The following is a 288,358-nucleotide window of genomic DNA, read 5'->3' as shown; positions in this document are numbered from 1 at the left end:
CCCTTCTCTTTGTTTTACAACCCTAGACAGCAAACAGTAATGGTGATATAGAGTCTAATTTAGGTTCGCAACAATACAGGTAGATTGAATCTAACATAATATTCAATAAGTTGAGTGAGAATTTAATCCCTTATAAAGAGATCCTATTGGTGTAATCGGGTCTATACATATTTAAGTAACAAAAAATATGTAGACTAAGAACGATCTTTTATTTTCATATGTTTGTTTGGTTTGCGATAACTGTGTCATTTTGTTGCATCGTTGCTGCTTCAATAATTATTAATCACGTGTAGTGAGATTATCACATTTAGTTAGTTTTAAAATAGTCTTAAGTCACATTATTTTTGTTTCATATAATAGCTGAATGGGTGACGCATTAGATAGGTGTGTGTGTATGCACCAATAGAATCACGCTTGGGCCTTTCTAAAAGAGGCCGTTTCCATGATGACGTATACTCCTTGAGAAAGGGCGGAGTCCCGAAACGCGCGTCGGAGTGTAAGGCTGCTCACTGAACCGCTTGTCGATACAAGGACTTTGATGCAAAAAGATTACAGAAAAGAGCCGTTGTTCCATAAAGACATAAGACCGAATCAAGTGTTTGTTCTCCCGTCCGCATGAGTGGATAAAAGTCGGGGGCATCTCCATTTATTCAAAAGGATGTGAAATCGCAAGTATTATAAAACTAATTAACATGCATGTTCTAACTGGCAAGCTTCTATACTAATACAGACGCAATACAGATGATTGGTGATACACTTGCTGATTTAACACACGGCTTCTACCACATTAGAGACGCTTTAATTCATTAACACTCTAATACTGGGAAGGGTCAGAAACTTTATGCATATGTTACAACATGAACTGTTAGAATAGTCAAGCACCGATACCCGGGCTGAATACTACCCAACCGCAAGTGTGGTTTAAAGAGGGGAACTTGGAAAGAGCCTTGGAGTATATTGAGTGTTAACATAAAGTTGAATGCATATGCTGGATGAACTAACGGCTTTCTGTCTTGTCCTGCACTAACCCATAAATGTGCTTATACTCATCATAAAAAGGTGTATGCTGAATAAGGGAATGATTACAGAGTTCAAAATGTTATTCAAATCTCATGTATAAGAAGATATATTTGTAATCGAAAAGAATCTTTTTACAGCAACCATATCTGAAAAATTGCATCAAAGATTTTAAATTCAAAACAACTGTGAAAGTTCTGCATGTCTAAGGGACTGTTCACTTTTTCATCTATATGAACTTTCTAAGACATTAATAGCGGTTTTCTGAGAGCCTTGGTTGATTCTTCCAGGGACGCCTGGGTTGAATCCAATTGTTTTATGAATGAAAGTAGTTTGCATGTGTGGATGGACTGAAAGTTGTGGATTCATATCATAGAATTGTAATTAGATACTTTATAATAAATTGCATTTACACTTTTGCTAAATTGAGGTGTGCTGAGTTCCTTTTTTTGTTATTTGTAGATGGTAGAATTGGAGGTTTTACTAAAACTCTTGCACCCTAAATATATATACAATTTTTTATTTATTTTTTTGACAGTGGATAGAATGCTTTAGTGGTGCTGTGATTAACTATTTATTAAATAAGAAAATAAACATATTAGTGTGCTAAGATCACTAAGAAAAATATGTATTTTACCTAGGACCATACATGATTTCACTGCCATAAGTAGAAAATCTCCTAAACATGAGAAAGATTATATTATTGTGCTCATATACATAAAATGAGTTAGCATGAAAATAAACATATTAGTGTCCTTAGCTTACTAAGAAAAATAGGTATTTTGTATATAATAGGTTACAATATTATTTATTATTATCTTAGCAGTAACCTCCAATTATGTTGATACGCCTCAGGAGTGTCCTCCAACGTGTTACGTATTGTAATTATGACTATAAATAATTAATAGCAGTATAAAACTATTGTCAGCGATATTTACAATTAATATAGCAGAACTCTGTCAATACACACCCTAAACTAAATTACAAAAAGTAATCAGCTCTATTACCAGCCCTTAAAAGGGCCTTTTGTGGGGCATTGCCCCAAAGTAATCAGCTCTTTTACCTGTGAAAAAAAGAACAACCCCCCTATTACAACCCACCACCCACACACCCCTACTCTAAAACCCACCCTATCCCCCCTTAAAAAAAACCTAAGTCTAACCCCCAAGTGGTCCTTACCTGTCCTGAAGACGGGCGGAGAAGGTCCTGTTCCAGGCGGAGAAGTCTTCTTCCAGGCGGCGACCTCTTCTTCTTCCAGGAACCAGCCGGCGCGGAGCGGAAGAGTTGAAGACCGATGACCGCGGAGCTGAAGACCGTCCTCTCTGGAACTGAAGACTGGCGATGCAGGAACTGAAGATCGGCGACGCTGGAACTGAAGACCGGAGCCATCGAGCGTGGAGGATCCTCTTCATACGATCGCCGCTGTACACTGAATCGGAATTCAAGGTACGCGATTAAAAATGGCGTCCCTTGAATTCCTATTGGCTGATTTGAGCCTTCAAATTCAAATCAGCCAATCGGATGAGAGCTACTTCTATTGGCTGATTTGATTAGCCAATAGAATAAGAGCTACTGTAATTCTATTGGCTATTCTAATCATTCTTATATTCTATTAAATATAAGAAAAAAAATTCCTTTTAACTCACAGCTACAATTTAACTATAGTTTTAGAATACCTTGATTTAAAACATTAAAAATATAGAGCAACTGCAATTTGAAAGTTATAACTTTTTCAGATAAATCCGTTCACCGTCATATGAGAGGTATTGCAATTCTGGAAGTAAAAAGGTTAGCCCAATTTTGCTTTCTAGAGACTGTGGTCCACGGCAGCAAGTTGTCACTCAGTCAAAATTCAGCAGCAGGTCTTTTTTTCCTTTTGCATGAGACTTTTATCATGTGATTAAAGCCTACCTCTTCTCTATGATCATTGGGGAAAACTGGGATACACCCTAATCAGTGCTTGTCTCTCATTGGCCCTCAAAGCTGAACATTTCATTGTTTTTTTGAGAATGCATATGGGGATTTCAGATTCCCTGACACTACAATACCCTTTGGTTGCAATTCTCGCATAAACCACCAGAGGGTGACAAATAATAGAAAAATTGTTTCATTATCAGTTACTGCTACAGCTTAATATATATGCTTTAAAGTATTCATTAAATACACTTATAGGGGCCTATCTATCAAGCTCTGTATGGAGCTTGAGGGCCGTGTTTCTGGTCAGCCTTCTAAAGACAGCTGCTCCATAACCTTTCCGTCTGCTCTGAGGAGGCGAAAAGACATCACCGCAATTCAACCCAATCGAATACGATCGGGTTGATTCACACCCCCTGCTAGCGGCTGCAAATCTGCAGGGGGCGGCAATGCACCAGCAGTTCACAAGAGCTGCTGGTGAAATGCTGAATGCGGAGAGCGTATTGCTCTCCGCATTCAGTAATGTCTGTCAGACATGATCTGCTGATCGGATCATGTCGGACAGACACATAATAAATAGGCCCCATAATTTCCAGTATCAGCAACCAATATGTCCAATATGTATGGGACCATTTAATACTATTTAATATGAGTATTTTCATACTAAACATGATATACTACTTATAATATTTTAAAAGCTTTTTATGAGTGGACTTGTATTATAAACCAATAAAATATTGGTTTATATGTATATCTGACTTTATTTGTATATCAGTTCATTTGATATACTGGTATATATTTCATTTCCCAGTCACCATCTTATATCATATATGTAATTGGAAGTAAACTTGGCAGTAACTACTAGTCATATTTGGAACCTAATTTGTACATCAGAAGTCTGAAAAACAAAAAAATATGTTATCCATTTTTAAACAAGTTGGTTAAATATTTTACATATGTGGTTATTTATTTAACACTGCAGACACTATCTGATATAGTATGTTTAGGCATTTCTCTCAGATCTATTTATACAAAATTTTAGGCACAGACAATCTTCTAGGTTCATATATATATCTTTACCATACTGAGGTACAAATTAAACATTTCTGCAGCTTAAATATATTTTATATTTAAAATTCACCTTTAATCCCCAGTACCCATTCAATTGCCAGTGTCTCTTTCAGACATCATTTTGTGTATTGGATTTTCAGAGGAACTCCCATTTGTATATCACACAATTGCTAATTCTTACATACCATGAGATTCAGCCAGCTTGAAAGGTCACCTCAGACTGAGCTACTGTTGTCCTTGCATGGGTTTATTATATATTTGGACCTTTATTAAGGCAGTTATTTAAGTCATAGATTTTGATCTGAGCAAATGTATTGAACACAGACTCTTTGTAGTTTGGGACAAATGTTTGTTCTTAAGAAGTCCTGTCTAGTGAAACTCTGAACAGCAGGAGGTCTGAGTAAACATACTTTCTTTCATATGTATTGGGACATGCCAGGTTTGTAATGTGTCTCAGACAACAGGAAGGGGGTTAACATCACGCATTTCAGTGTTGTCTACAATGTTGTATCATGGAGCAATAAAAAATTATATCAATAGCTTCCTATATGAATAAAATAATCAATATTATATCTGTGCACATAGCTCCCAATGACATCTCACCTTTTATATGAAATAATTCCCCCTTTCAATTTAATTTATGTAGGACACATGTATTGGAATTGACTTAAATTCCATGTAATTGGTGAGTGTACTGACAGTACACATCATAGACAGTCTTACTATGGAGAGAGTCTGTTATTTATTTATTTTTATCCTCATTTTTATGTTCTTTAGCTATACATCTCTAAACTACAACACTTACTTAGTGTGCTTGGGTAAATGAACTTTCATTCTCCCTTTATGACTTGCAGTTGGGATCTAGGATGGCATGCTTGCAACTGGTTAATATGGACCCACTTATCCAAAAAGGTATCATTTTTAGGTATCCTAATTTTATAGGCAACTGGAGATATTTTGTCATTAATGACAAAATGACCTTTCCATGATCATTTCTATTATGGAAGAAACTTCTTCTCCTTAATCGGATCTCTTGCAAAGTTATAAAGATAAACTGTATCATTTATTTCATATTCCTTTTTGGAAGTTTTAAGATCATAATAGTTTTTAGCAGCAGTTGCAGACTTCTCTATGTTCCTTTGAGCAAATGCAAAAGCTTATTGCAGATGCTTCCTTAAGTTCTCCACATATTGATGTGTATTGGCAGCATTTATCACGTTCATGTCTGATGTACGGTACAGTAAATGTTGACGTAGAACCATTCTTCTACCAGTCATCAACTCAGAAGTTGATATCTTAGTAGCACTACTTGGTGTTGCTATTAATGCCATTAGGACTAGAGGTAATTTTACATCCCAGTCTTTACCTATTTCACTAACAAACTTTTTGAGGATTTTCCCAATGGACTGGTTGTAATGCTCTACACCACCACTAGAGGCCGCTCTATATGCAATATGGAACTTTCTTTTGACCCCTAGTATTTTTCACATCTTGTTCATCACTTCACTAGTGAAGTGGATTCCCAGATCGGATTCGATTCTCTGGGGTAAACCAAATCTGGAAAACAGATTGATGAGCAATGCTGCGCATGTTTCAGCACTATTATTAATTGGTAGATTACTGTCAACATGTATCTGTTACCTCTTGACGACCTAGTTACTGGACCAATAAAATCAATTTGGATATCTGACCATGGCATTACCATCCCCCTTTTCTGCAATGGCACTCTATGCGTTGGCGCAGTGGGTTGGAACTGTGGACAGATTAAACAACCTTGACAGTAGGTTTGAACATCCTTCAACATATGCGGCCAAAAGGCATAATCACGCAATATTTCATATGTTAATTTAGCACCACAATGACCAGACCAGTGGGAGCATCATGGGCATGTTGAAGCATGAGACCTCTGAACTTTGTAGGTACCATCCATTGTTGGATGCCACTTTTTTTTTTTTTTTAAAAGTGTTTTTATTGAGGCAATAAAATATATCAAAGTACAAACATAGCAGGTAGGGCAATATCTCAAGCAAAATAACATGACAGCAGTTCCATCATTCAAACATAAATACAGTAGACAATAGTAGGAGCACGGTATTGACCCTAATGGAGCCCCATTTTGTAATTTAATAGCAGGACATGCATGTGTCAACAAAGTGAAATAGATCCACTTATGGGACCTGGAAATTAGTACTTGTCTGAAGACAAAACTCACAGGGATAAAGATTCTCAATATGGAACATATAAGGTAAAGACCAAGTGTTAGGTAATGGTTACCGTGACAATATAGGATGTGTGGGTTATTAGATTTCTATGCGGGGATCAGCTGAGAGAAAATTGGATGCCACTTTCGGAGGTTCTAATTAACAAACCATCCTGTAATTTGAGTTGTGATTTGGACTTCATTAAGATTCTAAGATCTTTCTTACCAATATCGTTCTTTTTTGAGATGGGGTTGTTTTCAGGATCTTCTATGTATTTATAGAATATATCTATAATGGGTTCTTCCTTTTGACTAGTAATTAGGTCCTCACTAGGAGAATCCTGACTCCATTGTACCAGGTTAGACTCATTTTGTTGTTTAGCATGGTTTCTGGTAATGGCTTCTACATGAATTGCACCCATTAAATGTTCAATATTAAGGAGCTCTCCAGTTATGGCTCCTTGTTTGGCTAATCAATCTGCAAGCTCATTGCCTTCCTTATCAGGACCTAGAATCCTGGAATGACCCTTGGTCTTTTTCCAGTGTATGGTTAAACCATTTAACACCACTAACTTATCAATTTCGCAGAACAACTTGCCATGTTTGACTGGTTTGTTGTTAGTTTTCTGCATGCCATTTCTTTTCCAAGTTGGGAGTTATTCAACAAAACTATCATGCACATAATTTGAGTCAGTAATGATCACAAATTCATGAATCCATTTGCCCAAGTTATACCAATTCCAGCGACTAATCTGCGCTCATTATCAATAGTGACATGGTAAGAACAACCATCAACATATACCCAAGGTAGTGTTTCACAATGGTGCTCATTGTATATTTTATATGGGGAAAGCAATTGTTCCTCCAGGAAATCATCTTCTAATAACTCTTCCCCATGATCCATAGCAGTACAGTCAAGGAGCTCGGCAAGCCCATGTGCGACTGGATTCTTTTTGCTTTGCTTGTAGCTAATTTCTAAAGGCCAGCCTTGTAAGGAAAGAGTCCAAGCTGTTATGCGGCTATTGGACAGGTTCCCATCTCGTATTCTCTCACTTTGCAGATATAGCAGGCTGGTGGGCCGTTTCTAAAATAATTTTCTCGCCCTGTATATATAGGTGCGGAAATTTGGTAGAGCTTATATAGTAGATAAGAGGGCTTTTTCACAATCACTAAATTTTATTTCTACTGGGGATAAAGTTTTGCTCACATAAGCAATGACTTTGCTTAAATTATCCTGTTTTTGGTATAAAACAGCACTTATATCTGTGTAACCTGTCTCTAAGTAGAAAGGTTTACCACCTTCAGGGTACGCTAAGCAAGGTGTTTGAGTGAGTTTTCTCTTCAGCTCTCTTTTGGTTGTCTCTTGAGCCTCACTTTAGTGCCATTTAACATCTTTCTTTAGAAGAAGTAGAACTGGTTTAGCTAATTATGCATAATTATCAATAGATTTGCAAGAATAATTTGTTATACCCAGGAATGATCTTAATTCCTTTAAGTTAGTTGGGTTCTTAGAATTTATTATAGCTTCCACCTTTTTCTTCTGAGGATTTAACCATTCGGAAGTAACTTCATGTCCCAATAAGTTTACACCAGTGCGGCACAATTGAACTTTTTGTAGGGATAATTTGACACATGCCCTCTTAAGTTGGCTAAGGATGTGTTTAAGTTCTGTGATGTGTTTTTCAAAGTCTGTGCTTTTAACACCTCATCAACATAAGATACGGTTCCCCTTTCCAGTGCATCAGACATAGCCTTATGCATGAATACAGCAAATTCATGTCCTGAATTTATGTATCTAAACGGGAGCCTTTGGAATGCATACTGGACCTTTTGGAAGGAGAATACAAGCTTATACTGGTCCGCCTCATGTACCTTTATGGTCCAATATTCCTGTGCACAATCAATGGCAGTGAATATTTTGGATCCCTGCATCTTTGCTAGGCACTGGTCAATATATGGCACAGGCCAGCCAAACATGTAAACTCGTTTGTTTAGCTGTCTTAAGTCAGCACACAAACGCCATTGTTCATTAGGCTTAAGAACACCTAGAAAAGGATTCTTATAAGAGCTATGCACTTGTCTGATGATACCCATTTTTTCCAGGTTCCTTATGATTTCTGCAGGACAATCATATGAGGCTAAAGGAAGTCTGTATTGTTTAACAAAGACAGGTAGTGCAAGTCTGTAATCCCACAGTCATAAGAATTCCTAGCACAAATATCCTTGTACTCCATCAGGAGTTCTCGTAGCTGTCGGCGTTCATCATCACGGGAGCAGCCATTAGCTAAGGAGATTTGCTCTTCGACGATTTGCTAAAATCCTGGAAAGATTTCAGGCTGTCCTATCTCATAGGCTTCTTCCAACCTAGAGGTGAGATCCCCTTGATTATAATTTACATTGCCCCCATGATGGGTATTGGGGTATTGGGAATACATGATGGGTATTGGGGTATTCTTGCTCTTTGATCGGCTGATCAAATACTAGGGAGGCTTCTTCAAGCTTACAGATGCCTTCCTCGGAGCTGAGGGGATACATAGACTGAATTGTAAACAATCTCTCTGGCATAGATGCAAAGGATTGTTCTATTAACTGTTCTTCAGTTAAGTATCCTTTAGGTATTAGCCCAATTATATTATTCTGGAATCCAAAAGTGTAGTAACTGGATTCTAGAGCATATCCTATGGTAGTTCCTTTGGACAAGGTGATATCCTGTGGGGTCATGTTATGCACAATAACATGTATTGGAATAGTTCCAATATTTACCATAGGAGTATGAGTCAATGTTATACCCAGATTTTGCATTCTATGGGAGATGCATATTAGTGTTTCAGAAGTTTTTAATTTCTGACCTCTTTTTACCTGTAAGGATAAGAGGAATTTACCAGCCCCAGCAGGGATTACAACATCGTTAGATACTTGCATATTCAAAGCATATGGCATTTGCTGATTTGATTTCAGGGTCCCCCTTTAACCTGCTCCAGAGGCAAAGGTTAATCAAATATATTTGTATGGCATATCTATGTAAGAGATTATTGCCAATCTACATTTGATTATGGGGATTATTTAAAACTAAAAACAGGTGCTTCGCTGATTTATTACCTGTGGAGATAGATAATAAACATTAAGCTGTAATGTTATGGCCTCCAAATTCGTCATCTCTAGGTCATAGACCCAGTGATCTTTGGGAGAAAGATATTTAATCACTTTAGGTTCAGCGATCTGCGCTAATAAGCCTTTGCTTATATAGCTAGCTTCCTGTTTTAAGTTTAATTTAGCATACTTGTTTTTTCCAAGGTCATGCACTTGCATAGAGATAAATAAATCATCCTTAATTCTCTCAATTTCTGCAAGGAATTGAGAGTGACCTCCCCCTTTAAAGGATTTAGGATCCCCTTTGTGGAGAGATATGGTTAATACATCACCGTCTAGGGAAATATTGGCTATCTTTCCAGGCGAAATTTTAAAAGTATTACCATCAGAGTCACTAAGGGGAGTCTGATCATCTATTTGTAGGATAGTTATCTCAGGTGCAGAACTATTAATCTCCACAGCATCTGGCTTCTCTTCCACCACGTGACAGTTATGTCTGGTGGGAGGTATGCTGGACCGCTCATCTTTTCACTTGCGACCAAATTATATTATTTATGCAATCAATTATGGTACTTTTGCTTAAGAAGGTGAATACCAATTATTAAATAATCATTCGGCAGATCCACTATAATGACAGGGTGCTTTATTACCCTGTTCCCCAGCTTTAACCATGCAGTGCCCCAAACTTTGCGAGAGTCACCCCCAACACCTATTAGTGAACCATCAAATTCCTTTAGTTTAGGTTTGTTTGGTGTTAGCTCATTTAGCTGTGTGTAGTACTTGTGGGATAAAATAGTTGCCTAAGATCCAGTATCAATTAATCCCAGCTAATTCATAATATCTCCCTGCAGTTTCTACCATTTCACACATAAAATTTGCATGTGTACACATTTGTGGGCTTTACCACGTTTTACCTGTATCAACCACTTTACCTGATGCAGAAGAATTTTCACTCTTACTGGTCCCTTCCTCTATAATTGGTATAACTTGGTTCCTGTGTACTGCATCTGTGGGAATAAGGACATTTAGGACAACTGCAAAAGAAGAGATTTGTTAGAGCTTTCTAGGCTGAGGCTGCCTGTCATCACAGCTAGGCCGTCCTTTTCTGGGCTGTAGGGAGAGAACATGATTAGTACCATTATTGACATTTATTATTTAATTTTATTTTTCTCTCCCCTCTCTCTCAGGTAATACCTGAGTATTTATGATTGTGCCTGTGGCCCGCTGCTGGCCACTGGCTGTAACCCTAAAAAAGTATTGTTAGATTGCTGAGCCGTCAAAGCTTGACTCATATTAGTGAATAGTGTACATAATGTATTTAACTGCATACTAAGTTGGCCCACTTGATTATACAAGCTATTTTTACCCATGGACCAATTTTTTGATATCCCAGGGTACTGATTCTTGGATCCTTGGGATCCCTCAGAATCATAGCTATTGTTTCTATTCTGACATGGTTGTCTTTGGGGTTTCACTTGTTCAGCGTTAATATCTTGGGAAGCACTATTTATTTGGGGTGTCTGGTTACCCTAAGACTATTTTCGCCACTTTTGGTATTTAATTTTACGGGGATACTGATTACCTTGTGGGTGTTCATCTCTTTGGGGATAACTATTTGTCTGCCCCTTATTTTGAGTATATTCTCTCTGCGCCTGAGCCCTTGGTGGGGGAGGGGCAGAGTCAAAACTTTGTGGGGAAGGCCTGTTTTCTCGGGCCACTTCCGCATAAGTTTTCTTTTGGACTCTAAATTGAGGGGGCTAGGTGACACCCTAGTTTCTGCCACAATTTTAGGGCTGGGCCTTGGTTCCCTTTTAGCCCCCTGTTCACCGGACTGCTGAATAGAGTATAACTTTGTACTCTCTTTGATCAGCCAGTCCAATGAGTAGTTCTCATCAAAATCTCTATCCAAATTAATTTTGATGTGTGCGGGCAATGCTTCATAAAATAAATTCACAAATTCTGAGCTTTCAAATATGGGGTAGTCTTCGGCCACACTGTACGCACTTTTTAGTGCAGAAAGGAATTCTATAGAGCTTTGATTAGTGCCACATTTCAAACCATATACAAGTATTTTAGCAGTTGTTTTGGTGCAATATTGCCCAAACTCATTTTTGCACTGTTGCATTGTTTTACTACAGGAATGAATATTCATATCCTTTAGTGAAGCAAAGACGTTGTGATGTTTACCTTCAAATACCCAGGGCAGAAATTTAATTTTTAACTGCTCACTATTAACATTCATTATGGATAAAGCATTTTCATAGAGTTCTAAGTGGTCAATTATGGAAGTGGTCCCCTTTTTGGAAAATTTAGGTACTGCACCACTTAAGAAAGTAATTATTTTAGGGTTGTCATATACCTTATTAGATGCATCTTGGGTCTTCCTAGAGACCTTATTTTTGGGTCTGGAGTGCCCCCTATTTGCCCTACTTTTACTATGGGGAGACACCTTACGTACATTAGTATTATATGGGCTATCTGGGTAGCTGGCTCTGCCCTCTGACTCACTATTAAAGCTTTCCTCCCCCTCTAAGATGGAGGAATTTCCTAAATTTAAAACATGATGTGGCTGCTTATTTGGGATGTGTATTTCTGATCCAATCGGGGACCTTTGTATAAATTCTTCCCTAATGTTCTGCAGTTCATTTAACATAAATTCTTTTAGGGTTTTCTAAAATACCTGCAAACTCATCAATTTTATCCTGGACTTGTTCTGCCTCTTCCTCATCTAGTCTTAAGGAATAATTTTCACCCCTAAGTTGCTCCAATCGTGAGTTCTGTCCTTCAATTTTATTGGACATTTCATCGTTCACATAGAGGAGCAGACCCCAAGTTTTGAAAATTATTTCATTGGGCTTTTTCGGTTTCTGAGGTTGGCCAAATTTTAACAACCCTTGAAATATTTCACTTTTGCCACACCCTATAATATTTGCAATATTTTTGTCCTTAGTCTTAAGCAACTTAATATAAGTGTCTAATAGTGATGTCGCAAACTTAAAAATTTCGGACTCAAACTTCCGGTATTGTTCACAAACCGGCGAACCGCGCAAACCGCCATTGACTTCAATAGGCAGGCGAACTTTAAAACCTACAAGGACTCTTTCTGGCCACAATAGTGATGGAAAAGTTGTTTCAAGGGGACTAACACCGGGATTGTGGCATGCTAGAGGGGGATCCATGGCAAAACTCCCATGGAAAATGACATAGTTGATGCAGAGTCTGCTTTTAACCCATAAAGGGCCTAAATCACCTAACATTCCCAAATTGTTTGCAATAACGTGCTTTAAAACATCAGTTATGATGTCGTATCTATCAGGTAGTGTAAGTGTTACGGCCGCTTCACAGTGACAGAGCAAACTCCAAGTGTAACGCATCGCAAACAACCGCAAACAGTCCATTTGCACAACCATGAGATAGATTTGATAGATAGATACATAGATTACATAGCTCAATCGATGCAATATACATATGATCGATACAAATTACATAGATCAATAGATGCAATATACATTTTATAGATACGAATTACATTGATCAATAGATGCAATCTACATTTGATAGATATGTTTGATAGTTAGATTGATTTGATAGATAAATAGATAGATTTGAAATATATATAATTTCCCTGACAGAGCATAACAATAAGACATGCGGTCTGTGACCCGTTGTGTGTTAAGTAGTACTATTCTTAGCAGTTTACTACAACCTGTTACTCCCCCTATCGGGGGAGGCCTATATGGCCTGCATTTTTGGAACCGGGAGATGGAAGAAGATGATTGGTCTGTCCTCCTACTTCAAATTTGTCCAAAACACAAGTGGCTGTCTCAAAACAGTCCGGACAGAAGATAGATAGATAGATAGATAGATAGATAGATAGATAGATAGATAGGATAGATAGATATACATAGATTGATAGTTAGATAGAATCGATAGAAGAGAAATAGATAGATTTGTTAGATATATAATTACCCTGACAAAGTATTATAATTAAACATGCGGTCTGGGATCCATGGTAACTAGGTTGTGTTAAGTAGTACTATTCTTAGCACTTTCAGCCCTGTAACTCCTCCTATCGGTGGAGGTCTAGATGGCGTGTATGATTATCCTGACAAAGTATAACAACAAGACACGCGGTCTGGGACCCATGGTAATTAGGTTGTGTTAAGTAAAACTTTTCTTAGCACTTTAATCCCTCTTACTCCCCCTTTTGGTGGAGTTCTATATGGCCTACATGATTACCCTGACAAAGTATAATAACAAAACATCTGGTCTGGGACCCATGGTAACTAGGTTGTGTTAAGTAGTACTATTCTTAGAACTGTAATCCCTGTTACTCCCCCTATCAAGGGAGGTCTATATGGCCTGCATAATTACCCTGACAAAGTATAATAAGAAAACATGCGGTCATGGACGCATGGTAACTAGGTTGTGTTAAGTAGTGGTGGCAGGCTGGCCTGTGAACTAATATTAAATAACACTCGAAGAGTGATGTAAAAGTTTTTTTTTTACAAAATTTAATGTTATGTTACAACAGATAGGAGTCGTGGACTGGCACTGAGGATGGAAGTAGGCACAGTATATGCTGGCAGCCTGACACACAGGCTGGCACTAATGGCAGCCTGGCTGGCCTGGCAACTAAAATTTAATAACACTAGAAGAGGACTGATGTTAAAAGAAAATTTACATAAAATTTACACTAATGTTGTTACACCAGATATAAGTGGTGGAAAAAAAATAATAATAATCTGTGTAACACTATATGATGTGGACCAGAAACACACAGGCCTGATGGAAAAAGAAATTAAATTACACTAGCAAGATGATTTAAAAAATTTTTTTAACTTTAAAATAATGTAAAGCAGATATGAGTCGTGGCTGGTAGGTAGGGCAGCAATTTACCACAGTATGCTGTGTAAGTGAGAAACACACAGGCCTGATAGAAAATTAAATTAGATTACACTAGCAAAATAATTTAAAAGTTTTTCTTTTAAATTTAAAATAATGTTAAGCAGATAGGAGTGGTGGCACTAGAAAATAAAATTAGATTACACTAGCAAAATGATTTAAAGTTTTTTTTTTTTTTATTTAAAGAAAAAGGTTAAGCACATATGAGTCGTGGCTGCTAGCCTTGGTAAGGCAGCAATTAACCACAGTAGGCTCTGTAAGTCAGATACACACAGGCCTGATAGAAAATAAAATTAGATTACACTAGCAAAATGATTTAAAGTTTTTTTTTTGGAATTTAAAAAAAGGTTAAACACATATGAGTCGTGGCTGATAGACTAGGGAGGGCAGCAATTAAACACAGTATGCTCTGTAAGTCAGCAAAACACACAGGCCTGATAGAAAATGAAATTAGATTACACTAGCAAAATGATTTTAAATTTTTTTTTTTTATTTAAAATAATGTTATAAGCGGATATGAGTGGTGGCTGGCACAGAGCAATGAACCAGAGTATATACTGTGTGAGCCTGAGACACAGTCACAGGCCTGATAGAAAATGAAAATAAATTACACTAGCAAAATAATTTCAAATTTTTGTTGGTTAAATTTAAACTAATGTTGTTAGGCAGATATCAGTGGTGGCACTAATCACAGCATATGCTGTGAGCCTCACACACAGGTTGAAAGCCAGGCAAATGCAAATAAAAATACAAAGAAAAAAAAACCGACTGAAGTTATAGCCCTAAAAAGGGCTTTTTGGGGTGCTGTCCTTGCAGCAGAGATGAGATGAGTCCTTCAGGACTGTAGTGGACACTAAATACACTAGCCTAGCTATCTATTTCCCTATAATATCAGCAGAAGCAACACAAAAGGTCCTCTCTCTAACAAAGCAAGATCGTAATGAGTCTAAAATGGCTGCTGCCAAGAAGCTGGCAGTATCTGTGAGGGAGTGTCTGATGCTGATTGGCTCTAATGTGTCAGAAGGCTGTGACATACAGGGTCAAAGTTTCCTCAATGATGACACATAGGGGGCGGCTCGAACATCGCATATGTTCGCCCGTAGCGGCGAACGCGAACAAGCTAAGTTTGCGGTGAACTGTTCGCGGGCGAACAGTTCGGGACATCACTAGTGTCTAATTCTCCCTTAATACTTAATCTATTTTTAAGGTGAGTAATGGCTTCTGTTTTAAGCGTTTCTGCCTGACTAATGGGCGATTTTGGGGAACAAATTTCAATTTTAGGTAGAGATTCAATTGATTCACTTCTAGTAACAGACATTATTATTTTGGCTTAGTATTTCGTTAATTAAAAACGCTAATACAATTTTAAAAATAAAAAAAATAAAAATTATTTTATTTTAATGTAAAAAATTTCTTTTTTTTTTTTTATAATTTCTATTTACTACAAATATATTATATCAATGTGATAAAGATAATAATCTTTCAGCGGTGCCTCCAGTTATGTTGTATATACTAGGTTACAATATTATTTATCTCAGGAGTGTCCGCCAACATGTTACGTATTGTAATTATGAATATTAATAATTAATAGTAGTATAAAACTATTGTCAGCAATATCTACAATTAATATAGCAGAACTTTGTCAATACACTTCAGTGAGATCTCTGTAGTGTACTCCAAAATATCACTATAGAGATATCTAATAATTTGACAATATTATTATTAAAAATGTATATTTAATCCTTTGTTCTGATTAGTTATCTTTATAGACACAATGATTATATTTACATAGTAAATATCATATTACGTATGGCCAATATAAGTATGTCTATGCTGTTACAATTATTCTAGTAAAAAGGTTAGCCCAATTTTGCTTTCTAGAGACTATGGTCCACGGCAGCAAGTTAAGTCACTCAGCGAAAATTCAGCAGCAGGTCTTTTTTTTTCTTTTGCATGAGACTTTTATCATGTGATTAAAGCCTACCTCTTCTCTATAATCATTGATGAAAACTGGGATACACCCTAATCAGTGATGGTCTATCATTGGCCCTCGAAGCTTAACATATCATTAGTTTTATAAGAATTCATATGGAGATTTCAGATTCCCTGACACTACAATACCCTTTGGTTGTAATGCTCGCATAAACCACCGGAGGGCGACAAATAATAGAAAAACAGTTTAATTATCAGTTACTGCTACAGCTTAATATATATGTTTTAAAGTGTTAATTAAATACACTTATAATTTCCAGTATCAGCAACCAATATGTCCAATATGTATGGGACCATTTAATACTATTTAATATGAGTATTTTCATACTAAACATGATATACTACTTATAATATTTTTTTTTTTAAAATATTTTTTTTATTGAAGTTAAAGCATATAACGTCACAACAAAGACTCGCCCTGAGGCCAAAGTTACAACAAGGAAAATAATACATTGTCCATACAGAGGCATTATTAAGTGAGCAATGTGCATATATATTTCAAATCTGGATACGAAGACAGACAGTATCTTAGGCGAGATGTAATAGAACTTCATTTTATATTATCAGCGTATGGGCTCCACATTCTAATAGTATTTTACCTAAGACTAAAATATTTATCTGTGGAGAGTTAGCAAGAAAATCAGCCACTCTTGGGCCGAGCTATATAGGCGGGAGGGGGATATTCAGCGGGTAAGCACCGCTATGCGCATAGGGAAAGGAGGTGGGGGGACGGAGCCATGTTTAAGTGTAAGTAAGATAGGGTGTCTGGAATGGGCTTAGAGGTGCCCGAACGCAGAAATCTTATAATATCGGAGATTAAGTATGTCTGCGTACTTTACAATATATATGGAACTAAGTGGAGAAGTTACTAAGGTCTTCAGTGGTTACATATAGGCTAAGGAGTATATGTATTGCAGAAAGGTTATTTTAGGTTGCAAACTTTATGCGTCTATATGAGATAAAGCAGATGCTTTATTGTCTGGGCTAGTAGCTGTTGTCTTAGGTATAAATATCTAGTTATTGGTATATGCCAAGACTTGTACAGTGTCATGCAGCAGGCATTTCATTTATCTTAGCACATTTGAGAGATATTTTGAGCATATCTAATATTTAGAAAACTTGAGGAAGCCATGACAGAACAGACGTCATATAAGATAAGAATTGTATATCAATTAGCAACAAAAACAGATACCTGTAGGTTTAAAAGTTGAATTGAGTCTATATAACGCTATACAAAGAATAGAGCATGCTTAGACAAAAGAGAGTTACCTCTAAAACAGTATTAGGATAAGAAGTGATCCAACAATGCATAGTACTAGGTTAAATACGGACCAGGATGCTAAGGGACACCTAAGTACAGATTTATAGGTACATAGTAGCTAAGGGTCAGATAATCCTACCTAGGTCAAGTAACTGCTATATTTAGCAGTACGCATACCAGCATTATGTGCATATAATCTCAAAACCAGCCATCAATAATAATATGGTACAAATAAAATGTAGTAGTGTAAGACATATAGATTAGCCACTATCCATATACACATGTGTTAGAATACATACAGCATATATAAGCTTCAGGCTGATAAGCCTATATTAGATTTGATCTATATAAATAGTGACATTACTGAAAAGCTAAGTAGAGAGAACATATAGCATGAAAAACAAGGTATCTTCTGTAATAGTCTGCACTGACAAGAATGAGGTGCTAATACTTGTTTTCACAGCATCTAGTATTATTTGCCAGATAGAATATATAATGTGTAAAGAGCATTTTCAAACCTGATATACCATAGAGCAATAGAGACCCAAAATTCAGGAGAAGTACATAAATGCTGGCATACAAAAAAAAAATAATAAAAAAAATAAATAAAATAAATAAAGAAATGATGTAGGTTCTATCTAATCTGGGTGTATGCCCCTTTTATCAGAGTCAACTGCTTGAGGGTAAAGACCTATGTATATTAATGCGGGGAATACTTATAACATAGGAATAAATGCACAGTATCATAGGTTTTAAATAATCAAGCATCACATTTAAGAAAAGCTAACTGGTAGAGAGCAGTTTATGTATACAGTATAGGAATAATCAGCAGACAACAGAAACCTTGCAACCTATTCCTGAGAGCTAAATATGGGCTACCATATATAATGGCTCTAGGCAGTGGTAACATGTAGCACCTAAATTTAATGCAACATACATATATAGTCATCTGAAATGTACTCCTAGAAATATCTTTACAGCTACAGTTTCGTTTATGGTTTATGAGTCAAGGAGGAGCCCCATAAAACAAAGCCTTTGAATAGAAAGTAGTTAAAAGTTGCATCGTGAGTGTAGGCATATGCAAGAAGATATTCAGCCATCCCCGGCAGTTCAGAAATTATACACTACACAAAATGGCGGGCATACAGTTCTTGCGAGAGATATTACAAGTTGCATTGCAGGGAGACACATAGCAAAAGTTGCGGCAGCATAACAAGTATAGAGAATGTCCCACAAATATACGTTTCATGAGTCACATGAGTTTCCAACCTGTAAGGCTGCGTACCATTGCAAGTGAGCATGAGCTAAGCTCCCAAGATGTCGAGGCCACAAAGATAAGTTTACCCCACTCCAACCTTTAATTTCAGCTTCATATTTGTGGCTGGGGAGAACCACCAATATACCGCATTGCAAAAGCAATACGGAGCACTCAAAATCAGCGACGGGGGTCGTCTCAGGGCACTTACTTATCAGGGATGATTTAGGGTCTGACGAGTGTTGCGTCTTTATCCTCTGAGAGAATAGCCCCAATGCTCCATAAGCGCTCGTGATGACTGGTGCACCGCATGGTGTTTTAAAAGTGATAGAGCTTGGGGACAAGTACAAGCTTGGATGAGGATATGCACCGGCTTTCTGATAGCGTAGCACTTTACTCCAGGGAGCCACCGCAGCATCCGTCCTGTTTGCTGCCGTGCGGAGTGTGCTGTCTCTTTCTAGTTGTATCGGGTCAGCTTCTACATTGCCGCTTAAGATATAAAGCGGGTCTCCTCCGGGCCATGTCGCCTGTGACCTAGTGGCGTAAGGCTGAGTAATTAGCGGGTCTTCTGCCAGGTCCTCCATGTGGGCCTCATTTTGAGGTAGGCAATCAGCGCCATCTTGATTTCGCAGGTCCGCCAAAACGGAATGAAGGCAGCTGAATTGGCTGTCGGCTTTATCCAGTAAGCCCATCATCAATGAAGTTAGATGCACATATGTGTCTTCCATCTTAGGGATAGTGCTAGGCAATAGGATAGGTTCTCTATCTGCAATAAATGAGAGTTTTAATTTTTAGGCTCCAGGAGCCCAGCTACGGCACGTCTGTCTCCTTTGGCAGTTGGCTCCGCCCCCTACTACTTATAATATTTTAAAAGATGCATTTTAAATTTACATTTTTATGAGTGGACTAGTAGTATAAACTATTAAAAAAGTTATTAAATACAAATTTACCTGTAAAATAAATCCTAACCTAAGTTACAATTACACCTAACACTACACTATCATTAAATTAATTCCCTAAACTACCTACAATTACTTATAATTAAATTAAATAAACTAAAGTACAAAAAACAACAAACACTAAATTACAGAAAATAAAAAAATTACAAGAAGTTTAAACTAATTACACCTAATCTAAGCCCCCTAATAAAATAAAAAAGCCTCCCAAAATAATAAAAATCCCTACCCTACACTAAATTACAAATAGCCCTTAAAAGGGCCTTTTGCGGGGCATTGCCCCAAAGTAATCAGCTCTTTTACCTGTAAAAAAAGAAATACAACCAACCCCCAACATTAAAACCCACCACCCACACACCCAACCCTACTCTAAAACCCACTCAAACCCCCCTTAAAAAAAACTAACACTAACCCCCTGAAGATCACCCTACCTTGAGCCGTCTTCACCCAACTGGGCACAAGTGGTCCTCCAGAGGGTCCAAAGTCTTCATCCTATCCGGGCAGTAGAGGACATCCATACCAGCAGAAATCTTCATCCAGGCGGCATCTTCTATCTTCATCCTTCCGGAGCCAAGCGGGTCCATCATCAAGACATCTGACGCGGACATTCCTCTTCATCCGACGGCCGACGACTGAATGACTGATCCTTTAAATGAAGTCATCCAAGATGGCATCCCTTGAATTCCGATTGGCTGATAGAATTCTATCAGCTAATCGGAATTAAGGTAGGAAAAATCCTATTGGCTGATGCAATCAGCCAATCGGATTGAAGTTCAATCCGATTGGCTGATCCAATCAGCCAATAGGATTGACCTTGCATTCTATTGGCTGTTCCAATCAGCCAATAGAATGCAAGGTCAATCCTATTGGCTGATTGCATCAGCCAATAGGATTTTTCCTACCTTAATTCCAATTGGCTGATAGAATTCTATCAGCCCATCGGAATTCAAGGGACGCCATCTTGGATGACGTCATTTAAAGGACCAGTCATTCAGTTGTCGGCCGTCGAATGAAGAGGATTCTCCGCGTCGGATGTCTTGAAGATGGACCCGCTCCGCTCCAGATGGATGAAGATAGAAGATGCCGCCTGGATGAAGACTTCTGCCTGTCTGGATGTCCTCTTCTGCCCGGATAGGATGAAGACTTCGGACGCTCTGGAGGTCCACTTGTGCCCGGCTAGGTGAAGACGGCTCAAGGTAGGGTGATCTTCATGGGGTTAGTGTTAGGTTTTTTTAAGGGGGGATTGGGTGGGTTTTAGAGTAGGGTTGGGTGTGGGTTGTAATGTTGGGGGGGTTGTATTTCTTTTTTTTACAGGTAAAAGAGCTGATTACTTTGGGGCAATGCCCTGCAAAAGGCCCTTTTAAGGGTTATTTGTAATTTAGTGTAGGGTAGGGATTTTTATTATTTTGGTTTTTTTTTATTAGGGGGCTTAGATTAGGTGTAATTAGTTTAAACTTCTTGTAAATTTTTATTTTCTGTAATTTAGTGTTTGTTGTTTTTTGTACTTTAGTTTATTTAATTGAATTGTATTTAATAGGTAGTTTAGGGAATTAATTTAATGATAGTGTAGTGTTAGGTGTAATTGTAACAGGTTAGGTTTTATTTTACAGGTACTTTTGTATTTATTTTAGCTAGGTAGTTATTAAATAGTTAATAACTATTTAATAAATATTGTACCTAGTTAAAATAAATACAAACTAGCCTGTAAAATAAAAATAAATCCTAAGCTAGGTACAATGTAACTATTAGTTATATTGTAGCTATCTTAAGGTTTATTTCATAGGTAAGTATTTAGTTTTAAATAGGAATAATTTAGATAATGATAGGAATATTTATTTAGATTAATTTAAATAATATTTAAGTTGGGGGGTGTTAGGGTTAGGGTTAGACTTAGGTTTAGGGGTTAATAAAATTAATATAGTGGCGTCGGTCTAGGGAGGGGCAGATTAGGGGTTAATAAATATAATGTAGGTGGCGGCAGGGTCCGGGAGCGACGGTTTAGGGGTTAAGCATTTTATTTAGTTGCGGCGGGGTCCGGGAGCGGCGGTTTAGGGGTTAAGCATTTTATTTAGTTGCGGTGGGGTCCGGGAGCGGCGGTTTAGGGGTTAATAAGTATAAAGTAGGTGTCGGCAGTGTAGGGGGGTCAGATTAGGGGTGTTTAGACTCGGGGTACATGTTAGGGTGTTAGGTGTAGACATTTCCCATAGAAATCAATGGGATATCGGGCAGGTACGTTGGGATAGTGGCGAGCGTACCTGGTAGGATCTTGATAACTAGCAAAAGTAGTCAGATTGTGCCAAACTTGTATTTGGAACATCTGGAGTGACGTAACCATCGATCTGTGTCGGACTGAGTCCGGCGGATCGTATATCTTACGTCACTAAATTCTACTAAGGCGAATCAGGCTTGCCACAAATACGCTGTGGAATTCCAGCATATTTGCAGTTGACAGCTTGATAAATAGAGGCCTAAGTCATAATCCACTCCTCTGAGGGAGTGCGCCAAAGGGAAATGCTTGATAACCCCCGCTGGCCATAAAACAAACCCAGATAACTATGCTCTTTTAATCTCAAAAACGAAGAGAGCTACTTTCAATATCGGGTGCTCCACAGAAAATTGGTCGAGCGGTGATGCCACTATACTACCTCTCAGCATAGGGACATTTCTATGAATGCTTAAAAGGTTTTAACCCCTAGATCAGATGGGGAACAAAACAGCAGACAGTGGACTGGGGAGCTATTATAAAAACCTCCATACTGAGGTACTAATAAGTTAAGCATACCTAGTTTTAAACAGAGGGACATAGAGCTCCCGTCCCTTCTAGCTGCAGGATGAGTCCCACCATACAAGAGTACACACTCTCACAAATTATTGAGAGTATTACAGGGCCCAAAGAGGTGCACTATGTCCAGAGGAACTCATCTATAATCGCCCCATAATAGGGGCACCCTTATCTTATAATACACCCCATGAGAGGTTGCCAGAGTCCATCTGGAAACCCTTCTGCTATGTCCCAAAAATCCTCCCCCCATTGAAGGAGAGAACTAAGATAAGGGACTTACCTCAGGGGTTCCTTGCCATGATGCAGACACAGCCTTTCAGGTATGACAGATCCATCCAGACTTCTGACAGGGACATGAGAAGAAGGGAAAGCAGAGTAACTAACCCTGGTTGGCGGGAGGGGGTTAGCATAAATTGCTGGAGAGAGAACAGAGCACCTCCCTGGGACCTCCAGCAGCTAGCAGCTACAAAAACTCGTATTCAAGAGGATTACATGGACACAGCATTACCCCAGTCCTATCTTGAAGGGAAGCTACCCATTAAAGGACTTAGGGCTTGATGATATATTGTTCGCCAGCTCAAACCTACTTTTTCTCACTGACACTCGCAGGGCTGCCCAGGTGCAATGATTGTAAAAAAGGGGCAGACCCTGCGAGTTGCGAGATGGCTCCTATTAAAAGTAATGGAGTTCACTGGTTAGGGAAACTTCGCTCCTTAGTGCGAAGTTAGCAGAGAGCAGGGGAAGCACTTTAAAATTAAAATCCTGCAGCCAATATAACTCACATTACGCTGCTTTCTGCTTATAGAATCTTACATTTGCCTATATTTTAGTATGCATTTGTTTTTCTATTGGGGTTATAAGTGTTCGTATTGTTTTGACAAAAGCTCGCCACCTTTTAGTTGGCGGAAAAAAACTGTGATATCTGCAGTGCGAAAATCTTTATAGAATTACGCTGGGATTAGTGAGACATTGTCATATACGCCCATGGAACACCCATGTTCAGCCCATTTTACGAAAAAACAACAATGTTTAAAATACGAATTTTGTTGTGCACATTTCATATGAAAATGCAGTATACGCCCCTTAGCGAGACACCCTGTTTTCAGGGTAAAAAATGGCTTTAGATCATTCCACCAGGGAAATAGAAGGACTGGCGAGCATTCTTTAATAATCTTGCCAGCCCAGAGAGCTTTCAATCATTGAGCCCTTAGAGCACTAGCTTCACTTCCTCCATGTACGAAGGCAAAGAATGACTGGGGAGTATAGGAAGTGGGAGGGATACTTAAGCTTTGCTGAGGTGTCTGCCTCCTTCTGGTAGCAGGAGCTGAATTCCCAACAGTAATTTTATGGATTTGTGGATTCTCCATGCCATTGGAAAGAAATATAGTTTAGAACATAAAATAATATAAGAAACAGGTGTATTACCGATACACAGAAGGAAAATATATGTATCCAAAGCTAAAATAAAACATGATAGTCGCAGCATTTTTTTTTACTTAACCAATCAAGGAACGTCAAACACTTTGAAATTGTTATATAAAATGTCTGAATTATAAAAGTTTATTTTTGACCTGGAAATCCTTTGAGAGACTTTATTCAAATAGATATCCTCAGTAATGTGAATAGAAAGTTGTGCTTTTTTTTTTATCACTGTGCAATATGGTTGCCAGGTGTCCAGTATTCAACCAGACAGTCAGGTACTTTAGCAGGCTGTCCAGTAAAACATTAACAAAAATACTGGACACTTAAAGTGATGGTAAACTTTAAAGAGGGCATGAAAGCCAAAATGTTCTTTCTTGATTCAGATAGAGCATACAGTTTTAAACAACTTTCCATTTTACTTCTTGTATCTAATTTGTTTCATTCTCTTGGTATGCCTTGTTGAAAAGCATACCTAGATAGATGTAGGAGCTGGGATCTAGCTGCTGATTGGTGGTTGCACATATATACCTCTTGTCATTGACTTATTGATGTGTTCAGCTAACTCCCAGTAGTGCATTTCTGCACCTTCAATAAAGGATACCAAGAGAATGAAGCATATTATAACAAAAGCAAATTAGATTTTTTTTTTAATTGTATGTTCTATCTGAATCGTGAAAGAAAGTTTTGGATTTCATGTACCTTTAATGTTCATAAAAGTCTATTATGAATTTATGCAATAATTTAACTGTACCTTCATTCATGAATTGGAATCAAAGATGCACACTAACATTATTTTATTTAGATAATCATTATATTCCATTCCTTGCAGATGGTTAACATTCTTGCAAAACTACTTCCATAAATACTCCACATAAGAGCTGGCTCCTAAGCATACATTAACAAAAGATACCAAGCCAGTAATAAGTATCTCTCACATAAGGCAAGCAGTGGGGGAGTTTACCATTTAAAAACAATTACAGCAAGCAAGGTGCTAATGTATTCAAAAAACTTTCACACTTTGTTGGTATGTTAATTTATTGTAACTGCAGAAAATAATTGCAATTACAGGATTTTTAGGCCCCTGTAGGATATGCACAATATTCTTTGTTTAACCCCTTCCTGCCGTTAGGACGTTCCATGCCATCCTAACTGCGCTGGGCTTTAACGCCATTAGGACGGCATGGAACGCCCTAGTAATTTGGCTGTAATTAAGCCATCAGCGCTTCCTTAATGGGATCGCGGGCTGGAGATGTGCCTAGCATCATAGGCACTCCCCTCTGACCAGATCCCATCATTGAATTCACGCAATCTCATGAACTTAAATTTTTATTTGTTTACATCAGAACTTTGTTCAAATTTAGACAAATATGTCTAGGTGGGAAGGGGTTAAGTGCTATATTTTTATTTTTTAAGTAAACTAGTAACCATGTTGTAGTCTTCTGAAAACAGCCAAGAAATGCTGCTCAAAACAGGGAAAAGAGTTTGTAGTGATCAAACCTATTAAAGGGACAGAAAACACCTTGATATTTTAATATAAAGAATTAAAAAGGGATAGTCCAATCAAAACTACATTTTAAGCAACTTCCTAATTTACTCCTATTATCAATTATTCTTCATTCTCTTGGTATCTTTATTTGAAAAAAATAACGGCTAGATTTAGAGTTTTGTTGGTAAAGACCCGCATAGCTAACGCAGCTTTTTTTCCTACCGCTGCTTCCAAACAACGCTGGTATTTAGAGTTGTCTGAAGGGCTGCGTTAGGCTCCAAAGAGGTAATTTTTGGAGGTAATTTATCGCCACTTCAACCCTCAATACCAGCGTTGCTTACGGTAGCGGTAAGCTGGCAAAACGTGCTTGTGCACGATATCCCCATAGGAAACAATGGGGCAGTTTGAGCTGAAAAAAACCTAACACCTGCAAAAAAGCAGCGCTAAGCTCCCAACGCAGCCCCATTGTTTCCTAAGGGGAAACACTTTCTAAGTCTGCACCTAACACCCTAACATGAACCCAGAGTCTAAACACCCCTAACCTTACAATTATTAACCCCTAATCTGCCGACCCCGCTATAGTTGACCCCTGCATTACACAATTAACCCCTAATCTGCCGCTCCGGACACTGCCACCACCTACATTATCCCTATGAATCCCTAATCTGCTGCCCCCAACATTGCCAACACCTACATAATATTTATTAACCCCTAATCTGCCCCCCCCAATGTTGCCGCCACCTAACTTCAAGTATTAACCCCTAATCTGCCAACTGGACCTCGCTGCTACTATAATAAATGTATTAACCCCTAAAGCTAAATCTAACCCTAACCCTAACACCCCCCTAACTTAAATATAATTTTAATCTAACGAAATAAATTAACTCTTATTAACTAAAGTATTCCTATTTAAAACTAAATACTTACCTGTAAAATAAACTCTAATATAGCTACAATATAACGAATAATTATATTGTAGCTATTTTAGGATTTATATTTATTTTACAGGCAACTTTGTATTTATTTTAACTAGGTACAATAGCTATTAAATAGTTATTAACTATTTAATAGCTACCTAGTTAAAATAATTACAAAATTACCTGTAAAATAAATCCTAACCTAAGTTACAATTAAACCTAACACTACACTATCATTAAATTAATTAAATAAATTACATACAATTACCTACAATTAAATACAATTAAATAAACTATTCTATAATACAAAAAAAACCCACTAAATTAAAAAAAAATTACTCCTAATCTAAGCCCCCTAATAAAATAAAAAATAAAAAAATAATAAAAGTCCCTACCCTATTCTACATTACAAAGTATTCAGCTCTTTTACCAGCCCTTAAAAGGGCTTTTTGCGGGGAATGCCCCAAAGTAATCAGCTCTTTTGCCTGTAAAAAAAATACAACCCCCCCAACATTAAAACCCACCACCCACATACTCTAACCCTACTCTAACCCACCCAAACCCCCCTTAAATAAACCTAACACTACCCCCTGAAGCTCTCCCTACCTTGAGTCGTCTTCACCCAGCCGGGCCGAAGTCTTCATCCGATGGGGCAGAAGAGGACATCCAGACCGGCAGAAGTCTTCATCCTATCCAGGCAGAAGAGGACATCCGGACCGGCAGACATCTTCATCCAAGCGGCATCTTCTATCTTCATCCATCCGGAGCGGATCCATCCTCTTCAACCGACGCCTACTCGCCGAATGAAGGTTCCTTTAAATGACGTCATCCAAGATGTCATCCCTCGAATTCCGATTGGCTGATAGGATTCTATCAGCCAATCGGAATTAAGGTCAGCCAATAGAATGCGAGCTCAATCTGATTGGCTGATTGGATCAGCCAATCGGATTGAACTTGAATCTGATTGGCTGACCTTAATTCTGATTGGCTGATAGAATCCTATCAGCCAATCGGAATTCAAGGGACACCATCTTGGATGACGTCCCTCGAATTCCGATTGGCTGATAGGATTCTATCAGCCAATCGGAATTAAGGTCAGCCAATAGAATGCGAGCTCAGTCTGATTGGCTGATTGAATCAGCCAATCGGATTGAACTTGAATCTGATTGGCTGATTGAATCAGCCAATCAGATTTTTCCTACCTTAATTCCGATTGGCTGATAGAATCCTATCAGCCAATCGGAATTCGAGGGACGCCATCTTGGATGACATCATTTAAAGGAACCTTCATTCGGCGAATAGGCGTCGGTTGAAGAGGATGGATCTGCGTCGGCTGGGAAGAAGATGGCTCCGCTCCGGATGAAGATAGAAGATGCCGCTTGGATGAAGATGTCTGCCGGTCCGGATGTCCTCTTCTGCCTGGATAGGATGAAGACTTCTGCCAGTCTGGATGTCCTCTTCTGCCCCATCGGATGAAGACTTCGGCCCGGCTGGGTGAAGACGACTCAAGGTAGGGAGATCTTCAGGGGGTTAGTGTTAGGTTTATTTAAGGGGGTTTTGGGTGGGTTAGAGTAGGGGTATGTGGGTGGTGGGTTTTAATGTTGGGGGGGTTGTATTTTTTTTTTACAGGCAAAAGAGCTGATTACTTTGGGGCATGTCCCGCAAAAAGCCCTTTTAAGGGCTGGTAAAAGAGCTGATTACTTTGTAATGTTGAATAGGGTAGGAACTTTTATTATTTTGTTTTTTTTTTATTTTATTGGGGGGCTTAGATTAGGTGTAATTAGTTTAAAATTCTTGTAATTTTTTTTATTTTTTGTAATTTAGTGGGAGGGTTTTGTATTATAGAATAGTTTATTTAATTGTATTTAATTGTAGGTAATTGTATGTGAATTATTTAATTAATTTAATGATAGTGTAGTGTTAGGTTTAATTGTAACTTAGGTTAGGATTTATTTTACAGGTAATTTTGTAATTATTTTAACTAGGTAGCTATTAAATAGTTAATAACTATTTAATAGCTATTTTACCTAGTTAAAATAAATACAAAGTTGCCTGTGAAATAAATATAAATCCTAAAATAGCTACAATGTAATTATTAATTATATTGTAGCTATATTAGGCCTAGATTTAGAGTTGGGCGGTAGCCGTGAAAACCAGCGTTAGAGGCTCCTAACGCTGGTTTTTACCGCCCGCTGGTATTTGGAGTCAGTCAGGAAAGGGTCTAACGCTCACTTTGCAGCCGCGACTTTTCCATACCGCAGATCCCCCTACGCCATTTGCGTATCCTATCTTTTCAATGGGATCTTTCTAACGCCGGTATTTAGAGTCTTGGCTGAAGTGAGCGTTAGAAATCTAACGACAAAACTCCAGCCGCAGAAAAAAGTCATTTACTGGACTAGAGGAGAGTGAACACTCACCTCAGTAAGAATACACAAATAGCACTCCTGAGTTCTATCACATAAATGTTACCCAAAGGTATGATTAATCACATTAAACTACTGTCCACTGTGGTAACTATTACTAGCAAATGGGTCAAGATAGAAGTGGAAAAATGTACATTAAAATTTAACTTTTATTCATACTGCATTAAAATTTACATAAACATATACAAAACACACACTTAAAACTATGAATAGGGGGGATATAGATCAGCATGTCAGCTAGATAACTAATAGTAGTATAAGTACATAGTATAGGTAATATAGCAAGCTAATTATCCAAATCTCATCCGAGATATTCTTTAAGGATGCTGCTATATATGCTGCTAAACAGTTGTTACTCCTAAATAAATATCAGTGTGATTCAACAGCTCTGGGTGAAATTAGGACATAGGTGAGCACAAGATTAATGATTTAGTATTACTAAATATATAAGGGTTGGAGGATATATATAAGTAAATAGAATTGGTAACTGATTCCAGCTAGTCACCAAAATATACAAATATTGGTGTACAAATGATTATTACATCGAGACAGACTAGTACTAGTACAAACTATCCTTGCGATAGAGTAGGATGAGTAGTTATGTTAATTACATTATTTATAAGTGGTTGGATGGTGGTACTAGATTCGGCGGGTATAATGTCTGACTGCACAGACTATTATTAAAGTTACACCAAATATCAGTTGGATAAGAGTGGTCTGTTCAAGCCCTTTAATATTGGTAATTCACATTCATACACTGCCACTCGGTGTCTATGGTTGATTATACACCAAATATCAGTTGGATAAAAATGGTCTGTTCAAACCCTTTAGTATTAGCAATTCACATTCATACCTTGCCACTCGGTGTCTATAATGGATTATATAGCCACAATTGTTACCAGCTTAAATTTAGTTGCCAATAATCACTGTATGTGAATATGTGCACTGTATCCCACTAAATCAATAGCAGCCACATAGGTTAAATATTGGAGGTTAATGGTTCTAATACCAGCAAATATCCCACCTACAATTTGTGTACTCAGTCTACTAATAGTATTTGCAGCCAATGTGCTGCATAGTCTGCGATAGTCACAAATTGTAATTGAAGCTGGTTCTCAGTGCAGATTCTGCAGTCAGCCTGCTGCACAATGTAAAAGCCTCCATACAATTAAAGTAGCTTATGATTGCTTTGAGTGGGGTGATGGAAATGCTAGCTTACCATTTGTAATAACCGTATGATTAATTTGAATGCTAGCTTAGTGGAAGTGGTTAGGATAGATCCTTTATTATGTTTGTAATTCACATATGTACGCTGCAACTGTGTGTCTCTGGGTCACTTTGTAGCTAAATTGTTATCACCGTTATTAGTGGTTGTACATAAACACTGTATGTGTATACTGGTATTTAATTAACATACTAAATGAAAGGTAGCACCATTGCTAAGATAATAAGGTTTTACGATTTAAATACCGGTAAAGATTATTACATCACAAGTGAACTGAATTTGCTCACAGTGTCTGCAGTCAGCACGCTGCATAATGCATCATGGGGGTTAATGATTCAAAGAATACTATGGATCAAAACCAGTAATGTAAACCGGATTTATCTGTAATATCTATAGTCAAGGTGCTGTATATTATCGTTACCTCAATGTGACACGATATGCATAGGTGTGCTGCACGCTAGATAACTAAGTTATAAGTTCACTGATATAGTCAAACTGTTGAAAATGTAACGGTGATATGCGGAGTATTAACTGCTGGGACACGCTGGTCGTTCCCCTCTAAGCGCTTCCTAAAACACAGGAGCTCACTGGGCCCCTCACCACTTCCCTAACATGTTTCGCCGCTTGTCGTCTTTTTCAAAGGGTGCGCGCGCGAAACTGGATTTAAATAGTGTTAGTGCCATAGTATACCGCCTCCTAAGTGACGTCGTGCGGACCCGTATCTAAGGATTTTCTGGGTCCTAAGCATTGTCCTATATGCTCATCCTTAACAGGTACTTGTGTCCTACATCCACATCGTAATTAGTATTCTTTACATTGAACGACAGGGAGATACTCTGTGTTAATAGTAAATACTGGATGTTAATAATACATAAATAAATATTATTGAAATACAAGGCTGCTCGCTGACTTCATTGTGTGCTGGTGATAGTGATGTTAATTTAATAAACGACTACTGACGTGTTAAATGTAAAACAAAAGTGGAATTCAGCATTTGAATTATGTGAGTGTAATATACAAATAATACTAATAGTAACACTAAATACTGTGCCTTGTGCATAAAATACATTGGTATACTTGGTGAGGTGCTATTATAGCTTTATTAAATAAATTAAAAATGAAAATAAAAATAATTGTGACAAATTAGTATTAATTATAAAAAATTCTAAGAAAATTTATCATTTTGAGAACTTATTCTCTTGTGTTTTTCTGTCAGTTATAAATACTGATATGTGATCATGGTGAATATGATCTACATTGAAATTGTAGAAAGCATATTTTATACAAAATTGGCTTATGTGCATACTCTTGTGTTGATAAAGCACTTATTATTCTGTGCTTATTTTTATTAAGTGCAAGCAGTCAGCAAATAGCTGAGGTTACCAGAGTGAGTGTGTATATGTACATAAATACATGTACATATCACATATGTATATAAATATATATATATATATATATATATATATATGCATATTTGGGTCTTATATATCCCATGGTCTTAAACATTGGGATTTATTCAATAACACATAAGTTTGATGTTTTTGGATGTCAGGAACACATAAAGACAGAGCAAAAGGGATTAATGTTAACCAGGTGGCTGTATATAGCACTGTAACGTGGAGATTAAAGGAATGCCACAAAGTTATTGTTTTCATTAAGTCCATATGGTTGGATAGTATTCAATAAATAAATCCATCTACTTTCTGCTTTCAAAAGGGCTTGTTCCATATTACCCCCCGTATGCCAAGGTCAATCTTCTGTATCCCCAAACATTGGAGGTCTGATTGCCTGGATTTGTGCATTTTTAGAAAGTGTCTTGCTACTGAGGTGATAGTTTTTCGTGCTTTGCTGTCATTGGCTGCGTTTTTGATATTTCTAAGATGTTCCTGCAGTCAGGTTCTGATTTTCTTGGTCGTCATACCAACGTAGTATTTTAAACATGTACATTGGAGTACATAAATCACTCCTTCTGTAGTACAATTGATATGGGATTTAATTTGATGGATTTTACCAAAACGATCTCCTATTTGATTTGTTTTCTTCATGAAGCTACATGTACTGCACGTGCCACATTTGTAGGAGCCGTGTCTAAGTGGAGTTCTAGTTCTATTGCCTTTTAAGTGGCTTGGGCTAATCATTTCTTTTAGATTTGGTGCCCTCCGGTACCCTACTTGTACTCTTTCTCCCACTATTTCAATCAATGATTGGTCAGATTGTAGAATATACCATGATTCTTTAAGAATAATTAGCAATTGAGTTGTTTTGGTGTTATAGGTGGTAATAAACCTGACTGTTTCTTGTTAGTTAACAGTTGGGTTTTTAGGTTTCAATAGTTCATGTCTAGGAGTGCATTTAGCCCGATGCTCCACCTTTTTTTATTGATCTCCTACTGTACCCTCTTTGTAGGAGTCTGATTCTCAATTCCTTTGCTCTGACTTCAAATTGTTCATTGGTAGAGCAATTCCTCTTCATTCTAAGGAATTCTCCAATCGGGAGAGATTTCACAGTATTTGGCGCATGTGCGCTGGAACAATGCAGTATGCTGTTGGTAGCTGTCTTTTCCTGTATACATCAGTACTCAGGGTACCATCCAGGTTCTTAGTGATTGTCAGATCTAGAAATGATATTGAATTTTGACTAGCTTCATGGGTTAATTTTATGTTGAGATCGTTTGAGTTAATATCCTGCAGGAAAACATCAAGTTCGTCCTTTGTGCCTTCCCATAGAAAGAGCACGTCATCTATGTAACATAGCCATAGAGGTATTCGATCAGTATGTTTATCATTCATATCAGAGAAGACAATGTATTGCTCCCACCAACCTAGAAACAGGTTGGCGTATGTAGGGGCACATGCAGTGCCCATGGCAGTCCCCCTGATTTGAAGATAGAACGCATGGTCAAAAGTGAAAAAAATGTGATTTAGAATGAATTGTAACAGATTTAAAATAAACTCATTATGTTCCTTCTCTTCTTCTGAGCCCATTTCCAGAAAACTTCTAACTGCTCTGAGTCCTAATTGATGGTAAATGCTCATATATAGGGACTCTACATCCGCTGTTACTAGCCAGATGTCATTGTTGACATGAATATTTTCTAGCTGTTTTAGGACATCAGTGGTGTCCTTCACGTAAGAGGGTAATTGTGTGAGGTATTGTCTCAATCTAAAATTGATAAATTGGCTCGCTTTTTCAGTAAGGCAGTTAATTCCAGATACTATTGGGCGTCCTGGTGGATGAAATTGATCTTTGTGGATCTTCGGTATCAAATAGAATGTAGAGATAGTTGGGTTTGTGACTTTCAGAAATTTAAACTCTTTAGGAGTTAAAAATCCATTATGTTTAGCCGTGGTTATAATGTTAGCATATTCTTGTAGGTACTCATGTGATGGATTGTAATTTAATTTCCGATAACATTTCTTGTCCCTAAGTTGTTTTTGTGCTTCTTCTTTATATTTGTTGATAGGCCAGATTACCACATTACCACCTTTGTCGGAATTGCGTATTATCACGTCATCACATTGTTTCATTTCATGAAGTGCCTGGGATTCAGATTTAGATAGATTTTGATTGGTCCAATTTTCTTTTAAATTGGTGATTTTATCACATACCACTTTATTGAAAACCTCTATTTGTGGGCAGTTGTTGGTCTTAGGCATGAATTGGGATTTGTTCTTTATTTTATCTCGCCAGTTAGGGTCTTTCATGGGTTCATTTTCATTTAACAATTCTTCCAAATTGGCAAGAGACATGCGTTCATCTTCTGATAAATTTGATGTAGCTTCATCAGAATATTGATTCTGACTATTAGAATACATTTTTTTCAATGCTATTTTTCTGATGAATAGTTGTACATCTTTTATCAACTCGAATTTATCACCTCTAGATGTTGGGCAGAAAGACATCCCCTTTGAAAGTACATTGATATGATCTGATGTTAGTAATTTGTGAGATAAGTTGATCACCCTCATTGCTTCATCCTCAGCTCTGAAAAGGGACTCGGGTCCCTTTTGTATGGTTTCCAGTTTCTGCGATCTACCTTTTTCTGAGTTTCTGGTTTCTTCATCATTTGTTTTTATGGTTTTCCCCCTACCTCTTCTAGTGTGTTTGGTTCTGAAGAGGTACTTTGGTCTAAAAAAATCCTTTCTTTTACGTCGGGTCATGGGGTTGTTGCTGTTGCTAGCTACTGTAGATGTTGAGGCTTCTGAATCAGATTCCAATGTTTCTGTATCTTCTCCTTCTGTGTCTGAGATGTAACTCTGTACTATATTGACTCTGGAAGGTTTGTCTTTATTGAAATTCCCTCTTTTCTTCCATTTGTACACTTTTTTGTTTGCATAGTCGGTTTTATCACGGCTTAATTTGCCTTGTTTGGTTGATTTTATTTCTTGTTCATATTTATCCAGTTCCTTTTGGAACTTGTTGTATGTTACTTCAAACTCTTTAAGTGTTTCAAACGTTTTCAATTTGTTGTTCAATTCTTGTATCTGGGTTTCAAAGATGTCATACTCTGACTTATCGTGTTTGATTAGAATCTTCATCAATTTATGGGAGCATTCTGATAATGCTTCTTCTCATTCAGTAGCTAGATTAGGGTCGCGATATTCGAAAGCTGGAAATAGTTGTATCCTGAGCCCTCTGGAGATCAAGTTTAATTCAATATATTTTTCAAAGAAATGATGATTCCACCAGAGTTTATCTTGTTTATGCATCAATTTGTGTATTTCTTTGAGCGATTGATTCATCAGGTCTTCATTTGAATTAAGGTTAGTAGATGGATTTTGAAAAACCTCATCTAAATCGGCTTGTCTTTTTTGGTGTCTGGAGTTTCTATCTAGTTCCCATTTGGATGTCATATTTGTTGGGCAGTTGTAATTCTTATTAGTTACTTGTGAAAATATCTTTAGTGTGTGCTCTATTGGTAGTAACACCTTATCAGGTGTAAAAAGGATTGACAGCAAAAAAGGGGGGGTCCAATGGCACTACTAGGAAGTGGGTGAGAACTACAGCCCTATCATAGGATACTCAGGTATTATAACCTGAGCTTCGGGGTTGGTGCTGTGTATTATAGAGAATACATTTACTGGACTAGAGGAGAGTGAACACTCACCTCAGTAAGAATACACAAATAGCACTCCTGAGTTCTATCACATAAATGTTACCCAAAGGTATGATTAATCACATTAAACTACTGTCCACTGTGGTAACTATTACTAGCAAATGGGTCAAGATAGAAGTGGAAAAATGTACATTAAAATTTAACTTTTATTCATACTGCATTAAAATGTACATAAACATATACAAAACACACACTTAAAACTATGAATAGGGGGGATATAGATCAGCGTGTCAGCTAGATAACTAATAGTAGTATAAGTACATAGTATAGGTAATATAGCAAGCTAATTATCCAAATCTCATCCGAGATATTCTTTAAGGATGCTGCTATATATGCTGCTAAACAGTTGTTACTCCTAAATAAATATCAGTGTGATTCAACAGCTCTGGGTGAAATTAGGACATAGGTGAGCACAAGATTAATGATTTAGTATTACTAAATATATAAGGGTTGGAGGATATATATAAGTAAATAGAATTGGTAACTGATTCCAGCTAGTCACCAAAATATACAAATATTGGTGTACAAATGATTATTGCATCGAGACAGACTAGTACTAGTACAAACTATCCTTGCGATAGAGTAGGATGAGTAGTTATGTTAATTACATTATTTATAAGTGGTTGGATGGTGGTACTAGATTCGGCGGGTATAATGTCTGACTGCACAGACTATTATTAAAGTTACACCAAATATCAGTTGGATAAGAGTGGTCTGTTCAAGCCCTTTAATATTGGTAATTCACATTCATACACTGCCACTCGGTGTCTATGGTTGATTATACACCAAATATCAGTTGGATAAAAATGGTCTGTTCAAACCCTTTAGTACACTGTGTGCAGAATTATTAGGCAAATGAGTATTTTGACCACATCATCCTCTTTATGCATGTTGTCTTACTCCAAGCTGTATAGGCTCGAAAGCCTACTACCAATTAAGCATATTAGGTGATGTGCATCTCTGTAATGAGAAGGGGTGTGGTCTAATGACATCAACACCCTATATCAGGTGTGCATAATTATTAGGCAACTTCCTTTCCTTTGGCAAAATGGGTCAAAAGAAGGACTTGACAGGCTCAGAAAAGTCAAAAATAGTGAGATATCTTGCAGAGGGATACAGCACTCTTAAAATTGCAAAGCTTCTGAAGCGTGATCATCGAACAATCAAGCGTTTCATTCAAAATAGTCAACAGGGTCGCAAGAAGCGTGTGGAAAAACCAAGGCGCAAAATAACTGCCCATGAACTGAGAAAAGTCAAGCGTGCAGCTGCCAAGATGCCACTTGCCACCAGTTTGGCCATATTTCAGAGCTGCAACATCACTGGAGTGCCCAAAAGCACAAGGTGTGCAATACTCAGAGACATGGCCAAGGTAAGAAAGGCTGAAAGACGACCTCCACTGAACAAAACACACAAGCTGAAACGTCAAGACTGGGCCAAGAAATATCTCAAGACTGATTTTTCTAAGGTTTTATGGACTGATGAAATGAGAGTGAGTCTTGATGGGCAAGATGGTTGGGCCCGTGGCTGGATTGGTAAAGGGCAGAGAGCTCCAGTCCGACTCAGATGCCAGCAAGGTGGAGGTGGAGTACTGGTTTGGACTGGTATCATCAAATATGAGCTTGTGGGGCCTTTTCGGGTTGAGGATGGAGTCAAGCTCAACTCCCAGTCCTACTGCCAGTTTCTGGAAGACACCTTCTTCAAGCAGTGGTACAGGAAGAAGTCTGCATCCTTCAAGAAAAACATGATTTTCATGCAGGACAATGCTCCATCACATGCGTCCAAGTACTCCACAGCGTGGCTGGCAAGAAAGGGTATAAAAGAAGAAAATCTAATGACATGGCCTCCTTGTTCACCTGATCTGAACCCCATTGAGAACCTGTGGTCCATCATCAAATGTGAGGTTTACAAGGAGGGAAAACAGTACACCTCTCTGAACAGTGTCTGGGAGGCTGTGGTTGCTGCTGCACGCAATGTTGATGGTGAACAGATCAAAACACTGACAGAATCCATGGATGGCAGGCTTTTGAGTGTCCTTGCAAAGAAAGGTGGCTATATTGGTCACTGATTTGTTTTTGTTTTGTTTTTGAATGTCAGAAATGTATATTTGTGAATGTTGAGACGTTATATTGGTTTCACTGGTAAAAATAAATAATTGAAATGGGTATATATTTGTTTTTTGTTAAGTTGCCTAATAATTATGCACAGTAATAGTCACCTGCACACACAGATATCCCCCTAAAATAGCTATAACTAAAAACAAACTAAAAACTACTTTCAAAACTATTCAGCTTTGATATTAATGAGTTTTTTGGGTTCATTGAGAACATGGTTGTTGTTCAATAATAAAATTAATCCTCAAAAATACAACTTGCCTAAAAATTCTGCACTCCCTGTATTAGCAATTCACATTCATACCTTGCCACTCGGTGTCTATAATGGATTATATAGCCACAATTGTTACCAGCTTAAATTTAGTTGCCAATAATCACTGTATGTGAATATGTGCACTGTATCCCACTAAATCAATAGCAGCCGCATAGGTTAAATATTGCAGGTTAATGGTTCTAATACCAGCAAATATCCCACCTACAATTTGTGTACTCAGTCTACTAATAGTATTTGCAGCCAATGTGCTGCATAGTCTGCGATAGTCACAAATTGTAATTGAAGCTGGTTCTCAGTGCAGATTCTGCAGTCAGCCTGCTGCACAATGTAAAAGCCTCCATACAATTAAAGTAGCTTATGATGGCTTTGAGTGGGGTGATGGAAATGCTAGCTTACCATTTGTAATAACCGTATGATTAATTTGAATGCTAGCTTATTGGAAGTGGTTAGGATAGATCCTTTATTATGTTTGCAATTCACATATGTACGCTGCAACTGTGTGTCTCTGGGTCACTTTGTAGCTAAATTGTTATCACCATTATTAGTGGTTGTACATAAACACTGTATGTGTATACTGGTATTTAATTAACATACTAAATGAAAGGTAGCACCATTGCTAAGATAATAAGGTTTTACGATTTAAATACCGGTAAAGATTATCACATCACAAGTGAACTGAATTTGCTCACAGTGTCTGCAGTCAGCACGCTGCATAATGCATCATGGGGGTTAATGATTCAAAGAATACTATGGATCAAAACCAGTAATGTAAACCGGATTTATCTGTAATATCTATAGTCAAGGTGCTGTATATTATCGTTACCTCAATGTGACACGATATGCATAGGTGTGCTGCACGCTAGATAACTAAGTTATAAGTTCACTGATATAGTCAAACTGTTGAAAATGTAACAGTGATATGCGGAGTATTAACTGCTGGGACATGCTAGTTCCCCTCTAAGCGCTTCCTAAAACACAGGAGCTCACTGGGCCCCTCACCACTTCCCTAACATGTTTCGCCGCTTGTCAACAATGACATCTGGCTAGTAACAGCGGATGTAGAGTCCCTATATACGAGCATTTACCATCAATTAGGACTCAGAGCAGTTAGAAGTTTTCTGGAAATGGGCTCAGAAGAAGAGAAGGAACATAATGAGTTTATTTTAAATCTGTTACAATTCATTCTAAATCACAATTTTTTCACTTTTGACCATGCGTTCTATCTTCAAATCAGGGGGACTGCCATGGGCACTGCATGTGCCCCTACATACGCCAACCTGTTTCTAGGTTGGTGGGAGCAATACATTGTCTTCTCTGATATGAATGATAAACATACTGATCGAATACCTCTATGGCTACGTTACATAGATGACGTGCTCTTTCTATGGGAAGGCACAAAGGACGAACTTGATGTTTTCCTGCAGAATATTAACTCAAACGATCTCAACATAAAATTAACCCATGAAGCTAGTCAAAATTCAATATCATTTCTAGATCTGACAATCACTAAGAACCTGGATGGTACCCTGAGTACTGATGTATACAGGAAAAAGACAGCTACCAACAGCATACTGCATAGTTCCAGCGCACATGCGCCAAATACTGTGAAATCTCTCCCGATTGGAGAATTCCTTAGAATGAAGAGGAATTGCTCTACCAATGAACAATTTGAAGTCAGAGCAAAGGAATTGAGAATCAGACTCCTACAAAGAGGATACAGTAGGAGATCAATAAAAAAAGGTGGAGCATCGGGCTAAATGCACTCCTAGACATGAACTATTGAAACCTAAAAACCCAACTGTTAACCAACAAGAAACAGTCAGGTTTATTACCACCTATAACACCAAAACAACTCAATTGCTAAATATTCTTAAAGAATCATGGTATATTCTACAATCTGACCAATCTTTGAGTGAAATAGTGGGAGAAAGAGTACAAGTAGGGTACCGGAGGGCACCAAATCTAAAAGAAATGATTAGCCCAAGCCACTTAAAAGGCAATAGAACTAGAACTCCACTTAGACACGGCTCCTACAAATGTGGCACGTGCAGTACATGTAGCTTCATGAAGAAAACAAATCAAATAGGAGATCGTTTTGGTAAAATCCATCAAATTAAATCCCATATTAATTGTACTACAGAAGGAGTGATTTATGTACTCCAATGTACATGTTTAAAATACTACGTTGGTATGACGACCAGGAAAATCAGAAACCGACTGCAGGAACATCTTAGAAATATAAAAAACGCAGCCAATGACAGCAAAGCAGGAAAAACTATCACCTCAGTAGCAAGACACTTTCTAAAAATGCACAAATCCAGGCAATCAGACCTCCAATGTTGGGGGATACAGAAGATTGACCTTGGCATACGGGGGGGGGGGGTAATATGGAACAAGCCCTTTTCAAAGCAGAAAGTAGATGGATTTATTTATTGAATACTATCCAACCGTATGGACTTAATGAAAACAATAACTTCGTGGCATTCCTTTTGTGACAGACCCTTCGGTCAGGAATGAAAGCGTTAACTTTATTTTCTAAATACAAGTTTGCTGGCATCAGCTATAACTAAGTTAGTGATAAGCATTCCATTGTTTAATCACTCTCAGAGAGCAGACGCCTAGTGATAAGAAAAGCCAAGTGTGTGTCTTGTGTTTAAGTTGTTATCAGCTTGAGCAAGGTATTCTATTGTATCATGTCAAAGGGCGTGTTCCCTCCATCTAATGTACAACATTTTTTCAACCCCCCATCTGGGGGTCTGACCTGCATAAATACTGGACATATGGCCCTTAATAAAGTTCACTTTGTTTTACCTTGAATGTGGAGCCTGGTCTCATGTTTGAGGGGAAATACTGGCTGGGTTGTGAGTTGCTGATCCCATATTCAGGACATTGTTTATCTGGTGTTAACCCTTGGTATCCTGTTGGTACCATAACAATTGGTGGCAAGCGACGGAATGAACCTTATCGCCCAGAAGAGCAACTACACAAGCCAGTAACCTCAGGAAGAGGGGGATTATTACAATACTGACTAAGATGGAAAGAGTACCAGGGACAGAAGGAACCAATGGGCCCAGCATATCAGACAGAACCCCTGAAGAAGCAAGCTTTGATCGGGCGGTTAAAATAAGACTGGCATATTATGGCCCCAACCCATCTGCCGAAATTATCGACCGGGTCATAGCAGCTGTGGAGGCCAACCTACTTCGCCAAAGCAGCGCTGCAGCAGCCCAAGTCACAGCAACCCCAGTGGAAAAGAGAAAAGTAAATTTTGCAGCTTTTAAAAACTTCCTGGAAACAGAAGAAGAGATTGATGGGTACCTTGCGGATTTTGAGAGGCAATGTGCACTACACAAGGTACCCGCAGAGGACTGGGTCACGATATTATCCGGAAAATTATCCGGCGGGGCCAGTGAGGCTTTTCGGGCCATTCCAGATGAGGAAGTCGGGGATTATAATGCTGTAAAAGAGGCTCTGCTCTCCAGGTATGCGGTTACACCGGAGGCATACCGGAGGCGGTTCAGAGACACTGTTAAAGTAGCTGGAGATTCCTACCTTGAGTGGGCATGTAAGGTGCATTGCACAGCAGCTCACTGGATAGCGGGGTGCCAAGCCGTATCTGGGGAAGAGGTGCTGTAGCTATTCCTGTTGGAACATTGCTTCGACAAGTTACCCGCAGGAGTTCGAGAGTGGGTTCGGGACCGTAAACCCTCCACCCTGCATGAAGCGGCTCGCTTGGCAGATGAGTATACGGATGCCCGCACACTGGACACTGCTATCACTAAGCCCCCTGCTAGAGTGGAGTACAGACCCCCAGTCACCCCAGCAGCTGCCAGTTACCAAACCCCGGTGTACCGCTATACCACACGGCCTCCGGCCATGAACTACCCTCAGAGAGCCCGGTTCAATTCACGGGGCTACTCACAACCTATTCGGTGCTTTGGATGTAAGCAACTAGGGCACAAAAGACCAGAGTGTCCCCTAAACGCAGTGAACCAAGCACAGTCCTGGAGAAGACCCGCCGGCGGAATCCCACGTAATCCTCAGCCTGCGGCCCACTAAGGCGCAAGAATGCTGGGGCATCCTACATGAGGCAGACCTTGTGCAAGCTGCCCACCGGAATAACCGGCAACTGGTTAAAGTGAATGGGAAGGAGGTCAGTGGTCTACGGGATACTGGTGCTACCATGACCTTGCTTCAAAAGAACTTGGTGTCTGAGAAACAGCACACTGGAGACACTGTGTCTTTGAGGGTAGCAGGGGGCGCTGTGTTCCGCCTACCTGTTGCCAGGGTACATTTGGATCGGGGAGGGGGTGCTAGACCTGTAAATGTGGGGGTCATGAAGGATTTACCAGCTGATGTTCTCCTTGGAAATAACTTGGCCCCCCTTGTTTCTGCCTACACTCCTATGGGTCCCGCCGATGTTAACCCTGTGACTACCCATGCCCAGATTCGTGCAGCAGAGACTGACCCACCTGCTGCTAAGCCCCAGGACGCTGAGCTCAGTAAATCTCTATCCGCTATTGATACGTGGAAGTCCCGTTACAATGCGCTGATGAAGGAGAAGAGTCAAGTAGAGGATGAAATGGTCACGTTAAATAATCATGTAACAGTGCTAGCGGGAGAGAAGAGGAGTGCAGAGGAAAAAGCACATTTAGAAAGGGAATCTCTGCTAGACAAGCTGCACCGACAGACTGCAGAAAACGCCAGCTTGAGAGTGGGACATGAAACATTAAAGACAAACTTAGCGACACTTGAGGAGAAGCTGACGCTGGCTCATAGTGAGGTGCAGCAACTCAAGGGCACCCTATGTCAGTATGAAGGGATTGTGGATACCTATAAAGAGCAGGTACAGAAAACTCGTAAAGAAGCTGATGGGATTTTGAAGGACTGTTTAGCCCTAGTCTGGGCACTGAGGAAGTTGAACCCTTGTTTGTATGGACAGGAATTCTCTCTCATAACGGGTATACAGATGGATTGTCCCGGCAAACTGACATGCCTATCACCTCCTAGTCCGGTCATCCCCAAGTTGACCCGCCAAAGGGTCAAGCCGGGTCTGCCGGAGTGTTCCACAAGGGGGGAGCTATGTGACAGACCCTTCGGTCAGGACTGAAAGCGTTAACTTTATTTTCTAAATACAAGTTTGCTGGCATCAGCTATAACTAAGTTAGTGATAAGCATTCCATTGTTTAATCACTCTCAGAGAGCAGACGCCTAGTGATAAGAAAAGCCAAGTGTGTGTCTTGTGTTTAAGTTGTTATCAGCTTGAGCAAGGTATTCTATTGTATCATGTCAAAGGGCGTGTTCCCTCCATCTAATGTACAACATTCTTTCAACCCCCCATCTGGGGGTCTGACCTGCATAAATACTGGGCATATGGCCCTTAATAAAGTTCACTTTGCTTTACCTTGAATGTGGAGCCTGGTCTCATGTTTGAGGGGAAATACTGGCTGGGTTGTGAGTTGCTGATCCCATATTCAGGACATTGTTCATCTGGTGTTAACCCTTGGTATCTTGTTGGTACCGTAACAATTATTGTTACGGTACCAACAAGATACCAAGGGTTAACACCAGATGAACTGTCAGGTTAGGAAATATCCAGAAGTAGACCCAAATGCAAGGGCGAACTTAAACAACACCCTTGCACTCTGAGTTTAATCCAGGACGTGACCCCACGACAACCTCCAAAAAAGAAAGTACTCACGATATGGAGCAGGGTTAGCCTGTGCCAAAGTAATTCATTATATCAGCCAGATAGACTTCTGAATAAGGAACTGGTTTCAGGAAATGCCTTCCACAGAATCAGGAGAGCAGGGATAGTCACTTATACTCAGACAGAAGAAGGGTAAAACAGGAAACAGTTAATAATGCAGGAGTAGGTCATTTGTTATCAGGCAGTCTGAAGGTTAACACTGTGTAGACAGTCTTTGCAGAATATGCAACAGGTAATCAGGCAGTTTGAGGGTTAACACTGAGTAGACAGTCTTTGCAGAGTATGCAACAGGTAATCAGGCAGTTTGAGAGTTAACACTGTGTAGACAGTCTTTGCAGAGTATGCAACAGGTAATCAGGCAGTTTGAGAGTTAACACTGTGTAGACAGTCTTTGCAGAGTATGCAACAGGTAATCAGGCAGTTTGAGGGTAAACACTGTGTAGTCAGAACTTGCAGAATTGATAACATGTAATCAGGTAGTTTGAAGGTTAACACTGTGTTGTCAGAACTTGCAGTGATAGCAACAGGTAAGCTGGTAGTTTGAAGGTTAACACAGATAATTAGTACTTGTGGAGATTGGCAACAGGATATCCAGCAGTTTGAAGGTTTACACTGAATAATAGTATTTGCAGAGTTTGGAAACAGGTAAACATGCAGATTGAAGGATTCACAGAAATAACAGTATTTGAATAGTTTGCACTACACAGAGTAGTCTGAATATGCAGGGTTTGCAGCAGGTAAACAGGAAGTTTGAAAGTTTCACAAAACAAACAGTACTTGCATTGTTTGGAGACAGGTATTCAGGAGGTTGAAGGTTAATCCAGCATAGTAAGTCCTTGAAGAGATTGGCAACAGAAAAGCAGCAGTTAGAGAGATTCCTCAGCAAAATCCTAACAGAAGCCTCAAAGTTAACAAACAAACGGACACTGGAGAAACAGGAAGCCAGAATAAAAAGCCTGGTTGTGACATCATCAGGAAGGGGTGGCTCAGACACCTGTCAATCAAACACACAGAGGACTGCAGAGCTTCCCAGCATCTGAGCGTGACAGTGCCCCCTCCTCAAGGACCCCTCCGGGGGACCCGACCGGGCCTGGCAGGGTATTTCTTGTGAAAAGACTTGACAAGAGCTGGAGCATGAACATGAGAGGCCGGTTCCCAAGATCGTTCAGAGATAGGATAACCCTTCCAATGGACCAGGTAGTACAGCCGATTGCCCCGTAGCTTGGAATCGAGAATCTGGCTGACTTCAAACTCAGAAGTTCCCTCTACGGAAAGTGGAGGAGGTGGTTTACTCTTGATAGAGTACCGATTGTAGATGACTGGCTTGAGTAGGGAGACATGAAACACTGGATGGATCTTGAGAGTCTTGGGTAAGGCCAGGCAGTATGCAGAAGAACAAACTCTGGAAACAATTCGAAAAGGTCCAATGTACTTAGGACAAGGTTGTTTTAGACTTATGAATCTGGTGGATAAAAATACTCTGTCTCCAGTACGAAGTAAAGGAGCCTTGCACCTTCTGCGATCAGCATATTTCTTATGTCTTAAGGAAGAAGAGAGTAGATTTTGACGAATGAGTTGTCAGTGATTACTGAGATTTTTCACTATACGATCTGCTCCAGGGACTTCAGTAGAACTGGTAATCATAGGAAAGGTTCTAGGTTCAAATCCATAAGCTGCCTTAAAGGGAGAGGTCTGTAATGAGGCGTTATAATGTGAGTTGTGAGCTAATTCCGCCAAAGGCAATAACTGAGACAAGTTGGAGTGGTGATGGTCTACATAATGTCTTAGAAAAGATTCCAAGGCTTGATTTACACGCTCAGTCTGTCCGTTGGATTGAGGATGGTGTGCAGTAGAAAGTGATATGTTGATTCTGAAGTGTTTACAAAAAGACCTCCAAAATTTGGAAACAAATTGGACTCCACGATCTGAGACTATGTCAGTGGGAAAACCATGTAAACGAGATATATGTAGAACAAAGAGTTCAGAAAGTCTTTGAGCTGTAGGCAAGCCTGGAAGAGGTATGAAGTGAGCAGACTTGGAGAACCGATCCACCACTACCCAAATGGTCGTATTTCCAGCAGAAACAGGAAGATCTGTAACAAAGTCCATGGATAAGTGAGACCAAGGGTAATGAGGAATAGGAAGAGGGTGTAATAGACCAAACGGTCGATGAGAAGATTGTTTGTTCGAAGCACAAGAACTACAAGCAGCAATATAATCCTTAACATCCCTCCTCATAGTGGACCACCAAACATGCTGCTTCAGTTTCCACAATGTATTGGTTATTTCCGGATGACCTGCTGAAATGTTGTCATGAGCCCAACGTAGAAGCTGAAGACGTAATCCTTTGGGTACATACAGGATACCAGAAGGTAGTTTGCAAGAAGATGGTACCCGGACTTGAGCAGCATGTAAAGCCTGTACTGGAAAAGAGGATACTTGAGCCAAAACTTTGACTGGACGTAGTATAGGTTCTGAATCCAATGGAGAAGGTTCAGAAGATTGGAACTGCCTAGATAAAGCATCTGCCTTGGAATTTTTTGAACCAGGAACATAGGAAAGTACAAAATTAAACCTGGAGAAGAACAAGGCCCACCGAGCCTGACGAGGATTGAGACGTGTAGCTGTTTGGAGGTATAAAAGATTCTTGTGATCTGTCAGAATGAAAAAAGGTTGACTGGTACCCTCTAACCAATGCCTCCATTCATCCAAAGCTAATTTTATAGCCAAAAGCTCCTTATTGCCCACATCATAATTTAACTCGGCAGGATTGAATTTTTTCGAAAAGAACGCCACAGGATGACGAAGACCTCCATCTTTTTTCCCAATGAAGAAAAAACCTGCACCCACAGGTGAAGAGGAAGGACGAATGAATCCTCTGGCTAAGTTGTCCTCCAAACTAAGTTTGGCTAAGTTGTCTCCAAACAGTACTTGCATTGTTTGGAGACAGGTATTCAGGAGGTTGAAGGTTAATCCAGCATAGTAAGTCCTTGAAGAGATTGGCAACAGAAAAGCAGCAGTTAGAGAGATTCCTCAGCAAAATCCTAACAGAAGCCTCAAAGTTAACAAACAAACGGACACTGGAGAAACAGGAAGCCAGAATAAAAAGCCTGGTTGTGACATCATCAGGAAGGGGTGGGTCAGACACCTGTCAATCAAGCACACAGAGAGGACTGCAGAGCTTCCCAGCAGCTGAGCGTGACATGAACAATGTCCTGAATATGGGATCAGCAACTCACAACCCAGCCAGTATTTCCCCTCAAACATGAGACCAGGCTCCACATTCAAGGTAAAACAAAGTGAACTTTATTAAGGGCCATATGCCCAGTATTTATGCAGGTCAGACCCCCAGATGGGGGGTTGAAAGAATGTTGTACATTAGATGGAGGGAACATGCCCTTTGACATGATACAATAGAATACCTTGCTCAAGCTGATAACAACTTAAACACAAGACACACACTTGGCTTTTCTTATCACTAGGCGTCTGCTCTCTGAGAGTGATTAAACAATGGAATGCTTATCACTAACTTAGTTATAGCTGATGCCAGCAAACTTGTATTTAGAAAATAAAGTTAACGTTTTCAGTCCTGACCGAAGGGTCTGTCACACCTTCAATCTCCACATTACAGTGCCATATACAGCCACCTGATTAACATTAATCCCTTTTGCTCTGTCTTTATGTGTTCCTGACATCCAAAAACATCAAACTTATGTGTTATTGAATAAATCCCAATGTTTAAGACCATGGGATATATAAGACCCAAATATGCATGTATATATATATATATATATATATATATATATATATATATATATATATATATATATATATGACTCATTTATAGTGTTTCATACAAATTAAATCACACCAACCTTAGTGCCTCTCCAAAAAAGTGCGCCAATATTTCGAGCTTGGAACGCATCTTGCGTTCCACAGTGCTGTCCGAAACCGGAAGTTTCATTACATCACTTCCGGTTTTCGGTCCCAATATACAATCATAAACTTATTCATAAACTTATTCAATCTACATGTTTGAACATTCTTATGTGACATACTAGTGTAGAGAACTTCATATAGACAAACATGTGGAACATGTTGGATAGTGTTTGCGCATCGAGTTGGCATGGTGACAGTAACCGAGGTAATTGTATACAATGTAGATTACCCATGAGTGCCATTACCTGTGTTAAGTTTAAAACAAAATACCAACTGGATAGAACAAAGATTTTCTTAATGTGCAAAACAACATATATTCATGCTGAATATGCTCATTACAATTAAAATAATAATTGGACTATGTATCAGTACGTGTGGTTGGAATGACATTTTCTAAATAAGAAACAAATGGAATGCTGCAAATATGGATGGAAAAAATTAGAGTGTGTCACCAATATGATATAAGGGTAACTTGGACCAACTGACAGTTGGCATGAATATTACTTCAATCGATATGCGAACAGATAGATGCATATAGTGAGAGGAATATATAATGAAAGGAATATGTGGGATATTGTAGGGCTGTACAAATTATAAACTGTACAGCTGGGGCATCACATTGTGTTCATATATAGTAAATTTGGCCGTCGGGCGGTTATAACATACATCAGCCCAAATATAGATGCAGATGAATATATATAATGGCTGAGAAGATATATAAGGGTGGTAACCTTATTTTGTATTTATAGCCTCAAACATGGCAGCAAAGCCACCAATATAGCAAGATAGAAAGGATAATGGTAATAAGGACATATAGCTCATATATACAGTCCCAACATCAGAAATTTCTCCAAGTGGGTATAGTAGTATTCATATCCGCTATAAGACTGGTGGTGCGTGTTTGAACAGTGGGTAATTGCACAGGGCAGACCAGGCTTCCACGGAGAAGATGGAGACAGATGTCACCCCTGCTCTGTGCCGTTAGGTACACAACAATTCCCCCTAAAAATAGGGGCAAATGGAATGTGTACCAAAAACGGAGCCACAGTGTCCACCTGACATACCCCAAGTATGTGGCACCCCAATTATTGATTACAGAAGGCTCTTAAAGTCCGGCATGGTATTCAAGCCGCCTGGTTGTATCGTGCCCAGTCTGAACATCCACTGGGCCTCGCGTTTCAGAAGTTGCTTGTTCTGGTCGCCCCCCCGATCCAATGGGGGTATGTGATCAATTAGAATGTAACGGATGGAAGACACTGAATGTCCCTTTTTGGCGCAATGTCGCGCCACTGGCTGCTCAGAATCTCCTTGTTTGAGTGCAGTCCTTATGGCGTGGCGATGATTTGCCATACGCTCACGGAGTGTGCCAGATGTTTTCCCTACATAGAAACAGGAACATGGACAAAATAATAGATATATTACGTGAGTAGTAGTGCACGTAATAGAGTGCCTGATAGAAAATGTTCGATTTGTGTGTGGATGATGGAATACTTTGGTACCCACTAGGCCATTACATGTTGTGCAGCCCAAACAGCGATAGGATCCCTTGATATTCCTTTTGTTCCCGGTCAAATAACACTGCTTGGGGTCCGTTTTCACCAATAGATCCTTACGATTAGTCCCCCTCTTGAACCCAACCATAGGTTGTAAATTGTGAGTGAATCTGAGCTTAGGGTCTGAAGACATAATTGGCCAGTGTTGGCGAAGAATCTGGCCAACATTTTTTGTCGCTGGAGTGAAAGTGGTGGACATAATAAGCTTATCACTTGTGTCCCTTTTGGGTTTAGGTAAAATCAAATCCGTCTGTGTTAATGTTGAAGCGGATTCCATAGCGTCTTGAATTACCGGGATCTTATATCCCCTATTCTGGAACCTCTCACCCACTCCTTTCAATTGGGAGACCCCAGTTTCGGCATTAGAGTTATTACGCATTGTTCTTATGCATTGTGATTTTACTATGCCTTTTAGTAACCGCCCGACGGCCAAATTTACTATATATGAACACGATCTGATGCCCCAGCTGTACAGTTTATAATTTGTACAGCCCTACAATATCCCACATATTCCTTTCATTATATATTCCTCTCACTATATGCATCTATCTGTTCGCATATCGATTGAAGTAATATTCATGCCAACTGTCAGTTGGTCCAAGTTACCCTTATATCATATTGGTGACACACTCTAATTTTTTCCATCCATATTTGCAGCATTCCATTTGTTTCTTATTTAGAAAATGTCATTCCAACCACACGTACTGATACATAGTCCAATTATTATTTTAATTGTAATGAGCATATTCAGCATGAATATATGTTGTTTTGCACATTAAGAAAATCTTTGTTCTATCCAGTTGGTATTTTGTTTTAAACTTAACACAGGTAATGGCACTCATGGGTAATCTACATTGTATACAATTACCTCGGTTACTGTCACCATGCCAACTCGATGCACAAACACTATCCAATATTTATTTAACACATTTTTAGGCATTTGTGGCAATGTTCCACATGTTTGTCTATATGAAGTTCTCTACACTAGTATGTCACATAAGAATGTTCAAACATGTAGATTGAATAAGTTTATGAATAAGTTTATGATTGTATATTGGGACCGAAAACCGGAAGTGATGTAATGAAACTTCCGGTTTCGGACAGCACTGTGGAACGCAAGATGCGTTCCAAGCTCGAAATATTGGCGCAATTTTTTGGAGAGGCACTAAGGTTGGTGTGATTTAATTTGTTTGAAACACTATAAATGAGTTGTATTTTGTCTGTTATGTATGCTGATGAAGGGGTTGTGAACCCCGAAAACGTTCCATTAAATTGGTTTTTTGAAGAAGTCCTGAGAGTGCATTCTCTTGTTTCTTATTTGATGCTGTATCATTGCACCCAGGCGAGCTGTCTATCGGTGGGCTGAACTGGAAATTGTTTACTATATATATATATATATATGTATATATACATTTATATACACAAGTGCTATGTACATGTATGTATGTACATATACACACTCACTCTGGTAACCTCAGCTATTTGCTGACTGCTTGCACTTAATAAAAATAAGCACAGAATAATAAGTGCTTTATCAACACAAGAGTATGCACATAAGCCAATTTTGTATAAAATATGATTTCTACAATTTCTTATCAATATTCACCATGATCACATATCAGTATTTATAACTGACAGAAAAACACAAGAGAATAAGTTCTCAAAATGATAAATTTTCTTAGAATTTTTTATAATTAATACTAATTTGTCACAATTATTTTTATTTTCATTTTTAATTTATTTAATAAAGCTATAATAGCACCTCACCAAGTATACCAATGTATTTTATGCACAAGGCACAGTATTTAGTGTTACTATTAGTATTATTTGTATATTACACTCACATAATTCAAATGCTGAATTCCACTTTTGTTTTACATTTAACACGTCAGTAGTCGTTTATTAAATTAACATCACTATCACCAGCACACAATGAAGTCAGCGAGCAGCCTTGTATTTCAATAATATTTATTTATGTATTATTAACATCCAGTATTTACTATTAACACAGAGTATCTCCCTGTCGTTCAATGTAAAGAATACTAATTACGATGTGGATGTAGGACACAAGTACCTGTTAAGGATGAGCATATAGGACAATGCTTAGGACCCAGAAAATCCTTAGATACGGGTCCGCATGACGTCACTTAGGAGGCGGTATACTATGGCACTAACACTATTTAAATCCAGTTTCGCGCGCCGCGCGCGCACCATTTGAAAAAGACGACAAGCGGCGAAACATGTTAGGGAAGTGGTGAGGGGCCCAGTGAGCTCCTGTGTTTTAGGAAGCGCTTAGAGGGGAACGACCAGCGTGTCCCAGCAGTTAATACTCCGCATATCACCGTTACATTTTCAACAGTTTGACTATATCAGTGAACTTATAACTTAGTTATCTAGCGTGCAGCACACCTATGCATATCGTGTCACATTGAGGAAACGATAATATACAGCACCTTGACTATAGATATTACAGATAAATCCGGTTTACATTACTGGTTTTGATCCATAGTATTCTTTGAATCATTAACCCCCATGATGCATTATGCAGCGTGCTGACTGCAGACACTGTGAGCAAATTCAGTTCACTTGTGATGTGATAATCTTTACCGGTATTTAAATCGTAAAACCTTATTATCTTAGCAATGGTGCTACCTTTCATTTAGTATGTTAATTAAATACCAGTATACACATACAGTGTTTATGTACAACCACTAATAACGGTGATAACAATTTAGCTACAAAGTGACCCAGAGACACACAGTTGCAGCGTACATATGTGAATTACAAACATAATAAAGGATCTATCCTAACCACTTCCACTAAGCTAGCATTCAAATTAATCATACGGTTATTACAAATGGTAAGCTAGCATTTCCATCACCCCACTCAAAGCAAACATAAGCTACTTTAATTGTATGGAGGCTTTTACATTGTGCAGCAGGCTGACTGCAGAATCTGCACTGAGAACCAGCTTCAATTACAATTTGTGACTATCGCAGACTATGCAGCACATTGGCTGCAAATACTATTAGTAGACTGAGTACACAAATTGTAGGTGGAATATTTGCTGGTATTAGAACCATTAACCTCCAATATTTAACCTATGTGGCTGCTATTGATTTAGTGGGATACAGTGCACATATTCACATACAGTGATTATTGGCAACTAAATTTAAGCTGGTAACAATTGTGGCTATATAATCCATTATAGACACCGAGTGGCAAGGTATGAATGTGAATTGCTAATACTAAAGGGTTTGAACAGACCATTTTTATCCAACTGATATTTGGTGTATAATCAACCATAGACGCCGAGTGGCAGTGTATGAATGTGAATTACCAATATTAAAGGGCTTGAACAGACCACTCTTATCCAACTGATATTTGGTGTAACTTTAATAATAGTCTGTGCAGTCAGACATTATACCCGCCGAATCTAGTACCACCATCCAACCACTTATAAATAATGTAATTAACATAACTACTCATCCTACTCTATCGCAAGGATAGTTTGTACTAGTACTAGTCTGTCTCGATGCAATAATCATTTGTACACCAATATTTGTATATTTTGGTGACTAGCTGGAATCAGTTACCAATTCTATTTACTTATATATATCCTCCAACCCTTATATATTTAGTAATACTAAATCATTAATCTTGTGCTCACCTATGTCCTAATTTCACCCAGAGCTGTTGAATCACACTGATATTTATTTAGGAGTAACAACTGTTTAGCAGCATATATAGCAGCATCCTTAAAGAATATCTCGGATGAGATTTGGATAATTAGCTTGCTATATTACCTATACTATGTACTTATACTACTATTAGTTATCTAGCTGACACACTGATCTATATCCTCCCTATTCATAGTTTTAAGTGTGTGTTTTGTATATGTTTATGTACATTTTAATGCAGTATGAATAAAAGTTAAATTTTAATGTACATTTTTCCACTTCTATCTTGACCCATTTGCTAGTAATAGTTACCACAGTGGACAGCAGTTTAATGTGATTAATCATACCTTTGGGTAACATTTATGTGATAGAATTCAGGAGTGCTATTTGTGTATTCTTACTGAGGTGAGTGTTCACTCTCCTCTAGTCCAGTAAATGTATTCTCTATAATACACAGCACCAACCCCGAAGCTCAGGTTATAATACCTGAGTATCCTATGATAGGGCAGTAGTTCTCACCCACTTCCTAGTAGTGCCATTGGACCCCCCCTTTTTTGCAGAAAAAAGTCAGTAGTTAAGAGCTTTCTGGGCTAACGCCGGTTTATAAAGCTCTTAACTACTGTGCTCTAAAGTACACTAACACCCATAAACTACCTATGTACCCCTAAACCGAGGCCCCCCCACATCGCCGCCACTCTATTAAAAAATTTTAACCCCTAATCTGCCGCTCCGTACACCGCCGCCACCTACATTATCCCTATGTACGCCTAATCTGCTGCCCCTAATACCGCCGACACCTACATAATATTTATTAACCCCTAATCTGCCGCCCCCAATGTCGCCGCCACCTACCTACACTTATTAACCCCTAATCTGCCGACCGAACCGCACCGCTACTATAATAAATGTATTAACCCCTAATCCGCCTCACTCCCGCCTCAATAACCCTATAATATATAGTATTAACCCCTAATCTGCCCTCCCTAACATCGCCGACACCTAATTTCAAACATTAACCCCTAATCTGCCGACCGGAGCTCACCGCTATTCTAATAAATTTTTTAACCCCCTAAAGCTAAGTCTAACCCTAACACTAACACCCCCCTAAATTAAATATAATTTTTATCTAACAAAATAAATTAACTCTTATTAAATAAATTAATCCTATTTAAAACTAAATACTTACCTGTAAAATAAACCCTAATATAGCTACAATATAAATTATAATAATATTGTAGCTATTTTAGGATTAATATTTATTTTACAGGCAACTTTCTATTTATTTTAACCAGGTACAATAGCTATTAAATAGTTAATAACTATTTAATAGTTACCTAGTTAAAATAATTACAAAATTACCTGTAAAATAAATCCTAACCTAAGTTACAATTAAACCTAACACTACACTATCAATAAATTAATTAAATACAATACCTACAAATAACTACAATTAAATAAACTAACTAAAGTACAAAAAATAAAAAAGAACTAAGTTACAAAAAATAAAAAAATATTTACAAACATTAGAAAAATATTACAACAATTTTAAACTAATTACACCTACTCTAAGCCCCCTAATAAAATAACAAAGACCCCCAAAATAAAAAAAATGCCCTACCCTATTCTTAATTAAAAAAGTTAAAAGCTCTTTTACTTTACCAGCCCTGAAAAGGGCCATTTGCGGGGCATGCCCCAAATAATTCAGCTCTTTTGCCTGTATAAAAAAAACATACAATACCCCCCCCAACATTACAACCCACCACCCACATACCCCTAATCTAACCCAAACCCCCCTTAAATAAACCTAACACTAAGCCCCTGAAGAACTTCCTACCTTATCTTCACCATGCCAGGTTCACCGATCGCTCCAGGCTCCGAAATCTTCATCCAAGCCCAAGCGGGGGCTGGCGATCCATAATCCGGCTGAAATCTTCTATCAAGCGGCGGCTGAAGAGGTCCAGAAGAGGCTCCAAAGTCTTCATCCTATCCAGGAAGAAGAGGAGATCAGGACCGGCAACCATCTTGATCCAAGCTGCATCTTCTATCTTCATCCGATGATGAACGGCTCCATCTTGAAGACCTCCAGCGCGGATCAATCTTCTTCTTCCGACGTCCAACTGAAGTATGAAGGTTCCTTTAAGGGACGTCATCTAAGATGGCGTCCCTCGAATTCCGATTGGCTGATAGGATTCTATCAGCCAATCGGAATTAAGGTAGGAAAATTCTGATTGGCTGATGGAATCAGCCAATCAGAATCAAGTTCAATCCGATTGGCTGATCCAATCAGCCAATCAGATTGAGCTCGCATTCTATTGACTGTTCCAATCAAAAGAGCTGAATTATTTAGGCAAAAGAGCTGAATTATTTGGGGCATGCCCTGCAAATGGCCCTTTTCAGGGCTGGTAAGGTAAAAGAGCTTTGAACTTTTTTAATTTAGAATAGGGTAGGGCATTTTTTTTATTTTGGGGGTCTTTGTTATTTTATTAGGGGGCTTAGAGTAGGTGTAATTAGTTTAAAATTGTTGTAATATTTTTCTAATGTTTGTAAATATTTTTTTATTTTTTGTAACGTAGTTCTTTTTTATTTTTTGTACTTTAGTTAGTTTATTTAATTGTAGTTATTTGTAGGTATTGTATTTAATTAATTTATTGATAGTGTAGTGTTAGGTTTATTTGTAGATAATTGTAGGTATTTTATTTAACCCCTTAACGACTGAGGACGTGCAGGGTACGTCCTCAGAAAAAAGGCAGTTAATGCCTGAGAACGTACCCTGCACGTCCTCAGTGTGGAAAGCAGCTGGAAGCGATCCTGCTCGCTTCCAGCTGCTTTCCGGTTATTGCAGTGATGCCTCGATATCGAGGCATCCTGCAATAACATTTTTAAGCCATCCGGTGCAGAGAGAGCCACTCTGTGGCCCTCTCTGCACCGGAGATCGGTTGCTCCCTGTGTTGGTGGGTGGGAGCCGGACCGGGAGGCGGGTGGCGGCCATCGATGGCCCTGTGGAAGTGAAGGGGGGCGGGATCGTGGGCGGGGGTGGCTGGGGGCGCGCACGGGCACGGGAGGGTGGGGGCGGGCGCGTGCACGGGGAGGGAGCGGGTGGGAAAAGCTACACTGCCCAATATTATATCAATAAAAAGATAAAAAAATCGAAAATGAAAATAATCAGCAAGGTGGTGGGGGTTTGTCTGTGGGGGGTGGGGGGTTAGAGAGCGGTTTTGGGGGGGATCAGGGAGGTTGGGGGCTAAGGGGGGGATCCTACACAGTAGCATATGTAAATATGCTAAAAAAAAAAATTCATTTTTTTTTTTAAAACCCTTTTATTTTAGTACTGGCAGACTTTCTGCCAGTACTTAAGATGGCGGGGACAATTGTGGGGTGGGGGAGGGAAGGGAGCTGTTTGGGAGGGATCAGGGGGTGGGATGTGTCAGATGGGAGGCTGATCTCTACACTAAAGCTAAAATTAACCCTGCAAGCTCACTACAAACTCCCTAATTAACCCTTTCACTGCTAGCCATAATACACGTGTGAGGCGCAACAGGATTTAGTGGCCTTCTAATTACCAGAAAGCAACGCCAAAGTCATATATGTCTGCTATTTCTGAACAAAGGGGATCCCAGACAAGCATTTACAACCATTTGTGCCATAATTGCACAAGCTGTTTGTAAATGATTTCAGTGAGAAACCTAAAATTCAGAAAAATTTTACGTTTTTTTTAATTTGATCGCATTTGGCGGTGAAATGGTGGCATGAAATATACCAAAATGTGCCTAGATCAATACTTGGGGTTGTCTACTACACTACACTAAAGCTAAAATTAACCCTACAAGCTCCCTAAAAGCTCCCTAATTAACCCCTTAACTGCTGGGCATGATACACTTGTGGTGCGCAGTGGCATTTAGCGGCCTTCTAATTACCAAAAAGCAACGCCAAAGCCATATATGTGTGCTATTTCTGAACAAAGGGGATCCCAGAGAAGAATTTACAACCATTTATGCCATAATTGCACAAGTTGTTTGTAAATAATTTCAGTGAGAAACCTAAAGTTTGTGAAAAAATTTGTGAAAAAGTGAACAATTTTTTGTATTTGATCGCATTTGGCGGTGAAATGGTGGCATGAAATATACCAAAATTGGCCTAGATCAATACTTTGGGATGTCTACTAAAAAAAAATATATAAATGTCAAGGGATATTCAGGTATTCCTGAAAGATATCAGTGTTCTAATGTAACTAGCGCTAATTTTGGAAAAAAATGGTTTGGAAATAGCAAAGTGCTACTTGTATTTATGGCCCTATAACTTGCAAAAAAAGCAAAGAACATGTAAACATTGGGTATTTCTAAACTCAGGACAAAATTTAGAAACTATTTAGCATGGGTGTTTTTTGGTGGTTTTAGATATGTAACAGATTTTGGGGGTCAAAGTTAGAAAAAGTGTGTTTTTTTCAATTTTTCCTCATATTTTATCATTTTTTTTATAGTAAATTATAAGATATGATGAAAATAATGGTATCTTTAGAAAGTCCATTTAATGGCGAGAAAAACGGTATATAATATGTGTGGGTACAGTAAATGAGTAAGAAGAAAATTACAGCTAAACACAAACACCGCAAAAATGTAAAAATAGCCTTGGTCCCAAACGGACAGAAAATGGAAAAGTGCTCTGGTCACTAAGGGGTTAATTAATTTATTGATAGTGTAGTGTTAGGTTTAATTGTAGATAATTGTAGGTATTTTATTTAATTAATTTATTGATAGTGTAGTGTTAGGTTTAATTGTAACTTAGGTTAGGATTTATTTTACAGGTAATTTTGTAATTATTTTAACTAGGTAACTATTAAATAGTTATTAACTATTTAATAGCTATTGTACCTGGTTAAAATAAATACAAAGTTGCCTGTAAAATAAATATTAATCCTAAAATAGCTACAATATGATTATAATTTATATTGTAGCTATATTAGGGTTTATTTTACAGGTAAGTATTTAGTTTTAAATAGGATTAATTTATTTAATAAGAGTTAATTTATTTCGTTAGATAAAATTTATATTTAATTTAGGGGGGTGTTAGTGTTAGGGTTAGACTTAGCTTTAGGGGGTTAAAAAATTTATTAGAATAGCGGTGAGCTCTGGTCGGCAGATTAGGGGTTAATGTTTGAAGTTAGGTGTCGGCGATGTTAGGGAGGGCAGATTAGGGGTTAATACTATTTATTATAGGGCTATTGAGGCGGGAGTGAGGCGGATTAGGGGTTAATACATTTATTATAGTAGCGGTGCGGTTCGGTCGGCAGATTAGGAGTTAATAAGTGTAGGTAGGTGGCAGCGACGTTGGGGGCGGCGGATTAGGGGTTAATAAATATTATGTAGGTGTCGGCGGTATTAGGGGCAGCAGATTAGGGGTTAATAATAATATGCAGGGGTCAGCAATAGCGGGGGCGGCAGAATAGGGGTTAATAAGTGTAAGGTTAGGGGTGTTTAGACTCGGGGTACATGTTAGGGTGTTAGGTGCAGACGTAGGAAGTGTTTCCCCATAGAAAACAATGGGGCTGCGTTAGGAGCTGAACGCTGCTTTTTTCCAGGTGTTAGGTTTTTTTTCAGCTCAAATGGCCCCATTGTTTTCTATGGGGTAATTGTGCACGAGCACGTTTTTGAAGCTGGCCGCGTCCGTAAGCACTGCTGTAATTTAGAGTTGCAGTGGTGGTAAATATGCTCTACGCTCCTTTTTTGGAGCCTAACGCAGCCATTCTGTGAACTCTAAATACCAGCGGTATTTAAAAGGTGCGGGAGAAAAAAAGCCAGCATAGCTAACGCACCCCTTTGGCCGCAGAACTCTAAATCTAGCCGCTAGGGTTTATTTGATAGGTAAGTATTTAGTTTTAAATAGGAATAATTTAGTTAATTTTAGGAATATTATTTCGTTTAATATAAATTATATTTATGTTAGGGGGTGTTAGGTTTAGGGGTTAATAACTTTATTATAGTAGCGGCGACATTGCGGGCGGAAGATTAGGGGTTAATAATCGTAGGTAGGTGGCGGCGATGTTAGGGAGGGCAGATTAGGGGTTAATACAATTTATTCTAGTGTTTGCGAGGCGGGAGTGCGGCGGTTTAGGGGTTAATACATTTATTATAGTGACGGCGACTTCCGGTTGGCAGATTAGGGGTTAATAAGTGTAGTAAGGTAGCGGCGACGTTGGGGGGGCAGATTAGGGGTTAATAAATATAATATAGGGGTCGGTGATGTTAGGGGCAGCAGATTAGGGGTTCATAAGTATAACGTAGGTGATGGCGATGTCCGGTCGGCAGATTAGGGGTTAAAATTTTTTATTAGAGTGGCGGCGATGTGGGGGCTCGGTTTAGGGGTACATATGTAGTTTATGGGTGTTAGTGTACTTTAGAGCACAGTAGTTAAGAGCTTTATATTCCGGCGTTAGCCCATAAAGCTCTTAACTACTGACTTTTTTTGGCGTTAGGAGTCTTGTCGGTAGAGGCTCTACCGCTCACTTCTCCCAAGACTCCAAATACCAGCGTTAGGCAGATCCCATTGAAAAGATAGGATACGCAATTGGCGTAAGGGGATCTGCAGTAGCCTGGAATCGCGGTAGGGAAGTGAGTGTTAGACCCTTTCCTGCTTGACTCTAAATACCAGCGGCCGGCCAAAAGCAGCGTTAGGACCCCTTAACGCTGCTTTTGACGGCTAACGCCAAACTCTAAATCTAGCCGTAAGAATTTAAGCTCCATCTGAATCAAGAAAGTTTAATTTTGACTAGACTATCCCTTTAAAGGGGCAGTATACTGTAAAATTGTTTCTCCCTTAATGTGTTTCTAATTACTTTTTTTTACCAGCTGCAGAGTATAAAATGTATGAGATTTGCTTTTTTAAGGCTTATTTGTGTATATGAATTAGCTGATTTTGTGTTTTGTTTAATTAACCCCTAAACCCGTAAAGCCCACATCGCAATAACCCTAATTAATATATTAACCCCTATACTGCCAACCCCCCCACAACGCAAATAACTAATTTAATTACTAAGCCCCCTAACCTAACACCCCCTAAATTAACCCAAATTACTACTTAATTACAATTAAAATAAAAAACTAACATTAAATTACAAAAAATAAAAAAGTCTAACATTACAGAAAAAAACAAAATGATCAAAAATAAAAAAAATTATACCTAATCCCTATAAAATAAAAAAATCCCCCCAAAAATAAAAACACCCCCTAATCTAATACTAAACTACCAATAGCCCATAAAAAGGGCCTTTTGTAGGGCATTGCCCTAAGATAAACAGCTATTTTACCTCTAAAAAATGCTAAGTCCCCCCTAACAGTAAAAACCACACCCCCGCCTAACCCCCCAAAATAAAAAAAAACTAACGTTAAAAAAAACTAAACTACCCATTGCCCCTAAAGGGGCATTTGTATGGGCATTGCCCTTAAAAGGCCATGTAGCTCTTTTACTGCCCTTAAAAGGGCAATCAGCTCTTTTTAAAGCCCAAAAACCCTAATCTAAAACAAAACTCACCCCAAAAATTAAAAGAAAAAAGCCTAAACCTAAGCCCCAAATAGGTACTCACTGTTCCTGAAGTCCGGCGAAGAAGGTCTTCTTCCAGACAGATCCATCATCTTCTATCTTCGTCTGGAGTGAAGGCGGCATGGAGCGGAGGTGCGGAGCTGTGTTCCTGATGCCTGGATCCTAAACAGCGGTGGTCCTCCGCGATGTGGAGGCTCCAGTTCATGCGATCGTCTGTCGCACACTGAAGATTGAATGCAAGGTACCCCATATTTATTGGGGTACCTTGCATTCCTATTGGCTGAAATTTTTAAATCAGTCAATAGGCTGAGAGCTACAGAAATCTTATTGGCTGATTTGAACAGCCAATAGGATTTCAGTAGCTCTAATCCTATTGGCTGATTTCAAACCTATTTGGTGCTTAGGCTTTTTTATTTTAATTTTTGGGGTGTTTTTTTTTAGATTAGGATTCTTTTGGGCTTGAAAAAGAGCTGTTTGCTCTTTTAAGGGCAGAAAAAGAGCTGCATGCCCTTTTAAGGACAATTTTTTTTACCAAATTGTAGAAGCCCCTGCCAGTTAAACACCTTATATTGATACCTTGCAGCCTAAATGTCTCCTGTACCACACACACTCCCACTGTAAATCAAGTCCTTGTGTCACAAGAAACGCCCTGGGTTTGTGCCTCAAATGGGGGTTTGTTTTACTCACAGTAAGCCGTCTTCTGTGTGAAACGAACCTTTTGTCTTTTCCGCTTAGCGTGTCTCCGTTAATACCCGGCTTTTGGTCCTGCTCTGCTGCTGCTACCACAACCGTCAGCTACTTATCTCCCCCTTGGCTCACTTCGTCCATTAGCATGTGACGTCACGGGAATTCCACCGATGGGAGCAAGTGGGAGTGGTGGCGGCTGCGAGGGTAGGGGTAAGTTCATGCCGGAGTGCTTGCTCTAAATATCCGCTGGATCATAGTTGCTCAAGGAAGAAAGGAAAGGAGCACCTCCGGCACTTAAAATTCTTTATTGTAGACAACAACTTTAAAAAGAGAATAGATTCACATTCAAAGGTAGGAAGATTGGGAGGGGATCAAGAACCCACTGACGCGTTTTGGCTGGTTAGCTGTAATCATGGTACCATCCTGACGGCCATCTTGACAGCATAATATAATAAGCAGCACATATTGGATGGAGCTTATTGTAAGCAATGCAGGGGTACGCCCACGATGGACGGGTCTTCCGAGTTTGCGCCAATTCACTTGCACCTCGGTCGGGGAGACATTTGCGACACATTTTCTGAAGTGCTGTCTAGAAACGCATGGTCCATGCAGAGCATGTGTTTCTAGCTCCGGATTGAACATTTCTACTGCAGCGCTGAGCGGACACACGGGGTATAGACCATCCGTTGGCCTGTCAGGTAGGAGCACCTCAGCACGGTAGCTGTGGTGCAGAGGTGCTTTTTTGGCCTTATATTGGTAGTTTGATCATGCAAGTCTTAAGGTAAAAAAGTTGACACTTTGAATTTAAAGAGACAGTAACGTCTTTTTATTTTAAAATATTTATCAGATGAAATTTTTTTTTTATTGAAACTTGTGAACAAGTATGGACCAAGGGGCCTTAGAAAATGTTGTTTGCTCCTTGTGCTTTGAAGCTAATGTGGAACCACCAATCCCTTTCTGTCCCTCATGTATTGAGAGGCCTTTAAATTATAGGGAAAAGATTTTTTCTGAGCAAAACTTTTCAAAAGTGGATGCTGTCCAAGAGTCTAATGATGAGGGCCAAGGTATCCCGCAGCTTTCTCTCCAAGTGCCCCAAATTTTACCGCCCACACAAGCAGTACCCTGCACTTCTGCTCTAGCGCCCGCTGGAGTTACTTAGCTTCTCTCATGTCTTCTACAATTTCTGATGCATTGTCTGCTTTCCCAATGTTGCAGGGCAAACGTAAGAGGAAAACCAGACATTCAGTAAGTTCTGATGCAATTGTTGCAATTTCGGAGGTACCCTCCCAAGGGCACCGCTGTAGCATCTGAGGGTGAAATCTCAGATTCAGAAAGTTTATTGCCTCTGACGGACTCGGAGGTTGTAACTTTTAGGTTTAAACTAGAACACCTCCGCCTGTTGCTTAGGGAGATTTTGGTTACTTTGGACGACTGTGACTCCACGGTAGTGGTTGTCCCTATGAAGTCTAGTAAATTGGACAGATATTTCGAGGTTCCTTCTTACTCAGACATATTTCCAGTCCCAAAGCGAGCTTCGGAGATCATTACTGAGAAGTGGGAAAGACCAGGCATTCCCTTTTTCCCCTCTCCTATTTTTAAGAAAATGTTTCCCATAGCTGACTCTTTCAAGGAGGCTTGGCAAACGGTTCCTAAGGTGGAAGGGGCTGTTTCCACCTTAGCCAAGAGAACTACTATTCCCATAGAGGATAGCTGTGCTTTCAAAGACCCTATGGACAAGAAGTTAGAGGGTCTACTTAAGAAGATTTATGTTCACCAGGGTCTGCAATGGCAGCCAGCTGCGTGCATTGCTACTGTCACTAGCGTGACGGCATATTTGATGCACCAAGACAGGATAAAGGCTCTGAAGCTAGCTAATGCCTTTATTAGGGACGCTTCCCTTCAAATGATTAAACTGGAAGCTAAGATTTCGAGTTTCTCTATTCTAGCCCGCAGAGCGTTATGGTTAAAACCTTGGTCTGTGGATGTTTCCTCTAAGTCTAAGCTTCTGGCTATTCCTTACATCTATCTATTTATTATTTTTTAAGTTTACCATCATAAATCTACCATCACATTACATGCACTATTACTAGCAATGAACTGTTAGTCAGTGTAGTCAAATTGTGTATACAATATAATATTGGTGACAATAATTATGTGTTTTGGAAAATCTATTAACTATTCTATTACTATATTATTCTATTTTGCCATCTGTAAATATTCCTGTATGTCACACCTGAGCCCAACCCCCGCTCTCTCTTCAACTAGAGTTAACTTGGCCCTTTTTCATTGGCTAATACAACCTACTTAGGCTCACCTGTGACAGCAGGCAATTATCTCTGAGGAAGCGCATGTACGCATGCGTGAAACGCGTCAGATAGAAGGAGCTGTACCTCTTGTCTTCTACCTGTATGAATAAACCTTGAATCGCACTGGCACTTTGGCTCCGATTTCTCCTTTCTTTTTCTAAGTTTGCACTCCAGTGGACGGTTGAACCACTACCCATCAGACCCAGCCAGCTTCTTATTATACAGGAAATACAGTCTTCTCTACAAGGACAGACAACGGCAGTATACTGGAATCCAACCCTACCGACACAACAAAGAGGATTGGGCAGCGGTAAGAGCGACTAGCACTGACGTCATAGAGAAGAGACACGCTTTACATGCATAGCATAGCACGCTACACACCACGGAGTGAGGACGTGGACGCCGGTGACTCTATGACTGAGGACATACTCAGGGGGTCGAAGGCATCTTCATATCCCTACCAATCTACAGAGGAGGAACGGGCTACATACCTGAACCCCCAATGTTGGACCGAGTCTCTGTGAGTACAAGAGCACATTATAATCCCTGACGAGCACCATTACTGCTACCAGCTGCAGCCTCTGCTTCTGGCTTTTAGTCATCTCCTGAAAGCCATCTCACAGTGAGTACCTTATAATATATCCAATACTAACTGACCCTGATTCCAGTCTATAAAACAACAGGACTATGGGACACTAAGTGTACTTAAGATCTACACATTGATGAAGTATGGGAAACACATTATAACTAAGACTCAAGTCCAATTTCTGTATTCGACAGGATTTGGAGTTAACAACAACAATATCATTGGTTTCAAACTAATGTTTTAGAGAATAACAACTATCCAATGCTGAACTTTGTGACTTATGCCATATATTATCATCACAACTTTTTCAGTGGACTGACCCATGTATCACTATTTACAACAGAAGTTGCATTGAATAAGGACTGTATATTCATAATACTAGGAAGACTAGTTCTCCAAATTTTGATTGTTATCAAATTGTTTCTTCCATGCTTCCTAGTATATTATAGTATTAACAAAATCACATACCATAGATATACTTGATATCAGTTACTTTAATTACTTAATTCAGACACTGGTCTGGTCAAAGATGTATTCATCTTATTCTTAAGTGTTGCATTTACTTAGTATCTTACACTGTTAAACACACCAGTATTTAATTGATATAACAACGCAGACACATTGCTTTTCATTATGGCTGAAGGTTACAATCCCACAGGTGTAATAGACCAAGATAGAAGAAAGCACATAATTAACATGGCACTAAAAGGCAGCTCCAACACAGGATATGACATAGTAGAGAGTGACTTAGTCACAATGTTTTCCAAATTAGAAAATAAGAAGTACAAAGAGTCCAATTTATGGTGGGATATAGAATTTCTAGAAATCTATATCTGTGAGAGAAAGGTCCCTAGAGGCCTGAGAATGAAGAAATATCCATTCTTTGCAGTCAATATCCCTGAATTTTTGGAGGAATGGAATAATAATCTTATTAACTGTTCCATTATCCTCATGCAGCAGATGCTAAAATATAAAAAACAAGAAAGAGATGCCTTACTTAAAGAAATAGAGGGGCTAGATAACACTCTTAAAAAATTTGAAGATACACAAAAATACAAAGATTATAAGAAACAATTAGAGGATACCATGCAAAACCTAGACACAACACTGTCCAGTAGAAAAGGCAATAAATACCAAAGAGATAGCAAAGACTATGGACATAGTGTATTCTTGGGAAAAGAATCAGCCACACAGATCACAGATCAATAAACAGGGAAAAGGGTAAAAAAGGAAAAACAGTTCCCACCATACATCTAACTCCAAAAGAGTAACCTTCTCAAGCATAGAAACTGATGCATCAGGTAATACTCTTAATCATGATACCAACTTAATACACACTAGCAGATCTAGTAATGAATCAGATAGTCCACAAACATCACAATTACCAGAAGTACTCCAAAAAAGGACTTACCATCCAGATATCCGAGTCGTATAAAGAAAGTTACAAAGAAGCAGTAATTAACCTTTCAAAATTTCCCCTTACGTACCATCAATTACAACTTTTAAACAAAGGGTTGTCTTTTGCACCCTTCACTAATTTTGATCTCTTCCCCACTATTTTAGACATTAATGCACTAGTAAGAAAAATCACTCTGAAAAAAACACTTCACTACACAAGCTCACAATGATCCAATTTTGATAGATGATACCACTGTTAATAATCATTTGACAATAGGGTCATACACCCATCACAGAGCACACAAACCACGAGCACTCAAGAAAACAACATGGATAACTTCATTAAAGATACTGGTCTCATGTTTTCTGAACTCTGTGATCTGAATGATCTGATTTATCTTCAGGCACTCACACTCAGACAACAAAGCACACACAATCCAATACCACTCATAAAAACTCAATACTACACTTAAAGACAAATCCCATTTCTCTTGTAAGATGTATCGAGTCCATGGATTCATCCTTTACTTGTGGGATATTCTCCTTCCCAACAGGAAGTGGCAAAGAGAGCACACAGCAGAGCTGTCCATATAGCTCCCCCTCTAGCTCCACCCCCCAGTCATTCTCTTTGCCGGCTCTAAGTAATCGGAAAGGTAAAGTGAATGTGGTGGAAAAAATGTAGTTTTTATTTTCTACAAGCAAGAGTTTGTTATTTTATGCTAAAGTAATTTTTATTATTTTGTAACAAAGGCATAATAACAGACAAAGTGTGAAAGAAAGATGAATCAAAATAAATCAAGAGAACAAAAATCTTGGTTCTCTAAAGTTACATAGTAATAAAAACAATGCAAAATACAAATCAATAAATCGTTCAATTACTGAGTTATAGCATGTAGGGTCGCTCTTACAGGAGAATTTTAATAGCGTCATGCGTTGAGGGACAATAGTCCTTTTAATATAAATTCTCATGTTTGAGCTATAATTCAAGTTGTTTAGTGCATTTTTATGAAGCTGTAAGGCCCACATTAGTTGCATATTACCAAGGTAAAAGTCATCTAGATAAAGTATTAGTGAAAGAGGAAAAGAGTAAGGTAAAGCAAAGGGAGAAAGAGAGATGGGGTGTAGAGAGGGGAACAACTCCTGACCATTCTGTTCCAGTTTGTGTAAAGATTTATTTTATGTGGGGTTAATATGACTCCTATTTATCTGTGTTATACCTATCTTTTCTGGGGACTCTATGTGCCTGAGGGTGGGGCCCCCTAAGTGAGGGGTTCTATCCTATTAGACTAATGTGTTAAGACCCATTATGTAATATCCAGTAATACCATACTTTCTGGAAGGTTTCTTGGGTATCCAGGAGAAATGCTGCCTGTTCTGACATATTATAATAGAATTTAATTTTGTGTTGGATTTCTTCCCAGGAAGGGTCACACTCCCTCCAGTGACGGGCTATACAGATCCTCGTGGCGGTGCATGTTATCCTGATAAACAAATTAATATATTTGTTAAATTCTTTAAGCCTGACATGGAGCAGTGCTTGTTCCATGGTAAGTCTAATGGGGCTGTCTAGGGTAGAGCTTAAGAACCGAGATAGTCGGTTCCACACCCTATGTGAATAGGTGCAGTCCCACCACATGTGTTTATAGTCCCCCACCTCCCCACAGCCTCTATAACAAAGTCTGGATCTATCTTTGGTAGAGTGTGAGGTTATCAGCGGTGTTAGATACCAACGGAAGTTGGTTTTAATGCAGTTTTCCCACATGTCTGCACTCAACAATCCCTTTCCTGCACTAGAGAGAGTTATATACCAAACTTGGACCTCCATTTCCTTGTTGATATCCTTTTCCCATTTAGTTTGTAAAGAGGATTTGGAGTTGTCTGAAGCTAGCTGAATTGCCTGGTAAAGCCTGGAGATAGTGTTCTTGGGTCTGGATGAGGAGCTGCATATGTTTTCTAATGTAGAGGGTAAGTTTTTAGTTATGAGTGGTAAGAGGGGGTGAATTATGGAGGTTGAGTTTGTTATTTTAAATGGTACCGGTGTGTACTATTTACTCTCTAGCTGAAAGGAGATGAAGATTTCTGCAGGGAGGAAGATGATTTTAGCATGTTGTAACTAAAATCCACTGCTGTTCCCACAAAGGACTGAGGAGTGCAAGAAAACTTCAGTGGGGGGGGGAACGGTTTGCAGGTTAGGCTGCAATAAGGTATGTTCAGTCATTTATTTCTAGACAAGACTGTTATAATGCTAGAAAAGACTGATAATATCGCCATGAGGGAAGGGTAAGCTGTATTCAGAGACTAGGTATGGAATTTCAAGCTTACATAACAGGGCTAGTTTATGCTGGTTGACACTACTTTCTGGGCAAACGGTTTTTATTGAAAATATCGGGGGGGGTTTTAGACACTTTGAAGGTTCCTTTGGGTTTCTTTCAGGGGTTGTTACCCACATGGCTATTATTAAAACACTCGGGAGTGTTTCTTTAGGCCTCACAAGCGCCGTAGTGAGGCGAGAGGGGCCTAATTTCGCGCTTCAGATGCGCAGTTATATTTGACTAGAAGTTCAGGCTGTCTCACATGGAGGGTCTGGCTGCAGTTTGAGGGCCTATAAGAAGCTTTCTCCCCACAAATCTGGTTCCTAAGGGCAGGTAGGGCCACAGCAGAAAGCTGTGGCAAGGTGCTGAACGTTTCTTAACCGTTTTTTTGGCTTACTGTCGATCCGGTTTGGGCATTAAGGGGTTAATCGTTTTTATTGCTAGTGGTGCAATCTTACTAATGCTTTAGGTACATACTGTAAAAATTTCAAAAAGTTTGCTGCATTTTTCACTGTTTTGCAAAATTGTGTGCCTTTTTTATCTCTTAAAGGCACAGTAACGTTTTTTTCAAAGTGTGTTTATACTTGATTAAAGTGATTTCCAAGCCTGCTTGTTTTACTACAAGTCTGATAAACATGTCTGACACCAAGGAAAATCCTTGTTCAATGTGTTTAGAAGCCATGGTGGAACCCCCTCTCAGAATGTGTCCCACTTGTACTGATATGTCTATACATTTTAAAGAACATATTGTTGCACTTAAAAATGTGGTCCAAGATGATTCTCAGACAGAAGGTATCGAGGTTAGGCCGTTAACCTCTCCCCAAGTGTCACAACCAGTTACGCCCACTCAAGTGATGCCTAGCACCTCTAGTGCATCTACCTTTATTTACCTTGCAAGACTTGGCGGCAGTTATGAATAATACCCTCTCAGCGTTCTTATCTAAACTGCCCGTGTTACCTGCAAAGCGTGATAGCTCTGTTTTAAGAACAGATACTGAGCATTCTGACGCTTTAGTAGCCGTATCCGATATACCCTCACAATGCTCTGAAGTTGGGGTGAGGGATGTGCTGTCTGAGGGAGAAATTTCCGATTCAGGAAAGGTTTCTCCTCAGACAGATTCAGATATGTCGGCTTTTAAATTTAAACTAGAACACCTCCGCTTATTGCTCAGGGAGGTATTAGTTACTCTGGATGACTGCGACCCTATGGTGGTTCCAGAGAAATTGTGTAAAATGGACAAGTACCTAGAAGTTCCTGTTTACACTGATGTGTTCCGGTCCCTAAGAGGATTGCGGATATTGTTACTAGGGAGTGGGATAGACCAGGTATTCCCTTCGTTTCCCCTCCTGTTTCTAAGAAAATGTTCCCCATATCTGACCCCATGCGGGACTCGTGACAGACGGTCCCTAAGGTGGAGGGGGCCATTTCTTCACTTGCTAAACGTACAACCATACCAATTGAAGAAAATTGTGCTTTCAAAGACCCTATGGATAAAAAATTAGAGGGTTTACTTAAGAAAATTTTTGTTCAGCGTGTATTGTTCCTGCAACTACTGCAGCTGCTTTCTGGTTCGAGGCGCTGGAAGAAGCGCTCCAGACGGAGACCTCATATGAGGATATTATGGACAGAATTAAGGCTCTTAAGCTGGCTAATTCTTTTATCACAGATGCCGCTTTACAACTAGCTAAGTTAGTGGCAAAGAATTCAGGTTTCGCCATTTTAGTGCGCAGGGCGCTATGGCTAAAGTCCTGGTCGGCCGATGTGTCGTCAAAATCCAAACTTTTGAACATCCCTTTCAAAGGAAAGACCCTCTGCGGGCCTGAATTGAAAGAGATTATTTCAGACCTTCAAGATAAAGAACAAACAAGATAATTTTTGTTCCTTTCGGAATTTCAGGAGCGGTCTCGCTTCATTCTCCCCTGCTGCAAAGCAAGAGGGTACCGCTTCTCAACCCAAGTCAGCCTGGAAACCTTACCAGGGCTGGAACAAGGGTAAACAGGCCAAGAAGCCTGCAGCTGCCTCCAAGACAGCATGTAGGGGTAGCCCCAGATCCGGGACCGGATCTAGCAGGGGGCAGACTCTCTCTCTTGGCTCAGGCCTGGGCAAGAGATGTACACGATCCCTGGGCTTTAGAAATTGTATCCCAGGGATATCTTCTAGAATTCAAGGACTCCCCTCCAAGGGGAAGGTTCCACATTTCTCATCTGTCTACAGACCAGACAAAGAAAGAGGCGTTCTTACGCTGTGTAGAAGACCTACATACAATGGGAGTGATCTGCCCAGTTCCAATTGCGGAACAGGGGCTGGGTTTTTACTCAAACCTGTTTGTGGTTCCCAAGAAAGAAGGAACTTTCAGAAATCCTGGATCTCAAAATTCTAAACAAATTCCTCAGAGTCCCATCATTCAAGATGGAGACCATTCGGACAATCTTACCAATGATCCAGGAGGGTCAATATATGACCACCGTGGATTTAAAGGATGCGTATCTGCACATTCCTATCCACAAAGATCATCACCATTCTGGACAAGCATTACCAGTTTGTGGCTCTTCCTTTCGGGTTGGCCACTGCTCCCAGAATTTTCACAAAGGTGCTAGGGTCCCTCCTGGCGGTTCTAAGACCGCGGGGCATAGCAGTGGCGCCTTATCTAGACGACATCTTAATTCAGGAGTCGACTTTCCAAAGAGCCAAGTCTCACACGGAAATTGTATTGGCCTTTCTGAGGTCTCACGGGTGGAAGGTGAACATCAAAAAGAGTTCTCTCTCCCCCCTCACAAGAGTTTCCTTCCTAGGAACTCTGATAGACTCGGTAGAAATGAAAATATTTCTGACGGAGGTCAGTGCATGGAGACAATCGGACTAATGGTAGCGGCAATGGACATAGTCCCTTTTGCACGGATACACCTCAGACCACTGCAACTATGCATTCTCAAACAGTGGAACAGGGATTATGCAGATTTGTCTCCTCAAATACAGCTGGACCAGGGGACCAGAGATTCTCTTCTCTGGTGGTTGTCTCAGGATCACCTGTCTCAGGGAATGTGTTTCCGCGAACTAGAGTGGATCATCGTAACTAGGGATGCACCGATACCGATACTAGTATCGGTATCGGTACAGATACCAAGTATTTGCATGAGTACTTGTACTCGTGCAAATGCACCGATACTTAAACCAATGCCTCCACTTCCTACCCATATGCTATCTTGTGGCATTTTTTTTCAAACTACATGTTCTCATTTCATTTTAAACTGGAGTGGAGACTAAGCTAAAAATTGTTTACTACTGTTCTGACAATACAAATTGCTGTTATTTGTATTATTGTAGGAGAGATCACTGTACCTCGTTCAGACAAACCCCTGAAGTACTGGGCAGTTAATAAACAGATTTCCAAGTCTGGCTAAAATGGCCCAAAAATATCTTTCTGCCCCATGCAGTAGTGTGGAAAGTGAAAGACTGTTCAACTTAGAGTCGAACCTCCATACAAATGTCAGATTGATGTTATTTAACAGCCCTACAACCCAATTGCATCACCCCTTCAAATTTAATATTTTATTGTAATATTTTTTATTTATAAACATGTTCAGTGAACTTTTTTATTATTTCATAATGTCTTTTGAATTACAGTCCTTTATAATTATAAAGAAGGAATCTTAAATAATTAATCTGTATTGTGCTTGGTAAACTGTCACATGACATAAAAAAGTATCGGTAATTGGTATCGGCGAGTATTTGAAAACAAGTATCGGTACTTGTACTCAGTCATACAAAAATGGTATTGGTGCAACCCTAATCGTAACGACCAACGCCAGTCTGTTGGGCTGGGGTGCAGTCTGGGACTCCCTGAAAGCTCAGGGCTTATGGTCTCGGGAAGAAGCTCTTCTCCCGATAAACATTCTGGACCTGAGGGCGATTTTCAACGCGCTTCAGGCATGGCTTCAGCTAGCTGCGGCCAAATTTATCAGATTTCAGTCGGACAACATCACGACTGTAGCTTACGTCAATCATCAAGGGGGAACAAGGAGTTCCCTAGCAATGACGGAAGTAACCAAAATATTCAGGTGGGCGGAGGATCACTCCTGCCATCTCTCAGCAATTCACATCCCAGGAGTAGACAACTGGGAGGCAGATTTTTTAAGTCGTCAGACTTTTCACCCGGGGGAGTGGGAACTCCACCCAGAGGTATTTGCCCAGCTGACTCAGCTATGGAGCACTCCAGAATCGGATCTGATGGCGTCCCGTCAGAACACCAAACTTCCTCTTTACGGGTCCAGGTCCCGGGATCCCCAGGCGGTGCTGATAGATGTTCTAGCAGCGCCTTGGTCCTTCAATCTGGCCTATGTTTTTCCACTGTTTCCTCTCCTCCCTCGTCTGGTTGCCAGAATCAAGCAGGAGAGGGCTTCGGTGATTCTGATAGCGTCTGCGTGGTCACACAGGACCTGGTATGCAGACCTAGTGGACATGTCATATGTCCCACCATGGACACTACCAATGAGGCAGGACCTACTAATACAAGGTCCTTTCAAGCATCCAAATCTAATTTCTCTGCGTCTGACTGCTTGGAGATTAAACGCCTAATTCTATCAAAGCGTGGTTTCTCTGAGTCGGTTATTGATACCCTGATTCAGGCTAGAAAGCCTGTCACCAGGAAAATCTACCATAAGATTTGGCGAAAATATTTTTTTTTTGGTGTGAATCCAAGGGTTACTCATGGAGTAAGATTAGGATTCCCAGGATATTGTCCTTTCTCCAAGAAGGATTGGAGAAAGAATTATCAGCTAGTTCCTTAAAAGGACAGATATCTGCTTTGTCTATTCTTTTACACAAACGTCTGGCAGAGGTACCAGACGTTCAAGCGTTTAGTCAGGCTTTAGTCAGAATCAAGCCTGTTTATAGACCTGTGGCTCCGCCATGGAGTCTGAATTTAGTTCTTTCAGTTCTGCAAGGGGTTCCGTTGGAACCTTTACATTCCATAGATATTAAGCTTTTCTCTTGGAAAGTTTTGTTTTTGGTAGCTATCTCTTCTGCTCGAAGAGTTTCAGAGTTATCTGCTTTACAGTGTGATTCACCTTACCTGGTTTTCCATGCAGATAAGGTAGTTTTGCGTACCAAACCCCAGTTTTCTTCCTAAGGTTGTGTCTAATAAGAATATTAAACAAGAAATAGTTGTTCCTTCTCTGTGTTCTAATCCTTCTTCGAAGAAGGAACGTCTGTTACACAATCTTGATGTGGTTCGTGCTTTAAAGTTCTATTTTCAGGCAACTAAGGATTTCGGACAAACACCTTCATTGTTTGTTATCTATTCTGGTAAGAGGAGAGGTCAGAAGGCGACTGCTACCTCTCTTTCCTTTTGGCTGAAAAGCATCATCCGTTTGGCCTATGAGACTGCTGGCCAGTAGCCTCCCGAAACAATTACTGCTCATTCTACCAGAGCAGTGGCTTCCACGTGCGTTTTTAAAAAAATGAGGCTTCTGTTGAACATATTTGTAAGGCGGCGACTTGGTCTTCGCTTCATACTTTTTCCAAATTTTAAAAAAATTTGATACTTTTGCTTCTTCGGAGGCTATTTTTGGGAGAAAGGTTCTACAAGCAGTGGTGCCTTCCGTTTAAGGTACCTGTCTTGTCCCTCCCTTCATCCGTGGCCTAAAGCTTTGGTATTGGTATCCCACAAGTAAAGGATGAATCCATGGACTCGATACATCTTACAAGAGAAAACAGAAATTATGCTTACCTGATAAATTACTTTCTCTTGTGATGTATCTAGTCCACGGCCCGCCCTGGCTATTAAGTCAGGTAGTTTTTTTGTTTAAACTACAGTCACCACTGCACCCTATGGTTTCTCCTTTTTCTTCCTAACCTTCGGTCGAATGACTGGGGGGGTGGAGCTAGAGGGGGAGCTATATGGACAGCTCTGCTGTGTGCTCTCTTTGCCACTTCCTGTTGGGAAGGAGAATATCCCACAAGTAAAGGATGAATCCGTGGACTCGATACATCACAAGAGAAAGTAATTTATCAGGTAAGCATAAATTCTGTTTTTTATCCAGTACAAAGTAGGAGTGAACGTATTGAAATGTTTCACCAACTGGTAGAACAAGAAGTCAGTAAATTGTACCATTCCAGCAGTGATTCCTTCAAAGACAACCTTACCATAGGGGAAAGAGAATCGTTACAAACCTTAAAAATGAATTCTGACATAGTCATTACCCCAGCTGACAAGGGAGGGGCCATAGTAATCCTGAACAAAACTGACTATAGACTTGAGGCTCTATCCCAATTAGCAGACATCAAAACATATCAAAGATTAACTTTTAATTCAACAAATAAATTTAAACATGAACTTTACACCCTGTTAGACACAGCTTGTGAAGGACTAATCACACCACAATTTGTACAATATTGTGTAGTAGAACATCCCATTGTCCCAACCTTTCGCATAGTCCCCAAGATCCACAAAACCCTTGACAAGCCTCCAGGGAGGCCCATAGTGGCCAGCAGAGGATCCCTATGTGAGAGGCTGGGAGACTGGCTAGATAATGCTCTTCAACCAATAGTTAGATCCTTACCAGGATACATCAGAGACAGCACACACTTGAAAAACTAGATAGAAACAATTAAATGGCACAACAACTACAAATGGTTGACCATAGATGTCTCCTCATTATACTCTAGTATCTCTCACTTGGAAGGATTAAAAGCATTACAATTTATGCTAGAACGATACACAGACTTCCCAAGCACTTTTATAGAGCTCTTGATTGAAGTAACAGAATATCTTTTAACTCATAACTACTTTGTATTTGAGGGCATTTATTACCTCCAAAGATGTGGTACAGCTATGGGGGCAAAATGTGCCCCCTCCTATGCTAATTTATACATGGGATACTTTGAGACCACCCACATCTTTGGAGGTGATTGCCATCTAAAACCCAATATTATCACATATGGAAGGTTTATTGATGACTTGATTCTGATCTATAAAGATGATCAAGTCACAACAAATCCAGAATTCATAACACACCTCAATAATAATGAACTAAATCTTTTGTTCACTTACAAGACTGACCAAAGAAGCATTGAATATCTAGATTTATACTTACATAATGATACTAACAACAACATCAACATATCCAACTACAGTAAACCTATCGCCAGAAACACCATTCTACGAGCTGATTCCTGCCATGCGTCACATATGAGAAAAGGGATACCTAAAGGCCAATTTCTCCGCTTACGCAGGAATTGTTCATATAAATATGATGCCCAAAAGTTAACCAATAAACTTCTGGCTAGAGATTACAATAAAACTGTACTTAATAGAACGATGACACAGGTAGCCAAAATGAACAGACAAACCTTATTAAACAAGGTGAAGACTAATATGAAACAGATCACAAATAGAGAACCACTTGGGAACATATACCAAAACATGAATTTGACACACTCAAATACTGATACAGGAGACACAGATTTTATCTACTTTACAACTAGATTTAGTATACAATTTTACAAAATCTGTGGAATTATCAGAAAATATCTTCCAGTTCTCAATGGAGATACTACACTCAAGTACAAACTAGAAAATAAGATCAAATTTACAGCTAAGAAAGCCACAAACATAGGGGATACAGTAAAGAAAAAAATTCAATAAAAAGGAACCTACACATGCCAACTGGCTCAAACCGCCCACAGTTTTTTTACAAATGTGGACATGTTCCATGTAAAAGCTGCATGTACACTAATAAAACCTACACATTTTCATAAATTCAAACAGGCAAACAATATTATAAAAAGAGCAGAATCAACTGCACATCCCTTACTCAAATAGCCGGGAGAACCTCAACTGCATCCTCCTCAACACCCGCTCCATCCACAAGCACACCATCGAAATCTGGAACCTGCTCAACTCCACCTCCCCAGACATCGCCTTCCTCACCGAAACCTGGCTCAACCCCACATCCGCGCCGGACATCGCCAACGCCATCCCCGATGGCTATAAAATCACCCACAAGGACCGCAGCAACCGACCTGGAGGAGGCATTGCCATCATCCACAAACACTCCATCCAAGTCACAACCACCTCCCATGATCACTCACCAGACTGGGAACAGCTACACTTCAAAATCAAGGTTAACCACACCACCCTCTGCGGCACCCTCATCTACAGACCTCCAGGACCGCGTCCCGCCTTCTGTGACTCCATCACCGATCAGCTTGCACCCTATGCCCTCGCTTCAAAGGACTACATCCTACTCGGTGACCTCAACTTCCATCTTGACAACCCCAATGACCACAACACCACCAACCTCCTGGAAAACTTTGGAACCATTGGACTGAAGCAACTTGTAAACGCCCCAACTCACATAGCCGGACACACCCTCGACCCAATCTTCTTCGCAGGCAACCACATCTCAGTCAACCACATAACCGAACTCCACTGGACTGACCATCACTGTATACACTTCTCCTTCAACAAACCCACCATGCACCTCCGGAATCACCACCCGCCCCGCAGAAACTGGAACAACATCACCCAAGAACAACTGCACTCCACCCTGATCAAGTCCCCCCCAGTGACCTCCACTGACGCGAACTCCTTCGCCCGCCACCTACATCACTGGATCACAGACTGCGCAAATAGCCTTGCCCCCCTCAAGAAACCGTCCTGCCGCCAGCCCACCAACAAGGCCAGCTGGTTCCCCCCCACCCTCCAGGACTCCAAACGCCACTGCAGACGATTAGAGAGAATATGGAGATCCAGCAAGTCCCCCTCGGACAAATCCGCCTACAAAGAAGCCATCACCACCCACCACCACCTCATCAAAACCACAAAGAAAACCGCTATCCAAGACAGAATTCACGCCAAAACCCACAACAGCAAAGAGCTGTTCACAGTCATCAAGGAATTCTCCAAACCCAACAGTGATACTAATGACATCCCACCCTCCCAGGACCTCTGCGACATCGCTACTTACTTCCACCGCAAGATCATCAACATCTACCACAGCCTTGAGCTCCAGAACTCATCACTCACCGCCGACCCACCGACCACCACCTCACCCAAACCCACCACCCGCCACCTTCTACGCACTACCTGGAGCCCCCTCACCACGGAGGACACACTCAGAATCATTAAATCTATCCACTCCGAAGCACCCTCAGACCCATGCTCGCACCACATATTCAACAAAGCGGGTTTTACCATCGCCCACGAACTCTGCCTCACCATAAACTGCTCCATCAAAACTGGCACCTTCCCAGAAGACTGGAAGCATGCAGAGCTGAAACCCCTGCTGAAGAAACCCACAGCTGACCCCATAGATCCTAAAAACTACCGCCCCATCTCTCTTCTCCCCTTTCCAGCCAAAGTAATCGAGAAGGCCATCAACGCACAACTTGTTGACCACATCGAGACCAACCACATCTTGGACCCCTCCCAATCCGGTTTCAGGAGCAATCACAGCACCGAGACCGCCCTCCTCGCTGCCACAGACGACATCCGCACCCTGCTCGACCAAGGAGAGACTGCTGCGCTCATTCTTCTAGACCTCTCAGCCGCATTCGACACTGTAGTCCACAGCACCCTCCTGACACACCTACACGATGCTGGCATCCGCAATAAGGCCCTGGAATGAATCACCTGCTTCCTCAGCGGCAGAACCCAGAAAGTCAGACTCCCACCCTTCTCCAATCCCACAGCAATCAGCTGCGGCGTACCCCAAGGCTCTTCTCTTAGCCCCATCCTCTTCAACATCTATATGGCCCCCCTCGCCGCCATCGTCTGACAACACAACCTCAACATCGTCTCCTACGCCGATGATACACAGTTAATCATCTCACTCACCCGAGACCCCGCCACCGCCAAGAAAAATGTCCATGAAGGACTTACAGCAATCGCCACCTGGATGAACAACAACCGTATCAAACTCAACACTGACAAGACCGAAATCCTCCTCCTCAGACCCACCAAATCTGCATGGGATGACTCCTGGTGGCCCACAGCCCTCGGACACCCTCCAACTCCAACACACCACGCACGAAATCTAGGCGTCATCCTCGACTCATCACTTTCCATGGACCGCCAAGTCAACGCCATCTCTTCGACTTGTTTTCACATACTCCACCTACTGCGAAAAAATCTTCAAGTGGAACCCCACTGAAACTAGAAAATCTGTCACCCATGCCCTCGTCAGTAGTCGACTGGACTACAGCAATGCACTCTACGCCGGGTCCACCATCAAGCTCCAGAAACGACTCCAACGCATACAGAACACCTCGGCCAGACTCATCCTCGACACCCCTCGCCAAAACCACATCACCGAACACCTAAGGAACCTACACTGGCTCCCCGTCAACAAGAGAATCACCTTCAAGCTCCTAACCCATGCATTCAAGGCCCTCCACAACATCGGTCCTGAATACATCAACCACCGTGTCAATTTCTACACCCCCTCCAGACAACTCCGCTCTGCCGACCAAGCACTCGCAGTCATCCCCCGCATCAAGAAACAAACAGCTGGAGGAAAATCCTTCTCCTATATGGCAGCAAGGTCATGGAACTCCCTCCCGCTGCACCTCAGACAATCCACCTCCCTTACAAACTTCAGGAAGGACCTCAAGACCTCGCTCTTTGAATGAATCATCTTCCCTTAGCCCCCCTCTCCCCCCCATAGCGCCTTGAGACCCTCACGGGTGATTAGTTTGCGCTTTACAAGTACCCAATAGATAGATAGATAGCACATCCACATATATAATTTATCTAGTAACTTGCAAAGAATGTAAGTTTCAATATGTAGGTATAACCACCCGTCCACTAAAAGACAGGATAAGGGAGCACCTTATCTCCATTGAAGAAACAATACCTAGAACACCTGTAGAGAAACATTTTCATACACATGCAGCCAACATCACCAATGTCTCATTCCAAGACATAGAATGTATTAATAGGGACCCCCATGTGGGGTTTCCTTATACAATAAGTAGCATATCCAATACACCCCACACAATCAAATAGGATACCAAATAGATGGCTTTTAAGAATGTGCACACATTAGCACTTATCCTTTTAAACTGACTTACCATCATAAATCTACCATCACATTACATGCACTATTACTAGCAATAAGCTGTTAGTCAGTGTAGTCAAATTGTGTATACAATATAATATTGGTGACAATCATTATGTGTTTTGGAAAATCTATTAACTATTCTATTACTATATTATTCTATTTTGCCATCTGCAAATATTCCTGTATGTCACACCTGAGCCCAACCCCCACTCTCTCTTCAACTAGAGTTACATTGGCCCTTTTTCATTGGCTAATACAACCTACTTAAGCTCACCTGTGACAGTAGGCAATTATCTCTGAGGAAGTGCATGTACGCATGCGCGAAATGCATCAGATAGAAGGAGCTGTACCTCTTGTCTTCTACCTGTATGAATAAAACCTTGAATCACACTGGCACTTTGGCTCCGATTTCTCCTTTCTTTTTCTAAGTTATTCCTTACAAGGGTAAGACCTTGTTTGGACCTGGTCTATCGGAAATTAGCTCTGATATCACGGGAGGTAAGGGTCATCTTCTCCCTCAGGATAAGAGAAACAAACAGAAAGGAAAAGAGAGTAATTTTTGTTCCTTTCGAAATGTCAAAGGAAATTTTTCATCTTCCTCCTCTAAGCAGGAGCATTCCAAACCTGCATGGAGACCTACCCAGTCTTGGACTAAGGGAAAGCAATCCAAGAAGCTTGCTATTGAATCCAAGACAGCATAAAGGGCATGCCCCCGATCCGGGACTGGATCTTGTAGGGGGCAGACTTTCCTTCTTCGCTCAGGTTTGGGTTCAGGATGTTCAGGATCCCTGGGCAATAGAGATTGTGTCTCAGGGATACATACTAGAGTTCAAGAGTTTTCCTCCCAGAGGCAGGTTTCTACTTTCAAGATTATCTGCAAATCAGACAAAGAGAGAGTCGCTCTTACATTGCGTAAGAGACCTCTCCGCTCTGGAAGTGATTGTTCCTGTTCCAGTACTGGAACAGGGTCAGGGTTTTTATTCCAATCTGTCCGTGGTTCCCAAAAAGGAGGGAACCTTCAGACCAATTTTAGATTTCAAGATTTTAATCACATTTCTAAGGGTTCCGTCCTTCAAGATGGAAAGTATTTGTTCCATTCTTCCCTTAATCCAGGAGGGTCAATTTATGACAACAGTGGATTTAAAGGACGCATACCTACATGTCCCTATTCACAGGGATCATCACAAGTTCCTAAGGTTTGCCTTCCAGGACAAACACTTCAAGTTCGTGGCTCTACCTTTCGGCCTGGCCACTGCTCCCAGAATTTTCACAAAGGTTCTGGGGTCTCTGTTGGCAGTACTTCGGTCACGGGGCATTGCGGTGGCGCCTTATCTGGATGACATTCTAATGCAGATGCCATCTTTTTTAACAAGCAAGATCCCACACCGAGATAGTGTTATCTTTCCTGAGAACTCACAGGTGGAAGGTAAATTTGGAAAAGAGTTCCCTAGTTCCAGAAACGAAAGTCACCTTCTTGGGAACCATAATAGACTCCCTGTCTATGAAGATTTTTCTGACAGAAGTCAGGAAATCAAAGATTATCTATACTTGTCTAGCCTTTCAGTCCACTCCTCGGCCGTCAGTGGCTCAGTGCATGGAGTTAATTGGGCTGATGGTGGCGGCAATGGACATCATTCCGTGTGCTCGTTTCCATTTCAGACTTCTGCAGTTAAGCATGCTCAGGCAATGGAACGGAGATTATGCAGACTTGTCTCCTCCAATAACTCTGGAGCAGGAGACAAGGGACTCTCTTTAATGGTGGTTGTCTCTGGATTATCTCTCCCAGGGAACCTGCTTTCGCAGACCATCTTGGGTGATTGTGACAATAGACGCCAGCCTTCTGGGGTGGGGAGCTCAGGGAGTTTGGACTCTGTCAGAGTCTGTTCTTCCTATAAACATTCTAGAACTGAGAGCAATCTTCAATGCCCTTCTGGCCTAGCCCCAGTTAGCCTCACTCCGGTTTATCAGGTTCCAGTCGGACAACATAATTTCAGTGGCGAGGAGTTCCTTAGCGATGACAGAGGTAACCAAAATAATCCAGTGGGCGGAAGCTCACTCTTGTTGCCTATCGGCGATCCACATCCCAGGGGTGGACAACTGGGAGACGGATTTCCTAAGCAGGTAGACCTTTCATCCGGGGGAGTGAGAAATCCATCCTGAAGTGTTCTCCAACCTGATTCTCAAGTGGGGTCAGCCGCAATTGGATCTCATGGCATCCCAACAGAATGCCAAGCTCCTGAGATACGGGTCGAGGTCCAGGGACCCCCAGGCGGAACTGATAGATGCTCTGGCGGTCCCTTGGACCTTCAGTCTAGCATACCTATTTCCTCTGTTTGCTCTTCTTCCTCTGGTAATTGCTCGAATCAAACAGGAGAGGGCTTCGGTGATCCTCATAGCATCGGCCTGGCCTCGCAGGATTTGGTATGCGGATCTGGTGGAGATGGCATCTCTACCACGTTGGAGACTCCCGTTGAGGAAGGACCTTCTGATTAAGGGGCCCTTCCTTCACCCAAATCTAGTTTCTCTGAAGCTGACTGCTTGGAGATTGAACACTTAATTTTATCCAAGCAGGGATTTTCTGATTCGGTCATAAAGACCATAATTCAGGCTAGTAAGCCTGTAACTAGAAGGATTTACCATAAAATTTGGCGTAAATATCTCTATTGGTGTGAATCCAAGGGCTACTCATGGAGTAGAGTTAGGATTCCTAGAATTTTGTCTTTTCTCCTAGATGGTTTGGAGAAAGGTTTATCGACGAGCTCCCTAAAGGGTCAAATCTTGGCCTTATCTATTTTGTTACACAAACGTCTGGCGGATGTCCCTGATGTACAATCATTTTGTCAGGCCTTGGTCAGGATCAGGCCTGTGTTCAAACCAGTTACTCCTCCATGGAGTCTTAATTTAGTTCTCAAAGTTCTTCAAGGGGCTCCATTTGAGCCTATACATTCCTTAGATATTAAGTTGTTATCTTGGAAAGTTTTATTTCTTGTTGCTATTTCTTCGGCTCGTAGAGTGTCAGAGCTCTCGGCATTGCAGTACGAATCTCCTTACTTTATTTTCTAGTCAGATAAGGTAGTTTTACGTACTAAATAAGGATTTCTTCCTAAGGTTGTTTCTAAACGTTACATTAATAAGGAGATTATTGTTCCTTCTTTAGGTCCTAATCCTTCTTCTCAGAAAGAACAACTTCTGCACAATTTAGACGTGGTCCGTGCTTTAAAGTTTTACCTACTAAGGACTTTTGTCAGTCTTCTTCTTTGTTTGTGATTTTCTCAGGAAAACGTAAGAAAGCTACGGCTACTTCTCTTTCTTTTTGGCTGAAGAGCATCATACGTTTTGCATATAAGACTGCTGGACAGCAGCTTCTCGAGAGGGTTACGGCTCATTCCACGAGGGCTGTTGCTTCCTCATGGGCATTCAAAAATGAAGCTTCTGTGGAACAGATTTGCAAGGCTGCAACTTGGTCCTCTCTTCACACTTTTTCAAAGTTTTACAAATTTGACACTTTTGCCTCGGCTGAGGCCGCTTTTGGGAGAAAGGTTCTTCAAGCAGTAGTGCCTTCCATTTAGGTTCTCTGTCTTGTCCCTCCCGTATCATCTGTGTACTCTAGCTTGGGTATTGAATTTTATTAGTAATTAAGATAATGCGTGGACTTATCGTGTCATAAAAAAGAAAATTTATGCTTACCTGATAAATGTATTTATTTTTTGACACGATAAATCCACGGCCCGCCCTGTTCTTGTAAGACAGGTTGTGGGTTATTGTAAACTTCAGACACCTCTGCACCTTGTCTTTTCCTTTCTTTCCTTAACTTTGGTCGAATGACTGGAGTGGGAGGAAAGGGAGGAGCTATTTAACAGCTCTGCTGTGGTGCTCTTTGCCTCCTACTGCTGACCAGGAGGTGAATATCCCATTAGTAATTAAGATGATCCGTGGACTCATCGTGTCAAAAAAGAAATACATTTATCAGGTAAGCATAAATTTTCTTTTTATATTCATTTCAAAACTTTATTTTTCATTTTTACCAGTCCCACGGAGGTCTTGTATACACAGACCCAGGGCAAAACATATGTTGCCCTGTCTGAACACCTACTGCCAGAAGTTTATAACATCATATTCTGAGTTAAAACCATGGGGTGTCCTTGTTTTCAGTCTGTGTATCCAAAACACCTCTCTCTTACATAACAGATTCTCTCTGTCTCCACCACTGGGTTTTGTCCTGACTATTTCTATAATAGTCCACCTAAGAGATTTACTCTCCTTATTGTGAATGTTCTTGAAATGTTGTACCAACAGCATGGTAAGTTTTCCAGCTGTTATACTTGAGAGATGTTCCCGAATACGTGTTCTCACCTCCCTTGTGGTGAGACCCACGTATTGCATTTCACAATCTATGCAAGTTAAAAGATAAATTGCATATGTAGACCTGCAATTAGAGCATATCATGTGTTTGAAGCTCTCCCCTTTGGATGTACTTCTAAACCCCTTACCGCTATCAAGCAAAGCACAAGCCTTACATAGTTGGTTGCTGCATTTATAGGTGCTCTTGTGTTCTAACCATGCACTCCTACTCTCTTGCTTTTTCCTTAATAGGGTAGGGGAAACAATGTTTCCTATGCATAGGCTCTTTTTAAACATATACCTACAGCCTTTTGTGATAGTATCTTTAAGGCCATCATCTGCTTTAAGCATTGGCATATTTTTCCAAATATTACACACCTGATGATATTGTGTGCTATATTGAGTTACAAACGTTACTCCTTTTAATTCCCTGCTCTTATTGTGTTTCCTATAATGCAAAAATTTGGATCTATCCTTAGCATCAATTACTGATCTTGTCCTTTTGATATCTTTGTGATTATATCCTCTCTCTCTTAATCTGCTGGCTAAATAATCTGCATGTTTCCCGTAGCTGTCTTTTCTGGTAGTTTCTTTTCAACCTGATGAACTGACCTCTTAAAACTGAATCAAAAACCCTTTTCGGGTGACAGCTACGGGCATGCAGTAAAGTATTACCCGATATTGGCTTGCGGAAAACCTCCAGATCCACTCTACCAGCTGTATTTCCCCGTAGTGTCACATCCAAATAATTAATACTCTCTAAACCGAATTCATACGTGAATTTGATACCTATTTGATTGTTATTTAAACCCTCCACAAATTCCCTTGCCTCCGCTGGACCCCCATCCCAGACAAAGATTAAATAGTCTATATATCTGTGATAGTATATTATCCGACTCTTATGGGGGAATTTACCCCCAAAGATTTGGGACAGCTCCCACCAACCCATGAACAGGTTGGCGTATGATGGGGCAAATTTTGCCCCCATCGCTGTCCCACACCTCTGGAGGTAGAACTTTCCCTTGAAGGCAAAGAAATTGTGGGTTAACAACAATTCAGTTACTCTCATAATGAAACTCACAAAATTTTCCTCATACAGTTGACTCCTCTTTAGGGACAAATTTAAGGCTTGTAAGCCCTTTTGATGCTGTATAGAGGAATATAAAGCTGTTACGTCAACCGTGAGTCAATGATAGTGATTTTCCCAGTGGACAAACTCCATCTCTAGCAGCAGCTGCTTAGTATCTCTCAAGTAGCTAGGTAAATCCTTAACCAGTGGCTGTAATAATTCATCCAGCCACTGGGAGGGATGCTCAAACATTGAGCCTATGCCACTGATGACTGCCCACCACATTGATCAATGACTTGTGAACTTTCGGCAGGAAGTTGAAGATGGGAACCACTGGATGGCGTACTAACAAATCGTCCAAAAAACCTTCATCCTTCCCATCGTCAACCACCTGTCTCAGTTGTTTCTGAAAATGGCGGGTAGGGTCAAAAGTTAGCTTTACATATTGTAGGGGGCCATCAAGTTGGCGTTGTGATTCACTTAAAAAATAAGACCGGTCCATGACCACTATAGACCCCCCCCTTGTCTGCTGCCCTAATTACTATTTCTGTTTTCTCACAGTTTTTTGAATGTGAGGCTTTCCTCCCTCGTCAAATTTTGACCTTTGTTCTTTTCAATTGTGAAAGCAAGATGTGTTAAATCCTCTTCCACCCTTTTTTTAAATCTTTCCAAGATGTCACCTCTGGACTGAATAGGATAAAACTTGGAGGCCTCTCTCAGCGAGGGTCCTATTCCTATGGTATAGGATGTTTCATCCATGTTTACATTACATTCACTGTAAAGAGCCTCCAAGTTTTCCAAATCACATGACTTCTGAAAGTTAAATTCGTCATTTGATGGAACTACAAATTCAATGAGAGATGGTGCAGGAAGATCGGTACTTGAATGTTCATCCTTAAAAAACTTCCTAAGAGTGAGATTCCTAATTTGTTTATTCACGTCTATTATTATTGAACAAATTGAAATTCTCACTAGGGACAAGGCTCAGGCCAAGACTTAACATTTTTTTTTCTTGTTCATTCAGCTGACAGCTTGATAAATTAATAACTGTTTTTAATGATATTTCGTTTGAGACCTTCCCCTCCTCGGTGACAAGGGCTCTTTTCTCATTTGATTTACTCCTTCGCCCCCCCCCCTTTCTAGTTCTTTTGTGCGCTTGGAAAAAACCTGTGAATTGTCATTTCTATCAGATTCACGTGTATCAGTATAGGGGGTGCCCCTGTTTTGTGGAGTTTCTTGATACTTAGAAACTCTGACATTACTCTGGGGAGTGGGTTTTAGTATGGAAATACCAGATTTGGGTTTTGCCCCCACATCTGCCGCCTGATTCTTTTTGTCCCTTTCAGATACCCTCACTTCCTCCTCTCTCTCCTCTCCAGAGGTAGACCCCTTACCTGATTTCTGTCCTTCATCAAAGGACTCCGCCTCACTTTTATTGAACATTACCTTCTTACCCTGTTGTTTGTTCTTTTCATTGCCCTTTGCTTGTTTATTGCCCTTAAATCTCTTTTGATCATAATCTCTTCTATAATTGGACCTTTGTTTTTTGTTCCAAATATAGACTTTGTTATTTTCGTAATCATTGGAATCTCTAATGTATTTTTCATGTTTTGTTTCCATTATTGTACGTTTGCACTCTGCTACTGTCTCCTGCAAGATTTTATAAAATTTGGAGAACTGTACTTATTTATTTATAAAATATTTTACCAGGAAGGATACATTGAGATTTCTCTCGTTTTCAAGTATGTCCTGGGACCACAAAACATTGCATTGATAAAATAGTGTACAATAAAATACAAAAACAATAATAATACACAATATATGCAAACATTTAACATAGAACTGGTAGGACATATTTAATCAAACATGACAGGCACATTCTGTTTTGAGATATGTAGAGAGGGATCTCTTAAAGGATATTAGGCTTGGGGAAGTTTTTAAAGTGTGAGGAAGGTCATTCCATAATTGTGGTGCTCTGTAGGAAAAGGAGGATCGAGCTGCTTTCTTTTTGTATTGAGGCAAGCTAAATAATGTGCTGGTACTGGATCAGAGGTTATAGGAGGTGGGAATAGCCGGGGAGAGCATTCTGCTCAGGGAGGGTGGGAGCTTCCCAGAAAGGCTCTTAAACACAAGGCAGGAAAGATGGAGGGTGCGTCTGGATTCCAGCGTCAGCCAGTTTAGTTCTTTTAGCATGTCACAATGGTGGGTCCTGTAGTTACATTGTAGCACAAAGCGGCAGAACGAGTTATACAACGTATTAAGTTTATTAAGATGAGTTTGCGGTGCAGGTGCATATACTACGTCCCCAGAATCCATGATAGGCATCAACATTTGCTGTACAATCTTTTCCTTAACTGTAGGGCTGAGGCAGGGTTTGTTTCTGTACAGGGCACCTAGTTTTGGATAAAGTTTAGATGTAAGTTTTTCTATGTGGAGGCCAAAAGATAGATTGGGGTCTAATAACATACCCAAGTATTTAAAAGAGTGGACTGCGGTCAGCGTGCAATTGGATTTTATTTTGATGCGAAGATGGGAATTTTGTAATTTGTGTAATTTAGGTCCCGTTCCAAAGATCATTGTGACAGTTTTGTCAGTGTTTAGGAAGAGTTTGTTTTTTGAGATCCACTTTTCTACCTCTGTGAACTGGTCTTGGAGCACTGCTTCAAGCTGCGAGCTACTTCACTGCTCCTAAGCTTAGGAGCTACTTCACTGCTCCTAAGATTACACTCTACTTGTAATAGATCAATTTCTTTTGATACCTCATTTAACATTTTAGTTTTGTGCTCTAACAACAAATTCATTAATCTAAGTGAGCATTCTGACAGTACATTATTCCAAGTGGTTATAAATTCGAGATCTTCTATTGGGAAAGTAGGGAATTTATTTATCCTCAGTCCTCTGGGAATGAGTCCTGATTTTAAATACTTTTGTAAAATCCAAACGTCCAACTTCAATCCAGTTTCTTTTACCATCAATGACTCCATAATCTCAAAAACCTTGCTCAGGGATAGTGAACTATCTGTGGAAAACACATTATCCAGTTCTTTCATATCGCCCACTCTCTCCTCTGCTGGTTGCAGTGAATAATAATATTGAATAGTCCCTTTAATAGGGCCATTTAAAATAAGGTAGTCCCTTATAAGCCATGGGTAACTTAGCAGTGATTGTACCCCTTGGTTGCCAGTTACATACAAATAAATAATTGTACATCTTTAATTGCCAGTAACACGTAATCAGTAGACATTTGACCCCCTAGACCAGGGGTCGCCAACCTTTCGGACCTCAGGGACCACTAAACTCACAATTTTGAATACCGTGGACCACTAACATTATTTTTTTTTTTAAAAAGGTACAAACCTCTATAATGTGTGTGTATATATATATATATATACACACATACTGTACATAACTAGTATAACCAATCTCTCTATAACTGTTGACAACTCCATCATTAACCGTACCCCGCATGCCCGATGTCTCTGGGTCACATTTGACTCAGATCTTTCTTTCACTCCTCCCATTCAGTCCTTGGCTAAAGCCGGCCGCTTCCACCTTAAAAAATCTCTAAAATTAGACACTTCCTTACACAAGACACAACTAAGATTTGAATCCACTCATCCTTTCCCACCTCGATTACTGCAACTCTGTCCTCTCTGGTCTCCCCACCTGCCGCCTAGCTCCTTTACAATCCATAATGAATGCCTCTTGTTCCATTGTTAGTTGTCAAGTACCAAAATGCCCCTAACATAGGTGTAGAGAAACAGCAGTGCTCTGCTCACTTACAAGAATTACGAGGATACAGTTCGTGTATAGATACCTTTTACAAAATTGTAGAAGCACCTGCCAGTTAAACACCTTATATTGATACCTCGCAGCCTAAACGTCTCCTGTACCACACACACTCCCACTGTATATCAAGTCCTTGTGTCACAAGAAACATCCTGGGTTTGTGCCTCAAATGGGGGTTTGTTTTACTCACAGTAAACTGCCTTCTGTGTGGAACAAACCTTTTGTCTTTGCCGCTTAGCGTGTCTCCGTTAAAAGCCGGCTTTTGGTCCTGCTCAGCTGCTGCTTCCACAACCGTCGGCTACTTTTCTCCCCCTCGGCTCACCTCGTCCATTGGCGTGTCACGTCATAGGAATTCTGCCAATGGGAGCAAGTGGGAGTGGTGGCTGCGAGGATAGGGGTAAGTTCATGCCGGAATTCTTGCTCTAAATATCCGCTGGATTATAGTTGCTCAAGGAAGAAAGGAAAGGAGCACCTCCGGCACTTAAAATTCTTTATTGTAGACAACAACTATAAAAAGAGATAGATTCACATCCAAAGGTAGTAAGGTTGGGAGGGGAATCAAGGACCCACTGACGCGTTTCGGCCCATACAAATGCCCCTTTAGGGACAATGAGTAGTTTAGTTTTTTTAGTGTTAAGTATTTTTTTATTTTGGGGGGTTTGGTGGGTGGGGGGGGGGGGTTACTGTTAGGGGGGACTTATTTTTACTAGTATTTTTTAGAGGTAAAAGAGCTGTTTAACTTAGGGCAATGCCCTACAAAAGGCCTTTTATGGGCTATTGGTAGTTTAGTATTAAATTAGGGGGTGTTTTTATTTTAGGGGGAATTTTTATTTTATATGGGTATTAGTTTAGGTTTAAATTTTTTATTTTGGATAGCTTTGTTTATTTTTTTCTGTAATTTTATTTTTTGTAACTTTAGCTTGGGGGTTTGTATTTTTTAAACATAGACTGCCCTCTGGGCAGGCTTATCGCCTAGTATATGAATAAAATAGTTTAGTGAAACAGAACAATTTATGTTTTCACTAGGAGGGCCATTTAAAATAAGGTAGTCCCTTATAAGCCCTGGGTAACTTAGCAGTGATTGTACCCCTTGGTTGCCAGTTACATACAAATAAATAATTGTACATCTTTAATTGCCAGTAACACGTAATCAGTAGACATTTGACCCCCTAGACCAGGGGTCGCCAACCTTTCGGACCTCAGGGACCACTAAACTCACAATTTTGAATACCGTGGACCACTAACATTATTTTTTTTTTAAAAAGGTACATATATATATATATATATACACACACACACACACATACTGTACATAACTAGTATAACCAATCTCTCTATAACTGTCGACAACTCCATCTAACCCTACCCCGCATGCCCGATGTCTCGGGGTCATATTTGACTCAGATCTTTCTTTCACTCCTCACATTCAGTCCTTGGCTAAAGCCTGCCGCTTCCACCTTAAAAAATCTCTAAAATTAGACACTTCCTTACACAAGACACAACTAAGATTTGAATCCACTCATCCTCTCCAACCTCGATTACTGCAACTCTGTCCTCTCTGGTCTCCCCACCTGCCGCCTAGCTCCTTTAAATCCATAATGAATGCCTCTGCCACGCTCATCTTCCTTACACGTCGCTCTTCATCTGCTGCACCTCTCTGCCAATCCCTTCACTGGATTCCTCTTGCCTCTATGATCAAACACAAAATTCTCACTCTGCCCTCAACTGCACTGCTCCCCCCTATATCTCAGACCTTATCTCCAGATACTCTCCCTCCCGTCCCCTTCGTTCTGCTCATGACCTCCTACTCTCCTCCTCTCATTACCTCATCACACTCCCGTTTACAGGACTTCTCCAGACTGGCTCCCATCTTGTGGAACTCTCTGCCTCGCTCCACAAGACTCTCCCCTAGTTTTGAAAGCTTCAAGCGCTCCCTAAAGACTCTACTGTTCAGGGATGCATACAACCTAAACAAGCCTTTCTTTATACCAGTTCCTGTCCTCCATTGCTATCCCCTGAACACCCTTAGCATGTAAGCCTATGAGTCCAGCTGTTTGTAGATCACCTTCTTAAGAGCTGACTACAGCAGTGCAACTCTTGGCAGGGCCCTCTACCCATTTGATCCCTATAATTGTTTTGTTGTACTCCGCCTTTGTTTATAGCGCTGCGGAATCTGTTGGCGCTCTACAAATAACCGATAATAATAAAAATAATAATAATAACTACGTTTACATTATGTATATATTTACACATTTTTAAGAATTATTTTTTGAAATTAACTAACTGAATGACAGAACTGAGAGAATACTTCCAAATGACAGATGAAGGGTGAGTGCCAACTTTTGAGCTGGAAACAGAGAGGCAGAAAGTGGGGGAAAAATAATTGTTTAAAAGGACCACAAGACTTCCAAGTTACCTCCACAGTTAGGAATTATTCAAAACTACTTATGATCATGGACAGACATTGGAGTCATAAATTGAGTTTATATCAGAAAGCTCTCAATATGGATGTGAGCTAACCACGACTGATGTTACTGCCAATTACTATAATACTGGTGGGATATGGCAGATCTGCTGGATGGCAATTACTGGAATTCAGGTGGAATGGCTTTGTGCGCAGGAAAATTAATAGAATGAAAAACAATATTTAATTTAAAAAAAAAGAAGATGGAGGGAAGGAAGACAGTGATGTAAGTCCATCTGAAGGAATTAGGAAAACTATTACAAAGCGACAGGTAAAGGGAAGAAAATAAATTAAATATAAGAGATTTTTTTTTTTAAGATTTTCTTTTTTATATACTTTAATTCCACTATTTCAAGCCAAGACTATACCAACCTATGCTGGCTTTAGAATTGAAGCATCTTCCTCTGAGCAGTGCGCTGAGCGGGTGGAGTTAAAAATACAATCTAGCTACTCAAGTTGCGCAGTACTACGTAACGTGCGTAGGGAGATTGTAATTTACCTCCTCCTCCGTCGGTTTTCACTAACGTCCAGTCAGGCATTGTAGGGAGTTGCGGCGTGACGGGGGTGACACCATCAGAGGAGAATAATTTATGCTTGATGGTGTCAAGGACCACTAACATCTTCTCGTTGACCACCAGTGGTCCACAGACCACTGGTTGGCGACCGCTGCCCTAGACTTCCCTCACTTCTTTCAGCTCCATATTTGTAATGGATTCAGACATGGGAGGGCTTTAATATTTAGCTAAAACTCAGAATAAACATTTATGTGTCCAGTATTTTTTAAGATTTTACTGGACAGTCTGCTAAACTACTGGACTGTCCTGTTGAATACTGGACACCTCGCAACACTAAGTGCTATAACAATATCCCTTTGGTTCATTGAAAAGAACAACAAACATAATCTAGCAGCATTAACCCGTTTGACGCCAGAGAGGATTGCAGTTCGAGTTCCTAATTACAAAGCTGAAATGCCTCTTCCAAGTAAATAAGCCGACTGCATTAGATCCCGGCGCCGCAGTGACAGCTCACAGTGTGACTCTCGCACATTCCGTTCATCACACAGAGCTCAAGTCGCCCTTAGCAACAACAACCTGCGTTCCGCCCCAATCAGACTAGTAGCTCGCCGTGACGTCACTTCCGGCGGCTGTAGGGCTAGGCTATTAGGGATCCGTCCGGAGGAAGCGGGCGGCCATCTTGGATGGTGTAGGGAGCAGCGCGGAGGAGGAGGGGGGAAACAGCAGAGCGGGCATAATATCGCAACCTCCATGTACATATGCACCGTTCAAGATCACCGGCCTCTAAACAACTTGGGTCCCGAAGTCCTGCACTCCCGGCTCGTGAAGCGTATCTCTCTGGAGCCTCGCCCCTGTGACATCTCCCCTCAGCCGGGGCCTGTGAACCTGGTGGTCTCCGCCGGTTTGTCGGGCGGCCCCAGACCCTTACTATTTCCCTAGGTTACATGTTTGCACTTTATTTGTATATAAACGATGGAAACCGTGATCTAGGACCAACTCGAGCACCCCAGACTAGGAACTCTAAGTTATGTGTATATAATGAGCTCAGGGGGCACTGGAGGGTGTATACAGCGGTGAAGGACTGGCAGACTCCAGGACAGCTCGATGATCTGAGCGTCTCATCAGTAGACTCGTCCAGAACCAACATCTTTCTCACTTCCCCCTATTGCTAAAGGTGCTCAAAAGTGATTACAATGTCCACCAGAACGCCCCTTCCCACGGTGAATGAACGGGACACGGAAAATGTAAGTGGGATTTGTACGGTCACTTTTAACCCCTTACATATAAAGAGGTTAAAGCTACCTGGTCCTCAGTGGGTACCAAGGGGTTAATGCTGCTCGTCAACAATAAGACCCCATGCAGTTGAGGACTCTAAATTGGTTAATCTGTTCTTCATTCTGTTAGTGATGGTTAACTGAGCTGCCTCCCAGCTAGTGTGGTAGATGTCAGTCCTCATTGTGTGGAGATAATGTAACCAGAGGCTAACTGACATAGGGTAGCTGTGTTGTGCCTGGCCTGTGTTGGGTACAGCTATTAGATGTGCTACTGACCTGTGTGTATGGATGAAGCCATAGATGTGCTATGACTTACTCATAGGCTAAAGCTAACAGATATGCAGTCAGATGACCTGAACCAATGTGCTCCTGAGCTGTCAATACCTGTAGGCATTTCCCTTACCAATACATTTGTATTATGAGGCCAGTACATGTGTTGTTGGTCCATGGCCATACTGATGTATGTATTTCAGCAGATGCTTTGCTTACCTTTGCATATTCTGGACCAAAATAATTTGCTGACCTGTGCCATTCATATGCTGGCGACATAGTAAAAACTGAAATGAGCATTAGTGCATTTGATTTTTTTATTAGAAGAATTATGCAATATGCTCATTGTTGCTTTTGCGATAAACCTTTTTGCTATCAGTGTTTCAAGTGCATATGCACATATGCTATCTGTGCTCCATGCACCTGTATTCAATCACAGCGCCAACTTAGAGAGCTAGTGAAAATGTTTATAGTTGTTTGAATATACTAGATTTATTTGTACATGTGTTCCAAAAAGAGTAATACCTTTTTACTAAAAGCATTGTTGCTCATACAAGTATATTACAAATATGCTTATATTTAAAGCTAATGTACTGATACACATTTCAATTTTTACTAAAGTGCTTTTTATGGGACTAATAGTGTGAAAGGTCCATGGTTACAAAAGGAAACTTGGTTATAATATGGACCCAATGCTTTATTTTCCTGGTATGAAATCATGCTTGTGTTATGCAGTTATTTATGAATGAAATGTTCAATCACCCTGGCGTATTACATATTTATATGGAAGTCTGGTTTACATTTTTTGTTCCATTTTAAAATGTTTACTTTTTCAGAATGTTCCTGTGCTGAATATATACTTTTGTTATGCTTGTGAGGGGTTACTGTCTGCCAATAGAGATATGGGAGTTGTCCTTATCAGGCATTAAAGGGACATTAAACACTTTGAGATGGTAATATAAAATGATAAATTGTATATAATAAAACGGCTCTGCAATATACTTTCATTATTTATTTTGTCCTCTTTGCCTGTAATTCCATTCTGAAATTGTGAGCTTTTCAGTTCCTGTTAGAAATGGAAGTGCAGAACACTGTTAAATCCAGCACAACCATTGGCTGCACACTCTAGTGACCTATTTATAACGGTCCCTAATTGGCCACAGCAGAGAAGGTAACACAAGTTACAACATGGCAGCTCCCAGTGTTTTATAGGCACTAAAACTTTACACTTATTTTGTCACTTTTTAAACAACTAATGAAACTTTAAAAAATACATCTACATGTTAGTCATGGACTAATCTTTTCTTTGACTGTATTATTCTATCTAGCATGTATTTAGTGTTTAATGTCCCTTTAAACAATCTGTCTCTAAGGATCAGTTGTGAACAAAGTTATACCCGTTTAATTATCCATTTAAAGGGCCATGATACCCAAATTTTGAAACACTTGAAAGTGGTGCAGCATAGCTGTAAAAAGCCGACTAGAAAATATCTCCCTCTATGTAAAAAAGAAAGATATTTTACCTCAAAATGTCCTAAGTATTCACACCCCATTGTGAAGGACTTTAAAGGGACACTGAACCCAATTTTTTTTTCTTTCATGATTCAGAGCATGACATTTTAAGCAACTTTCTAATTTACGCCTATTAATTTTTCTTCTTTTTCTATCTTTATTTTAAAAGCAAGAATTTAAATCTTAGCAGCCAGCCCATTTTAGGTTCAGAACCATGGAAAGCGCTTACTTTTTGGAATCTTACATTTATCAACCAATAAGCAAGCATAACCCAGGTTCTCAATTAAAAATGGGCCGGCTCCCATGCATCACATTCCTGCTTTTTAAATAAAGCTAGCAAGAGAACGAAGAAAAATTGATAATCGGAGTAAGTTAGAAAGTTGCTTAAAATTGCATGCTCTATATGAATCATAAGACATTTTTTTGGGGTTTAGTGTCCCTTTAAGCAGCAAATCAGTATGCCTGTCCCGGGACAGGCAAGGGAGTGAGCTTCGTGCACACTCATATTATTTCCCTATTTAGTTTAAGGAAGTTTGCTATGAAATCCCATGAGTTAAGTAAAATCTCATGAGATCAGAGTTCATGACCTCAGCACATTGTATGCGGATTGGCTGCAGTTCATTTCTTCATATATTTTTTTTTTTACCTGCAGCTGAAGTATAACTTATTACATAGAACTTACTCTGGTAAGCTGAGGAAAATGTGAGGTAAAATATCTTCTTTTTTTTCATAGAGATGCTCAGGTGATATTTTCCTGTCAGCTTTTTAGTTATACTGCATCAGTTTCAAGTGATTTAGCATATAAGTATTATGTCCCTTTAAATAGTTGTAATGTAACCTTTCCTCATGCAGTCAAACTATTTAACATGGTTAAATAGCACATTTGATAATACATGGCAGAATCTTAAAGTGATAGTAAATCCAAGTGTACAACAAACGCTAGGATTTTTCATCACTAAAAATAAACAGTTTCTGTCATCATTTCCTAAATAACAATTTGAAACTCTCCCTATCTGTAAGGCAAGTATATTGATAACTCAGTGCCTCCGGCTGCCCACAGCACAGCGTTTTCTCCAATTAGATGACGTTTCCATATAGCCATGCTAGTATGTCAGTTGACACGCATGGCTATTGGTTTAGAGATGGAAACGTCACCTCATTGAAGAAATCGCTGTGCCGTGGCCAGCCGGTGGCGCTGAGTTAGCAATGTACTTGCCTTACATATAGGGTGAGTTTAACATCGTTTTTTTAGGAAACAATGACAAACTTTATTTTTAGTGATGGTAAATCCTAGCGTTTATATGTTTGGGTTTACTATCACTTTAAGATTAATGCTTTAGTGTCATCCTTGTCTGTGTAGATACTGAACCAAATGTAACTGCTGAAAGATCACTTTCATTTTTACTTTTAAATTCTTGAAAGGTTTTAATTTACTCTTGAGTAACCTCCAGCAAGAGCTGAGTATTCCTGTAGGGTACAGATAGGGCATCATTTTCAGATTTCATTCTGTGACTTATTCCTGCTGCTGCACTGGAGTTTTGCATGTTAGAGCTTGATGAAAACAGACGGAGCATTTTTTTCCCCCTTAAATTTGCTGTTGTAATGAATATATCCCTTGATTCACTGACAGTCTGTAGTTGGGAGTTTTAGCTTACAACACCCCTGGTACCTTTGCATGGAGCGTCTGACATAGCGAGCAGCTTTGGAATTGCTATATCACCTTGATTCTTGCTCTATGCGCTTGGCCGACGAGCCCGTGCTGCTCACAGTAGAACCGCTGAATGCCCTTGTATTTCAGATCAAATAGGACAAATGCTTTTTCAGATTGGATTTTAAATGAAATGGTAATTCCTTGTAGTGTACATAAATCCATCTAAAAATTAATCCTAACAGTCTCCATTCCAGTTGTTTAGCTGTATCCTTAGCCAGCTTTCTGTATTTACACAGCACAATAATAGTGCTGTGATTTATTATTAAACACATGGTTAAGGTACCACAGCAGATCACTTGCAGATTTGTTCCTGAACTGTAATTGTGTTCTACTGGAAGCTTTATTAATATGCTGCTTCTTTATGACCCGCTAGTCAAATTCTTTTCAAGAGCAGCAATGTTTTGTGGTTCTTGATTGGACTTTTAAGTATATGTTAAATCACTTTGCGATGGGTTAAACATGGAGGCAAACATTTGTGCAATGATAAAGCAAAGTACTTTTTTTATTTTTCCTTCCATTTAATACATATGACAATGTCAAACATGTCAAAACATAATAATTCTGAACTTTTACTTAAAGTGCTGGTAAATGTAAACTTACTATGCCACTGCAGCGTAATCTGTGCAGTGAACATATGCTGCATATGTCTGAATTGATATCTAGGCATTTAACCTGCCTCTTTAACCCTCTGTGAGCAGCCAGCCACCCCTCTCTGCTGTTTTGTTTTTCTTTAGCTACAACAGGACACGTGGTACAGCTATAACACACACTGTTGAATATGCTAGTAGTAGTGGTGTCATTACTGTATGTGTTTGTGTGAGGCACAAGATATAACTGATTACAGCACACTGCAGCGATTCTGTGAACATGGTAAATTGTTTCCTTAAGAATATGTAGATTTGAATGGCGTTTGTTTGTCTACGCTTTTGACCTCTCTGAAATGATTAGTAGTTTTGTGCCTTATCCCTGAGGCTAAACGTAGTTCCTTAGTGATCTTCAGCACCTGAGGCCGTAATGTACATTTTAGGATTGTAGAGAAGTCTCTAGTAACAGTTGGTCTATAGACAGCAAGTTGTCAGGAAATGCGTCAGTGCTTTGTGCAGATGACTGTCAGTTATGCATCTCATAGACCAAAGTAAGCTGCTTTGTTAATTCAACCTCTAGCTTTGTTCCCAAATCATACTTTTTCACAAATAGCCTGTTTGTGCTACAATTCACAACAACATATGTTGTACAGTATTGTGGTCATTTGCTTATCAGGGCGTCATATTTTAGAATTAAATCTATACACGTGGTCTGGTTGAAAAGCAATAAACAAAAGTAAACTATAGGGAAACCATTCCCTGAAATGATTTGTTTGATGGATGCATTGAGCTTTCCCTCTTTACCATAACAATATCACAAGATAAAGGATTTGTCTGGCAAACGTAACAATGGTTCACTGGTGAGAGAATGTAGCAGATCAACCTAATGTGTTTATATTATTCACTAGTCTGTAGTCTTTGTTTTTCCGTTATCTCGGGTCATTTGATTTCACTTTTAAATTCCTTGCTCAGTGGCTGTAATAATTTCAGAGACATTGTTCTTAGCATCTAATTGGACATTTTAAAGTGTATTCATTTTATTTTAAAATAGATAATCATATACTGAGAATTATTAGGGATGCACCAAAATTTTGACCGCAGAAAGTTTCGGCCGAAAATAGCATTTTTTGTTATTTCGTTTTTTTGGCCTTTTATTTTCGGCAAAATTATTGTGTAGCATATTTTAAATTTGATGCCAGCCTAGAGCTGCTGTTTGAGTTCATTACTTGACTTATTATATATATATTATATATTTTGATAATTGGTAACAAAACAAAAACGGTTAAATCTGATTCTGTTACACAGAACTAAATAAAGAATACTAGCGATGCACCAAAATTTGGGCTGCCGAAAATGTGCAATTCCAATTTCGGCCCAAAGATGACCAAAATTGCTAAAAATGTACAGCCCTCCCCTGTTCTAATGAGTTACATGTCTATCCTTAGCATAAGGTGAGCAGCACAGCACTGGCATGGTACACAGAGCACACACATAAGTACCATTACATGATGATATTTGAAACCAGCAGAGAAGGAAACCAAAGTTCTGAATAGTGAATACAAATATCAAAGGAGGATAAGTAACATGTTTATAAACACTTGATATTATCAGACACAGCAAGCACACACAGGGAATATCTTTAAGCCTTATATACAGTGCTCATACATCAACCTCTTGTGCGTAGACATTCTATTCGCCTGAGGCAAAATATGCGTGCACACTTTATAAGCATAAGCCCCAAGCTCGCACACAGTTGGTACAAATTAGCACCCACCAGACAGTGTATACAAAAAAGCACAGTAAGTTTCTATAACCACCTTGCACGTAAGGTTGTAGCTAAGTCCAGTGGTCCTGGTGATAGGTGACAGGCAGACTCCATTTGGGGCTCCGGACATATAATCTGATGGGTCAGTGTGAGACCCGAACTAGGCGGAGATACGATGAGAGACGATCAGGTGCAGCCACGCTCATCGCACGGATAACTACACCCAAAAAGAAAACACATGTCCACCTCGTATTGTTGTCTGGCTATAACCACACTCTCCCTTATAGAGCTCCAGTTTCACTGCAGATCACGCCCTACTGTACAAGTGACCATGTCCATTTGTTGGAGCTTTCCCGCCTACAAGTTCTCTCAGCTACACACACACACTGTAGTTAAAAAGGAAAAAAACAATTTCGGTTTCGGTTTTCGGCCAGGATCATCCTGAATTTTCGGTATTTGTTTCGGTCCAGAATTTTTTATTTCGGTGCATCCCTAAGAATTATAATTTTATTTTTTTCCCCCTCTAGATATTTTAGCTGCAATCTCCCACACCAGCATAACATATAATGGGATGTGCAACATCCTGGAAGGAGGGTTGGCCCATCTATCATATTGAGTAGCCAGAATTTATTTTTATTTTATCTTATATATTTAAAAAATAAAAAAAAAGAATATTTTTGGTGGTTTGAGAGTCTAGTGTAGGAATAACTTTGTTTTTTTGTTAAATCTTTCAGCACACATCTCATGGAGATGGTCGTCAAGATGTTCCTGCACGACCTGGGCGTTCAGGAGCACGCTGTAGAAATTCTATAGCATCTTGCGCTGATGACCAACCACACATTGGAAATTACAGGCTTCTTAAAACGATAGGCAAAGGTAACTTTGCTAAAGTAAAACTGGCCCGGCATATTCTCACAGGCAGAGAGGTAAATATTTTTTTTTTTTATAAATTGTGGGTAGTTCACCACTGCAGTGTCTGTTTGTCTTAAAGTGTGTGCTTTAAAGGGACAGTTTACTCAAAAAATGTCTCCCCTTTAATTTGTTCCTAATGATCCACTTTACCTGCTGGAGTGTATTCAATTGTGTACAAGCATTTCCATTAGCCCTATATTGGCATTTGAAATAGCTGATTTAGCCTGTGGTATCCCCACCCATCCTGAAAGTTTTTGGCTTCAAGGCCAAGCTGTGTAAATACAGCCAGTAAAAGAAATTACACTACTAGTGGTTTATAGACAGATATAAGATAAAGCATGTATATGTACACAATGTAATAAAGTAATGCAATCTAATTATACCTACAAGCTTAAACCATTTTATTAGGTTGTGGCTTCAAAACACAAAATCAGCTATTTCATATACACAAATAAGCCCTAAAAAGGCAAATCTCATACATTTTATACTCTGCAGCTGGAAAAAAAACAATTAAACACATTAAGGGAAAACAATTTTATTGTATATTGTCCCTTTAACTTATTATTAAGCATTATTATTGATATTATTTGATGTATCAAACATGCCTATTGGTTAGTTTATCTTCTATGGGATTGTTTACTTTATTAATAGACTAAAATAGTAAATTATGTTCTATTAATGAGCAAGATAATGTGTTTAAATTCAATAAACTGATGCAAAAGATCAAGGTAGAAAATTCACTTTTATGGTGCTGTGTAGGACGGACAACTGTACAAACTGAGTGCCAGACTACCTAGAAAGGGGTCCTGGTCACCTAATACTCCCTTATCTCTTAAAGGGACATGCATGCTATGTATGTTTTGAAAGCACAAGTTTAGCCTGAAAATTATATGCAGATAAATATTTTTAAAGGAACAGTGTACAGTAAAAGGGTTTTTCCCTTAATGCGTTTCCAATGATTTGTTGTACTAGCTGCAGAGTATAAAATATGAGTGTGCTTCTTTGGATTTATATTTTTTTACCTGAATTAGCTGGTTTTGATCTTTGAAACCACAGCCCTTTAAAATGGATTCAGTAGCATGGAAATCATATCTCCTTATTTTATCACTTTCTGTACACACACATGCTTGCTAGTTTTAAACCGTTTTTCTATATCCTATACTTAAAGGAACACTGAACCCAAATGGTTTCTTTCGTGATTCAGATAGAGCATGCAATTTTAAGCAACTTTCTAATTTTACTCCTATTATCAAATTTTCTGCATTCTTTCGGTATCTTTATTTGAAAAGCAAGAATGTAAGTTTAGATGCTGGCCCATTTTTGGTGAACAGCCTGGGTTGTCCTTGCTGATTGGACAGCACGAATAAAAAGTGCTGTCCATGGTCTGAACCAAAAATTGACTGGCTCCTTAGCTTAGTTGCCTTCTTTTTCAAATAAAGATAGCAAGAGAACGAAGAAAAATTGATAATAGGAGTAAATTAGAAAGTTGCTCTATATGAATCACAATAGAAAAAATTTGGGTTCAGTGTCCTTTTTAAAGTGAAGGTAAACTGATGATTTAAAGGCCAGTATCAAATAAATAATACTCTTTTAAAAAAGGGGCACTTTAAAGTTTACAAAGATATAGCTGCTGGACATAGAAATGCTTTTGTTCCTTAAAAAGAACTTGCCACTAACTTTTGAAAAATTATTATAATTGCTATATTGTCTGCTATATTGCTAGTTCTTATCTTGCACAATTATGCTCAAAACATACTGTACTCTGAGGAACATCCTTAGCTTATATAATTGCAGGAAGAGTGTTCATAGGAAAAATTAAGTTAATTCCTATGAACACACATCTTACAATAATAGGACTAGATTTAGATTACATTTGATATATAAGCTTTACCAATGCTCTGTTCACATTTCCAACTCAATAGACTTTAATGGAGTTGGCTATGCAATGCGAACATTGGTAAAGTTTACCAGTCAAATGTAAGCTAGCCCATAGTGTTCCCCATGTTTAAACAGTGCACTGGCATATATTTTTTTTACTATATTGCACTTTTGGTTGGTTGTGATATTACATTTATTTATTGTTATTATGAAAATATTTTAATGTAATTTTATTAATAAATGTGTTCTGTGAAATTTCTTCGAGTTTTTACAACTTTGTGACAGCAAGCAAATAAAACGGATTTATTTCATAATGTCTTTTGAGTTACAGTACTTCATAATTAATTATAAAGAAGCTATCAACTCAGTCTGTATTGTGCTTGAGACACTGTCACATGACTTAAAAAAGTATCGGTAATTGGTATCGGCGAGTATTTACTTGTACTCAGTCTTAAAAAAATGGTATTGGTGTAACCCTAGTGCTTATGCCACTTTAAAGACCACTAGTTAGGCCCCACCATGAGACCTGTGCAGTTCTGGAGACCATATTCCCTGAGGGTTTTAAACTGGAAGCTTTTTATAGGAGACTACTAAATGGTACATGGTCTAAAAAGATAAAATAAAACTTGCTTAGACTTTATTAAATAAATATGTACAGTATAGCTTAGAGAAGTGATTTGATAGAAACCATCAATTATTTTTCTTCAAGATTTTTTTTTTTCCCCTCAAAAAACCACGAAAATGAGGGGTCATGATCACATGTTGAAGATTAGCAGGTTCAGGAGTAATTGGTGGAAACAATTCACATAAAGGGTGGTTGATTCATGGAATAATCTTCTATTAGAGGTGTTAAAAACAGCTCTGTGAGGGACTTCAAAAATATCTTGGATAAGCATAAGGCTTTCCTACAAACTAAAGGGATATCAAAGGCAAAATGTAAAGTTGCACGAGTCAGAGTATGTCATTTAAATAACGCTTTTAAATAAAAAAACAGCACCTGTAATTTTGAACATCTTTTACAAATGACAGCTCATTGTTGCTTAGAATCAAACTCTAATCTTTGTGTTTTCAGGTGGCAATAAAAATAATTGACAAAACGCAATTAAACCCAACTAGTCTACAAAAGGTAAGCTTGATCTCCCTTTTTACAAAATTTTCACCCAACATTTATTGTATGTTTTGACTTGCGTGCGCTCACGCATATGTGTCTGACTTGGGTGCGCTCACGCATATGTGTCTGACTTGGGTGCGCTCACGCATATGTGTCTGAATTGTGTTCATGTAGGTCTTATTTTGTCGCACATATGTTTGTCTGATTTGCGCTCTGCAAGCCAATGCCTTTATAGGACCATAAGCATTTATGCTATCCACCATTTATTAGCGCTGCTTGCGTTTGCTTGCTGATCAACTATTAAGTAGGAGAAGCCAGGAGAGAGCCTGTAGAGGTGTCAGTGACGTAAATGGGTGAACAAGCCTGGTCTTGGGAGAGCATTCTCAACCGATTATGTACAAGCTAGTGCTACAGGCTGTCTGCCGTTTGTGCCATTTGTGTTCTGGGCCTGATATTTTAAATCAATTTGCTCCTAACTGGATTTAACTAGCAGACTGGGAGTTCACTTTGCTTTGACCCACTTTCAAAGCAGCTAATTGATTTGCAGCTTTTCTGGACATTAGATACATGTTTGGTTTAGGATTACGATTTTTATATTTATCCTATAGATGCTAGTAAATATGCAGTTTTATACAGAACTTTTATAGATACTTTGTTTCTAATTTCAATGTTCTGCCTTGTTCCATAGCTGATGTCAGGGTTTCCCATCTACATATTTCTAGGTTGTTTTAATTGTTTTTAGGTAATGTTTTGCTTTTTTTTTTTTAAATATGATCAGTTTAACTATTTGTGTGATTTTGTTTGTGTTCATGGATTGCTTTTTTAATTATGTGTTTACTTCTATAAAATGTTAGAAGATATTAGGGCGGTAACTAACTATTTTCATAATAGATTAGTTGGTCAATTATATTTTCTATTAATCGGTTAAAAACAACAACAAAAAACTACAAAAGAAACTCAACATTTGTTTTCTGTTTAATTTCCTGTTTGCTGATTTTACTATGTGTGACTGCCACTTTTCTCTTTGCTTTCAGAGCAGAGCACTGCTCACCCCCATGTCTTACCCTTCCATGTATATGGTGGCTTATTTAACCACTAACTTGTAAGAGACAGGTAATGCTTCTCTTGGCTTTAGAGTAGATCAGAAAACACAGAGGGCATTGTGGGACAGTGTTGGAAGTGATCGGTAGTATATTTAATAGCTGCTAGTGGTTATAGATATTATTAGCTGTAGCTGGCTGCCACTTGACCGTTGTTTATTACAGCTGATATTGAATGAATTGCTTACTGACTCCAAATGGCAATTAATGATTAATAATGTTCTTTTTGCCAATTATATTTTTTTGTTGTATGCTCGCTTATCTTTGAGTTATATAAAAACAGTCAGACCAGAGCCAATGGCTTATCTCTCCTTGGGTCCCAGCAAGTTACTTGATCTGGACCCTCACCTTAGCCCCTCTTTCATGAGATCCGGCCCGGTGCCCGCAATCTCCTCACACCCCATGCGATCTTAACAGAAGCAGTGTTGTATGCAGTCAGTCAGCAGTTGATGTTTTTTAACATAAGAGCTGCCTGTCAAGATCGCATAGTAGAGATTGCGGGCTCTGGACTGGATCGCATGGAAGGGGAGGGACCAAGGGGAGGGTATGGATCAAATAACATGCTGGGACCCAAGGGGAGATAAGCCATTAGCTCTGGTCTGAGTGTTTTTATTTAACTCTAAAGCCAAAAAATATAATTAGAAAAAAGAACCATAAATTATGAATCATTTTGGAGTCATCAATTCATACAATAGCAGCTGTAATAAACTACCCTCCTCTTGGCCCCTCCCCTTCCATGCGATTCGGTCCGGTGCCCGCGATCTCCCCATGCGATCTTAGCAGACAGGCAGGCAGCTCTTATATTAAAAAAAAAAAAAAACCCCATCAACTGCTGACTGACTGCATACATCACTGCTTCTGTTAGGATCACATGGGGTGTGAGGAGATCGCGGGCACCTGATAATAGAGTATAATCACATATGCCGGGGCTGGAGAAAATGATCTAACTGACCGCGGTTCATCTTGACATAAGTGTTGAGAGTACTCTAAGGATATTAGATCTATATTGTTATAAGTCACTAAAAGTCTACATCAAGTTAAACCATCCTGGGCAAAGCTATGTGGGGTTAACTGAAAATGTTATAGGAGAGTATTGGGAGTAGGGTAAGTTTACATATTAAACTGTGATATATAATGTGATATAGAAGGTTTATCTGTTTCCAATGTGCACAAATTGTAAGAGACATAATACAGAAAACAAAACATAAATCGGCCCTCAACAGTCCTGGGAAAAACAAAATTTCCCCTCTTCAGCCTATACTGCATGGTGTGTTAATGCCTTGTAGCGTCGCCTGTGGGCCATATATCTGTCCGGTATGTGGATTGTGTTGTACTCACTTCATGAAAGTTTCAGAAAGTTATTGTCCCCAGTGGAGCTGTCTCTAGGTACTTCCGTACCGGCAACGAACCTAATAGAAACATAGATATTGACGGCAGATAAGAGCCATAGGCCCAGCAAGTCTGCCCGACCTTACCTAACAGTATAAACCTAGTTGAGAGATCGAGAGAGGGGCCTGCTCCTCTAGATTACTGTCCTCTGTTAGCTCCGGACCGGCATCTCGTGGTAAGCTCAGACTTCACGCTGGATCGACAGCTCTCTGGGGGGGTGGCCGCACCTCCCCACAGAACCACCATGGGCAGGTTGTTTCCCAGGGTATGATTGCTGTGTCTTGCCAGTGCTGGTTGTGGGGCAGTAAACTGGATCGTCAGTGACAGGTTTTGTGTTGTGGGTGCGTCTGAGCTAAGCAGGATATTTGTAGACATACTAAGATCTGGCCCTTCCGCGTGCGATAGGGAATCCTCCATGTCTTCACCATGGACTAGTAAAGTGATGTTAAAATTGCGGTATATTTTATGTTCCAAATCCTGAAGGTTACGCAGAACTATAGCGAAATCCTCCTTTAACAGTAGCCATTCTTAATCTTGAACCCTGTGGTGCGGGGGTTGGGGGGGGGGGGTTATTCCTGCGAGGCCTCCAGCTGAGAATCCATCTACTTAAGTTTTGGTTAAACGAAGAAATACTCAGAAACACTCAAATATTATATTAGGTCATCTGAAAAAGATAAAGTAGAGATGAAATGCTGAGCTATTTGCAAGATATTCAATATATTAGTTAGATCTTTGCTGGAGTGTTTTGTTATGCGACCTATCATGGCCGCTTCCTAGGCACGCCCCCCTGAAACAATGTTTTTTTTTTTTTTTTGTTATAACCTTGTGCTGATTTTCAGTCTAATAATCAGTTTCTCCTTCTCTAAAGTATCAGATATAGACCCAAGTCTACAAACTACTGCTTGGTCCTTATTGTTTATTTGGCTTTTTCATGTTAAGTGGAGAGTCTGCTCTTCCTGCATTCTCAGCCCCTTTCACTGGATGTCCCAGCCTAACTTCAGCAACAGTGCCAAACTGGGAGCTTCTAAGTACCTGTAAGTTTTTTTTAGACTGGATTTTTTGTTCAGTATCCAGGCATGTTCTTCTTTATAGTAGTGTCTATTACATGCAGTTATATGAAAATGTGTATACTGTCCCTTTTAAGGATTTTGCTCTACGTGTTTTTTGGAGTGTGACAATGTTTAAATCCCTGTGTGTACAATAGTGTAGTGATGTCACTGAAGTGAGCTTTACCTGTGGAATGAATATACCATTGTTCTACGGTGCTAAACTAGGAATTCATCATACATAACTTAACTGTTGCTAATGATGGTCTCATTTATATTTGTAAATCAAGGATTTCTTATTGAACAAAATGGTTCAGACAGAATGTTCATATTGTTACATGGATTTTTTTTTTCCCTTCACTTTTTTAAAGGGGCCTAAATGTAAAAAAGAGTTTTACTATTCGAGCATGTTACTATTTCACTTTTGCTTGCAAATAACTGTAAAAATGTACTTGTTATATACCAGCTGCAGAGGAAATGGGTGATTGTAAACATATTAAAGGGGAGAAAATATTAGTTAACTGTCCCTTGAAATATGAAGACAAATGTAACATTTGTTACAGAGATCTCTGAAGCGCATTGAGCATGCGCAAAACGCTTCAGTTCCCAAAGCGCTAGCCTTGTACACTGTTTTGTGCTTCACATCTCCTGCTTGAATAAACTACTTTGGCTACTAGTTCCAGCGAGTGTGTGTGTGTGTGTGTATATATATATATATATATATATATATATATGTGTGTATATATATATATATATATATATATATATGTGTGTATATATATATATGTGTGTATATATATATATATATATATATATATATGTGTGTGTGTATATATATATATATATATATATATATATATATATATATATATATATATGTGTATATGTGTATATATATATATATATATATATGTGTGTATATATATATATATATGTGTGTATATATATATATATATATGTGTGTATATATATATATATATGTGTATATATGTATATGTATATGTATATACATACACACAGATACCATGGCTTTTGCTGTTGGATGCGACTAAGAAAATTTCAGGAAAGACCAACTAGAGCAGCTGAACTTTATTTGGGATTAATCAGAGGCACTTTAAATTTTGGCAGGTGTGTACTGACTGCTATTTAACATGATTTTGAATGTGATTGCTTAATTCTGAACACAGCTACATCCCCAGTTATGAGGGTGTGCACACTTATGCAACAACATTTTAGTTTTTTTTGTTTTCTTCCCTCCACCTAGAAGTTTCAGTTTGTTTTTCAATTGAGTTGTACAGTTTATAGGTCACATTAAAGGTGGAAAAAGTTCTGAAACGATTTATCTTATTTTTTTACATCCCAGAAACCTGACATTTTAACAGGGGTGTGTAGACTTTTTATATCCACTGTGTGTGTGTGTGTGATATATATACAATTTTTTTCCCATCTAAGGTTCCTTTTAAAGGGACAATGAATCCATAATTTTATCATTCAGATGGAGCGTGCAATTTTAAGCAACTTTCTAATATACTCTTATTCATTTTCTTCATTCTCTTGCTATCTTTATTTTAAAAAGACATCTAAGCTATTTTTTTGTTCAGTACACTGGACAGCACTTGTTTATTGGTGGGTGAAATTATCCACCAATCAGAACAACCCAGGTTGTTCATCAAAAAATGGGCTGACATCTAAACTTGCATTCTTGCTTTTCAAATTAAGATACAAAGAGAATGAATCAAATTTGATAATAGGAGTAAATTAGAAAGTTGCTTATAATTGCCTGCTCTACCTGAATCTACACCCCCTCCTGATTCTGTTTTCTCTGAATCATCCTGAATTTTACTTTTGGCTTGTTTCCCTTTATACCAGATGCAGAGGGATTTCATGTGTAATGTGGGCATATATTTCTAAAATTAAACTGTAGTCTTAAGTTTTTTCAAAAATTAAGGCGTAATACAGGAGTCAACAAATCTGTTGCATATTTAGGAGCCAGACGGTGGTAATTGTGTAAAGATATAAAGAAAAAAATTAAAGTTACGAGCCAGGGCTAAAATTCTAGGATCAGTGGCTCTCCGGCTCCTGGGTTTGTCGAGCCCTGGCGTAATATAGAACAGTTGTATTTTATATTGGTTAATTTGTAGCCGCAGTTAAAATGCTTTGAAACAAAATTTTCTCTGCCCATTGCTCATCACAGTGGGCAGCAAAATGGTGTAAAATCTCATGGAACCCTCTTTTGTGCTTCTTTATCTTCAAAAAGGTAGGAAGTGCTGATTCTATATACACTGGTTTCCTCCCAGTTCCTATTATGCTGCAGTCACGTCAGTGACCATTTACTATTAAAGCCAGAAAGGATCTCCAAGAATTATAGGGGGAGGGAAGATGAATTCTGGCCTTAGACAGAAGTACTCTTCAGAAAGACGGCTTCTAAATCACAAACCGTAAATAAACGCCATGTATAATAGTGTATTCAAAGCCGGTAAATAGTATAGTATTAAATATAATTTAGTTTTTATAAAATCACTTTAGTTTAGATATGGAAGGTATAGGTGTAAAAGTTTTTTTTTTTTGTTTTTATAATGTAATACATAAGTGGTGCCATGTTCAAATCTAGGGGTTTCACCTCTTCTATCTCTTCTGCTGAGGACATTTAGGGACTGTTATATAAAACAGGCAGCAAATGGTGTGCAAGTAAGGCTATGTGGCATATAGGATCGTTAGTCATTCTTACACGGTTTCCTCATAGCCTTGTCTGCACACTGTTTTATTGCCTTTGTTATATCTGTCTATAATGTACAGGTAAATAGATTGATAAGGGAAAACCTAGATTCCAATATGGTGGCACCAATTTTATTTTAATTTGAGTTGCGAAAATGAATTTTCAGAACTAAATTACAGAAAGCGAACAAATTAGTTTTTTTTCTTTCTTCATAGTCTGTTTATTGTCCATTTAAAGGAACATTAATCATAAAATGCTCATCACCCGACTCGTTAACTTACCAAACAGTTGCCCTCACCTATCTCCTCACTAATATCATTCTAACCTTTGCAGTCCCCATCTCCTGTTTCCCATCCTCCTACCCATCTAGATTGTAGTTCTCACGGGAATAGGGCCCTCAACTCCCCCTGTATTTGTCTGTAAAATTTTGTCTTTTATTGTATTGTTTCTCTGTTGTACTTTTTTCCTTGTACCCATGGGCAGCGCCGTGCGGAATCTGTTGGCGCTTTATAAATAAAGAATAATAAAATGCAATTCTGCCATAAACTGTTTATGCATAGTAAGAAAAACTTTCTTTTAGCTTTTTTTTTTTATGTTACTGAAGCAGTGCAGGAAAAACTCACAGAATTTACAGGGGATAGCTTGTGTCCGACTGGATCCAAAAGAGTTTTCTATTTGATACATTAAAGCCAAAGGTTATTCCTTCTGAAATAAGTATTTGTTGTAAAGCTGTATATCCAAGGCTACATTTGGCAAATGAATTACATTAATATATTCACAATGTCTTGCTCTCACACAGGTTTCTGTCTGATTACTTTGGGCATTTTTTTTCTATCTAGAAGTTCTCACAGATTCTTGATTTTGCATTTCTCAACTTTGAATTTGTGTCTGCAGAGATAACATCTTCTTCACAGCAAAATGTTATAAAATAAAGAGTTGCAAAAAACCCTTAATCCCATTGTTCCTCTGCAAATCTATGCATGCCTCTTATGCGCTAGGTTTCAAGAAGCAAAGTGAATAGATTGTTTGTTGTGGAATAGATCTGCACAAAGAGCTAAGTGTGAGGAGGGAGGGGCAATCGGTATAACGAAAGTTAAACCTTTTCATGCTTTAGTTAAACAAAAACGAAGTTCTTAAGGTAATGATCTAATAAAGCACAATAGAAAGGTTGTCCAAATATGAATGCGAGTTCACCTCACAATCATTTCATTACCCATCTATTTTTTAATGGTCTATAACTAAATCGGTAATTTTCTGATATAACTTTAAACTAATCTGAAAAAGTTGTTCTGAAAATTAAAGCTTTTTTTCGAGTTGTAAATATATTTAATTGTAATACGATTAGAACAACCAGCAAGAATGAGTCTTTATCTAGAAAAGTTATTTATATTAAGTCTTACTGACTAGTTATTTAAATCAAATCCAATCCCCCACATCTATATATCCTGGGGTGGTCAACATTGGTGCTCCAGAGCATCATGGGAAACGTAGTTCCAAAACATCTGGAGCACCAATGTTGAGCACCCCTGATCTACACCATGTTTTTCACAGAAAATATTACCAGCTGATTGGCCTTATGAATTAGCCAGTGCGGGCAGTGTAATACTTTGCAATATTATAACATTTTCTGTTATTTATAAATTTTACTTAACCCCTTAAAGACCACATCACTTTTCTATTTTCTCACCGTTTGGGACCAGGGCTATTTTTAAATTTCTGTGGTGTTTGTGTTTAGCTATAATTTTCCTCTTTCTCATTTACTGTACTCACACATATTTTATACCGTTTTTCTCGCCATTAAATGGACTTTCGTAAGATACCATTTTCATCTTATCATATACTATAAAATAAATTATAAAAACTTTGACCCCCAAAATCTGTTACACATCTACAACCACCAAAAAACACCCATACTACTAAATAGTTTCTAAATTTTGCCCTGAGTTTAGAAATACCCAATGTTTACATGTTTGCTTTTTTTTTTTTGCATGTTATAGGGCAATAAGTACAAGTAGCACTTTGCTATTTCCAAACCATTTTTATTTTCAAAATTAGTAATAGTTACATTGGAACACTAATATCTGTCAGAAATCCCTAAATATCTATTGACATGTGTGTTTTTTTTTTTTTTTTTTTTAGAAGACAACCCAAAGTATTGATCTAGGCCCATTTTGGTATATTTCATGCCACCATTTCACTACCAAATGCCGTCAAATAAAAAAAATTGTTCACTTTTTCACAAACTTTAGGTTTCTCACTGAAATAATTTACAAACTACTTGTGCAGTTATGACAAAAATGGTTGTAAATGCTTCTCTGGGATCCCCTTTGTTCAGAAATAGCAGACTTATATGGCTTTGGCGTTGCTTTTTGGTAATTAGAAGGCTGCTTAATGCTGCTGCGCATCACACGTGTATTATGCCCAGCAGTGAAGGGGTTAATTAGGGAGCTTGTAGGGTTAAAGTATACTAAATCCAAATTTTTTCTTTCATGTTTCGGATAGAGCATGCAATTAATTAAGCAGCTTTCTTATTTACGTCTATCAATTTTTCTTAGTTCTCTTGCTATCTTTATTTGAAAAAGCAGGAATAAAAGCTTTGGAGCCGGCCCATTTTAGGTACTGAACAAAAAATAGGCCGGCTCCAAAGCTTTCATTCCTGCCTTTTCAAATGGATACCAAGAGAACGAAGAAAAATTGATAATAGGAATAAATGAGAAAGTTGCTTAAAATTGCATGCTCTATCTGAATCATGAAAGAAAAAAAAATTGGGTTCAGTATCTCTTATTTTAGATCTAGTGTAGAGATCAGCCGCCCCCCTCTGATGCACATCCCCCATTGATGGCTGCCCACCCGCCTCTCTGCAAAGGCTCCCACCCACCAATGATCGTGACCATCGATGGCCGATGCAGACGCGGCCACAGAGTGGCTCTCTCTGCGTCAGATGGCTAAACATTTTTATTGCAGGATGCCTCGATATCGAGACATCACTGCAATAACATGAAAGGATCGCTTCCACCACTTGAAAACACGCACGTGCGTAATTTTAACATTGAAATTGAATTAACCCCATAACGACGCATGTCGTACAGGGTACGTCTTACACAAGCTGGTCTTTAAAGACCAGCGACGTACCCTGTACGTCAAGGGTTTCAAGCGGCTGGAAGCGATCCTGCCGCTTTCAAGGTATTGCAGTGATGCCTCGATATTGAGGCATCACTGCAATACCTTTTTAGGCACACCGATGCAGAGAGAGCCACTCTGTGGCCTTCTCTGCATCGGCTAGTGATGGTGCCAATCGTTGGTGGGTAGGAGCCATTGGAGGGAGGTGGGTGGGCGGCCCATTACTAGGTAGCTTCCTTTCCGGCTGTGGTTGATGCCGGGTGCGCGCGGGAGGGGGGCAGCTACACTACAGAAAAAGTTAGGTTAAAAATAAATAATATTTTATTGCAAATTGGGTACTGGCAGACAGCTGCCAGTACCCAAAATGGTGGCTAATAGTTGGTGGGGGGAGGGTTAGTTTTTTGGTGGTTGTAGATGTGTAACAGATTTTGGGGGTCAAAGTTAGAAAGTGTTTTGTTTTTTTTCCATTTGTGGGTGAATTTATCCACCAATCAGCAAGAACAGTGTGTTCATCAAAAATGGGCCGGCATCTAAACTTACATTCTTGCATTTCAAATAAAGATACCAAGAGAATGAAGAAAATGTGGTGATAGGAGTACATTAGAAAGTTGCATAAAATTGCATGTTTTATCTAAATCACAAAAGAAAAATTTTGGGTTCAGTGTCCCTTTAAGCCTGACAGCGCACACCCTTCATGGTATAATGAATTTATAGTTGTGGCCATGCAAATACTTGATTAACCCCTTGGCTGCTAGAACATGCATAGCAATACATTACACTGGGAGACTAGGTCAAACCTATTCACAAATTCAAATAACATTTCCACTAGTACAGTGCTATAAATATGTTTTTTTTTTTTTTTCTTTTTTAGTCAAACAATTTTTTATCTATTGGCAGCCTCTTAGTGTTCCTGTTGTCCATTGTCACATAATGCAAATCTGAGTTTTTATCAAGTGCTTGTGGTATATAATGAAATCTGCACCCCCCATGCCTTGTTATAGTAATATTAATGCTACCATTTTCCTGTCAACTGTGCTCGGACTAGACTCTGGTTTCAGAAGTCTTGATAACATTGGTACACCTTTGTGACTGTTCTGTGCATCGAATTCTAATTATTTTTTTCCCCTAAAGTTTTTACCCCTTTAATTTGTTCCATTCAACCATTTTACCTGCTGAAGTGTATTACGTTGTCTACAAATGAGTCTCTTAACTTTTATATTGGCATTTGAAATAGCTGATGTTGCCTGTGGTTTCCTGGCCTATTCCAAAGCTGTGTAAACATAGCCTTCAGAAGAAATTACATTCCCAGTGGGAGGTATGAAAGATAAGAAATAAAATGTACATTTTTAAAATTGTTCCAAGTATTGTGCTTTGGTATACAGACAGGGATATGAAGAAGCGTGTGTTTCTAGAAAGTGATAAAATAAGGTAATCTGATTTTGTTGCAACTTAACCCATTTTAATAGGGTATGGTTCAAAAGATCAAAGCCAGTTATTTCATGTACAGACAATTTATCATACATTTGTTTATGCTCTGCAGCTGGTACAAGTCATTGAAAATACATTAAAGGACCACTCAATGCAGTAGAATTACATAATAAACAAGTACATAATAAAAAGAAAATGCAATAACTTATTTTAAATTTGAAATAAGCAGTATATTTTTCTTTCATGTAATTAGCAAGAGTCCATGAGCTAGTGACGTATGGGATATACATTCCTACCAGGAGGGGCAAAGTTTCCCAAACCTCAAAATGCCTATAAATACACCCCTCACCACACCCACAATTCAGTTTTTTACAAACTTTGCCTCCGATGGAGGTGGTGAAGTAAGTTTGTGCTAGATTCTACGTTGATATGCGCTCCGCAGCAAGTTGGGGCCCGGTTTTCCTCTCAGCGTGCAGTGAATGTCAGAGGGATGTGAGGAGTATTGCCTATTTGAATGCAGTGATCTCCTTCTAAGGGGTCTATTTCATAGGTTCTCTGTTATCGGTCGTAGAGATTCATCTCTTACCTCCCTTTTCAGATCGACGATATACTCTTATATATACCATTACCTCTACTGATTCTCGTTTCAGTACTGGTTTGGCTATCTACTATATGTAGATGAGTGTCCTGGGGTAAGTAAGTCTTATTTTTTGTGACACTCCTAGCTATGGTTGGGCACTTTGTTTATAAAGTTCTAAATATATGTATTCAAACATTTATTTGCCTTGACTCAGAATGTTCAACTTTCCTTATTTTTCAGACACTCAGTTTCATATTTGGGATAATGCATTTTAATTTAACATTTTTCTTACCTTAAAATTTGACTTTTTCCCTGTGGGCTGTTAGGCTCGCGGGGGCTGAAAATGCTTCATTTTATTGCGTCATTCTTGGCGCGGACTTTTTTGGCGCAAAAATTCTATTTCCGTTTCCGGCGTCATACGTGTCGCCGGAAGTTGCGTCACTTTTTGGCGTTATTTTGCGCCAAAAATGTCGGCGTTCCGGATGTGGCGTCATTTTTGGCGCCAAAAAAGCATTTAGGCGCCAAATAATGTGGGCGTCTTATTTGGCGCGAAAAAATATGGGCGTCACTCTTGTCTCCACATTATTTAAGTCTCATTTTTTTTTTTTTGCTTCTGGTTGCTAGAAGCTTGTTCTTTGGCATTTTTTCCCATTCCTGAAACTGTCATTTAAGGAATTTGATCAATTTTGCTTTATATATATATGTTGTTTTTTCTCTTACATATTGCAAGATGTCTCACGTTGCATCTGAGTCAGAAGATACTACAGGAAAATCGCTGTCAAGTGCTGAATCTACCAAAGCTAAGTGTATCTGCTGTAAACTTTTGGTAGCTATTCCTCCAGCTGTTTGTATTGATTGTCATGACAAACTTGTTAAAGCAGATAATATTTCCTTTAGTAAAGTACCATTGCCTGTTGCAGTTCCTTCAACATCTAAGGTGCAGAATGTTCCTGATAATATAAGAGATTTTGTTTCTGAATCCATAAAGAAGGCTATGTCTGTTATTTCTCCTTCTAGTAAACATAAAAAATCTTTTAAAACTTCTCTCCCTACAGATGAATTTTTAACTGAACATCATCATTCTGATTCTGATGATTCCTCTGGTTGAGGATTCTGTCTCAGAGATTGATGCTGATAAATCTTCATATTTATTTAAAATGGAATTTATTCGTTCTTTACTTAAAGAAGTCCTAATTGCTTTAGAAATAGAGGATTCTGGTCCTCTTGATACTAAATCTAAACATTTAAATAAGGTTTTTAAAACTCCTGTAGTTATTCCAGAAGTTTTTCCTGTCCCTGATGCTATTTCTGCAGTAATTTCCAAAGAATGGGATAATTTGGGTAATTCATTTACTCCTTCTAAACGTTTTAAGCAATTATATCCTGTGCCGCCTGACAGATTAGAATTTTGGGACAAGATCCCTAAAGTTGATGGGGCTATTTCTACCCTTGCTAAACGTACTACTATTCCTACGTCAGATGGTACTTCGTTTAAGGATCCTCTAGATAGGAAAATGGAGTCCTTTCTAAGAAAAGCTTATCTGTGTTCAGGTAATCTTCTTAGACCTGCTATATCTTTGGCTGATGTTGCTGCAGCTTCAACTTTTTGGTTGGAAACTTTAGCGCAACAAGTAACACATCGTGATTCTCATGATATTCTTCTTCTTCAACATGCTAATAATTTTATCTGTGATGCCATTTTTGATATTATCAGAGTTGATGTCAGGTTTATGTCTCTAGCTATTTTAGCTAGAAGAGCTTTATGGCTTAAAACTTGGAATGCTGATATGGCTTCTAAATCAACTTTACTTTACATTTCTTTCCAGGGTAACAAATTATTTGGTTCTCAGTTGGATTCCATTATTTCAACTGTTACTGGTGGGAAAGGAACTTTTTTACCACAGGATAAAAAATCTAAAGGTAAAAACAGGGCTAATAATCGTTTTCGTTCCTTTCGTTTCAACAAAGAACAAAAGCCTGATCCTTCATCCTCAGGAGCAGTTTCAGTTTGGAGACCATCTCCAGTCTGGAATAAATCCAAGCCAGCTAGAAAGGCAAAGCCTGCTTCTAAGTCCACATGAAGGTGCGGCCCTCATTCCAGCTCAGCTGGTAGGGGGCAGGTTACGTTTTTTCAAGGAAATTTGGGTCAATTCTGTTCACAATCTTTGGATTCAGAGCATTGTTTCAGAAGGGTACAGAATTTGTTTCAAGTTGAGACCTCCTGCAAAGAGATTTTTTCTTTCCCGTATCCCAGTAAAGCTCAAGCATTTCTGAAATGTGTTTCAGATCTAGAGTTGACTGGAGTAATTATGCCAGTTCCAGTTTCGGAACAGGGGATGGGGTTTTATTCAAATCTCTTCATTGTACCAAAGAAGGAGAATTCCTTCAGACCAGTTCTGGATCTAAAAATATTGAATCGTTATGTAAGGATACCAACGTTCAAGATGGTAACTGTAAGGACTATCTTACCTTTTGTTCAGCAAGGGAATTATATGTCCACAATAGATTTACAGGATGCATATCTGCATATTCCGATTCATCCAGATCACTATCAGTTTCTGAGATTCTCTTTCCTAGACAAGCATTACCAGTTTGTGGCTCTGCCGTTTGGCCTAGCTACAGCTCCAAAATTTTTTACAAAGGTTCTCGGTGCCCTGCTGTCTGTAATCAGAGAACAGGGTATTGTGGCCTTATTTGGACGATATCTTGGTACTTGCTCAGTCTTTACATTTAGCAGAATCTCATACGAATAGACTTGTGTTGTTTCTTCAAGATCATGGTTGGAGGATCAATTTACCAAAAAGTTCTTTGATTCCTCAGACAAAGGTAACCTTTCTGGGTTTCCAGATGGATTCAGTGTCCATGACTCTGTCTTTAACAGACAAGAGACGTTTAAAATTGATTACAGCTTGTCGAAACCTTCAGTCACTATCATTCCCTTCGGTAGCCTTATGCATGGAAATTCTAGGTCTTATGACTGCTGCATCGGACGCGATCCCCTTTGCCCGTTTTCACATGCGACCTCTTCAGCTCTGTATGCTGAAGCAATGGTGCAAGGATTACACGAAGATATCTCAATTAATATCTTTAAAACCGATTGTTCGACACTCTCTAACATGGTGGACAGATCACCATCGTTTAATTCAGGGGGCTTCTTTTGTGCTTCCGACCTGGACTGTAATTTCAACAGATGCAAGTCTCACAGGTTGGGGAGCTGTGTGGGGATCTCTGACGGCACAAGGAGTTTGGGAATCTCAGGAGGTGAGATTACCGATCAATATTTTGGAACTCCGTGCAATTTTCAGAGCTCTTCAGTTTTGGCCTCTTCTGAAGAGAGAATCGTTCATTTGTTTTCAGACAGACAATGTCACAACTGTGGCATACATCAATCATCAAGGAGGGACTCAGTCCTCTGGCTATGAAAGAAGTATCTCGAATTTTGGTTTGGGCGGAATCCAGCTCCTGTCTAATCTCTGCGGTTCATATTCCAGGTATAGACAATTGGGAAGCGGATTATCTCAGTCGCCAAACGTTGCATCCGGGCGAATGGTCTCTTCACCCAGAGGTATTTCTTCAGATTGTTCAAATGTGGGAACTTCAGAAATAGATCTGATGGCGTCCCATCTAAACAAGAAACTTCCCAGGTATCTGTCCAGATCCCGGGATCCTCAGGCGGAGGCAGTGGATGCATTATCACTTCCCTGGAAGTATCATCCTGCCTATATCTTTCCGCCTCTAGTTCTTCTTCCAAGAGTAATCTCCAAGATTCTGAAGGAATGCTCGTTTGTTCTGCTGGTAGCTCCGGCATGGCCTCACAGGTTTTGGTATGCGGATCTTGTCCGGATGGCCTCTTGCCAACCGTGGACTCTTCCGTTAAGACCAGACCTTCTGTCACAAGGTCCTTTTTTCCATCAGGATCTGAAATCCTTAAATTTAAAGGTATGGAGATTGAACGCTTGATTCTTGGTCAAAGAGGTTTCTCTGACTCTGTGATTAATACTATGTTACAGGCTCGTAAATCTGTATCTCGAGAGATATATTATAGAGTCTGGAAGACTTATATTTCTTGGTGTCTTTCTCATCATTTTTCCTGGCATTCTTTTAGAATACCGAGAATTTTACAGTTCCTTCAGGATGGTTTGGATAAGGGTTTGTCCGCAAGTTCCTTGAAAGGACAAATCTCTGCTCTTTCTGTTCTTTTTCACAGAAAGATTGCTATTCTTCCTGATATTCATTGTTTTGTACAAGCTTTGGTTCGTATAAAACCTGTCATTAAGTCAATTTCTCCTCCTTGGAGTTTGAATTTGGTTCTGGGAGCTCTTCAAGCTCCTCCGTTTGAACCTATGCATTCATTGGACATTAAATTACTTTCTTGGAAAGTTTTGTTCCTTTTGGCCATCTCTTCTGCCAGAAGAGTTTCTGAATTATCTGCTCTTTCTTGTGAGTCTCCTTTTCTGATTTTTCATCAGGATAAGGCGGTGTTGCGAACTTCTTTTGAATTTTTACCTAAAGGTGTGAATTCCAACAACATTAGTAGAGAAATTGTGGTTCCTTCATTATGTCCTAATCCTAAGAATTCTAAGGAGAAATCGTTGCATTCTTTAGATGTTGTTAGAGCTTTGAAATATTATGTTGAAGCTACGAAATCTTTTCGTAAGACTTCTAGTCTATTTGTTATCTTTTCCGGTTCTAGAAAAGGCCAGAAAGCTTCTGCCATTTCTTTGGCATCTTGGTTGAAATCTTTAATTCATCTTGCCTATGTTGAGTCGGGTAAAACTCCGCCTCAGAGAATTACAGCTCATTCTACTAGGTCAGTTTCTACTTCCTGGGCGTTTAGGAATGAAGCTTCGGTTGACCAGATCTGCAAAGCAGCAACTTGGTCCTCTTTGCATACTTTTACTAAATTCTACCATTTTGATGTATTTTCTTCTTCTGAAGCAGTCTTTGGTAGAAAAGTACTTCAGGCAGCGGTTTCAGTTTGAATCTTCTGCTTATGTTTTTCGTTAAACTTTATTTTGGGTGTGGATTTTTTTCAGCAGGAATTGGCTGTCTTTATTTTATCCCTCCCTCTCTAGTGACTCTTGTGTGGAAAGATCCACTTCTTGGGTAGTCATTATCCCATACGTCACTAGCTCATGGACTCTTGCTAATTACATGAAAGAAAACATAATTTATGTAAGAACTTACCTGATAAATTCATTTCTTTCATATTAGCAAGAGTCCATGAGGCCCGCCCTTTAATACCAAAATACTTGTGGCCCTAATGTGAAGAGACATTCTACAGATAAATGTAGTTAGAGCATGGGTTGATAAATCTGTTTCACATTTGGGGGACAGACAGTGGCATTTGTATATAGAGAATAACCCAAACATTTAAATGGCAGGGGTATAATTCTAGGAGCTAGTGGCTCCCTGACTCTTGGGTTTGTCGAGCCCCAAGTTTTTTTACTTTGGTCTTTTGCAAACCAGGCCAATGAGGAGAGCCACATACACACATAACCATAAGTATCAAAAGGTCTTTAGAAAGTGAAATGTGCAGTTTTGCATTCCAAGCACATACTTTTTGAAAAAGGCATTATGTTGCATAGGTTTTGAGTTAGGACACAGCCTTTTTTGGGCAAAATAAATAACTAAAGGTTGATGCTGCTGGTACACGCTGACATCTTGTATGTGGTTCTGATGGCCGCGTTTTTGTTTCCTTTACAACAGGAACCTGCATTTTTAAATGCATAAAAATGTACATTTTAAAATAATTTAGATGTTGCAAAGAAAGGAAAGCAATGCCCTCTTGACAACCAAATGTTCACACTTTAGACAAATGGAAATAGCTATGTAAAAGTAAAAACATTTGTATTGATCAGAGTTACCTTTAGCAGAATTGTTTTTCATGGATATCTTTTTATTCCATTTGTATTGCTGCAAAAGTCTGTAGTGTTCTAAAGCTCTGGTAGCCAACGGGTTAATATACTTCCTACACAGTTAGGTACATTTAGAGTTGCTTTATGAAACGTAGGGACAAGTTAGATTACATCTTAGAACATAAAGTACAATCCTTTAATAGCTGCAAACATATTTTTTTTTATTGCCATTTTTAATATTTTACAAGAACTAATGTAGCCTGACCTGAGGTTAAATGACATAAAGCCGGAGGTGAGGTAATGGTATTATGGACTGACATCTGTAGCCTTTCATGTGTATACAGAGACTGTGTAGTTAGTATGAAACAGGACAGCATTATTTCAGCAAATGTTTGTAATGCGCTTTCCTTTCCCCCCAGTTAATGTGCTCTTTCCATTTAAAGGGACATTTACCTTAAACCCAAATGTCATAACATTTTTAAAGGGACACTAAAGTTGAAATTAAATTTCAATTTCATGATTCATGCAGAGCTTGCTACTTTTAAACAGCTTGGAATTTTACTTAATGTATCTATTTTGCTTTGTCCTCTTTGTATCCTTTGATAAAAAGCATTCATAGGTAAGCTCTGAAGCGCTACTGGGACCTAGTTGGTGATTGGTGGCTGTATCTATGACTTCTGTTATTGGCTTGCTTGGTGTGTTCAGCTAGCTCCAGTAGTGCATTGCTGATCCTTCAACAATGGATTTGAGACTAAAGCAAATTCGGTAATAGAAGTAAACTAGAAAGTGGGTTACTGATTCAGATAGCACTTACAGCTTTAAATAAAACATTTTGGTTGTATATCCCTTTAACTATAGTGTAAAATAATCAGATATGTATGTGCGTGTTTGAAGTCCCTTTAATTACATAATTCAGGCATGCTCGATTGAAACAAGCTGCTGACAAAATAGATTCTTGGTAGTTATTTCGTTGATCAAATATTGGTTTGTATGGTGCTTTATCCTTGAGGCTACATATGAGTCTTGTGCATCTTTTTCTTTATATAACACAAACATAAGCAGTTAAAGGGACACTAAATACATTTCATGCATCTCTTGACTTATGAGTGCAGCCATTTTGCAACTTAGGTTACACCACAGGTATCTGAAGGAGAGTTACTGCACATGTGCAAACACATCAGCACTGGAATGTAGTGAAATCTAGATTTCAGCATGGCGGCACCCATGCCTAGAGGGGTGCGGGGAGTAGTCTTTATACTATGCCTATCAAATGTTCCAGTGAGCCAGCACTGATTGGCTAAAATGCATGTCTGTCAAAAGAACTGAAATAAGGGGGTAGTTTGCAGAGGATTAGATACAAGGTAATTACAGAGGTAAAAAGTGTATTATAACTGTGTTGGTTATGCAAAACTAGAATGGGTAAAATAGGGATTTTCTAGCTTTTAAAACAATAAAAATTCTGGTGTAGACTGTCCCTTTAAGGGACATGAAACTAAAAGGATTGCAGCCTTTAAACTGACAGGGTTGCTTCCCTCTCCCCTTCTATATTTTCTGCAAGGTGATATTTTGGTAACTACCAGTGTAATTATGATAAAGATGAGTCACTGGCAATCATCTGGCGTACAGAAGCAGCACTGTTTAGAATCAGATCAAGTGCGCCCAAACTTTTATTCTGTTCGGAGCGCTAATCATTAAAGGAGCGTTAAACACTCGGTGATATAAAATGTTTGATTAAAGTTAAACAACTTTACCAGATACTTTTATTTATTTTTGAAGACACGATGAGTCCACGGATCACCTTCATTACTTATGGGATATTCACCACCTGGTCAGCAGGAGGAGGCAAAGAGCACCACAGCAGAGCTGTTAAATAGCTCCAGTCATTCTCTTTGCTTACGTTAGTGATAGGAAGAGGTAAAGTAAGGTGTTAGATTAGATTCTTTAATCAAGAGTGTTTATTTTTTATAAGTAGTGCAAGATTGTACTGCTTTGTTCTAGGATGTAGCCGTAGTCCATATCAGTCTCTTCAGTAGAGCTTTTGGTGGCTTTAGAGCAATGGGAACTGGTGGAACATAATTCTCACTGCGCCTCCCATATATTTGTGCTGCCCTAATCCTGATAGCCTAAGCAATCTTAACTCAGGCTTTCTCATTTTCCACAGGGCTGTGGGAGGGAGAGGACATCTTAAACCTGCTGGACTCTCTTGCTGTCTGACAGAATGAAGGCAAGTGCTGACTTTTTCTTTATTCTGGGAAAAACAAAGCTCATAGAAAAGTGGGCACTTTAAATGAGACACATACACATTCAGAAACATGGGACGCTTTATGTTGGGACATTTACTCTTTATGATGGAGAGTTTTATTTTGGACAGCACAAGTACAGGAGCACTGGTGCTGGGAGATGAGCTGAATTTTCATTATGGTGGTTAACTTTACTAACGGCTTGTTTTTTTCTAGAAGCCGGTTAGGTTATGTTTTATTGACGCCCACGATGGGCAGGGCTACTGTTTTCGCGCGTGTCTCTAAACTGCGCAGTATTCAGCCTTGCCTTGTGGGTGATGAACGGCTGAGTAACGTCGCACTTGAACCGCATGGTTTTTGCATAAATTAAGCAAGCGGTTGGTGCACTATACAGACTCTGGTATCCTCATCGCTACAGACATAGCAGGGAGTCCGGTTGGCAGGTAGGCGCCTCAGCAGAGCTGCTGAGGTGTAAGGGGGTCTGAATTTTATTTATCTGAAAATGTCTTCTAAGCAGTAAAATAGTTGACGTTTTAAAATTTAAAGCAACAGTAACGTTTATTTTATAAAGATTTTTGAGTTTCTTAGAAGTTGAATTTTGGGGAGACACTTTTTTGTGAAAATCAGTTTATTACATTGTCATTTTATTGTAATTCAGTATGGGCATAGAAGCCGTAGAAAATGTCACTTGCTCCATGTGTTTGGATGCCAATGTGGAACCACCAATTCCTTTTTGTCCCTCGTGTATTGAGAGGGCTTTAAGTTATAGAGAAGATTTTTCATGAACAAGATTTTTCTAAAGCGGATGCTTCTCAGGAGTCTAATGATGAGAATCAGAGTATGCCGCAGATTTCTCCCCAAGAGTCCCAAACTTTAACGCCCGCACAAGCAGTGCCCTGTACTTATGCTCTAGCACCTGCTGGAGTTTTAAAGGACATAGCTGCGCTTATGTCTTCCACGATTTATGATGCGTTGTCTGCTTTTCCTATGCTACAAGGCAAACGTAAGAGGAAAGGCAACTATATTGTCAGTGAGGCTTCTGATGCAATGGTGGCAATCTCGAATGTACCCTCCCAGGGAACTGAGATGGAGAGTATAGAGGTTCTATCAGAAGGTGAAATTTCAGGTTCGGAGAGTTCATTGCCTTTGACGGATTCAGAGGTTGTCTCCTTCAGATTTAAACTTGAACATCTCCGCCTGTTATTCAGGTAGGTTTTGGTTACCTTAGACTGTGATTCCACAGTAGTAGTCGCTCATGCGAAGTAGAGTAAATTGGATAGATATTTCGAAGTTCCTTCTTACTCTGTTTTTCCAGTTCCTAAGCGAGCTTCTGAGATTGTTTCTAAGGAATGGGAGTGACCAGGTATTCCCTTCTCTCCATCTCCTATTTTCAAGAAGATGTTTCCTATAGCTGACTCTGTCAGGGAAGCTTGGCAAACGGTTCCTAAGATGGAAGGGGCTATTTCCACCTTAGCCAAGCCCATTGAGGATAGTTGTCCCATGGACAAGAATTTGGAGGGTCTACTTTTATATTCACCAGGGTCTGCTATTGCAGCCGGCTGCGTGCATTGCTACGGTCACTAGTGCAGCAGCTTATTGGTTTGATGCTCTGTCCGAGTCTCTCAAGACTGAGACTTCCTTAGAGGAGATCCAAGATGAGATTAAAGCTCTGAAGTTAGCTAATGCCTTTATTACGGATGCTTCTCTGCAAATTACTAAGTTAGCAGTTAAGGGTTCTCTATCCTAGCCCGCAGAGTCTTATGGTTAAAACCTTGGTGTGCGGACGTGTCATCTAAATCTAAGCTTCTAGCGATTCCTTACAAGGGGAAAACCTTGTTTGGACCTGGCCTGACAGAAATTATCTCTTATATCACGGGAGGTAAGGGTCATCTCCTTCCTCAGGATAAGAGAAACAAGTAGAAAGGGGCGACAGAATAATTTTCGTTCCTTTTGAAATTTCAAGGGAAATTCTTTCTCTTCCTCCTCTAAACCGTAACAATCTAAGCCTACTTGGAGACCCAACCAGCCTTGGAACAAGGGTAAACAATCCAAGAAGTCTGCTGTTGAATACAAAACAGCATGAAAGGCATGCCCCCAATCCGGGACCGGATCTGGTAGGGGGCAGACTGTCCTTCGTTCAGGCTTGGGTTCGGGACGTTCAGGATCCCTGGGCAATAGAAATAGTGTCTCAGGGATACAAACGAGTTCAAAAATTTTCCTCCCCGAGGAAGATTTCTTTCTTCAAGATTATCTGCAAATCAGATAAAAGAGGCGTTCTTACATTTGTGTAAGATCTCTCCTCCCTGGGAGTGATTATTCCCGTTCCAGTACAGGAACAGCGGCAGGGTTTTTATTAAAATCTGTTTGTAGTTCCCAAAAAGGAGGGAACCTTCAGATCTATATTAGACCTCAAGAGTCTAAACAAGTTTCTCAGAGTTCCATCATTCAAGATGGAAACTATTCGTACCATTCTTCCATTGATCCAGGAGGGTGAATTTATGACAGTGGATTTAAAGGATGCATATCTACATGTTCCTATCCACAGAGATAATCACAGGTTCCTGAGGTTTGCCTTTCTGGACAAACATTTTCAGTTCGTGGCTCTCCCTTTTGGTCTAGCCACAGCACCCACAATTTTCACAAAGGTTCTGGGGTCTCTGCTGGCGGTTCTAAGACCGCGGGGCATTGCGGTGGTACCTTATCTGGAAAATATTCTAATCCAGGAGCCATCTTGTCAACAAGCAAGATCTCATACCGACATTGTGCTATCCTTCCTGAGAACTCGCAGGTGGAAGGTAAACCTGGAAAAGAGTTCCCTAGTCCAGAAAACAAGGGTGACTTTCTTGGGAACTCTAATTGATTCTATATGAGGATTTTTCTGACAGAGGTCAGGAAATCATAGATTCTAGATACCTGTCGAGCCCTTCAGTCCACTTCTTGACCGTCTGGCTCAGTGCATGGAAGTAATCGGACTGATGGTGGCGGCAATGGACATCATCCCGTTTGCTCGGTTCCACCTTAGGCCTCTGCAGTTAAACCTGCTCAGGCAGTGGAATGGAGATTATGCAGACTTGTCTCCTCGAATAACTCTGGAACAGGAAATGAGGGACTCACTTCTATGGTGGTTGTCTCTGGATCATCTAGCCTTCTAGGGTGGGGAGCTGCCTGGGGTTCCCTAAAGGCCTCAGGGAGTATGGACTCAGACGGAGTCTGTTCTTCTTATAAACATCCTGCGATCTTCAATGCTCGCCTGGCCTCAGTTGGCTTTGGCTCAGTTTATCAGATTCCAGTCGGACAACATAACATCAGTAGCTTACATCAATCATCAGGGAGGAACGAGGAGTTCCTTAGCGATGACAGAGGTAGCCAAGATAATCCGGTGGGCGGAGGCCCATTCTTGCCATCTGTCAGCGATCCACATCCCAGGGGTGGACAACTGGGATGCGGACTCTGTGAGCAGGCAGACTTTTCATCCAGGAGAGTGGGAACTCCATCCGGAAATGTTCTCCAACCTGATAATCAAATGGGGTCGGCCGGAGTTTGATCTCATGGCATCTCGTCATAATGCCAAGCTCCTGAGATACGGGTCAAGGTCCAGGGATCCCCAGGCAGAACTGATAGATGCTCTGGCAGTTCCTTGGTCCTTCAGCCTAGCATACCTGTTTCCCCTGTTTGCACTTCTTCCTCGGTCATTGCTCGAATCAAACAGGAGAAGGCATCGGTGATCCTCATTGCCCCTGCTTGGCCTCGCAGGATTTGGTATGCAGATCTGGTGGACATGTCCTCTCTGCCACCATGGAGACTTCTGTTTAGGGAGGACCTTCTAATTCAATGACCCTTCCTTCACCCAAAACCTAGTTTCTCTGAAGTTGACTGCTTGGATATTGAACGCTTAATCTTATCCAAGCGGGGTTTTTCTGATTCAGTCATAGAGACCATGATTCAGGCTCGCAAGCCTGTCACTAGAAGGATTTACCATAAGATATGGCGTAAATATCTCTATTGGTGTGAATCCAAGGGCTACTCATGGAGTAGAGTTGGGATTCCCAGAATTTTGTCTTTTCTTCAAGAAGGTTTGGAGAAGGGTTTATCGACCAGTTCCCTAAAGGGTCAAATCTCTGCTTTATCTATTTTGTTACACAAATGTCTGGCAGATGTCCCAGATGTACAATCTTTGTCAGGCCCTGGTTAGGATCAGGCCTGTGTTCAAACCAGTTACTCCTCCATGGAGTCTGAATTTAGTTCTCAAAGTTCTTCATGGGGCTCCGTTTGAGCCTATGCATTCCTTGGATATTAAATTATCTTGGAAAGTTTTGTTTGTTGTTGCTATTTCTTCAGCTCGTAGAGTGTCTGAACTCTCGGCGTTGCAATACACTTCACCTTATCTTATTTTCCATTCAGATAAGGTAGTTTTACGTACTAAACTAGGTTTTCTTCCCAAGGTTGTTTCAGACAGGAACATTAATCAGGAGATTGTTGTTCCTTCCTTGTGTCCTAATCCTCCACCTCAGAAGGAACGTCTTCTGAACAATTTGGACGTAGTTTGTGCTTTGAAATTTTACTTACAAGCGACTAAGGACTTTTGTCAGTCTTCTTTGTAATTTTTTCTGGAAAACGTAAGGGTCAGAAAGCTACGGCTACCTCTTTCTTTTTGGCTGAAGAGAATCATCCGTTTTGCATATGAGACTGCTGGACAGCAGCCTCCTGAGAGGGTTACGGCTCATTCCACTAGGGCTGTTCCTTCCTCATTGGCATTCAAAAATGAAGTTTCTGTAGAACAGATTTGCAGGGCTGCAACTTGGTCCTCTCCACACTTTTTTCTAAATTTTATAAATTTGATACTTTTGTCTTGGCTGAGGCTGCTTTTGGGAGAAAGGTTCTTCAAGCAATGGTGCCTTTCTGTTTAGGTTCCCTGTCCCTTATCTGTGTACTTTATGCTTTTTGCAAAATAAATAGCTGGATTTGAAACCACAATCCATCAAAATAGGCTTGGCTTGCTTACAGTTCATATCTTATCTCTCAAATGCTTCCCTTTCTCACCTTGTCTCTGTACAATACTATTGAAAGTGAACATTTTAGAGCTTTCTCTCTCCCACCTCCCACTGTGTAATTTTTTCTGTTGGCTGTGCTTAAATATACCTAGGTATATATACTTTCAGTATAGATAGGGATACTACAGGCTAAATCAGCTATTTCACATGTCAATATAAAGGCTATGGAGCATTCTGTAAACCATTTAACACACCCAAGCATGTAAAATGGATCACTGGGAACAAATTAAAGGAGATAACGTTTTTTGGGTAAACTGTCCGTTTAATTGGCCCCACAAGAGAGAGAAAACGAGGTTGTAAGATGTAGGCTCCCATTTCTTTATGGAAACTAAAACTTTATTATTTTTTTTAAATATTAGTTGTTAAATATTTAAAAAAATAAATGTAGTCTTCACATTTATTCTCAGCCTAATCATTGCTTTCAAAACACTCTTCTATTTAGTTTTTAAAATCCCTTTAATGCCAGTATTATCCATGGGCCACATGACAGTATACTCACTTATACTAAAGAGAGCACCTCAAAATGTAAGTAGAATATAATCCGTTTTAATTAAAATTGCATACGAATTAAAGGTAAGGTAAAGTTGATCACACTTCTTAACGCTATGTTTAATAGTTTCAAAAATTAACATAAGTTTCATTCATCATTCTAATAATATTTAACCTAATTATAAATTTATGTACCTTTCAAACATTCTTCAGAGACAAATCTTTCGTCCGCCCGACATTTTGGGTAATTTGATTGACAGTCGCTAGCTATATTATACTCCAATCTGCAGTTTCCCCTTCAGGGGTTTAGCCCATCCATTCCGACGTCACTCGATGACTGAGCGCGTGCGTTGGACTAAACTCAACCCACTTCAACGTGTGCTCGTTCCCATGCGCATACGAAATTGACTCTCTGAACGCGCATTGAGCTGACGTAAACAGAGGGGTGAGAACACTCGATGAAATAAGAGAGAGAAACACGGAAGTGGCATGAGGGAGGAGAATTGAATAGAACGGTAGGAATTATAAACTTTGGATTACATGTAAAATAAATAATATACCAAAAAACAAAGTTAGCGACTACCTTATGGTTGATAAGTACATTGATTATATGGATTCAATAGCAAGAAACTTTACTTTACCTTTAATGTAGTATATTTACTTAGTCTACTAACATACAAATGTGATACACAGGATGCAGGGACTAATGGTTCCTTAAATGCTAATGTTCATTTATTCTACATACCTATGCATAAACACCCTTTTGTTGCTCACGATGTTTTCCCTGGTAGCATGTAAACTCCTGCGTTAAAGGGAAATTATTCATCCCTTCAAAACAAACTTGCTCATTAGCCTTATAAGTTTGCTAATAATTATAACCCTTTCACTTTATTACACAATTTCTACATATTTGTTGTAGCAACTGTACAGTAAGATTTATGAATTACAAAATACATAGCTTGTGTATATATCTTTAGCACTTTATGGCAGCAGTGTTTGTAACAATTTAGAATACTGCTACATACTATGAACAGCTGCCATACAGTAAACAAGATTACTTTTCAACAAATTATACCAAGAGAGCAAAAAACACATTTTATAATTGAAATATATTTGTTTAAAATTGCATGTCCCATCCAAACCATGAAAGTTTATTTACCTTTACTGTCCATTTAACCCCTTAACGACCAGCGCTCTATTTCTGTTTTAACTGTAGTGATGGTAAAAATGCTTTGGTCTTTTGGGGAAGTTTTTGTGCCCAGTCCTTAATGGGTTAAGTATCCACTGAAGGTGTTGATCCAACACTAGATCAGGGTTTGACAAATCTGTTTAACATTTAGGAGCCCAACAGTGTTTGTATATAGATAAATGTAGAATAACCCAAAAAGATAGGAGCCAGTGGCGCCCTGGGTTTGTCAAGCCCTGCACTAGATAACATAGTGTTAACATTAAACCATTCTTTTAATCTCTGAATTTCTTTCTGGTAAAGTATTTCTACCTTCTTTTTTAATTTTTTTTTTAATTTTTTTTTTTTTTTAAATGGCAAAAATAGCAAATGTTAAAATGTTTGTGTGGTGATCTTTTTAATGGGTCATGTGTAATTGCATATGTTCCAAATTCGTATATTGTTACTACAGCTAAAATGTCTTTAAATTAGTCATTAAAGTAAAATATTTAATCCTAAACATGAAAAAGCAATGATTTTACATTGGTTACATATTTGTCATAAAATAATTGAAAAGCTATTTGTTTATTGCATTATTTATTAACCTTTCATATTTACACTGGGCTTTAAAGCCGTTATGACGGAATAGAACGTCATAACAAACGGCTGTCCTGAAGCCTTCTGTGCTTCAAGGACTTGATCGCGGTCTGGAGGGCGTTCCTAGGGTTGTAGGGACGCCCCCAGATGCAATCCAATAATTGAAATCTCGCGATCGTATAGTTTCAATTTGTCTACATCGGAACAGGTGTTCCGATGTAGGCTCTTTAACCCTGTCACGAAAGGGTTAAAAATGTAACATATTTTTGTTGTGTTGCTATAACATTTTGGTGTAGCCAAGCCAGGCTTGAGTCAGCCGACAAGGCTAGTCATGGTCAAGTTAGTATAAAATGCATTGTTTTTGCAGTTATCAGTTAAAGGGACCGTTAACACTAAAATTGTTATTGTTTAAAAAGATAGATAATGCCTCTACTACCCATTCCCCAGTTTTGCACAACCAACATTGTTATATTAACATACTTTATAACCTTTAAACCTCTACATTTCTGTCTCTTTTTAAGTCCCTAAAGACAGCCCCATGATTGCATGCTATTCTATTTGCTTTTCACATCAGGGGAAGCTAGTTCATGTGAGCCATATAGATAACATTGTGCTTACGCCCGTGGATTCTAACACAGCACTAATTGGCTTAAATGCAAGTCAATAGATAGTCATGTGATCAGGGGGCGTCAGAAGATGCTTAGAAATTAAGGTAAGCACAGAGGTAAAAAGTGTATTAATATAACCATGTTTTCTGTGCAAAACTGGGGAATAGGTAATAAAGAGGTTCTATCTTTTAAAGCAATAACAATGTTTGAGTTGACTGTCCCTTTTAAGCCAATTAGGAACAGATCTGTAGTCTTGAAGTTACTGGGTGCATTTTACGTTTTGAGTGTTAGAAAATCTACACTTTTCATAGCTAAATTACATAAAACTATATTGCAAAGGTGTTGCATTACACACATTTTATATCAAATATTTCAAGCCGTTTACTGTCCTTTTTTAAATGTTTTTATTCTGTTTGTTTGCTATTTCTTCATTGTAAGCAACAACAAAACAGGCTTTTTCTGTATGTACCTAATTTAAAACAAAAAACCCGCATTGCACAAGAAAACCTTTCTTTTTACAAGATGTATATTTCTCTCATCTATTCCAGACCAGGTTTAAGGAGACTGCATGGGTGGAGAAGGAAATCTATGCATAATTTAAATCCTACATTACTCAGATGGCAATTAAAGGTGTTCATTTATTTCTAAATTTAGATCTTAATGTGGGAATCAAGTTCTTTCATAACTTAGATGCTATTTTTCATATAATTGCCAATGCTAGGTACAGCTCTTGCATTACTCATTTCATAGCTATTTAATTGTGCCTTTTCTATAGCTGATAAATGAATGTATTTCCCCACTTGATTTTATTAATATAACTGTAAAGAGCTATTGTCTCATTTCTAATCTACAAATGAGTTCTGCCACTATATACAGTGGGTACAATTGATTAAAGAACAGAATTCGGTAGTGTCCCTGCTGGTATGGTACTTGTACACTAGATTTTTTTTTTTTTCATAAATGTTTTGTAGATGATCCATTTATATAGCATGTTTGGAAGTGTTTTTATAAAAATGCATAGTTTTGCTTGCTTTTATAGAACATTGTGCTGATTTTCAGATTTCTAACCAAGCACCAAAGTATTAGGTGTATACTGATGTCTTCAGACACCTGCGTACTCCTGTTTGTCTAATGAGCGTTTTCATATACAGTGAAGGGGGGAGTCTCTGCTCTTCCTCCTTTCTTTCATGTAATTGGCAAGAGTCCATGAGCTAGTGATGTATGGGATATACAATCCTACCAGGAGGGGCAAAGTTTCCCAAACCTCAAAATGCCTATAAATACACCCCTCACCACACCCACAAATCAGTTTTACAAACTTTGCCTCCTATGGAGGTGGTGAAGTAAGTTTGTGCTAGATTCTACGTTGATATGCGCTCCGCAGCAGGCTGAAGCCTGGTTTTCCTCTCAGAGTGCAATGAATGTCAGAGGGATGTGAAGAGAGTATTGCCTGTTTGAATACCATGGTCTTCCTCTAGGGGATCTATTTCATAGGTTCTCTGTTATCGGTCGTAGAGATTTCTTCTCCAACCTCCCTTTTCCGATCGACGATATACTCTTATATACCATTACCTCTACTAATTCTCGTTTCAGTACTGGTTTGGCTATCTGCTATATGTAGATGAGTGTCCTGGGGTAAGTAAGTCTTATTTTTTATGACACTCTAAGCTATGATTGGGCACTTTATATGTAAAGTTCTAAATATATGTGTTTAAACTTATATTATTATTATTCTTTATTTATAAAGCGCCAACAGATTCAGCAGCGCTGTTCATAGGTAACAAAGATATAAAAGGACAGTACAATATGAGACACCAGACAAAATTTTACAAACGAATACAGGAGGAATTGGGAGCCCTGTTCCCGTTGGAACTTCCAATTTAAATGGGTAGGAGGGTGAGAAACAGTATTTGCCATGATTCAGGATAATCAGTATTCCTTCATTCAGACTGTCAGTTTCATTATTTGGGATAATGCATATGAATATATATTTTTTTCTTACCTTGAAAATTTTCAATTGACTATTTTTCCCTGCGGGCTGTTAGGCTCGCGGGGGCAGAAAATGCTTCATTTTATTACGTCATTTATGGCGCAAACTTTTTGGCGCAAACTTTGGTCATTTCCGGTGCCGTAGTTGACGCCGGAAGTTGTTCATAGTTGCGTCATTTTTTTGACGCATGTGTTCAGACTTCATTTAAATTTCTACCTAAGGTTGTGAATTCTAACGACATTAGTAGAGAAATTGTTGTCCCATCATTGTGTCCTAATCCTAAGAATTCTCTAGAGAGGTTCTTTGCATTCTTTGGATGTAGTTAGAGTTTTGAAATATTATGTTGAAACTTCTAAAGATTTTAGAAAAACTGCTAGTCTATTTGTTATCTTTTCTGGTTCTAGGAAAGGTCAGAAGGCTTCTGCCATTTCTTTGGCGTCCTGGTTTAAATCTGATTCATCATGCTTATGTGGAATCGGGTAAAACCCTGCCTTAAAGGATTACGGCTCATTCTACTAGGTCAGTTTCTACTTCCTGGGTTTTTAGGAATGAAGCTTCTGTTGATCAGATTTGCAAAGCAGCAATTTGGTCTTCTTTGCTTATTTTTTTACTAAATTCTACCATTTTGATGTGTTTTCTTCTTCTGAAGCAGTTTTTGGTAGAAAAGCACTTCAGGCAGCTGTTTCAGTTTGATTCTTCTGCTTATGTTTTCAGTTTTTTTCTTTATAAGATTAAAACTTTTTTGATTTGGACTGTGGATTATTTTTTCAGCGGAATTGGCTGTCTTTATCCCTCCCTCTCTAGTGACTCTTGCGTGGAAGTTCCACATCTTGGGTATCTGCTATCCCATTCGTCACTAGCTCATGGACTCTTGCTAATTACATGAAAGAAAACATAATTTATGTAAGAACTTACCTGATAAATTCATTTCTTTCATATTTACAAGAGTCCATGAGGCCCACCCTTTTTGTGGTGGTTATGATTTTTTTCTGTATAAAGCACAATTTTTCCAATTCCTTATTTTTGATGCTTTCACTCCTTTCTTATCACCCCACTTCTTGGCTATTCGTTAAACTGAATTGTGGGTTTGGTGAGGGGTGTATTTATAGGCATTTTGAGGTTTGGGAAACTTTGCCCCTCCTGGTAGGAATGTATATTCCATACGTCACTAGCTCATGGACTCTTGCTAATATGAAAGAAATTAATTTATCAGGTAAGTTCTTACATAAATTGTTTTCTCAGCCTATTTCAGTGGGTGTCCCAGCCTAACCTTAGAATCCAGTATAAAACCTTCTAAAAAAACTTAGAAGCTCAAAATTTAGCACTGTTTATAATACCAGTATCTGTGCGTATTCTCCTTTATAGTAATGTGTGTTACATGCAGTTATATGAAAATTGGTGTATACTGTCCCTTTAATGGGCTGGGCAGTGGATTTCCATCAGTTGTTTGTGTGCTGGTTAGTTCTTAACGTTTCAGAATTATGTTTAAGGAATAATTTATAATTGAGAAGCGGGGGGACGTCTGACAGATTATTGAACAACTGAAGAGACTGGTATAGCACAATAATAGTCCTTTAGGTTAGCTTGTTGGATGGTGTTTTGATGGTGCTTGACTGGCAAACAGAATAAAGGTGGCAGTCGGGAGTATATAGAAAAAAGATGTCTAACAAGTGTAGTGCTGGGGTGCTTGGTACAGTTAATAAGTTAAGTTTGGTGATTTATGAGACAGGGCTTGACATTTTTGGGGCATTCTCCACATATCAAATTACTAATACCACTGTCTGGCTCCTAAATTTTACAGATTTATTGATCCGTGTAATAAGAACCTATGTACAGGACCTCTCAATTAAGTTGCAATATAAATGAGTGGATTATAATAGTGTAGTGAGAGGGCTGAATTGAATCAGATTGAAGTAGCAGTATTTAATCAGTGAATATGAGGACCACTCCAATGACGTAAGATGCTGGAATAATGTTGATGGTGTTGACGGATGTTTCTGTCAGGGACCGTGGGACGTAAGTAAAATTTGAGTCTTTTGAAGTAAGCCCATCAGGGAAGAGATGTTGGTAACGACAGAACTTTGTGTACAGGCTGGGAAAAGCATAGTTTCAAGTTACTTTAAATCATTTTAAATTGTGATAGTGTTCAAACATAACGCAGGTGCAAGAAATGATATCAAGATGCTTAATACTTGTTTAACTCTGTGGCACATCAGATCTTAGGATCTGGGTTTGGAAGTTGGGGTCTTGGCTTCTTCAGCCGATTTACATTACTTCCAAAAGCTATACAAAATGAGCTGACTTCACCTGGTGCAGAACTTGATAAATACTGGCAACCGGATGCCAGTGCTCCTAGATTTTTTTGCTTTCTACTCATTTTTGGATGATCATATATGTATTGTAGATTACATACATCCTTGTCTGGCTCTTAGTGGGAATGGCTACTCAATATTCTAAATTTGAAAATTAAATTTGTTAGCATTCTTGTAAGAAAATGTGCTGCAAGTCTGTGAAATGTTACACAGATCATACACTATCTTCTGCAGATTGTCTACACCTATCACCTCCCCCAATTGCGTGACGCCTAGTTCCCAGTGTGTCCAGACAACCTGGTTGAGAATCATTTGGGGTAATAATTACTGAAGCAGAAGCTATTTGTAAAACTCCCCAGAGGCAGAACTTTTCATTTTCTACAATGAGATATATATATTTTTTTTTTTTTAAGTGAAATTTTTTCTGCAGTGTCTGAGGAGCCAGTGTTGCTGCGTTTGCCCTTACTCAGTGTGCATGAGGACAGGTTCATGTACAGTCTCACTGATGTCTGCTGTACGTTCCCACAATGTCAGTCTGCCTGGGAACCTGCTCTACTGTACTGCTGGGGTCTATATGCTTATTTTGTAGGGGCTGCTGCTCCATGCTTATACTGCTGATGGATACTATATGCTTCCTAAAGGATGGCACTTAGAAATGTGTGTGTGTGTGTGTATGTATGTATGTGTATTTCTTTCATGTAATTAGCAAGAGTCCATGAGCTAGTGACGTATGGGATATACATTCCTACCAGGAGGGGCAAAGTTTCCCAAACCTCAAAATGCCTATAAATACACCCCTCACCACACCCACAATTCAGTTTTACAAACTTTGCCTCCGATGGAGGTGGTGAAGTAAGTTTGTGCTAGATTCTACGTTGATATGCGCTCCGCAGCAAGTTGGAGCCCGGTTTTCCTCTCAGCGTGCAGTGAATGTCAGAGGGATGTGAGGAGAGTATTGCCTATTTGAATGCAGTGATCTCCTTCTAAGAGGTCTATCTCATAGGTTCTCTGTTATCGGTCGTAGAGATTCATCTCTTACCTCCCTTTTCAGATCGACGATATACTCTTATATATACCATTACCTCTGCTGATTCTCGTTTCAGTACTGGTTTGGCTTTCTACAAACATGTAGATGAGTGTCCTGGGGTAAGTAAATCTTATTTTCTGTGACACTCTAAGCTATGGTTGGGCACTTTGTTTATAAAGTTCTAAATATATGTATTCAAACATTTATTTGCCTTGACTCAGAATGTTCAACTTTCCTTATTTTTCAGACAGTCAGTTTCATATTTGGGATAATGCATTTGATTTAATCATTTTTTCTTACCTTCAAAAATGTTGAGATGACTGTTGAGATGAATTAACTTCAGTTGGGGGAAACAGTGGGCAGACTTTTGCTGCTTGAGGTATGACACATTTCTAACAAGACTTGGTAATGCTGGAAGCTGTCATTTTCCCTATGGGAACCGGTAAGCCATTTTCTTAGTTTAGTATAAGAATAAAGGGCTTCACAAGGGCTTTAAAGACTGGTAGACATTTTTCTGGGCTAAAACGATTACATTATAAGTATATTTAATGGATGTTAACTATAAATAGTTCTTTTAATCTTGGGGATGTATTAAAAAAAAAACGGCAGGCACTGTATTGGACACCTTTTTCACTGGGGGCCTTTTCTAGTCATAGGCAGAGCCTCATTTTCGCGCCACTAATGCGCAGTTGTTTTTGGAAAGCAAGGCATGCAGATGCATGTGTGAGGAGCTAAGAACCACTGAAAAAGCTTATTGAAGGCGTCATTTGGTATCGTATTCCCCTCTGGGCTTGGTTGGGTCTCAGCAAAGCAGATACCAGGGACTGTATAGGGGTTAAATGTAAAAACGGCTCCGGTTCCGTTATTTTAAGAGTTAAAGCTTTCAAATTTGGTGTGCAATACTTTTAAGGCTTTAAGACACTGTGGTGAAATTTTGGTGAATTTTGAACAATTCCTTCATACTTTTTCACATTTTCAGTAATAAAGTGTGTTCAGTTTAAAATTTAAAGTGACAGTAACGGTTTTATTTTAAAACGTTTTTTGTTCTTTGTTATCAAGTTTATGCCTGTTAACATGTCTGAACCATCAGATAGACGATGTTCTGTATGTTTGGAAGCCAAGGTTCCTCCCCATTTAAATATATGTGATGAATGTGACATAGTGTCCAGACAAAGTAGGGACAATGATGCCACTGATAATGATGTTGCCCAAAATGATTCCTCAAGCGAGGGGAGTAAGCATGGTACTGCATCATCCCCTTCTGTGTCTACACCAGTCTTGCCCACACAAGAGGCCCCTAGTACATCTAGTGCGCCAATCCTTCTTACTATGCAACAATTAACGGCTGTAATGGATAATTCTATTAAAAACATTTTGTCCAAAATGCCTACTTATCAGAGAGAGCGCGATTGCTCTGTTTTAGATACTGAAGAGCATGAGGACGCTGATGATAATGGTTCTGACATACCCTCACACCAATCTGAAGGGGCCAGGAGGGAGGTTTTGTCTGAGGGAGAAATTTCAGATTCAGGAAAAATTTCTCAACAAGCTGAACCTGATGTTATTTTTAAATTTAAATTGGAACATCTCCGCGCTCTGCTTAAGGAGGTGTTATCTACTCTGGATGATTGTGACAATTTGGTCATTCCAGAGAAATTATGTAAGATGGACAAGTTCCTAGAGGTCCCGGTGCCCCCCGATGCTTTTCCTATACCCAAGCGGGTGGCGGACATTGTAAATAAGGAATGGGATAGGCCCGGCATACCTTTTGTTCCTCCCCCTATATTTAAAAAATTATTTCCTATGGTCGACCCCAGAAAGGACTTATGGCAGACAGTCCCCAAGGTCGAGGGGGCGGTTGCTACTCTAAACAAACGCACTACTATCTCTATAGAAGATAGTTGTGCTTTCAAAGATCCTATGGATAAAAAATTAGAGGGTTTGATTAAAAAGATGTTTGTTCAGCAAGGTTACCTTCTACAACCAATTTCATGCATTGTTCCTGTCACTACAGCAGCGTGTTTCTGGTTCGAAGAACTAGAAAAGTCGCTCAATAAAGACTCTTCGTATGAGGAGGTTATGGACAGAGTTCAAGCACTTAAATTGGCTAACTCTTTTATCTTAGACGCCACTTTGCAATTAGCTAGATTAGCGGCGAAAAATTCAGGTTTTGCTATTGTGGCGCGCAGAGCGCTTTGGCTAAAGTCTTGGTCAGCGGATGTGTCCTCCAAGAACAAATTGCTTAACATCCCTTTCAAAGGTAAAACGCTGTTTGGCCCTGACTTGAAAGAGATTATTTCAGACATCACTGGGGGAAAGGGCCACGCCCTTCCTCAGGATAGGTCTTTTAAGGCTAAAAATAAGCCAAATTTTCGTCCCTTTCGCAGAAACGGACCAGCCTCAAATTCTACACCCTCTAAGCAAGAGGGTAATAGTTCTCAAACCAAACCAGCCTGGAGACCGATGCAAGGCTGGAACAAGGGTAAGCAGGCCAAGAAACCTGCCACTTGGGCGCTAGAAATAGTTTCTCAAGGTTATCTCCTGGAATTCAAGGAACTACCCCCAAGGGGGAGGTTCCACAGGTCTCAATTGTCTTCAAACCAAATAAAAAGACAGGCATTCTTACATTGTGTAGAAGACCTGTTAAGAATGGGAGTGATTCATCCTGTTCCATTAGGAGAACAAGGGATGGGGTTTTACTCCAATCTGTTCATAGTTCCCAAAAAAGAAGGAACATTCAGACCAATTTTAGATCTCAAGATTCTAAACAAATTTCTCAGGGTTCCATCGTTCAAGATGGAAACCATTAGAACAATTCTTCCTACCATCCAGGAAGGTCAATTCATGACCACGGTGGATTTAAAGGATGCGTATCTACATATTCCTATCCACAAGGAACATCATCGGTTCCTAAGGTTCGCCTTTCTGGACAAGCATTACCAGTTTGTGGCACTTCCATTCGGATTAGCCACTGCTCCAAGGATTTTCACAAAGGTACTAGGGTCCCTTCTAGCGGTGCTAAGACCAAGGGACATTGCAGTAGTACCTTACTTGGACGACATACTGATTCAAGCGTCGTCTCTGTCAAAAGCAAAGGCTCATACGGACATTGTCCTAGCCTTTCTCAGATCTCACGGGTGGAAAGTGAACATAGAAAAAAGTTCTCTGTCCCCGTCAACAAGTGTTCCCTTCTTGGGAACAATAATAGACTCCTTAGAAATGAAGATTTTTCTGACAGAGGCCAGAAAATCAAAACTTCTAAGCTCTTGTCAAGTACTTCATTCTGTTCTTCTTCCTTCCATAGCGCAGTGCATGGAAGTAATAGGTTTGATGGTTGCGGCAATGGACATAGTTCCTTTTGCACAAATTCATCTAAGACCATTACAATTGTGCATGCTCAGACAGTGGAATGGGGATTATACAGACTTGTCTCCGACGATCCAAGTAGATCAAAGAACCAGAGATTAACTCCGTTGGTGGCTGAACCTGGACAACCTGTCACAGGGAATGAGCTTCCGCAGACCAGAGTGGGTCATTGTCGCGACCGACGCCAGTCTGGTGGGCTGGGGCGCGGTCTGGGAACCCCTGAAAGCTCAGGGGCTATGGTCCCGGGAAGAATCTCTTCTCCCGATATAAACATTCTGGAACTGCGAGCGATATTCAATGCTCTCAAAGCTTGGCCTCAACTAGCAAAGGCCAAATTCATAAGGTTTCAATCAGACAACATGATGACTGTTGCATATATCAACCATCAGGGGGGAACAAGGAGTTCCCTGGCGATGGAGGAAGTGACCAAAATAATTCAATGGGCGGAGAATCACTCCTGCCACTTGTCTGCAATCCACATCCCAGGAGTGGAAAATTGGGAAGCAGATTTTCTGAGTCGTCAGACTTTCCATCCGGGGGAGTGGGAACTCCATCCGGAAATCTTTGCCCAAATAACTCAATTATGGGGCATTCCAGACATGGACCTGATGGCGTCTCGTCAGAACTTCAAGGTTCCTTGCTACGGGTCCAGATCCAGGGATCCCAGGGCGACTCTAGTAGATGCACTGATAGCGCCTTGGACCTTCAACCTAGCTTATGTATTCCCACCGTTTCCTCTCATTCCCAGGCTGGTAGCCAGGATCAATCAGGGGAGGGCTTCGGTGATCTTGATAGCTCCTGCATGGCCACGCAGAACTTGGTATGCAGTCCTGGTGAATATGTCATCGGCTCCACCATGGAAGCTACCTTTGAGACAGGACCTTCTTGTTCAAGGTCCATTCGAACATCCGAATCTGGCTTCACTCCAACTGACTGCTTGGAGATTGAACGCTTGATTTTATCAAAGCGTGGGTTTTCAGATTCTGTCATTGATACTCTTGTTCAGGCTAGAAAGCCTGTAACTAGGAAAATTTACCATAAAATATGGAAAAAGTATATTTGTTGGTGTGAATCTAAAGGATTCCCATGGAACAAGATAAAAATTCCGAAGATTCTATCCTTTCTACAGGAGGGTTTGGAGAAAGGATTATCTGCAAGTTCTTTGAAGGGACAGATTTCTGCTTTATCTGTTTTGCTTCACAAAAAACTGGCAGCTGTGCCAGAGGTTCAAGCTTTTGTTCAGGCTCTGGTTAGAATCAAGCCTGTTTACAAACCTTTGACTCCTCCTTGGAGTCTCAATTTAGTTCTTTCAGTTCTTCAAGGGGTTCCGTTTGAACCCTTACATTCCGTAGATATTAAGTTACTATCTTGGAAAGTTTTGTTTTTGGTTGCAATTTCTTCTGCTAGAAGAGTTTCAGAGTTATCTGCTCTGCAGTGTTCTCCTCCTTATCTGGTGTTCCATGCAGATAAGGTGGTTTTGCGTACTAAACCTGGTTTTCTTCCGAAGGTTGTTTCTAACAAAAACATTAACCAGGAGATAGTTGTGCCTTCTTTGTGTCCGAGTCCAGTTTCAAAGAAGGAACGTTTGTTACACAATTTGGATGTAGTTCGTGCTCTAAAATTCTATTTAGAGGCTACAAAGGATTTCAGACAAACATCTTCTTTGTTTGTTGTTTATTCTGGTAAAAGGAGAGGTCAAAAAGCAACTTCTACCTCTCTCTCTTTTTGGCTTAAAAGCATCATCCGTTTGGCTTATGAGACTGCCGGACGGCAGCCTCCTGAAAGAATCACAGCTCACTCCACTAGGGCTGTGGCTTCCACATGGGCCTTCAAGAACGAGGCTTCTGTTGATCCGATATGTAAGGCAGCGACTTGGTCTTCACTGCACACTTTTACCAAATTTTACAAATTTGATACTTTTGCTTCTTCTGAGGCTATTTTTGGGAGAAAGGTTTTGCAAGCCGTGGTGCCTTCCATCTAGGTGACCTGATTTGCTCCCTCCCATCATCCGTGTCCTAAAGCTTTGGTATTGGTTCCCACAAGTAAGGATGACGCCGTGGACCGGACACACCTATGTTGGAGAAAACAGAATTTATGCTTACCTGATAAATTACTTTCTCCAACGGTGTGTCCGGTCCACGGCCCGCCCTGGTTTTTTTAATCAGGTCTGATGAATTATTTTCTCTAACTACAGTCACCACGGTATCATATGATTTCTCCTATGCATATTCCTCCTTTACGTCGGTCGAATGACTGGGGTAGGCGGAGCCTAGGAGGGATCATGTGACCAGCTTTGCTGGGCTCTTTGCCATTTCCTGTTGGGGAAGAGAATATCCCACAAGTAAGTATGACGCCGTGGACCGGACACACCGTTGGAGAAAGTAATTTATCAGGTAAGCATAAATTCTGTTTTTTTGACGTTATTTTGCGCCAAAAATGTCGGCGTTCCGGATGTGGCGTCATTTTTGGCGCCAAAAAGCATTTAGGCGCCAAATAATGTGGGCGTCTTATTTGGCGCTAAAAAATATGGGCGTCGCTTTTGTCTCCACATTATTTAAGTCTCATTTTTCATTGCTTCTGGTTGCTAGAAGCTTGTTCTTTGGCATTTTTTCCCATTCCTGAAACTGTCATTTAAGGAATTTGATCAATTTTGCTTTATATGTTGTTTTTTCTCTTACATATTGCAAGATGTCTCACGTTGCATCTGAGTCAGAAGATACTACAGGAAAATCGCTGTCTAGTGCTGGATCTACCAAAGCTAAGTGTATCTGCTGTAAACTTTTGGTAGCTATTCCTCCAGCTGTTTGTATTAATTGTTATGACAAACTTGTTAATGCAGATAATATTTCCTTTAGTAAAGTACCATTGCCTGTTGCAGTTCCTTCAACATCTAAGGTGCAGAATGTTCCTGATGACATAAGAGATTTTGTTTCTGAATCCATAAAGAAGGCTATGTCTGTTATTTCTCCTTCTAATAAACGTAAAAAATCTTTTAAAACTTCTCTCCCTACAGATGAATTTTTAAATGAACATCATTCTGATTCTGATGACTCTTCTGGTTCAGAGGATTCTGTCTCAGAGGTTGATGCTGATAAATCTTCATATTTATTTAAAATGGAATTTATTCGTTCTTTACTTAAAGAAGTTCTAATTGCTTCAGAAATAGAGGATTCTGGTCCTCTTGATACTAATTCTAAACGTTTGGATAAGGTATTTAAATCTCCTGTGGTTATTCCAGAAGTTTTTCCTGTTCCTAATGCTATTTCTGCAGTAATTTCCAAAGAATGGGATAAATTGGGTAATTCATTTACTCCTTCTAAACGTTTTAAGCAATTATATCCTGTGCCGTCTGACAGATTAGAATTTTGGGACAAAATCCCTAAGGTTGATGGGGCTATTTCTACCCTTGCTAAACGTACTACTATTCCTACGTCAGATGGTACTTCGTTTAAGGATCCTTTAGATAGGAAAATTGAATCCTTTCTAAGAAAAGCTTATTTGTGTTCAGGTAATCTTCTTAGACCTGCTATATCTTTGGCTGATGTTGCTGCAGCTTCAACTTTTTGGTTGGAAACCTTAGCGCAACAAGTAACACATCATGATTCTCATGATATTATTCTTCTTCTTCAGCATGCTAATAATTTTATCTGTGATGCCATCTTTGATATTATCAGGGTTGATGTCAGGTTTATGTCTCTAGCTATTTTAGCTAGAAGAGCTTTATGGCTTAAGACTTGGAATGCTGATATGGCTTCTAAATCAACTCTACTTTCCATTTCTTTCCAGGGTAACAAATTATTTGGTTCTCAGTTGGATTCTATTATTTCAACTGTTACTGGCGGAAAAGGAACTTTTTTACCACAGGATAAAAAATCTAAGGGTAAAAACAGAGCTAATAATCGTTTTCGTTCCTTTCGTTTCAACAAAGAACAAAAACCTGATCCTTCATCCTCAGGAGCAGTTTCAGTTTGGAAACCATCTCCAATCTGGAATAAATCCAAGCCAGCCAGAAAGGCAAAGCCTGCTTCTAAGTCCACATGAAGGTGCGGCCCTCATTCCAGCTCAGCTGGTAGGGGGCAGGTTACGTTTTTTCAAAGAAATTTGGATCACTTCTGTTCACAATCTTTGGATTCAGAACATTGTTTCAGAAGGGTACAGAATTGGTTTCAAGTTGAGACCTCCTGCAAAGAGATTTTTTCTTTCCCGTGTCCCAGTAAATCCCGTAAAAGCTCAAGCATTTCTGAATTGTGTTTCAGATCTAGAGTTGACTGGAGTAATTGTGCCAGTTCTGGAACAGGGGATGGGGTTTTATTCAAATCTCCATTGTACCAAAGAAGGAGAATTCCTTCAGACCAGTTCTGGATCTAAAAATATTGAATCGTTATGTGAGGATACCAACGTTCAAGATGGTAACTGTAAGGACTATCTTGCCTTTTGTTCAGCAAGGGAATTATATGTCCACAATAGATTTACAGGATGCATATCTGCATATTCCGATTCATCCGGATCATTATCGGTTCCTGAGATTCTCTTTTCTGGACAAGCATTACCAGTTTGTGGCTCTGCCGTTTGGCCTTGCTACAGCTCCAAGAATTTTTACAAAGGTTCTCGGTGCCCTTCTGTCTGTAATCAGAGAACAGGGTATTGTGGTATTTCCTTATTTGGACGATATCTTGGTACTTGCTCAGTCTTTACATTTAGCAGAATTTCATACGAATCGACTTGTGTTGTTTCTTCAAGATCATGGTTGGAGGATCAATTTACCAAAAAGTTCTTTGATTCCTCAGACAAGGGTAACCTTTTTGGGTTTCCAAATAGATTCAGTGTCCATGACTTTGTCTTTAACAGACAAGAGGCGTCTAAAACTGATGGTAGCTTGTCGAAACCTTCAGTCACAATCATTCCCTTCGGTAGCCTTATGCATGGAAATTCTAGGTCTTATGACTGCTGCATCTGACGCGATCCCCTTTGCTCGTTTTCACATGCGACCTCTTCAGCTTTGTATGCTGAATCAATGGTGCAAGGATTACACAAAGATATCTCAATTAATATCTTTAAAACCGACTGTTCGACACTCTCTAACATGGTGGACATTTCACAATCGTTTAATTCAGGGGGCTTCTTTTGTGCTTCCGACCTGGACTGTAATTTCAACAGATGCAAGTCTCACAGGTTGGGGAGCTGTGTGGGGATCTCTGACGGCACAAGGAGTTTGGGAATCTCAGGAGGTGAGATTACCGATCAGTTTTGGCCTCTTCTGAAGAGAGAATCGTTCATTTGTTTTCAGACAGACAATGTCACAACTGTGGCATACATCAATCATCAAGGAGGAACTCACAGTCCTCTGGCTATGAAAGAAGTATCTCGAATTTTGGTTTGGGCGGAATCCAGCTCCTGTCTAATCTCTGCGGTTCATATCCCAGGTGTAGACAATTGGGAAGCGGATTATCTCAGTCGCCAAACGTTGCATCCGGGCGAATGGTCTCTTCACCCAGAGGTATTTCTTCAGATCGTTCAAATGTGGGAACTTCCAGAAATAGATTTGATGGCGTCCCATCTAAACAAGAAACTTCCCAGGTATCTGTCCAGATCCTGGGATCCTCAGGCGGAGGCAGTGGATGCATTATCACTTCCTTGGAAGTATCATCCTGCCTATATCTTTCCGCCTCTAGTTCTTCTTCCAAGAGTAATCTCCAAGATTCTGAAGGAATGCTCGTTTGTTCTGCTGGTAGCTCCGGCATGGCCTCACAGGTTTTGGTATGCGGATCTTGTCCGGATGGCCTCTTGCCAACCGTGGACTCTTCCGTTAAGACCAGACCTTCTGTCACAAGGTCCTTTTTTCCATCAGGATCTGAAATCCTTAAATTTAAAGGTATGGAGATTGAACGCTTGATTCTTCGTCAAAGAGGTTTCTCTGACGCTGTGATTAATACTATGTTACAGGCTCGTAAATCTGTATCTAGAGAGATATATTATAGAGTCTGGAAGACTTATATTTCTTGGTGTATTTCTCATCATTTTTCTTGGCATTCTTTTAGAATTCCGAGAATTTTACAGTTTCTTCAGGATGGTTTAGATAAAGGTTTGTCCGCAAGTTCCTTGAAAGGACAAATCTCTGCTCTTTCTGTTCTTTTTCACAGAAAGATTGCTATTCTTCCTGATATTCATTGTTTTGTACAAGCTTTGGTTCGTATAAAACCTGTCATTAAGTCAATTTCTCCTCCTTGGAGTTTGAATTTGGTTCTGGGGGCTCTTCAAGCTCCTCCATTTGAACCTATGCATTCATTGGACATTAAATTACTTTCTTGGAAAGTTTTGTTCCTTTTGGCCATCTCTTCTGCCAGAAGAGTTTCTGAATTATCTGCTCTTTCTTGTGAGTCTCCTTTTCTGATTTTTCATCAGGATAAGGCGGTGTTGCGAACTTCTTTTGAATTTTTACCTAAAGTTGTGAATTCCAACAACATTAGTAGAGAAATTGTGGTTCCTTCATTATGTCCTAATCCTAAGATTTCTAAGGAGAAATCGCTGCATTCTTTGGATGTTGTTAGAGCTTTGAAATATTATGTTGAAGCTACTAAATCTTTCAGAAAGACTTCTAGTCTATTTGTTATCTTTTCCGGTTCTAGAAAAGGCCAGAAAGCTTCTGCCATTTCTTTGGCATCTTGGTTGAAATCTTTAATTCATCTTGCCTTTGTTGAGTCGGGTAAAACTCCGCCTCAGAGAATTACAGCTCATTCTACTAGGTCAGTTTCTACTTCCTGGGCGTTTTAGGAATGAAGCTTCGGTTGATCAGATTTGCAAAGCAGCAACTTGGTCCTCTTTGCATACTTTTACTAAATTCTACCATTTTGATGTATTTTCTTCTTCTGAAGCAGTTTTTGGTAGAAAAGTACTTCAGGCAGCGGTTTCAGTTTGAATCTTCTGCTTATGTTTTTCGTTAAACTTTATTTTGGGTGTGGATTATTTTCAGCAGGAATTGGCTGTCTTTATTTTATCCCTCCCTCTCTAGTGACTCTTGTGTGGAAAGATCCACATCTTGGGTAATCATTATCCCATACGTCACTAGCTCATGGACTCTTGCTAATTACATGAAAGAAAACATAATTTATGTAAGAACTTACCTGATAAATTCATTTCTTTCATATTAGCAAGAGTCCATGAGGCCCGCCCTTTTTTTGGGGTGGTTATGATTTTTTTGTATAAAGCACAATTATTCCAATTCCTTATTTTATATGCTTTCGCACTTTTTTCTCATCACCCCACTTCTTGGCTATTCGTTAAACTGAATTGTGGGTGTGGTGAGGGGTGTATTTATAGGCATTTTGAGGTTTGGGAAACTTTGCCCCTCCTGGTAGGAATGTATATCCCATACGTCACTAGCTCATGGACTCTTGCTAATATGAAAGAAATGAATTTATCAGGTAAGTTCTTACATAAATTATGTTTTTAACATATACATACATTAACACACACACTAACATTTATTAAAAAACTAAATCTGGCTCCTAGAATAAATTTGTTAAATCCCTGACTTACCTTTTCTGCAATGTGCTATACCCTGTACCGCACTGGAGTTAAGGAAGGGGGAGGAAATTGAAGAGAGGAACGTAGTAAATATTAACACTAAGAACGGAACAGTGACACCTGCAGCTAGAAATTAAAAGTGCAGGTAATTTGTTTTTTGTTTTAATTAATTTTTTTAACTGCCACGGCTGGTCTTTCTGCAGACAGCACAGTTTCTGCAATGAGATTGCTCAGTGTTCTGCCTTGGGGTAAAACACTAAATAGAAGTGGCTATAGTTATTCATATTCAGGGTTGGATATGTATGTGATGACTAAATGGTTCACAAAAAGCATCTTGTAATTCCTTACATTAAAGGGACAGAGTAGTGTAAGTTGGTTCTCAATGTGTTTCCTTTGACTTGTTTTATACCAGCTGCAGAGTATAAAATGTATGGGAAGTTGCTATCTTAGTTTTTTTTTTGTAGATTAAACAGCTTTTTTTCGCAATGAAAACGCTGTTTTTGCACTTTAAAGCTTGCAAGTGGTGTATCCCTCTGTACACACACATACTTCTCATCAGTATGTACAGAAACTGATGCTTAGAGAGATCAGTGGGGGGAGTTGGTTTTCTTCACCTAGCTCTTGTTTACATAACATTTCTGTACCCATTACTGCTGTATTTAAATTTTCAGTATAGGTAGCTGTTTCAACAGACAAAATACACTATTTCAAATGGCAGAATAAAGGTAAATTGGCTATTTGATGGGGGAAACTAGACGTGGACTCCTTTCCCAATGTGCTTAGAGGAATATGGTTGCACCTCACTACCAAAGGTAGGCCGAAACTATCTTCTGGGGTTGCCATGGTTCTTGTTCAGAGGAGGATTGCCTGGCATTTTGGAGCTGGACTAAACTTGTTAAGCAGGGTCAGACTGATACTTCAGGATGGTTCTCCTTTGTGAAAAGTGCAATTGGTCTAAAAGAGGCTGCTCCCAGCTGGTAACTAACCGTGGAACAAGCTACTGAGCTATTTGTCCCCGGTAGAGCGCTGCTGTGTGTTTAAGAAATTACTCTAAACAAAAAGGATCTTACGTTTAAAACCATTCACGACAAAAAATGAATATATGTGTATATCCATAATCTGCCCTGTGCAAACGAATTTCATATACCGTCCTGTATATCTTTTAAACCCTCCAGGCACAGATAACAATACTCCCTTAACATAAACAATCACACATTTATTAAAGAACAGATAAATAACAAGATTACATGTTATTGTTTACAAGGTTAAACACAGAAAAACTATTTAACAGAGAAATAATACATAAAATGAATATTACCCCGTTTGTTTCTTGTGAGAGTCCTGGTTATGGAATGTCCCTTGATATTTCCCTTCAGATAGGCACTCTGTCTACCATTATTTCTCCCTGATTCTTATACCCTTTAAAACTGCTGATAATACACTTTTGGCCATGTTCCAAACTAGGTATTGCGAGTTATCTGAAGCCCTTTGCAATACTTGTCACTCCCATATCCATATATGTTGTAATGCTGACCTAGTCAGTAAGCAAGCATATATCATGCCTGACGTTAAAATAGTCATAAGGACACACTAACCTTCTCTGTAACAATATGGACACCATTTATATAATTATTATACTCTTACATGTGTATTTATTTAAAAAAAGTTTAATACACTCCAACAGGTGAAATAAGGAGAAAATTTTAAACGGTCTCTTTAAGGAATTTAAAGGGCCATAAAACCCACATTTTTTTCTTTCATGGTTTTAAAAGAGCATGCATTTTTAAACATCTTTCTAATTTACTTATATTATCTAATTTCTTTTATTCTCTTGATATTCTTTGATGAAAAGCATATCTAGATATGCTAAGTAGCTGCTGATTGGTTGCTGCAAATAGAAGCCTTGTGTGATTGGCTCACCATGTGCATTGCTTTTTCTTCAACTAAGGATATCTAAAAAATGAAGCAAAATAAATAGAAGTAAATTGTAATGTTTAAATTTGTATTCTCTATCTGAATCATAAAAGAAAGATTTTGGGTTTAGTGGCCCTTTAATTTGTAGGGAAGCCAATGTTAGAAAAGCATGCATTTAGTTGATATATTTGTAGTGTGTCTCTGTATGTGTACAAACTTTTTTTTTTTGTGTGTGTACAATTGTTCTTTGTCCGTTACTCTAAAGAGATCAAAAATCATAATGTGTTAACATTTGGCTCAAAATGCTGCAAATTGCGTAAACTAGCTATTTAATATGCAGCAACTGCAAGTTAGTCATTGATTTTTGGCCTCTCTAGGAAGCATGGGACAAGCATTTTTTCACACAAATACAAGCTAGCAGCATATCGGTCAAAACTGCTCTTCCCATGAGTGCATACTGAGGTAGATGCAGGAGCGTGCATGTCTGAAGCGTTACATGGCAGATGTGTTTGCAACAATGTTTTACATACAGAGCTCACTCCTGAACCTACCTCGGCATTCTATCATGTGAAGTAGCTAGGTTTCAACAAAGAAGAGAAGCCTATTAGATAACCCAAGTAAAGTGTATGCTCTGACTACTGTATCCCTTTTTAAAGATGCAGTTGAAAACCTCACACATTGCTAGTGTCTTTCTACATGACTTTCTGTTGCGCTGCATCTTATAAATCGCATTTCATAGTTTCTTTATCACCTTATAGGGGTCGATTTATCAAAGGCTTTCGCCAGCCTTTGAGACCCTACGGCTGCAGCTTCTCACAAGAGAACCTGCACGCTGTATTTAACATGCAGTGGTCATCAGACCGCTGCTTGTTAAAGCCTTTCACCAACTCAACAGTGGTGAAATTTAATCTCCACGGTCTAGTCCGACCGAGAAGATTGACAGCTCCTGCCCGTGCGTGATGGGCAGAGGGCGGGATTGCACGGAAGCGCAAAATAGCGCTCGCGTGCAATGGTAAATTCCTCCGGGGAAACTCTACCCACCAGAGGCGAGCTGAGGCGGACAGGGGAGGGTATATGCGCCCCTGTCTGCCTCAGCTTTGATAAATCGACCCCATAGTCTAACTCTATCCTCAATGACAACACTGGTCAAGACTTAACGGATCTTTGGGAAATCAAACCAGCAGGACCTTAATTGACTGACTTTCCTAATCTCAGAAAATATAATAAAACTTTGAAGTCAAGCAGCCGGCATCCAATATTTTATGTGCATGTTTGACAGCATAAATATGCAAGTCAAAAAATTTAACAGAAAATGTAAATAAAACCATAAGATGAATGTATGTCTGCTTTATTCCTTTTTTTTTTTTGGTAAGTCGTGTGTATAATGTATAAAATCTTGTCATTTCAGCTCTTCAGAGAAGTACGAATAATGAAGATTTTAAATCATCCGAATATAGGTAACTTTATGATGTCCTTATGTCATACAGTACTATGTTCATTGGTTGTAATGAGGCAAGACAGGCACTTTATCTTTTGACGTAGTTGAGTGTCTTTCCACTTCTGTGGTAAAATGCATCCTGTTTTATTCTGATAAGTTTTCTGCATAAATGTAAACCTGACTCAATGTTAACATAGAGGTGAGGGGGGATATTCCTTCCACCATTGGGGATTGTGTATGCGTTGTAATATGCAGATTATATTCACAACACCTCACCGTTTTACTTTTAAAATCTGGACAGAACAATGCTACTCAAGCTGTTTTTTATTCGTACTCTTCTGCATGTGATGACGTTGACCTTTGTATTCCACAGCCGGTTTGCATATTCCCATTTCCCTTCACAGTAAACCTACAGTTTGGGGGAAAAAGACACCTGTTTAGGTGTGCTTGAGTTATTTTACAAAATCATCTTTTTTACAGCATTTTTTATAGATCTAGAATGTTTAGGTTTCCAAGAGTGGAGCAGATGGGTTTTTATCTTACAACTTTTTCTATGTGTCTTCTCACATTTGTTGGGCTTTAAAACAAAAAGGAAAAATCAATTTAAAGGGGAACTACAGCTCAGTCGGCTATTTTTATTTTTAAGATTTGCATTTTTCATTTTGCCAATGTATACTCCCAGCATTCCATAACCACAGCTACATTAAAGGGACATAATACTTATATGCTAAATCCCTTGAAACTGATGCAGCATAACTGTAAAAAGCTGAGAGGAAAATATCACCTGAAGATATTTTACCTCACAATCTCCTCAGCTCAGCAGATTAAGTTCTGTGTAAAGTTATACTCGGTTGTTGCTCAGCTGCAGGTAAAAAAATAAATAAAAAAAATGAAGAAATGAACAGCAGCCAATCAGCATCAGCAGTGCTGAGGTCATGAACTCTTTTACTGTGATCTCATGAGATTTCACTTAACTCTCATGAGATTTTATAGTAAACTTCCTTAAACTGAATAGGGAAATAAGATGAGTGCGCACAAAAGCTCACTCCCTTAGATGTCCCGGGACAGACCTACTGATTTACTGCTTAGACGTCCTTTACAATGATGGCTACTGAGGAATTTTTTAGGTAAAATCTTTCTTTTTTACATAGAGATGCTCAGGTGATATTTTCTAGTCGTCTTTTTACAGTTCACTGTAAAGCATCACTTTCAAGTGTTTCAACATTTGGGTATCATGGCCCTTTAATTTAACTACCGCTCTTGATGCAGGTATAGAAAAAAAATTGTCATTTGATTACAATCTTTCCTTTTAGACAATTTGCTTCAGTTAGTGCCTATGTATTTTTGTGCATATTTTAACTACTTGAAAGGACATTAAACACCTCTTTGCTTTTGTGTAAAACGTGTGCTTTGTTTTTTTGCCTCTATTTAATGGGTCACTTTATTAGAGTGCTGCTAAAATGTAGTGCATTAAAGGGATAGGAAAGTCAAAAATAAACTTGCATGATTCAGATAGAGCAGGTTATTTTAAGACACTTTTAAATTCACTTCTATTTTGAAATGTGCTTTGTTCTCTTAGTATCCCTTGTTAAAAAATGAGTACGCACATATCATACACTAGTGTAAGCTGCTGCTAATTGGTGCCTGCACACCTTTCTCTTGTGATTGGCTAAATAGATATTTTCAGCTTCCTGTCAGTAGTGCAATGCTGTCCCTTCAGCAGTGGATAACAAGAGAATGAAGAACATTTGATAAAAGAATTAAATTGGAAAGTTGTTTAAAATTGTATGTTCTATCTGAATCATAAAAGAAAATGTTGGACTTTACTATCAATTTAAATGGATATAACATAAGCTACAGTATTTTATTATTGCACTATTGCTTGCAAATAACTGTTTAATCCCTGCAATGGGATTTCAATATAGTCCGTTCAGATAGCTCCCAGTAGTGCACTGCTGCTCTGGAACGCATCTGGTGAGCCAGTGACAAGAGGCATGTGTGTAAAGCCCCCAATTATCAGCAAGCTCCCAGTAGTGAAGAATATGTTCATTGGCTACAAAGGATACCAAGAGAAGAAACTAAATTCATATACAGAAGGGATTTAATATTTACATGCACTATCTGAATATCTCTTTAAGCAAAATAATTTGATTTACGCATTTCTTGAAGTGTGTTGTTTCAGAAACCTTTTCTTTTGTGATTCAGACAGAGAATACAATTTTAAAGTTTCCAATTTACTTCTGTAAACAAATTTGCTTTGTGTTCTCCCTAGGACCTTTTTAATGTGTGCACCACCCGAAGATTTTACAGACCACCTGGCCAAAATTGTTAACCAAAAATAAGCTAAAATGAGTTAATGTTTCAATGTTAATTGCTCAAATTATACCTATATTTATTTGTGCAATTAATTTATGCTTTTAATAACAAAGAAATGTTATAATAAAGTATTGCTCTGCCCCCACCCAACCTTTATAATGCACCCAGCTGGCAAACTTTTCTGTGCAGAGCAATGCATGGTATTCTTTTTCTTGAAGATACTTGGGTAGGTGTCTGGCGCACTATATGGCAGGAAATATTGCCGCCCTATTGTGCTCTTGCAAATGGACAACATTTGAAGATTTGATAATAGTAAATTAGAAAGTTGTTTCATGCTCTCTGAATCATACATTTTTTTTTTGTGGGGTGGTTCTTGCCCTTTTAAGGCGATACACAACATAGGATAACATGATGGGAACTTTTAACACTGAATAGCTTGGAACTGTTAGGTTAATGGAAACCATATACAAGTTATTACAGAAATATTATTGTATCCTTTGTGGGGGGATTCATAATGACAATTGTTTTCTTCTACAGTTAAATTATTTGAAGTAATTGAAACAGAAAAGACGCTCTACTTAATAATGGAATATGCAAGCGGGGGTAAGTTTGTATGTAGTTTAGCTATGATTTTTAGTTTTATTAAATTGTGACTTTATATTTTTAAAGAAATAAAGCCTTCAATAGCTTGTAAAATTATTGTGTTATTCATGTTCACTGACAGTAATGTTGTGCTACTTTAGGTTTTTAGACTGAATATTATAAGTTTAAAAGAGGGAAATGAGCAAAAATCACTGACATTTCTCAAAGAATACAAAATTGTTGGCAAACTAAAGGCTGAGCTATGAATGTCCTATATAGCTGGCTTAATAGATCACACCTATTGAATAGGCAGATCATGCAGTCATTTTTTTTTGTCCGAGCTTTAACTAGCCCCTAATAGCTGAATAAGGGGGGCACCACTCCATGTAATGTGCCACATACCGTCTTATTCCTTTTGGGAACTATGTAGAAAGCATCACTAAATCTTCATGAATATCTTGATATTGTCTAGTGAGGGGAGATCCTCAGGGTAGGTTCCTCAAAGAGAAAGTTAGATAACTAAAGATCCTTTAAGACCAAGTGATTATGCTACCTAAAGAGACAACAGAGGTTCAAGCCATTCTATGATTGGATCGGAGTCTAGTGAAGGAGAGGTTGTTATAGATTTTGAATAGATAACAGCTCTAAAAAATTCAGAGAGGTTGAAGCATTCTGTTGGAGTGGTAAGGATGGTGGCCAGATCAAGTGCATGAAATGAGAATTTATGAGCTGTGCTTGCAAACCTAACATTTTCTGCACTTTTATGTGGTATTGATGCTTTATACTTAAAGGAATAGTCTAGTCAAAATTAAACTTTCATAATTCAGATAGAGCATGTAATTTTAAGCAACTTTCTAATTTACTCCTGTAAATGTTTCTTCATTGTCTTGGTATCTCTATTTGAAAAAGCAAGAATGTTAGCATAAGTCGGCTAATTTTTGGTTCAGTACCTGGGTAGCACTTTCTGATTGGTGTCTAAATGTAGCCATCAATAAGCAAGCGCTACCCAGGTTCTGAACCAAAAATTGGCCAGCTCCTAAGCGTGCATTCAAATAAAGATACCAAAAGAACGAAGAAAAATTAAAGGGATACTAAACACAAATTGTTTCTTTCATGCAATTTTAAGCAACTTTCTAATTTACTCCTATTAACACTTTTTCTTCATTCTCTTGCTATCTTTATTGGAAAAAGGCATCTAAGCTAAGGAGCCAGACAATTTTTGGTTCAGACCCTGGACAGCACTTGTTTATTAGTGCTGTCCAATCAGCAAGCACAACCCAGGTTGTGAACCAAAAATGGGCCGGCTTCTAAACTTACATTCTTGCTTTTCAAATAAAGATAACAAGAGAATAAAGGAAAAATGATTATAGGAGTAAATTAGAAAGTTGCTTAAAATTGCAATATTTATTTTTGACTAGACTATTCCTTTTAAATGTAACAGACACGTTCCATTAATACTGTTGTGATATGACAAGAACAAGTCTCTTGTTAGGTCATTGGGGAAGCGTGGATTCTAAAGACCATTTAAACTGTCTTTGTAAGAAATGCACATTTATTAAGTCATTTATAGAGGCAAAGCTTCTCCTTTTTGTGTTTTGTCACAATGTTTTGGTTTTTCTCACAATTGTTTCAGGGGAAGTGTTTGACTATTTGGTTGCACATGGAAGAATGAAGGAAAAAGAAGCTAGGTCAAAATTTCGTCAGGTATGTGCTAGTCCTTTTCTGATTGTATCAAGATATAAAGATAAACTGTCCAAAGCAGATTGCAGTCCTAAGGCTTTTGTGATGTTTATATATGGACTCGTTTTATTTTCTTCTTTATGATGTACATGGAAAGCTGATCCTTTTTTTTTTTTTTTTTTTTTTTTTTTAAATTTTTTTTTATTGAAGTTTCAAAGGGTACAAGGAATACAAATACAACATTTGCCCAATCGTAACATTAACATAAGAATACAACACCGAGATTGTGACACCCATTATATCTGTTAGGCTAGTAAAGGAATAGCTGACCTATATATCAAGTTAGTCATACAGTTTAAAGGCTCAGAGAAATATACATAATCATAATAATATAAAAAGGCTAGCTCTAACATGTAGAAACCTATGTTGTGTCTAGGAAGGTGTCAGATATACGGTTGGGCGAACTGAAAGGAAACTTCATTTTATATTTTAATAATTTTATTCTGATCTCCACATCTAGGATGAATAAGAGTATTTCTGTAATGACGTGGGGAGTTAGCTTTTAGCGTGACCACAAGTAGGTCTTAGAACACTGGAAGGAAGAGGGATTGCAGTGGACAAGAGCCACTCGAATATTGGGAGAGGGGAGGGGGAGGAGAAAGCAGGGGGGCGGAGCTCACACTGGTAAGGGAAAGCTGCTCTTTTAATGCTGACATTGTGTTTAACTAGTTTTTCTTCTCTTTATTCAGATAGTATCTGCAGTGCAATATTGTCATCAGAAACATATTGTTCATAGAGATCTAAAGGTACGTGAAAGGCTTTTACAGCTTTGTGAAGCAAAGAACTATGTTTTGGGAACCTTTTTCCTAATGCTATAGTGTTAAGTCCATAGACCCTTTTCGCCCCACTAGCCATAACCATTTATAGACATGGTTGCTACATTAAGTGGAATTATGCAAGGGTCGTGTGCTTAATCTGTTACTGTGAAATGGATTGGAATAGTTCTCACAGTTCCCTAGCACATACATAAGTATGATTCAAACGCATGTATTATGTAACCTAGTAAATACACCACAGACTAACTGTACTGAACCAAGTAGACACAGAGGTGCTCTCTAGCAGCTGCTTTTCTCCTGTTAAGTGTGGTCAGTCCACGGGTCATCATTACTTCTGGGATATTATCTCCTCCCCTACAGGAAGTGCAAGAGGATTCACCCAGCAGAGCTGCTATATAGCTCCTCCCCTCTACGTCACCCCCAGTCATTCTCTTGCACCCAACGAATAGATAGGATGTGTGAGAGGACTGTGGTGATTTTAATTAGTTTATTACCTTCAATCAAAAGTTTGTTATTTTATAATAGCACCGGAGTGTGTTATTCATTCTCTGGTAGAATTTGAAGAAGAATCTACCTGAGTTTTTTCTATGATTTTAGCCGGAGTAGTTAAGATCATATTGCTGTTTCTCGGCCATCTGAGGAGAGGTAAACTTCAGATCAGGGGACAGCGGGCAGATTAATCTGCAAAGAGGTATGTAGCAGTTTATATATTTTCTGACATGGAATTGATGAGAAAATCCTGCCATACCGTTATAATGTAAACTCAGCCTTAAATACAGTAGATGTATCTGGTATCAGGCTGTCATGTATGTATATTTTACACTTCAGTATTCTGGGGAATGGTACTTCACTGGATTTATACTGTATGCATAGACTTAACCTAATTTGCAGGGACTTGCAATAGGTTTTTAAATAACAATTAATTTATTGAGGTTAAACGTTTTTTGCTGGCATGTAAAATCGTTTATTTCTCTGAGGTACTGGGTGAAAAAAATTTTTGGGCACTGTTTTTTCCACTTGGCAATAGTTTTGTTTAAATTTAAACAGTTTACTGATCTCTCTCACTGTTATGTGTGAGGGGGAGGGGCCATTTTTGGCGCTTTTACTACGCATTAAAAAACTCAGTCAGAGGTTCATTTTCTTCCTGCATGATCCGGTTCATCTCTACAGAACTCAGGGATCTTCAAAGCTTGTTTTGAGGGAGGTAATCATTCACAGCAGAGCTGTGAAGATTGTAGTTGACTGTGATAAAAAACGTTTATTTGTGTATTTTTTCTGCTGTCAGGGTTAGTTATCCTTTGCTAATGGGAACAATCCTTTGCTAAAATTGTATATTTCTTAAAAAGATTTGATGCTATAATTTATTTATTTCAACTGTCATAATTTTTTTCTGTGCTTCTTATAGGCACAGTTCGTTTTCATATTATTGTAAATTACTTGAAAAAGCATTTCCAAGTTGCTAGTTAATTGCTAGTGTGTTAAACATGTCTGATTCAGAGGAAGATACATGTGCTATATGTGCTAATGCCAAAGTGGAGCCCAATAGAAATTTATGTACTAACTGTATTGATGCTACTTTAAATAAAAGTCAATCTGTACAAATTGAACATATTTCACCAGACAACGAGGGGAGAGTTATGCCGACTAACTCGCCTCACGTGTCAGTACCTGCATCTCCCGCTCGGGAGGTGCGTGATATTGTAGCGCCGAGTACATCTGGGCGGCCATTACAAATCACATTACAGGATATGGCTACTGTTATGATGACTGAAGTTTTGGCTAAATTACCAGGACTGAGAGGTAAGCGTGATCACTCTGGGGTGAGAACAGAGTGCGCTGATAATATTAGGGCCATGTCAGGCACTGCGTCACAGGTGGCAGAACATGAGGACGGAGAACTTCATTCTGTGGGTGACGGTTCTGATCCAAACAGACTGGATTCAGATATTTCAAATTTTAAATTTAAGCTGGAAAACCTCCGTGTATTACTAGGGGAGGTATTAGCGGCTCTGAATGATTGTAACACAGTTGCAATACCAGAGAAAATGTGTAGGTTGGATAGATATTTTGCGGTACCGGCGAGTACTGATGTTTTTCCTATACCTAAGAGACTTACTGAAATTGTTACTAAGGAGTGGGATAGACCCGGTGTGCCGTTCTCACCCCCTCCGATATTTAGAAAAATGTTTCCAATAGACGCCACCACACGGGACTTATGGCAGACGGTCCCTAAGGTGGAGGGAGCAGTTTCTACTTTAGCTAAGCATACCACTATCCCGGTGGAGGATAGCTGTGCTTTTTCAGATCCAATGGATAAAAAATTAGAGGGTTACCTTAAGAAAATGTTTGTTCAACAAGGTTTTATATTGCAACCTCTTGCATGTATTGCGCCTGTCACGGCTGCAGCAGCATTTTGGTTTGAGTCTCTGGAAGAGACACTTGAATCATCTACACTAGATGAGATTACACACAAACTTAAAGCCCTTAAGTTAGCTAACTCATTTATTTCAGATGCCGTAGTACATTTAACTAAACTTACGGCTAAGAATTCCGGATTCGCCATTCAGGCACGCAGAGCACTGTGGCTAAAATCCTGGTCAGCTGATGTTACTTCTAAATCTAAATTGCTTAATATACCTTTCAAAGGGCAGACCTTATTCGGGCCCGGGTTGAAAGAGATTATCGCTGACATTACAGGAGGTAAAGGCCATGCCCTGCCTCAGGACAAAGCCAAAGCTAAGGCTAGACAGTCTAATTTTCGTTCCTTTCGTAATTTCAAAGCAGGAGCAGCATCAACTTCCTCTGCACCAAAACAGGAAGGAGCTGTTGCTCGCTACAGACAAGGCTGGAAACCTAACCAGTCCTGGAACAAGGGCAAGCAGGCCAGGAAACCTGCTGCTGCCCCTAAGACAGCATGAATCGAGGGCCCCCGATCCGGGACCGGCTCTAGTGGGGGGCAGACTTTCTCTCTTCGCCCAGGCTTGGGCAAGAGATGTTCAGGATCCCTGGGCGTTAGAGATCATATCTCAGGGATACCTTCTAGACTTCAAATCCTCTCCCCCAAGAGGGAGATTTCATCTGTCAAGGTTGTCAACAAACCAAACAAAGAAGGAAGCGTTTCTACACTGCGTACAAGATCTTTTTATTAATGGGAGTGATCCATCCAGTTCCGCGGTCGGAACAAGGACAAGGGTTTTACTCAAATCTGTAGTTCCCAAGAAAGAGGGAACTTTCAGGCCAATCTTGGATTTAAAGATCCTAAACAAATTCCTAAGAGTTCCATCGTTCAAGATGGAAACTATTCGAACAATTTTGCCCATGATCCAAGAGGGTCAGTACATGACCACAGTGGATTTAAAGGATGCTTACCTTCACATACCGATTCACAGAAATCATTACCGGTATCTAAGGTTTGCCTTTCTAGACAGGCATTACCAGTTTGTAGCTCTTCCATTCGGATTGGCTACGGCTCCAAGAATCTTCACAAAGGTTCTGGGTACTCTTCTGGCGGTACTAAGACCGCGAGGAATTTCGGTAGCTCCGTACCTAGACGACATTCTGATACAAGCTTCAAGCTTGCAAACTGCCAAGTCTCATACAGAGTTAGTACTGGCATTTCTAAGGTCGCATGGATGGAAGGTGAACGAAAAGAAGAGTTCTCTTTCCACTCACAAGAGTTCCCTTCTTGGGGACTCTGATAGATTCTGTAGAAATGAAGATTTACCTGACAGAAGACAGGTTAACAAAGCTTCAAAATGCATGCCGTGTCCTTCATTCCATTCAACACCCGTCAGTAGCTCAATGCATGGAGGTGATCGGATTAATGGTAGCGGCAATGGACATAGTCCCCTTTGCACGCTTACATCTTAAACCGCTGCAATTGTGCATGCTAAGTCAGTGGAATGGGGATTACTCAGATTTGTCCCCCACTCTGAATCTGAATCAAGAGACCAGAAATTCTCTTCTATGGTGGCTTTATCGGCCACATCTGTCCAGGGGGATGCCATTCAGCAGGCCAAACTGGACAATTGTAACAACAGACGCCAGCCTACTAGGTTGGGGCGCTGTCTGGAATTCTCTGAAGGCTCAGGGACTATGGAATCAGGAGGAGAGTCTTCTTCCAATAAACATTCTGGAATTGAGAGCAGTTCTCAATGCCCTTCTGGCTTGGCCCCAGTTAACAACTCGGGGGTTCATCAGGTTTCAGTCGGACAACATCACGACTGTAGCTTACATCAACCATCAGGGAGGGACAAGAAGCTCCCTAGCAATGATGGAAGTATCAAAGATAATTCGCTGGGCAGAGTCTCACTCTTGCCACCTGTCTGCAATCCACATCCCGGGAGTGGAGAACTGGGAAGCGGATTTCTTAAGTCGTCAGACTTTTCATCCGGGGGAGTGGGAACTTCATCCGGAGGTCTTTGCCCAAATACTTCGACGTTGGGGCAAACCAGAGATAGATCTCATGGCGTCTCGTCAGAACGCCAAGCTTCCTCGCTACGGGTCCAGATCCAGGGATCCGGGAGCGGTTCTGATAGATGCTCTGACAGCACCTTGGACCTTCAAGATGGCTTATGTGTTGCCACCCTTCCCGATGCTTCCTCGATTGATTGCCAGAATCAAACAGGAGAGAGCATCAGTGATTCTAATAGCACCTGCATGGCCACGCAGGACTTGGTATGCAGATCTAGTGGACATGTCATCCTGTCCGCCTTGGTCTCTACCTCTGAAACAGGATCTTCTGATCCAGGGTCCATTCAAACATCAAAATCTAACTTCTCTGAAGCTGACTGCTTGGAGATTGAACGCTTGATTTTATCAAAACGTGGGTTTTCTGAGCCAGTTATTGATACCTTAATACAGGCTAGGAAGCCTGTTACCAGAAGGATTTACCATAAAATATGGCGTAAATACTTATATTGGTGCGAATCCAAGAGTTACTCATGGAGTAAGGTTAGGATTCCAAGGATATTGTCTTTTCTACAAGAAGGTTTAGAAAAGGGTTTATCCGCTAGTTCCTTAAAGGGACAGATTTCAGCTCTGTCCATTCTTTTACACAAACGTCTGTCAGAAGTTCCGGATGTTCAAGCTTTTTGTCAGGCTTTAGCTAGGATCAAGCCTGTGTTTAAAACTGTTGCTCCGCCATGGAGTTTGAACTTAGTTCTTAATGTTTTACAGGGTGTTCCGTTTGAACCCCTTCATTCCATTGATATCAAGTTGTTATCTTGGAAAGTTCTGTTTTTAATGGCTATTTCCTCGGCTCGAAGAGTCTCTGAGTTATCTGCCTTACATTGTGATTCTCCTTATCTGATTTTTCATTCAGACAAGGTAGTTCTGCGTACTAAACCTGGGTTCCTACCTAAGGTGGTCACTAACAGGAATATCAATCAGAAGATTGTTGTTCCATCTTTGTGTCCTAATCCTTCCTCGAAGAAGGAACGTCTGCTACACAATCTAGATGTAGTCCGTGCCCTGAAATTTTATCTACAGGCAACTAAGGATTTTCGTCAAACGTCTTCCCTGTTTGTCGTTTATTCTGGCCAGAGGAGAGGTCAAAAAGCTTCGGCTACCTCTCTCTCTTTTTGGCTTCGTAGCATAATACGATTAGCCTATGAGACTGCTGGACAGCAGCCTCCTGAAAGAATTACAGCTCATTCTACTAGAGCTGTGGCTTCCACTTGGGCCTTTAAGAATGAGGCTTCTGTTGAACAGATTTGCAAGGCTGCAACTTGGTCTTCTCTTCATACTTTTTCCAAATTTTACAAATTTGACACTTTTGCTTCTTCGGAGGCTGTTTTTGGGAGAAAGGTTCTTCAGGCAGTGGTTCCCTCCGTATAAAGAGCCTGCCTGTCCCTCCCGTCATCCGTGTACTTTTGCTTTGGTATTGGTATCCCAGAAGTAATGATGACCCATGGACTGACCACACTTAACAGGAGAAAACAAAATTTATGCTTACCTGATAAATTCATTTCTCCTGTAGTGTGGTCAGTCCACGGCCCGCCCTGTTTTTTATGGCAGGCTAAAAAATTTTTGGATTATACTCCAGTCACCACTACACCCTTGGGCTTCTCCTTTCTCGTTGGTCCTTTGGTCGAATGACTGGAGGTGACGTAGAGGGGAGGAGCTATATAGCAGCTCTGCTGGGTGAATCCTCTTGCACTTCCTGTAGGGGAGGAGATAATATCCCAGAAGTAATGATGACCCGTGGACTGACCACACTACAGGAGAAATGAATTTATCAGGTAAGCATAAATTTTGTTTTTAAGCTCACCTGAGTCTCTGCTTGATCCTGGTGGTATATAATAAATGCTAAAGCACACTCCCCCCCCCCCCAACCCTTTTAACCCCTTAATGACAACTGACGTACCAGGTACGTCATGCATTAACAAGCAGTTAATGACAATGGACGTACCTGGTACTTCAGTTATCTAACAGAGTGCTGGAAGTGATCACAATCACTTCCAGCAGCTCTGAGGGTATTGCAGTGATGCCTCTGTGGCCCTCTCTGCACCGGTAGTGATGGTGCCGATGGTGCCTTTGTCCGGTGGAAGGAGCCACACTGACACCAATGAAGGAAGGGGGAAAAAAGTTAATTTTTTTTTTTTTTAACATATAAAAGGATCTGGGAGGGGGTGGGGGTATTGTGGGGGGGGGGGGGGGCTGCTACACTACAGAAATAATTCAAAATACAAATAAAAGTTATAAATAAAATTTAAATAGTTTGGTTTGTGGGGCCAAACTGGGTACTGGCAGACAGCTGCCAGTACCCAAGATGGCGGTAATTAGGTAGGGGAGAGGGTTAGAGAGCTGGAGGGGGGGGGGGATCAGGGAGGTTGGGGCTAAGGCAGGGGTCCATCACAACTTAAAATATTTTATAATTTTTATTTAAAAAAAAAAAAAACCTTATTTAGTACTGGCAGACTTTCTGCCAGTACTTAAGATGGCGGTAACAATTGTGGGGTGGGGGAGGGAAGAGAGCTGTTTGGGAGGGATCAGGGAGTGGGATGTGTCAGGTGGGAGGCTGATCTCTAAAATTAACCCTGCAAGCTCCCTACAAGCTACCTAATTTAACCCCTTCACTGCTGGGCATACTTCACGTGTGGTGCGCAGCAGCATTTAGCGGCCTTCTAATTACCAAAAAGCAACGCCAAAGCCATATGTCTGCTATTTCTGAACAAAGGGGATCCCAGAGAAGCTTTTACAACAATTTCTGCCATAATAGCACAAGCTGTTTGTAAATAATTTCAGTGAGAAACCTAAAATTGTTTTTTTTTATTTACTCGCATTTGGCGGTGAAATGGTGGCATAAAATATACCAAAATGGGCCTAAATCAATACTTGGGGTTTTCTACTACACTACACTAAAGCTAAAATTAACCCTACAAGCTCCCTAATTAACCCCTTCACTCCTGGGCATAAAACATGTGTGGTGCGCAGCGGCATTTAGCGGCCTTCTAATTACCAAAAAGCAAACACAAAGCCATATGAGTCTGTTATTTCTGAAAAAGGGGATCCCAGAGAAGCATTTACAACCATTTGTGCCATAATTGCAGAAGCTGTTTGTAAATAATTTCAGTGGGAAACCTAAAGTTTTTGCCAAAATTTGTGAAAAAGTGAACTTTTTTTTTTTTATCGCATTTGGCGGTGAAATGGTGGCATGAAATATACCAAAATGTGCCTAGATCAATACTTTGGGATGTCTTCTAAAACAAAATATATACATGTCAAGGGATATTCAGGTATTCCTGACAGATATCAGGGTTCCAATGTAACTAGCGCCCATTTTGAAAAAAAGTGGTTTGGAAATAGCAAAGTGCTACTTGTATTTATTGCCCCATAAATTGCAAAAAAAGCAAAGAACATGTAAACATTGGGTATTTCTAAACTCAGGACAAAATTTATAAACTATTTAGCATGGGTGTTTTTTGGTGATTGTAGATGTGTAACAGATTTTGGGGGTCAAAGTAAGAAAAAGTGTGTTTTTTTTCCATTTTTCACTCATATTTTATCTTTTTTTTTAGTAAATTATAAGATATGATGAAAATGGTATCTTTAGAAAGTCCATTTAATGACGAGAAAAACGGTATATAATATGTGTGGGTACAGTAAACGAGTAAGAGGAAAATTACAGCTAAACGCAAACACTGCAGAAATGTAAAAATAGCCATTGTCATTAAGGGTAAGAAAATTGAAAAATGGTCCGGTCATTAAGGGGTTAAGGAATAAAACTTTGGCTGTTCATATGCTATGCAGGTATCTCCTGCTTGTTGAAAGTCATATGAAATATTTGCAATATTAATTTGTTTGCATTTTAAGGAAAAATACCCAGTAACTCTTTAATTTGCATATTGGAACATTCTCTTTTGGGGAAAGTCTTCTAAAATGGAAGATTCTGCTTTGACAAAGATAAAGGGATTATTTGATACTGTCACCAAGATAAGATTGGCTTTAAAATAACCTGACATTTTCTCTCTATTACCAGGATGAACAATTTAACACTGTTTTGTTGACATGCATATTTACTCTCTGTGAAATATGTTAAATCTGTGTGATCTCCCCATACACAGGCAGAAAATCTTCTATTGGATGCAGATATGAATATAAAAATAGCGGACTTTGGCTTTAGCAATGAGTTTACAGTTGGCAACAAACTGGACACATTCTGTGGAAGCCCACCGTATGCTGCCCCAGAACTCTTCCAGGGAAAGAAATATGATGGTCCAGAGGTTGATGTATGGAGCTTAGGGGTCATTTTATACACTCTTGTGAGTGGATCTCTACCCTTTGATGGACAAAATTTAAAGGTATGTTGATTAGAATAATGTATCATTTTATTGTTGTATACAATCTTATCAATTTACAGAAATGGGCATATTGTCCTGATGATCAATGAATGGTAATTAAGTTTTTAAAATCTGTCTTCATATATTTAACCATTAAGCCAAAACGTGCGATTATCCGAGAACAAAACTGGTGCTTCAAATAGTTTCTGTATACTTGGTTCAGAATGGATGAAAAATTAATATGAATTATTTTTTGTAGAAATGATTAACTTTTCAAATGGACGTGATTACACTGCATAATATTGCTCAGGTGTTGTAGTGCATTGTTTCTCCTGATTGGCTCAATAGCCATTAAGAAGCGAGGCATGCATCTAAATCCACCAATCACAAGCTTTGTTCTGCCCAGGAATCACATTGGAGCACACCTGAGGCTAAGGTTACCACAAGCATTGGTTTAATAAAATATTTTAGAGAATTGAAGCATTTTATTATTGTTAAATCTCGTTAATTGTATGCTTAAATTTATTTCTGAGTAATCTATGCTCTGAGCATAGTAGGGATTTTTTTAAATAAATTTGCTAAAACTTTATCACATTGAGCTAAGAAAGGAGTTACGCATGTTGCAGTTACAGGTGACAGCTGATTTTGTTAACTTATTTGTTGCTTGAAATCTGATTTTAATAAAGTGCATTTTTTTAATTTTTAAGGAATTAAGGGAAAGAGTGCTTAGAGGAAAATACCGAATCCCTTTCTATATGTCCACAGACTGTGAAAACCTTCTTAAACGTTTCTTGGTGCTAAATCCAACCAAAAGAGGCACTCTAGAGGTAGGTGCATGAAAGATGATGCTATGGTAATCCTAGAAAAAATAACCTAGTTACAAAGATACATATGCAAATATTCACAATTCCAGACTATCCTTTATTTAATACTTTTTTAATACATTAAAACAATAATATATATCATTTGTGCTGCTCAATTAGTAGGATTTGTTTTTGCATAATTATTCAACCTAATGGAAGCGATATTGGTATTTTCTCATGGTCCTGTTGATTGCTATGCAGTTAGGGAAAAATTTAGCTGAAACGTTTCAATGATTTGTGAGGACATTTACAGCAACTACTTTTTGTGTCAGATGTAGATAACATATCGTATCAATTTGGATGTTTTATTTTGGCTTAATGAAACCTTAAAGGGACAGTATACACATTTTCATATAACTGCATGTAATAGACACTACTATAAAGAATAAGATGCATAGATACTGATATAAAAATCCAGTATAAAACGGTTTAATAACTTAGAAGTTCTCAGTTTAGCTCTGTTGAAAAGGCAGTTGGAAAGCCCACTGCAAGTGGGAAATAAGACCCCCCCCCCCACCCCCTTCTTTTGCATATGAAAAGACCCTTTACATAAACAGGAACAAGCTGGAGAAGGTAGCTGACGGTATTCTCTTAAAACTTTGGGGCTTGTTTAGGAGTCTGAAAATAAGAGCAATGGTATTTAAAAATAAGCAAAGCTATACATTTAAAAAAAAAACAAAAAAAAAAACTTGTGGGATATTCTCATTCCCTACAGGAAGTGGCAAAGAGAGCACACAGCAGAGCGGTCCATATAGCTCCCCCTCTAGCTCCACCCCCCAGTCATTCTCTTTGCTGGCTCTAAGCACTAGGGTCTCTCTACGGGAGGGTAAAGTGAATGTGGTGTTAGATTTGTAGTTTTATATCTTCAATCAAGAGTTTGTTATTTTTAAATGGTACCGGTTTGTACTATTTACTCTCTAGCAGAAAAGTGATGAAGAATTCTGCTGAGAGGAAAATGATTTTAGCATGTTGTAACTAAACTCCACTGCTGTTCCCACACAGGACTGAGGAGTACCAGAAAACTTCAGTGGGGGGGGGGGGGGGCAGTTTGCAGGCTTGACTGCAATGAGGTATGTTCAGTCATTTATTTCTAGACAAGACTGAGATAATGCTAGAAGACTGACCAGATCCCCATGTGGGGAGGGTAAGCTATGTTCTGAGACTTAGTATAGAATTGAATGCTTACATGACAGGGCTAAATAGGCTGGTTGACACTAATGCAGGGCAATCGATTATTTGTTTAAGAAATACTTGTTGGAGACACCTTTTTAAGCACTTTGGAGTGTTTTACTGGGGTTATTATCCACATGGCATAAATTTAGTCACTTAGAAGTGATTTTTGTAGGCCTCACAACTCCGGAGTGGGAGGGGCCTAATCCCGCGCCTCAGTTAAAATTGAAAGGCTGTTTCATGCTGCTTCACATGGAGGGGTCCAGCTGCTGATTGAGGGCCTAGAAGAAGCTTTATTCCCCCAAAACTGATCCCTAAGAGCAGGTAGGGCCACAGTAGTAAGCTGTGGCAAGGTGCTGTAGTTAATTAACCGGTTGTTGGCTTTAGGCAGCTCCGGTTTGGGCATTAAGGCGTTAATCGATCTGAAACTAAGGATTTCAGACAAACATCTTCCTTGTTTGTTATCTATTCTGGTAAGAGGAGAGGTCAGAAAGCGACTGCTACCTCTTTCCTTTTGGCTGAAAAGCATCATCCGTTTGGCCTATGAGACTGCTGGCCAGCAGCCTCCTGAAAGAATTACTGCTCATTCTACCAGAGCAGTGGCTTCCACATGGGCTTTCAAGAATGAGGCTTCTGTTGAACAGATTTGTAAGGCAGCGACTTGGTCTTCACTGCATACTTTTGCCAAATTTTACAAATTCAATACTTTTGCTTCTTCGGAGGCTATTTTTGGGGGAGAGGTTTTGCAAGCAGAGGTGCCTTCTGTTTAAGGTACCTGTCTTGTTCCCTCCCTTCATTCGTGTCCTAAAGCTTTGGTATTGGTATCCCACAAGTAAAGGATGAAGCCGTGGACTGGATACACCTTGCAAGAGAAAACAGAATTTATGCTTACCTGATAAATTGCTTTCTCTTTCGGTGTATCCAGTCCACGGCCCGCCCTGGCATTTAAGTCAGGTAAAAAAATTTTTTGTTTAAACTACAGTCACCACTGCACCCCTGTGGTATCTCCTTTTTCTTCCTATCCTTTGGTCGAATGACTGGGGGGTGGAGCTAGAGGGGGAGCTATATGGACAGCTCTGCTGTGTGCTCTTTGCCACTTCCTGTAGGGAATGAGAATATCCCACAAGTAAAGGATGAAGCCGTGGACTGGATACACCGCAAGAGAAAGTAATTTATCAGGTAAGCATAAATTCTGTCTTAATTGTTTGTAGTCCGAGAATACACTACTGCTGTGAAAAGGAAAACAGGTTAAATTGGCACTGGGAGAATTAGACTGGTCTCCTTGTTTGTTAAAGGACCAGTAATTGCAGTAGATTTGCATGATAAAAAGTGAACCTTAATTAAAGGGGGCTGTTAGATGATTCATTTTATTAATTGACTTTTCCATTAATCTTTTTATTTAAGCAAATTATGAAGGACAGATGGATAAATGCAGGGCATGAAGAGGATGAACTGAAGCCATTTGTTGAACCAGAACTAGATATCGCTGATCAGAAACGAATAGGTAATGCATTTTAGTGATTTCTTTATAGTAGGTGAGCAATAAAAACAAACGTTTATTCATATTCTTATCATTGAGACTGACCCTTCTGTGTTCCATTGTACCTTTTAAATGTGATTTTTTTATTTTATTTTTTTTTTGCATATTTATTTTACAACTTAATTTACATCTTTTTTGTTTAGCTTTAAACTGATTTTAAAATGAAAAATGGGTTTCCCTTTACTGTGTTTCTATCGAGTTGGTATTCAAGCCTCAGAACATAAAATATATGGGAACTTGCTCATTTAGGTTCATTGTGTATGAAATTAATGTATATGGGAACTTGCTCATTTAGGTTCATTGTGTATGAAATTAATGTTTTTGAAACCGCAGCCCAATCAAATGGATGCTTGCAGGCAGGCAGGGCAAACCTTATTTCTTTTACAAGATATGACGAGTCCACGGATTTCATCCTTGTGGGATTACGCCTCCTGGTCAGCAGGAAGTGACAAAGAGCACCACAGCAGAGCTGTATATATAGCTCCTCCCCTCCCTCCCACTCCAGTCATTCTCTTTGCCTGTGTTAGTGATAGGAAGAGGTAAAGTGAGGTGTTAGTTTATTTTCTTCAATCAAGAGTTTATTGTTTTTAAATAGTGCCAGTGAGTACTATTTTTCTCAGGGATGGAGCATCAGATGTTTCAACAAGGGGAACTGAAGAGTTTTTCTCTTGTAAGGTGTATCCAGTCCACGGATCATCTATTACTTGTGGTATATTCTCCTTCCCAACAGGAAGCTGCAAGAGGATCACCCACAGCAGAGCTGTTTATATAGCTCCTCCTCTAACTGCCACTCCCAGTCATTCTCTTGCAGCTCTCGACAAGAAAGGAAGTAGCTAGAGAGATGTGGTGTTTTTTATTTAGTTTATCTTCAATCAAAAGTTTATTTTCAAATGGTACTGCAGTTGTACTATTTTAGTTTCAGGCAGAAAGTAGAAGAAGAGTCTGCCTGTGGTCTTTGATGATCTTAGCAGGTTGTAACTAAGATCCATTGCTGTTCTCACACATAACTGAAGAGAGAGGTAACTTCAGCTGGGGGAATGGCATGCAGGGTCTCCTGCTATGAGGTATGTGCAGTTTAAATTTTTCTAGAGAAATGAATATGCTAGAAAATTCTGTCAATACCGGATTTTGTTTAAGGTAAGCCTGTTTACAGTGATTTAATAACGACTAGTATCAAGCTTGCTGTAAAAGGTAATATTTTTATTACTTTAAACACTTCCAGCAAATGTTTTATTTTTCTGTAATGTGATAAACGTTTTTTATACATATTGGTGATAAAACTTTATTGGGGCCCAGTTTTTTCCACATGGCTGGCTAGATTTTGCCTAGGGATAGTTTTGTTAGGCCCTCTCACTGTGAATACAGGTTGGGAGGGGCCTATTTTCGCGCCTAAATGCGCATTAGATTTTGCAGCTTGAGACATCCAGTTTCCCTGAAGGAGTCCCCTGAACACTTAGGACCTCTTTAAAGGGTTTTTGTGCCTTTCAAAGTCATTATATGGGCAGGTAAGGCCACAGCAGAGCTGTGGCAGTTTGTTGTGACTGTTGAAAAACGTTTATCGTTTTTTTGATCCGGTTTTGAAACTAAGGGTTTAATCATCCATTTGCAAGTGGGTGCAATGCTCTGTTAGTCTATTTTACACACTGTAAAAATTTTGTGAGATTTACTGCTTTTTATCACTGTTTTTTCAATTTCTGACAATTTGTTTCTCTTAAAGGCACAGTACCGTTTTTATTTTTTGCTTGTTTACATTTATCAAAGTGTTTTCCAAGCTTGCTGGTCTCATTGCTAGTCTGTTTAAACTTGTCTGACATAGAGGAAACTCCTTGTTCATTATGTTCAGAAGCCATTGTGGAACCCCCTCTTAGAATGTACTGATTTTACTTTAAGTTATAAAGATCATATTCTGTCTTTAAAAGATTTATCACCAGAGGAAACTGACAAGGGGGAAGTTATGCCGACTAACTCGCCCAACGTGTCAGAACCTTTGACTCCCGCTCAAGGGACTCCCGCTCAAGAGGCGCCAAGTACATCTAGCGCGCCCATGGCGTTTAATTTACAAGACATGGCGGCAGTTATGGATCATACCCTTACAGCGGTATTGTCCAAACTACCAGGGTTACAAGGAAAGCGAGACAGCTCTGGAGCTAGAAAAAATACAGAGCACTCTGACGCTTTAGTAGCTATGCGTGATATCCCCTCACAATATGCAGAAGCTGAGGCAAAAGAGATTCTTTCTGTGGGTGATTTCTCCAACATAGGTGTGTCCGGTCCACGGCGTCATCCTTACTTGTGGGATATTCTCTTCCCCAACAGGAAATGGCAAAGAGCCCAGCAAAGCTGGTCACATGATCCCTCCTAGGCTCCGCCTACCCCAGTCATTCTCTTTGCCGTTGTACAGGCAACATCTCCACGGAGATGGCTTAGAGTTTTTTAGTGTTTAACTGTAGTTTTTCATTATTCAATCAAGAGTTTGTTATTTTCAAATAGTGCTGGTACGTACTATTTACTCAGAAACAGAAAAGAGATGAAGAATTCTGTTTGTATGAGGAAAATGATTTTAGCAACCGTAACTAAAATCCATGGCTGTTCCACACAGGACTGTTGAGAGCATTAACTTCAGTTGGGGGAACAGTTTGCAGTCCTTTGCTGCTTGAGGTATGACACATTCTAACAAGACGATGTAATGCTGGAAGCTGTCATTTTCCCTATGGGATCCGGTAAGCCATGTTTATTACGATTGTAAATAAGGGCTTCACAAGGGCTTATTTAGACTGTAGACATTTTTTGGGCTAAATCGATTGATATTAACACTTATTTAGCCTTGAGGAATCATTTATTCTGGGTATTTTGATATAATTATATCGGCAGGCACTGTTTTAGACACCTTATTCTTTAGGGGCTTTCCCAAAGCATAGGCAGAGTCTCATTTTCGCGCCGGTGTTGCGCACTTGTTTTTGAGAGGCATGGCATGCAGTCGCATGTGAGAGGAGCTCTGATACTGATAAAAGACTTCTGAAGGCATCATTTGGTATCGTATTCCCCTTGGGTTTGGTTGGGTCTCAGCAAAGCAGATACCAGGGACTGTAAAGGGGTTAAAGCTTAAAACGGCTCCGGTTCCGTTATTTTAAGGTAAGGTGCTCGATAGTGACTCTCCTCCTTATGAGGAGATTATGGACAGAGTCAATGCTCTCAAATTGGCTAATTCTTTCACTCTAGACGCCTCTTTGCAATTGGCTAAGTTAGCGGCTAAGAATTCTGGGTTTGCTATTGTGGCGCGCAGAGCGCTTTGGTTGAAATCTTGGTCGGCTGATGCGTCTTCCAAGAACAAGCTACTAAACATTCCTTTCAAGGGGAAAACGCTGTTTGGTCCTGACTTGAAAGAGATTATCTCTGATATCACTGGGGGTAAGGGCCATGCCCTTCCTCAGGATCGGCCTTTCAAGGCAAAAAATAGACCTAATTTTCGTCCCTTTCGTAAAAACGGACCAGTCCAAGGTGCTACGTCCTCTAAGCAAGAGGGTAATACTTCTCAGGCCAAGCCAGCTTGGAGACCAATGCAAGGCTGGAACAAGGGAAAGCAGGCAAAGAAACCTGCCACTGCTACCAAGACAGCATGAAATATCGGCCCCCGATCCGGGACCGGATCTGGTGGGGGGCAGACTCTCTCTCTTCGCTCAGGCTTGGGCAAGAGATGTTCTGGATCCTTGGGCGCTAGAAATAGTCTCCCAGGGTTATCTTCTGGAATTCAAGGGACTTCCCCCAAGGGGAAGGTTCCACAGGTCTCAGTTGTCTTCAGACCACATAAAAAGACAGGCGTTCTTACATTGTGTAGAAGACCTGTTAAAAATGGGAGTGATTCATCCTGTTCCATTGAGAGAACAAGGGATGGGGTTCTACTCCAATCTGTTCATAGTTCCCAAAAAAGAGGGAACGTTCAGACCAATCCTAGATCTCAAGATCTTAAACAAATTTCTCAAGGTCCCATCTTTCAAGATGGAAACCATTCGAACTATCCTTCCTTCCATCCAGGAAGGTCAATTCATGACCACGGTGGATTTAAAGGATGCGTATCTACATATTCCTATCCACAAGGAACATCATCGGTTCCTAAGGTTTGCATTCCTGGACAAACATTACCAGTTCGTGGCGCTTCCTTTCGGATTAGCCACTGCTCCAAGGATTTTCACAAAGGTACTAGGGTCCCTTCTAGCTGTGCTAAGACCAAGGGGCATTGCAGTTGTACCTTACCTGGACGACATTCTGATTCAAGCGTCGTCCCTCCCTCGAGCAAAGGCTCACACGGACATCGTCCTGGCCTTTCTCAGATCGCACGGCTGGAAAGTGAACGTGGAAAAGAGTTCTCTATCCCCGTCAACAAGGGTTCCCTTCTTGGGAACAATTATAGACTCCTCAGAAATGAGGATTTTTCTAACAGAGGCCAGAAAGACAAAGCTTCTGGACTCTTGTCGAATACTTCATTCCGTTCCTCTTCCTTCCGTAGCTCAGTGCATGGAAGTGATCGGGTTGATGGTAGCGACAATGGACATAGTTCCTTTTGCGCGCATTCATCTAAGACCATTACAACTGTGCATGCTCAGTCAGTGGAATGGGGACTATACAGACTTGTCTCCAAAGATACAAGTAAATCAGAGGACCAGAGACTCACTCCGTTGGTGGCTGTCCCTGGACAACCTGTCACGAGGGATGACATTCCACAGACCAGAGTGGGTCATTGTCACGACCGACGCCAGTCTGATGGGCTGGGGCGCGGTCTGGGGATCCCTGAAAGCTCAGGGTCTTTGGTCTCGGGAAGAATCTCTTCTACCGATAAATATTCTGGAACTGAGAGCGATATTCAATGCTCTCAAGGCTTGGCCTCAGCTAGCGAGGACCAAGTTCATACGGTTTCAATCAGACAACATGACGACTGTTGCGTACATCAACCATCAGGGGGGAACAAGGAGTTCCCTAGCGATGGAAGAAGTGACCAAGATTATTCTATGGGCGGAGTCTCACTCCTGCCACCTGTCTGCTATCCACATCCCGGGAGTGGAAAATTGGGAAGCGGATTTTCTGAGTCGTCAGACATTGCATCCGGGGGAGTGGGAACTCCATCCGGAAATCTTTGCCCAAGTCACTCAACTTTGGGGCATTCCAGACATGGATCTGATGGCCTCTCGTCAGAACTTCAAAGTTCCTTGCTACGGGTCCAGATCCATGGATCCCAAGGCGGCTCTAGTGGATGCACTAGTAGCACCTTGGACCTTCAAACTAGCTTATGTGTTCCCGCCGTTTCCTCTCATCCCCAGGCTGGTAGCCAGGATCAATCAGGAGAGGGCGTCGGTGATCTTGATAGCTCCTGCGTGGCCACGCAGGACTTGGTATGCAGATCTGGTGAATATGTCATCGGCTCCACCTTGGAAGCTACCTTTGAGACGAGACCTTCTTGTTCAGGGTCCGTTCGAACATCCGAATCTGGTTTCACTCCAGCTGACTGCTTGGAGATTGAACGCTTGATTTTATCGAAGCGAGGTTTCTCAGATTCTGTTATCGATACTCTTGTTCAGGCCAGAAAGCCTGTAACTAGAAAGATTTACCACAAAATTTGGAAAAAATATATCTGTTGGTGTGAATCTAAAGGATTCCCTTGGGACAAGGTTAAGATTCCTAGGATTCTATCCTTCCTTCAAGAAGGATTGGAAAAAGGATTATCGGCAAGTTCCCTGAAGGGACAGATTTCTGCCTTGTCGGTGTTACTTCACAAAAAACTGGCAGCTGTGCCAGATGTTCAAGCCTTTGTTCAGGCTCTGGTTAGAATCAAGCCTGTTTACAAACCTTTGACTCCTCCTTGGAGTCTCAATCTAGTTCTTTCAGTTCTTCAGGGGGTTCCGTTTGAACCCTTACATTCCGTTGATATTAAGTTATTATCTTGGAAAGTTTTGTTTTTAGTTGCAATTTCTTCTGCTAGAAGAGTTTCAGAATTATCTGCTCTGCAGTGTTCTCCTCCTTATCTGGTGTTCCATGCAGATAAGGTGGTTTTACGTACTAAACCTGGTTTTCTTCCAAAAGTTGTTTCTAACAAAAACATTAACCAGGAGATTATCGTACCTTCTCTGTGTCCGAAACCAGTTTCAAAGAAGGAACGCTTGTTGCACAATTTGGATGTTGTTCGCGCTCTAAAATTCTATTTAGATGCTACAAAGGATTTTAGACAAACATCTTCCCTGTTTGTTGTTTATTCAGGTAAAAGGAGAGGTCAAAAAGCAACTTCTACCTCTCTCTCTTTTTGGATTAAAAGCATCATCAGATTGGCTTACGAGACTGCCGGACGGCAGCCTCCCGAAAGAATCACGGCTCATTCCACTAGGGCTGTGGCTTCCACATGGGCCTTCAAGAACGAGGCTTCTGTTGATCAGATATGTAGGGCAGCGACTTGGTCTTCACTGCACACTTTTACCAAATTTTACAAGTTTGATACTTTTGCTTCTTCTGAGGCTATTTTTGGGAGAAAGGTTTTGCAAGCCGTGGTGCCTTCCATTTAGGTGACCTGATTTGCTCCCTCCCTTCATCCGTGTCCTAAAGCTTTGGTATTGGTTCCCACAAGTAAGGATGACGCCGTGGACCGGACACACCTATGTTGGAGAAAACAGAATTTATGTTTACCTGATAAATTTCTTTCTCCAACGGTGTGTCCGGTCCACGGCCCGCCCTGGTTTTTTAATCAGGTCTGATAATTTATTTTCTTTAACTACAGTCACCACGGTACCATATGGTTTCTCCTATGCTATTATTCCTCCTTAACGTCGGTCGAATGACTGGGGTAGGCGGAGCCTAGGAGGGATCATGTGACCAGCTTTGCTGGGCTCTTTGCCATTTCCTGTTGGGGAAGAGAATATCCCACAAGTAAGGATGACGCCGTGGACCGGACACACCGTTGGAGAAAGAAATTTATCAGGTAAACATAAATTCTGTTTTTTCTGACTCGGGGAAGATGCTTCAACCTGATTCTGATATGTCAACATTTAAATTTAAGCTTGAACACCTCCGCGTGTTGCTCAGGGAGGTTTTAGCTACTCTGGATGACTGTGACATTATAGTGCCAGAGAAATTGTGTAGATTGGATAAATACTATGCAGTGCCTGTTTACACTGATGTTTTTCCAATACCTAAAAGGTTTTCAGAAATTATTACTAAGGAATGGGATAGACCAGGTGTACCGTTCTCTCCCCCTCCTATTTTTAAGAAAATGTTTCCAATAGATGCCGCTACACGGGACTTATGGCAAACGGTCCCTAAGGTGGAGGGAGCAGTTTCTACCCTAGCTAAGCGTACAACTATCCCCGTCGAGGACAGTTGTGCTTTCCTAGATCCAATGGATAAAAAGTTAGAGGGTTACCTTAAGAAAATGTTTATTCAACAAGGTTTTATTCTCCAGCCGGTCACTGCTGCTGCGGCCTTCTGGTTTGAGTCTCTAGAAGAGGCCTTACAGGTAGAAACTCCATTGGATGATATACTTGACAAGCTTAAAGGGCTTAAGCTAGCCAATTCATTTGTTTCTGACGCCGTTGTTCATTTAACTAAACTAACGGCTAAGAACTCAGGTTTTGCTGTTCAGGCGCGTAGGGCGCTATGGATTAAATCCTGGTCAGCTGACTTTACTTCAAAGTCTAAGCTTCTCAATATTCCCTTCAAGGGGCAGACCCTATTCGGGCCTGGACTGAAGGAGATCATTTCTGATATTACTGGAGGAAAAAGTCATGCCCTTCCTCAGGATAGGTCTAACAAATTAATAACCAAACAAACTAATTTTCGTGCCTTTCGAAACTTTAAGACGAGCGCGGCATCATCTTCCTCTAATGCAAAACAAGAGGGAAAATTTTGCCCAGTCCAAGCCGGTCTGGAGACCTAACCAGGCTTGGAACAAAGGTAAACAGAGGCAGCAGCAGGCTTCTTGGCCTAAGACAACATGAAAGATTGGCCCCCGATCCGGTAACGGATCTAGTAGGGGGCAGACTTTCTCTCTTTGCCCAGGATTGGGCATGAGATGTCCAGGATCCCTGGGCGTTGGAAATTGTGTCCAGGGATATCTTCTGGACTTCAAAGCTTCTTCCCCAAAAGGAAGATTTCACCTTTTGCAATTATCTGCAGACTAGATAAAGAGAGGCATTCTTACATTGTCTTCAAGACCTCCTAGTTATGAGTGATCCACCCAGTTCCAAAGGAGGAACAGGGGCAAGGATTCAATTCTATTTGTGGTTCCCAAGAAAGAGGGAACCTTCAGACTAATCTTAGATCTCAAGATCCTAAATAAATGTCTCACGGTCCCATCTTTCAAGATGGAGACTATTAGAACCATCCTACCTATGATCCAGGAGGGTCAATATATGACTACCGTGGACTTAAAGGATGCTTATCTTCACATTCCGATACACAAAGATCATCATCGGTTTCTCAGGTTCGCCTTCCTAGACAGGCATTACCAGTTTGTGGATCTTCTCTTTGGGTTAGCTACGGCACCAAGAATCTTTACGAAGGTTCTGGGGTCACTTCTGGCGGTCCTAAGGCCGCGGGGCATAGCAGTAGCCCCTTACTTAGACGACGTTCTGATACAGGCGTCGAATTTCCAAATTGCCAAGTCCCATACGGACATTGTTCTGGCATTCCTGAGGTCTCATGGGTGGACAGTGAACGAAAAGAAGAGTTCTCTATCCCCTCTCACAAGAGTTTCCTTCCTGGGAACTCAGATTCTGTAGAAATGAGGATTTACCTGACAGAGGCCAGGTTGTCAAAACTTCTAAATTCCTGCCGTGTTCTTTATTCTACTTCTCGCCCTTCGGTGGCTCAGTGTATGGAAGTAATCGGCTTAATGGTAGCGGCAATGGACATAGTGCCGTTTGCCCGTCTACATCTCAGACCGCTGCAACTCTGCATGCTCAGTCAGTGGAATGGGGATTACACAGATTTTTCCCCTCTTATAAATCTGGATCAAGAGACCAGGTATTCTCTTCTCTGGTGGCTATCTCGAGTCCATCTGTCCAAAGGTATGACCTTCCGCAGGCCAGATTCTGGGCTGGGGGGCAGTCTGGAACTCTCTGAAGGCTCAGGGGTCATGGACTCAGGAGGAGGCTCTCCTTCCGTTAAACATTCTGGAACTAAGAGCGATATTCAATGCTCTTCAGGCTTGGCCTCAGCTAGCGGCAGTGAGGTTCATCAGATTTCAGTCGGACAACATCACGACTGTAGCTTACATCAACCATCAAGGGGGAACAAGGAGTTCCCTAGCTATGTTGGAGGTTTCAAAGATAATTCGTTGGGCAGAGATTCACTCTTGCCATCTCTCAGCTATCCATATCCCAGGAGTAGAGAACTGGGAGGCGGATTTTCTAAGTCAACAGACTTTTCATCCGGGCGAGTGGGGGCTCCATCTGGAGGTGTTTGCACAGTTGATTCGACGTTGGGGCAAACCAGAACTGGATCTCATGGCGTCTCGCCAGAACGCCAAGCTTCCTTGTTATGGATCCAGGTCCAGGGATCCCAAGGCAGCGCTGATAGATGCTCTAGCAGCGCCTTGGTCCTTCAACCTGGCTTATGTGTTTCCACCGTTTCCTCTGCTCCCTCGTCTGATTGCCAAGATCAAGCAGGAGAGAGCAGCAGTGATTTTGATAGCACCTGCGTAGCCACGCAGGACTTGGTATGCAGATCTTGTGGACATGTCATCCTTTCCACCATGCACTCTGCCTCTGAGGCGGGACCTTCTACTTCAGGGTCCTTTCAACCATCCAAATTTAATTTCTCTGTGGCTGACTGCTTGGAGATTGAACGCTTGATTTTATCAACGTGTGGTTTCTCCGAGTCGGTCATTGATACCTTAATACAGGCGCGAGAGCCTGTCACCAGGAAAATCTATCATAAGATATGGTGTAAATATCATTGGTGTGAATCTAAGGGTTACTCGTGGAGTAAGGTCAGGATTCCTAGGATATTATCCTTTCTCCAAGATGGATTGGAAAAGGGTTTGTCAGCAAGTTCCTTAAAGGGACAGATTTCTGCTCTGTCTATTCTTTTGCACAAACGTCTGGCTGAGGTTCCAGACGTGCAGGTGTTTTGTCAGGCTTTAGTCAGAATTAAGCCTGTGTTTAAACCTGTTGCTCTGCCTTGGAGTTTAAATTTAGTTCTTCAAGGGGTTCCGTTTGAACCCTTGCATTCCATAGATATTAAGCTCTTATCTTGGAAAGTTTCGTTTTTAGTAGCTATCTCCTCGACTCAGAGTTTCGGAGTTATCTGCTTTACAATGTGATTCTCCTTATCTCATTTTTCATTCCGATAAGGTAGTGATACGTACCAAACCTGGTTTTCTACTTAAGGTGGTATCTAATAAAAATATCAATCAGGAGATTGTTGTACCGTAACTGTGTCCTAATCCTTCTTCAAAGAAGGAACATCTTTACACAATCTTGACGTGGTTCGTGCTTTAAAGTATTATTTAAAAGCTACTAAAGATTTTCGTCAAACATCTGCATTGTTTGTTGTCTACTCTGGACAGAGGAGAGGCCAAAAGGCTTCGGCAACTTCTTTCTTTTTGGCTAAGGAGTATAATACGCTTAGCTTATGAGACTGCTGGCCAGCAGCCTCCTGAAAGGATTACAGCTCATTCCACTAGAGCAGTAGCTTCCAAATGGGCTTTTAAGAATGAGGCTTCTGTTGAACAGATTTGTAAGGCGGCGACTTGGTCTTCGCTTCATACTTTTTCAAAATTCTATAAAATTGATACTTTTGCTTCTTCTGAGGCTTTTTTTGGGAGAAAGGTTTTGCAGGCAGTGGTGCCTTCCGTTTAAGCACCTGCCTTGTCCCTCCCTTCATCCGTGTTCTATAGCTTTGGTATTGGTATCCCACAAGTAATGGATGATCCGTGGACTGGATACACCTTACAAGAGAAGACAAAATTTATGCTTACCTGATAAATTTATTTCTCTAGTGGTGTATCCAGTCCACGGCCCGCCCTGTCTTTTTAAGGCAGGTGTGTTTTATTTTTAAACTACAGTCGCCACTGCACCCTATGGTTTCTCCTTTCTCTTGCTTGTCTTTGGTCAAATTACTGGGAGTGGCAGTTAGAGTAGGAGCTATATAGACAGCTCTGCTGTGAGCGATCCTCTTGCAGCTTCCTGTTGGGAAGGAGAATATCCCACAAGTAATGGATGATCTGTGGACTGGATACACCACAAGAGAAATTAATTTATCAGGTAAGCATAAATTTAGTTTTTTCTATATTCTCAGTCACTCCCCATGCTGGTGCTGCCCTGCTAATGGTCTTATAGGATATCACACAAGGCCCTCTTTGAACCCACAGACCTACGGGAGGTGATGTAAAGAGTCCTCTTAATCGTGTGGGACAGGTTCAGATCAGCACTACGGTATGTACAGTCTTTTTGTTTTCTGGGAAAGATGTAACTCAGAACAGGCTGACGTTAGCTGCTGCAACACAAGTAGGGGTAACTAACTTGCACATAAAGTTTTATTTCCCTGTCTGTATCCTTTTTAGCCCACTATATCAGTACACAGTGAGTAGTAAAGCAATCAAGGTTGGTGTTATGTGACTTTTTTTTTTTTTTTTGTTTTTGTTTTTTTGTCATGGTAAACAAAGGATTCTTTATTCTTTTATTGTGTGGATGGACCCTATAGTTAGTTAGGTCAAGGGTCACATATGGGCATATTCAAGTCGTGTCTGCCCGACGTATTTTAACTACGGCGCTTTTTCTTTCTGTATCCGTCCACGAAGGGCGGGGCTTCCGTTCGCGCGCTTTACTGCGCACTTGTTATTCCGTTCCTAGGTCTGCTTGGTCTAATACCTGAAATACAGCAAGCGGACCTAGGCTGTGATTATTGCGCATCCTGCTTGGTGTGAGGTAGGCGCCACAGCAGAGCTGTGGCTTGGTGCAGGGGTTAATTTTAGTCGCCACTCTAATAAGGGCTAGATTAACATGAGGTTTAAATATTTTTGATATTAGCAATTGCATATTGATTTTCACCTTTTTAGTAAAAAGCCTATCGTTCACACTGCAGAAAAATTTGTTTTAAAATTTAAAGGCACAGTACCGTTTTTCAGAATTTAAAGGCACAGTACTTGTTTTGTTTCATATATCTGACACGACCAATATTGCTCTTGTTTTTCTTTTTACCATGGCTGATCTACTGGAACAGACTTGTTCTATGTGCTTAGCTGCCAATGTGGAGAACCCCCTTTTACATTTTGTCCCTCTTGTACTGAGAGGGCTTTACAGTTTAAAGAACAAATTTTCTTTAATGCAAATAACTAAGGATGCTTCTCAGCTTGAGGAGACTCGGGGTATGCCGCTACTTTCTCCCCAAGCGTCACAGCCTTTAACACCTGCTCAGGCGCCATCAACGGCGTCCACTTCATTTACTCTGCAGGATATGGCGGCAGTTATGTCATCTACTCTTACAGAGGTTTAGTCCAAGTTGCCAGTGTTAAAAGGCAAACGTAGTAGAAGGGCGGATCAGGTGGCTTCTTACTCTTTGATGTCGATCTCCGACATACACTCCCAGAGCTCTGAAGTGGGAGGTAGAGAGATTCTATCTGAAGGGGAATTGTCTGATTCAGGAAGTGCATTGCCCGACATAGATTCGGACGTAATGGCCTTCAGATTTAAGCTTGAACACCTCCGTCTGTTGCGGGAGGTTTCTTCTGTTAAGTGTGATCAGTCCACGGGTCATCATTACTTCTGGGATATTACTCCTCCCCAACAGGAAGTGCAAGAGGATTCACCCAGCAGAGCTGCATATAGCTCCTCCCCTCTACGTCACCCCCAGTCATTCTCTTGCACCCAACGACTAGATAGGATGTGTGAGAGGACTATGGTGATTTTATTTAGAAAAGGGTTTATCCGCTAGTTCATTAAAGGGACAGATCTCAGCTCTGTCTATTCTGTTACACAAACGTCTGTCAGAAGTGCCAGACGTTCAGGCTTTTTGTCAGGCTTTGGCGAGGATTAAGCCTGTGTTTAAAACTGTTGCTCCGCCATGGAGTTTAAACCTTGTTCTTAACGTTTTACAGGGCGTTCCGTTTGAACCCCTCCATTCCATTGATATAAGGTTGTTATCTTGGAAAGTTCTATTTTTAATGGCTATTTCCTCGGCTCGAAGAGTCTCTGAGTTATCAGCCTTACATTGTGATTCTCCTTATTTGATTTTTCATTCAGATAAGGTAGTTCTGCGTGCTAAACCTGGGTTCTTACCTAAAGTAGTCACTAACAGGAATATCAATCAAGAGATTGTTGTTCCTTCTTTGTGCCCAAATCCTTCTTCGAAGAAGGAACGTCTACTACACAATCTGGACGTAGTTCGTGCCCTAAAATTTTACTTACAGGCAACTAAGGAATTTCGACAAACATCTTCTCTGTTTGTCGTGTACTCTGGTCAGAGGAGAGGTCAAAAGGCTTCTGCTACCTCTCTTTCCTTTTGGCTTCGTAGTATAATACGTTTAGCTTATGAGACTGCTGGACAGCAGCCTCCTGAAAGGATTACAGCTCATTCTACTAGAGCTGTGGCTTCCACTTGGGCCTTCAAGAATGAGGCCTCTGTTGAACAGATTTGCAAGGCTGCAACTTGGTCTTCGCTTCATACTTTTTCCAAATTTTACAAATTTGACACTTTTGCTTCCTCGGAGGCTATTTTTGGGAGAAAGGTTCTTCAAGCAGTGGTTCCTTCTGTATAAAGAGCCTGGCTATCCCTCCCGTCATCCGTGTACTTTTGCTTTGGTATTGGTATCCCAGAAGTAATGATGACCCGTGGACTGATCACACTTAACAGAAGAAAACATAATTTATGCTTACCTGATAAATTCCTTTCTTCTGTAGTGTGATCAGTCCACGGCCCGCCCTGTTTTTAAGGCAGGCAGTTATTTTTTAAATTATACTCCAGTCACCACTACACCCTTGGTTTCTCCTTTCTCGTTGGTCCTTGGTCGAATGACTGGGGGTGACGTAGAGGGGAGGAGCTATATGCAGCTCTGCTGGGTGAATCCTCTTGCACTTCCTGTTGGGGAGGAGTAATATCCCAGAAGTAATGATGACCCGTGGACTGATCACACTACAGAAGAAAGGAATTTATCAGGTAAGCATAAATTATGTTTTTGCTGACTCTGGACGACTGGGACTCTCTATTGTAGTACCTCCAGAGAAACTGTGTAAGATGGACAAATATTTAGAGGTTTATTCAGATATTTTTCCGGTTCCTAAGAGAATTTCGGAAATTATTACATGGGAATGGGAAGGACCAGGTATCCCGTTTTCACCTTCCCCTACTTTTAAGAAAATGTACCCTATAGCTGACACTGTTCGGGATTCTTGGCAAACGGTCCCTAAGGTGGAGGGAGCTATCTCTACCCTGGTTAAGCGTACGACTATCCCTATTGAGGACAGTTGTGCAGTTGTTCAAGGACCCTATAGATAAAAAGTTGGAGGGTCTTCTGAAAAAGCTGTGTGTTCATCAAGGGTTTCTCAAAACTGCGGCTGCCTTTTGGTTTGACGCCTTAGAAGAGTCTCTGAAGACTGAGACTTCTTTAGAGGAGATAATGGATAGAATTAAGGTCCTTAAGCTGGCTAATTCTTTTGTTACAGATGCCGCCTTTCAGATTGCAAAATTGGCGGCTAAGAATGCAGGTTTTGCCATTTTAGCATGCAGAGCCTTATGGTTAAAATCTTGGTCTGCGGATGTGTCCTCTAAATCCAAGCTTTTGGCTATTCCTTTCAAGGGAAAGACCCTATTCGGGCCTGACTTGAAAGAGATCATTTCTGACATTACGGGAGGTAAGGGTCATCAACTACCTCAGGATAAGTCTTCTAAGCAGAGGAATAGACAGAGTAATTTTCGTTCATTTTGAAATTTCAAGGGAGTCCCCTCTGCCGCTTCCGCTAAACAGGAAGGGAATTTTGCACAAGCCAAGTCCGTCTGGAGACCCACAAGGCTTGGAACAAGGGTAAACAACCCAAGAAGCCCGCTGCTGCTCCCAAGACAGCATGAAGGGGCGGCCCCCGATCCAGGACCGGATCTAGTAGGGGGCAGACTTTTTCTCTTTGTCCAGGCTTGGATAAGAGACGTTCAGGATCCCTGGACATTGTGTCTCAAGGGTATCAGCTGTAGTTCAAAAATTCCTTCCCAAGGGGAAGGTTCCTTCTTTCATGATTGTAGACCAGATAAAGAGGCGTTCTTACGTTGTGTAAAAGACCTCTCTACTATGGGAGTAATTTGTCCTGCCCCAATACAAGAACAGGGGCAGGGGTTTTACTCAAATCTTCATGGTTCCCAAAAAAGAGGGAACGTTCAGACCCATTTTAGATCTCAAGAGTCTAAACAAGTTTCTCAGAGTCCCAGCCTTCAAGATGGAGACTATTCGGACAATTCTTCCATTGATCCAGGAGGGTCAATATATGACTACAGGATCATCTGTCCCAAGGGACGTGCTTCCGCAGACCCTCATGGGTGATGGTGACAACGGACGCCAGTCTACTAGGTTGGGGTGCAGTCTAGAATTCCCTGAAGGCTCAGGGTGTGTGGACTCGGTCGGAGTATCTACTTCCAATCAATATTCTGGAGTTAAGAGCGATATTTAATGCGCTTCAGGCTTGGCCTCAGTTGGCTTCGGCCAAATTCATCCAGTTCCAGTCGGACAACATCACAACTGTGGCTTACATCAATCATCAGGGATGAACAAGGAGTTCCTTAGCGATGACAGAAGTATCCAAGATAATTCGGTGGGCGGAGGCTCACTCTTATCTGTCCGCAATATACATCCCAGGAGTAGACAACTGGGAAGCTGACTTTTTGAGCAGACAGACTTTCCATCCGGGGAATTGGAACTCCATCCGGGGAATGGGAACTCCATCCGGAGGTCTTTGCCGCTCTAATTCTCAGGTGGGGCAGACCGGAATTGGATCTGATGGCGTCTCGTCAGAATGCCAAGCTCCCAAGATACAGATCTAGATCAAGGGATCCTCAGGCCGAACTGATAGATGCCTTGGTCGTTCAACCTAGCTTATGTGTTTCCACAGTTTGCTCTCCTTCCCCGGATCAAACAGGAGATTGCTTCAGTAATTCTAATCACTCCTGCGTGGCCATGCAGGACTTGGTACGCGGATCTGGTGGACATGTCCTCTCTGCCACCTTGGAAGTTTCCATTGAGGCAGGACCTTCTCATTCAGGGACCCTTCCATCACCCGAATCTAGTTTCTATGCAGCTAACTGCTTGGAGGTTGAATGCTTGATTTTATCCAAGCAAGGGTTCTCTGATTCGGTCATTGATAACTTGATTCAGGCACGTAAGCCTGTTACTAGAAAGATTTACCATAAGATATGGCGTAAATATCTTTATTGGTGCGAATCCAAGGGATACTCATGGAGTAGGGTTAGGATTCCCAGGATTTTAGCTTTTCTCCAAGAAGGATTGGAGAAAGAGTTGTCAGCAAGTTCCCTAAAGGGACAGATTTCTGCCTTGTCTATTCTGTTACACAAACATCTGTCAGATATTCCAGACGTTCAATCTTTTTGTCAGGCTCTAACTCGAATCAGGCTTGTGTTTAGACCAATTGCTCCTCCTTGGAGTTTGAATTTAGTTCTTAATGTTTTTCAAGGGGTTTCGTTTGAACCCATGCATTCCATAGACATTAAGTTATCTGGAAAGTTTTTTTTTTATTTTTGGTTGCTATTTCTTCTGCTCGCAGAGTTTGAGCTTTCAGCTTTACAATGTGATTCTCCTTATCTTATTTTCCATTCCGATAAGGTGGTGTTGCGTACCAAACCTGGTTTTCTTCCTAAGGTTGTTTCTAATAAGAATATTAATCAGGAAATTGTTGTTCCTTCTTTGTGTCCTAATCCTTCTAAGAAGGAGCGGTTGTTGCATAACTTGGACGTGGTTCGTGCCCTGAAGTTTTACTTGCAGGCGACTAAGGATTTCCGTCAATCATCTTCATTATTTGTTGTTTTTTCTGGGAAGCATAGGGGCCAGAAAGCTACGGCTACCGCTTTCTTTTTGGCTGAAGAGTATCATTCGTTTTGCATATGAGACTGCTGGACAGCAGCCTCCTGAAAGAATTATGGCTCATTTTACTAGGGCTGTGGCTTCCTCATGGGCATTTAAGAACGATGCTTCTGTTGAACAGATTTGCAAGGCTGCAACTTGGTTGTCTCTTCATACTTTTTCCAAATTTTACAAATTTGATACCTTTTGCCTCATCAGAGGCTGTTTTTGGGAGACAGGTTCTTCAAGCAGTGGTGCCTTCCGTTTAGGTTCCTGTCTTGTCCCTCCCTTTCATCCTTGTCCTGTAGCTTTGGTATTGTATCCCACAAGTAAGGATGAAATCCGTGGACTCGTCATATCTTGTAAAAGAAAAGGAAATTTATGCTTACCTGATAAATTTTATTTCTTTTACGATATGACGAGTCCACGGCCCGCCCTGTCAATTTTTCAGACAGGTTTTTTATTTTGGTTAAACTTCAGTCACCTCTGCACCTTGGCTTTTCCTTTCTCTTCCTAACTTCGGTCGAATGACTGGAGTGGGAGGGGAGGAGCTATATATACAGCTCTGCTGTGGTGCTCTTTGCCACTTCCTGCTGACCAGGAGGCGTAATCCAACAAGTAAGGATGAAATCCGTGGACTCGTCATATCGTAAAAGAAATAAATTTATCAGCATAAATTTCCTTTTTATCTAAAACTAACCATAACAACATATTAATGTTCATTTTGCATGGAAAAATGGTGTAACAGTAGATAATCTCAGCTAATTTTTCCAGAAATACTTTATAAGAAGATGCAAGACGTACACTAATGCACCAAACTGACACGTGGTCGCGTGCACAAAATATGTTGCTAGTAATGGTGAAGCTGGTCACAGCTGAGATTAACTTATTGCAGTTCATGTCAAACTGCTCGCACACAATGAAGAAATATATGTAAAAGTCCATCCCTATACAGAGCACAGAAAGAATAAATTGTGTACTGCTGCAACTTTAAGTGTTATCACTAATGAATCTGTAGAACCGTAACCATTAATTCAAAAATCTATCATTAAGCTAATTAAGAGTTTTGTAGTGGTAGCAGAGTGAATTTACATTGGGTTTTACAGTTGTTGCAAGAGGCTTTTCTTTTTAAAGACGATGATCTGTGGACTCATCGTTTCTAAAAAAGAAACAAATTTATCAGGTAAGCATAAATTTAAAAAAAAAATAAAAAAAAAAAAAAATCTTTTTTCTTTCAGATATAATGGTAGGAATGGGATATTCAAGGGAAGAGATTCAAGAATCTCTTAGCAAGATGAAATATGATGAGATTACTGCAACATACTTGTTGCTTGGGCGGAAATCTTCAGAGGTAAGTGCTTGAGATTGTAAAGCCTTAGCGAAAAGGCTAGAATAGTGTAGGTTGCATACTTACTAGCAGCTAGTGAGTTAAATTAAAGGGACAGTCAACACCAAAATTATTGTTTAATAAGAACGCCTTTACTGCCCATTCCTTAGCTTTTCACAACCAACATTGTTAAATTAATATACTTTAGAACTTCTACATTTCTGCTTGTTTCTAAGCCTTAACAAAAAGCATGAGATAAGAGGCTGTCTGTAATTAGCTTTTCACAACAGGAGACTGTTAATCCATGTGGGCCATATAGATGACATTGTGCTCTATCCCGTGGAGTTGGCTAAAATGCAAGTCAATAGATAATAAAAATAATAGTCATGTGATCAGGGGGCTGTCAAGAGGCTTAGATAAAAGTTAATCACAGAGCTGTAAAGTATATTTATATAACCAGGCTGGGCAAAACTGGGGAATGGGTATTAAAGGGATTATCTTTTTAAACAATAACCATTTTGCAGTTGACTGTCCCTTGAACTATTTGCTTAACAATTTAATGGAAACAAATTCCTTTAAATGTGTAGATCTACTGACATTTAGTCTGCATACTTAAACTCTGTGCTATTGGTCCTGTCTGCTCGTTCCAGGTAAGCACAAAGTCAGGTCACTTGCCGCTGATGCTGGCGGTACCCTTTTGGGCCTGTTTCTATTACATTGCTTACGGTAATTAGAATAATTGGTGCTGTATTAAAGAAACATACATTGTGATAAGAACACGTTTTAATGAGCATTTGCTTTTTGCACTTTTAACTTTTCGAATGTATTTAAAAAAAAAAAAAAGACGGTACACTGTCCCTTTAAAGTGTTTTCAATGACTTGCTATACCAGCTGCGGAGTATAAAATGCATGGGACATGGCTTCTTTAGGTTTTATTTTTGTAAATGAAATAGCTGGTTTTGTTCTTCCAAACCTCAACCTTTTAAAATGTGTTGTGCTTGCAGAGATAGCAGATATCATTATTTTATCACTTTCTGTACACACACATGCTTCTCTGTATTATCTCTGTCTGTTTACAAAGCCCAGTACTTGGAGAACAGTTGAATATTAATATTGTATTCTCTCCTTTCCCACTGGGAGTTTCTTCTGCTGCCTGTTTGCACAACTTTTTCATAGCCGATGCTTAAGGGGACAGTCGTTTCAAAATTGCATGCTCAATCTGGATCTTGAAAGTTTTGACTAAACTTCCCAATTTTATCAAATTTGCTATGTTTTATTGGTATTCTTTGTTGAAAGCTAAACCTAGGTAGGCTCATGCTAATTTATAAGCCCTTGAAGACCGCCTCATCTCAGTGCATTTGGATAGTTTTTCATAGCTAGTCAGTGCTAGTTCTCGTGTGCAATATAGATAACATTGTGCTCTCATGGAGTTCTATAACAGTGTTGGTTATGCAAAACTGGGGGATGGGTAATAAAGGGATTATCTATCTTTTTGTAAACCATTTAATACACTCCAGCAGGTAAAATGGATAATTGAAAACAAATTAAAGGGGAGAAAAAAAGTAGGGTACACTGTCCCTTTAAGCACAACCTTAACTGTATCTGTGATTGGATGCTACTAGCATGTTCCTCTGGTTGGCTCATAAAACACACTCTGCTCTGGACCAGAAGTGCATGGCTTGTTCAGATCTGACATTAACTGTCTAACCCCATTTGTATGAGAGTGCAACAAGAGTGCTCTTGTATTTTCTCGATTGTAAGTTCCCACAGGAATAGGGCCCTCGATTCCTCCTGTATGTGTTTGCGGAATATGATGGCGCTTGATAAATAAAGTATAATAATAATAATAAAATATTGGGGTATGTTTTCTTATTGCAGCTTTGTATCCCTTTGAATAATTAGAAAATTAGAACGAGACCATTAATCCAAGCTTGATCTTATTCCATTGTCACCTGTGAAATGATTTTGCTTTTTAACCAGGCTGTAGAAAGTCTCAGTAGTTAACAATTTGCTTCCGCTGAAGTCTTGCTAGCCTTGATTCTGTTTGTTTTAAATAAATACTATTCTCTTAGCATTCCAGTGGGTCATGCTAGTGATCCAGTGAGGATGTTTCTGGTTTAGTGTTGCCATGGTCATCAGGATAAGCTTGATCACACTTAGTATTGTTTTGACTGGATATTAAGACATAACTAGACTGCATAGGGAGCAATATGTTTATAGTAACTATTTCTTCTGTTAAGTGTGATCAGTCCACGGGTCATCATTACTTCTGGGATATTACTCCTCCCCAACAGGAAGTGCAAGAGGATTCACCCAGCAGAGCTGCATATAGCTCCTCCCCTCTACGTCACTCCGTCATTCTCTTGCACCCAACGACTAGATAGGATGTGTGAGAGGACTATGGTGATTATACTTAGTTTTATATCTTCAATCAAAAGTTTGTTATTTTAAAATAGCACCGGAGTGTGTTATTACCTCTCTGGCAGAGTTTGAAGAAGAATCTACCAGAGTTTTGCTATGATTTTAGCCGGAGTAGTTAAGATCATATTGCTGTTCTCGGCCATCTGAGGAGTGAGGTAAACTTCAGATCAGGGGACAGCGGGCAGATGAATCTGCATAGAGGTATGTAGCAGTTTTTATTTTCTGACAATGGAATTGATGAGAAAATCCTGCCATACCGATATAATGTCATGTATGTATACTTTACACTTCAGTATTCTGGGGAATGGTACTTCACTAGAATTACACTGTAAGAAATACATAAAGCTGTTTAATAACTAGAGATTATGTTTAACGTTTTTGCTGGAATGTAAAATCGTTTTCATTTGCTGAGGTACTGTGTGAATAAATGTTTGGGCACTATTTTTCCACTTGGCAGTTGCTTAATCTGTTTTTCTGACAGTTTCTGTTCTCCCTCACTGCTGTGTGTGAGGGGGAGGGGCCGTTTTTTGGCGCTTTTTCTATGCATCAAATATTTCAGTCAGCAACTCATTGTATTCCCTGCATGATCCGGTTCATCTCTACAGAGCTCAGGGGTCTTCAAAACTTATTTTGAGGGAGGTAATTTCTCTCAGCAGAGCTGTGAGAATTATAGTTTGACTGAGATAAAAAACGTTTATTCTGTAATTTGTTTCCTGCTTTCAGAATTTGTTATCTTTGCTAATGGGATTAAACCTTTGCTAAAGTTGTGTTGTTTACAAGGATTGAGGCTATAACTGTTTCAATTTATTAATTTTCAACTGTCATAGATCTTCTGTGCTTCTTAAAGGCACAGTACATTTTAATATTATTCTAATTGAATTGTATTTCCAAGTTGCTAGTGTGTTAAACATGTCTGATTCAGAGGATGATACCTGTGTCATTTGTTGCAATGCCAAAGTGGAGCCCAATAGAAATTTATGTACTAACTGTATTGATGCTACTTTAAATAAAAGTCAATCTGTACAAATTGAACAAATTTCACCAAACAACGAGGGGAGAGTTATGCCGACTAACTCGCCTCACGTGTCAGTACCTACATCTCCCGCTCAGAGGGAGGTGCGTGATATTGTAGCGCCGAGTACATCTGGGCGGCCATTACAAATCACATTACAGGATATGGCTACTGTTATGACTGAGGTTTTGGCTAAATTACCAGAACTAAGAGGTAAGCGTGATCACTCTGGGGTGAGAACAGAGTGCGCTGATAATATTAGGGCCATGTCAGACACTGCGTCACAGGTGGCAGAACATGAGGACGGAGAACTTCATTCTGTGGGTGACGGTTCTGATCCAAACAGACTGGATTCAGATATTTCAAATTTTAAATTTAAACTGGAAAACCTCTGTGTATTACTAGGGGAGGTGTTAGCGGCTCTGAATGATTGTAACACAGTTGCAATACCAGAGAAAATGTGTAGGTTGGATAAATATTTTGCGGTACCGACGAGTACTGAGGTTTTTCCTATACCTAAGAGACTTACTGAAATTGTTACTAAGGAGTGGGATAGACCCGGTGTGCCGTTCTCACCCCCTCCGATATTTAGAAAAATGTTTCCAATAGACGCCACCACAAGGGACTTATGGCAAACGGTCCCTAAGGTGGAGGGAGCAGTTTCTACCTTAGCTAAGCGTACCACTATCCCGGTGGAGGATAGCTGTGCTTTTTCAGATCCAATGGATAAAAAGTTAGAGGGTTACCTTAAGAAAATGTTTGTTCAACAAGGTTTTATATTGCAACCCCTTGCATGCATTGCGCCGATCACGGCTGCAGCGGCATTCTGGATTGAGTCTCTGGAAGAGAACATTGGTTCAGCTACTCTGGACGACATTACGGACAGGCTTAGAGTCCTTAAACTAGCTAATTCATTCATTTCGGAGGCCGTAGTACATCTTACTAAACTTACGGCGAAGAATTCAGGATTCGCCATTCAGGCACGCAGGGCGCTGTGGCTAAAATCCTGGTTAGCTGATGTTACTTCTAAGTCTAAATTGCTTAATATACCTTTCAAAGGGCAGACCTTATTCGGGCCCGGGTTGAAAGAGATTATCGCTGACATTACAGGAGGTAAAGGCCATGCCCTGCCTCAGGACAAAGCCAAAGCCAAGACTAGACAGTCTAATTTTCGTTCCTTTCGTAATTTCAAAGCAGGAGCAGTATCAACTTCCTCTGCACCAAAACAGGAAGGAGCTGTTGCTCGCTACAGACAAGGCTGAAAACCTAACCAGTCCTGGAACAAGGGCAAGCAGACTAGGAAACCTGCTGCTGCCCCTAAAACAGCATGAATTGAGGGCCCCCGATCCGGGATCGGATCTAGTGGGGGGCAGACTTTCTCTCTTCGCCCAGGCTTGGGCAAGAGATGTTCAGGATCCCTGGGCGCTAGAGATAATATCTCAGGGATACCTTCTGGACTTCAAATACTCACCTCCAAGAGAGATTTCATCTGTCAAGATTGTCAACAATCCAGACAAAGAAAGAGGCGTTTCTACGCTGCGTACAAGAGCTCTTGTTAATGGGAGTAATCCATCCAGTTCCACGATCGGAACAGGGACAGGGGTTTTACTCAAATCTGTTTGTGGTTCCCAAAAAAGAGGGAACTTTCAGACCAATCCTGGACTTAAAGATCCTAAACAAATTCCTAAGAGTTCCATCGTTCAAGATGGAGACTATTCGGACAATTTTACCTATGATCCAAGAGGGTCAATACATGACCACTGTAGATTTAAAAGATGCTTACCTTCACATACCGATTCACAAAGATCATTATCGGTACCTAAGGTTTGCCTTCCTAGACAGGCATTACCAGTTTGTGGCTCTTCCATTCGGATTGGCTACAGCTCCAAGAATCTTCACAAAGGTTCTGGGTGCTCTTCTGGCGGTACTAAGACCGCGGGGAATCTCGGTAGCTCCATACCTAGACGACATTCTGATACAAGCTTCAAGCTTTCAAACTGCCAAGTCTCATACAGAGTTAGTGCTGGCATTTCTAAGGTCACATGGATGGAAGGTGAACGAAAAGAAAAGTTCACTCGTTCCACTCACAAGAGTTCCCTTCCTGGGGACTCTTATAGATTCTGTAGAAATGAAGATTTACCTGACAGAGGACAGGCTAACAAGACTTCAAAGTGCTTGCCGCACCCTTCATTCCATTCAACACCCGTCAGTGGCTCAATGCATGGAGGTAATCGGCTTAATGGTAGCGGCAATGGACATAGTACCCTTTGCACGCTTACACCTCAGACCACTGCAACTGTGCATGCTAAGTCAGTGGAATGGGGATTACTCAGACTTATCCCCTTCTCTGAATCTGGATCAAGAGACCAGAAATTCTCTTCTATGGTGGCTTTCTCGGCCACATCTGTCCAGGGGGATGCCATTCAGCAGACCAGACTGGACAATTGTAACAACAGACGCCAGCCTTCTAGGTTGGGGTGCCGTCTGGAATTCTCTGAAGGCTCAGGGACAATGGAGTCAGGAGGAGAGTCTCCTGCCAATAAACATTCTGGAATTGAGAGCAGTTCTCAATGCCCTCCTGGCTTGGCCCCAGTTGACAACTCGGGGGTTCATCAGGTTTCAGTCGGACAACATCACGACTGTAGCTTACATCAACCATCAGGGAGGGACAAGAAGCTCCCTAGCTATGATGGAAGTATCAAAGATAATTTGCTGGGCAGAGTCTCACTCTTGCCACCTGTCAGTAATCCACATCCCGGGAGTGGAGAACTGGGAGGCGGATTTCTTAAGTCGTCAGACTTTTCATCCGGGGGAGTGGGAACTTCATCCGGAGGTCTTTGCCCAAATACTTCGACGTTGGGGCAAACCAGAGAGAGATCTCATGGCGTCTCGACAGAACGCCAAGCTTCCTCGTTACGGGTCCAGATCCAGGGATCCAGGAGCAGTCCTGATAGATGCTCTGACAGCACCTTGGGACTTCAGGATGGCTTACGTGTTTCCACCCTTCCCGTTGCTTCCTCGATTGATTGCCAGAATCAAACAAGAGAGAGCATCAGTGATTCTAATAGCACCTGCGTGGCCACGCAGGACTTGGTATGCAGACCTGGTGGACATGTCATCCTGTCCACCTTGGTCTCTACCTCTGAAACAGGACCTTCTGATACAGGGTCCCTTCAAACATCAAAATCTAACTTCTCTGAAGCTGACTGCTTGGAAATTGAACGCTTGATTTTATCAAGACGTGGATTTTCTGAGTCAGTTATTGATACCTTAATACAGGCTGGGAAACCTGTTACCAGAAAGATTTACCATAAGATATGGCGTAAATACCTATATTGGTGTGAATCCAAAGGTTACTCTTGGAGTAAGGTTAGGATTCCTAGGATATTGTCTTTTCTACAAGAAGGTTTAGAAAAGGGTTTATCTGCTAGTTCATTAAAGGGACAGATCTCAGCTCTGTCCATTCTGTTACACAAACGTCTGTCAGAAGTTCCTGAGGTCCAGGCTTTTTGTCAGGCTTTGGCCAGAATTAAGCCTGTGTTTAAAACTGTTGCTCCACCATGGAGTTTAAACCTTGTTCTTAATGTTTTACAGGGCGTTCCGTTTGAACCCCTTCATTCCATTGATATAAAGTTGTTATCTTGGAAAGTTCTATTTTTAATGGCTATTTCCTCGGCTCGAAGAGTCTCTGAATTATCAGCCTTACATTGTGATTCTCCTTATTTGATTTTTCATTCGGATAAGGTAGTCCTGCGTACTAAACCTGGGTTCTTACCTAAGGTAGTTACTAACAGGAATATCAATCAAGAGATTGTTGTTCCTTCTTTATGCCCAAATCCTTCTTCAAAGAAGGAACGTCTACTGCACAACCTGGATGTAGTCCGTGCTCTAAAATGTTACTTACAGGCAACTAAGGAATTTCGACAAACGTCTTCTCTGTTTGTCATTTACTCTGGGCAGAGGAGAGGTCAAAAAGCTTCCGCTACCTCTCTTTCTTTTTGGCTTCGTAGCATAATTCGTTTAGCTTATGAGACTGCTGGACAGCAGCCTCCTGAAAGAATTACAGCTCATTCTACTAGAGCTGTGGCTTCCACTTGGGCCTTCAAGAATGAGGCCTCTGTTGAACAGATTTGCAAGGCTGCAACTTGGTCTTCGCTTCATACTTTTTCCAAATTTTACAAATTTGACACTTTTGCTTCATCGGAGGCTATTTTTGGGAGAAAGGTTCTTCAGGCAGTGGTTCCTTCTGTATAAAGAGCCTGCCTATCCCTCCCGTCATCCGTGTACTTTTGCTTTGGTATTGGTATCCCAGAAGTAATGATGACCCGTGGACTGATCACACTTAACAGAAGAAAACATAATTTATGCTTACCTGATAAATTCCTTTCTTCTGTAGTGTGATCAGTCCACGGCCCGCCCTGTTTTTAAGGCAGGTAAATATTTTTTAATTTATACTCCAGTCACCACTTCACCCTTGGCTTTTCCTTTCTCGTTGGTCCTTGGTCGAATGACTGGGAGTGACGTAGAGGGGAGGAGCTATATGCAGCTCTGCTGGGTGAATCCTCTTGCACTTCCTGTTGGGGAGGAGTAATATCCCAGAAGTAATGATGACCCGTGGACTGATCACACTACAGAAGAAAGGAATTTATCAGGTAAGCATAAATTATGTTTTTATGAGACCATACCGTTGTGTAAATCAGCCAGGGTTATATTCAGGAACATTACAATTTGTCCAGATTTTCTTTTTAACAAGTTTTAAAACTTTGTATTTCTTAAAGGGTTTTTGAAACTCCATAAGGCAGGGAGAGTCCACAACTTCATTCCTTGCTGTTGGGAAATACACCTGGCCACCAGGAGGAGGCAAAAACACCCCAGCTAAAAGCTTAAAGGGGCACTGAACCCAAAATGTTTCTTTCGTGATTCAGATAGAACATGAAATTTTAAGCAACTTTCTAATTTACTTCTATAATCAAATTTTCTTTATTTTCATGGAATCTTTATTTGAAATGCAAGAATGTAAGTTTAGGTGCCGGACCATTTTTATGAACAATCTGGGTTGTCCTTGCTGATTGGTGGATAAATTAATCCACCAATAAAAAAGTGCTGTCCAGAGTTCTTAACCAAGAAAAAAAGCTTAGATGCCTTTTTCAAATAAAGATAGCAAGAGAACTAAGATAAATTGATAATAGGAGTACATTAGAAAGTTGCTTAAAATTGCATGCACTATCTGAATCACAAAAGAATACATTTGGGTTCAGTGTCCCTTTAAATATCCCTCCCACTTCCCTATCCCCCAGTTGTTGTTTGCCTTTCGTCACTATAGCAGGTGGCAGGGAAGTGTCAGAAGATTTGGATAGTCCTGTATGGGTATGTTCCCTTTGAGAAAGGAGTGGAGTTTTTTTTTTTTTAAATATATTTTTTTATTGAGGTTTCCACAATATACATAAATTATATGAGCAACAGCTCAACATTGCATTATACAGTTAGGTTATGAAACAAGATGGAGAGATAACCCTCTAAGAGCAAACAATATAGATCAACAATATATGCAACATAGGCAGCATATTGGCTCGCATCTACATGAGGAATCTATGTTCAATCTATGCTGCAGGATGAACTTAACTTAATAGGTAATACTCTACAAACAAAATTACATAGAAAGACTATGGACAATGTGTTACCCAATGTTGAGCTGTATTAACAATAACCTCATTTTTAATATATAATAGATTATGGTAGCTAAGGCTCAGGTAAAATAAAAATTGTCTGGTATAATGGAGAAGGCTTACATATTAGCAGATTAGTAGGAACCTATCTTGTGATTTCTAAGGAATAATAGTTAATATACAGTTTCCTCATATTAAGTTTATTGCGTATAGATAGTGAGCTTAGCTAGTTAGCAAGAAAGTGGGTGGGGGATGCAGCGGGCAAGAGCCGCTTAAAATAAGGTAAGGGGGAGGGTGGGGGCGGAGCTAGATGAAATGTTACACTCATGGGCATGTTTAGGTCTCTGGGTTTTTTTTTGTTTTTTTTTTTAGTTACGCTATAAGTAAGATTCTTTCACAATAGAAGCACTAAGGGAGCATGGTATATACAGATTTAACAATAAATAGTTTGTACCTATGTAAGATGCAATGGAGTCTGACACCGTAGGATAGGCTAAGTAGCATGTACAACTTACATTTACCTTTGCGATTTCTTTAGGAATATACTCACACCGTTAAGATGTAATAGTAAATAGAGGGAGCTAAGTTATCCTAAAACTGTACCTACAGCCCTGCCCCGGCCGCTGGCAGAGCACAGGTATTAAAAGTAGAAAATAGGGCTCCTTCAAACATATATACCGTACATAGTTATGACCACGGGAGTCTAGGTATCCATACATATATAATCATGAGGCCTCTTGACAACTAATACAACTGGCAGCTGAGTATTAAATGTGCTAAATAATTTGTAAAGCTATATGTGATTGAGATAAGTGCAAGACTAGTTAATAAGTACTATCAACTACTATTTCAGTAAGTGGACTAACCGTAATATTTGGGTGGGCATTAGAACTGATCCAGTTAGAGTAAATATATATACCCACACATATATGCACATATTAACATATATGCACATATTAACATATACACACACGCACATATGTAAGGTAATAATCATTACTTGGTCTGCTTTCTCTGAAACATATATAGGTATACATCTAAGCCTGTCACAGATATAAAAATAAAACTTGGGAACATATAGATATCATCATAGGTACATGAAAACAACGTAGAAAAGGAGAAACATGAGGAGACTATTTAGTAGTGGTTCCATGAGAGAGTACAATATGACCAGAAATTTAACTTATTAATGTAGATGAGAGATGTGAGGATGTGTCACTAGTCTGTATTTCTGGCGTGAGTTGGTATAGACAGGGTACGTCAGACAGACAGATATACTCTAGTGCTATATAATAATCTCATGTGGGATCCAAAACAGGCTATTGTAATAGGGCTAAGGTTTCACAGTCATCTAATATAGCCTTTACCCCCAGTAAGAAAAGATAATACTCTAGAGGGCTAAAACAGTATGTGTAACTGAACAGTGGTACTATTATATTACATATTATAAAGTGCTAGCAGAGACCAACCATACACGAGTAGACAGCATAATACACTATAACATGAACCCATCAGTGCAGAGTGATTAATAAACTGAAATAACCACTTATATTAATGCGTGAACACAGAGAATTAAACTAACCAGTTAACAATTTCACAACAACAGAACTCAAATATCCTCTGTCCATGGAGAAAGCAGAGCCATAACATTAGCCTATGCCAACCGTCGGTGATTGAGACATGGAGGTAGCGAGGATCTTTATGGATAGCAGTGATTGTCAGGCTGTCTGTGTGGGTAGTGTCGGCTCTTAATGGAGAGAAGCTCTCAGAGATTGTTATTGATATAAAGGTAGGTTGTGAAAGAAGTTCGTCGGTACTAGGGTAACTAAGTACACTTTTCGTAAGGGGCAAACACTCACTGTCCAGGGACCCAACAGTTACAGCTGATAGATTATCTGAGGTTGAACCTGCAGGATCTATGTTGCCCGGTTGTTGCAGAATGGTGGTAGAAGCCGTACAGAATCCGACCTGGTCAACTGAGTGAAGGGGAGTGGTTTTCTCGGCATATCCAACTTGTGAGAGTAGATCTGCAAAGGTCTCCTGTATCGACCTTGTTAAGCTCTGAAAGTGAGTGTCCAGAAGCTGAATAACATGCGACTCCCATTGATCCATAAAAGCCATGACTGTGTAATAGTGGTTCTCGGTATCTACGACTGTAGATGTAAAGCAGCCACAGGATACAAAGTAAATTCTTGCCACTGATCAGACTTAGGTTAATTTTTACTTTGTCACATTACTGTAGTGTTATGAAGCAGGCTGTTTCATTTGTTATGGTGACCGCAGTGAGCGGCTGTAAAAATGGCGGTTCAGTGAGCCGTGTCCCAGCACCTCCCTTCTCTGTAACTAGCAATAGCGAGTTGAGACAGATTTACCCTGTTGTTTATTGAATTCAGGTGTAGTTTTATTGCACAGGCTTGTGTCCTCCTCTGCTCCTTGTCATCTGTCTGTTAGTCTCCTCTGCTCATCGCAACAGGCGTCTGCTAAGATGGCGAATCTGCCACGCTGTAAGTTGCTTTTAGGATCTAAATATCTCACACAGTTCTCTTTTATCAGGTTATGTGTACATAACTTTGCTGCCAGTAGATTAGGGGAGGTCTTCTCTAGGTTTTTAGTCAGTTTATCTCATTGTTGAGCTTTCATAATAACTTTCCCTGCCTTGTATGGACGGAGCTCAGTGACTAAGCCTCCATTACTGTGCTCCTCCAGGCTCCGCCCCCCAGGACTGGCGTTTTAAGTAATCATGTCAACCTCTGTGAGAGCATTGATAAATTAGTCTGGAGATGCAGGGATTTTTTTTTTTTCTGCGAATCCATACAGACTGTCGCTAACAGCTCCTGAGCAATCAGTGTTGAAGAGTTTCACTGCTTGCTGCTACACACTCAAGTCCATGTTAGAAGCGCTGCGGCAAGACTGTCACACTTGAGAGGCTGTGCTTGTTCCAGAGCATGGATCCTGGAGGGTAAGACCATTTTTTATATATACATTTTAAAACGCTATACAGAGTCAGGGCCGTCTTTAATATTGACTGGACCCTGGGCAAACATTTTCTTGCCCCCCCCGCATGCAATTTCGCTCTCCACCACAACATCCCAAAAAACAACTAAATCAATTTGTTATAATTTTTTGTAAAAAAAAATTGTTAGCCCAGCAGTGGCACTGTTGGGCTAATCATTTAAAAAGAAATGAAATAAATTGCAATATGTGAAACTGGACCTAAGCAGTACTAATAAGAAAATAAATCTATAAATTCCTCCACTGTGGATTAATTTAATATGCTTTTGAATGTGATTTTGGTGTGAGGTTAGCTGGTTAAAGAGATGTAGGCAGTCAACAGGAGCAAAGCAATGTAAAGACTGAGGAGGAAGCATGGAGGTGCCGACAAATAAGTTTACTGACTAGAAACAGCAGAACTACTATGGGGAGCTGTAAAATCTGAGACAGAGAAAAAAAAACTATAAAAATAAACCTTACCTTAATGTGTGAAGTATCAGCATGACACTATACATCAGTCACAGCAGCACATGTCACTTATTTGCTAGGAACAAGTTCCCTCTCACCCTGCACTAGACAATGCTGCATGGGGGAAGGGCGTTTGTGCACTCACTTATTCTTCCCACTGACACCTTTCTACAAAGCACTGTTTCTCTAACAAACTTCAGTTAGTTGATCTTAGGGCCACAGCAGAAAGAGCAGGGCTAAGGGGACCAGCAGACTGGATGCTGTCTGCCCAAGGCTGCATGAATACAGTGTGAGACGAGTCACACAGCCTCAAGACTGAAGAGCAGTGTGTGCAGCTGCACAGATGCTCAAATCCTCAAGTGCCTGCCGCTCCAGCTTTCTGCTGCATGCGCCTACAGTCAGCCCTACCCAGAAGCAATCCCCACCACCAGAGCAGTTACCTGGTAGCAGTGGTAACCCCAGCAGGACCTTTTCTGATGCAGTGGTATTGGCTGGATGCCGAGTTAGGGCTTAGCATTCAGTGCTGCACAGTGCACATCTAAAACACATGGCACTAGCTTGGCATGTCAAATGACACCGGCATGGCCTGACAGTTTCTCACAAATATATTTAAGCAGAAAACGTTTGACTGTGACAGTATTAGGACTGTGTCTCCCCCCATGTCACATGACAGCAGTCTGGCATGGACCAAAACAAAAAAAAAATTTAAAATCTTTTTAGGACTCGGACCCCTCAACAAAGACTGGGCCCTGGGCAGCTGCCCCTTTTGCCCTGTGTTAGACAGCCCTGTGCATGGTCACAGTGTAGCTCCTTTATACCTCAATAGGATCAAGGGTTAATATCTTCTTCAGGGAGATTATTTGAACAGTGAGGATTTATATCTGCTTAAAGGGACAGTCTAGGCCAAAATAAACTTTCATGATTCAGATAGAGCATGTCATTTTAAACAATTTTCCAATTTACTTTTATCACCAATTTTGCTTTGTTCTCTTAGTATTCTTAGTTGAAAGCTTAATCTAGAAGGTTCATATGCTAATTTCTTAGACCTTGAAGGCCACCTCTTTTCAGAATGCATTTGAACAGTTTTTCACCACTAGAGGGTGTTAGTTCACGTATTTCATATAGATAACACTGTGCATGTGAAGTTATCTGGGAGCAGGCACTGATTGGCTAAACTGCAAGTCTGTCAAAATAACTGAAATAAAGGGACAGTTTGCAGAGGCTTAGATACAAGATAATCACAGAGGTTAAAAGTATATTATTATAACTGTTGGTTATGCCAAACTGGGGAATGGTTAATAAAGGGATTATCTATCTTTTAAAACAATAACAATTCTGGTGTAGACTGTCCCTTTAATGTGAGTTTTTCTTTCATGTAAGAGTCCATAAGCTTGTGACGTATGGGATATACATTCCTACCAGGAGGGGGCAAAGTTTCCCAAACCTCAAAATGCCCTAGAAATATACCTCCCACCACACACACTTCAGTTTTTACAAAGTTTGCCTCCCTGTTGAGGTGGTAAAGCAAGATGTGCTCTATTTTCTTCTGTGAAAGGCGCTTCTAAGCATTTTGTAGCATAATTCCTCTGAGTACAGTGTTTGTCAGAGGGATGTGATGGGAGTATTGCCTGTTGAAGTCGTTTCACCCATGGGAAATCCTTTCAAAGGCTCTCTGTAATCGGTCGTAGGGATTCATTCCTTGCCTCCCTTTTCAGATCGCCATTATACTCCTATACCATTACCTCTGCTGATATTTTTCAGTACTGGTTTTGCTGTCTGCTAAATGTGGATGGGTGTCTTCCGGTAAGTATGTATCATTTTTTAAAGACACTGAAGTGCCTACAACAAGTTTCTGAGTGTTCCCTCTTTCAAGATGGAGACACTACGGTCAATCCTTTCTCTGGTTCTGGAAGGACAGTTTATGACCACAATAAATAAATACAGAATAACTGTCATATAAAGTCAGCGATAAGGTTAATGGCAGTGCCACTCTATGCTTTGGAACAAAATGAGGGAATTTTTAAAGTCCCAGGGCCTAGAAAGGATGTTCTCTCCGCTTTTAGCTTGGTGTATTTGCTTTGCAAAAAAACAATGGCACATCCGTGAGGGGATGCCATGACTGCGTTATCATGAACTAGCAGACATGTACACGTGGACGCTTGCATAGTTAGGCCATGGGGGCATTCTATACCTATTAGAAAAGCTTTGCCTTTCTCTAAGGGCAGATTTGATTTAAATCACTAATATCTATTTTAAATCGTGGTTTTCATTTTTAAAATTTTTCAGGTTATTTTTTCCACTTATCAGTCAATTAGTGATTTGGTTATATATAATTAGATATGCATATATAGATTATTGGAATGAATTAAATTAATTGGAGGGGGAACTATCTCCAGTTTAATTATTTAATCATTCATATTTCACCTGTACTATATTAAAAGGAGAAAAATGATCACATGAATAATTGAAATAGTTTTATTTCACTAAGAAAATTATTTTTCATTTTTAATGCTTGCCCCTCCCTCCTCACACTTAGGTCATTGTGCAGATCTATTTCACTCCAAACAATCTTCTATTCAATGAGCTTCTTTAAAGGGACAGTCTACAATAGAATTTTGGTTTTAAAAGATAGATAATCCCTTTATTACCCAGTTTTGCATAACTAACATGGTTTCTACCTCTGTGATTACCCTGTATCCAAGTATCTTCTGACAGCCCGCTGATCACATGACTGACTATTATCTATTGACTTGCATTTAGTATTGTTGTGCTAACTCTTAAATTACTTCCGGGCGTGAACACACTGTTATCTATATGGCACACATTAACTATTTAGTCTCCTGTTGTGAAAAGCAAATAAAAAAATCATGTAATTGAGAAGCTGTCTATAGAGCCTTTAAAACAGGCAGAAATGTAGAGGTTTAAATTTTATAAAGTTAATTAATATAACAATGTTGGTTGTGCAAAGTTGGGAAATGGGTAGTAAAGGCGTTACATATCTTTTTAAACAATAACAATTTTTGTGTAAACTGTCCATTTTAAACTTAGTATGGGTTGATTCTGTGTACATAGATTTGCTTTGTTCCTCTGGTATCCATTGTTGAAAAGCCTGCATAGCCTGCTCAGAAGCAATGCTATGCAATACTGTGAGCTAGCTGTTTGTCACAGTCTCACCAAATGTGTTCAGCTAGGCCCCAGTAGAGCATTGTTCTCCAACAAAGGATTCCAAGAGAATGAAGCACATCTGAAAATTGTATGCTCTATCTTAAACTAAAAAGTTATTTCTCCAACATAGGTGTGTCCGGTCCACGGCGTCATCCTTACTTGTGGGATATTCTCCTCCCCAACAGGAAATGGCAAAGAGCCCAGCAAAGCTGGTCACATGATCCCTCCTAGGCTCCGCCTTCCCCAGTCATTCTCTTTGCCGTTGCACAGGCAACATCTCCACGGAGATGGTTAAGAGTTTTTTGGTGTTAAATGTAGTTTTTATTCTTCAATCAAGAGTTTGTTATTTTAAAATAGTGCTGGTATGTACTATTTACTCTGAAACAGAAAAAAGGATGAAGATTTCTGTTTGTAAGAGGAAGATGATTTTAGCAACAGTTACTAAAATCGATGGCTGTTTCCACACAGGACTGTTGAGATGAAGTAACTTCAGTTGGGGGAAACAGTGTGCAGACTTTGCTGCTTGAAGTATGACACATTTCTAACCAGACTTGGTAATGCTGGAAACTGTCATTTTCCCTATGGGATCCGGTAAGCCATTTTTATTAATAAGAATAAAGGGCTTCACAAGGGCTTTAAAGACTGGTAGACATATTTCTGGGCTAAAACGATTAATTTATAAGCATTTTTAATAGTTTATAGCTTTGAGGAGTTATTTTATTCTTGGGAATTATGTTAAAAAAACGGCAGGCACTGTATTGGACACCTTTTTCACTGGGGGCCTTCTCTAATCATAGGCAGAGCCTCATTTTCGCGCCACTAATGCGCAGTTGTTTTTGGAAGGCATGCAGATGCATGTGTGAGGAGCTCAGATACACAGAAAAAGCTTACTGAAGGCGTCATTTGGTATCGTATTCCCCTCTGGGCTTGGTTGGGTCTCAGCAAAGCAGATACCAGGGACTGTATAGGGGTTAAATATAAAAACGGCTCCGGTTCCGTTATTTTAAGAGTTAAAGCTTTCAAATTTGAACAATTCCTTAATACTTTTTCACATATTCAGTAATAAAGTGTGTTCAGTTTAAAATTTAAAGTGACAGTAACGGTTTTATTTTAAAACGTTTTTTGTACTTTGTTATCAAGTTTATGCCTGTTTAACATGTCTGAACTATCAGATAGACTATGTTCTGTATGTGAGGAAGCCAAGGTTCCTTCTCATTTAAATAGATGTGATTTATGTGACAAACAATTTAGAGAAAAAGATGCCCAAGATGATTCCTCAAGTGAGGGGAGTAAGCATGGTACTGCATCATCCCCTCCTTCGTCTACGCCAGTCTTGCCCACACAGGAGGCCCCTAGTACATCTAGTGCGCCAATACTCCTTACTATGCAACAATTAACGGCTGTAATGGATAATTCTATCAAAAACATTTTAGCCAAAATGCCCACTTATCAGCGAAAGCGCGACTGCTCTGTTTTTTAGAAAATACTGAAGAGCATGAGGACGCTGATGATAATGGTTCTGACATGCCCCTACACCAGTCTGAAGGGGCCAGGGAGGTTTTGTCTGAGGGAGAAATTTCAGATTCAGGGAAAATTTCTCAACAAGCTGAACCTGATGTTATTACATTCAAATTTAAATTGGAACATCTCCGCGCTCTGCTTAAGGAGGTGTTGTCTACTCTGGATGATTGTGACAATTTGGTCATTCCAGAGAAATTATGTAAGATGGACAAGTTCCTAGAGGTCCCGGTGCCCCCCGAAGCTTTTCCTATACCCAAGCGGGTGGCGGACATTGTAAACAAAGAATGGGAAAGGCCCGGCATACCTTTTGTCCCTCCCCCTATATTTAAGAAATTGTTTCCTATGGTCGACCCCAGAAAGGACTTATGGCAGAAAGTCCCCAAGGTCGAGGGGGCGGTTTCTACTCTAAACAAACGCACTACTATCCCTATAGAAGATAGTTGTGCTTTCAAAGATCCTATGGATAAAAAATTAGAGGGTTTGCTTAAAAAGATGTTTGTTCAGCAAGGTTACCTTCTACAACCAATTTCATGCATTGTTCCTGTCACTACAGCAGCGTGTTTCTGGTTCGATGAACTAGAAAAGTCGCTCGATAAAGAATCTTCTTATGAGGAGATTATGGACAGAGTTCACGCTCTTAAATTGGCTAACTCTTTTACTTTAGACGCCACTTTGCAATTAGCTAGATTAGCGGCGAAAAATTCAGGGTTTGCTATTGTGGCGCGCAGAGCGCTTTGGCTAAAGTCTTGGTCAGCGGATGCGTCCTCCAAGAACAAATTGCTTAACATACCTTTCAAGGGGAAAATGCTGTTTGGCCCTGACTTGAAAGAGATTATTTCAGATATCACTGGGGGAAAGGGCCACGCCCTTCCTCAGGATAGGTCTTTTAAGGCTAAAAATAAACCAAATTTTCGTCCCTTTCGCAGAAACGGACCAGCCTCAAGTTCTACATCCTCTAAGCAAGAGGGTAATACTTCTCAAACCAAGCCAGCCTGGAGGCCAATGCAAGGCTGGAACAAAGGTAAGCAGGCCAAGAAACCTGCCACTGCTACCAAGACAGCATGAGATGTTGGCCCCCGATCCGGGACCGGATCTGGTGGGGGGCAGACTTTCTCTCTTCGCTCAGGCTTGGGCAAGAGATGTTCTGGATCCTTGGGCGCTAGAAATAGTCTCCCAAGGTTATCTTCTGGAATTCAAGGAGCTACCCCCAAGGGGAAGGTTCCACAGGTCTCAATTGTCTTCAGACCACATAAAAAGACAGGCATTCTTACATTGTGTAGAAGACCTGTTAAAAATGGGAGTGATTCATCCTGTTCCATTAGGAGAACAAGGGATGGGATTCTACTCCAATCTGTTCATAGTTCCCAAAAAAGAGGGAACATTCAGACCAATCTTAGATCTCAAGATCCTAAACAAATTTCTCAGGGTTCCATCGTTCAAAATGGAAACCATTCGGACAATTCTTCCTACCATCCAGGAAGGTCAATTCATGACCACGGTGGATTTAAAGGATGCGTATCTACATATTCCTATCCACAAGGAACATCATCGGTTCCTAAGGTTCGCCTTTCTGGACAAACATTACCAGTTTGTGGCACTTCCATTCGGATTAGCCACTGCTCCAAGAATTTTCACAAAGGTACTAGGGTCCCTTCTAGCGGTGCTAAGACCAAGGGGCATTGCAGTAGTACCTTACGTGGACGACATACTGATTCAAGCGTCGTCTCTGCCACAAGCAAAGGCTCATACGGACATTGTCCTGGCCTTTCTCAGATCTCACGGGTGGAAAGTGAACGTAGAAAAAAGTTCTCTATCCCCGTCAACAAGAGTTCCCTTCTTGGGAACAATAATTGACTCCTTAGAAATGAGGATTTTTCTGACAGAGGCCAGAAAATCAAAACTTCTAAGCTCTTGTCAAGTACTTCATTCTGTTCTTCTTCCTTCCATAGCGCAGTGCATGGAAGTAATAGGTTTGATGGTCGCGGCAATGGACATAGTTCCTTTTGCGCGAATTCATCTAAGACCATTACAACTGTGCATGCTCAGTCAGTGGAATGGGGATTATACAGACTTGTCTCCGACGATACAAGTAGATCAGAGGACCAGAGATTCACTCCGTTGGTGGCTGACCCTGGACAACCTGTCACAAGGGATGAGCTTCCGCAGACCAGAGTGGGTCATTGTCACGACCGACGCCAGTCTGGCAGGCTGGGGCGCGGTCTGGGAACCCCTGAAAGCTCAGGGTCTTTGGTCTCGGGAAGAATCTCTTCTCCCGATAAATATTCTGGAACTGAGAGCGATATTCAATGCTCTCAAGGCTTGGCCTCAGCTAGCAAAGACCAAATTCATAAGGTTTCAATCGGACAACATGACGACTGTTGCGTATATCAACCATCAGGGGGGAACAAGGAGTTCCCTGGCGATGGAAGAAGTGACCAAAATAATTCAATGGGCGGAGACTCACTCCTGCCACTTGTCTGCAATCCACATCCCAGGAGTGGAAAATTGGGAAGCGGATTTTCTGAGTCGTCAGACATTTCATCCGGGGGAGTGGGAACTCCATCCGGAAATCTTTGCCCAAATAATTCAATTGTGGGGCATTCCAGACATGGATCTGATGGCGTCTCGTCAGAACTTCAAGGTTCCTTGCTACGGGTCCAGATCCAGGGATCCCAAGGCCACTCTAGTGGATGCACTAGTAGCACCTTGGACCTTCAACCTAGCTTATGTGTACCCACCGTTTCCTCTCATTCCCAGGCTGGTAGCCAGGATCAAACAGGAGAGGGTATCGGTGATCTTGATAGCTCCTGCGTGGCCACGCAGGACTTGGTATGCAGATCTGGTGAATGTCATCGGCTCCACCATGGAAGCTACCTTTGAGACAGGACCTTCTTGTTCAAGGTCCGTTCGAACATCCGAATCTGGCCTCACTCCAACTGACTGCTTGGAGATTGAACGCTTGATTTTATCAAAGCGAGGGTTCTCAGATTCTGTCATTGATACTCTTGTTCAGGCTAGAAAGCCTGTAACTAGAAAAATCTACCATAAAATATGGAAAAAATATATCTGTTGGTGTGAATCTAAAGGATTCCCATGGAACAAGATAAAAATTCCTAAGATTCTATCCTTTCTTCAAGAAGGTTTGGAGAAAGGATTATCTGCAAGTTCTTTGAAGGGACAGATTTCTGCTTTATCTGTTTTACTTCACAAAAAGCTGGCGGCTGTGCCAGATGTTCAAGCTTTTGTTCAGGCTCTGGTTAGAATCAAGCCTGTTTACAAACCTTTGACTCCTCCTTGGAGTCTCAATTTAGTTCTTTCAGTTCTTCAGGGGGTTCCGTTTGAACCCCTACATTCCGTTGATATCAAGTTATTATCTTGGAAAGTTTTGTTTTTGGTTGCAATTTCTTCTGCTAGAAGAGTTTCAGAGTTATCTGCTCTGCAGTGTTCTCCTCCTTATCTGGTGTTCCATGCAGATAAGGTGGTTTTGCGTACTAAACCTGGTTTTCTTCCGAAAGTTGTTTCTAACAAAAATATTAACCAGGAGATAGTCGTGCCTTCTTTGTGTCCGAATCCAGTTTCAAAGAAGGAACGTTTGTTACACAATTTGGATGTAGTTCGTGCTCTAAAATTCTATTTAGAGGCTACAAAGGATTTCAGACAAACTTCTTCCTTGTTTGTTGTTTATTCTGGTAAAAGGAGAGGTAAAAAAGCAACTTCTACCTCTCTCTCTTTTTGGCTTAAAAGCATCATCCGATTGGCTTATGAGACTGCCGGACGGCAGCCTCCTGAAAGAATCACAGCTCACTCCACTAGGGCCGTGGCTTCCACATGGGCCTTCAAGAACGAGGCTTCTGTTGAGCAGATATGTAAGGCAGCGACTTGGTCTTCACTGCACACTTTTACCAAATTTTACAAATTTGATACTTTTGCTTCTTCTGAGGCTATTTTTGGGAGAAAGGTTTTGCAAGCCGTGGTGCCTTCCATCTAGGTGACCTGATTTGCTCCCTCCCATCATCCGTGTCCTAAAGCTTTGGTATTGGTTCCCACAAGTAAGGATGACGCCGTGGACCGGACACACCTATGTTGGAGAAAACAGAATTTATGCTTACCTGATAAATTACTTTCTCCAACGGTGTGTCCGGTCCACGGCCCGCCCTGGTTTTTTAATCAGGTCTGATGAATTATTTTCTCTAACTACAGTCACCACGGTATCATATGATTTCTCCTATGCATATTCCTCCTTTACGTCGGTCGAATGACTGGGGAAGGCGGAGCCTAGGAGGGATCATGTGACCAGCTTTGCTGGGCTCTTTGCCATTTCCTGTTGGGGAGGAGAATATCCCACAAGTAAGGATGACGCCGTGGACCGGACACACCGTTGGAGAAAGTAATTTATCAGGTAAGCATAAATTCTGTTATTTTATGATTATGTCCCTGTAAGGTCTATTTATCAACTGCAGAAATAACATGCTCCTTCACAGCAAAAGGTTATATACAGACACATTCATAGTTTTGAGAACTACAAAACCAATAATGTGATTTCTTCAAGATAGAAAAAATGTCTAAAATAATCTGATGGAAACCTTTGGGGAGAGCATGACGTGAATGGATTAATGGAATTAATTTACCCACAAAAAATTACAGCCATGAATATACCGCATCTAACAATATAATTAAAAACTAAGGCTATATTTCAGGATGAATAACCTTTTGGATTATAATGGATCTTCAATAGAAAACTATCTTTTAGATAGAATTTTTTTTTTCCTTCCTCCAAAAGGTCTTTAGTTTTAAAAAAATCTCCCTTTTGGATTCCACACCAAAGCGATCTGTATTCTGGTGGATAGATCTCTAGTCCATTTCTCTAGGGGTCATCCCTTGTCTGTCTGATTTGGTCAATCACAACAGACACAAGTCTCTCAGGTGGTCCAGGAGAGCACAAGGAGTTTGGTCTCCTCAGGAGGCAAGGTTACTAATACATATCTTGGAAATTTATGCTATCGTCTGGCCCTTCAGAGCTGGCCTCTTCTGAAAGAATACTTATCTGCATTTACAGTCAGACCATGTCACAACATTGGCCTATATCAATCATCTGGGGGAACTTGCAGTTCCGTAGCGATGAAGGGTGTTTCTCTAATTCTAACCTGGGCTGAGAACAATCTCTTTACAATTTCTGCAATTCGTATTCTAGGTGTTAACAACTTGGAAGCAAATTTCTAATTAACCAATCCCATCGTCATAGGGAATGTTTTCTAAATCTGAAATTTTTCAATCCGATTGTAGATCAATGGGGTCTACCAGAGATATACCTGATCGCTTCTTGTTTGAGCAACAAACAGATATTTTGCAAGATCCAGGGATCCACTGGTGGGATTTTGCAGATATTCTAGGAGCTCCTTAGACTTTTTTTATACTTGCTCACATATTTCCTCCAACTGTTCTGCTGCCAAGTGTGATAGCTTGGATTAAAAAAGCTCTTGTCATTCTTATTGTCCAGCTTGGCCACAATCACAGAAATTGGTTTGTGGATCTGGTAAGATGTTCTGTTGTCCTCTATGGTCTCTTCCTCTGACACAACTTACTGTCTCAAGACTCCTTTCTTTCATGTAATTGGCAAGAGTCCATGAGCTATTGACGTATGGTGTCTTTTGGTAAGTATGTTTTCATTACTTAAGACACTCCCAGCTATGGTTTGGCACTTTATTTATATAAAGTTCTAAATATATGTATTGTACTTATATTTGCCATGATTCAGGTTTTCAGTAGATTTCCTTTTGCAGACTGTTTCATATCTGGGAAATGCTTTTTTATGAAAATTTATTTCTTACCTGGGGTATAGTCTTTTTCAAATAGACTGTCTTTTAAATTCGCTTCCCGAATTAGGCTCGTGAGGGCGCAGAATGCCAAAGTTTATTGCGTCATTCTTGGAGCAAGATTTTTTTTGGTGTAAAGTTACGTTCGTTGACGCAAATTCATCATTTCCGGCGTCTTAGTTGGCGCAGAGTCCTTTACAATGTTGCGTCATCTATTTGTGATGCCATTTTTTGATACAATCAAAATTGATGTTAAATCTAAGTCTTTAGCTATTTTAGCTAGAAGAGCTTTGTGGCTCAAATCTTGGAATGCTGATATGACTTCTAAGTCCAGATTGCTATCTTTCTTTCCAAGGTAATAAATTATTTGGTTCTCAGTTGGATTCAATAATTTCAACTGTCACTGGGGGGGAAGGGAGTTTTTTGCCTCAGGATAAAAGACCTAAGGGTAAATCTAAAGCTTCTAACCGTTTTCGTTCTTTTAGACATAATAAGGAACAGAAATCTAAACCTTCCCTCAAAGAATCTGTTTCCAATTGGAAGCCTTCTTCAAATTAGAATAAATCCAAGCCATTTAAGAGATCAAAGCCAGCCCCTAAGTCCGCATGAAGGTGCGGCCCTCATTCCAGCTCAGCTGGTAAGGGGCAGATTAAAATTTTTCAAAGATGTTTGGATCAATTCGAACCAAAATCATTGGATTCAGAGTATTGTCTCTCAGGGGTACAGAATAGGATTCAGAGTAAAAGACAGCCTGTGAGAAGACTTTTCTCACGCACTCCAGCAAACCCAGTAAAGGCTCAGGCTTCAGTTTCAGACCTGGAGTTATGAGGGGTAATCATGCCAGTTCAGTTTCAGGAACAGGGTCTGGGGTTTTATTCAAATCTATTCATTGTCCCAAAGAAAGTAAATTCATTCAGACCAGTTCTGGATCTAAAGATTTTGAATCGATATGTAAGAGTACCAACTTTCAAAATGGTGACTATAAGGACTATTCTGCCTTTTGTTCAGCAAGGGCATTATATGTCCACAATAGATTTACAGGATGCATATCTTCATATTCCGATTCTTCCAGTTCATTATCAGTTTCTGAGATTCTCTTATAGACAAGCGTTACCAATTTGTTGCTCTTCCTTTTTGTCCTAGCGACCGCTCAAAGAATCTTTTCAAAGGTTCTCGTGCCCTACTCTCTGTAATCAGAGAACCGGGGTATTGCGGTGTTTCCTTATTTGGAGGATATCTTGGTACTAGCTCAGTCTTTACATTCTGCAGAATCTCACACAAATCAACTTGTGGTGTTTCTTCGAAAACATGGTTGGAGGATCAATTTACCAAAAATGTATTTGATTCCTCAGACAAGGGTCACCTTTTTAGGTTTCCAGATAGATTCGGTGTCCATGACGCTGTCTAACAGACAAGAGACGTTTAAAATTGGTCGCAGCCTGTCGGAACCTTCAGTCTCAGTCATTCCCTTCAGTAGCTATGTGCATGGAAGTTTTAGGTCTCATGACTGCAGCATCGGACGCGATCCCCTTTGCTCGTTTTCATATGAGACCTCTTCAGTTTTGTATGCTGAACCAATGGTGCAGGGATTATACAAGGATATCACAATTAATATCCTTAAATCCCAATGTTCCACTTTCTTTGACTTGGTGGTTAGATCACCATCGTATAATTCTAGGGGCCTCTTTCGTTCGTTCCAACCTGGACTGTGATCTCAACAGATGCGAGTCTTTCAGGTTGGGGAGCTGTATGAGGATCTCTGACAGCACAAGGGGTTGGAAATCTCAAGAGGCGAGATTACCAATCAATATTTTGGATTTCCGTTCAATTCTCAGGGCTCTTCAGTTTTGGCCTCTGTCTGAAAACAAATGAACGGTTCTCTCTTCAACAGACAATATCACAACTGTGGCATATGTCAATCATCAGGGTGGGACTCGCAGTCCTCAAGCTATGAAAGAAGTATCTCGGATACTTGTTTGGGCAGAATCCAGCGCCTGTCTAATTTCTGCGGTTCATACCCCAGGTATAGACAATTGGGAAGCGGATTACCTCAGTCGTCAGACTTTACATTCGGGAGAAGGGTCTCTCCACTCTTTTCTCAAATTGTTCCGATGTGGGGGCTTCCAGAAATAGATCCGATCTCATCTAAACAAAGAACTTCCCAGGTTCCTGTCCAGGGATCCTCAGGCGGAAGCAGTGGATGCATTGACACTTCCTTGGTGTTATCAACCTGCTTATATTTTCCCGCCTCTAGTTCTTCCAAGAATGATCTCCAAAATCATCATTGAGCAATCGTTTGTGCTGCTGGTGGCTCCAGCATGGTCTCACAGGTTTTGCTATGCGGATCTTGATCGGATGTCCAGTTGCCAACCTTGGCTACTTCCATTCAGACCTAGCTCAAGGTCCGTTTTTCCATCAGGAACTCAAATCATTAAATTTGAAGGTATGGAAATTGAACGCTTAGTGCTTAGTCATAGAGGTTTCTCTGACTCAGTGATTAATACTATGTTGCAGGCTCGTAAATCTGTTTCTAGAAAGATTTATTACCGAGTTTGGAAGACTTGCATTTCATGGTGTTCTTCTCATAAATTCTCTTAGCGTTTTTTTTGAATTTTTTTTAGTAAAATTCCTAGAATTTTAGAGTTTCTTCAGGATGGTTTGGATAAAATTTGTCTGCAAGTTCCTTGAAAGGACAAATCTCTGCTCTTTCTGTTTTATTCCACAAAAAAATAGCTAAACTTCCTGATATTCACTGTTTTTTGTACAGGCTTTGGTTCGTATCAAGCCTGTCATTAAATCAATATCTCCTCCTTGGAGTTGGCTTTACAGGCTCCTCCATTTTAGCCTATGTTTCTTCTGTTATGTGTGATCAGTCCACGGGTCATCATTACTTCTGGGATATAACTCCTCCCCAACAGGAAATGCAAGAGGATTCACCCAGCAGAGCTGCATATAGCTCCTCCCCTCTACGTCAGTCCCAGTCATTCTCTTGCACCCAACGACTAGATAGGATGTGTGAGAGGACTATGGTGATTATACTTAGTTTTTATGACTTCAATCAAAAGTTTGTTATTTTAAAATAGCACCGGAGCGTGTTATTACTTCTCTGGCAGAGTTTGAGGAAGAATCTGACAGAGATTTTTTACTATGATTTTAACCGGAGTCGTTAAGATCATATTGCTGTTCTCGACCATCTGAGGGAGGTAAAGGCTTCAGATCAGGGGACAGCGGGCAGATGAATCTGCATTGAGGTATGTGGCAGTTTTTATTTTCTGAATGGAATTGATGAGAAAAGCCTGCCATACCGTTAAAATGACATGTATGTATACACTTCAGTATTCTGGGGATGGTATTTCACCGGAACTACTGTGTTAAAGGTCACTAATCCTTTTAATAACTATTCTCATGTTAAACGTTTTTGCTGGAATGTAGAATCGTTTACATTGCTGAGGTACTGTGTGAATAAATATTTGGGCATTATTTTCCACTTGGCAGTTTTTTGCTTTAATTGTGACAGTTTCGTTTCTCTTCACTGCTGTGTGGGAGAGGGAGGGGCCGTTTTTGGCGCTCTTTGCTACGCATCAAAAAATTCCAGTCAGCTACTTTTATATTTCCTGCATGATCCGGTTCATCTCTGACAGATCTCAGGGGTCTTCAAACTTCTTTGAAGGGAGGTAAATTCTCTCAGCAGAGCTGTGAGAATTCTTATAGTGACTGTGAATAAAAAACGTTGTTTTGTTTTCTTATGTACAAATTTAATTAGTGTTGTTTTTTACTAATGGGAACAAACCTTTGCTAAAAGTTGTGTTGTTTTAAAGTTTGATGCTATAACTGTTTTTCAGTTCATTATTTCAACTGTCATTTAATCGTTAGTACCTCTTTGAGGCACAGTGCGTTTTTTTGCTAAAAAAGATTATAACCAAGTTGTAAGTTTTTTTGCTAGTGTGTTAAACATGTCTGACTCAGAGGAAGATATCTGTGTCATTTGTTCCAATGCCAAGGTGGAGCCCAATAGAAATTTATGTACTAACTGTATTGATGCTACTTTAAATAAAAGTCAATCTGTACAATGTGAACAAATTTCACCAAACAGCGAGGGGAGAGTTATGCCGACTAACTCGCCTCACGCGACAGTACCTGCATCTCCCGCCCGGGAGGTGCGTGATATTTTGGCGCCTAGTACATCTGGGCGGCCATTACAGATAACATTACAAGATATGGCTACTGTTATGACTGAAGTTTTGTCTAAATTACCAGAACTAAGAGGCAAGCGTGATCACTCTGGGGTGAGAACAGAGTGCGCTGACAATGCTAGGGCCATGTCTGATACTGCGTCACAGCTCGCAGAGCATGAGGACGGAGAGCTTCATTCTGTGGGTGACGGTTCTGATCCAAACAGATTGGACTCAGATATTTCAAATTTTAAATTTAAATTGGAGAACCTCCGTGTACTACTAGGGGAGGTCTTAGCAGCTCTCAACGATTGTAACACCGTTGCAATACCAGAGAAACTGTGTAGGTTGGATAAATACTTTGCGGTACCGGCGAGTACTGACGTTTTTCCTATACCTAAGAGACTAACTGAAATTGTTACTAAGGAGTGGGATAGACCCGGTGTGCCGTTCTCACCCCCTCCAATATTTAGAAAGATGTTTCCAATAGACGCCACCACTCGGGACTTATGGCAAACGGTCCCCAAGGTGGAGGGAGCAGTTTCTACTTTAGCTAAGCGTACCACTATCCCGGTGGAGGATAGTTGTGCTTTCTCAGATCCAATGGATAAAAAATTAGAGGGTTACCTTAAGAAAATGTTTGTTCAACAAGGTTTTATATTACAACCCCTTGCATGTATCGCGCCGATTACGGCTGCGGCAGCATTTTGGATTGAGTCGCTTGAAGAGAACCTTAGTTCCTCTACGCTAGACGACATTACGGACAGGCTTAGAGTCCTTAAACTAGCTAATTCTTTCATTTCGGAGGCCGTAGTACATTTAACAAACTTACGGCTAAGAACTCAGGATTCGCCATACAGGCACGCAGGGCACTGTGGCTAAAATCCTGGTCAGCTGATGTTACTTCTAAGTCCAAATTACTTAATATACCTTTCAAGGGGCAGTCCTTATTCGGGCCCGGTTTGAAAGAAATTATCGCTGACATTACGGGAGGTAAGGGCCACGCCCTACCTCAAGACAAGGCCAAAGCTAAGGCTAGACAGTCTAATTTTCGTCCCTTTCGGAATTTCAAAACAGGAGCAGCATCAACCTCCACTGCACCAAAACAGGAAGGAGCTGTTGCTCGTTACAGGCAAGGCTGGAAGCCTAACCAGTCCTGGAACAAAAGCAAGCAGGCCAGGAAACCTGCTGCTGCCCCAAAGACAGCATGAACCGAGAGCCCCCGATCCGGGACCGGATCTAGTAGGGGGCAGACTCTCTCTCTTCGCCCAGGCCTGGGCAAGAGATGTTCAGGATCCCTGGGCACTAGAGATCATATCTCAGGGATACCTTCTAGACTTCAAATTATCTCCCCCAAGAGGGAGATTTCATCTGTCAAGGTTGTCAACAAACCAGATAAAGAAAGAAGCGTTTCTACGCTGCGTACAAGATCTGTTAACAATGGAAGTGATCCATCCGGTTCCGTGGTCGGAACAAGGACAAGGGTTCTACTCAAACCTGTTTGTGGTTCCCAAAAAAGAGGGAACTTTCAGGCCAATCTTAGATTTAAAGACTCTAAACAAATTCCTAAGAGTTCCATCGTTCAAAATGGAAACTATTCGGACAATCTTACCCATGATCCAAGAGGGTCAGTACATGACCACAGTGGATTTAAAGGATGCTTACCTTCACATACCGATCCACAAAGATCATCACCGGTATCTAAGGTTTGCCTTCTTAGACAGGCACTACCAGTTTGTAGCTCTTCCATTCGGATTGGCTACGGCTCCAAGAATCTTCACAAAGGTTCTGGGTGCCCTTCTAGCGGTACTAAGACCGCGAGGGATTTCGGTAGCTCCGTACCTAGACGACATTCTAATACAAGCTTCAAGCTTTCAAACTGCCAAGTCTCATACAGAGTTAGTTCTGGCATTTCTAAGGTCGCATGGATGGAAAGTGAACGAAAAGAAGAGTTCTCTCTTTCCTCTCACAAGAGTTCCATTCTTGGGGACTCTTATAGATTCTGTAGAGATGAAGATTTACCTGACAGAAGACAGGTTAACAAAACTTCAAAATGCATGCCGCGTCCTTCATTCCATTCAACACCCGTCAGTAGCTCAATGCATGGAGGTGATCGGCTTAATGGTAGCGGCAATGGACATAGTACCTTTTGCACGCCTACACCTCAGACCGCTGCAATTATGCATGCTAAGTCAGTGGAATGGGGATTACTCAGATTTGTCCCCTACTCTGAATCTGAATCAAGAGACCAGAAATTCTCTTCTATGGTGGCTTTATCGGCCACACCTGTCCAGGGGGATGCCATTCAGCAGGCCAGACTGGACAATTGTAACAACAGACGCCAGCCTACTAGGTTGGGGCGCTGTCTGGAATTCTCTGAAGGCTCAGGGACTATGGAATCAGGAGGAGAGTCTCCTTCCAATAAACATTCTGGAATTGAGAGCAGTTCTCAATGCCCTTCTGGCTTGGCCCCAGTTAATAACTCGGGGGTTCATCAGGTTTCAGTCGGACAACATCACGACTGTAGCTTACATCAACCATCAGGGAGGGACAAGAAGCTCCCTAGCAATGATGGAAGTATCAAAGATAATTCGCTGGGCAGAGTCTCACTCTTGCCACCTGTCAGCAATCCACATCCCGGGAGTGGAGAACTGGGAGGCGGATTTCTTGAGTCGCCAGACTCTTCATCCGGGGGAGTGGGAACTTCATCCGGAGGTCTTTGCCCAAATACTTCGACGTTGGGGCAAACCAGAGATAGATCTCATGGCGTCTCGCCAGAACGCCAAACTTCCTCGCTACGGGTCCAGATCCAGGGATCCGGGAGCAGTTCTGATAGATGCTTTGACAGCACCTTGGAACTTCAGGATGGCTTATGTGTTTCCACCCTTCCCGCTGCTTCCTCGATTGATTGCCAAAATCAAACAGGAGAGAGCATCAGTAATTCTAATAGCACCTGCTTGGCCACGCAGGACTTGGTATGCAGATCTAGTGGACATGTCATCCTGTCCGCCTTGGTCTCTACCTCTAAGACAGGACCTTCTGATACAGGGTCCTATTCAAACATCAAAATCTAACTTCTCTGAAGCTGACTGCTTGGAAATTGAACGCTTGATTTTATCAAAACGTGGTTTTTCTGAGTCGGTTATTGATACCCTGATTCAGGCTAGGAAGCCTGTTACCAGAAGGATTTACCATAAAATATGGCGGAAATACCTATACTGGTGCGAATCCAAAGGTTACTCCTGGAGTAAGGTTAGGATCGCTAGGATATTGTCTTTTCTACAAGAAGGTTTAGAAAAGGGTTTATCAGCTAGTTCATTAAAGGGACAGATTTCAGCTCTGTCCATCTTGTTACACAGACGTCTGTCAGAAAATCCAGACGTCCAGTCCTTTTGTCAGGCTTTAGCTAGGATCAAGCCTGTGTTTAAAGCTGTTGCTCCACCATGGAGTTTAAACTTAGTTCTTAACGTTTTACAGGGTGTTCCGTTTGAACCCCTTCATTCCATTGATATAAAAATGTTATCTTGGAAAGTTCTGTTTTTAATGGCTATTTCCTCGGCTCGAAGAGTCTCTGAGTTATCAGCCTTACATTGTGATTCCCCTTATCTGATTTTTCACTCAGACAAGGTAGTTCTGCGTACTAAACCTGGGTTCTTACCTAAGGTAGTCACTAACAGGAACATCAATCAAGAGATTGTTGTCCCATCCTTGTGTCCAAATCCTTCTTCAAAGAAGGAACGTCTTTTACACAATCTGGATGTAGTTCGTGCCCTCAAGTTCTACTTGCAGGCAACTAAAGATTTTCGCCAAACTTCTTCCTTGTTTGTCGTTTACTCTGGACAGAGGAGAGGTCAAAAAGCTTCTGCTACCTCTCTCTCTTTTTGGCTTCGTAGCATAATACGTTTAGCCTATGAGACTGCTGGACAGCAGCCTCCTGAAAGAATTACAGCTCACTCCACTAGAGCTGTGGCTTCCACTTGGGCCTTTAAGAATGAGGCCTCTGTTGAACAGATTTGCAAGGCTGCAACTTGGTCTTCGCTTCATACTTTTTCCAAATTTTACAAATTTGACACTTTTGCTTCTTCGGAGGCTATTTTTGGGAGAAAGGTTCTTCAGGCAGTGGTTCCTTCTGTATAATGAGCCTGCCTATCCCTCCCGTCATCCGTGTACTTTTGCTTTGGTATTGGTATCCCAGAAGTAATGATGACCCGTGGACTGATCACACATAACAGAAGAAAACATAATTTATGCTTACCTGATAAATTCCTTTCTTCTGTTGTGTGATCAGTCCACGGCCCGCCCTGTTTTAAGGCAGGTAAATATCTTTTAAATTATACTCCAGTCACCACTTCACCCTTGGTTACTCCTTTCTCGTTGATTCTTGGTCGAATGACTGGGACTGACGTAGAGGGGAGGAGCTATATGCAGCTCTGCTGGGTGAATCCTCTTGCATTTCCTGTTGGGGAGGAGTTATATCCCAGAAGTAATGATGACCCGTGGACTGATCACACAACAGAAGAAAGGAATTTATCAGGTAAGCATAAATTATGTTATTCTTTGGACATTAAACTACTTTCTTGGCTTTCTCTTCTGCTAGAAGAGTTTCTAAATTATCTGCTCTTGTGAATCTCCTTTTCTGATTTTTCATCAGGAAAAGGCAGTTTCTCCTACATTGGTGTGCCCGGTCCACGGCTTCATCCTTACTTGTGGGAATATTCTCTTCCCCTACAGGAAATGGCAAAGGGAGCACACAGCAAAAGCTGTCCATATAGCCCCCCCTCTGGCTCCGCCCCCCAGTCTTTGCCGGCTCTGAACAAGTAGCATCTCCATGGGGATGGTAAAGAGTATGTGGTGTTAGTTGTAGTTTTATTTCTTCTATCAAGAGTTTTTTTTTTTATTTTAAAATAGTGCCGGTTTGTTCTATTTACTCTACAACAGAAAGTGATGAAGAGTTCTGTTAAAAGAAGAGTGTGATTTTAGCACCAGTAACTAAAATCCATTGCTGTTACCACGCAGGACTGTTGAAACAAGAGAACTTCAGTTGGGGGTAACAGTTTGCAGACTTATCTGCTTCAGGTATGACCAGTCTCTCTTCTAACACATAGTAATGCTAGAAGACTGTCAGTTTTCCCTTATGGGACCGGTAAGCCATTTTCTTAGACTCAGTAACAGATTAAAGGCTTATAAATTGGGCTCTATACTGGTTGACACTATTGTGGGCTAAATCGATTTGCTTATATCATATTCTTATGACATTTGGAGCGTTTTATGAACTTAGAAACACTTTTGGAGAGGTAGGAGGCCTCGGTTGCGCATTTACTTTCAAAGGCAGTGCATGCAGCTTCATGTGAGAGGGTCCTGTGGCTGAGAAACAGACTCCGGAAGGCTTATTTCTGTGGTGAATAACCCCTAAGGAAGGTAAAAGCCGCAGCAAAATCTGTGGCAGGGACTGTAGTGTGTTTAAACCGGTTAATTGAACAATTAGCTCCGGTTTGCTTATTTAAGGGTCTCGAAACTTCATATTTGGTGTGCAATACTTTCAAAGCATTAAGATACTGGGGTGTAAATTTTATAAAGATCGGATTTTTCCTTCATAGTTTTTTGAACATTCAGAAATAAAGTGTTCCTTTTATTATTTAAAGAGACAGTAACGGTTTTGTGTAAAATAGTTTTTATTGCATTAATAGCCTGCCTAAATCTGCCTAGCATGTCCGTACCTTCAGATAGCATATGTTCTGTGTGTATGGAGGACAAGGTGGTTCCCCCTTTAAATGTATGTGCAAATTGTGCCATGGCGTCCAAACAAAGTAAGGACAGTACTGTCACATTTAATAAGGTTGCCCAAGATGATTCTTCAAATGAAGGTAGTGGGAATAGTTCATCCTCTCCTTCCGTGTCAACACCAGTTTTGCCCGCGCAGGGGATACCTAGTACTTCTAGCGCGCCAATGCTTGTTACTATGCAGCAATTAACAGCAGTAATGGATAATTCTATAGCAAATCTTTTATCCAAACTGCCAGCATTTCCCAGAAAGCGTGATTGCTCAGTTTTAAATACAGAGGATGAGCAAGTAGGCGCTGACGATAATTTATCTGTTATACCCTCACATCAATCTGAGTTGGCAGTGAGGGATCGTCTGTCTGAGGGAGAAATTTCTGATTCAGGAAAAATTTCTCAGCAGGCAGAACCTGATATCGTGGCATTTAAATTTAAGCTAGAACATCTCAGCGCTCTGCTTAAGGAGGTGCTAGCTACTCTTGATGATTGTGATACTTTGGTGATTCCAGAGAAGTTGTGCAAAATGGACAAATTCTTAGAGGTCCCAGTGCATGCCGATGCTTTTCCGATACCCAAGAGGGTGGCGGACATAGTGACTAAGGAGTGGGAGAAGCCAGGTGTACCTTTTTGTTCCCCCTCCTATATTTAAGAAAATGTTCCCCATTGTCGACCCCAGAAGGGACGCATGGCAAACGGTCCCTAAGGTAGAGGGGGCAGTTTCTACGTTAGCCAAGCGCACAACTATCCCTATTGAGGACAGTTGTGCTTTCAAAGATCCTATGGATAAAAAATTGGAAGGTTTGCTTAAAAACATATTTGTTCAGCAAGGTTTCCTTCTTCAACCGATTTCGTGCATTATTCCTGTCACCACGGCGGTGTCTTTTTGGTTCGAGGAACTAGAAAATTTTCTCCAAAAGGAGACTCCATATGAGGAAGTCATGGACAGAATTCACGCACTAAAGTTGGCTAATTCCTTTATTTTGGATGCCGCTTTTCAATTGGCAAAATTAGCGGCGAAAAATTCAGGTTTTGCAATAGTGGCGCGCAGGACGCTTTGGCTAAAATCTTGGTCGGCGGATGTGTCGTCCAAAACAAAATTGCTTAATATTCCTTTCAAAGGTAAGACCCTTTTTGGGCCAGAATTGAAGGAGATTATCTCAGACATCACTGGGGGAAAGGGCCATGCCCTCCCACAGGATAGGCCTTTCAAGGCTAAAAACAAATCTAATTTTCGTTCCTTTCGCAATTTCAGGAACGGACCGGCACCAAATTCTACAACCTCTAGACAAGAGGGTAACGCTTCCCAGCCTAAACCACCATGGAAACATTGCAAGGCTGGAACAAGGGTAAACAGGCCAAGAAGCCTGCTGCTGCTACCAAGACAGCATGAAGGGGTAGCCCCCGATCCGGGACAGGATCTAGTAGGGGGCAGACTTTCTATCTTTGCTCAGGCTTGGGCAAGAGATGTTCCGGATCCCTGGGCACTAGAAATAGTCTCTCAGGGGTATCTTCTAGAGTTCAAGGAACTCCCTCCAAGGGTAAGGTTCCACATGTCTCGCTTATCTTCAGACCAGATAAAGAGACAGGCATTCTTACATTGCGTAGGAGACCTATTAAAGATGGGAGTGATGCACCCAGTTCCAACAGCGGAACAAGGTTTGGGTTTTTACTCAAACCTGTTTGTAGTTCCCAAAAGAGGGAACTTTCAGGCCAATTCTGGATTTAAAAATCCTAAACAAATTCCTCAGGGTTCCATCATTCAAAATGGAAACCATTCGGACGATCTTACCAACAATCCAGGAGGGTCAATATATTACTACCGTGGACTTAAAGGATGCGTACCTGCATATTCCTATCCACAAAGATCACCATCAGTTCCTAAGGTTCGCCTTTCTGGACAAACATTACCAGTTCGTGGCTCTTCCATTCGGTTTAGCCACTGCTCCCAGAATTTTCACAAAGGTACTAGGGTCCCTTCTAGCGGTTCTAAGGCCGAGGGGCATTTCTGTAGCACCTTACCTAGACGACATTCTAATCCAAGCGTCGTCCCTTTCCAAAGCAAAGGCTCATACAGACATTGTTTTAGCCTTTCTCAGGTCTCACGGGTGGAAGGTGAACATAGAAAAGAGTTCCCTGTCCCCGTCCACAAGGGTTCCTTTTCTAGGAACAATAATAGATTCTGTAGAAATGAAGATTTTTCTGACAGAGGTCAGAAAGTTAAAGCTTCTAAACGCTTGTCAAGTTCTTCAATCTATTCCTCAGCCTTCCATAGCTCAGTGCATGGAGGTAATAGGATTAATGTTTGCAGCAATGGACGTGGTTCCTTTTGCTCAAATTCATCTAAGACCATTACAACTGTGCATGCTCAATGGAATGGGGATTATGCAAACTTGTCTCCCCAGATTCAAGTAGACCAGTTAACGAGAGACTCACTCCGCTGGTGGTTGACTCAAGATCACCTGTCTCAGGAAATGAGTTTCCGCAGGCCAGAGTGGGTCATTGTCACGACAGACGCCAGTCTCTTAGGCTGGGGCGCGGTCTGGGACTCCCTGAAAGCTCAGGGTCTATGGTCTCGGGAAGAGTCTCTTCTCCCGATAAACATTTTGGAACTGAGAGCGATATTCAATGTGCTCCTGGCTTGGCCTCAACTAGCGAAGGCCAGATTCATAAGATTTCAGTCGGACAACGTGACGACTGTAGCGTACATCAATCATCAGGGGGGAACAAAGAGTTCCTTGGCGATGAGAGAGGTATCCAAGATCATCAAATGGGCAGAGGATCACTCCTGCCACCTATCTGCAATTCACATCCCAGGAGTAGACAACTGGGAGGCGGATTATTTGAGTCGTCAGACTTTCCATCCGGGGGAGTGGGAACTTCACCCGGAGGTATTTGCCCAGTTAACTCGACTATGGGGCATTCCAGACATGGATCTGATGGTGTCCCGTCAGAACTCCAAGGTTCCTCGCTACGGGTCCAGATCCAGGGATCCCAAGGCGACACTAGTGGATGCATTAGTGGCGCCTTGGTCGTTCAACCTAGCTTATGTGTTTCCACCGTTCCCTCTCCTTCCCAGGCTTGTAGCCAGGATCAAACAGGAGAAGGCCTCTGTGATTCTGATAGCTCCTGCGTGGCCACGCAGGACTTGGTATGCAGACCTGGTGAATGTCATCGGCTCCACCATGGAAGCTACCTTTGAGACAGGATCTTCTAGTACAAGGTCCATTCGAACATCCAAATCTAGTATCTCTGCAACTGACTGCTTGGAAATTGAACGCTTGATTTTATCTAAGCGTGGGTTTTCAGATTCAGTTATAGATACTCTGGTCCAAGCCAGAAAACCTGTGACTAGGAAAATTTACCATAAGATATGGAAAAAATATATCTGTTGGTGCGAATCCAAGGGATTCTCTTGGAGTAAAATTAAAATTCCTAGGATACTTTCCTTTCTCCAAGAGGGTTTGGATAAAGGGTTGTCAGCAAGTTCTCTTAAAGGACAGATATCTGCTCTGTCTGTTTTGTTGTACAAACGTCTGGCAGTCTGCCAGATGTACAGGCGTTTGTACAGGCCTTAGTCAGAATCAAGCCTGTCTACAGACCCATGACTCCTCCATGGAGTCTAAACTTAGTTCTTTCAGTTCTTCAAGGGATTCCGTTTGAACCTTTACATTCCATAGATATTAAGTTACTATCTTGGAAAGTTCTGTTTTTGGTTGCTATTTCTTCTGCTAGAAGAGTTTCTGAATTGTCTGCTTTGCAGTGTACTTCACCCTATCTGGTATTCCATACAGATAAGGTTGTTTTGCGTACCAAACCTGGTTTTCTTCCAAAAGTGGTTTCCAACAGGAATATTAACCAGGAAATAGTTGTTCCTTCTCTGTGTCCGAATCCAGTTTCGAAGAAGGAACGTTTGTTACACAACTTAGATGTGGTCCGTGCTTTAAAATTCTATTTAGAAGCAACAAAGGATTTCAGACAGACATCATCCTTGTTTGTCGTTTATTCTGGTAAGAGGAGAGGGCAGAAAGTTACTGCTACCTCTCTTTCCTTTTGGCTGAAAAGCATCATCCGATTGGCTTATGAGACTGCCGGACGGCAGCCTCCTGAACGAATTACAGCTCACTCTACTAGAGCTGTGGCTTCCACATGGGCCTTCAAGAACGAGGCTTCTGTTGATCAGATCTGTAAGGCAGCGACTTGGTCTTCTCTGCATACTTTTGCCAAATTTTACAAATTCGATACTTATGCTTCTTCGGAGGCTATTTTTGGGAGACAGGTTTTGCAAGCTGTGGTGCCTTCCGTTTAGGTAACCTGACTTGTTCCCTCCCTTCATCCGTGTCCTAAAGCTTTGGTATTGGTTCCCACAAGTAAGGATGAAGCCGTGGACCGGACACACCAATGTAGGAGAAAACAGAATTTATGTTTACCTGATAAATTTCTTTCTCCTACGGTGTGTCCGGTCCACGGCCCGCCCTGGCTTTTTAGTCAGGTTTAAAAAAATTATTTCTGTACACTACAGTCACCACAGCACCCTATAGTTTCTCCTTTTTCTCCTAACCGTCGGTCGAATGACTGGGGCGCGGAGCCAGAGGGGGGGCTATATGGACAGCTTTTGCTGTGTGCTCCCTTTGCCATTTCCTGTAGGGGAAGAGAATATTCCCACAAGTAAGGATGAAGCCGTGGACCGGACACACCGTAGGAGAAAGAAATTTCTCAGGTAAACATAAATTCTGTTTTTGCAGACTTCATTTAAATTCTTACCTAAGGTTGTGAATTCTAACAACATTAATAGAGAAATTGTTGTCCCTTCTTTGTGTCCTAATCCTAAGAATTTTTTTGAGAGATCCTTACATTCTTTGGATGTCGTGAGAGCTCTGCAATATTAAGTTGAAGCTACTAAAGATTTCAGGAAGACTTCTAGTCTGTTATCTTTTCTGGTGCCAGGAAAGGTCAGAAGGCTTCTGACGTTTCTTTGGCATCGTGGTTAAAGCTTTTGATTCATCAAGCTTATTTGGAGTCGGGTAAAGCCCCGCCTCAGAGAATTCCAGCTCATTCTAGTAGATCAGTTTCCTCTTCTTGGGCTTTTAAGAATGAAGCTTCAGTTGAACATATTTGCAAAGCAGCAACTTGGTCTTCTTTGCATACATTTACTAAATTCTACCATTTTGATGTATTTGCTTCTTCGGAAGCAGTTTTTGGTAGAAAAGTTCTTCAGGCAGCTGTTTCAGTTTGATTCTTCTGCTTATGATTTAAGTTTTTCCTTTTATTTATGAGAATAAACTTATATTTGGGTTGTGGATTAATTTTTTTTCTGCGATATGGCTGTTTTTATTTTGTCCCTCCCTCTCTAGTGACTCTTGTGTGGAGTTCCACATCTTGGGTATTGTTATCCCATACGTCACTAGCTCATAGGCTCTTGCCAATTACCTGAAATAAAACATAATTTATGTAAGAACTTACCTGATAAATTAATTTCTTTCATATTGGTAAGAGTCCATGAGGCCCACCCTTTTTTTTTTTTTTTTTTTTTTTTTTTTTGTGTAAAGCACAATTATTTCCAAATTCCTTTGATGCTTTTTACTCTTTTATCACCCCACTTCTTGGATATTTGTTAAACTGAATTGTGGGTGTGGTGAGGGGTGTGTTTGTGTGTGGGGGGGGTTCCCCTCAAGTTTTGCTGGTCTCATTTTTGAGCTTTTGCATCGTTTGGACCTTCAACTTCTGTCTTGGAAGGAATAGTTTCTTTTAGTAATATTCTCTGCCAGTTTGTGAATTGTGTTAAAGGACTAAATTTGACTTTTTACTAAAGGTGTTTTTCGTCAAATAACATCAATCCTTCCTTTTGTCCTAATCTATAACATTTTAAAGAAAGGCCCCTACATACTTTAGATGTAGTGAGAGCATTACAATTCTACTTACAAACAGATTTTAGACAATCCTCTAATTTTTTGTAATCAATTTTCGGGATTGCACCATGGCCACAGAGTAATTTCTTGGCAAAAACTCTTGATTCTCAAGGCTTACTTGGAGGCAGGAATGTCTTCCCCAAAACTCTTTACAGCTCATTCTACTAGATCAGTTTCTGGTTTCTATTGAAGAGATTCACAAGGCAGCAACATGGTCGTCCTTGCATACCTTTACTAATTTCTACCACTGATGTTTTTGCTTCTTTTGGTGCACATTTTCTGGAAATTAGGTACCAGTCTTCTAAAAAAAAATTAAGACCAAATTACTTGTGAACTCCACTTATGTATTGCTTCCCAGGAGTAATGGCTTGTGGATTCTCACCACTTTATGAAATAAAACTAAATTTATGCTTACCTGATAAATTTTTCATGATGGTGGGAGTCCACAAGACACGTCAATTTTTACTAAATTTACATTTTTTTGTTTTTTTTTCTGGTCTAGTTCTATTTTACACCTAATTTTCACTGCTTTGTTCTTGCCTACCTTTCTCCATGCTTGACTATACGTAAGACTACCATACTAGAGGTGGGAGGTATTAAGTGCTCTTGGAATTTTTCCTACTCCAAGTGGCCAGGAGTTATGGCTTGTGGACTCTCACCACCATGAAATAAAACTAATTTTATCCGATAAGCCTAGATTGTGTTTTTGTTTTACATTATAAATAGTGGATTTGTTTGTGTGTGCTTGCCATTTTCTCATTAAAATTATTGCACATTGAAGAGCCTAGTGACATGTTTGGTTATACTTATAATCTGCACAAGCGTTTGTCATATTAAAAGTGAACCGGTTTTCCTCCCTCTCAAACTGATTAGCAATCCTATTATTTATACCAAATTGTGAATCACGCTTTGATAAGACTATTTAAAGTGGCATGAAACCCACATTTTTCTTTCATGATTCAGACAACATGCAGTTTTAAACAACTTTCCAATTTACATCTTTTCTAAAAAAAATTTATTTTGTATCCTTTGTTGAAACGTATACTTAGGTAGGCTCAGGAGCTTCTGATTGGTGGCTGTACATACACGCCTTGTGTTATTGGCTCACCCATGTGCATTGCTGTTTCTTAAACAAAGGATACTAAAATAATGAAGTAAATTGGAAAGTTGCTCTATCTGAATCATGAAAGACAAAAATATTGGGTTTCATGTCCTTTTAAAGTAACGCCAACTTAGTTAAAAATTGTCAGATTATTAATGTGCGGTTGTCTTCCTTACTCAGCTGGATGCAAGCGATTCAAGCTCTAGTAGCAATCTGTCACTTGCTAAAGTCAGGCCAAGTAGTGACCTAAACAATAGCACTGGACAATCCCCTCATCACAAAGCGCAACGCAGTATCTCTTCCAGCCAAAAACCCAGACGGTACAGTGATCACGGTGAGTTGCTTTCCAGAGTACTGAATGTTCACCAGTTTTTGTTTTTTGTTTGGGTTTTTTTGTCACAAAATATAGTTTTTAATTAGTATTAAAATAATTGATCATATTTTAGCGAATCCTGCTATCCCCCCTGCATCCGCTTATCCAAAACGGAGCCAAACCAGTACAACAGATAATGACTTGAAGGAAGAAGGGGTACAGCCTAGGAAGTCCACCAGTGCTGTGAGTGGAAGAGGAGTCACTCCTCCCAGCCCCATGCTTGGAAATGCCAACAATCCAAATAAGGCCGATATCCCAGAACGGAAGAAGAGTTCCGTTGTCCCTAGTGTAAGTATAATGTGCCATGAAATATACGTATTTCCTGTGAAACACGCTGAATACTCCATACCCTAGTCTTGATCAATTTATTAGTTTGGAAATGTTTTAGATCTAAAATTGAATCATAAACCATTTTTAGATGTTAAGAGGAAAAAAACATATATTGGTATCTTAAAGAAAATCATATAAAATTGAATCTTTCAGATTGAAGACCTATCATGCATATGATTGTATGTTAATGGACTAAATTAAGGAAAATATTACACTGAAAAATCATTTTTACATTTCCTAGATTTAGAAGAATAGTGTATAGGGTTAATACCTCCTGGGGATGTTACCAAATGTTAGTAATAAACTCTCAATATGTGCAAAATATTATAATATCCATTTAGATCTTGTAAAGACTTGCATATTATATTCCATCTTGAAAAAATCCCTTCCTACACAGAAATCTGGCCTTAAAGGGACAGTCTACGCCAGAATTTTTAATCGCTCATTTCCCAGTTTGTGTGGCCAACACGGTTATATTAATATACCTTTTACCTTTGATTTCCTTGTATCTAAACCTCTGCACACTGCCCCATTTAGTTCTTTCGACCGACTTGCATTTTAGCCAATCAGTGTGGACTCCTAGGTAAATCCATGGGAATGAGCACAATTTTCTATGTGGGACACGTGAACTAGCACTGTCTAGCTATGAACAACTGTCAAAATGCACTGAGATAAGAGGGGAGGCCTTCAAGGGCTTAGAAATTGGCATATGAGCCTACCTAGGTTTAGCTTTCAGCAAAGAATACCTAGAGAACAAAGCAAATTTGATGATGAAAGGAAAGTTGTTTGAAACAGTGATTCAATTAAACATGTTAAAACAGAATTTCCCTGTACCAAATCAAATATATGCCCCTATGAGACTATTAGCTTGAATTTTTTTTTTTTGTCACTCACAAATATCAGCACAACTTCATGGATTGGTCCCCCTCCCCCAATGCATAATCTCGTATTAGACTCTCATTTAACACTAAACTGAAGTAATAAAGGCTTTTATTGCTGTTTACAGAGCAATTCTACATCCAGCGGAATGTCCCGTCGCAATACTTATGTGTGCAGTGAGAGAGCTACGACAGACAGGCATTCAGTCATTCAAAACGGCAAAGAAAACAGGTACAGAAACGGTTCCTTTTCAAAACTCGCAATAATAAAATGAACCTTGATTTGTATGTATTCTGTCGAAAAATGTAACCTTTTTTTATTTTTATATTAGGATATTAAAGTGGTAAACATTTGTAATTTGGTTAATCTGTTGAATAAATACTTAAAGGGACAGGAAACCCAAAATATTTTTTTTTATGGTTCAGATAAAACATACAATTTTCAAAACTTTCCAATTTGCTTATATTACCAATTTATTTAATCTCTACTACTGCTACATCACTACTGGGAGATAGCTGAACTCATTCAGGTGAGCCAATAACAAGAGGAATATATGTACAGTCACCAATCAGCAGCTAGCTCCCAGTTCTGCATTACTGCTCCTTAGCCTGTCTTAGGTAATAGAAGCAAAATTAAAAGTTCTTAAATTGTTCTATCTGAATCATGAAAGTTTAATTTTCAGTTTGTCTCTTTAAAGGGACAGTTAAGTAAAAATGAATTGTTGATTGATACTATTATCAAATTTGTTTTGTTCTCTTGGAATTCTTTATTGAAAAGTAAACCTAGGTAGGCTGATAGAAATGGGCATGTGTCCTTAGCATTCTATTGCAGCACTGTTTAAAACAATGTTTATAGCAATGTTATACATAGTTTCAAACACTGCTGCCTGATGGCTAAAGACAATTGCATGCATGCTCCTGAGCTCACCTAGCTTTACTCTTTAAAGTTTTTTTTAAAAAACTATTAAAACAGGGGCGCTTTGAATCATGAAAGTTTACATTGCACCGGATTTTACAAATACTTACCACCTTCTCCTGAAACACCGGATCGCCCATCGCGTGCTTCTTCCTGCTGTACTAACACAGCAATGACGAAACCTGCTTCCTCCAATCACGGCGTGGCCTAACCAGATAAACGCTGGGGGGGGGGAGCCGTGATTGGAGAGAGACGGTTTCGTCACTGCTGACTAAGTACAGGGGAGCTGCAGGCGTGGGATCGGTGATCTGGTGTTTCAGGAGAAGAAAGTTTTTGTAAAATCCGGTGGAATGTAAACTTTCATGAATAAGTGTCCCTGTTTTAATTTTTATTTATTTCATGTAATTGGCAAGAGTCCATGAGCTAGTGACATATGGGATATACAATCCTACCAGGAGGGGCAAAGTTTTCCAAACCTCAAAATGCCTATAAATACACCCCTCACCACACCCACAATTCAGTTTTACAAACTTTGCCTCCTATGGAGGTGGTGAAGTAAGTTTGTTCTAAGATTTCTACCTTGATATGCGCTTCTCAGCATTGTTGAAGCCCGATTCCTCTCAGAGTACAGCGAATGTCAGAGGGACGTGAAGGGAGTATCACTTATTTGAATACAATGGGTCTATTTCATAGGTTCTCTGTTATCGGTCGTAGAGATTCATCTCCTACCTCCCTTTTCAGATCGACGATATACTCTCAATTTACCATTACCTCTACTGATAACTGTTTTTAGTACTGGTTTGGCTATCTGCTATATGTGGATGGGTGTCTTTTGGTAAGTATGTTTTTTTATTTCTTAAGACACCTCAGCTATGGTTTGGCACTTCATGCATTTATATAAAGTTCTAAATATATGTATTGTACTTATATTTGCCATGAGTCAGGTTCATGTATTTACTTCAGCAGACTGTCGGTTTCATATTTGGGGAATTTAAACACTTAAGAAATTTGTTTCTTACCTGGGGTTTAGTCTTTTTTTTTTTTTTTTTTTCATTTGACTACTTCTTGCTATTGCGGGTATTAGGCCCGCGGGTGCGTCAAATGCTAAACTTTATTGCGTCATTCTTGGTGCGAAAATATTTTTGCCGCAAAAAAATTAGTTTGACGCAACTTCGTCATTTCCGGCATCATACGTGACGCTGAGACCTTTCACACGGCGGCATCATTAGTGACGCGAGTGTGTCATTTCTGGTTATTTTTTTTCATTATTTCAATACCCCATTGATGTTTGACTCTTGCTTTTTTCTCTATCAGAGGCCTATGCTTTTGCATTTTTTCCCATTCCTGAAACTGTCATATAAGGAAATAGATAATTTTGCTTTATATTGAAAAGAAAGGGGGTACTAAGGCACTACATAGATTATAACACAGGAATTTAAATATGCTTAAGATAAATAAATTGCATATAGCAACGAATCTTAAATAATGTTAGCATTGAAAGGGGTGCTGTGTACTGGGGTTAACGCTAGAACTGATCAGTACAAGACTGATATTGGTGTACACTTGTATAGCACTCACATTCCTGTTTTTGTATTGGAATGATAGAAAATCAGAGACTGACAGGGCGGAGTACTAGAAAAATATTAAAATTTAACCTTTAATAGAAATTAAAACCATATATACACAAACAAGCAAGACATTTAAAAATTAGTATCTACTATTGGAATCCGGTTTCTTATTTATCAGATTTTATCTATAGTGATAGGTATAATATGAATGCTACGTTATAGGTATAGTTGGATTTATAATAAATGATGTGACAGAGGTGCCAAGCTTAATGGTTAGCCTGAGATTGGCTTATGTTGTAAGAGGGCTAGCGATGTCACATTTAAATTAACCTGGACACTTTCTTGCTAATATTGTAGCTTTGGGTTATTGTTATTCATTAGATTGAAATAGACAATCTAGGGAACGGTCGGTATAAGTAAGTTAGAGGCTCTGGTGGGTTATAAACCTATCCTAAATATTAGGTGACTTTTGCACAATTCTTGCCTCTTACATTATTAGGTTTCTTACAGTTAGGTATATTTATGACTTCTTCAATTGTAACATGTGTTGCATACTACTGTTTGTGTGATGAATAAATGTGTTCTCACTTTTGATAGATCTTTGTAATGGATTAAGTATTTCTCTTAGTATTTTACAATTTTTCAGCTTCAATTGTGCAAAAGTCACCTAATATCTAGGATAGGTTTATAACCCACCAGAGCCTCTAACTTATACCGACCGTTCCCTAGATTGTCTATTTCAATCTAATGAATAACAATAACCCAAAGGTACAATATTAGCAAGAAAGTGTCCAGGTTAATTTAAACGTGACATCGCTAGCCCTCTTACAACATAAGCCAATCTCAGGCTAACCATTAAGCTTGGCACCTCTGTCACATCATTTATTATAAATCCAACTATACCTATAACGTAGCATTCATATTATACCTATCACTATAGATAAAATCTGATAAATAAGAAACCGGACTCCAATAGATACTAATTTTTAAATGTCTAGTTTGTGTATATAAGGTTTTAAAAATTTCTATTAAAGGTTAAATTTTAATATTTTTCTAGTACTCCGCCCTGTCAGTCTCTGATTTTCTATCATTCCAATACAAAAAAGGAATGTGAGTGCTATACAAGTGTACACCAATATCAGTCTTGTACTGATCTGTTCTAATTTTGCTTTATATGTTGTTTTTTCTCTTACATTGTGCAAGATGTCCCAATCTGATCCTGTCTCAGAAGTTTCTGCTGGAACATTGCTGCCTGACATCGGGTCTACCAAAGCTAAGTGCATTTGTTGTAAAAGTGTGGAGATTATACCACCAAATGTCATTTGTAATAGTTGTCATGATAAACTTTTACATGCAGATAGTGTTTCCATCAGCAATAGTACATTGCCAGTTGCAATTCCTTCAACTTCTAATGTGCATGATATACCTGTAAATTTTAAAGAATTTGATTCTATTCTGAAGGCTTTGTCTGCATTTCCACCTTCTAATAAACGTAAAAGGTCTTTTTTAAAACTTCTCATTTAGCTGATGAAATTTCAAATAACCAACAACATAATAATTTATCCTCCTCTGATGAGGATCTATCCGATTCAGAAGATCCTTCCTCAGACATTGACACTGACAAATCTACTTATTTATTTAAAATAGAGTATATGCGTTCTTTATTAAAAGATATTGAGGTATTGACGTTCAGTCTAGTAAACGTTTAAATGCTGTTTTTAAACCTCCTGTGGTTTCCCCAGGGGTTTTTCCTATTCCTGAGGCTATTTCTGATATGATTTCTAGGGAACGGAATAACCCAGGTACTACTTTTATTCCTTCTTCAAGGTTTAAAAAATTGTATCCTTTACCAGCAAAATCTATAGAGTTTTGGGAAAAAATCCCCAAAGTTGATGGGGCTATTTCTACTCTTGCTAAACGTACCACTATTCCTATGGAAGATAGTAGTTCCTTTAAGGATCCTTTATATAAGAAGCTTGAATCTTATCTATGGAAGGCCTATTTATATTCAGGTCATCTTCTCAGACCTGCTATTTCTTTGGCTGATGTTGCGGCTGTCTCAACTTTTTGGTTGGAGAATTTAGCGCAACGAGAATTGGATCCTAACATATCTAGCATTACTCGTTTACTGCAACATGCTAATCATATTTGTGATGCAATTTTAGATATTATCAAAATTGATGTTAGATCCATGTCTTTAGCTGTATTAGCTAGAAGAGCTTTGTGGCTTAAATCTTGGAATGCTGATATGACATCTAGATTACTATCTCTTTGTTTCCAAGGTAATAATTAATTTGGTTCTCAGTTGGATTGTATTTCAACTATCACTGGAGGAAAAGGAGTTTTTCTGCCTCAGGATAAAAAAACCTAAGGGTAAATCTAAGGCTTCTAACCGTTTTCGTTCCTTTCGTCAGAATAAGGAACAAAAACTCAATCCTCCTCCCAAGGAATATGCTTCCAATTGGAAGCCTTCCTCAAATTGGAATAAATCCAAGCCATTTAGGAAACCAAAGTCTGCCCCTAAGTCTGCATGAAGGTGCGGCCCTCATTCCAGCTCAGCTGGTAGGGGGCAGATTAAGGTTTTTCAAGGATTTTTGGATAAAATCAGTCCAAAATAATTGGATTCAGAGTATTGTCTCAAGGGTATCGAATAGGATTCAAAGTAAGACCTCCTGTGAGATTTTTTTTCTCACGCATTTCTGTAAATCCGGTAAAAGCTCAGGCTTTTCTGAAGTGTGTTTCAGACCTGGAGTCTTCAGGGGTAATCATGCCAGCTCCTCCTCAGGAACAAGGTTTGGGGTTTTATTCAAACCTATTCATTGTAACAAAGAAAGAAAATTTATTCAGACCAGTTCTGGATCTAAAAATTTTCAATAGTTATGTAAGAGTACCAACTTTCAAAATGGTGACTAAGGACTATTCTGCCTTTTGTTCAGCAAGGACATTATATGTCCACAATAGACTTGCAGGATGCATACCTTCATATTCCGATTCATCCAGAACACTATCAGTTTCTGAGATTCTCTTTTCTAGACGAGCATTACCAATTTGTTGCTCTTCCATTTGGCCTAGCAACAGCTCCAAGGATCATTTCAAAGGTTCTGGGTGCCCTATTATCTGTAATCAGAGAACAGGGTATTGCAGTGTTTCCTTATTTGGACGATATCTTGGTACTAGCTCAGTCTTTACATACTGCAGAATCTCACACGAATCAACTAGTGTTGTTTCTTCGGAAACATGGTTGGAGGATCAATTTACCAAAACGTTTCTTGATTCCTCAGACAAGGGTCACCTTTTTAGGCTTCCAGATAGATTCAGTGTCCATGACTCTGTCTCTAACAGACAAGAGACGTTTAAAATTGGTTGCAGCATGCCGGCACCTTCAGTCTCAGTCATTCCCTTCAGTGGCTATGTGCATGGAAGTTTTAGGTCTCATGACTGCAGCATCGGACGCGATCCCCTTTGCTCGTTTTCACATGAGACCTCTACAGCTTTGCATGCTGAATCAATGGTGCAGGGATTATACAAAGATATCACAATTAATATCTTTGAATCCCAATGTACAACACTCTGACATGGTGGATAGATCACCATCGTTTGGTTCAAGGGGCTTCTTTTGTTCGGCCAACCTGGACTGTGATCTCAACAGATGCGAGTCTTTCAGGTTGGGGAGCTGTTTGGGGATCTCTGACAGCACAAGTGGTTTGGAAATCTCAAGAGGCGAGATTACCAATAAATATTTTAGAACTCAATGCAATTCTCAGGGCTCTTCAGTTTTGGCCTCTGCTGAAGAAATAACCGTTCATTTGTTTTCAGACAGACAATATCACAACTGTGGCTTATGTCAATCATCAGGGTGGGACTCACAGTCCCCAAGCTATGAAAGAAGTATCTCGGATACTTGCTTGGGCGGAATCCAGCTCCTGTCTAATCTCTGCGGTGCATATCCCAGGTGTAGACAATTGGGAGGCGGATTATCTCAGCCGCCAGACTTTACATCCAGGGGAGTGGTCTCTCCATCCAGATGTGTTTTCTCAGATTGTTCAGATGTGGGGTCTTCCAGAGATGGATCTGATGGCCTCTCATCTAAACAAGAAACTTCCCAGATACCTGTCCAGGTCCAGGGATGTTCAGGCGGAAGCAGTGGATGCACTGACACTTCCTTGGTGTTATCATCCTGCTTACATCTTCCCGCCTCTAGTTCTCCTTCCAAGAGTGATCTCCAAAATCATCATGGAACAGTCTTTTGTGTTGCTGGTGGCTCCAGCATGGCCACACAGGTTTTGGTATGCGGATCTGGTTCGGATGTCCAGTTGCCCGCCTTGGCCACTTCCATTACGGCCGGACCTACTAGCTCAAGGTCTGGTTTTCCATCAGGATCTCAAATCATTAAATTTGAAGGTATGGAAATTGAACGCTTAGTTCTAAGTCATAGAAGCTTCTCTGACTCAGTGATTAATACTATGTTACAAGCTCGTAAATCTGTCTCTAGAAAGATTTATTATAGAGCTTGGAAGACTTACATTTCATGGTGTTCTTCTCATAAATTCTCCAGGCATTCTTTTAGAATTCATAGAATTTTACAGTTCCTTCAGGATGGTTTGGATAAGGGTTTGTCTGCAAGTTCCTTGAAAGGTCAAATCTCCGCTCTTTCTGTTTTATTTCAAAGAAAGATTGCTATACTTCCTGATATTCACTGTTTTGTACAGGCTTTAGTTCGTATTAAGCCTGTCATTAAATCAATTTCTCCTCCTTGGAGTCTTAATTTGGTTCTGAAGGCTTTAGAGGCTCCTCCATTTGAGCCTATGCATTCTTTGGACATTAAACTACTTTCTTGGAAAGTGTTGTTCCTTTTGGCTATCTCTTCTGCTAGAAGAGTTTCTGAGCTATCTGCTCTTTCTTGTGAGTCTCCTTTTCTGATTTTTCATCAGGATAAGGCAGTTTTGCAGACTTCTTTTCAATTTTTAGCTAAGGTTGTGAATTCTAACAACATTAGTAGAGAAATTGTTGTCCCTTCCTTATGTCCTAATCCTAAGAATTCTTTGGAGAGATCCTTACATTTTTTGGATGGATGGATGGAGCTTTGAAATATTATGTGGAAGCTACTAAAGATTTCAGGAAGACTTCTAGTCTGTTTTATTTTCTGGTCCTAGGAAAGGTCAGAAGGCTTCTGCTATTTCCTTGGCTTCTTGGTTGAAACTTTTGATTCATCAAGCTTATTTGGAGTCGGGTCAGGCCCCGCCTCAGAGAATTACAGCTCATTCTACTAGATCAGTCTCCACTTCGTGGGCTTTTAAGAATGAAGCTTCAGTTGATCAGATTTGCAAAGCGGCGACTTGGTCCTCTTTGCATACATTTACTAAATTCTACCGTTTTGATGTATTTGCTTCTTCGGAAGCAGTTTTTGGTAGAAAAGTTCTTCAGGCAGCTGTTTCAGTTTGATTCTTCTGCTTTTGTTTTAAGTTTTTTTTCTTTCAAAAATGAAATACTTATTTTTTTGGGTTGTAGATTAATTTTTTCAGCGGAATATGGCTGTTTTTATTTTTATACCCTCCCTCTCTAGTGACTCTTGAGTGGAAGACTCCACATCTTGGGTATTGATATTCCATATGTCACTAGCTCATGGACTCTTGCCAATATGAAAGAAATTAATTTATCAGGTAAGTTCTTACATAAATTATGTTTTCTTTCATGTAATTGGCAAGAGTCCATGAGCTAGTGACATATGGAATATCAATTGTATAAAGCACAATTATTTCCAAATTTCCTTTGTTGATGCTTTCTACTCCTTTTTCACCCCACTGCTTGGCTATTTGTTAAACTGTATTGTTGGTGTGGTGAGGGGTGTAGTTATAGGCATTTTGAGGTTTGGGATACTTTGCCCCTCCTGGTAGGATTGTATATCCCATATGTCACTAGCTCATGGACTCTTGCCGATATGAAAGAAATGAATTTATCAGGTAAGTTTAAAAACGGGCACTTGAAAGTTGACAGTCACTTCGTCTGCATTATCAGAAGACTTCTTATAGAATACATTATGTATGCTGTCCAAACGCGCAGTGTTGCTGAAGTGGAGATTGGCATGTTTAATGCTGTGTAAAGGTGGGAGCAGGCATAAAAACTAACTGCTTAAGGCTATGAATGGATGACGCTAAGCTATCCAGCTTCTGTGCCCAGTGAAACAGATTTCTTAGACCTGTGTACATTTTTAATTGTTCCTAGAAGCATTGAGTTCTGTTGCAGCCATTTAGCGAACAGTAATATTTGCTTAAATTGTTCATGCTGTAGCTATAGCACAAAGTAAACATGAGCTTAGAAATTCAATTTTGTTTAGAGCTAAAAGATTTGCTTGCTAATAACGGATGATCATGTGTTTTTTTTTTTTTTTTTTTTAATTTTTTTTTTTATTTTACGCATTAATTTGACAACTTTTTTTTTTTTGCTCTACAATATTATTTGCGCCTGTTATTGGTCCATTATACTGTTTTGTTTGCCCAAACCTATCCTTCCCCCCCCCCCCACCCCTCCCACCACAGCCTGACAGGAATTTTCGCTTATGCAACTAGTCCTGCCTCAGTTTGTGCCATATCTTCCATCTTTGCTCGGCTGCGGCATCCGAAGTCGATGTCCATGTCAGCCTCCAGGCACTCCGAGATGTTACCATCAATAAACAGTGAAGCAGATAACTTCAGTCCTGCGTAAGGAATAATAATAAAACTGTGGAACTAACATGTACCCCACTGCCCTTCAGTGTCGTGCTGTCCCCAGTTGTAATACAAGTCCAGTTTTGTATTGCACACCGGGTGCATTTTTTTGTTGCCAAATGTTTGTCTCATAGTAACCATGTTGTTTGTGAAACACTCATCAAAATTTCAGCATCAAAATATGCCTAGGTTTTGTTCATTGTATTTTTCTATTCTCTTCTGCCCATCTTATTGCCACTGCTTTTTAATCATATTTTTTATGTTCCTAAAATGCTTATAATCTATATTCTTGAGTATACAATACTCGGTATTTAGCCCAATAGCGCATAGCCAGTCTTTTGCACACCTTGAAAGGATTAAACACCTCTTCAGTGCTAACATTGCGATTGTCTCATGCTCCCCAGAGAGGTCAGAAAGCAAATTTTGTATCCTGCAACTGCTGCAAATCAAACATCGGATTTTGGCTATTTGCAACATTTAGAAAACCTATGATCCAGATTTTGCTTTTTGACCCCACTGATCAGCATGGGTCAAAGCAGTTGTTACGCAAAAGCAAGAAGTGTTCAATATCTTTTTAAATTGCTTTGCTAACCCTCTTATAACAGTTGGTCATCTTTAGAATTCATTCTCCTCAGGTCCTTTTTTATGTACTAAAATGTGTTTTCCGTCACAGCACAATCCCTGAGCAAAGGACTTCAGTGGCTTCAACCCACAGTATAACCAGCACCACTACACCAGACCGTATGCGCTTCCCAAGAGGATCAGCCATCAGAAGCACTTTTCATGGCCAGCTCAGAGAGCGGCGCACAGCTACTTACAACGGACCACCAGCTTCACCCAGTTTATCTCATGAAGCAACTCCTCTGTCACAAACTCGAAGTAGAGGCTCCTCTAACCTTTTTAGTAAATTAACTTCAAAATTAACTAGAAGGTAAGTTTCGATGCCTCAGGATTTTTCACCAGTTGCTCACCACCGGTCAAAGCTAAAGCATATATAACCCATGTCGTGGAGTTTAACATTTTTGTTGTATTCTTTTGTAACTATGTAAATGTTTGTGCCATATTTATAATGTTCTGTTAATGAAGAGATCTTTATTTTTTAAACGGGCAGTTATAAAAGAAAACTAACCTAGTATAGTCATTGAAAGATCGGTTTTATACTCAGGTGAATGTATTTCCAAAAATCTTTTTTAAAATCATTGTCTAAATCTGTGTGATTCTAACTTTCTGCTTCTCCTGTTGTCCGTGTGGTAAGGTGTATGTGATAACTTAAGGAACAGTTATCTGAGATGTTGGTATTTTATCTAGAAGCATTAAGTAGGCAGGCAGTATGTTTTTCCGCACTGTGCTAAACTAACACGGCATGCAGAAGCAACCCCTTTTTGGTAAACAAGTTTCCTAAGTTATATGTAAAATGCTGAATATTGCCTTTTAAATATGGTGGCATTTTTGTTTAAAAAAATTAAGTTATCACTGTTAGAATGACAGCTTTTAAATTCATTAGCATTTGCTCTTAAAATGAATGCAGATGAGTCACGTCATCATTCAGAGCATGCTGGGAACAAATGGGCATGCAATTTGATCTATCCTTTTGCAGTATCTGCCTAGGAACACATTCTCGTTTCATTCTCAGTCTTACAATAATTTTTATAGCAACCTTTTTTTCAAACGCAAAATGATTCCAACTGTATTTAAAATGAACCGTTCTACATTTTGTATATCGCTTAATGTTCCTTTTAATTATTCAGGCAACAGGTGCCAAGGTATAAGCTTGGGCAAAAACAAGCTAATTAAACGGAGCATGAGCATCTATTGATAGATTTTCTACATGAATGTGAAATTTGCTCTAATCCTGGATTAAAGAATGCAAGTATTTTCTGTACTGCCGGAAATTTGTGGCAAATGTAGGTGCTGCCTCACCCCAAGTAGAACAAAATAAAAGGGTCATTATAGTGGAAAAAATTTACATGGTCTAATCTGGTAGGGCCAGCCATTTTAAGACTATCGACACTAGTAGAAATGCTGCACAGTATATAATTACCCTTTTTATATATCAAATACAGTCCTTGCCAAATGCTTTAGAGCTTGCGTCGGGTTTCAGCCTGTTATGTTTAGTGCAATATTAAGGCATCTCCTTGATTTTTCTATACCCTCCTCCATAAAACTGCCAACTGAGCCATACGGACATCACCATTACTTTTAGAAAAGATTTTGTATAGATATTCTGTTTGCACAATGTTTTCTGTATACTTAGGTTTAACTTTGTTCAAATTTCTAGTTGTAGATTTATTTTCTTAATTATGAAAACTACCTCCAGCCTTAACTGCTAAATGGCACAGCAAAAAAATGCCCATTAGCAGTCATAATTAAAGAGACTTTACAAGACCACAGATAATTTTTACCAAATACAAACGTGTAATTCCCAACCAGGGAAGCATTTACAACATTTTTCTCCTGTTCTGTCAAATAATTGGGCTTCAGTGTTCAGACCCACTGCTGAAAAATGATGTACAGTTAAGGTGTTTAATATTTGATAATGTATGTATAGAATTTTAAGTATTAAGATTTTGTGCAATTAATGACATCTATCCAGTTTCCATTTTATTTTTTAGAAGAAACTAACCTTTTAACCTATTTCAAGAGTATGATTTATTTTTTTCTTCATTTTATTGTTTAAACTGTTGCAATTTGTCACGTTCATAAGTAGTTTACACAAGCCTGTTAATTAATGCAGTAATAAATGTTATGCAATGTATCCAATCCTTAAATGAAAATGTTGGATAGAAAAAAAAAATAAACTCAGGGCCAAATTTTAATTCTAAAATTTGTCTGAACTTCAACGTATGATCCTTTCAGCAGGGATGTTTCATATCTGGCAGGTCCAGAAGTTGTTGCACTGAAGCACCAGGAAGTTCTAATCCTGCTGCTGCAAAGTTTAGTAACCCAATTTAAACAAATGTTTGTAATTTATTACGTAGTTTCCATCCGAACTTGCTTGTAACAAAGTTTAATTAATAAAACTATTAAGAAATATCCTGTTTGTGTGAAATACTTAGTTTAACTCATTTCCTAAATCCTAATTCTGGAGACTGAATCCTTTATTTCCTTTTTAATTCTGTCTGGTTTTCTCCATCTTTTCACTTGACATAACCTAACATTTGCACTGCTTTGATTCTCCTGATCTCTGTTTCAGCAAATGTAAATAACACTTATAATTTTCTAATTTTACTTCATGTTCAACCATTTTACAAAGATCAGTGTTCTTTCTCCTATCCATATAAGTGTTAATGCGTCTATTACCCGCCTGATCAACTTTATCCTTGAGCAAAAAAAAATTTGACAAAACTAATCCAGGCATTTTAGCTGAGATTTATTAAAGTTTTAAAATGTTCTTTGCGATGATTAAAACATTGTTACCTAATAACTACTGAATTATTGCTTATATACATACACACATACATATGTAACTTTCTGGATACCTAGGCTCTAACGCAATGTAACCTGACATTAATGCATTAACTATTGTTACTTAATTGTCATTTGGAAAAATGACACAATGTACACAAACTCGGGGCACACAGTTATGTGCCATCATACCCCTTGCAATATGCATCACCACTGGAAGTCAGCATAATCTTTCTTGTTCACATAAATCGGTATAGTAGTAACTTTTACAATACACTTACGTGCACAAAAAAAGGCTTCTAGTGAAATTCTCAACCAATTTAAAATGCACTACTAGCAAAGTTTCAGGTAGGAAGCAAAATGGGTTGAATTTTTTTTTTTAAGCTGGTGATTCTCTCATTAGGCACAAGCCTCCTTTATTTTCGGTAGAAGCACTATTTTAATGGACAGGCTAATTCTTAATTTCTGCTGCTTTATAAAAGCAGTTTAGTTTCCATATAACAATTTTATATTCATATTTGTATATAGTTTAACACAACTGACCAGTAATTTCATTTGTTTACAAGTAATTTGCCTCTCTATAGCTTCACATTGTTATATATTCTAAAAAGATGGTGAGATTTTTGCAAAACGATCCAACATGTTTTAAAATTTTAATATAGAGCACATTACAGTGCTATGTGATGGTATTAAAAAAAAAAAAATCTGCCAATCCCTTTAGAAACGTGTTTTAGATTTCCTTCTATTTAATTGTTATATAAGTGGTCGAAAACATGTATGGCAAATTGATTTCTAGAAAATATAGTATCTAATTTTTTAATGTAAACTGAAATTTGTGGGAATTCAAAATTCAGTAAATTATGCAAAATTGACGAGGTAAATATCAAAATCTTGTTGCCAAAAATAAAATAAAAAATCAGCATATAGATTTTAGAATATTTAAAACTCATGGGCTCACCTTTTCAAAACTTAAGGTTTTCATTTTATTTATGTTTTTTTTTCATCAATATTTGACAATTTTCAGGATCTTGTATCTTTAAATGTGGGAAAACTAGGTCTTGATTTTACTATTCTAAATATCTTTACAATTACTATTACAGAAATTATTTCATTTGAGGATTCTGAGATTTCTGCTGGTTATTTTTATATATATATATATATATATATATATATATATATATATATATATATATATATATATATATATATATATATATTTTGCATTTTTTTCCCCCTAATTTGTTTTGCTTAAATTGCACAATTGACACATCTTAATGTCTAGCTGTCCAAATAAAGCAATACATCCATAATTATTTTTTTTAGGGTAATATGTTTTTGTGGAATGCATTTTTTTAATTTTGCATTTTTTAATTTTTTTAATCATATATTTATTTTTTTTTATTTTTGTTTTTTAGAAACATGTCATTCAGATTTATAAAAAGGTAGGATTACAGTTGTGTATGCATTTTTACTTTTGAACTTGTCTTCTTAGTTCTGATTTTCTAAATACTAAACTTCTTGCTGAGAACTAAAATATTTTTTAGAAATAAAAGAAAAAATTCTTCCCTGATGTCACTTAATCAGCTAAGCATGTTCACTTGAGTCATTTGCATCATAATTTCATTTTTCATTTGTACTAATATACACTTGGCATGCTTATGGCAAAAAAAGTGTTTAGTGGGTTTTGTGAACTAATTTAAGTACATTTTTTCAGAGGTAAGTCATTTTTCCCCCCTATCTTTCTATACAAGTAAAATAGCTTTATATTTAACACTTTTTGGTCTGTACATTTACAATTTAAAAAAAAACAAAAAAAATTCTTCTAAAAATGCATAAATTAACAGAGTGAACGGTTAGTTTCCTGTATGTGCATGAGGCTGACTTTATTTTTAAAGTTAGAAAAGATTTTACTCAAACTATAGCCAGTAACCTATTACTATGAAGAAATAAACAAATGTTCATACACATAGGTTTACACCATTGCTGTATACACTCCTCTAGCATTTTGTTCAGTAATCTTATTTCTGGACACTATTATTCAGCTGCTGCTGTCATATGGACAGTTTTTTTGTTTTGTTTTTGTGTTTTTTTTTTAAACATGCAGTAGAAACATGGGTAGAAATATTCAGTGAAGCAAGGAAATTGTGTGACCCTTAACTAAACATACATTTAAATGTATATTTATTAAACTGATGGTATGACTTGTGCTGCTTTATACCTTATCAAAGAAAGTGATTACCAACAAAATCTGCAATAACAATATTTGAGTCTAATCATATCAAATGGTTTATATTTTTTTAAATATCCTTTGTCCTTTCGAAGAATACTGCATGCTGTTTAAAGAACTTCAATTTTAAGTATGTTAAACCATATCGGTTTCCTGTTCCTTTTTATGGTTGGCACCTTCTTGTTGCAGAAAAAAAATATTCCTAATTTGTACACTTGTTTAATCAATAACCGCTTCAGCATCTGGATAATATTAGAGATGTCAATCTCTCTTATAAAGGTTTTACTTACATTTAGCAGACATCTTAACTAAACCTGCACTTTGTAAGTCTTGGTTACTTTAAAAATACCAGTAAAACCACTATAATACTAATAAGGGCTGATTTCACTACCTTTTTTTGTTCTCATCCAATGTTCCAATAGATTTCTATGTAGCCTCTCTAGATCTTACCCATAATGAAATATTTACAAATTTGTGTCTCTCTACCAATTTCTTTTTGCCTGGTAATTTTTGAGAGCGATATACACACAAATCTATAGATAAAGGATATAGTTCTGCAGAAGCCTATATATTTTGTATGGAGTTGAACATCTCAAAAATCTATCATCCCATTGGTGGCTTAAAGGGACAGTTTACTCAAAAATTTTCTCCCCTTTAATTTGTTCCCAATGATCCACTTTACCTGCTGGAGTGTATTAAATTGTTTACAAAATTGTTAATTTAGCATGTGGTATCCCCACCTATTCTGAAAGTTTGTGGCCGCGCGTACCAGCTATAGATAAGCTTTGTAAACACAGCCAGCAGAAGAAATTACACTCCCAGTGTGATAAAGCAGAGATAAGGTAATACAATGTTGCTTTTCCATTGTTCTCTCAAAGTATTGGTGATTGTTTTAAGGACAGATATAAGATAAAGAAGCAGGTATATGTGCACAATGTGATACAGTAATGAGATCGGATTATACCTACAAGCGCAACCCATTTTATTAGGCTGTGGCTTCAAAACACAAAATCAGAGCTTTAATATACAGAAATAAACCTTAAAAAGCTAATTCATACATTTTTTATTCTGCAGTTGGTAAAAAAAGCAATTGTAAACACATTAGGGAAAAACTATTTTACAGTATACTGTCCCTTTAAGGGAGATAAAGCATTCTTTTAGCCCCAAGTTAAAATGGATCTAAAGTAGAGTAGGAGCTGTACTGCCCTCCACCTAGATATCACTGGCCAATATTCGCAATGAAATCAGGGAAACAAATGTAATGCTAGTTAAAAACCTCCTAGATCATACACATGCCTTTGTCAATGCATGTAATATGAAAAAATGTCTTGTCCAGTATGTGAACTTCTAAAATGAGCAGTGTGTCGTTAACAGTTGTAATATGGACATCAGCATTTAGTGCTTTCCTGGGTTGTTGAACATAAATCTCTAGTACTTTATACATTTTGTAGCCCTAAGACCACTTTCTACACGCTGAGACAGTGGGTTGTAATTGTTCTCAAGCAGACTGCTCCTTTCTCTTTTCAAGTAGAGATGCATCAGTGTAAGTTCTCTTTTCTGCTTGTCTTTGCTTTCCCGTTCTTTTCAATGAGGCTCCCGACCGAATCTGAGAGAAACGGGAGATATGAGGGCTCAAGGTGAGGGTGAACATATATATATATATTTTTTTTTTCTTTTTTTACTATAAAACCTTGACTACAACTTTTTGTTATGTACGTTTTGCATGCACCCCAGTCTTGTCGCTAATAATGGAATGTTGCCTTGCAGTTGCATCAATAGGCATATGAACAGCGAGCGTTCTTGTTTGTGTGAATGCAGCATGCAATTAAGTCTTGTGTGTAGTTTAGAAAAAACTAAACTTATATACTATTCATTATTGCAAATGCCAATTATAACTCTCTCCTCAAGATAAATTACAAATATAAAACTTCATGTATTGTCTTCCAACAAAAATATACTCCTTATCTCAGCCTGTGAATCATTAATGGTGTATTATTACACATACGCTAAAATAAGATTTTTTTTTCTTTCTTTTTTTTTCTTCTCTAGATCCATTTTATTAATATCAACTTGACATGCTTGAAGTTTCTATAAATGCTAACTGTTATTACCATGATCACTTGAACACAATATGGGAATATATTGCCGACCACATTATTTAATATCTATTCTGTAAATTGTCCATGTTTAATGGTTTGCATGCTAAGATGTGTGGGGAAAATGTATGTTCCATTTTACATCAACAGTTTGGGTATCTGAGGGTATCGGGTTAGATGTGTGATATGGATCATTGCTTGCTAGTGTTAATTGCACCATGCATACTGGTCACATGCTTGGATATCTTGGAGCGCCACTGGAATAACTGATTACAACAGAGTAACTTCTCTTTTCTTTTAGTCGTAATGTGTCAGGGGACCAGAAAGATGAAAATAAAGAATCGAAGCCAAGGTCGCTGCGTTTTACTTGGAGCATGAAAACCACGAGTTCCATGGACCCGAATGACATGATGCGGGAGATCCGCAAGGTTCTGGATGCCAATAATTGTGACTATGAACAGAGAGAGCGTTTCTTGCTCTTTTGTGTCCATGGAGATGGGCATGCAGAAAACCTTGTCCAGTGGGAGATGGAAGTGTGCAAACTCCCAAGACTCTCTCTAAATGGTGTTCGCTTCAAGCGAATATCTGGAACATCTATAGCTTTCAAAAACATTGCTTCCAAAATTGCCAACGAGTTAAAGCTGTAAAATAGACGAGCAATCAAATTGTAAATTACATAGCAAATTCAAAGTGTTTTCATGAGAACACTGGTTGTAATGTATAGAACTATAGGCAATAATTCCTGCATCTCCTCAATTATGATATTACAAATATGGAAATGGAACAAGCTGCTGAGATGAAAGGAAGAGTCGGACTTTTTTTATATATATATATATATATAAGTGCACTACAGCATTAAAGTTGCCTACCATGTAAATTATTTACTACTGCTTATTTTCTGTGCTCTCTCCATGACAATGTTATCCATATAATATATTCCCTTATTGATATGCATCCTGTATGTGTGGGCAAGTATGGATGTCAGTTTGAGTTGATCATGTAGTATTATAAATTGCTATTTAATGGCTTATATTTAACTCAGCGATTTACTAGGTATCTGAAATCAATTTTTTTTTTTTTTAATACAATGTTTTTTTTCATACTTTGTTTTTTTTTTGTTTTTTTGTTTTTTTTTATGTTAAAAAAGAAAACAAGCCTCTTTGGAATTTGTATTTGCATTAATTTCATATGTTCTGTTCTAAATTAGTCAATTTATGTCATACATGAGGAAAAAAGATCTAGTCACAAGTTTGATAACTGTAATGACCTGATAGAATTGAGCTGGCCAGCAATTAAAATGTGTCCATGCTAAAGAAATCTACAATATTAGTCTCATTATTGTCTTGGCCTGTATTTAGATATATGATGGTAATGATCATTCACTCTTCTACCTGGTGAGACTTGCATTATGTTTGTGAAATATATATAGTATATATAGTATCCACCTTATGGATATTTTGTATGTTAATTGACAAGAAAATCTCATTATAGGGCATATTTCTCTTACTTGGTGTATTCAGTCCACGGATTCATCCTTACTTGTGGGATATTCTCAATCCCTACAGGAAGTGGCAAAGAGAGAACACAGCAAAGCTGTCCATATAGCTCCCTTCAGGCTCCGCCCCCCCAGTCATTCTCTTTGCCGCTCTAACAAGTAGCATCTCCACGCGAGGGTAAAGAGTATGTGGTGTTAGATTTGTAGTTTTTATTTCTTCAATCAAGAGTTTATTTTAAAATAGTGCCGGTTTGTACTATTTACTCTAAGGCAGAAAGTGATGAAGATTTCTGCTGAGAGGAAAAAGCTTTTAGCATGTTGTAACTAAAATCCATTGCTGTCCCCACACAGGACTGTTGAGTACCGGAGAACTTCAGTTGGGGGGAACAGTTTGCAGGCTTATACTGCTTAAGGTATGTTCAGTCATTTTTTCTAACAAGACTTGCTAGTGCTAGAAGACTGACAGAAATCCCATGAGGGAAGATAAGCCATTTTCTGAGACACAGTATAGAATGATGGCTTCAGTTAAGGGCTTAATACTGACAGACACTTTGATGGGCTAAATCGATTACTTTATTAAGGTAATCTTATTTTTATTAAGCGTTTTAGACGTTGGAAACACTTTTTGGGGACTTTTTTACGTCTGGCATTTTGTAAGACAGCTAATCTGACTCAGAAAGGCCCCATGACTCTGGAGTAATGAAGGAGGGGGCCTCATTTCGCGCCTCAATTGCGCAGTTGATTTGCAACACAGCTCCATGCAGCTTCATGTGCAGAGCCTTAAGAGTACAGAAGGACTTCAGGGAGGCTTAATTTACACCTGCAATTAACCCTAAAGGAAGGTAAAGCCACAGCAAAGACTGTGGCATCATACTGTAGTGGGTTAAACCGGGTGTTTACTTCATTTTGCTCCGGTTTGGGCATTAAGGGGTTAAATGATTTGAAAATTTGTGTGCAATCATTTCAAGGCATTAGGATCATGTGGTGAAAATTTCATTAAGATCGGATGTTTTTTGATTTGGTAAAAAAGTGTGTGCCTTTTATTATTTAAAGAGACAGTAACGTTTTTTCAAAAACATTTTTTTCAATATTTTATTGTTGTCTGAGTCTGTCAAACATGTCTGAGCCTTCAGATAGACCTTGTTCTTTATGTTCAAAAGCCATGGCAGTACCCTCATTACATTTATGTTTAAAGTGTGCAAAAACATCTAAGCATTTTAAAGATCATCCAGTGACAATTAAAAATGCTGCCCAAGATGATTCCTTAACGGAGGGTCATGAGGATAGTCCTCCTTCCTCCCCCCACGTGTCTACACCAGTTACGCCCGCACAAGCGATGCCTAGTACCTCTAGCGCATTGGCCCCTATTACTTTACAACAATTAGCAGCAGTAATGGATAATTCCCTTGCAGCATTTTTATCCAAACTGCCAGTTTTTCCAAGAAAGCGCGATAGCTCAGTTTTAAGATGAGCAATCAGACGCTGTGGATAATTTATCTGTAGTACCCTCACAAAACTCAGAAGTAGCTGTGAGGGAAGGTCTGTCTAAGGGAGTAATTTCTGATACAGGAAAAGTTTCTCAGCGGGCAGATTCAGATTCCTTAGCGTTTAAATTTAAGCTGGAACACCTCCGCGTACTGCTTAAGGAGGTTTTAGCTACGCTAGATGATTGTGACCCCATGGTGGTCCCAGAAAAATTGTGTAAGATGGACAGGTTTTTAGAGGTCCCTGTATACACTGAGGCATTTCCGATCCCAAAGAGGGTGGCGGATATTGTGACTAGGGAGTGGGAGAGACCAGGTGTACCCTTTGTTCCCCCCCCCCCCCCTATCTTTAAGAAAATGTTCCCCATAAATGACCCCAGGCGGGACGAGTGGCAGACGGTCCCTAAGGTGGAGGGGGCAGCTTCAACACTTGCTAAGCGCACAACTATACCAATAGAGGACAGTTGTGCTTTCAAAGATCCTATGGATAAAAAGTTGGAAGGATTGCTGAAGAAAATTTTTGTTCAGCAAGGTTTTCTACTTCAACCAATTGCCTGCATAATTCCTGTAACTACTGCAGCGGCTTTTTGGTTCGAGGCCCTGGAGGAGTCGCTCCAGAGGGAGACTTCATACGATCAGGTCATGGATAGAATTCATTCTCTAAAGCTGGCTAATTCTTTTATTACTGATGCCGCTTTCCAGTTAGCTAAACTAGCGGCGAAAAACTCAGGTTTTGCCATCATGGCGCGCAGAGCGCTTTGGCTCAAATCATGGTTGGCGGATGTGTCGTTCAAAACAAAACTGTTAAATATTCCCTTCAAGGGGAAGACTCTCTTTTCGGCCCAGAGCTGAAAGCAATTATTTCAGATATCAGTGGGGGCAAGGGTCATGCCCTTCCACAAGATAGGCCATTTAAGGCCAAAAACCAGGCTAATTTTCGCTCCTTTCGCAACTTCAGGAGCGGACCTGCTGCAACCTCTGCTGCCGCAAAGCAAGATAACTCTTCCCAGCCCAAAGCAACCTGGAAACCCTTGCAGGGCTGGAATAAGGGTAAACAGGCCAAGAAGCCTGCTCCTGCTACCAAGACAGCATGAAGGGGTAGCCTCCGATCCGGGATCGGATCTGGTAGGGGGCAGACTTTCTCTTTGCTCAGGCTTGGGCAAGAGACGTTCCGGATCCCTGGGCATTAGAAATAGTTGCTCAGGGGTACCTTCTAGAATTCAAGGATTCTCCCCCAAGGGGAAGGTTCCACATTTCTCGTTTGTCTTCAGACCAAACAAAGAAACAGGCGTCACCAGGAAAATTTACCATAAGATATGGCGGAAATATCTTTGCTGGTGTGAATCCAAGGGTTACTCGTGGAGTAAGGTTAGGATTCCAAGGATATTGTCTTTTCTCCAAGAAGGTTTGGAGAAAGGTCTGTCTGCTAGTTCCTTAAAGGGACAGATATCTGCTCTGTCTATTCTGTTACACAAGCGTCTGGCAGCTGTACCAGACGTTCAGGTGTTTGCACAGGCCCTAGTTAGAATCAAGCCTGTCTACAGACCTGTGGCTCCTCCATGGAGTCTAAATTTAGTTCTTTCAGTTCTTCAAGGGGTTCCGTTTGAACCTTTGCATTCCATAGATATCAAGTTATTTTCTTGGAAAGTTTTGTTTTTAGTAGCTATTTCTTCTGCTCGAAGAGTTTCAGAATTGTCTGCTTTGCAGTGTAATTCACCCTATCTGGTGTTCCATGCAGAAGGTTGTTTTGCGTTCTAAACCTGGTTTCCTTCCAAAGGTGTTTTCTAATAAGAATATTAACCAGGAAATCATTGTTCCTTCTCTGTGCCCTAATCCAGTTTCTAAGACGGAACGTCTGTTGCACAATCTTGATGTGGTTCGTGCTTTAAAGTTCTATTTAAAAGCAACTAAAGATTTCAGACAAACGTCATCCTTGTTTGTTGTAAAAGAGCTGTGGCTTCCACATGGGCTTTCAAGAATGAGGCTTCTGTTGAACAGATTTGTAAGGCAGCGACTTGGTCTTCACTGCATACATTCGCCAAATTTTATAAATTCGATACTTTTGCTTCTTCGGAGGCTATTTTTGGGAGAAAGGTTTTGCAAGCAGTGGTGCCTTCCGTTTAGGTTACCTGACTTGTTCCCTCCCTTCATCTGTGTCCTATTGCTTTGATATTGGTATCCCACAAGTAAGGATGAATCCGTGGACTGAATACACCAAGTAAGAGAAAACAGAATTTATGCTTACCTGATAAATTCCTTTCTCTTACAGGTGTATTCAGTCCACGGCCCGCCCTGATATTTAAGTCAGGTTCAAATTTAATTTACAATAACTACAGTCACCACTGCACCCTATGGTTCTCCTTTTTCTCCTAACCGTCAGTCGAATGACTGGGGGAGCTATATGGACAGCTTTGCTGTGTGCTCTCTTTGCCACTTCCTGTAGGGATTGAGAATATCCCACAAGTAAGGATGAATCCGTGGACTGAATACACCTGTAAGAGAAAGTAATTTATCAGGTAAGCATAAATTCTGTTTTCTTTCATGTAATTAGCAAGAGTCCATGAGCTAGTGACGTATGGGATATACAGTCCTACCAGGAGGGGCAAAGTTTCCCAAACCTCAAAATGCCCATAAATACACCCCTCACCACACCCACAAATCAGTTTTACAAACTTTGCCTTCCGTGGAGGTGGTGAAGTAAGTTTGTGCTAGATTCTACGTTGATATGCGCTTTGCAGCAGGCTGGAGCCCGGTTTTCCTCTCAGTGTGCAGTGAATGTCAGAGGGATGTGAAGAGAGTATTGCCTATTTGAATTCAATGGTCTCCTTCTACGGGATCTATTTCATAGGTTCTCTGTTATCGGTCGTAGAGATTCATCTCTTACCTCCCTTTTCAGATCGACTATATACTCTTATATACCATTACCTCTACTGATTCTCGTTTCAGTACTGGTTTGGCTTTCTACTACATGTAGATGAGTGTCCTGGGGTAAGCAAGTCTTATTTTTTGTGACACTCTAAGCTATGGTTGGGCACTTTATATAAAGTTCTAAATATATGTGTTTAAACATTTATTTGCCTTGATTCAGGATGATCAATATTCCTTATTTCAGACAGTCAGTTTCATTATTTGGGATAATGCATATGAATAAATAATTTTTTCTTACCTTAAAATTGACTTTTTTCCCTGTGGGCTGTTAGGCTCGCGGGGGCTGAAAATGCTTCATTTTATTGCGTCATTCTTGGCGCGGACTTTTTTGGCGCAAAAAATTTCTTTGTCATTTCCGGCGTCATACTTGTTGCCGGAAGTTGTTCGTGTTTTGCGTCATTTTTTTGACGTTTTGCGCCAAAAATGTCGGTGTCACCGGATGTGGCGTCATTCTTGGCACCAAAAGCATTTAGGCGCCAATAATGTGGGCGTCTTTTTTTGGCGCTAAAAAATGTGGGCGTCTTTATTGTCTCCACCTTTTTTTCACATTATTTAAGTCTCATTTTTCATTTGCTTCTGGTTGCTAGAGGCTTGTTCATTGGCATTTTTTTCCCATTCCTGAAACTGTCTTTTAAGGAATTTGATAGATTTTGCTTTATATGTTGTTTTTTCTCTTACATATTGCAAGATGTCTCAGATTGACCCTGGATCAGAAGCTACTTCTGGAAAAATGCTGCCTGATGCTGGTTCTACCAAAGTTAAGTGCATTTGCTGTAAACTTGTGGTAACTGTTCCTCCGGCTGTAGTTTGTGATGAATGTCATGATAAGCTTGCTAATGCAGATAGTATTTCCATTAGTAATATTCCATTACCTGTTGCTGTTCCATCAACATCTAATACTCAGGATGTTCCTGTTAATATAAGAGATTTTGTTTCTAAATCTATTAGGAAGGCTATGTCTGTTATTCCTCCTTCCAGTAAACGTAAAAGGTCTTTTAAAACTTCACATTTTTCAGATCAATTTTTAAATGAACATCATCATTCTGATTTGTCTGTTTCTGATGAGGATTTTTCTGGTTCAGAGGATTCTGTCTCAGATATTGACACTGATAAATCTTCATATTTATTTAAAATGGAATTTATTTGTTCTTTACTTAAAGAAGTTTTTAATCGCATTAGAGATGGAGGAATCTCGTCCTCTTGATTCTAAATCTACTAAGCGTTTAAATTCGGTTTTTAAACCTCCTACAGTTATTCCGGAAATTTTTCCTGTCCCTGATGCTATTTCTGAAGTAATTTCTAGGGAATGGAATAATCTGGGTAATTCATTTACTCCTTCTAAAAGGTTTAAGAAATTGTATCCTGTGCCATCTGACAGATTAGAGTTTTGGGACAAAATCCCTAAAGTTGATGGGGCTATCTCTACTCTCGCTAAACGTACTACTATTCCTACGGCAGATAGTACTTCCTTTAAGGATCCTTTAGATAGGAAGATTGAATCCTTTCTAAGGAACCTTATTTATGTTCAGGTAATCTTCTTAGGCCTGCTATTTCTTTGGTACAACAAGTGTCAGATCATAATACTCATAGCATTGTTAAACTTCTTCAACATGCTAATAACTTTTTGTGATGCCATCTTTGACATCATTAGAGTTGATGTCAGGTATATGTCTTTAGCTATTTTAGCTAGAAGAGCTTTATGGCTTAAAACTTGGAATGCAGATATGTCTTCTAAGTCAACTTTGCTTTCCCTTTCTTTCCAAGGTAATAAATTGTTTGGTTCCCAGTTGGATTCTATTATTTCAACTGTTACTGGGGGAAAGGAACTTTTTTACCTCAGGATAAAAAATCTAAAGGTAAATATAGGGCTGCTAATCATTTTCTTTCCTTTCGTCAGAATAAGGAACAGAAGCCTGATCCTTCCCCTAAAGGAACGGTTTCTGTTTGGAAACCATCTCCAGTTTGGAATAAATCCAAGCCTTTCAGAAAGCCAAAGCCAGCTCCTAAGTCCACATGAAGGTGCGGCCCTCATTCCAGCTCAGCTGGTAGGGGGCAGATTACGATTTTTCAAAGAAATTTGGATCAATTCGATTCACAGTCTTTGGATTCAGAACATTGTTTCACAAGGGTACAGAATAGGTTTCAAGGTAAGGCCTCCTGCAAGAAGATTTTTTCTTTCTCGCATTCCAATAAACCCAGTGAAGGCTCAAGCATTTCTGAAATGTGTTTCAGATCTAGAGTTGGCTGAAGTGATTGTGCCAGTTCCAGTTCTGGAACAGGGTCTGGGGTTTTACTCAAATCTATTCATTGTACCAAAGAAAGAGAATTCCTTCAGACCAGTTCTGGATTTAAAAATATTGAATCATTATGTAAGGATACCAACATTCAAAATGGTAACTATAAGGACTATTCTGCCTTTTGTTCAGCAAGGGCATTATATGTCCACAATAGATTTACAGGATGCATATCTGCATATTCCGATTCATCCAGATCACTTTCAGTTTCTGAGATTCTCTTTTCTAGACAAGCATTACCAGTTTGTGGCTCTGCCGTTCGGCCTAGCAACAGCTCCAATGATTTTTTCAAAGGTTCTCGGTGCCCTTCTATCTGTAATCAGAGAACAGGGTATTGTGGTATTTCCTTATTTGGACGATATCTTGGTACTTGCTCATTCTTCACATTTAGCAGAATTTCATACGAATCGACTTGTCGTTTCTTCAAGAACATGGTTGGAGGATCAGTTTACCAAAGAGTTCATTGATTCCTCAGACAAGGGTAACCTTTTTAGGTTTCCAAATAGATTCAGTGTCCATGACTTTGTCTCTGACGGACAAGAGACGTCTGAAATTGGTTTCAGCTTGTCGAAACCTTCAGTCTCAATCATTCCCTTCGGTAGCCTTATGCATGGAAATTCTAGGTCTTATGACTGCTGCATCGGACGCAATCCCCTTTGCTCGTTTTCACATGCGACCTCTTCAGCTTTGTATGCTGAACCAGTGGTGCTGGGATTATACAAAGATATCACAGTTAATATCTTTAAATCCGATTGTACGACACTCTCTGACGTGGTGGACAGATCACCATCGTTTAGTTCAAGGGGCTTTTTTTGTTCTTCCAACCTGGACTGTTATCTCAACAGATGCGAGTCTGACAGGTTGGGGAGCTGTATGGGGGTCTCTGACAGCGCAGGGGGTTTGGGAATCTCAGGAGGCGAGATTACCAATCAACATTTTGAAACTCCGTGCGATTTTCAGAGCTCTTCAGTCGTGGCCTCTTCTGAAGAGAGAATCGTTCATTTGTTTTCAGACGGACAATGTCACAACCGTGGCATATGTCAATCATCAAGGGGGACTCACAGTACTCTGGCTATGAAAGAAGTATCTCGGATACTTGTATGGGCGGAATCCAGCTCCTGTCTAATTTCTGCTGTTCACATCCCAGGTATAGACAATTGGGAAGCGGATTATCTCAGTCGCCAGACGTTACATCCGGGCGAATGGTCTCTTCACCCAGAGGTATTTCTTCAGATTGTTCAAATCTGGAGACTTCCAGAAATAGATCTGATGGCCTCTTATCTAAACAAGAAACTTCCCATGTATCTGTCCAGATCCAGGGATCCTCAGGCGGAGGCAGTGGATGCATTGTCACTTCCTTGGAAGTATCATCCTGCCTATATCTTTCCGCCTCTAGTTCTTCTTCCAAGAGTGATCTCCAAGATTCTAAAAGAGCGTTCGTTTGATCTGCTGGTGGCTCCAGCATGGCCTCACAGGTTTTGGTATGCGGATCTTGTTCGGATGGCTACTTGCCAACCTTGGACTCTTCCGTTAAGACCAGACCTTCTTTCTCAAGGTCCTTTTTTCCATCAGGATCTCAAATCCTTAAATTTGAAGGTATGGAGATTGAACGCTTGATTCTCAGTCATAGAGGTTTCTCTGACTCTGTAATTAATACTATGTTACAGGCTCGTAAATCTGTGTCTAGGAAGATATATTATCGAGTCTGGAAGACTTACATTTCTTGGTGTTCTTCTCATCAATTTTCCTGGCATTCTTTTAGAATTCCTAGAATTTTACAGTTTCTTCAGGATGGTCTGGATAAAGGTTTGTCTGCAAGTTCCTTGAAAGGACAAATTTCTGCTCTTTCTGTGCTGTTTCACAGAAAGATTGCTAATCTTCCTGATATTCATTGTTTTGTACAGGCTTTGGTTCGTATAAAACCTGTCATTAAGTCAATCTCTCCTCCTTGGAGTTTGAATTTGGTTCTGGGGGCTTTACAAGCTCTTCCGTTTGAACCTATGCATTCTCTGGATATTAAATTACTTTCTTGGAAAGTGTTGTGCCTTTTGACCATCTCTTCTGCTAGAAGAGTTTCTGAGTTATCTGCTCTTTCTTGTGAATCTCCTTTTCTGATTTTTCATCAGGATAAGGCGGTGTTGCAGACTTCATTTAAATTTTTACCTAAAGTTGTGAATTCTAACAACATTAGTAGAGAAATTGTGGTTCCTTCATTGTGTCCTAATCCTAAGAATTCTAAGGAAAGATAGTTACATTCTTTGGATGTAGTTAGAGCTTTGAAATATTATGTTGAAACTACTAAAGATTTCCGAAAGACTTCTAGTCTATTTGTTATCTTTTCCGGTTCCAGGAAAGGTCAGAAGGCCTCTGCCTTTTCTTTGGCGTCTTGGTTAAAATCTTTGATTCATCATGCTTATGTCGAGTCGGGTAAAACTCTGCCTCAAAGGATTACAGCTCATTCTACTAGGTCAGTTTCTACTTCCTGGGCGTTTAGGAATGAAGCTTCGGTTGATCAGATTTGCAAAGCAGCAACTTGGTCTTCTTTGCATACTTTTACTAAATTCTACCATTTTGATGTGTTTTCTTCTTCTGAAGCAGTTTTTGGTAGAAAAGTACTTCAGGCAGCTGTTTCAGTTTGATTCTTCTGCTTATAATTTCAGTTTTTTTCATTATGAGATTTAAACTTTATTTTGGGGTGTGGATTATTTTTCAGCGTAATTGGCTGTCTTTATTTTATTCCTCCCTCTCTAGTGACTCTTGCGTGGAAGTTCCACATCTTGGGTATTTATTATCCCATACGTCACTAGCTCATGGACTCTTGCTAATTACATGAAAGAAAACATAATTTATGTAAGAACTTACCTGATAAATTCATTTCTTTCATATTAGCAAGAGTCCATGAAGCCCACCCTTTTTTGTGGTGGTTATGATTTTTTTGTATAAAGCACAATTATTCCAATTACTTATTTTTTTATGCTTTCGCACTTTTTTCTTATCACCTCACTTCTTGGCTATTCGTTAAACTGATTTGTGGGTGTGGTGAGGGGTGTATTTATGGGCATTTTGAGGTTTGGGAAACTTTGCCCCTCCTGGTAGGAATGTATATCCCATACGTCACTAGCTCATGGACTCTTGCTAATATGAAAGAAATGAATTTATCAGGTAAGTTCTTACATAAATTGTTTTTAATGATCCATATGGTTTGACCCCTTATGAAAAATATGAATACAGTATTGTGTTATGCTACATCTTGGAGCCACTTGCCAACTAAGTTCTACAACAGGTTCAATGCCTGCTGTGCATTGGCCCAATGTATACTTAGCATTTAGTTTATCCTAACAGTCATGTAATATGTTACTGTTCAGCCATGCTGAAGAATTGGTAAAACTCCCTTCTAATATAATCCCAGAAAAAGGTACGTTTGTTTGTTTGTTTTTTTTTTTTTATAAACGATTGCCTTTCTAACATATTTAGTGTAAGCATTACTTTAAATTGTTAAAGTCATTTTTCTCTTTGTTCTACTCGAGTGACTATTTTAAATTCAGATTGATTTAATGTTTTCTGCCGTTTACAACCGCATTTAGATTAAAGGGACACTGAACCCTTTTTTTTTTCTTTCAAGATTCAGATAGAGCATGACATTTTAAGCAATTTTCTAATTTACTCCTATTATCATTTTTTCTTCGTTCTCTTTCTATCTTTATTTCAAAAGCAGGAATGTAAATCTTAGCAGCCAGCCCATTTTAGGTTCAGCACATGGATAGCGCTTGCTTATTGGAGGCTTACATTTAACCACCAATAAGCAAGCATAACCCAGGTTCTCAACCTATGCATCACATTCCTGCATTTTAAAAAAGATAGCAAGAGAACAAAGAAAAATTAATAGGAGTAAATTAGAAAGTTGCTTAAAATTGCAAGCTCTATTTGAATCATGAAAAAAAAATGTGTGTTTAGTGTCCCTTTAAGTAATTTGGTTTTAAGAGGTACCACTTGAAACCAGAATTTCAAAACAAAAGGGTCACTGACAGGCCAGATTATAAAATTAGCCTCTGTTCTGAATCAATCGGTCAGTTATTCTAAGAACCACTGGAATATTCTTAAAGGGAACTTGAAAGCTGCTTAGTTCAATTTTGATCCAGGTTGATTTTAACTTTTAACCCCCTCCTGGGGTGCCCTGTTTGTCAGACCCTCTACATACATTTTGGCTTGAGAATAATTGGAATAATTTAATGACCCTCTTTTCTTAGTTTTTGTGCATTTTATTCTGAAAATTATCCAAATCATTGTGTTTGAAATGCCAACTATATTACCTCGGCACTCTTGACCTCTTTTTATCATTAGCTTATTAGTGGTTATTATGAAACACCATGCTAATATTGCACATACTACTGCAGCTTAATGGGTCTATGGTTCCCACTTTGCAATCAAAGCAATTTGAGAAACAAGCAACTGTAGACAAGTTAAACAACCCTGCAAAAGATTTTCGTAAAATGATGGTCCTCCATAACACATGGGATATATTTCCCTTCACTAGTCAAGAACCCATAACAGAGCTTAAAATCCCATCTCTCTTAGTTTTGTTTTTGGCCTTGTAGGAGATGGTTGAGAATAGAGGTTGTTCCAGCTACTTGCTTATGGATTATAAATTGGGAGCTCAGACCTATGTGAGTCCCTATGGATTATCATTTTACAAAGAAAATAGAATAAAAATTTCACAGCAGCTGAATGATACAGGAATACCCTGTTATGTGCACAACATTTCTCTAATGGAACTTTAGCTATAACTACTTAGGCATCGTGGGGACTCATCCCTAGCCTCCCCCTGAGGGACTTGGGTATTTCCTATTGCAATACTCTGCGGTACTCAATACCTGCACAGGATTCGCTTTCTACTGGATACTGCTGCAGCTACATTGACATATCTGGTAAGCTAGTGGAGGGGTGCTGTGTAAGGTAAGTGACTTTACACAGCACACATACAGCCCAGGTGCTATTTGTACATACTCTGACACAGGTAAAGCATAGCCAGTAGACTTAACCTGCTCTCCTCATGACACATTTTTGTTTCTCTATTAGGTCCATAAATGTTCTATCATCATTGGGAACACTATCAGTGAGGCCTCTGACAGCTCTAAGGGCAATTTTAGGTGGTGGTACTTTTCAGATTTAGGTGTATGGCCCTTTAAGAAGACCGGCATTTGCTTAGTGCAATATGCTTTTTGATAGTTTTATGGGGGTATTATGATTGGTGCTCTTTTATTAAAAAGAACCTAGTGTTTTAACTTAACACGGCCACCGGCTTTGCTCCTGGCGGTAGCTCCGCCTCAACAGTGTACCCAGGCTTTTTTCTCATTATGGAGCATCAGCAACTAGATTATTACTACAGTTGAGACCAGATTTAAAGCTTTTTACAGTTCCTGCCTGTCCCATAAAGAGGGTGAGTACCCATACAGGAGCTGCCAGCGGGTATTTAAGGGCTATATAATATAGGGGCTGTGGTTTCTACACAGTGTGGTAATTGAAGTGTCTGAGGGAGTGTAAAAATACTGTAGAGTGCTCTCTACCAGGTATTGCCTGTACTAATACTTGTATACCGTGTAATTGCATACTTTATTATGAATTAAAATCTGGAGCAAAATGCCTCTGTCCCCTTTGATATCTCTGTTTTCTGATATCTCCTGGTTTATTTTACAAATATGTTCCAGTATGCCAAGTCATTCAAATCAGTGATAATTTTATACCTCATATTTCCTGAAGGAATTTGCCCTGAACTTGTCACTCAGGGGGAAACTTCTTTACTCCTGAAGCTAAAAAAAAAATATATATATATACACAATAGTCAGTTTGTTTAGCGGCTATCCCCAAATGAATATAAATTCCCAGATTTATGCTTACGCTTTCTTAGTCTCCTGAGGTAAATGTGCAAAATATTTCTTATGCGGATAACCTTTAGGTTAAGATTTGATAACTACCTATAAGCAGGTTGTTTTTTTTTTTTTTTTGCAAGGACTGTAAGGCAGCTGTACACCACATAATGTGATCAACAGTGTACCCAATATACTATATGAATTATGTGCAATTTTATATTGTGCTTAACTCGACATATGATGCTATTACCATTTATTATTACTAACGTTATTAATACTTATGTAAGCATTGTACTCCCACCATTGCCAGGGGATATACAGATTTCTTCAAGATATGAGTCCACGGATTTCATCCTTGTGGGATTTATCCTCCTGCTAACAGGAAGTGGCAAAGAGCACCACAGCAGAGCTGTATATATAGCTCCTCCCTTCCCTCCACCTCCAGTCATTCTCTTTGCCTGTGTTAGTAATAGGAAGAGGTTAAGTGAGGTGTTAGTTTCTTCTATAAGATACGACGAGTCCACGGATTCATCCTTTACTTGTGGGATATTATCCTCCTGCTAACAGGAAGTGACAAAGAGCACCACAGCAGAGCTGTCTATATAGCTCCTCCCTTGACTCTACCCCCCCCCCCAGTCATTCTCTTTGCCTACTCTAAGTAATAGGAAGGGTAAAGTGAAAGAGGTGATAAAATGTTAGTTTTTATTTTCTTCAAGCAAGAGTTTTTTATTTTAAATGGTACCGGTGTGTACTATTTTCCCTCAGGCAGCAGATGGATGAAGACTTCTGCCTGGAGGCTGATGATCTTAGCAGTTGTCACTAAGATCCAGAGCAGTTCCCACAGAATGGCTGAGGAGTACTTAAACTTCAGTGTGAGGAACGTTTTTCATGCTATAAGCAGTGAGGTATGTTCAGTCATTTTTTTTCTGGAGAGACTGTGGTATTTCAGAATTGGCTGACAGTATCCCCATGAGGGAAAGGGTAAGCAGTAATCCTAAAATATATAGAACGGTATTACTGAGCTTGCATATATGGGCTAAGAAAAAATGGTTGACACAGAGTTTTTGAATGTTTGTGGGCAAAAGTTTACATTACTGGGAGTGCTGATAACGTTTTTATGAGGAACGTTTTTCATGTTTATTAAGAGGGTACACATGGCTTACTTTTTGGTTTATGAACCCACATGGCTAGTTTTAGACCGCTGTGGTGCGGTTCATTTGGGCTAAGAAACATCGAGTGAGATGGGCGGGGCCTATTTTCGCACCACAGTTGTGCAGTTTTTGTCAGGCAAGCAGCAAGCTCCAATTCCGGTGGGCCCTTGTGACTGTATTGGGCCAAATTTAAGCTTTAACCTGGTTTTGCAGACCCCTGAGGGCAGGTAGGCGCCACAGCAGAGCTGTGGCGCGGTGCAGGGGGTGTTTTTATTGATATAAACGTTTTTCTAATTATCCGTTTTTTCTAATAGGGTTAAGTGTTCCTTTCCTTGTGGGGCAAACTTAGCTGCATAGTTAGGATGCTTCTATCATAAAATTGAAACGATTTGATGTTTTAAAGCAGTTTTGGAAAAATTGTATGCTTTTTTTCTCTTAAAGGCGCAGTACCGTTTTTTCAGATTATTTTTTCACTAAATAGTGTTTTCAAGCCTGTTTGTGCTAATTACTAGCCTGTTTAACATGTCTGACCTTGAGGAAAGCCAATGTTCCATGTGTTTAGAAGCCAGTGTGGAACCCCCACTTAAAATGTGTCTCTCATGAACTGAAAGGGCCTTAAATTGCAAAGAACATATTTCTTCTGTTATGTGTGATCAGTCCACGGGTCATCATTACTTCTGGGATATAACTCCTCCCCAACAGGAAATGCAAGAGGATTCACCCAGCAGAGCTGCATATAGCTCCTCCCCTCTACGTCACTCCCAGTCATTCTCTTGCACCCAACGACTAGATAGGATGTGTAAGAGGACTATGGTGATTATTCTTAGTTTTTATGACTTCAATCAAAAGTTTGCTATTTTACAATGGCACCGGAGTGTGTTATTGCCTCTCTGGCAGAGTTTGAAGAAGAATCTACCAGAGTTTTACTATGATTTTAGCCGGAGTCGTTAAGATCATATTGCTGTTCTCGGCCGTCTGAGGAGAGGTAAAGCTTCAGATCAGGGGACAGCGGGCAGATGAATCTGCATAGAGGTATGTAGCAGTTTTTATTTTCTGACAATGGAATTGATGAGAAAATCCTGCCATACCGATAATGTCATGTATGTATACTTTACTCACTGGAATTACTCTGTGAAAAGTACATTAAACCTTTAATAGGTATTAATTATGTTAAACGTTTTTGCTGGAATGTAGATTCGTTTGCATTTACTGAGGTACTGAGTGAATATATGTTTGGGCACTATTTTTCCACTTGGCAGTTGCTTATTCTAATTGTGACAGTTTCGTTTCTCTCTCACTGCTGTGTGTGAGGGGGAGGGGCCGTTTTTTTTTTTTTGGCGCTCTTTGCTACGCATCAAAAATTTCCAGTCAGTTACTCATTGTATTTCCTGCATGATCCGGTTCATCTCTACAGAACTCAGGGGTCTTCAAAACTTCTTTTGAGGGAGGTAGATTCTCTCAGCAGAGCTGTGAGACTTATATATGACTGTGATAAAAAACGTTACTCAGTAATTTTTTTTATGCTTTCAGATTTAATGATTTTGCTTTGCTAATGGGAACAGACCTTTGCTAAATTGTGTTAAGGATTGATGCTATAACTGTTTTTCAGTTCGTTATTTCAACTGTCATTTAATCGTTTAGTGCTTCTTTGAGGCACAGTACGTTTTTTGTTAAATAAGACTGTAGCCAAGTTGCAAGTTTAATTGCGAGTGTGTTAAACATGTCTGATTCAGAGGAAGATACCTGTGTCATTTGTTCCAATGCCAAGGTGGAGCCCAATAGAAATTTATGTACTAACTGTATTGATGCTACTTTAAATAAAAGCCAATCTGTACAAATTGAACAAATTTCACCAGACAGCGAGGGGAGAGTTATGCCGACTAACTCACCTCACGTGTCAGTACCTGCATCTCCCGCCCGGGAGGTGCGTGATATTGTTGCGCCCAGTACATCTGGGCGGCCATTACAGATAACATTACAAGATATGGCCACTGTTATGACTGAAGTTTTGGCTAAATTACCAGAACTAAGAGGCAAGCGTGATCACTCTGGGGTGAGAACAGAGTGCGCTGATAATACTAGGGCCATGTCTGATACTGCGTCACAGCTTGCAGAGCATGAGGACGGAGAGCTTCATTCTGTGGGTGACGGTTCTGATCCAAACAGATTGGATTCAGATATTTCAAATTTTAAATTTAAACTGGAGAACCTCCGGGTATTACTAGGGGAGGTTTTAGCGGCTCTGAATGATTGTAACACAGTTGCAATACCAGAGAAAATGTGTAGGTTGGATAAATACTTTGCGGTACCGGCGAGTACTGATGTTTTTCCTATACCTAAGAGACTTACTGAAATTGTTGCTAAGGAGTGGGATAGACCCGGTGTGCCATTCTCACCCCCTCCAATATTTAGAAAAATGTTCCCAATAGACACCACCACACGGGACTTATGGCAAACGGTCCCTAAGGTGGAGGGAGCAGTTTCTACCTTAGCTAAGCGTACCACTATCCCGGTTGAGGATAGCTGTGCTTTTTCAGATCCAATGGATAAAAAACTAGAGGGTTACTTTAAGAAAATGTTTGTTCAACAAGGTTTTATATTGCAACCCCTTGCATGCATCGCGCCGGTCACGGCTGCTGCAGCATTCTGGATTGAATCTCTGGAAGAGAACATTAGTTCAGCTACGCTGGACGATATTACGGACAGGCTTAGAGTCCTTAAACTAGCTAATTCTTTCATTTCAGAAGCCGTAGTACATTTAACTAAGCTTACGGCTAAGAATTCAGGATTCGCCATTCAGGCACGCAGAGCACTGTGGCTAAAATCCTGGTCAGCTGATGTTACTTCTAAATCTAAATTGCTTAATATACCTTTCAAGGGGCAGACCTTATTCGGGCCCGGGTTGAAGGAGATTATCGCTGACATTACAGGAGGTAAAGGCCATGCCCTACCTCAGGACAAAGCCAAAGCTAAGACTAGACAGTCTAATTTTCGTTCCTTTCGTAATTTCAAAGCAGGAGCAGCATCAACTTCCTCTGCACCAAAACAGGAAGGAGCTGTTGCTCGCTACAGACAAGGCTGGAGACCTAATCAGTCCTGGAACAAGGGCAAGCAGGCCAGGAAACCTGCTGCTGCCCCTAAGACAGCATGAATCGAGTGCCCCCGATCCGGGACCGGATCTGGTGGGGGGCAGACTTTCTCTCTTCGCCCAGGCTTGGGCAAGAGATGTTCAGGATCCCTGGGCGCTAGAGATCATATCTCAGGGATACCTTCTGGACTTCAAATCTTCTCCCCCAAGAGGGAGATTTCATCTGTCAAGGTTGTCAACAAACCAGATAAAGAAAGAAGCGTTTCTACGCTGCGTACAAGATCTTTTATTAATGGGAGTGATCCATCCGGTTCCGCGGTCGGAACAAGGACAAGGGTTTTACTCAAAATCTGTTTGTAGTTCCCAAAAAAGAGGGAACTTTCAGGCCAATCTTGGATTTAAAGATCCTAAACAAATTCCTAAGAGTTCCATCGTTCAAAATGGAAACTATTCGGACAATTTTACCCATGATCCAAAGAGGTCAGTACATGACCACAGTGGATTTAAAGGATGCTTACCTTCACATACCGATTCACAAAGATCATTACCGGTATCTAAGGTTTGCCTTTCTAGACAAGCATTACCAATTTGTAGCTCTTCCATTCGGATTGGCTACGGCTCCAAGAATCTTCACAAAGGTTCTGGGTACTCTTCTAGCGGTTCTAAGACCGCGAGGAATTTCGGTAGCTCCATACCTGGACGACATTCTGATTCAAGCTCCAAGCTTTCAAACTGCCAAGTCTCATACAGAGTTAGTACTGGCATTTCTAAGGTCGCATGGATGGAAGGTGAACGAAAAGAAGAGCTCTCTCTTTCCACTCACAAGAGTTCCTTTCTTGGGGACTCTGATAGATTCTGTAGAAATGAAGATTTACCTGACAGAAGACAGGTTAACAAAGCTTCAAAATGCATGCCGTGTCCTTCATTCCATTCAACACCCGTCAGTAGCTCAATGCATGGAGGTGATCGGCTTAATGGTAGCGGCAATGGACATAGTACCTTTTGCTCGCCTACATCTCAGACCTCTGCAATTGTGCATGCTAAGTCAGTGGAATGGGGATTACTCAGATTTGTCCCCTACTCTGAACCTGGATCAAGAGACCAGAAATTCTCTTCTATGGTGGCTTTCTCGGCCACATCTGTCCAGGGGGATGCCATTCAGCAGGCCAGACTGGACAATTGTAACAACAGACGCCAGCCTACTAGGTTGGGGCGCTGTCTGGAATTCTCTGAAGACTCAGGGATTATGGAATCAGGAGGAGAGCCTCCTTCCAATAAACATTCTGGAATTGAGAGCAGTTCTCAATGCCCTTCTGGCTTGGCCCCAGTTATCAACTCGGGGGTTCATCAGGTTTCAGTCGGACAACATCACGACTGTGGCTTACATCAACCATCAGGGAGGGACAAGAAGCTCCCTAGCAATGATGGAAGTATCAAAGATAATTCGCTGGGCAGAGTCTCACTCGTGCCACCTGTCAGCAATCCACATCCCGGGAGTGGAGAACTGGGAGGCGGATTTCTTGAGTCGTCAGACTTTTCATCCGGGAGAGTGGGAACTTCATCCGGAGGTCTTTGCCCAAATACTTCGACGTTGGGGCAAACCACAAATAGATCTCATGGCGTCTCGTCAGAACGCCAAACTTCCTCGCTACGGGTCCAGATCCAGGGATCCGGAAGCAGTTATGATAGATGCCTTGACAGCACCATGGACCTTCAGGATGGCTTATGTGTTTCCACCCTTCCCGATGCTTCCTCGATTGATTGCCAGAATCAAACAGGAGAGAGCATCAGTGATTCTAATAGCACCTGCATGGCCACGCAGGACTTGGTATGCAGATCTAGTGGACATGTCATCCTGTCCGCCTTGGTCTCTACCTCTAAGACAGGACCTTCTGATTCAGGGTCCATTCAAATATCAAAACCTAACTTCTCTGAAGCTGACTGCTTGGAAATTGAACGCTTGATCTTATCAAAGCGTGGTTTTTCTGAGTCAGTTATTGATACCTTAATACAGGCTAGGAAGCCTGTTACTAGAAGGATTTACCATAAAATATGGCGTAAATACTTATACTGGTGCGAATCCAAAGGTTACTCTTGGAGTAAGGTTAGGATTCCTAGGATATTGTCTTTTCTACAAGAAGGTTTAGATAAGGGTTTATCGGCTAGTTCTTTAAAGGGACAGATCTCAGCTCTGTCCATTTTGTTGCACAAGCGTCTGTCAGAAAATCCAGACGTCCAGGCTTTTTGTCAAGCTTTAGCTAGGATCAAGCCTGTATTTAAAACTGTTGCTCCACCATGGAGTTTAAACCTGGTTCTTAACGTTTTACAAGGAGTTCCGTTTGAACCCCTTCATTCCATTGACATTAAACTGTTATCTTGGAAAGTTCTATTTTTAATGGCTATTTCTTCGGCTCGGAGAGTCTCTGAGTTATCAGCTCTACATTGTGATTCTCCTTATTTGATTTTTCATTCGGATAAGGTAGTTCTGCGTACAAAACCTGGGTTCTTACCTAAGGTAGTCACTAACAGGAATATCAATCAAGAGATCGTTGTTCCTTCCTTGTGTCCGAATCCTTCTTCAAAGAAGGAACGTCTTCTGCACAATCTGGATGTAGTTCGTGCCCTCAAGTTCTATTTGCAGGCAACTAAGGAATTTCGACAAACGTCTTCCCTGTTTGTCGTGTACTCTGGGCAGAGGAGAGGTCAAAAGGCTTCGGCTACTTCTCTCTCCTTCTGGCTTCGTAGTATAATTCGTTTAGCCTATGAGACTGCTGGACAGCAGCCTCCTGAAAGAATTACAGCTCATTCTACTAGAGCTGTGGCTTCCACTTGGGCCTTTAAGAATGAGGCCTCTGTTGAACAGATTTGCAAGGCTGCAACTTGGTCTTCGCTCCATACTTTTTCCAAATTTTACAAATTTGACACTTTTGCTTCTTCGGAGGCTATTTTTGGGAGAAAGGTTCTTCAGGCAGTGGTTCCTTCTGTATAATGAGCCTGCCTAGCCCTCCCGTCATCCGTGTACTTTTGCTTTGGTATTGGTATCCCAGAAGTAATGATGACCCGTGGACTGATCACACATAACAGAAGAAAACATAATTTATGCTTACCTGATAAATTCCTTTCTTCTGTTGTGTGATCAGTCCACGGCCCGCCCTGTTTTTTTAAGGCAGGCAAATATTTTCTAAAATTATACTACAGTCACCTCTTCACCCTTGGTTTCTCCTTTCTCGTTGGTCCTTGGTCGAATGACTGGGAGTGACGTAGAGGGGAGGAGCTATATGCAGCTCTGCTGGGTGAATCCTCTTGCATTTCCTGTTGGGGAGGAGTTATATCCCAGAAGTAATGATGACCCGTGGACTGATCACACAACAGAAGAAAGGAATTTATCAGGTAAGCATAAATTATGTTTTTAGCTGATAAAAGTATGTCGCAGGATGATTCTCAGTCAGAAGAGAATCAGGTTATGCCATCTAATTCTCCCCAAGTGTCACAACCATTAACGCCCGCACAAGCCACGCCAAGTACTTCTTGTGCGTCTAATTCTTTCACCCTGCAAGATATGGCCGCAGTTATGTCTACTACCCTCACTGAGGTTTTATCTAAACTGCCTGGGTTGCAGGGGAAGCGCAGTAGGTCCGGTGTGAGAGTAAATGCTGAGCCCTCTGACGCTTTATTAGCCATCTCCGATGTACCCTCACAATGTTCTGAGTTGGGGGTGAGGGAATTGCTGTCTGAGGGAGAGCTTTCTGATTCAGGAAAGATGTTCCCTTAAACAGACTCAGATATGAGGGAGGTTTTAGCGACTCTGGATGATTGTGACCCTATTGTAATTCCACCAGAGAAATTGTGTAAAATGGATATATATCTAGAGGTTCCTGCTTACACTGTTTTTTCCAGTCCCTAAGAGGATTTTGGACATTGTTACTAAGGAGTGGGATAGACCAGGTATTCCGTTCCCTCCCCCTCCTACTTTTAAGAAAATGTTTCCCATATCAGACACCATTCGGGATTCGTGGCAGACGGTCCCTAAGGTGGAGGGAGCTATTTCTACCCTGGCTAAACGTACAACTATACCTATTGAGGACAGTTGTGCTTTCAAAGATCCTATGGATAAAAAATTAGAGGGTCTTCTAAAGAAAATATTTATTCATCAGGGTTTTCTTCTACAACCTATAGCGTGCACTGTTCATGTAACTACTGCAGCTGCTTTTTGGTTCGAGGCTCTAGAGAGGAGGCTCTTAAGGTTGAGACCCCATTAGATGAAATTCTGGATAGAATTAGGGCTCTCAAGCTAGCTAATTCTTTCATTACAGATGCCGCTTTTCAACTGGCTAAATTAGCAGCAAAGAATTTAGGTTTTGCCATTTTAGCACGTAGAGCGTTATGGCTTAAGTCCTGGTCTGCTGATGTGTCATCAAAATATAAGCTTTTAGCTATTCCTTTCAAGGGTAAGACCCTATTCGGGCCTAAACTGAAAGCGATCATTTCTGACATCACTGGAGGAAAAGGCCATGCTTTTCCTCAGTATAAGACAAATAAGATGAGGACCAAACAAAATAATTTTTGTTCCTTTCGAAACTTCAAAGGTGGTCCCTCTACCTCCTCCCCTACCGCAAAGCAGGAGGGGAATTTTGCTCAATCCAAGTCAGTCTGGAGACCTAACCAGACCTGGAATAAGGGTAAACAGACCAAGAAGCCCGCTGCTGCCACCAAGACGGCATGATGGGGCAGCCCCCGATCCGGGACCGGATCTAGTAGTAGTAGGGGGCAGACTTTCTCTCTTTGCTCAGGCTTGGGCAAGAGACGTTCAGGACTCCTGGGCTTTAGAAATCATGACCCAGGGGTATCTTCTAGACTTCAAAGATTCTCCTCCAAGGGGGAGATTTCATCTTTCACAGTTGTCTGTAAACCAGACAAAATGAGGCGTTCTTACGCTGTGTAGAAGACCTATATACTATGGGGGTAATCTGCCCAGTTCCAAAAGCAGAACAGGGGCAAGGGCTTTACTACAATCTGTTTGTGGTTCCCAAAAAAGAGGGAACCTTCAGACCGATTTTAGATCTCAAGATCTTAAACAGATGGAGACGATTCGGACTATTTTACCAATGATCCAGGAGGGTCAATATATGACCACCGTGGATTTGAAGGATGCGTATCTTCACATTCCTATCCACAAAGATCATCACCAGTTCCTCAGGTTCGCCTTCCTGGACAAGCATTACCAGTTTGTGGCTCTTCCCTTCGGGTTGGCCACAGCTCCCAGAATTTTCACAAAGGTGCTAGGGTCCTTTCTGGCGGTTCTAAGGCCGCGGGGCATAGCAGTGGTGCCTTATCTGGACGATATCTTAATTCAGGCGTCAACTTACCAACTAGCCAAATCTCACATGAACATCGTGTTGGCTTTTCTTAGATCTCACGGGTGGAAGGTGAACGTAAAAAAGAGTTCACTTATCCCTCTCACATGAGTTTCATTCCTGGGAACTCTGATAGATTCGGTAAACATGAAAATTTTTCTGACGGGGGTCAGAAAATCAAAGATTTTAACCATCTGCAGAGCACTTCATTCCATTCCTCGGCCGTCAGTGGCTTAGTGTATGGAGGTAATTGGACTAATGGTAGCGGCAATGGACATAGTTCCGTTTGCTCGCTTGCATCTCAGACCACTGCAATTATGCATGCTCAAACAGTGGAATGGGAATTATGCAAATTTATCTCCTCTGATAAATCTGGATCAAGAGACCAGAGACTCTAATTTGGTGGTTGTCGCAGGATCATCTATCCCAGGGAATGTGTTTCCGCAGGCCAGCATGGGTCAAAAGTGACGACGGACGCCACCCTATTGGGCTGGGGTGCAGTCTGGAATTCCCTGAAAGCACAGGGTGTGTGGACTCAGGATGAGGCTCTCCTTCCAATAAATATTCTTGAACTGAGAGCGATATTCAACGCGCTTCAGGCGTGGCCTCAGCTGGCTTCTGCCAGATTCATAAGATTCCAGTCGGACAATATCACGACTGTAGCATATATCAATCATCAGGGGGGAACAAATAGTTCTCTAGTGATGATAGAGGTTTCCAGAATAATTTGATGGGCAGACTCACTCTTGCCATCTATCAGCAATCTATATCCCAGGAGTGGAGAACTGGGAAGCGGATTTTCTAAGTCGTCAGACTTTTCATCTGGGGGAGTGGGAACTCCATCCGGAGGTGTTTGCACAATTGATTCGTCAATGGGGCACACCAGAATTGGATCTGATGGCATCTCGTCAGAATGCCAAACTTCCTTATGTGTCCAGATCAAGGGATCCCCAAGCAGTACTGATAGATGCTCTAGCAGTACCTTGGTCGTTCAACCTGGCTTATGTGTTTCCACCATTTCCTCTCCTTCCTCGTCTGATTGCCAGAATCAAGCAGGAGAGGGCTTCTGTAATTTTGATAGCACCTGCGTGGCCACGCAGGACTTGGTATGCAGACCTGGTGGATATGTCATCTCTACCACCATGGACACTGCCTCTGAGACGGGACCTTCTCATTCAAGGTCCGTTCCAGCATCCAAATCTAGTTTCTCTGCGGCTGACTGCCTGGAAATTGAACGTTTGATTTTATTTAAGCGGGGATTCTCTGAGTCGGTCATAGATGTCACTAGGGAAATTTACCATAAGATATGGCGTAAATATCTTTATTGGTGCGAATCCAAAGGCTACTCATGGAGTAAGATCAGGATTCCTAGGATTTTGTCTTTTCTCCAAGAAGGATTGGAGAAAGAGTTATCAGCTAGTTCCTTAAAGGGACAGATCTGCTTTGTCAATTTTACTACACAAGCGTCTGGCAGATGTTCCAGACGTTCAGTCGTTTTGTCAGGCTTTGGTTAGAATTAAGCCTATGTTTAAACCTGTTGCTCCGCCATGGAGTTTGAATTTAGTTCTTAAAGTTCTTCAAGGGGTTCCTTTTGAACCTATGCATTCCATATATATTAAGCTGCTATCTTGGAAAGTTCTGTTTTTAGTGGCTATCTCTTCGGCTCGAAGAGTTTCTGAACTATCTGCATTGCAATGCGATTCACCTTATCTTGTTTTCCTTTCTGATAAGGTGGTTTTGCCTACCAAACCTGGATTCCTTCCTGAGGTTGTTACTAATAAGACTATTAATCAGGAAATTGTTGTTCCTTCCCTGTGTCCTAATACTTCCTCTAAGAAGGAGCGTCTGTTGCACAACTTGGACGTGGTTCTTGCTTTGAAGTTTTACTTACAAGCGACCAAAGATTTCCGTCAAACATCTTCTCTGTTTGTTGTCTATTCTGGAAAACGTAGAGGTCAAAAAGCTACGGCTACCTCTTTCTTTTTGGCTGAAAAGCATCATCCGTTTGGCATACGAGACTGCTGGACAGCAGCCTCCTGAAAGAATTACAGCTCACTCTACTAGAGCGGTGGCTTCCACATGGGCTTTTAAAAATGATGCTTCTGTTGAACAGATTTGTAAGGCTGCGACTTTCATACCTTTTCCAAATTTTCCTAATTTGATACGTTTGCTTCTTCGGAGGCTATTTTTGGGAGAAAAGTTCTTAAAGCAGTGGTGCCTTCTGTTTAGGCATCTGTTTTGTCCCTCCCGTTCATCCGTGTCCTGTAGCTTTGGTATTGTATCCCACAAGTAAAGGATTAATCCGTGGACTTGTCGTATCTTATAGAAGAAAAGTAAATTTATGCTTACCTGATAAATTGATTTCTTCTGATACGACGAGTCCACGGCCCGCCCTGTCAATTTAAGACAGATTATATTTTTTTGATTTAAAACTTCAGTCACTTCTGCACCTTTTAGTTTCTCCTTTTTCTTCCTGTACCTTCGGTCGAATTAATGGGGGGTGGAGTCAAGGGAGGAGCTATATAGACAGCTCTGCTGTGGTGCTCTTTGCCACTTCCTGTTAGCAGGAGGATAATATCCCACAAGTAAAGGATGAATCCGTGGACTCGTCGTATCATTGAAGAAATCAATTTATAAGGTAAGCATAAATTTACTTTTTAGATTCTTCAATCAAGAATTTTTTTATTTTAAAATGGTACCGGTGAGTACTATTTTCCTCAGGGAGAAATAGTCAGTCTGGATTCCCAAGAGGAATGAAGCGATCTTTTTTCTGTCCTGAGGTTGATGATCGTAACAGACGTTACTAAGATCCATTCTGGTAACCACAGAGCTTCTGAAGGTAGTGCAAGAAAAATCTTCAGTGTGGAGAACAGTGTTATGCTACAAGCAGCATTGAGGTATGGTCTTTTATTTCTGAGGAGACTTGTTATTTCAGAACTGGCTGACATTATTCCCTGTAAGGGAAGGGGTAAGCTTTAGACCTATATGGATTAGGGTGTTAATGAGATTCCTGTTTTATACATATTGATTACTATGGTTATGTATCTCAATAGGGGCTTGACACTGGGAGAGGCAGCTGTGGCACTTTATATATTTAATATTGGGTGATATGTGTAGGGCTATTAAAAACTGCTTCCCATGCGGTTATGAAGACAGTTGATGCGACGTCCGCGGTGGGCGAGGCCTATTTCGCACGCTCAGACGCGCAGTTTTCTTCTCTCTAGAAGGCAGCAGGCACATGCTCCGGTGGGGCCTAAAGTTGAATTTCAGTCACCAGATCATTATTGAGTCAATCTTGAGTACCCTGGGGACAGGTGCAGCAGAGCTGTGGCGAGGTGCAGGGGCTGTTATCGTTGTTTGAAGTTTATTTTCAGAATAAAAAGACTTTAAAAGATTTAGCTTTTTCTCAAATGCTGCAATACTTTTTGGCAAATTTGAACTGTTCAGTGTAATTTTTAGTGCAGTACAGAAAAATTGTTGTGCTTTTATTTAAAAGGCACAGTACATTTTTTTTTCTAAAAATTCTTTGAATCATTAAATAAGGTTAAAAACTACTATTGTGGCTATTGCTAGTCTAACATGTCTGAACTTGAGGAAACTCCTTGTTCTGTGTGTTTAGAGGCCATTGTGGAACCCCCTCTTACTTTGTGTACCTCTTGTACTGAAAGGGCCTTACAATGTAAAAAGCATATTTTATGTAAAGGATGATTCTCAGTCTGAAGAGAATCAGGATATGCCACGGATGGAAGGTGAATCTAGAAAAAAGTTAACTAATTCCACAGACAAAGGTTCCCTTTTTGGGAACTCTGATAGATTCTATAGCCATGAAGATTTTTCTGACGGAGGTCAGAAAGTCAAAGATTCTAAATACAAGCCGAGCCCTTCAGTCCAATCCTTGGCTATCAGTCTCTCAGTTTATGGATGTAATTGGATTGATGGTGGCGGCAATGGACATCATTCCGTTTGCTCGGTTTAATCTCAGACCACTGCAACTATGCATGCTCGGACAGTGGAATGGGGACTATGCAAATTTATCTCCTCAGATAAATCTGGACCAAGGGACGTGTTTCCGCAGACCCTCGTGGGTGAGAGTGACAACGGACGCCAGTCTACTAGGCTGGGTTGCAGTCTGGAATTCCCTGAAGGCTCAGGGTGTATGGACTCAGGTGGGGTCTCTACTTCCAATCAATATTCTGGAATTGAGAGCAATATTCAATGCGCTTCAGGCGTGGCCTCAGTTGGCTTCGGCCAAATTCATCAGATTCCAGTCGGACAACATCACGACTGTGGCTTACATCAATCATCAGGGAGGAACAAGGAGTTCCTTAGCAATGACAGAAGTATCCAAGATAATTTGATGGGTGGAGGCCCACTCTTGTTATCTGTCAACAATCTACATCCCAGGAGTGGACAACTGCAAAGCGGACTTTTTAAGCCGACAGGCTATTCATCCCGGAGAGTGGGAACTCCTTCCGGAGCTATTTGCCTCACAGATTCTTCGATGGGGCAGACCGGAATTGGATCTGATGGCGTCTCGACAGAATGCCAAGCTCCCAAGATACGGATCCAGGTTGAGGGATCCTCAGGCCGAACTGATAGATGCCTTGGTCGTTCAACCTAGTTTATGTGTTTCCACCGTTTCCTCTCCTTCCCCGGGTGATTGCTCGGATCAAACAGGAGAGAGCGTCAGTAATTCTAATCGCGCCTGCGTGGCCACGCAGGACTTGGTATGCAGATCTAGTGGACATGTCCTCTCTGCCTCCGTGGAAACTTCCAGTGAGACAGGACCTTCTCATTTAAGGTCCTTTCCAACATCCAAATCTAGTTTCTCTGCAGCTGACTGCTTGGAGATTGAACGCTTGATTTTATCTAAGCGGGGTTTCTCTGATTCGGTCATCGATACTTTGATTCACCAGAAAGATCTATCATAAGATATGGCAAAAATATCTTTTTTGGTGTGAATCCAAGGGCTACTCATGGAGTAAAGTTAGGAATCCCAGGATTCTGTATTTTCTCCAAGGATAATTGGAGAAATGTTTATTAGCGAGTTCCTTAAAGGGACAAATTTCTGCCTTGTCAATTTTGCTACACAAACATTTGGCAGATGTTCAGTCTTTTTGTCAGGCTCTAACCAGAATTAAGCCTGTATTTAGACCTATTGCTCCACCCTGGAGTTGGAATTTAGTTCTTAATGTTCTTCAAGGGTTTCCATTTGAACCCATGCATTCCATAGATATTAAGTTGCTATCTTGGAAAGTTTTTTTGTTTTTGGTTGCTATTTCTTCTGCTTGTAGAGTTTCTGAGCTTTCAGCATTACAATGTGATTCGCCTTATCTTATCTTCCATTCTGATAAGGTGGTTTTACGTACCAAACCTGGTTTCCTTCCTAAGGTTGTTTCTAATAAGAATATTAATCAGGAAATTGTTGTTCCTTCATTATGTCCTAACCCTTCTTCTAAGAAGGAGAGTATGTTGCATAACCTGGACGTGGTCCGTGCCCTGAAGTTTTACTTGCAGGTGACTAAGGATTTCCTTCAATCATCTTCATTATTCATTGTTTTTTCTGGAAAGCGTAGGGGTCAGAAAGCTACGGCTACCTCCCTTTCTTTTTGGCTGAAGAGTATCATCCGTCTGCAATACGAGACTGCTGGACAGCAGCCTCCTGAAAGAATTACGGCTCATTCTACTAGGGCTGTGGCTTCCTCATGGGCATTTAAATACAATGCTTCTGTTGAACAGATTTGCAAGGCTGCGACTTGGTCGTCTCATCACACTTTTTACAAATTTGATACTTTTGCTTCTTCTGAGGCTGGTTTTGGGAGAAAGGTTCTTCAAGCAGTGGTACCTTCCTTTTAGGGCCCTGTCTTGTTCCCTCCCTTTCATCTGTGTCCTTTAGCTTTGGTATTGTATCCCACAAGTAAGGATGAAATCCATGGACTCGTCATATCTTGTAGAAGAAAATTAAATTTATGCTTACCTGATAAATTAATTTCTTCTACGATATGACGAGTCCACGGCCCACCCTGTCATTTTTAAGACAGATTTAAATTATGTATTTTTTTTTTTAAACTTCAGTCACCTCTGCACCTTTGGCTTTTCCTTTCTCTTCCTAACTTCGGTCGAATGACTGGAGGTGGAGGGAAGGGAGGAGCTATATAGACAGCTCTGCTGTGTTGCTCTTTGCCACTTCCTGTTAGCAGGAGGATAAATCCCACAAGTAAGGATGAAATCCGTGGACTCGTCATATTGTAGAAGAAATTAATTTATCAGGTAAGCATAAATTTACTTTTTTTTTTTTTTTTTAAATGCCAGTCTGCCTTTTAGATACTGTTGTACATTTCATGCTCTTTGGAATATTATTTGCAGTTATGTACATTATGGAGGTTTTGTACACTTGGGATATGCAAATTGCTAAAAGCTGTATGTGCATTGCATGTTCAGCAGCTCAAATAATCATTTTACATGTACTCCTGTATCTGTAGATATTAGAAAAATCATATATTTCACCAGCACTTATGGGTATAAAACGTTCATCTTTTATTGAAGGATAAAGTTAAAAATAAGCAACGTTTCGTGACCTTATGTCACTTAATCATGCTTCTGTTACATACTGACAGTTTGTACCTTTTTAAACATTTGTTTCTCGCGCCAAACTGTTGCAAACAATGTGTCTTAGGCGCCATCTGCTGTTCTATATACATATTACATCTTAAATTCATCTCTATTCTTTTTACAAAGAGGCATTTATGTAACAATATTAAAAACAATAGTCACTCTATGAGTTTTTTAAGCAGCTACATTTTTTCTTTTTGGGTCTATATGGTTTTTAGAAGTACAGACACATGATATTAATTTGTGATAGATATTACTGACATTACATTAATTTATTAGAGGATTACAAAGGAGGGTTTATAAAAAGCATGATAAATCAAAATCTCTATTTAACCCTTTTGGTGCTATGGATTCCATTTTGTGGATCCACCACATTTCCCTTTGTTTGAGCAACTGCTCACGGTCTGATCCATTTCTAGGTGTCCGTACCTGTTCTATCACTTGCCAGTGTAATTGACTAATCCAATGTCCCCTTTCTAAGAAATGTTTAGCTAGGGGGGCCTCCATATTTTTTCTCCTGATGTTACTATGGTGTTGTGTAAGGCGATCCCTAATCTTTTGGGTAGTCTCCCCCAAATAGATAAGGGAACACGGGCACTTGATTAAATAAATAACGTGTACTGTCACATGTAAAAAAAATCCATTAATTGTGAATTTTTTCCCACTTTGTGGGTGAAAAAAATGGGGCCCTTAATGATGGAACTACAAGACATGCACCCTAAACAGGGGTAGCTCCCTTTCTTTTTGCTACCTAGGTATGTTTGTCTGCATTCTCTACTGGGGCCAACATCTGACCTTACCAAGTGGTCCCCTATATTCTTCACTCGCCTATAGGCCATGAGTGGTGGATTTTGCAACTGTAATATATCTGGATTGCAATTTTTTAAAATGTGCCAATTCTTTCTAATAATCTTGCTCACCTTGTTACTGTGCGGATTGTGTTGGGACATGCAGACAAACATACCTAGGTAGCAAAAAGAAAGGGAGCTACCCCTGTTTAAGGTGAATGTCTTGTAGTTCCATCATTAAGGGCCCCCATTTTTTTCACCCACAAAGTGGGAAAAAATTCACAATTAATGTATTTTTTACATGTGACAGTACACATGTTATTTATTTAATCAAGTGCCCGTGTTCCCTTATCTATTTGGGGGGGGACTACCCAAAAGATTAGGGATCGCCTTACACAACACCGTAGTAACATCAGGAGAAAAAATATGGAGGCCCCCCTAGCTAAACATTTCTTAGAAAGGGGACATGGGATTAGCCAATTATGCTGGCAAGTGATAGAACAGGTACGGACACCTAGAAATGGATCAGACTGTGAGCAGTTGCTCAAACAAGGGGAAATGTGGTGGATCCACAAAATGGAATCCATAGCACCAAAAGGGTTAAATAGAGATTTTGATTTATCATGCTTTTTATAAACCCTCCTTTGTAATCCTCTAATAAATTAATGTAATGTCAGTAATATCTATCACAAATTAATATCATGTGTCTGTACTTCTAAAAACCATATAGACCCAAAAAGAAAAAATGTAGCTGCTTAAAAAACTCAGTGACTATTGTTTTTAATATTGTTACATAAATGCCTCTTTGTAAAAAGAAGAGATGAATTTAAGATGTAATATGTATATAGAACAGCAGATGGCGCCTAAGACACATTGTTTGCAACAGTTTGGCACGAGAAACAAATGTTTAAAAAGGTACAAACTGTCAGTATGTAACAGAAGCATGATTAAGTGACATAAGGTCACGAAACGTTGCTTATTTTTAACTTTATCCTTCAATAAAAGATGAACGTTTTTATACCCATAAGTGCTGGTGAAATATGATTTTTCTAGTGACTGAGAGGAGTTGCAGTTTTTCCTCTACACCGTGCACATTCAGTGGTGCTGTATTCACACATGATATTGGAGTATCTGTAGATATGCAAGGCATTACATGTCCTAAACTATTAGTGTATTTAATTCTATAGTGTATATACCTTTTCATGCATTGTTCTCTGCAGGTTTATTTCCGAATGCCATTCTGCAAGATCTATCCATAATTTATTACAACAGTGGCGATCCTTTAGAGAAAAGATCTATTGGTACCTTTTATACCTATGTTATGTGTAATTTATAGCTATGCACATTGGTTTTATCATGTAGATTTTGAACATTACAGTGGAGATCCTTTAGAGATGTCTATTGCTATCTTTCCTTCCTAAGATAGGGAGAGTCCACTGCTTCATTCCTTACTGTTGGGAAATACAACACCTGGCCACCAGGAGGAGACAGACACCCCAGCTATTGGCTTAAATATTCCTCCCACTTCCTCATTACCCCAGTCATTCTTTGCCTTTCGTCACGTTAGGAGTTGGCAGAGAAGTGTCAGAAAATTCGGAAAGTCCTGAAAAAGGGTATCTGCCCTTCGAGATAGGACTGGTGTTTTAAGTAGTCATGTCAACCTCTCAGAGTGAGAGTATTGATGAGTTAGTCTGGAGATGCAGGGAAAGTTTTTTTGCAAAACCATCCAGACTACTGCTAACCGCTCCTAAGCAATCAGTGTAGACGAGTTTCACTGCCTGCTTTCTCTCAAGTCCATGTCAGGAGCACTGCTATAAGACTGTCACACTTGAGAGGCTGTGTTCTGTTCCCCAGCATGGATCCTGGAGGTAAGATTGTTTCTATTTTTACACATAAAACACTATAACAGGGTCACAGTGTGGCTCCTTTCTCTTACATTGGTGTATCCGGTCCACGGCTTCATCCTTACTTGTGGGATATTCTCAATCCCTACAGGAAGTGGCAAAGAGAGCACACAGCAGAGCTGTCCATATAGCTCCCCTCAGGCTCCGCCCCCCCCAGTCATTCTCTTTGCCGCTCTAACAAGTAGCATCTCCACGGGAGGGTAAAGAGTTTGTGGTGTTAGATTTGTAGTTTTTATTTCTTCAATCAAAAGTTTGTTATTTTAAAATAGTGCCGGTTTGTACTATTTACTCTGAGGCAGAAAGTGATGAAGATTTCTGCTGAGAGGAATATGATTTTAGCAATCGTAACTAAAATCCATTGCTGTTCCCACGCAGCACTGTTGAGTACCGGAGAACTTCAGTTGGGGGGAACAGTTTGCAGGCTTAACTGCTTCAGATATGATCAGTCATTTTTTCTAACAAGACTAATGCTAGAAGACTGACAGGAATCCCCATGAGGGAAGGTAAGCCATTTTCTGAGACCATTTTCTGAGACTCAGTATAGAAGGATGGCTTAGTTTAAGGGCTAAATACTGGTGGACACTGTTATGGGCTAAATTGTTTGCTTTATTAGCATAATTACATATTGGATCAAGTGTTTTTAGACTTGTGAAACACTTTCTGGGGTTTTTATTTCGCCTGGCATATTATTAGACACCTAATCTGTCTCAGAAGGCCCCATCACTCCGGAATGTAGAGGGAGGGGGCCTCAGTTGCGCGCCTCAGTTGCGCAGTTGTTTTACAAGGCAGTTTCATGCAGCTTCACGTGTAGAGTCCAGAGACTTCAGGGAGGACTTCAGAGAGGCTTATTTTCATCTACAAATAATCCCTAAGGAAGGTAAAGCCACAGTAGAGACTGTGGCATCATGCTGTAGTGTTTTAACCGGTTGCCTGCTTTTTTTTAGCTCCGGTTTAGGCAATAAGGGGTTAATTGATTTGAAAATTTGTGTGCAATCATTTCAAAGCATTAGGATAATGTGGTGAAAAATTCATCAAGATCGGATGTTTTTTTGATGTTTTGGTAAAGTGTGTGCTTTTTCTCCAACATAGGTGTGTCCGGTCCACGGCGTCATCCTTACTTGTGGGATATTCTCTTCCCCAACAGGAAATGGCAAAGAGCCCAGCAAAGCTGGTCACATGATCCCTCCTAGGCTCCGCCTACCCCAGTCATTCTCTTTGCCGTTGTACAGGCAACATCTCCACGGAGATGGCTTAGAGTTTTTTAGTGTTTAACTGTAGTTTTTTTTATTCAATCAAGAGTTTGTTATTTTGAAATAGTGCTGGTATGTACTATTTACTCAAACAGAAAAGAGATGAAGATTTCTGTTTGTATGAGGAAAATGATTTTAGCAACCGTAACTAAAATCCATGGCTGTTCCACACAGGACTGTTGAGAGCAATTAACTTCAGTTGGGGGAACAGTGTGCAGTCTCTTGCTGCTTGAGGTATGACACATTCTAACAAGACGATGTAATGCTGGAAGCTGTCATTTTCCCTATGGGATCCGGTAAGCCATGTTTATTACGATCGTAAATAAGGGCTTCACAAGGGCTTATTAAGACTGTAGACTTTTTCTGGGCTAAATCGATTCATTATTAACACATATTTAGCCTTGAGGAATCATTTTATCTGGGTATTTTGATATAATAATATCGGCAGGCACTGTATTAGACACCTTATTCCTTAGGGGCTTTCCCAAAGCATAAGCAGAGCCTCATTTTCGCGCCGGTGTGGCGCACTTGTTTTTGAGAGGCATGGCATGCAGTCGCATGTGAGAGGAGCTCTGATACTTAGAAAAGACTTTCTGAAGGCGTCATTTGGTATCGTATTCCCCTTTGGGCTTGGTTGGGTCTCAGCAAAGCAGATACCAGGGACTGTAAAGGGGTTAAAGTTTAAAACGGCTCCAGTTCCGTTATTTTAAGGGTTAAAGCTTCCAAATTTGGTGTGCAATACTTTTAAGGCTTTAAGACACTGTGGTGAAAATTTGATAAATTTTGAACAATTCCTTCATGTTTTTTCGCAATTGCAGTAATAAAGTGTGTTCAGTTTAAAATTAAAAAAGTGACAGTAACGGTTTTATTTTAAAACGTTTTTGTACTTTGTTATCAAGTTTATGCCTGTTTAACATGTCTGAACTACCAGATAGACTGTGTTCTGAATGTGGGGAAGCCAGAATTCCTATTCATTTAAATAAATGTGATTTATGTGATAATGACAATGATGCCCAAGATGATTCCTCAAGTGAGGGGAGTAAGCATGGTACTGCATCATTCCCTCCTTCGTCTACCCGAGTCTTGCCCACTCAGGAGGCCCCTAGTACATCTAGCGCGCCAATACTCCTTACTATGCAACAATTAACGGCTGTAATGGATAATTCTGTCAAAAACATTTTAGCCAAAATAAACACTTGTCAGCGTAAGCGCGGCTGCTCTGTTTTAGATACTGAAGAGCATGACGACGCTGATATTAATATCTCTGAAGGGCCCCTAACCCAGTCTGATGGGGCCAGGGAGGTTTTGTCTGAGGGAGAAATTACTGATTCAGGGAACATTTCTCAACAGGCTGAACCTGATGTGATTGCATTTAAATTTAAGTTGGAACATCTCCGCATTCTGCTTAAGGAGGTATTATCCACTCTGGATGATTGTGACAAGTTGGTCATCCCAGAGAAACTATGTAAAATGGACAAGTTCCTAGAGGTGCCGGGGCTCCCAGAAGCTTTTCCTATACCCAAGCGGGTGGCGGACATTGTTAATAAAGAATGGGAGAGGCCAGGTATTCCTTTCGTCCCTCCCCCCATATTTAAAAAATTGTTTCCTATGGTCGACCCCAGAAAGGACTTATGGCAGACAGTCCCCAAGGTCGAGGGAGCGGTTTCCACTTTAAACAAACGCACCACTATACCCATAGAGGATAGTTGTGCTTTCAAAGATCCTATGGATAAAAAATTAGAAGGTTTGCTTAAAAAGATGTTTGTTCAGCAGGGTTACCTTCTACAACCAATTTCATGCATTGTCCCTGTCGCTACAGCCGCATGTTTCTGGTTCGATGAGCTGATAAAGGCGGTCGATAGTGATTCTCCTCCTTATGAGGAGATTATGGACAGAATCAATGCTCTCAAATTGGCTAATTCTTTCACCCTCGACGCCACTTTGCAATTGGCTAGGTTAGCGGCTAAGAATTCTGGGTTTGCTATTGTGGCGCGCAGAGCGCTTTGGTTGAAATCTTGGTCGGCTGATGCGTCTTCCAAGAACAAGCTACTTAACATTCCTTTCAAGGGGAAAACGCTGTTTGGCCCTGACTTGAAAGAGATTATCTCTGATATCACTGGGGGTAAGGGCCACGCCCTTCCTCAGGATCGGCCTTTCAAGGCAAAAAATAAACCTAATTTTCGTCCCTTTCGTAGAAACGGACCAGCCCAAGGTGCTACGTCCTCTAAGCAAGAGGGTAATACTTCTCAAGCCAAGCCAGCTTGGAGACCAATGCAAGGCTGGAACAAAGGAAAGCAGGCCAAGAAACCTGCCACTGCTACCAAGACTGCATGAAATGTTGGCCCCCGATCCGGGACCGGATCTGGTGGGGGGCAGACTCTCTCTCTTCGCTCAGGCTTGGGCAAGAGATGTTCTGGATCCTTGGGCGCTAGAAATAGTCTCCCAAGGTTATCTTCTGGAATTCAAGGGACTTCCCCCAAGGGGGAGGTTCCACAGGTCTCAGTTGTCTTCAGACCACATAAAAAGACAGGCATTCTTACATTGTGTAGAAGACCTGTTAAAAATGGGAGTGATTCATCCTGTTCCATTAAGAGAACAAGGGATGGGGTTCTACTCCAATCTGTTCATAGTTCCCAAAAAAGAGGGAACGTTCAGACCAATCTTAGATCTCAAGATCTTAAACAAGTTTCTCAAGGTTCCATCGTTCAAGATGGAAACCATTCGAACTATTCTTCCTTCCATCCAGGAAGGTCAATTCATGACCACGGTGGATTTAAAGGATGCGTATCTACATATTCCTATCCACAAGGAACATCATCGGTTCCTAAGGTTCGCATTCCTGGACAAACATTACCAGTTCGTGGCGCTTCCTTTCGGATTAGCCACTGCTCCAAGGATTTTCACAAAGGTACTAGGGTCCCTTCTAGCTGTGCTAAGACCAAGGGGCATTGCTGTAGTACCTTACTTGGACGACATTTTGATTCAAGCGTCGTCCCTTCCTCAAGCAAAGGCTCACACGGACATCGTCCTGGCCTTTCTCAGATCTCACGGATGGAAAGTGAACGTGGAAAAGAGTTCTCTATCCCCGTCAACAAGGGTTCCCTTCTTGGGAACAATTATAGACTCCTTAGAAATGAGGATTTTTCTAACAGAGGCCAGAAAAACAAAACTTCTAGACTCTTGTCGGATACTTCATTCCGTTCCTCTTCCTTCCATAGCTCAGTGCATGGAAGTGATCGGGTTGATGGTAGCGGCAATGGACATAGTTCCTTTTGCGCGCATTCATCTAAGACCATTACAACTGTGCATGCTCAGTCAGTGGAATGGGGACTATACAGACTTGTCTCCGAAGATACAAGTAAATCAGAGGACCAGAGACTCACTCCGTTGGTGGCTGTCCCTGGACAACCTGTCACAAGGGATGACATTCCGCAGACCAGAGTGGGTCATTGTCACGACCGACGCCAGTCTGATGGGCTGGGGCGCGGTCTGGGGATCCCTGAAAGCTCAGGGTCTTTGGTCTCGGGAAGAATCTCTTCTACCGATAAATATTCTGGAACTGAGAGCGATATTCAATGCTCTCAAGGCTTGGCCTCAGCTAGCGAGGGCCAAGTTCATACGGTTTCAATCAGACAACATGACAACTGTTGCGTACATCAACCATCAGGGGGGAACAAGGAGTTCCCTAGCGATGGAAGAAGTGACCAAAATCATTCTATGGGCGGAGTCTCACTCCTGCCACCTGTCTGCTATCCACATCCCAGGAGTGGAAAATTGGGAAGCGGATTTTCTGAGTCGTCAGACATTGCATCCGGGGGAGTGGGAACTCCATCCGGAAATCTTTGCCCAAGTCACTCAGCTGTGGGGCATTCCAGACATGGATCTGATGGCCTCTCGTCAGAACTTCAAAGTTCCTTGCTACGGGTCCAGATCCAGGGATCCCAAGGCGGCTCTAGTGGATGCACTAGTAGCACCTTGGACCTTCAAACTAGCTTATGTGTTCCCGCCCTTTCCTCTCATCCCCAGGCTGGTAGCCAGGATCAATCAGGAGAGGGCGTCGGTGATCTTGATAGCTCCTGCGTGGCCACGCAGGACTTGGTATGCAGATCTGGTGAATATGTCATCGGCTCCACCTTGGAAGCTACCTTTGAGACGAGACCTTCTTGTTCAGGGTCCGTTCGAACATCCGAATCTGGTTTCACTCCAGCTGACTGCTTGGAGATTGAACGCTTGATTTTATCGAAGCGAGGGTTCTCAGATTCTGTTATCGATACTCTTGTTCAGGCCAGAAAGCCTGTAACTAGAAAGATTTACCACAAAATTTGGAAAAAATATATCTGTTGGTGTGAATCTAAAGGATTCCCTTGGGACAAGGTTAAGATTCCTAGGATCCTATCCTTCCTTCAAGAAGGATTGGAAAAAGGATTATCTGCAAGTTCCCTGAAGGGACAGATTTCTGCCTTGTCGGTGTTACTTCACAAAAAACTGGCTGCTGTGCCAGATGTTCAAGCTTTTGTTCAGGCTCTGGTTAGAATTAAGCCTGTTTACAAACCTTTGACTCCTCCTTGGAGTCTCAATTTAGTTCTTTCAGTTCTTCAGGGGGTTCCGTTTGAACCCTTGCATTCCGTTGATATTAAATTATTATCTTGGAAAGTTTTGTTTTTAGTGGCAATTTCTTCTGCCAGAAGAGTTTCAGAATTATCTGCTCTGCAGTGTTCTCCTCCTTATCTGGTGTTCCATGCAGATAAGGTGGTTTTACGTACTAAACCTGGTTTTCTTCCAAAAGTTGTTTCTAACAAAAACATTAACCAGGAGATTATCGTACCTTCTCTGTGTCCGAAACCAGTTTCAAAGAAGGAACGTTTGTTGCACAATTTGGATGTTGTTCGCGCTCTAAAATTCTATTTAGATGCTACAAAGGATTTTAGACAAACATCTTCCTTGTTTGTTGTTTATTCCGGTAAAAGGAGAGGTCAAAAAGCAACTTCTACCTCTCTCTCTTTTTGGATTAAAAGCATCATCAGATTGGCTTACGAGACTGCCGGACGGCAGCCTCCCGAAAGAATCACAGCTCATTCCACTAGGGCTGTGGCTTCCACATGGGCCTTCAAGAACGAGGCTTCTGTTGATCAGATATGTAGGGCAGCGACTTGGTCTTCACTGCACACTTTTACCAAATTTTACAAGTTTGATACTTTTGCTTCTTCTGAGGCTATTTTTGGGAGAAAGGTTTTGCAAGCCGTGGTGCCTTCCATTTAGGTGACCTGATTTGCTCCCTCCCTTCATCCGTGTCCTAAAGCTTTGGTATTGGTTCCCACAAGTAAGGATGACGCCGTGGACCGGACACACCTATGTTGGAGAAAACAGAATTTATGTTTACCTGATAAATTACTTTCTCCAACGGTGTGTCCGGTCCACGGCCCGCCCTGGTTTTTTAATCAGGTCTGATAATTTATTTTCTTTAACTACAGTCACCACGGTACCATATGGTTTCTCCTATGCAAATATTCCTCCTTAACGTCGGTCGAATGACTGGGGTAGGCGGAGCCTAGGAGGGATCATGTGACCAGCTTTGCTGGGCTCTTTGCCATTTCCTGTTGGGGAAGAGAATATCCCACAAGTAAGGATGACGCCGTGGACCGGACACACCGTTGGAGAAAGTAATTTATCAGGTAAACATAAATTCTGTTTTTTATTATTTAAAGACACAGTAACGTTTTTACAAAAAGTATTTTTTATTGCATTGTAGCCCTAGATGATTCTTTAGCAGAAGGTTTTGAGGATAGTAATCTTTCCTCTCCTCTTGTGTCGACACCAGTTATGCCCGCGCAAGCTATGCCCAGTACCTCTAGCGCATCGATCCCTATTACTTTGCAACAGTTAGCAGCAGTAATGGATAATTCTCTTGCAGCATTTTTATCCAAACTGCCAGCATTTCCAAGGAAGCGCGATAGCTCAGTTTTAAATACAGAAAATGAGCAATCAGAAGTGTTGGATAATTTATCTGTAGTGCCCTCGCAACAATCTGACTTGGCAGTGAGGGATGGTCTGTCTGAGGGAGAAATTTCTGATACAGGAAAAGTTTCTCAGCAGGCAGAGCCAGATACCATAGCGTTTAAATTTAAGCTAGAACACCTCCGCGTCCTGCTTAAGGAGGTCTTAGCTACGCTGGATGATTGTGACCCCTTGGGGGTCCCAGAAAAATTGTGTAAAATGGACACATTTTTAGAGGTCCCGGTACACACTGAGGCGTTTCCGATCCCTAAGAGGGTGGCGGATATTGTGACTAGGGAGTGGGAGAGACCAGGTGTACCCTTCGTTCCCCCTCCTATATTTAAGAAAATGTTCCCCATAATTGACCCTAGACGGGACGCGTGGCAGACGGTCCCTAAGGTAGAGGGGGCAGTTTCAACTTTAGCTAAGCACACGACTATACCAATAGAAGACAGTTGCGTTTTCAAAGATCCAATGGATAAAAATCTAGAAGGTTTACTTAAGAAAATATTTGTTCAACAAGGTTTCCTTCTTCAACCAATTTCCTGCATTATTCCTGTAACTACTGCAGCGGCTTTTTGGTTTGAGGAACTGGAAAACTCGCTCCAGAAGGAGACTTCTTATGACGAAGTCATGGATAGAATTCACGCCCTAAAGCTGGCTAATTCTTTCATTACAGATGCCGCTTTACAATTAGCTAAATTAGCGGCGAAAAATTCTGGTTTTGCCTTTGTTGCACTCAGAGCGCTTTGGCTAAAATCATGGTCGGCTGACGTGTCGTCCAAAACAAAATTGCTTAATATTCCTTTCAAGGGTAAGACCCTATTCGGGCCAGAGTTGAAAGAGATTATTTCAGATATCACGGGGGAAAGGGCCATGCCCTTCCACAAGATAGACCCTTCAAAGCTAAAAACAAGGCCAATTTTCGTTCCTTTCGCAACTTCAGGAACGGACCTGCTTCAACCTCTACAGCCACTAAGCAAGAGTGTAACGCTTCCCAGCCCAAGCCAACATGGAAACCTTTGCAGGGCTGGAACAAGGGTAAACAGGCCAAGAAGACTGCTGCTGCTACCAAGACAGCATGAAGGGGTAGCCCCCGATCCGGGACCGGATCTAGTAGGGGGCAGACTTTCTCTCTTTGCTCAGGCTTGGGCAAGAGATGTTCCAGACCCCTGGGCATTAGAAATTGTTGCTCAGGGGTATCTTCTAGAATTCAAGGACTCTCCTCCAAGGGGAAGGTTCGACATTTCTCGCTTGTCTTTAGACCAGACAAAGAGACAGGCGTCCTTACGCTGCGTAGAAGATCTTCTAAAGATGGGAGTGATACACCCAGTTCCACCCGCAGATCAAGGACTGGGTTTTTACGCAAACCTGTTTGTAGTTCCCAAAAAGGAAGGAACTTTCAGGCCAATCCTGGATTTAAAAATCCTAAACCAATTCCTCAGAGTTCCATCATTCAAGATGGAAACCATTCGGACAATCTTACCGATGATCCAGGAAGGTCAATAAATGACTACCGTGGATTTAAAGGATTCATACCTACATATTCCTATCCACAAAAATCACCATCAGTTCCTGAGGTTCGCCTTTCTGGACAAGCATTACCAGTTTGTGGCCCTTCCCTTCGGGTTGGCCACTGCTCCCAGAATTTTCACAAAGGTGCTAGGGTCCCTTCTTGCGGTACTAAGACCACAGGGCATTGCAGTAGCACCTTACCTAGACGACATCTTAATACAGGCGTCGTCCTTTCACAGAGCAAAGGCTCATACGGACATTGTTCTGGCCTTTCTAAGGTCTCACGGGTGGAAGGTGAACGTAGAAAAGAGTTCTCTGTCCCTGCTCACAAGGGTTCCCTTCCTGGGAACACTAATAGACTCGGTAGAAATGAAAATCTTTCTGACAGAGGTCAGGAAGTCAAAACTTTCGAATACAGGTCGAGTTCTTCATTCCATTCCTCAGCCTTCGGTGGCTCAGTGCATGGAGGTAATCAGTCTAATGGTTGCGGCAATGGACGTAGTCCCTTTTGCCCAAATTCATCTAAGACCACTGCAACTGTGCATGCTCAAACAGTGGAATGGGGATTATGCAGATTTGTCTCCTCAAATACAAATGGACCAGAAAACCAGAGACTCTCTTCTCTGGTGGTTGTCTCCGGATCACCTGTCTCAGGGAATGAGTTTCCGCAGACCGGAGTGGATCATTGTCACGACCGATGCCAGTCTCTTAGGCTGGGGTGCGGTCTGGGACTCCCTGAAAGCTCAGGGTCTATGGTCTCGGGAAGAATCTCTTCTCCCGATAAACATTTTGGAATTGAGAGCAATATTCAATGCGCTCCAGGCCTGGCCTCAACTAGCGGAGGCCAAATTCATCAGATTTCAGTCGGACAACATCACGACTGTAGCGTACATCAATCATCAGGGAGGAACAAAGAGTTCCCTGGCGATGAGAGAGGTATCCAAGATCATCAAATGGGCGGAGGATCACTCCTGCCATCTATCTGCAATTCACATCCCAGGAGTAAACAACTGGGAGGCGGATTATCTGAGTCGTCACACTTTCCATCCGGGGGAGTGGGAACTCCACCCGGAGGTCTTTGCTCAGCTAACTCAACTATGGGGCATTCCAGAACTGGATCTGATGGCGTCCCGCCAGAACTCCAAACTTCCCCGTTACGGATCCAGGTCCAGAGATCCCAAGGCGACATTGATAGATGCCTTGGTGGCGCCTTGGTCATTCAATCTAGCTTATGTCTTTCCACCGTTTCCTCTTCTCCCTCGGCTAGTAGCCAGAATCAAACAGGAGAAGGCTTCGGTAATTCTGATAGCTCCTGCGTGGCCACGCAGGACTTGGTATGCAGACCTAGTGGATATTTCATCGGCTCCACCATGGAAGCTACCTTTGAGGCAGTACCTTCTAATCCAAGGTCCATTCAAGCATCCAAATCTAGTTTCTCTGCAACTGACTGCTTGGAGATTGAACACTTAATTCTAGCCAAGCGTGGGTTCTCTGAATCAGTTATAGATACTCTGATCCAGGCTAGAAAGCCTGTCACCAGGAAAATTTACCATAAGATATGGCGGAAATATCTTTGGTGCGAATCAATAGGTTACTCGTGGAGTAAGATTAGTATTCCAAGGTTATTATCTTTTCTCCAAGAAGGATTGGAGAAAGGGTTGTCAGCTAGTTCCTTAAAAGGACAGATATCTGCTCTGTCTATTCTGTTGCACAAGCGTCTGGCAGCTGTGCCAGATGTTCAGGCGTTTGTACAGGCCTTAGTTAGAATCAAGCCTGTCTACAGACCTGTGGCTCCTCCATGGAGTCTAAATTTAGTTCTTTCAGTTCTTCAAGGGGTTCCGTTTGAACCTTTGCATTCCATAGATATTAAGTTGCTATCTTGGAAGGTTTTGTTTTTGGTAGCTATTTCTTCTGCTCGAAGAGTTTCTGAATTGTCTGCTTTGCAGTGTAATTCACCCTATCTGGTGTTCCATACAGATAAGGTTGTTTTGCGTACCAAACCTGGTTTTCTTCCAAAAGTGGTTTCCAATAAGAATATTAACCAGGAAATAGTTGTTCCTTCTCTGTGTCCTAATCCAGTTTCTAAGAAGGAACGTCTGTTACACAATCTTGATGTGGTTCGTGCTTTAAAGTTCTATTTAAAAGCAACTAAGGATTTCAGGCACACATCGTCCTTGTTTGTTGTCTATTCTGGCAAGAGGAGAGGTCAAAAAGCGACTGCTACCTCTTTCTTTCTGGCTGAAAAGCATCATCCGGTTGGCTTATGAGACTGCTGGACGGCAGCCTCCTGAACGAATTACAGCTCATTCCACTAGAGCTGTGGCTTCCAAGAATGAGGCTTCTGTTTAACAGATTTGTAAGGCAGCGACTTGGTCTTCACTGCATACATTTGCCAAATTTTACAAATTCGATACTTTTGCTTCTTCGGAGGCTATTTTTGGGAGAGAGGTTTTGCAAGCAGTGGTGCCTTCCATTTAGGTTACCTGACTTGTTCCCTCCCTTCATCCGTGTCCTAAAGCTTTGGTATTGGTTCCCACAAGTAAGGATGAAGCCGTGGACCGGATACACCAATGTAAGAGAAAACAGAATTTATGCTTACCTGATAAATTTCTTTCTCTTACGGTGTATCCGGTCCACGGCCCGCCCTGGCAATTAAGTCAGGTTTAAATTTATTTTTTGTAAAACTACAGTCACCACTGCACCCTATGGTTCTCCTTTTTCTCCTAACCGTCGGTCGAATGACTGGGGGGGCGGAGCCTGAGGGGAGCTATATGGACAGCTCTCCTGTGTGCTCTCTTTGCCACTTCCTGTAGGGATTGAGAATATCCCACAAGTAAGGATGAAGCCGTGGACCGGATACACCGTAAGAGAGAGAAATTTATCAGGTAAGCATAAATTCTGTTTTATACCTTGATAAGATACAGTGTTAGTATTCTCTGAATGGGGTCTATTGAACAGTTGGGGTTATTTAATCAGTGTATTCATTATTTACATGCTGCTTTGTGTGGTTTTTTTTTTTTCTTTTACAAGATATGACGAGTCCACGAATTTCATCCTTACTTATGGGATATTGCCTCCTGGTCAGCAGGAGGACGCAAAGAGCACCACAGCAGAGCTGTATATATATAGCTCCTCCCTTCCCTCCCACTCCAGTCATTCTCTTTGCCTGTGTTAGTGATAGGAAGAGGTAAAGTGAGGATAGTTTTTAGATTCTTCAAGAGTTTATTTTAAATGGTACCAGTGAGTACTATTTTTCTCAGGGTAGACAGAAATCGGGGAAATCTTCTTTCAGTGTCTCCCATATTATTTGCTGCCCTTATGATGATGGTCTTAGCAAACATTATCTAAGACCCTGCTTGTTCCCACAGATCGACTGAAGGTGATGAAAAAAATATCTTCCTTGTGTGGGACCACATCATGCTGCGCTCAGCATTGAGGTATGTGCAGTAATTTGCTTCTGGAGAGACTGAGATAGCTCAGAACAGACTGACATTTATTTCCTATACCGGGAAGGGGTAATCGGTTTGCACAGAGGTCATGAATGGTGTGCCTGGGGTTATGATATATAACACACACACATTATATATATATATATATATATATATATATATATATATATATATACACATACACACACAGGATATGGCTGCAG

General features: G+C 40.2%; 1 protein-coding gene across 3 annotated transcripts; it reads left to right on the top strand.

Annotated features, from left to right (window-relative positions):
* Positions 1-91,026: 91,026 nt before the first annotated feature.
* On the top strand, positions 91,027-244,306 carry MARK3 (microtubule affinity regulating kinase 3). Of its 3 annotated transcripts, XM_053697413.1 has the most exons (18): positions 91,027-91,607; positions 98,214-98,405; positions 101,342-101,395; positions 148,309-148,357; positions 151,192-151,257; positions 152,870-152,940; positions 153,666-153,722; positions 162,320-162,556; positions 163,243-163,362; positions 165,973-166,072; positions 184,382-184,494; positions 224,666-224,819; positions 224,932-225,146; positions 226,195-226,298; positions 235,928-236,185; positions 240,075-240,101; positions 242,479-242,523; positions 243,284-244,306. In XM_053697413.1, the coding sequence occupies exons 1-18, from the start codon at positions 91,557-91,559 to the stop codon at positions 243,627-243,629; spliced, it is 2,259 nt and encodes a 752-aa protein (XP_053553388.1). In that variant the 5' UTR covers positions 91,027-91,556; the 3' UTR covers positions 243,630-244,306. The 3 variants fall into 3 exon arrangements, with proteins under 3 accessions (XP_053553388.1, XP_053553389.1, XP_053553390.1); XM_053697414.1 differs by lacking the exon at positions 242,479-242,523; XM_053697415.1 differs by lacking the exons at positions 240,075-240,101; positions 242,479-242,523.
* The last annotated feature ends 44,052 nt before the right edge of the window (positions 244,307-288,358 follow it).

Source organism: Bombina bombina, chromosome 1, assembly GCF_027579735.1.
Source record: "Bombina bombina isolate aBomBom1 chromosome 1, aBomBom1.pri, whole genome shotgun sequence".
Lineage (NCBI taxonomy): Eukaryota > Metazoa > Chordata > Amphibia > Anura > Bombinatoridae > Bombina > Bombina bombina.
Note: the sequence above shows the minus strand (reverse complement) of the source record. Positions and strands in the feature narration are given on the sequence as shown.

Coding starts and splice junctions, on each gene's coding strand:
- MARK3 (XM_053697413.1), top strand. CDS start 91,557: ATGTCCACCAGAACGCCCCTTCCCACGGTGAATGAACGGGACACGGAA. Junction 152,941..153,665: donor CTAGGTCAAAATTTCGTCAG/GTATGTGCTAGT, acceptor CTCTTTATTCAG/ATAGTATCTGCAGTGCAATA. Junction 163,363..165,972: donor CCAAAAGAGGCACTCTAGAG/GTAGGTGCATGA, acceptor TTTTTATTTAAG/CAAATTATGAAGGACAGATG.